Source organism: Drosophila ficusphila, unplaced genomic scaffold (genome assembly GCF_018152265.1).
Source record: "Drosophila ficusphila isolate 14025-0441.05 unplaced genomic scaffold, ASM1815226v1 contig_791, whole genome shotgun sequence".
Taxonomy (NCBI): Eukaryota; Metazoa; Arthropoda; class Insecta; order Diptera; family Drosophilidae; genus Drosophila; species Drosophila ficusphila.
The window spans coordinates 15,239,055-15,500,880 of record NW_025064737.1 but is presented as its reverse complement, the minus strand read 5'-3'; the positions used below and the strand labels follow the sequence as shown (position 1 = coordinate 15,500,880).

The window sequence follows — 261,826 nt, the reverse complement described above, 5'->3', positions numbered from 1 at the left end:
TCACCATTCCTAAATGATGCTGTACTGTACTAAATCGAAGCGAGGAGCGAGTTTTGGGCGCCAACTAGCCTGACCATAAATTGCAACACTTTTATCGCCGTCGCAGGCCCGCCTGCTGTTGTCCTTGTGTTGCCGCCTATTTTAGCCTTGCCCGCTGCCGCTGCCGCTTCCATTGCCGCTTCCAATGCCTCTTCATCTTGTTCCTTCTTCCTCTTCCTCTGCTGCTACTGCTTGTGCTTATGCTTGTGCTTTTGCCGCTGCACAGTTGCACAGCTTCCGATTTCCGTTTCCGCTTTTGCGGTGGCCGCCTTGGAAACTGGTTTCGGTTTTTATTTGCCGCACACTCGCACACACTTGCACACTCGCACTCGCTCGGCTCGATGCCTGCATAAGTGGGCAGAAATCAGCTCCTCCAGTTGGCCACAAAGTTTGCCGTTCGCAGGGCTGTTTGGTTTTTTGGCAAACGCATTTTTTCATTACTTTTCAACTGGCCGGGGGCCAAGTTGCGAGGACCGTGGCCATTCGGTATTGGGAATTCGTTCTGGGTTTGGGCTTCAGTATAGGTTTCGGTTTGGGTTTTGGGATGCTAGGGTGCTGGGTTGCTGGTTGCAAATGCCTGATGGTAGATGGCAAATGCATTTGCTTGCATGTTAACGGCGGCTGCGATGGCACATCCGTTCCCCGCCTCATTGGCCACGCCCCCAGGAACCCAGCCCCCATTTGCAAAAACGAAATATATACGCAAGCACACACACACTCAGAAAGAGTTGGCCAAAAGAAGGCAGTGCATGAAATACTTTTATGCAATTGAAACGAATTGCGGAAAAATGATTTATGCCACAGCATTAAAGCCCAAATTGGTACAGTCGAGGGGAAGCGACTGTGATGAATGGTTATGCGATACGCTTCATAGGGCAATCGGCATGATAGCATTATCCAAATATATGGAGAAAAGAATTAAGGACTTAACTGTCGTTGATCAGAACGGACTTCTGATTCTAAGAATCAAAATATGCATCATATAAGCATAATATATATGGGGTCAACCTTAACAGCTTATTTTTTTTTAAGCAATAAGTATTTATTGATATAAAAAACACTTCTTAAATGTTGCAGGTTTTTTTTCTCTTTCTATAAAATTTATTATAACAAATTTTTTATGTTATTAATTTTATAAAAAGTTTATTCAATCAACGTCTACCTGCAAAATAATTCACTTTTTAATCAAGTTTTAATCTTATTAACATCCAAATTGAAGTTTCCCAAAATATTTTGAGCAGAAGCCTACTTTTCCAAGAATTTCCCAGAGCGGGCATAAGGAAAGGTTTTTATTACTCCAGTGCCTCATTTCTCTGCCCACTCAATGTCAGTCTAGGGCAGCTCATTACAGGTCAATTAATTAATTGAAGCCTGCCAAATAGCCAGACCGAGCTGCTAGCCAATATAGCCATAAATGTGAATGGCCAGCAGAAAACCGAGAACCGAGGACGGAGAACGGAGGCCAGGCAGAAAGTCCAGTCCCAGGAAGAAGCATGGCCGGTTGACCAAATGAATTGCCATAATCACTGGACCAACAGCAGGAGCCACTCAGCATTCGAGATATAGAAGGACGAAAAAGGAGAAGAATATCGGAGGAAATAGAGGATATATAGAGAGGGTGGCACACGAGCAGGAAAGTAGCACATGGAATGACATATTGCCCAACGAATTTGATTCGCCTGGCAGAGTTCATGGCATTTGACAAAGGCCATTTGAATTTGACTTTTAATGCCCAACGAATCAGTCAAAGCAGTTGCCCCCATCCTTTTTATCTGAATTTTCTCTCAGTGTGTCAGTCACAGGGTTTAAACCGCAGCGATTCCATTTCGATTGGGCATTTAAAATGCAAGGCTTAAACCTTCAAATTGTTGTACGACAGAGCTTAGGGATTATGTACATGAAAATGGAGTTTTAATACGCGAATCCGTTCTTATGGCCACCACTCTCAACTTTGGCAACTCAGCTAGGCCATACATTAGCATAAATTTGGCCAGCCATTGTCATGGTCTGATTCCAGGGCATGTGTCAGGACCCGATTGATGCCATGAATATTTTATTAATATCGGCACGCTCCAAGTTTCGACCTCAAATCGAATTTATATATATATGGAGTAGCAGGCAAAATAATAGCTACATTTTTTTGCTTTTTTCTATTTCCGTAAAAAAAGCTGAACTTTATATTTGTGCAAAAATGTAAGCATGATTTTACAAACTGATAAAATAGCTAATACGAACCATTTGTCTTCAATTATAACTACTATAATTTGTAGGAATAAAATGTTGCAAATGTTTTATGTACCAACCATCTTGATTTATCACAAAAAATGTAATAACTTCCTTTATTAATGTAACTTCCTATGCTATTATCTTGCCCTTTGCTGTTGATAGAAACATATGAGGCGAATGAGGGGTTTTTATGTAATTGCGCCAACTGAATTCGAGAAAATGAAATTTTCGCACGAATTTGCATTGCATATTGTTCGGCGCTTCTACGTGCAGTTCGCTGACAAATCGTCATTAATAAAGCCTAGATGAGTGAGTGACTGACAGTGGATTTTTTTTTTGGTTTTGGTTTTGGGAGGAGCACATTTGTGGGCGTGGCAACAATGGAGGTTCGTTAGTGCAGCAACAAACCTGGCAAACGGCAATCAAAATTCAATTTATTTACGCACACAATTTGATTTTGATATTTTTCACGCAATTTTTCTGGATTCCTTTCAGTTTTTTTTTTTTTTGTTTGTGTGACTACCTCAGCCCGTGGAAATGAAATTTAATTGCAATTTGCTGGGACAACACAAAGGCGAAATTAATTATGGGTAAACTAAAATGATAGCTAATAACCATTGGCGGCAAAAACTAAGAATTTAATTAATATTCTGGTCTGAACAAGAAATTACACGACATAAATTCCAATGCCAAAAATTGCCAGCCAGCTAATTAGGCAACATAATTTATTTTAATTGTTATCCTCTAAAAAAGGAAACATGCGACATAAAAAAAAAAAAAAACGAACGAAAAATGTTCGCAATGAATATTATCAGAAACTACTAATGTAACACATACTTAAATACACAACGGTTTCGTAGTTGTTTTGCAAAAATTAAACGTAATTTAATAAACCGAAATTGCGCATTTATGTAGCTTGTTTGCGTTGGCGGCAGACAAATATCAGCGTATATATTTGCTCTAGTAATTTGCATTTAATTTCATTGTATGCAAATTTTAAATAATATCCCACACTCGGCCAGAGAATGTATGTACGAGTGCGGGTCTTTAATTAAATGGGCATAAATGCATAGATAAAAACGCTGTCCAGATCGCTCCCAGATGCCACAGAAGCCGCAGCCCTTAAGCGCCGTTTAAACTCGCTGGGCTTCTGGCCCATCAGCAGCCTGTCAAACGGAAAAGCACTTGTGGGCCAATTCGCCGATTGCAATGAAAAGGAGGTGAAGATTGAGGTTGAGGTAGAGAGTAATCAACGGGTCAACCAGAGGAGAAGACAGGCCTCCGATTCAATTGCCAGGCGTTGCAATATTCCAAAGTTAGAATGAGATAAAAATTAAGTTAAAACTTTTGGGTTAAACAAAACTAAACTAAGTACATTTTTCAATTAAACTTTACAACGATAAAAAGACGATCCCCATTTTAAACAACTTGCTTAACTACAAATTCAGATTACTTTATATTTATGTTTTATAGTTCCTGCCAATAATTCCACCAAAAATCCGTTAACTGATATAGAGTAGCATATCCATTGCTACTCTTCAGATGGACAAAAGTTGAATTTCATCCGGCACTTTGTCATAATTGTTGAAAAGCAATCGTCGGTCGACAAGTGTTGACAGTTAATGCACGCCGAGCTGTCAGCCAAACGCAACCAAAGGTCCGCGAGCCAAGCGAGTTGCAATTGCAGTTGCAACAACTGATGATCCGCAGCCCTTTAAAGCATTCAATTTGCACACCTGCTGCAGGAAGAAGCTGATGCACTGCGGAAAAATATATTAAGTATTTATATACATTATAATTATTTTTAAGTATTCAAGAACAATTTAACTCATGCCCATCACTCCTATCCACTAAACTATCCATTTTCAAAAACACAAACCCAATAAACCTCCTTAACGACCTCAACCCAAATAATGTAGAAAAAATCTTAACTTTCTTAAAAACCTCAAACCTTTACCACAAAATATAAAACACAAACAAAAATGTACAGAAATTACTAATATTACCAACTAAGTAGCAAAACTACAATAAACAACATGTAAATAAACTAATAGACTTAAATAACATTAACCTTAAGAGCCGAAGGCCTTGCTGCCAGCGCTTTACCACCTAAGTTAGTCTAGTTTTGTAAACTTCTCTATCTTTAATAATAAATAAATAAATAATGAAAACAAAAACAGTTTCATATCTATTAAAAACAATTATATCCTTTGGAGGATAGTATTTATATCTAATATAGGAATCTTTAAATTTAATTATTTTTCACCTGTGCTCTGTTACAGCATCGCAGCATCACGTAGTCTCGACAGTTGTCTGCTCTGGACGCAAATTCCACAGTCAGAATGCCTAATTGTGGCACGGGCACATGCCCACGCACAGCGGCGGCAACTGGGGCAGCAACTAGGGGAAGGGGCATCAGCTGCAGGATGGGGCAGCAACTAAGGGAAGGGGCAGAACACCTGCACAGCATGCAGGTACGTAAGCTCATTACGCATACGCCGTGTGACAGCCGAGCAAACAATGCCAGCACGCTGCCGCCGTAGAAGACAGCAGCGGAATCCAGAGTGGCAGCAACATCAGCAGTAGCAGTAGCAGCAACAGCAACAGCAACAGCAGCAACATCCAGATGCAGAGGCAACATCATCAGTGGCTGCGGCAGCGACATAACCACATCATAAACGTTGCAGCCACAGTCGCACGCATGAATTAAGCATTCCGCAAAAGTAACTGCAGTGCAGCGAGTGTAATGTGTGGCAATTGCCGGGGACTTTGGCTCGCAGCTTTGGCCCAAAACACGTACATGGCTCGCTGCGATGTCCCTGCTTCTGGCTTGTTTACTCGCTGCGTTGCGTTGGCGGCGACGGCGGCTAACCTTTAGCTGAAGTTCAACGCGGCGGCAGCTGCACTTGGATGCTGGATGCTGGATGCTGCATGCTGGATGCCAGCTATTTATCATGGACAATGTCATGCCCTACACTCACAAAATTGCTTTTCCCAAGGCAATCAACAGCTTCATAACACATTAAGAAAAATATCCCTAAACACAAGAAGGTAGCATGTACAATATAAACATGAAGCCTCAATGTGAAACAATCCCTTTTATATCTCAGAAATATATAGTGTGTTCTTAAATTATACTACTTTTTTCATTTCCCCTACTTGAAATTAAGAAAACTTTTTGATACGGCAGCTTTAATATTTTAGTACGCTTAAGAACGAGAAAATGTGGTATTATTCTCGTTCAACTTTTATTTTCCAAAAGTTCCCACAAGGCTGGCATTCAGAATTGCAATGCAAAGCGCGGTCTTGTCTCAGATGCAATTCACGACTAAAATTTATAAGCGAAAAACTCTCTTGGCATGCCTAAATCAATTGCAACTGCTATTGCAGAGTATTCCTTTGAAAATTCAATTGCCAATTGTCAATGTTATTTTATTTGCGCGCCTTTCCGTTGACTATAAATTTTATCCTGGTCAGCAATAGCAGCTGCAACCGACGTCTCTCGATATTTTGATACCCAATTTTAAGAAAAGAACCAGACTAAAGTGTCCTTGGCTTAAGAGAAGCAAGGAAACTTTCCTTGTATACTAATGGGCAGCTAGAAAGAAAGTAAAATAATAAAAAATGAAAGAAAGAAAAACATTCGCCGCAAAACTCTACGGCCGCAGTAAATTTAGGAGAGCAACAACAATGGTTATAACTTCATTTCCGTGACTGTCCAGCATGGTAGTCTTTGTATTTCGTATTGTCCTTGTAGTCCTTAGCCATCCGTAATTGTTTTTTATTTCCTCGTTTTGCCGTGTGTTGCCTTAAAAAAATGTGGAATACTTTTCACAGGGGTTATTTAGTTTTTCACCGAAAATATTAGTGTGTTTTGCACACTCTCCATTCCGGATTCTTTTTTCTTTTTTATTGCGGCTTGCTTCCGTTTTCCACGAAGCTTTTGGACAAATTTCATTTACGCATTTTATTCGATTAAAGTCGGTTTTGTTTCCTTGAAAATTGCGTAATAGAGCACTGCCAAATTTAATTTGACAGGATGTGAAAAGGTAGAAGTTAAGAGCTTCTGTTGTGGTTGCAAAGAAATCATACTTGAATCAACTTATTCTTGGTTTCTTGATTTTTATTCTGTATTTACACACTCTTAAAGAAAACAAGAATATTTTCAAGTAGTGCTCCCCCATTTTATTTTCTTGTTTCAATCAGAAGCGGAAAACTTATTTAACGATTTCGAAAGGGAATGGGAAAATTATGCTAGCAAACTTTACGGGAGGCCTTACAAATTATTTCTACATTCAATTAAGCGAATCTTTAGAAATTCATGGCAAATGCTTGAGATTATGTAAATAAGAAATTCTACAAGCATCACACACACACATGCAGCACTTGAGAAAATTAACAAAATTTCAATCACACTTCATTAGCAGAGAGAAATTTCCATGTGTTGCATTTTCTGAAGCAGGGGAAAACTGGAAGTTTGTGTGTGTGAGTGTGTGGTGCGAACTACACAATGGTGGATGGGGGTTTTCGGATGGTTTCGGATGGTTTTCGGATGATGGTGCTCATGTGACAACACACCGCACATTTAGCAAATGAAATGTTTCAAGAGCAGCAAGCGCTGATGATGATGGCACAGAAACATTGGTATTAGCATTCAACTTGATAAATATTCAAGCAATCTCGCCAGTAGAGTCACACAAAAAAGGGAGAATGAATAAGTACTTAACCAACAGATACAATTTAGGGTCAATTTATAAACGCGATACAGAGCTGTGCTAATGAATAACCAAAATCTTATTTAGAATTCTTCAATAAGGTAAAATAACATTTTTCAACTAGAAAGTTAGCAGAAGAAGTCAATCCGTAATCTTTGCTTAAATTTGTGGTCTTCATATGGTTTTTGGGATCAGGTTTAATTACTTCAGCACTGCCCACACGCAGACAGATAAATATTTCTGCAGAACTTGAGCAATGTTTGGCCAGCCAGGGAACTGTATAAATATTGAAGGGAATGGAAAAAACCCAAGCCCCCGAGCCGCATAAATTGAGATTTTTTTTTGAACGAGAGGTGCATAAAATACTAAATGCTCTTAAAAATATTATGCGGTTGCCTTGCCAGGAAGTGATGTGTGGGTGATGGGTGGCTTTTGGGTGGTTTTTGGGTAGCTTTTGGGTTTGAGTTGTGGGGATTTTTCAGGGGAGAGGGAGGGGGATGGCGGATGTGTGCGCCACGACTTCACATATTGCCCCTGGCGCCACTAAAATATTATTTCATGAAATTTGCTTAAGGATGCAGCAGCATCAGCATCAGCGGCTGTGGCAGCCAAAAAGTTTGCTTATCCTTGAAAGTTTATTTTGTGCCGGAAATAAACAAAATTGCTCTCGTTTGCCGCCCCACATGGGTTATAGTTACCCAGTTTCGGTTTGTTGTTGCCGCCGCAGCCACTGCCACTGCCGATGGTGGTGCAAAACGCAAATGCATCATTATAATAAGTGGTGCGAGCTGCGCAGATGGGGAGCCAATGCAAACAGGTGCGGCTGCGAACCTGTCGCCCGCTTTATTGGCTCCTTAAAGTGCTCAAGACCGGGTTGCGATGGAAATAATCCTCCCTATTTAAGATTTTTTTAAATGAAACTTTGCTTGTTATTGTCATATTGGGAAACTCTTTTTATAAGAAAATATATGCAAACATTAACTGCTTAAAAATTAATAAAGAAACGTTTAAAGTAGCTGTTAATAAAAATTGGGAAAGTTTTCTTTCAAGACAAAATTCTTGGAGATAGCTTCATATGCGTACCAAAGGAGGAAATTTATTATTTGAGGCTTATGTTACAAGCAAGCCAAGTTACCACATACTTCCTTTATGTTTTTTAAGTCTTTAAAACCTGGGGTGCTCTTTAAAGAATGAACTCAGGCTGATTTCAACTTTCGTTTCTGCTGACAGGAGAGGGGCAACATTTTATTTGATTTATTGCAATATGGGATTTAATGGAGAGTAGGTCTTCACGAACATCATGTGAAGGAAATTAATAATTTAAGTTTTCTGTTTGGTAATTTTAATCGTAAGTGTTATCAATTATTTACCCATTTTAGTGATTTTTTTTTTTACATTTTTAGGTATTGAGGTTTGGAATACATCCAAGCTGTTGTGATTCGAAACCATTTTTTTTTTTTGTCAGTGTGCTCTAACGCTTTTGACAACCTGCGTTAGCCTTGGCAGAAGCTCTTCAGGAACTCGGGGCTCTTCACTCGATGGCCGACGGCGTCTGCTCGCCAGGCTAACTAAAATAAATACACAACGTTGTAATTTAGAAGAATATTTGCACAGCAATTATTTTCATAGCAGTGGCCGCAGTCGAGCGGTAACAAGGCCAAAAACAAAAGTGAATTGTTTGCCCGAACCACGGGACACAAGATCTCCGAGACCGAGTCCGAGTCCAGTTTCCCGGGCAGAGGCCACTGCGAAAACATTTAATTGTTATTTTTACCAAATGAATGGCAAACGGCCCGCAGCACACGACACAAATTGCGGTGTGCTCATTACGACAATGTGCTCTTGGGGGAGTGGGAGTGCGATGGAGAGGGGGAGGAAGAGGGGGTTGGAGAGAGGAGAGGGTATGGGAAATGGGTTGACTCCGACCAAAGGTTGGAGGTTTGGGGCTTTCGAGGATGCCATCACCATCACCATCACCGTCACCATAGCCATCGCCATCAGCCGACAGAAACGGATGGACCACAAACGCTAACGCATCTACCATCTTTCATGCCTGGCCTGACACGCACTAAGGAAAACATGGGGCTACTTAATTAATGATTTTAATAATAATTAAAAACTATTTTACACAATTTTAAACTTTCTTTAATAAGCCTGATACGCTAAGAAGTTAATTGGTCTTGAATGAAAAGTTAGTTATCCATTTGCAATGTTCTGAAATGTTTTTAAGCAATATAACAGATGTGTTTCCAAATATTCAATGAAATTTCACGCCAATATAAGAAATAGTTATCGGATAAAAAAAATTTAATTTAGATTATTAGATTATAAATTAGACAATGCTTAGATAAAAGCATATTTTATTTATTCACTCAATAAAATTATTTTTGATCTTTTTGTGATTAATATGTATCTTAATTATTTAAACACCAACTCTATTCCCTTTTTTTATCAGTGGTCTTTTCCTGAGTTGCGGCTGAACAAAGTGTCATTGTTGCGCCGACCTGAGGCTGTGTGGAACGCATTCAAGCGAGTTGGCCAAGTGGAGCACTCCATTGCGTGCCCTGTGCTATATTTTTTCCACTAATTAAAATAAACAAAATGCCAGAAAGCCGCAACTGGGCATCTCATCGTCATCCGTATCTGCATCTGCATCTGGTATGCATCGGGACAGGAAAGTCAGTTTGTCGGTGGCTGTGGCATCCTAGTTGTTAGATGTTCGCGGGCAAGAGGAAAGTGGCACAAGGTTGTGCTGCCTTTAACCACATTGGCCATTGGACAGAGGAGAGCAAACAGCGCGGTGGATAGTGTCGACCTGTCCTGGCATTGACATCCTTTTGACCGTATCAATGGCGAGTCCTGGCAGTACAGTGAACCCCCTGGCAGAAGTTTTGCCCACCAACAATTACGAGCAATTAGCCAGAGTTCTCTCAAATCTTCCCCATGGGCAATACTCCCTCGCATCACGTATACGTAACTTGAATAAAGTTCATATTTCCAGTAGTGACTCAGGGATACCTATCACCATATAATCTATATTCATATAACTAAGTATTTGTTCAAGACTTAAATGCTTCAAAATTACATACAATCTAATAATCAGTAAGCAATATGTATTTGATTGTCCCAATTGATATTTTTGTTTTTTTTTTTTAGAAAAACAAAGCATCCTTAAACTTTAAGTAATAAGGTTCTGTGATATTTAATTACATTTAAAAAGTGTTAGAATAAGAGATTTCTACCATTTACATCTGTATTACATACCCTTGAACTCCAAGGGCGAAGGGAATGGGAATGAAAACTGATTGAAAAGTGCAGACAACAACAGCAAATTTAACACTGCCCTGCAGGGCAAAAGTTTTCCGTGCACTGTACTCTGTACTCTGCTCTCATTACGATTTCACATAATAATTTTAATAACAACTTTTTAATTGCTTATTCATGTACCGCTAAAGAAAAGTGCTGACAGACCAGGGTCCGAGTTCTTAGGGAAAGGATCCTAGCTCAGTCCTGCTGGCCCTGGCATAAACTTTTGCTTTTTAAATGTTTCTTTATTAGTTGCTGTAATTGTTTTTTGTTTTTCCGAGCGATGCTGGAAAGTGGGGAACACTCTTGGGTGCTTTGATGGTTGGGGGGTCGGGTGTTTGTGTGTTCCTGGAACACTGAACACGGATTCAACTCTGATGCTGCGGTGGCTGTGGTTTCGCCTTGTTTTTGCTTCATCAAAGAAATCGAGACTTGAGTTCTGAAAACTTTACGCGAAATGCAGCTGCAACAAAGTTGGCCAAGAAATATGTAGCAGAGAACATTTCATTGTTCTCGTCTTCGTTTTTGGGAATGCTATTTTGCTATTTTGCCTTATTTTATTTATATATACATATATATATATATATATTCTGTTTTTTGCCTTACACACTTTGCTATTGTTGTTTTCGTCGTGGTTGTTGTTTTGTCTTTTGTAAGCACACCGGAAATGCTCCAATTTTGCGTTGGACCATTGCGGAAGTGCTTGGCAGCAACACCACGGGCGCAAAAAAATTGAATCTCGTTATGTGTATATATACATTTATGTACTCATTTATGGTGTTAAATTTATACCTATTACGTAAGCATTGTTAGTACAGGAAAATGTCTTTAAAACTTACTAAAATCGTATGGCTTTAAAATCAATTTTTGGGGACAATTTTAATAATAATATGAACATTTTTTTGTAAGAGAAAAACAGTACAGCCTTAACAAATATAATATGTATGATTAAAAGTTTTTTTGTAATTTAAAATGTAAAGTGTTGTCATAGAATTAAATGTTATGACTATTGTACTTGCTTAGCATACCAATTAAATTTGAAAATATAACAGAAAAAACGTCATAGGTCCATTTTATACTATTGGACTGCTGAACTAAACAAAATTCGTATTTCAAATTCAAACGAGTTATCTTTGGTGTTAAATTGTAACATTCATACAGTTAGTTTGAATTCAGACCGTAAAACATAAACGCATTTTAAGAGGAATTATACCAATCGAGAAATGCGGAAAACGCCGTGTGCAAACTCAAATGGAAAGCGACAGCCATGTTTTTGGTAAATGCCTGTTTGAGCCATTTACGCTCGACTGTATATTTATATTTGTTGCAGCAAAACACCAAAATGTTCAACTGTAATTTGCGCCTTTGTTTTGCTGCCCGAGAAGAAGTTTCTTCTGCCCGAAAACTTTTGGCAACAACCAAAATAGTCAAATCCAGAAGCCAACCGACACCTAAAACCAAAAACCCAAACGCATAAGAATGGGAAAAAGCCACCAACTGCCAAAGAACACATAAATAAATATACGTATAAATAGAAACAGAAACAGAAACAAGAGGGAATCTGAATCACAACTGAATTAAAGAAATACTTTCGGCGGCAAAATATTTTGTTGAGGCATTATGACAAACTTTTGCAGGAAGGGCGGTAAAAGCTGAATTTAGAAACTGCATGTGTGCGATGAGTTTGCGCAATCAACATTAGAATGTTTGCCGAAGCAGGAAATGCAATTTACTTTCACCAAAGTAACTTTAAACTAAACATAAGTTCTATAAGAATTTGTATACATTAAATAGTCTAACTATGTGCTATACAAAAAATAAATATATTTGAGTTATATAGTGTATTTATTTATTACTTCTAGAAATTAACCTATTTCCTGATCAAGAAGAGCAAGAAGCTTTGAAAAGGTAATGCTATAAGCTCGATGCCAGCATCGTGTTTGCAATCCGCAGTCCGCAATTCAATGACAAGCTGATAACAGTTTAGCACAAGTTAATTGCCACGAGCAAACAAACGAGCAACAGTGCTGCGAAAGACAAGGATATATGGGGGACTTCAGGGAGGATTTGGGATAAGGGGATAAGGGAATCTAGGTGAGGGGTCAAGGGGTCGGAGGGGCAGCCACAATCGCATATCCATGTATTAACACATCGGGGGATCAGGTGATGGACGGCGGCCATGATGTTGACATGTGTAAGTAAACTGAAGCGCACAAATCGATGCGATGGCCAAATGCAGAGGCACAGGCACAAGCGCAAGCAACTCGACACATGCCGCCAGTGGCAACAACAATCGGCAATCGCCATCAGCAACTAGCAACATCGAGGAGCGCCGAGGAGCAGCAGCAGCTCATTAGATTAATGACGCTGGTAATGGATTAGCGAGCATCGAAGCCGACACCGGGCTACAGGACAATGCAGGATGGTCCAAAGGACGATGGACGATGGACGACAGGCGACTTTGTCGTTGGCGTCACTTTGTCTAAGCTTGCAACCAAACAGCAGCACGTAATTAGTGCCGTAGGTCGGGCTCAAATTCGAGTTGGGGAAAGGAGATCTAGAGCGGTGCCAATTGGCCAGCAGATGGACAAAATAAATACTAGAACTTCCTATAACTTATGATTTGAAACCAGTTTCAACATAAGAAATGGTTTAGTACCTATTACATTTATTTTACTTAACAAAGTAATTGTTTTACAGTGCATGGGTAGGTTCCTTACTTTAATGTTACTTTAATGTTCGATGAAACCCACTGACGTTAAATGCACATTTAATCAAGTATTTTAAATACAATTCCGCCGTCGCCTCGATTTCTTTAATATTAATGAGCATTCAACTCCATCAGGCGAGACTGCGATGAAACAAGCGACTTATTCACTGGCCAATTCGCCATGACAATGTTCTTTATAATATCAATAATAACTTAAGCATCTTCTGCGTTCTGTTCCCTTTGAGCCGACGTCCGCTGCATTTCAATTAGGCCGCATCCGAACATCGGGCGAACAGGGAAACCTTAACAGTTAAATATATAAAATACAATTGTATATAACGGCGTGTCTGTGTGAACTTAATGCTCTGCTTTTGCTTGTTTTAAAGGCTAATTTGAATAAATGCCAAAAAGAGGGGAACCGTTGGAAAGTTTGCGAGTTCTGAATACCCTTATTGGGGATTGTTTCAAATCATCATTCCCACTTTTAGAAAAAGATACATTAGTTTTAAATCTTTGATAGTTAAACTAGGTTTGTTGGCAATCATTATTATTAACTTAAAATTGGTTAATGACTCTATCAGTCAAATTGATTTTCTTTTAATGTAGTATTTTGTTGTTTATTTTATTTATATTTCCTTAGCAAAGCTCGTAAACTCCCAAAAAGAGCATGCGAAATGACTAAAAAGAAACATTTGTAACTTAGTTTTTGCCCCACTTCTTTGGCAACGAGATTTGCATGCTGAACAGGCCGTAAGAACAACAACACGAATAAGCCCTGCCATCCACTCATATTTCGGCCAGAATTTATGCCCAACAGGCAATGAGAACTTAAGTGATTTCGGTTGTAAGCTAATTGAGAGCCTTGGCAACTGGAAGCGGCTAAATGTCAGATTGTCCGAGTCATCACACCACCGAACCACTGACAGCTCACAGCGGACTGCACCACTGAATTGACAGGTTCATTTGGCTAACACCGTCAGCGAATTGATCAGGATTTCTAGGCCAAAGTCGTCAGACCAATTTGGAAATCTGTTTGATACACGTGCAGTTGCACAAAGTTTAGGTTTAACCGAGGATTAAAAGTTGTTTATTTTGTTAAAGTGATACAATGTAGTTTTTGATTTTATTCAAATAAAGATTACTGAAATTTATTTAAATAATTTGCAAGTTTCTAAAAAATCTTGTCTCTTGCATGACATTTTTTTAAACAAATAAAACTGATGTTTTTTCCTTCCCATTTTCCAGTGCACTTTGTGCCAAACACTTTAGCCACTTCAATTGAGCCCGGCAGATGGTGATGGAACGCGTGCCAGCGGCTCAAACACGCTTCTAAGGCTTGCAAAAAAAAAGGGAACAGAACTGGGCTCTTTGGCCCGGCACATTGCAAATCTTGATATGCCAATTGGCATGCAGCTCACGTAGCGGTTGTATTTTAATCGACGCTAGTTTTTTGTTGCTCCCGCTGTCATATTTTACCCCTGCAAAATGCGATCTGATCCTGTCCGTTGGCCCACTTGTCCGTTGTCCGTTCTCCGTTGTCTGTTGTCCGTTTGTCCGGGAACTCCTGTCCGCCGACTAGTGGCGTTTCGCATTCAAAATGTCATGTTGTCAATCGCCTGGACAAGTGTCCGCAGCTTATGTGCCGCTTATGTGCGGTCTGTAGATGAGCATAAATTACGATTGTCAAGGAGTGCGAATCGGCGGGGCGCCTTCATTAAATGTGCAACAGTTTTTTTTTCCCATTCATTTATACCAATGCACTTCGGCGGGAGTTGAACGAGCCGCGGCGACGACACCGAGTTATTTGTAGCAGGATGTAGGTCGGGATCGACCTTGGGAATCGCAATTGATACTGAAGCCAAAAGCGATGTCAACGACGTGTCTGGGTGTGTCTGTTTCGATTAGGAGCTAACTATCAAGTAAACAAGAACTCAGAAATTAATTGATGAATGATGGTGGAATATCCTGGCATTTATATAGTTTACTAGGTCTCTATGTCGTATAAACAATATACTTTACTTAATAAAACATTATAGAATGCTAATAATACACTAATCGAATTATATCACACTTCCCTTCGAACTGCGCAAATATTATTGAACAAATAGAAAGCTAGCGAATTATGCCAAATAGTCAACAATCACTGTTTGTCTTAACAATTGTATAATAAATATAGTTCACAGATTTGACGACTTGTGTTATGCAAATTTGAAAGCATTTCCGATTCAATAAACACTGTTTACATTCCGCAGCGAGTGGAACAAATAAACGCACCCATTCATAAGTTCATTGACCGTAGAACAAGCTAATAAGGTTTGGGAAGAAATCTTCTTTTTAAATTTCGCTAAGCGTCTGCAAAAGTTTGGTTACCAATAATTGAAAAGGAAAACAGATTTGTTAAATATCGATAAATCTATTATAAGTAATTTCTATATCAGATAAGGAAGTAAACATAATTTTAGCTTGAAATGACCTCTTTTCAAAAAAACTTAGAGTATTTCTCTATTCGAAACATATACTAGGTACTATAATTTATTTACATAACCGTATATTTATAGCTTTCTTCGCAGCTTGATCTTAAGAATTAGGCGTGAGAAAGAAAAACAGACAGGTCGTAAAATATTCGCCGGACTTGCAGCACCTAACTGTAAACTATGGATATCTAGTTACATTCATCTAGCCCCAATCCCTAAAACAGCGAACTTTCCCGCGAAAAAAGAACTTTAAATGTTAACTTGTTAAATGTAACGCACGTTTGACAAAATAAACCGAAAAAACCGTCCATAAATTGGCCATAAAAGTTGTGTTATTGCCCATGTACAAACGTCTCCCCCGAAAAATTCTCACATATAAATTGCTCCAAATTAAGCAAACCCAGAAAAGGGGTGAACTCAACTGGCGAAATAAAATAAAATCAAAAACGAAAACAAGGCGGAATAAAAACCAAATGCGAAAGTAAATGAATGCACGTCTCATATGTGTGCGGTGCCCCGTTCTGGACTTTCTCTTTTCAAAAGCGTGTAAATAACATTTTTATTATATTTATAACATTTATGTAAAGCACCCACCCCACTATCACGCCCCCAAAGCAGGTGTGACACTTTTTTATTATTTCAGTTTCGGTTTTTTCGCATTTTTTTTATAGTATTTCTTGTGTTTTGGTTTTTTTCACCGGCGCGCGTTTTACTGACCCACTTATCACGCGGTGCGGCATCAGAATGAAGTGGCAGTGGTGCTGCCAAGGTTTCCTCCTGGCGTGAAAGAGAGGGTGATATCACTGGAGAAAGAGACAGCCTCATATTACATACACCTCATATACAGAGCAACAGCAACTGTGCAAATATTTTCATGCGAGCCAACGGAGTAAAACAATGCCCTGGGACAGTGGGATCATTAACAAGCTATAGAAGAGAAAGGAGTATCCAGAGGGAAGCGGAAAGGTATATATTCAGACAAATGAAAAAAAACTTCCCTTGAAAAATGTAATTTTCAATTAAAGCACTTAAAAGTCTGAATTGAAAATTTAAATAGAGCAAATAATAATTCCATAAGTCATTCAAATTTGAGGTCTTCACATCCATGAAACGTTATGATAATATCTTTTATACAAAACATTTCTTTTAAGTGTATGTAGAGAGTGAAAGAACAAAAGAATCAGGCCCACATTTCGTAGGCCATGAAATTGTCAGCGAATGTGAAATTTTAAATAAAATGATGAATTTATGGGAGTCGCGGCTGCCGACAAACGTGCGAGAATTTCAAAAAGCAAATCAACTGGTTTCGAGCGTAACTTTCGGTTGCCAGGCGTGTATCTCTTAGATACTTTTTGCCCCTTTCTTTTGAACTGGGATGTATGCATTTATCAGTAAAGAACAAACAGCACACACAATCCATTCCGTTCATATAGGACTGAAGGCAAATAAAAAGATTTATTAAAAGCAATATTGGAATATTTCTTTATAACATTGACTTAACCCAAATTGACTGAACCCGTTAAGAGTTATTTATTTTAAAGGAATAATGTTAAGACATACATACTTCAAATAAATCTGAAAAAAAAAAACTTTAAATATTTTTTAACTTAAGAAGCTTTTGCCCTATTTAAGAAAACAATAACATTTAATCCAAATATCCGAAAATGAATCCCCTTTTACCTAAACTCTGAGTCCAACATCCTTTTGGGCATAGATCTGATTCCTTGGCAGCCGACGCCGCGGATTACACAACTCGCTGTCGAAATGACTTAAGCTGTTTCCTTTGCAGATTTCCTCTCCTTCCTCCCCTTTCCTTTCCCAGCCGATGACCGCTGAGATTGCTTTTGCCTTTGGTAACGAGCTGCTTGAATAGCCGCTGTGGCAACAATAATAAACCTTCGTTACCCCTTTTCCCGCAGCCACGATGAAATGATAACTTCAGCAACGCTGACACTGGCATTCAAATTGATTCCGCGGATTCTGCGGCGGCACAATTAGATTTCTTGCTGGGCGAAATTAATTATGCGTGCACATTTCAATTAAAGCGGGCTACTCAGCAATTAGAAGGTCACTGGGCCCCAAACACAATTAACTTGATTTTTTGCTCTGCAGCGTAAATCAACTTAAATTGTTATGGCTTTTAATATCAAGTGTACGATGGGTGTGAAGAGCCAAATGAAAATGCAAGCGCTGGGAACAGTACTCTTTGCGAAACACTCAAAACACAAATGTAAGGAGCATTTTACAACATTTACAATTTATTAAGTATGAATGATCAAACAATATTAAAAAAAATACTACTTTTATAACCTTTCCAATAAAAAATCAGGTAAAGTTTTATAGCTTTAAATTGTTTTTTCGAGTGCATAGATTTCAGATACCCGGCATTTGCATGACGACAGCAGCACCGATGACGACGGCGACGCCTCGGACACTCTGCAAGATTTATTAGCGCATTTGACTTGATTTAGCTTGTTTATGTTTTTGCTGGGCAAAACTTATGGCCGAGCATTATGGCCACAAAATGGACATCGAAGTTGTAGCCAGAGAGAGACCAACTAGCAACCTAGCGCCTGCCACACGTTGCGTGTGCGAGGTGTTTGCCACTAGCTGTTTTCCTCTCGCTGCAACACGAAGCTCCGCTTGGCTGATGTGCATCATAAATTATTTTGATGTGCGTTTAGTTGCCACCGCTGCTGCGGATCCTGATTGGTGCTGTCAAAAAGTAGCCAAATCAAGCATTAAAGGACTTTGAAATAGCTATAAAAATAATATTTTATTTTAGGAGAAGGTAATTTTTAAATAAATACAACAGCACTCATTGTAAGAAAGCTAAAAAACATTCACGTTCCATATTAAATAATTGGTAACTAAAAGTTTTAGTTAAAAACTCTTTATATACAAAGCTTCAATTTATAAATCTCCAATCATAAAATCGTTCTAAGAACAAAATTTCTCTTATTTTGCTCAATACTTTTTTATAAAACTTAAAGAAAAGGTTTTATCACCCAATCTGGTTATAATTTGCCGCTTGCTTACTTTAAAAATAGCTAAAATAGCATCGCAGATGCTCCTGAAAAATCTGATTGGTGACGAGATGAGATAACTCCAGTGGGCGAACATTTGGGGTAAGCGGGGGAGGTGGGGGAAATGGGGCAGGTGTTAAATGTCTTGTGCAAAGTGCTGCATATAAATCGACGACAGATGTGTGTGTCCGTGATGCGACTTTAAAATGACAATGACTCATTTAAATGATCGGCATTTGTTGTTGCCCCAAATGTCCTTTGAATAATGTCCAGCGCCTGCTTTGATTTGATTTGTCCTGCCTATTCTGACCGAAAGAAGAAAAAACCAGGAGCACAAATTAATGAGCATTCAGTGTCAGTGGCGATAACAATGGCTCCCAAAAGTGTCCGCTGTCCGTGGCAGACACAACAAAATAATCCTTTCGTCTTGCATAAAACCATTAAGGTCACCTCATGTCGGGTGCTAATGTTCGTGTCTTGTAGGTTGTCAGTGGCGAAAACAAAAACCCGGCCGAATGCAGCGTCATTCATCACAACAAAACAAAACTCGAGTGCTCGAGATGGGAAGTTGGAACTCTGGGCACTGTGCAAAAATGATAGAATCCTTTAAATTTCTAGTGGAAATCCGGAAACCAAAAATGATTCCCAAGGCAAATAATCATTTCCCCTAAGCTAACTATTATTTTATAAAAATCTGTTTAAGTTCAAATAGTTCCTTAATAATTGGAACCTCGAGTTGAATGATATGGATCACCGTTTAAAAGGTATATATTTTATCCAGTTCAGGGGAAAAAAATGTTAAATGTCTGATCTTACCTTTGGATAATGTTTTTTTCCCAAAGTGTTTTGGATAAACCAGGACAACGCTCGTTCCTGCACTTAAAAGCCGAGCAACGAACCCAGAGACAAAAACAGCTCATTCGACTCCTGGCAGTCCTTTTGTTTTTGCCACATCCACATCCGCATCCCCTGACAGCCACGCCCCCTTCCGCACCACTGCCCCACCGCCCCCCTTTTTACAGCAGCAGGAGCAGCAGCAGCAGCAGCAGCGCAGCTCACTTAAGCTGTCTCATGCATTTCGTTTGGCCGCACAAACAAACACACAAAAACATTTTGTTTCAGCGCCCCGGCAAAACTGTTAAAAAATTAAAATGCTGCTTAACAACTTTGCCGCATGATAAATGAGCGCAAATACACCAAAAGGTGCTTTTCCTCCCCCACCTTCCCCTCCCCTTTTTCCCTTCCCCTTGTTACCTGTTCTTATTGTTTATGATCCTTTGTGCGGGCGTCGTCCAGTTAAAGAATACTTGGCAAAAAGTGGTATAAACGGGGGCAAAAACTGGCAGCAGGGGAGCGGAACATTGTGGCATATTTAAGACCGAAGTGTCATCGTAATTACCAAAAAATGAGCAACAAGCCAAAAATTCGTACGATATGCAAATTGATTTTAATAATAAACTGTATGCATAATTCGAGATGATATTTTTCCTTAAAATTGACGTTACCTCCAGTCTTACAAGTGTTGACTGTGGCCGAATGAGAAGACTCTTAACAAAGATTTACAGTTGAAGATTAATCTTCGAATTCTCAATGAATAAGCAAAAAAATGGGAAATTAAGACATTTTTCATTTTCCGTACATTTAAATGCATCAATGAATAAAGTCGTTTTAAAAATGGTGTTGGGTATGTTTGTTCATGTTTTATTTTATTCTTTATATTGCAACTTTGTAACTTTAAATTAATTTAAATGAAACAAACCACCTTGCTGAAATCGCATTTAAATGGGCATGGAAAACCCTCTCTACAATAGGCTATAAATTCAGGACTCGAAGAGTTTTTTCGCTGTCACAGCTCAACTGGCTATATCTCAAACACTGCACGTTAAAATAACAAACAAACAACTTTTAATTAATTTAAAATTAACCGCCCCGCAAAACGAAACAACAAACAAACAATTTTGCTGACTCTCCGCTGTCCGGAGTCCAAAAGTCCGTAGCCCGGAGTCCTGAACCCCAATGCTGATGTGATTGCGGCTCATTAACATTAACTCGGAAAAAGTGTGGGGCTCGGCCATCATTTACACGCGCATATATAACTAATGATAATGGCTCACTTAATATGGCAGGCGGTGATGGTCTGCAGTATTTGCGTTAAAAAATATTCAAAAGGGACCTGCTGGTCCCTGAAAATTGTTACAAAATATTAAAGGCACACACAACCACACACTTTTCGGGGGAAAAGGCGCACAAATAACACTTCAGCCATTATTGCGAACGGGATAATGAATACTGACAATAAAGGCAGAAAAAATAGTGTAATAGTGTAATAGTGAAAATATAAATGACAACATTATTAAAGAATCAGCGATAGCAAAGGGACAAGCCGAGCTCATGGCCGTCGTTTTTCATTGAAGTGATGTCATTAAGTGATGGTAAAATATGAAAGAGCCAAAGGACTTCAGGTGTGGAGTTATAAAATACTTAGTACTTAAAATTATAATGTAAAAAATAACTAAATCTTTTGAATGGGAAATAAGGTATACAATTGCTTAACTAAAAATCTCTGAACAACCTAGAACGTTGTGATGACCAATACACCCATTTTAATCAAGGACTACGCGGTATAAATAATATATAAAAACGAAGCTCACGGCTCAGAGAGCATGGTAAATGAGTTGAGTGCAGCTAATGAAAAGAAAACCGTAGAAAATTGCGAGCTTTATTGAAATATAATATAAGGGTGTATTATACTTTGTTTCCATAGCAGCACATTTGCCATTCGCAGAAAATTACAGAAAGTTATAAAGAATAAAAACAAACGTCAAAAATTAGTCACCTGGTAGGTAGGGATAATATTAACCAACATCTGTCAAAAAAGTAACTATTCTGTTTGCATTCGAATAGTTATATATTCGTTAGGCCAATAAGCATAATGTATGTAAATGAGGTCAAACGAGGACGGAAAATAAACAGACAAGCCAAAGGAATTTTTCGCATTAGGTAACCCAAATTACTGCCGTAAGGACCACAATCTGAAGCCACACACGAATTTCGCCTAATTAATAAGCCAGTCATTAGACGTTGGGCTTCCGTGTCCGCACGAAATGTGTCATAATTTCTATTTATGGTCGGGCCGAGTCGCGTTTTAATATGATTTAAGGGGTTATATACCTTTTTCAGAATCAAAAAATCGAAAAAAATTTTATGATTTTTTTTTGATGTACATACTTTCAACAATTTTTCTGCAAAATTTTTTTAGAGATCGGGGCACTAGAACCTAAGATACAGCCGTTCATAGCGCACGGTGTGCATGACTACCTAATGTCCACCTAAAACTTTAACCGCGATTATCTCGGAATCGCATTTTTGAGAAAAGGTCGTTGCGGTGAGCACGATATCTCGGTAACCACTACATCGATCGATTTGAAATTTTGGGGGATTGTTTGTAGATACAATAGCTAGTTCGTGAACGAAGGAATTTTATTTTCGATAAATTTTTCTATTTTTTTGGGGCGAAAAACTAAATTATTAGACCTCGAAAAATCGGTTTTTTTGAAAAAATAATCACTGTAACTGTAAAAAAATTTTTTCGTAAAATCCTTCGTTCACGAACTAGGTAACACTATATACTAACGTAGTTTTTTTGTTTTTTTTTTTTCGTTGAGCCGTTTTCTTGTTTTCTTGCTCACCGCAAGCCTCTAATGAAAAAAGGACTTCTGCGGCAAGGACTATAACTTCCACAATTCTCAAAATTTTCACTCAAAATTTCAGACGAATTAAGTTAAGGACACGTACTTTGATAAAATATATATTGAATTTAAATAAAACAATGGCAACATGCTAAAAAAAAAAATAAATAAAAACCCTGTATTTCTCTGGTCAAAAAGGTATATAACCCCTTAATTTAATAAATTGCAAACAACTCCTCGGTGAGCATTTGAAAAATTGTTGCGACAAGTCGCAAAACACGCGAAGCACGCAGCAAAAAAAAAAATGAAACCAAACCAAATTATGAGATGAGGACACATTTTAAAGTGAAAGCTAATTAAGTAATAATTCGCACGCAATGGGGATGTGGGGAAAAAACATATACATTTAATTATTAGGGTTAGGTCACCGACATTGGGGTTATGGTAATGCCCAGAGGCAATTAACCTTTGACAATTTTGCAGGCTTACATGTAAGTAATTAGTATTCCCTAGAAAGCGAATATCATTGCAAAACCGACTTCCTAATGGCGCAGAAACCATAACAATGTTTATTATTGCAAATAACAAACGTTAAGACATAAAAATGTCTCGTAAATACAACACTCAAGATATTATTTTTAAACGCAGCTCCATCGGGAACGCAGTGACCAAAACAAAAAATGCTCAAATGCTCGAATAAGAATTCCCATTTTATGATAAGGCCACAATTTTATTGCACACCCGACCAACGGGGGGAAAACGAAATCCGAGGAGAGTTGGCAAAAGAATCTCGGTCTTGGCCAACTGACAACAGACGAAAGCCGCTTTGACAGCCATTTACAGGCATTTCAGATGCACTCAAGTCACTTGTAAGATACTCTGATATGCTAACCATAGATAAGGCTCGTAAAATGGGGCTTTAAGGCGCCGTAAAATACAAAATAATGAAATCACAAAATGCCAGCAAATGAAAACTTAATGATTTCATCTAATTATAGCTGGCGATGCAACTGCAAGCAGGCAGGCAGGCAAAAGGAGCTGGCTAATTTAGTTAGCCGTCCGCACTGCGGAAATGCCACAAACACTCGTCGACACTTCGCGACCAAGTCGCCACCAGTTGGTAGTTGGTTGGTTGGCAGTGGGCAGTCGGCCGAAGTCCTCCGGGCCTCATCACCATCAGACTCGGATCCAGAATCAGCATCAGCTAACTATGACAATCTATGACATCTGCTGACGGACCCTATGCCTCTGGCTTTAGCTTTTGGTTTTGGTTTTGCTTTTCCTGCCACTCTTGGGGAGGCGGCCAACCAACTGGGGGAGTGGCAGTAGCCGGCGCAGTGGGACTGGCTAAATTTAGATACAAATGCTGGCCCAGACTGCGCCTTTTATGGGCTTTGATCTCAAGCCAAACGCTTGCTGGGACTTCGGATGAACAGAAGAAAAAAAAGATGTTATGTAACTTATCAAAAATTGTATAAATTTATATGTGCAAAAAACATTTTTATTATCAAGTTTAGATGTTATATTTATTTATATTTAAATGCTCATAAGAATATATCTATTTAGTCTTATATTTTCATGTTAGAAAAATTTTGTTAATTTTTATACAGTACAATTTATTTTAATTAAAACCCAATTCCGAACTATTTCTTTAACTTTTCCCAGTGCACTCGAATCCGATTTTAAGTTGTAGTTCTTCAGTCTGGCCAACACTAATTGTCCTTTGGCATTCCTCCTTTACATCATCATCGCCTTCCAGGCGTTCTGCGCATTTTCACTAGCTGCATCCACAACAACCGCGCTCATAATTGGTGTTTTAGAGTCCTTTGTGTCTATATTTAGACTTCAACCTGAGCAAACGCCTTGATTATGTTGCTTAAATTACAGTAATTTGTCCTAAGTAGACACTGTGTTTGATTTCGCTGATAATGTACGAGCAACGAACGGTCCTTAAAGTTTAAAACTCATATTAACCCTCACCTATGAACCCAATTAATTATGGCAAAAGTAAAAGTAAACATATCGCTCACAACACTCGGCGATTTAAATGCAAATTTCATTCTGCATACATTAATCGGGCAAAGAAAGAGGTGGGTCAGAATAAAAGGTTACGATGCCAAATGAAGCAATCACCTGACGAGACAAAAGAAATTAGCATTAATGCGTCATAATATTTGATGTTTATTAATTATGCCATAAAGAGGGATGTGGCAAAAAAAAAAAGAAAAGACTCCCCCATATCACTTCCCATACTCATTGGTTAGATGAAAAGCAATACGTGTAAATGTAAATTATTAAAGGAGCCCCGCTCTGCAATCCCCTATCATCGCCTGCCCATCAAGTTGGCTTCTTGGAACCTGTCAGCTGGTGAATTTATTAACATCCAATGGGGAACGACCACTGACCAGCTCTCTCTTAGTCCGATTTTAAAGCGCCGGAATTAGCAAAACATTTAGGGAACGATTTGAATATTGCCTAGTTAGGCAGGCAATTTGATAGCCATCTGAGACCAAATATAAAGTGGACTATGGGATTTTCTAATCTTTTACGAAAACATCAATAAACAGAACATTTTATAAAAGGAACACAAAATAGAATAATATAACAATTTCTTACACTCTTTCCCTTTTAAAAACTTGATCTAGGAATATTTTATTTTCAAAAGGTAACAAACAAAAAAATTAAATTTTGAAAATATAATTTATTTAATTTAATCAATAAATGCTAATGATGTTAGTATACATTTTTTAATTTTAAGAATATTAACAAATCGGCGTTTGATTTAAAAGAAACAGCTTAAGCTTAAACTTTTAGTGTCGCAAAAAAAAAAATCGCGAAATTGCCGTTTAAAAATTGAACTACAAAGCTTTGTCTGTGATCTGTGCTTTATTCCCTAAAAATTCCCAAAAAAGAATAACATCAAAATAAAACCATTGGGTGGGTTTTAATTACAAGAGCAACCGGTTTGTACCGTTTCCCAAACAAAAAACAAAAACCAAAAAAAAAACACTCAAGTTCAGGCACCGAGAGTGCGAAATATTTCTGGCTAAATCAATCAGCAAACTGGTAGCGCGCGCTCAATTGTATCTGCTAGATTCGCTCCCCATAATCGCCGCAGGCGTCGGCACGGCTGAACAGCCGGCAAAACCAATTTTTCTCGGTCACTGGCACAGAATTTTTTGACAGGGTGTGGGTACTACAAAACAACATACCACAAAAAATATAATACGGCTAAATAACAGAGGGCAAAAAAAAAGGCGAAAAATAAACAAGAATATAATAAACAATTACAGCACCAATGAGCCGGCGAAACTGAGCGGCACGTCAGCGACAAGTTTATAAAAAATTCAGATGTTGTCTGCGTTTGGGCGAGCTTCTTGCACTGGATTTACTTTTAATGGCCTGCCTTGACCGTATCCCCCTTTAATTCCTTTTTCTTTATTTCCCCCAGAGACAATGCCGTATATAGATTTTGTTTTCTTGTTTTTGTTTTTGCCAATTAATTGGGGAAAGAACTTTCTATTAGCCGGCGACAACGTCATCATCTCTTTGGTTCTCATCAGCATGCATTTAAGGCGTCAAGCGGAGAAAGTCCCCATTTGGAGACAGGTCGGATTTTTGGCCTTTTTCCCTGCGTGTGGGCCCTTCTGAAATTCGCATGTTCAAGTGCTTAGTTCCCGATAAGAATGTTTTTTTTTTTCGTTTTCTGGTTGTTTTGGGTCTGCGAGTCTCATCAAGTGGTTTCAGGGAAGTAAAACATTAAAATTTACTTAACTGTATCTAGAAGGTTGGCAGCCTTTGTGGAGCTTTTGATTTAATTTTATTTGTATTTTTGAGATGACTGGCGGAGGAGAGTTGCCGAAAGAAAGCCGCTTTTGATGCGTCATCCATCGCCAGCTGTACGGCCTTTTGCGGACTAAGAAGTGTTCTCTTCTTAGAAATCGCTCGCTTATTTGTACTTTTTATTATATTTCATTCCCTGTTCTGTGCAGACATTTCAAGAGATATGTTTATAGGCTGGCCCAAATTGGGTTACAGCATTTTTCACGTTTTATTACGAGACTTCTGATGACGCAAACTGGGTTGACAGACCTAAGATATCTGAGATAATCGAAAAGAAAGCCCATACGAAAGCCTATTTTTAAAAGAGCAAATTATTTATAAACACATTAAAACTAGCTGCTTTTAAGCCAACGAGAATGACATAACAGAAAATTTCATGAATGAAATTATAATCATTACTTTAAGGTTATGTTCCTACCACATTTACCCAGTGCACAAAAAAAAAGGTTTCACCGCATATTTTACCGCAAAAATTAGCCTGGAATCCTGCTAACTAATATTCATAAAAAATAACGCCCCAGCTCATCTGTTTGGCAGCCCTCGTCTGTGGATTTTCAATTTTCAACAGGCCAAATTGGAAAATCAGTGGCGGCAAACAAGGCGAAACCGAGCTGAGCTCTCATCGCTGCCGAGGCGTGGAAATATTGAAAATGTTCGCATTATGATAATTTAATGCATGTGATTATTGAAAATCATAATAATATTTTTATGGCTTTGCGGGGGGGGCTTAACAAGATGCGATGTGCGATATGCGATATGCTTTTGGCCAGTTCGGTTTGGGGGGAAAGATGTTGCCGATGTCGTTGTCGCATTATTATTGTTATTACCGAGACACATTCTTTTTATCAGCGCAAGGAAAGTGCCAATAATTCGAGGCAATTTATTATTTTAGCATTTGTATATCAAACAAACGCACACTCGATGTCTCGGCTATTTACGAATGCAAATCACGTGCGAGCATAAAGTGCCAGAAAAGCAGAAAGAAAAAAAAAACAACAAGTTCAAGCTGTCCGCCTGCTGGCGCCAACACCTGTGCTAGGCATCTTTCCGAGCTACAGATACAGATACCCAGATACAAAGATACTCCAGCGAATCCGCCCGACTTTGCTTCACAGAACCTGACACCGATATTGAAATTTTTGTGTTTTGTATTTTGCGGGGGAGCCGCAGAGAACACGCAAAATCTTGGCCGAATTTAAATTTTATGCGGAAGTGGTTCAATGGAAAGAAACCAAAGCCAATACGAGATATATATTCTGGCAGAGAGCTTTCACCGTAGAGCGCCCGGAATTAATTTCACTCAGATAAATATAAGCATTTTTTTTTAATCTTTATGTTTACGACAAAAATCGACGAGGGGATTTCAATTTCTGTCAGAAGAGGACGAAATCCCAGCACGTTCATCGCTGATACGGCAAATGATTTTGGAGGCGGGCGGGATTTCCTTGGAGTTCCCTGGGAAAAAAGGGCAATTGAAACGTCTTATTGGGCCGCGTCGGAAGTGAGAAATTCCAAAAGATCGCAGTTAATGAGTGTCGCTCAGCCGATGGATATAAGCCGCCTGCACTCTGACTTAATTAAAGGCCCATGAATCACTTGTTGCTCTGCCAGATTCGCCGCTGACAAACAGTAAACAAATATTTTCCGGCATAAATCAACCAAAATGAGCGAACAAAACAAAAAACGCGCAAAGTGAGTAACGAAACAAAAACCGAATAAAATCAAAAAGTAAAAAACAGCTGAGGGCTCTCCCCGCCAGTTGGCCAATCGCAGAAGACAGGGCCAAAAAAGCCCGCTTGGCCAACAACAAGAAGCCGCGTTCTTTGGGCCGCGTTTTTTGGTAGGGAATTCTGGTTTGCCTGTCCGATCGAAAGGGAGGGAGATAGAGCTCGGCTGGCAAAGGCAAAAATTCGCAAAGACAAAAAGCGGCAGCGAAGTCGACGTCTTGAGAATCTCCCTCTTAACCCGTTTATGACCATTGCTAATTAAGAAGATTACAACTTAAACAATTACAATACAAAGTGTTAAAACCAGCTTAAAAATGATACGCTTTTAGTCACACATTAAATAAATAAAAAAAAATGCAAATCATCTTATAACTAAACATTTTTCAATCACTAAATTGTATTTAAGTTTTTGTTTTAAAGTTTTTATTTATATTTCCTTTATACGATTATCAACTTGCTTTTCAATCAAAGTTTGTATATATGGTATATATAAACAACAATTTAAAACACCCTCTTTAATGTATATCTGATTTCTGTTCTCATATTCTGAGCCATTTTCAATGGGTTAAAATGAAGCGAACCGCTTACAATTTATGCCGCAAACGCGAGCAGCGACGTCGACAGCGAAGCTTGGCTTTCATTACAGCAAAAAGATCGCGAATTCAGCCGGGCCCAGAATCTGGCAGCGAAGTCGCCAGCGGCAGTGGAACCTCATCATGAAGTTCATTAGCGACGGCGGCAGAAGAAATTCAGAACGAGGGTATAAAAGAACCCGGCCCCACTGACCATTGCAGCAAAAACTCTCCCGATTCGGTTACGCGTGCGCCGACTTAAGCAGCGCCCCCAAAAAAACAAACTCTTATCCTGGCGGCAGGATTAAGAAAAAAAGTGAACAAGTGCCTCACGAAAATTCAAGTGCCCATAAAAACACAGTGCTAAACGACTAAGTTAAACCCACAAAAAAGGGTCCGAAAAATTCCGTACGAACAAGTGGTGAGTGAACCGAACTCTGACAATCCATAAAATACCTGAAAAATATATATAACAAGCATTTTTTGTTTACTTCTAATAAACTTGATTTAAACCAGTATAACAAATCAACCATTGACAAAGTTATGATCAATAAAGTACAAAAATATGCATAATCAATTAAATAAATAAAATATCAAATAATAAATTACAATTATTTTCTCGTTATTTTGTGGGTTCAAGAACCGGCAATTTTATTCCATTTGCTTGCCCACTCGAAAATGAAATAAACCAGACAAATGGGAGTTCTGTGAACTCCGAGTGGGAACCTCTTTTTCGGCCGGCATTAATCTATTTTTATGTGGTCCTAAAACCTTCATCAAACCAAATGACCAACCACCTCGAAAAAGGGACGGATGCGAAACCTCAGAAAATAGCAAATACTCATCGCCGCAGGCTTTTTCCAGCGAAATTTTAGCACACGCATTCAAAAATGAAGGTCGTTCAGCCATTTCCCCTGCAGCCGCCTTAAATGTAACAATGTAAAGTTTAATTGACACCATTGTTCGGGCAACACTTTTTGCTCCATTTAACAGCCCATAGATTGCCGCCGAACGCGCTGACAGCGAAAACTGAAAAAAAAAAAAACAGTCGAATGGCAAGCCGGGAAAAAAATGTGGAAAAGATAACGAGCTTATGGGAGTCGGGGGCTAGGTTCTCCGCCAGTCTGAGCCATGTCAGTGAGCAAGTCCATCAGTCACTCAGGCCCTGTGCGACACTTCTCCCTACACCGCGAAAAAGGACCTCCAAATTGGCCTTGAAATCGGGGAACATGATAACATAAATATATCATGAAAACGAAGTCCATCTGATTAGAATATATTTCAATTTGAATTATTTTACTCGCCAAAGTGACAAGAATTAATTCCCGACTAAGTATAAGCATGATAGAAAACCATAAAATCAGCTGACCGTTTGCTTCAGTTGGATTTTAATGATTTTTTTTTTACTGCATAAATGGAATAAAAACAATAGCAGACCATCGCTGACCAGTCATCAATTCCAGGCACGTTGTTCAAATTATTATTATGCGCAAAATCGCAAAAGGATCTCTCACCCCAGTCCCACTCGGAGTAGTTACTGCCTTTGGCCTGCCACTCGAGCAGACAATCAAGAAATTTAAATTTGATTCGTTGCGCAAACTGCCCAACATCGACAACAACAACAACAGAAACAGAACTGAAAATACCAGGCAAAGCGCACTCAAGTGTCAAATGTAAGAAAAGATAAGGAAACAGACAAAAAAAAAAAAAAAAAAAGAAAAAGAAAAGAGGAAAGCTCACACACTTGCATTACACTTCAATCGAAGGACGTTTTCCTTCTGCATTTCAACTTGACTTCGTGTCCGTGCTTTTTGCCCTTTTCATTTCCATTCAGCCTTTAATGCTCACTTTGTCAATTTGCTTGGCATTCCGCTTTAGTTTAGCTGCGAATCTCATAAATTAAATTGTTTGTCGCAGGACAACAGTGACAACGGCGAATGTTGAAAACTATTTGGCCTGCGATTTATGTGTGGGCGTGGCCAACGCCCGACAACTCAATGCATCAAAGTCAGCGCAAAATAGATAAAACGATGCCAACAATGATCAATGAAATTATTACTGGGCCGCTAGAAACTTGTCAAGAGGATTGAAATTCAATGAAAATATAAAGAAAACATTTTAAATATTGAAATTATTAATAGTAAATTTTATCCCGAAAAATTTTTATATTTTTATATTTAATAAATAAATTATTTTAAGTCTCCAAGCTTTTCAAATGCTTAAACAATGTTACTTTTTGCAAAGTAATATATTAAACAATTTTTGTATTTTATATTTGATTTCTTTGTTCTGTGTGCTCAACATTGTTCAACAATAAAAAAGATATAGGATCTTGTCAATAATTAGCGAAATATTAAAAACAAACAAAAATAATTTCGTGCTGTATTTCATCCCATTTAAAAATGTAAAAAATCCGCAAGATAAGCCCGACCCATGGTGACCTTCCAACTAGACAATAATCACACTTTCGAAAGCCTTAGGTTGGATCCAACCATCTGCATAGATAAAAATCGCAGTGACAAGACCCAAAAATGCTGTGAAAATTTGTTAATTTAAATTCCATACATTAGCCCGGCGACAAATATACATATTAATAATATTTGCACGAAAGGGGAGCGCAAGAAAAGTGAAATGATATCGTTCGTCGGCCATTATGCATTCCGATGGCTATCTGCCCAGTTCACTTGCCCAGAAATTATGCTAATTTTATGTGTCAATTATCTGCCAATAAGCACGATGGGGGCTGCGATACTTTTTGGGTTACTCGGCCAAATGGGGACGAACCCTGAAGTGGCCGCTGCTCATGTGTAAACATGATTTGTGCCAGTCAAGTGGTCAGGTTCTTTTATTTTTCTGGGTCTCCGGTCCAAGGAATTTGCATATTTTGTTTGCTTTATGCAAATGAATTGGATTCTCCTCGTCGAGCTTTTAGAGCAGGAACTTACAATAGAAGCCAGGCAATTAAGTAAGACCATTAAATGCATTGTGTGATTTTTTAAGACATTGACCCAATATCGAAAAGTGTGATATCATAGCTAAACCTATAATTAGCTTAGACTTGCGAAGCCAATCAGGAATGGAATATTTGCTTTAAGTGTCGAATTTCACACATTTTCTATTGTCGACAACAAAAGACTTTCTCTGCCCCAAGGCAAAAACATAATTTGACTCGCTCATGATGCAATTTCAATTAGAAACAAACGAAGCCAACGAAAAGGCAAACAAATAAAGCAAACATTAAAACAGCAGAAAAGTAAGCAAACAGTAAGACAAACAAGCAAAACGCTCGAATTAAGCAACAATTTAACTTCAACTTGAACTCCAAAAGCGAGGCACGCGATTCCCTCAATGATATAATCGATTAGATGAAGCCATTATCATCACACACGCTAGCAGGTCTACACTGAGAAAAAACTATGAATATAACTAACTAATATAAAATAAGCACTTGAATATTGTTACCAGATTTCAATACTTTTTAAACTTTTAAAATTGTTAAAAAGTTAAGATCAATTTTTGTGTTGTTAAATGCACATTTATAATATTTTAAAAAACATCTTTTAAGGTGCATTGCATTGAATTTAAAATATTTTAGCATTGAGAATATGAAAATAGAGCTTAATTTGCTAAATGCTTTAGCGCATTAAAATCACTCAATTTTTTCCTAATGACTAATCAATTTGTTCTTCAGTGAACAAATGTATCTTTAAAACCGGTAGTATCTGCGTAAGCACTTTGTTAATGGGCGAAAGTCGGTAGATCGTTTGCCAAAGATTGAAAGAAACTTCTGGTCATGTAATTCGCAGACCATTCTTCACCCATGAATCAGCATTTCCAGTGAACCAGGAGAAATCAAAATAAGAGCCAATCCGTATAAATAGTGTTACACTTAAATCTGCTTTGTGGCCTCAAGTGTCTCGAGTGCTGAGCAGACAAGCCACTCTTCTGGCCATTTCAGAGCAACAGCTTCGGGCCCCAAGAACTTATGCAACCGACGCCGAGCAAATCTGCCGGGCAAATTACCATAAAATTTACATAAAAGCTTCCGTGTAAAATTTATTTAAAACAAATAAAAAGTTACAACGGCAAAAAGGTAGGCAAAATGCACAAAATCCTGTGGACACTACATCTTCCACCAGTCGGAAGTCCACAGAGGTTGTCTTGTCGTCCAAGGGCTATAAACATAAACATAAACATAAACTGCCCTGCTGTCCAGCAGTAGACAACAATTGGCAACAGGTGTAGGCCAGGCCAAGACAAACCTTGCCCTTAGTCGCAGTTTTGACCATGTTCTTGAGTCCTAATACAGTTGAATTCATGTGAAGTATGATAATACTTTGATATAATTAGTTGGATAAATATATAGTTTAAATAAAACTCCAAGGTATAAAAAAATTTTTGAAATAATGTATGTGAATTTTTTGTGAATTGAAGAACACATATATCGCTTTAGGGAAGCTTTACTGTAGTAGAACCAATGTGACAGCACAAAGGATCCATTGCAGGGAGGGACAAGTGTGAAGCCAAGACCGGGACACGTGGCCCTCTATGCGAAACAGGTCTTAAGTTGGCTTTGACAATTTGGGTTGCCCCCGGAGAAGTCGGAAACGGTTCTGGGTCCCCGTTGCCCGGTTGTGTTCTTCCCCTCACCTCCTCCTCTTTCTAACCCCTCCATCCCATATCATCCCGAAAAGCCATCCTATTCGGACCGGTGTCCTTGTGTCCGAGAGTTGTTGCTCAAGCCGTTGGCTTTTGTCTGTCAATTTTTGTGTTATTGTGGAACGCTTGTGAGTTGAGGTTACTACGTGCAGGGTCCCCCGTTTTCGGAAAAGCCTCTCAAGGCCTGTCATTGTGCAAATTTACAGTTTTCCGCCAGCGGAGCGGAGTGGCTCCGTTTGGGGAAATCTGCGAGATTGTGTGGCATCAAATGCGACACTAAAAAGACAAACACGTTTTGTATTGAGCCGAGAAATTCCCCGGGGAGCCGGACTCAAAATTAGCCGAATGCAAAGGTTGAAAGGTGGTCGGCATGGACTCCCTATCTGGAATTGGCCAAGAGCCACTATGCTGGCCATGTGTGGCCCACAATAAAGCGAGGAGGAAATTAAGTAATTATGCACTTGACTGGCCGTTTTTACAACTGCCCAGGAGCCAATGCGGCGGCATGCCAGGCACTCCATTTTGGCCAGTTCCCTGCACCGCCAAAAAAAGGTGTTGAAGGAGTTCTTTGGACTTTTAATTACCATTGCAAGTGATGCAATAATAAAGGGGGTTGAGTTCCTGAAAGTGAAATAAGTGTTTTTATTGCCCGTTACGGTTTATTAATTCTCTTTTTTGAAGGAAAGAAATAAACTTGGTCAGCTGAAAAGTAAATGTTACAATAACTATTATAACGCCTTAGTAATAAGCTTGGACCTCTTTGTTACCATTTTAATATATCTTATAAATTGACTAAAAATCATTAATGTTTCTCTTGGTAAATAATTATCTTGGTTATTGCGCAATCTGCTCAATTTTTGGGCCAGTGTGAAAAGCCTGCTCACACATATTTTCGGCAGTCCCAGTTGCAGTTGTAGCCGGCGTCTAAGTCCCATTCCCAGTCCCTGGCCTTATGCAGATACCAATACCAATTTCAGTGGTCCCCCCCAAAATGGACTGGCCGAAACACACACGAACTGCAGGCTGCCATTGACGGAGCGAATATTGGCCCATTGGCATCATGTTCGATTTTACAGACACAGCGACGTTTTGTCTTTAACTAAATTATAGCCACTGCCCATGGACATGGGTCGGAAGTTCGGGGACGGAAGGGGAACGGGAACGGGAAAGAGGAAACGGAAGTCGAGGACAAAAAGGCCAAAACGGCTTTGGCTTTAGTTGCAGCTTCAGCAGGAGCAGCAGCAGCAGCAGCAGATTCAACTGGCTGAAATGTGCCAAAAACTGTCGATGAACGAGAACGGTGGCTGCCGGTAGCAGCCTGCAACTGACGTGATATCGCCCAACCTCAAGTTTTTGAGCCGGACCCGGGACTTTGGCCCCCGCCCGGCAGTCAATAGTCAACTAAACTGCATCAAACTGCCTGCCAAGTCAGTTATCCTCCTGCTCCCCCTCCAGCAAGTCCCTCCTTTTGGCCATCCGTAGCTATCTCTGTCTCTGGAGCGATATCGATATAAGGCATTACCTGCTAAACTGTTTGGCAGCATCGCACAGGTTGGGAATCGGGCTGAAACCGGACTGAAACGGTCTGAAACCGACTGAATCAGGTGGAATCCGGTGAGATGGGAGCGATGGAGGCGGCATGTCAAACAGTTTTGCAATTGTTTCGAAATTGTCTCTCGTGCAAATGCAATTTTCTTCAATTTCATTTGGGCGGAGGCGGAGGCGAGTAAAAGTCGGTGCCAATGCCAACTGGCAGTTGGCCTGGGTCAGGTCTTGGCCATATCCGCACGGATACACCGGGGATAAAAAGACCAAGTCGGGGAAAGAAAAAGTTTACACCAGGTTGTTTTGGTCCTTGAAATTTCCCGTGAATTGTATGAGGTGCAATGACTTCGCTTGACTTTCTTATTGATTGATACCTTCTTAAACTAATCCTTTTAAAGTAATACAAACGGAAAGTCCTTTAAATAAATGTTTCCCTTAATTGAATTAATTTTAATTTATAAATACAAGCTTTAACATTTTTTCGATGTTCAATCAATCATCATAATCTTATTTGTCTTATATCTATTCATTTAATGCTCCTGTATTAGACTGCTAATAGTTTTTGTTCCGTGTAAAAAAAAAAAAACTGGAGAAGAGTTTAATCTATTACATAAAACAAATTGCAGATTTGCCCATGTTCTCCGATGGCATGACATTTAAGTTACTTGAATCTGCCATTTGTTTGTTTGTTGCTCTTCGAAAAAGGCTAAAAAGGGGGCGTGCTGCAGGTGGTAATGGAGATTTTGTCAGTCGGACGATAAGCTTGATTTCTGTTCTGTCACAGCTTCGATTCGATTTATGTCCACCGACATGAGAGACCACAAAAACGGATCGCCAGAGACCCCCGAATACAAACAGATTAAAAAGATTTCGACTTCTAATTTCCGGCATGATGAATACGGGTATAAGCAAAGCTTAAACAAAGGAAATTGGTACATTTTGTATTAAAATTGATAAAGCCATCACACCCCAAAAAAGTCCTTCTCGGGTATTTATCCCTTTTCTCAATTTCAATATCGGCCTCATCAAAATGCACTTCATCACCGAAGGACAATTACGGGCTCAAAATGCAACAATTTTATTACACAAAGCTTATGGTCAGACTAACAAATATATCAAAGCTAAAAGCCTGGAACATTCGCAAAAATACCAGAAAAACACAGAGGGAAGCGACTGCGAGGCTCATCCCCATTCCGAAAAATCCCCCCATGATGATCCCAGTGAGCTCCCAATGAACAATGGCCCAATGTTGACATAATAAAACGCACATAACTACTGGGAAACGGGGGGTGAAAGGACACAAGGCCGCAGATGCCACAAATTCCGATTTTCCACAAACACACATACACACACACACACACGCACCCACACTGTGAAACAACCATATATGGTCAGTAAAAAATGTTATTAAAAAATATATCCCATAAAGAGCGAGGCAAAAAAGGGGAGACGGCAAAGTTGGAAATCATATAAAAGAGAAATCAATGCAAAACTATGGGATTTAAAAGCGCTTTAAATCGCCCAAGAATATGCAGAGCCATGGGTCATAAAATTGCGGTTTCATTACACAAAAAATCTCAACCATGACACGAAAGGATGGACCAGAGAGACGACGGTATAAAATATGCTATTAAATCTACGTAGGAACCAAAAACCACAAGAAAAAATAGACAACACCGAAAACAACCGAAGAAGCTGGGCTCTTTTTGGACCACTCAATATAGGTACATATATCCAATGGCAGAGTAATTCAGAGTTAACGATGTGTAAATACTTAAGGGCTTAAAATGCAAAGACCACTGCCTCAACCGCAATTATGACAACCCCTGTGTAGAGGATTTTTGGGGGGCCAGCCTTGGCACTACCAATTACTTCTGGCCGATGGCCATGATTTGTCTCCGCTCCCTGGGAAATGGTAACAAAATTGCAACCTCGTTTGCTGCACAAATGGGCCACATTGTAGACAAACGAGATGGTGGAAGGGGGAAGGGGGAAGTGGGAAGAGGGGTAAAGCGAACCGGCCGAGACAACTAGTAGACCACATGGACACAATTACCGACAACGACAATTACCCAGCGGCAATTTGCCGGCATTAACACCCATCGCACACACAGACTATGGCTTTTATAACTTCTTCAGAGCCGGCAAACTGAAAAAAAAACTGAAAAACTGAAGAGCTGAAGAACTGAAGATCCAGAGGAGAGATGCTGTACCTGCATAAATTTATTATGACCGCGATGAGATTGCAACGACAGGATGGCAAATACGACCTTGAGGAGCACCTGGATGGTCTACGTGATGCCCTCGGGATGGAGCGTCGTTGCATTGTTATTTCCCCCTCTTTAGGGCCAACTCAAACTCCATCATCATCATTAAAGCCCGGCCAATAAATTAGCAGGGACCAAAGCGATTTGCTAAGGTTTTTATTGTCTGGTCGGCATCAGGTGTGGATGGCTCAAATTGAATTAAATGCCAATGCTCTCGGGAACTTACACCGACCTTCAGGCAGAGAAAAACCATAAAGACGTTTATTAAAGTCTTGAAAGAAAAATACTTTTAGTTAAAGGGATTGATTAAAAAAGGAACAAAGTTAGTTTGTATCAGGGACCGCATATAATTATTATGAGTTAAAAAAAATTGAAGCCCAAAACAGTCTCCAAAAAATTGGAAAAAATTGTCATAAGTTAAATTTTCATGGCGAATTCAAAAACAAGATAAATGTTTTTTTTTCAATTTTTACGAAAAAATTGATTTTTAATACTTAAAATTAATTTTAATAATAAAAAATTAGTAATAATTATTAAGTATCAATTTGTATATAAAAATTACGCAATAACTTTTATTTTCAATTTTTATTATATAAATTGAAAAATAAAAATTATTCGATAACTTTTATGTTAAAAATTGGAAATAAAGATTGAATCTATATATATATACATACTTATTATATACCATCTGAAAGGTATTGATGTGTAGATCATATATATACATACACATTGGATCTGGGTTCTACGGATCAAAAGATATATTAGATATATATATAGATTCAATCTTTATTTTCAATTTTTAAAATAAAAGTTATCGAATAATTTTTATTTTTCAATTTATATAATAAAAATTGAAAATAAAAGTTATTGCGTAATTTTTATATAAAAATTGATACTTAATAATTATTACTAATTTTTTATTATTAAAATTAATTTTAAGTATTAAAAATCAATTTTTTCGTAAAAATTAAGAAATAACTTTTATATTGTAATTTTTTGCTTTTTTAATTATAACCGTTACAGTCCCTGGTTTGTATAACCTTGTTACATATTTTATAGTTTACTGCTCTTTTAATACATTAATAAGAAATGTTTCAAATATATAAAGACCTTAAACCTTTTATTGTTTTCTGTGCATCTTTTATTAAGCTTGATGCATCAGTTGAAACCCCAACCAAGTCAGACATCAAAGGCACTGTCCTGAAACGATAATAAAACAGAAAAAAGATATACATCCTAGGGGGCGTTTTTGAGCCTAGGCCCATGGGCCACGCCCCCTCCATCGCTGGCCGCGTGATTTAATGAGTTCCACAGACACTGATTTATGCCTAATGACTGGGCCTAAATCGTTCCGCCCTTACACAATCTGCTTCGCCCCCTTACTCCTCCAAAAAGGCCCCCAAAAACCATGTATGCAAATTAAGCAAGTCAAACAAATGCAAAACTAAATGGCTTGAAATAAAACTTTTTGGCAGATTTAAGCCGCACATCAAAGGGGGTCGAGATGGTTAGCTGGTCTAGATGGTCGAGGACTTTTGGCTGCTTGCTGGCTGCAAAAGAATGAGAATCACATCAGAAGTGAGCAAAACAGATTTGTCACAAAACCACAACAGCCAGTAAATCAGCATAAAAGGCGAATGCAAGTCAAAACATTTCAGAAATTATGACCCCGACCAAGGGCCGATTTGCCAAGGGGAAAGTGAAGGGAGGCAAAAGGGGCGGGGTTCGTCTGCCGCAAGACCAAGCCGCAAACTGAATGGGCCAACGAGGAATGGACCAGGCCAATGGGTTTTCGGCCCTTCGGAGCGGATTGGGACTTTCTGCGGGGAGTTGGCCAATGATAATTGCCACTGCTGTGGGTGGAGGAGGGTATTCCCCAAACGAATTGCAATGCCAAAATTTAACAACACCCTGGAAATTGAGTGAAAGAAGTTCATGCCATATATACACTCTTTAAAGATTGGGACTTTCTGCGGGGAGTTGGCCAATGATAATTGCCACTGCTGTGGGTGGAGGAGGGTATTCCCCAAACGAATTGCAATGCCAAAATTTAACAACACCCTGGAAATTGAGTGAAAGAAGTTCATGCCATATATACACTCTTTAAAGATTGTATACATTATTACAGATTATTAAAGATTTATTTTCTTTTAGTCTAAGGGACAGAACCTAAATATGTTAAATTTTGTTTTCCCTTTCGTATAAAAGTTCAGACAATATTAATTTCCCCTCAACCCAAAGCAACCCTAACGGAGTTCCAATATTGAATTACCAAAATCATGAAATATGTAGTACCCATTGAAAGCGTATAAATACAGGAAAAAAGAGGGCTCGGAATCCAAAAGGCACACACCAAAGCCGGCGAGTATCTGTGAAGTAGCTGCTGTAGCAACAGCAGCTGAATTTCATAAATGCAATAATTGCCGCTCCTGCTGTTGGTGTGAGTGGGTATCTATGTGTGCTGCATCAGTGTGCGTGTGTGTCTGGATGCATGCACAAAAGATGCAAATCAGTCGGACATCTGGACGCAGGCAGACGAACGAGCTCACTCTCGTAAGCATAAATAAGTCGTCTGCCTCGCCTCCCAAACCACGCCAAAAATCTAACGAGACCGTATTCATTACATCCGAAAGAGTGGCCATGCACTGAGAAAAATGTATACCTATTTTGGATATAGGTTTTCAATTATGTAAATTGTAATTAACAACAAGAAAATGTTTGTTAACAATTTGTTATAAGTAAACTTCCAAATAACTCCCCAAACCTCGAGTTTAAAAAGTTGTTTTGAGAATATCTTCGAGTGCAGTTCTTCTGCCCATCTTGGCCAACTGGAGATGGCCAAAAGGGAAGGAGGGAGTGGAGCTACGGGCGGCACAAGGGCATAACAAACAGCTTGTTGTTGGCTGGCTCAGTTGAGCAGACATCGGAGTAGCCCACTGACACTTCCGTTTAGGCTTTGTTTTTTCGTTTTCTCCGCTCAGTTATAACTCATGCTTGCAAAAACAAAGCAATTAAAAGCTTTAACTTAAAGCACAACATCACATTTGTTGTACTCCGCCCATGAATTTGTGCAACTACAGTAGCATTTGCTAAAGAATATATGTATTGTAGAGACTTGATTCTAATAATTTAATTAAAATGTCAAACATCTCAAAAATGTTCTTCGGTCAATTGACTGCTTAATAGTGATAAATATAATTAGAAAAATATTTAACGACTTTATTCTTTTCAGTTTATTAATGAAACCGACCAATCATATTTCTTAACCAGTATTTAGCTTTAAAGTCTGCTGCATTCGAAAACAGCTTAAGAATTATCTATTCAGATTTTTGCATTTAATATATTCACTGTATTTAAGCACACACTTTTCAGGCCTTTATTTATTTATGGTTGGCCAGTCTGATGCTTATTAAATAGTTTTGCATTTCAAATTTATTTCGGTCAAAAATCTCCTTTCCTGGGGGCAATAATTTTTGGCTTTTGCCACACACACAAATTCATACACGCACTCACTTTACAGGCATTTGACTTTTAAAAGTTGAGTGCGTTTCTATTTCATTTTATGGATATAAATATTACAAGCATTTTCTCTGGCATTTCAGACTTTTAATTGAGGCAAATATCACTTAAGAGCATAAAGCAGAAATATAAGTTTGCTGCGAAATTTATATGATAAATTTAAATTGACTTTGGATTTAAATGTATTCGAGTAATTTAATGGAATATGTATTAAGAGCTGCGGCAATTCAAGTAAGGTATCCTTCAAGAACAGCTTGATCTAGCGATTTTCGTTGGAGACCTGCAGAGAAATCTGAGGGGAGGCGTGGAAAATTCTGTGGAAATGACAGGGCGTGTCAAGTCCTGCCAAACAAAACGCACACATGCGTGGGGGCCCCACCCATTTTCCCTCTTCATGCTACTTAAACTTCAGCAAAATGTTCTGTCATTTTGACAACATTTTCCCGAACGAAAGACAAAAACCCAGAGCGAGAGAGGAAAACTATCGTCATGAAGCCAAGTATTAAGCGACGTGAGCGAAAAAAAAGACTGAAAAAATGTGAAAAGCGAGGAAAACTAACATAACTGCGGAGCAGAATGTGCTTGAACAATAATAGATTCCCACACAACGAGAAATGGGTTTGTGTTTGGGTTTGGGTTTGTGTTTGTTTTTCAGGCAAAGTGCAGATCAAATGCAGTTAACTAGCTTGTTGACATTTTCACACACAATTTGCTGACAAACACAAACAAGCTGATTCCATCTCCTTCTGCGTTTTTTGCTTATCCTGTGGCCTTTGTTTCACTGGCGTTTTCTTGAGTCAGGAGTTTGGTGGAAAGTTTGCATCCAGAGCGCTTTTACTGCATTGTTGCAACACCCGCAAAATGCACGACACCTGGCAAAATGATTGGGAGAAAAACGTCTGAACATTGAAAGAAATATTTTGGTTTAAAGACAGAGAAACGGTCATGGATTATTCAAAGATTCCAAAAGAAATCTTATGAAATAAAAACACTTAAAAGTTTAGTTTATCTTTAATTAAAATTTGTTTCCATCTGAAAATTCACATGCTTAAATTACAAATCAAATAGTTTTCCCATATTTTTTTTTCGTGTACCCATACAATTTGATACGGCCACATATTTATGTTTATATAAATAAATGTGTGAGCGTGCGGCACACGAATGTATTTTTCATAAGTTAAGTAAAATGAAGAAAAACAATGTTGTTGGCCAAAAGGATTGCCGTTGCCGGTGCGATTGCTACGTGCGTTCGCAACAAATTGCGGCATAAACACTCGAACCCCGGCTACCGACCGCCGCCCACTGACCCCCTAAAAGGGGCGTGTCCCTCAAATGGAGCCACTCATGCAAGAGTAAACGCTTTTTAAATGCAATCCTGCAAATGGCTCGACCAACACTCTCCCCAGCGTCTGGCATTGTCGCAAGCAAGTTGTCAAAATATATTATATGGCCAGGTTAAAATTTTATGCCCAGCCAAAGATGAAATTTTTAAAAGCATTTTGATTTGGCCAGAACGCACCTGGGGGCCAGGTTATAAAATGTCCCATGGAATATTCATGTCGCCCCCATAAAAAAAGGAAAACGGAATCGGAGAATATTTGTATCTAGTAAGCGTTTGTGAGTCTGCATTCCCGACTGCCCCTCGCATTTCAGTTGAGGTATTCAATCTCATCCCGAGTGCGTGGCAAAATGGATTGCTCAGGATTACGACGAATCCCAGCTGCTCCGGAAGTTGTCGATGTCCAGGTCTTGACCCCCGCGCCAAAGTCCTGGTAACTGTTGCTGCATGCCATATGGCAGACAGACGCACAGACATTCGCATTCGCATTCGCATAGTTTGCGGCCTGCATGCCAAAAAGGTGCACTCCCCAGGACCTTCGGCAGGAAAAAGCCAGCTGCTCACATACACTAGCTACAGTTGCTACCGAAAAACTGGGAGAAAAACTACCAACTGTTTGATATTAATTTTATGATATTTAACAACCAAATACCTAATTTAAAACAACAAGTTCAATTATAAACCTGCAGATACTTACTGCTGACATTATTAACAATTTATTTTCAAACTATAACTTTTATGCGTGTAACTACCTCTAGTTTTAGGTATATTACAATGTATAGTTACAGTTATTTAAGTGTAGTAATAGTAGTTCTTGTGACTTGCTCCCATTTTACCTCCACTGGAAACGCGTGTGGGTCATTGCGGTTCAAGCGGCCAAATAAAATTTCTTTACAACTCACTTTGGGCTCTTGTTTAGTATTCAAAGCTCTGCACTTGGGCAAACACTCGTTCGATTCTGCTGGGCAGCCATTGCAGTGCATTTCCCCAGTCACCCAAGAGCATTTTCTTTTGATTTCCTCCGCTTTTCACACACTCGTTCTGGGAATCTCGGCCTTCGATTATGGAACGTTGCATACTTTGGCGCACTGGCATGCACAAAATGTCAAAAATATGCTTGGCCCAGTTCGTGTGCGTATTTCAAGACCTTCGTGGGCATGAATTCCGTATTCTGTATTCTGAGACTGTGTCTGAGTCTGGGAAATTGCCTACTGGAACTCATTTTTTGTGCTTCCCACACAGACGAGAGTCCGTCAATGGTGCAAACAACAGAAGGAAAACGGGGAAAACAACAGGAAAAAGTCGTTGCCAAAAGCCAAAGCAATGCAATAAACGTAATTACAATTGAAACGTCCCTGGATGAGAGTTGGTTACAACGATACCAATAACAACAACATGTTTGTCAACTCGCATACATTGGAATTTATCAATAATTCCCACACAGACAGCAACGGAGAAGTCCGTTCCCTTGGCAATTACTACTGGGTCCAGACTCCTTTGAATATGATTTTTTTTTCAGGATATCCAATACAATATCCATTGCACGTGCTCATATCCCTTCCGAATTTCCCACTGTCTCGCCGTATTTCATTGTTTGGCCAGAAGTCATCTCGAGTGATTTTGTGTTCATTACGATACTCAACTATGCATATTTCACAGCATAAAAACGTTTTAGCTACTATCTTTAAATCTTAATCGTTTGATTAAAAAAACTTTTTAAAAAGTAACAGTTTAATAGTAAACAGGATTAATAATTTAAAGCACATTTGTAGCTGTGAGTAATATTTATGGCAATTTTGTTTAACTATTTAATTGGATTTAAGCCATGGGGGTTCTTTCTATGCAAACCTTATTTTTATTGTACATTTTTCCTTTTCTTTGTATTCACCTGCGTAAATGCTTTAAAGTTCGTCTGGATTTTTGTTGGCCGTCGACCTAAGTCACTCGTTTGCTGCATTGATTCAAGAAATTCAATTAAAATTGTTGGGCAGGCTGCCAATTGTTTGGCGGGATTAAAGAGATTAAGACCAAAACATTCCAACCAAACGTACTTGGCTTTTCCTCCTTTTGGCTTCACATCCCCTAGCTTTTCAACTCAATAATTTTATTTGAAAAGCGCATTTACCCTCAGGCACAATTACCTTTTATATCTCAGAGAAGAGAATTTTTAAAGTAAAATGTTGCACTCAGAAAATATATTAATTTATATAAAAATCTTTCTCTGAGCTTAACTTTTATTTCGAAATCCAATAAAGACCATAATTTAAAAATCCTTTAATGGGAAAATTTGGGAAATTCCTCCTGCCCTTAAAGCTTACTCTTGGCAGTTGATGTTGTTGTAGAGATTGCTGCAATTGTCAGCTTTTCGGCTTGCGGCAAGTGACAAGCAAAGGTGGCCAGCAATGCAGCCGGCCACCGCAAACACCCGCGGGCAACTTGGCCAAGTTTACGGGCCAAAAGGAAGAACGAACCGGCCTACTACGACGGATGGGGAAAAACAAGCGTGAACAGATCCCGCCCACAACAAAAAACAGGATGCAGTGCTGCCGTGCATCCTGCGCCTTTGGCGGTTGCCTTGCTGCAACTGCAAACTGCGACTGGAACTGCGACTGCGACTGCCACTCGAATTTTGAATTACGGCCAGGATGGGCTGGCCGCGTGTTTAGATCCACTTTCCGGCTGCCTTTAAAAGTTTTATGTACTCACCCACTGGCCCCATCCGCCAGTTCCCCAAAAACTTTGCAACTGTACATAAATTTAATTTCGTTTTATGAGGCGGCGCAGCTAGATCTTTCAGAACTTGCCGCACACGCACACAAGGACACTTAAATTCACTATAAAATCTACAGGAAAAAATGATTAAAGATAGGAGGATTTTAAATAATTATACAAGTCCACGATAATTTTAAAATAGTAAATGTAAATATGTACTCATACTTACGCCTAATATAACGATAAAAGTTTTAACTTTAAACCAACATTTCTTGAAAAACTCTATATTTCTTAAATTGATTTTGCTCCGTGTATGTACCACTAATGCAATTTTATTTCCCGCTCTGCCATTTTTCATTCCAGCTAGCCCTTGGCCATTTTCCGCAGTTTTCTTTTTGGGCGCCACTTTTCGGGGGAAACTGTTTCGGTGAGTTAAGTATGAATTATGTTGTTTTAGCGCGGCGCTTCTGAGTTTGAAAACTTATTGAAATATGCGACGGCTTGTGTGTGTCCTTTCAAGCTTAATTGAAAGTTTTGGGCCCACTCGAGCAATATGGTGGCGGTGGAAAAGTTTTACCTGGCTGTAAATTAGCGACAGCTGCTGGCCAAAAACCTAACTGAATTTTTGTGGAAAGCAGTTCAATTGAATTTACACATAAACATTTTGCAACAGCCAAAACATTTTTGTCAATCAGATGAGCGGGAAAAGTGCGACTGACATTTCGAAAGCCGAAAATCACGCTCCCCATCAGTCACATGGAAAAGTTCTATCTTCATCTCGAGAACTTTTCACGCACAACAAATTTTGGTAGTGGAAAACAAGTCGAAAAAGGGGAAGTGCAATGGAGAAATCTAACGAACGCCAGAAATCTTTTGCAGCTGCTCATAAAAATGTCAGAGAACGTCCCCAAAAAACCTCCCAAGTTGCAGTTGCTTTTGTGAGCAATTTGTTATTCGATTTTTATACGGCCATGCAAAACTTGAACAGTAGAAACTTTAGAAAACTCCGCTAGAAGGAAAGGAATTGGAAGATGTGGATGTGACTTGGCTGGCACCACGGAAATGGCTTGAAATTGTCAGCTGCGCAATGATGCACATTAAGTGTCAAGTGCCAAAAGTTGTTGACAACAACAATAGATGGAGAGCCAGAGCTATCCTCCGCTGACATATCGTGTCATTCCCCCCGGACTCACTCATAATATTTATTTATTTTCAACGCCACTTTCCTCATTCGATTTTTGGCGATTTCCAAACGTGCTGCTTTGTGTAAACAAAATTCCAGAACGCCAAAAACTCCACCCTCTCTTGTGGCTTAAGCTTCAACACAACAATGAAGCAATGAGGGCACGCTGTCGCCAATCTCGATATTTATTTACGTTTTCAATCCCCCTCTCAAAATCTGGAGGAATTCCACAGGGTCTTACGTGCTGCACTTTCAAGTGGCGAAAAATATATATATTACGTTCAGATGCGCGTGTTTGTCAAAAATGCAATATGTTTTTATTACTTCCTCGCAATTGAAGCTGCATTTGGATTATATATTTGCAGCGCAAATACGGCAAACAGTTTGCATTTTGAGCTCATGCATTTTCATCAATAATTGAAAAAAGATGTGACAGCGAGTGAAAATCAGTTTTCTCCCGGGCACAAACATGAGTTTTCCACTCCTTCCAAGTTCATTCAATTGGAAAAGTTGTAAAATCAACAAGTCATTGGCAAAGAGCGAACCAGACGACAGCGCAAAAAACATTGCTGTTAAAATATTTTGCTTATTTGCATACAAAAATACACACTGTGGAGTGCAAGGGGGAAATGTTGAGTATACACAAATAAAAAAAATTAATTTTTACAAAATATTTTATACAAAAAAGTTAATTTTATTTTAATATTTAATTCAACAAAATCGGAATTTAATTGAAGGATGTCCACAAAATTAATTAATGATGTTTTAATATGTCTTTATAATTATAATAATTTTATAACTCAACCCTGAACTTTCAAAAATCCCTGCACATTCTTGAATATTTAATTATCACCACAGATTTTTCTCCAAGTGTTTCCTTTTGGTTAAAATATTTGTAATTTAAACCAGAACTCGCTTTCCTCTGACAAGAGAAAATGCATTTTATGACTAAAATTTCGTAATTTTAATCAGTAAATACCAAGGCAAACAATAATATACCATTTCTTTCCGTGCTGACAAGTTCCGTGGGTAAGCAAACAGTTGCTGCTGGGACTGGGAAAAGGCTCCGGTTGGACTGAGCGCCGGAATGCCAGGCGGACTGGTGGACTGACAGACTGATGGACGGAGGGACTGGCAGTCAGTCAGGTGGCTGATGCTGCTCAAGTGCCTGAAAGAGTTGCAATGGCTGCCAGCAGTGCAGAAATAACTATATTTAGAACAGGAAACGGAACCGAGCGCATCCATATGCTCTCGTGTGTCTGCGTGCGGAGCAGCTGCAGCTTTTCTGGCAATTGAAACTGCCGGGATTGTGTTTGCCATTGAAAAACGTAGGAGGGCCTGGCTGAAAAGAGGATCGGGAGAAGCTCCATGACGCTTCCGGAAAGGATATTCCCGGCAAATGCCAACATCAAATGAGACGAGCAAATTCGAGAATATTTCTTTCATATTTGTTTGGTCACATTGAATCCGAGCACTTGGTTAATTTAATTTCTTTGGAAAAGCTTAGCAATTTAGAGCCATCTAAGCATCGAATTAAATTCAAGATATACTATCGAATATATTCTTAAAGGTTTATTCTTAAAATTATATTTAACGAATACATTTTTAAATACATTTTTAAATACATTTTTAAAAGAGTTCAATTGTAGAATATCAGTTATAATCTTTGTAGAAGTACAGCCATTGAATAAATATTTTATAGTTTGTTGTTAGTATAAATAATTCTACCTGCTAATATTGTTGGCATTTAAAAAAGTTAGGCAATAGAAACCACAATTTTATTGTTCAAGTGATTTGGTTTAACTGTTTAAAGCTCAAACGTAAAAGCGGCCAAAACGGCAGCTAACTTTTTGTTGGCAACGACATGCGGCCGGACGACGAACATTTTTGCAATTCTTGTGCAAATGATGCCCTCCGGAAGAGCCGGACACATGGCTCACGGCGTCCACATAACAGATCTGCCGCGGATTCGGGGAAAACAGGAAAATCGGGAAATAGGAAAAATGGGAAATGGGCAATGGGCGGGCAGTTCCGAGAGCGGGACTCTGCATCGCGTATCCGCAGAATCAATGTAAAGCTTGTAACGTGCAAAAGTTAATGCCCAGTCTGGCCAAAAGTGCAGCAAAAACTGACCACACGGGGCCGTCCAAAAGCGCAACTAAAAAGCCAAAGCGGAAAATGGCCCCAAAACAACAACATATAGCGAAACAAAATCACAAAACAAAAAAAAACCATGCAAAACAAAACCAACCGCGAAAATAATCAACGAGACGTAAAAATGCTGCCATATTTAATAGGAAATTGTGTGTGTGCAAGAGAAACAATGAAACTAAAAATTATAAATGCAAAACGATGGTCAGAGCACTATGAAAACCGAATGAAAATCGGAAAACCAAACTCCGCATGAATAGATATTGCTTCTATATATACACATATATATATATGTATATTTATAAATGACAGACTACAGCATACAAGGGCCTCAAAAAGAGCTGCTATCGTATACGATTTTTGGCTACACCACTTGACTGGCATTGTTTTTGGCCGCTATTGTTGCATTTCTGTTGTCATTTTTAAGCCAATTTCCGTTCATTTTGACGCTTCCGCTGCGCTTTCCCCCACTCAGAAATATATATTCTTTAAACGCTGGTTTTGGTCATGACTCTCGGTTTGTTTTGGTGGCCTTACATTCCACAGGGGAACCAAAAATACAGCAAATAGAATAACTTTAAACCAGAATCTGGTCAGCTATTTCAGTTGCCAAAACGTGAGCTAAAATACGTGTTCAAATGCAATGAAAATACCAAGCAAATCCAATCAAATTGTCCGTTAATTACGATGACTTTTAAAATTTCCTTTTTTAATTAATGTAGTTAAAAAACACTAGCAATAAAACACTCGATTTGATTACTGAGGTTTGATGCCAATAATAACACTTAAACTGCAAATTAAAACAGCTTTCTTTGTTAACTTGCATCCTTGTCACATCTGACACCTGCTTGCCGTTCATAAAAACTAATTACCACAACAACAAAAACAATCTCAGAACCAAAAATCAATTTCACCAACAGCTGCAGTTAAAATCTAACAAAATGCAAAAAGCAAAAAGCAGGCTCGATGGCGGTGAGTTATTATTTATGGAAAGCCGCCTGCATGAGTAAGCAGAAACCACACAGAACCAGATTTAATTGTTTGTTTCCAATTCGTAAAGGAGTTAGCTAAATTCACTTAAAGCGAACACAAAAACCATACTGCTGTATGAAATAAAATAGTGGAATTAAGCGTCTTGAATATTTTGAAATAACATCTAAATCAATTAAATGTATCATCATTTCGTTCATTCATTTACTATTATTTTTGTTGAAATATTTCAATTTCGTTGCTTTAAGTATACGTTTTGTTTACAGAAGCTTTAGGATAACCATTGTTTTAGTCTACTTAGTTTCAATCAATAAACATAATTTTTGCAAAGAAATCACACCCATGCTTTTCCTTATTAGAAAAAACTTGGTTACTATTTGATAAAATTATGAAACATAAATATACATTAAGTGAAATGCATTTTTAGGGCAATCCGTTATTAGGACCGCAAAAAAAGAGCGTATTGTAGCTCATGGTCATATATCCACATCATATCCACCCACAATAGTCGCAATTGCCGCAAGCGAGGTATGTGCAATGTGCAACGTTGCAGGCCCAAATAGAGGGAGTATTTGTTAATATTTTCGCCCGATAGTCGATGACAGTTGCCGGACAACGTCAACAAGGCCGGCGAATTGCATAGGTCGCTGAAAATGGCAATATGTGTGGCCCGTTGGACCGCAGGGCTTTCAGGGGTTCCGCGGGTTATGAGGGGTTCCAAAGGGGCGGGGGGCATTCGGTGGGGGGCGTTATGGCACTCAGTTGTCACGCTGTTTGCCGGATAACCGTTATTATATCCTACTCCGACCGTGTGTTTGCACACCCCGTTTGGACTTCGATCCATTTGACATTATGACAACGCATCAGCGACCAGAGTTGGCAAACTATCGCCCTCGCATCAGTCAGCAATTTAATTCCCGACTTCCGCGCTGCGTTTCTCATCACCTTTGGCCGGTCGTTGCAACTTTTTAATAAGCTCGATTTGGTGCGTTTTAATTAAAAATGGTGCCCCAAAGTGTAGCGTATTTACACGTAGAGAAAATAGTGTTGTTATATATATTTTTTAGTATTATATTTACAAGGGGCAAAATATTTATTTTTAATTTACTTTAAGCTAAAAAGCTTAGATTCTAGACTTAATACTTTTTTATTCCTTTTTTTCTAACAAATAAAACATCTTTAATAACGATTTTTTTTTTTAAGTCTTTCACTAGATCATTCATGTGTACTCAATATTTTTAAAGTGATTTTTCTCCAAGCGCCGATTGTTGGCCAACATGGACCCCCTGGCAAAATGTATGCCAGCAGAGCATTTAAGAAATTTCATTATTACGCCAGATGTATGCAGATCCAAAACCCATAGTTGTGTCCAATGTTTGCACATCTCCCACACGGGCCTGCATATGAGAGCTTTATTATTCCAGTTTTGGCCGAAAGTTTCGCTGCCTCATTAAAACCGAAAGGGAAACACCTGCAAGCCACATTGTTAAAGGGCAAAGAATTTTAATAATACATAATGAGATGCAGTTTTATTGCAAAAAAAAATAGCTGCATAAAAACGGGACGCAAAATAAAAGCTGTTTGGCCAGCGAAGGAGGTGCAAAAAGTTTATTAATTTCCACAGCCATCGGATATTGTTGCCTACTTATGCGCACACGAACAAGACAAATAGGGGGTGGCAGCCAAGCAACCCCTAGAAGGAGAACATGTTGTGCAAATATTATTGCCTTGTATTTCATTTTTATGTTGACTTTTGTCTCAGCTCCACCACATTCGCCCCAGACCACCGAAAAAAAATGTTTATTTGGCGTGTTGCAGCAACACAAATAATTGTCGAACAGCATGTTGCACGCGTGAGTGTGTGTCGCTGTGGTTATTTACTAGTGTCGTAAGAAACTTAGATAAATATTAAGTATACGCAACATTGTCACGTCAGAAACTAATGAAAAATTGCTCAAGGCTTCGGGATGGAACGTTTCAGAATTTATGCTGATGGAAAACTTTAAACGATAAACCATCGATAAAAACCGAGCGCTGTTAGTTTTCCGGAAAATTCAAACGGCAACAGCTGGGCGAACAAGGCAGACTCAATGCATATATTGGGCTACCCATATATGTACACAGAAAGAAATTCGATTTTTTGACACTATTATGTACAACCTATGATTAATATACAAAGATGTTTCAAACTTAAGTTATGGAATTGTAGCCACCATAGGTGGGTTTTTATATTAACAAATTTCCGCAAGATGTTACTGCATTTTATTAGATATTAGATAATTTTTTGTATGGTAATTTTTTATGTGCAGAGATATACACGCCTATCTATGTCTCTATGCCATCCGCCAAAAGTTAGCTGCAGAATAAAAAAAAGGGAACCGCTTTTCAGGAAAACTCGCTGATGCTCCTGCTGCTTCTGCCTGCCAGTGTCCATGTGCGCGTAAAGTCCATTAACATGAAAGGCAAACAAACAGGCACCCAGGCCAGCGCACACTTTTGGACACTTCATAAACAACCGGGACCCTCCGCAAAAAAAAATGGCTCAAAACAAAACAAACCCTCTTGAAAAAAGCAAAATTCCAGCTGCAGTTTGCAAGCGAAAAAGTTTCCAAGGAAAATGCACACATTTTGAGCTAGAACATTTTTGATCGGGAATTCGATATTTTGCCGCAACAACCCAGCTAGCCTAGAATTATATTAATTGAAGCATGCCGCACAGGAAAATGTTGTATTAGAAAATACCTCGCCTTGCCTTCGTTTGATTAGATTTGATTATTAATTGCGATTGCAATAAGGAATGCGAGCAGAACAAACAATGTCTAATGCAAACCACTTGATTAAACGGAACATATAATTTTACGTTTTGGGCTCATCAGTGAATTTCCTCTGTCTTTCAGGTGTCGGAAATCGAAGAACTCCCAAGGTTGTAGGCCCAAAAGGTAAGAGAATGCTGGCTAATTGAAAGGGGCGGAAGGGGAAAGTAGCAACTAGCAAATAGCTGGAATCCGGACAATTATTGTTAGCAGCATTGGTTAGGTCACGCCTTTAAGCCAATCAACTAAATCAACAATACGCATACGCCATGTGTGCCAAACATACACACTCGCCCACACACACACGCACACACACAAATGCTGACCCGACACGAAAATTCAAGGCTTAAAATCTAACCAAATAAAGGGATTGCTTTTGTGGATGGAGGCGGCAGACTGACAATTATTATGGGAAATGTTTTTCGGGTCTGGGAGCATTTCATTGAATACAATGGCATTAACAACAATAACAAAGATGCGCACACAATCGAGCAAATATTTAGTGAAGGGAAATAATTTCTAATAGGTTTTCCTTCAAATTGAAATCGGATATTATGTCTGGATAAGGGTTCGTTTGTATGTGTGTGTAAGTGGCTGATTGTGTTTACGCAATGTTTGGCTGAATTACACACAACTCCATGCAAATATTTGCCCTCTCTTTGGTTTTGGCCCAGAACTTTTTAATTAAATATATATGCCGCACTACAGCTCCTAAGCGACGGCTACATAATAAAGAGTTTATTGTTTTTCCATTCAATTTAGCCCTTTAAGTTTTGCCAAGACCAAGTAATTAGTTATGCAAAGCACACAACAACCAGAGCACCATGGGTCAAAGCCCAAACTAATTTCCAATGGGGCAAAGTAAACGGAGACCAAGAATTAAACCAACAACTGATGTTAAAGTTTTTCCGGACCGCTGCGAAATTAAGCTGTTGCCCCCCAAAAAGAAGAAAAAGTAATGTTTGTGAGCAAATATTCCGGGCTGCACGAAGTTTCTTCAGCTTGAAGGAACTGTGCTATATGCACACACATGTGTGTTTATTTCACACCTGAAGTGTGATGAAAATATGACAACAGAACAGTAGCACATCCCACCTGCAGACAGGTGCCGAGTGAAAATGCTCCAGCTCTCTTTCTCGGCATCTTGAACGTGTGACTGTGGGGCATTCGTGCTTGAAGAGTTTTCCCCAGCTCTCTGCAAACAAACATAACTTGAAGCTCTTCTTTCGCAAACTGCCTTCCAGTTTTTCCGATTGCACTTTGAAAAACATCAACACGGAAAGGTGTCTAAGAATGTTCCGTTTCTTCTCCAACTGAAATCCTGCAAAAAACTGTTTTTCTTTCTGGTAAAATTTGACCAAAATGTAGAAGAAAAACAGTAAGTCATCTTAAAGTTTTTCTACATTTTCTGGTTGGCTATATTGGAATAAAAGTTCGAGATCTAAAAAGTACATTCAAATATAATAACTCTTTTTTTCTAATTTTTTAAATTCAAATTTATTAAATTGTCTTCTCCGATACTTTCTTAACTGGAATTTTTTCAAATGTTCAAACCTTGGCATCCTCCCAACATCATAGGCAACAAAACCATCATTGTCGTTTGTTGAAATCGATATTGTTTTCACTCGTCACCGACATTTTGATTGAAAATGCAAATCGCAAATAGTTGGCAAATATGAACAATCAGTTCGGCGTTCCATACGTCACTCTTTATCCTTTGTCAATAGTTATCAAACCACTAATCCATTCCTGTTTCCTGACACTCGAATAAACTTTGCCCCTTCATCATGATAATCAACTTAATCGACAGCATTCCATTGCAGACGTACAAAAATTTGACAAGTCATCAAAACTTTACCTAACCTCCGACCCTCACACTATATTATTTCCACCCTGTTTATAAGCATTTGCCTTATCATCGAATGCGAACTATACACACGTGCAATAAAGCAAAAATGTTCATTTAATGTTGTATGAGAGCAAATATTTTTATGGCCTTGACAAATCAGTTTTCCTGGTATTTTTTATAATAAGCAGCATGACAAAACGCCAAACTCACCCACACAAAAGTCAATTGATTGGGGAGCTGCCGAAATTCCTTGGGGGCAGAGGACGTAGCTCGATGGCAAAAAATAGAAGCCGTGCAAAATTCATTCATACATGGCCTGGATTGATTTTGGAAACGACAAAAATGAGCGAAGCAAGTCAGCACTATATATATAAACAGCTGTGGTAAAAATAATGTAATTCAAAAAAGGTCATAATTTTCACTAGTTTCAATGATATAAACATTTTGTTTTTTGATTAGTGTGTGGTCAATTCTAAAATTACGCAATCAAAAATTTATTCTAGTAACCTATATATTGCATAATTTTTTGTATTACTAACATTTTTCCCATGACTGTACACATGTCCCTCGATATATTTCAAACACACTCACGGACCGGCAAAGAAAAGAGCAAATTTTGGTTGCCTTTTGTGAGTTGGTTTTCCTGTTGCGACAACGACACGGCATTTATAAAAATCATACGCCCTGTTGTACCAGCAGCACACGGCAAAAGTGGCGGCAGGACAAAGGCAAGTGGCAAGAGGAAAGAGGCAAGAGGCGAAAGGCAAGAGTCAAAAGGCAATATATTCGTATCGCTTGTCAGCCAACATGTTCGCGAACGATTTCCGCATACGTAATGTCGATTTTGACAAAAACTGTCACCTTCTTCGAAGGCGGCTGGTGGCTCATAAAAACATTGGCTGCGTGGCTTCGAAGGCGTTCGAACTTCGGAGCCCCAAATTAGAATGAATCCCCATCATTAACAGGCCTAATCCACTTGCCGCCGGTGCGTTGAAGTGTGAAGGATCCGCCCAGTTAAGCAAATCACTTGGCCATTGTCTGGCTGGCTTCCTCCTTGCCAACTTTTGCCAGTAATTTGGCCATAATTGAGGGTTGCAGGTGGGGATTGATTCCAAACAAGGAAACTCAATTTATAGGAAAAGGTTATGAAAATAAAGCTTTGTTCAATTTTACAAAACAATCTGTAATGAGAAATACTTTTTTACATACAACAGTTTCATACAACAAATTTAGCGGTTGAGTTGAAGAACACAAAGTTGTAACTATTTTCACGAACACGAAATATTTGTCATAAATTACATGAATTTCTTTTAAATCATTAAAATGGACTTACAGAAATAAAAGAAGAAAACATTTCAATGATTTTTCTTTCATTTTAAAACCATTTTAGAATTGATCTAAAATCTATATAAGATTATGTCTGAGTTAAACAAGTTATTGAGTTGTTAGCCGACAGAAAAAATATAGATAAAAGATAGCAGCCCGGAAGGCGTGAAAAACTACCATTCAATTTGGCGGAAGCTCCCCATCCGAAAAATACCTGCTCAAAGTTGTAAGAAGTTGTCTTTCGGCAATACTTACACCTACGAACACATCACACGCATGTCAAATGCGACAGGAAAACTTCAGGACGACAATTGAATGGGCGTGTGTGAGTTTCTGGGGCGTGTTCTTGGACAAGTCCCTCAATTGCTGTCGGAAAAAACTTTGCCCAATTTGAAAAGGTAAAAAAGAAACTCACGCTGCTAGAAAAAGAATGCACAGTAAAATAAAAAAGCCATTAACACAAGTATAATGTGCACATCAAGTGCTTAAAAACAATTTACTGAAAACAATTTAAAATGGTTTAAGATTATTTATTTTACAATTTAAAGAATTTTTAAAACTTACAATATTGTTTCATTAACCAATTCAATAATTTTGTTTTTACGTTTCTTCACCCAAAACAATTTCACTTCCAATGATTTTCTGATTTAAAGCACCTATATTATATTGTCGGTGGAAAACGAATTTATTCAAAGTGTGTTAACCCAAAGAGATCAGATATTAGTCGCACCCTGACGGATTCAAGCTAAGTCGGTGTGTCTTTTTCGGCAATCGCTCCCTCGTCACTTGGCAACGATTTCAAGACTGAGACTGTCAATCAGCAGCGTCGCTTGGTTGGCATTCTTTTTGGATTTTTAAGTCCTCCCAAAAAAATGAAGGCAAAACAAACCAACTAATTGGTAGAAATACAGAGCAGCAAGGCAAATTATTTGGGGCTGCCAAAAAGTTTCACGCTTATTACACCCAAAAACAAAACAAAGCCAAGTGATGCAAAAAGAAAAAACGAAGCAGAAATGGTGTTGAGAAATTCATGATTCATTAGGAAAGTCAGACCGGCGCAAGTGGGTAACTTTTTAGCCACGTCTATTGCACCGCCTGGCAGCTGCCTTGGCTAATTTAAATTCTTTTGGCACCGCCAAAGACGCAGCCACCGCACCACCGACGGCGGCGTTGGTGTCCTATTGGGAGTAGTCGGGCATGACAGCTCCTTAAGCGCCTGAGTGATTGACATCAAAAAGGTCTAGAGCAGCATGAGCAGATAATATAATGAATGTCTATGCACAGTCAAAAAAAAAACCCTTTAAAATCCTTATGAGAAACAGATAAATCCATTAAAAACAATAAGTTGAATTTTGTGCTAAAGGTGAATTCTATTTTTGAATAATAATATGCAAATATATAGGTAATAATATGGATTTTAATTATATATATTTAATAATTATTTTCCCACAGTGTACATATGTACCGCTGAACTTGGGGTATATAATTAAAACTGCGCATCATTAGGAATTCGTAAATTTGCCTAAACTTGTTGCCGAAGTTTAAACAGCCAATGCTGGAAGATTGAATGAGGGAGCAGTTTTTCCGAGCGGTTTTTCAAGTTGTCCGCACTTGAAAATCCCTCAAAAGGAAGTTTCCTGAGCCCACTAATGATACACAAAAGCAAAGCCGCCTAGAGAGTAGGGAAAATTCCCATACTTTACCATGCGTTGGTAAGGACAACGCTTTTGACACTTGTTCAAAGGTAATTTAAAAAACTGTAAAGGCGGCATCAAAATGCAAACAATTTTTCAGGTTTCCCAGAACGAGAACAAAAGGTTCTGCAGCTATCCACAGTTTTTGGCAATCAAATATTGTGTGAAACGAAAGACCGAAGCGACCCGAACCAAACCCCATCTGACAAGCGTCTTAAGCAACTGGCTAACAAATCTCACTAAATGCCAAGACAAAAGTAAATGAAATTGCACTAAATCTAAGGGGAATTTGTCTTGAGCGAAATTTCAACCTTTTGGCCCAAACTCGCTGGGGTTTCTGGGGGATTTTGCGCGGATTGGGGAGCCGGCATCATCAAAAAGGTACGAACAGGCCTAGGCCAAAGTGATAAACCGTTTCCACTGACATTGCATATAAATCTGCGACAAAGTTGCGTCTGCCACGGATAGCTCCAAAATCGTGCCGGATTTGTCACGCCAAATCGCTGGAAATGCTTTGGCCTTGTTTATGCCCAACTTTCCTCCCGCTTTTCCCTATTTTAGCTACCGAAATTCGCACAACAACAGCAACAACAACAAAAACGAGAGAAAAGAGAGAGAGTCGTAAATCTTTGAGTAGCTTATCTCCAACAAAACTGTGCGCTTTTTTAATTCGCTGGGAAAATGTATGCAAAACAGGGCCAGGGAAATCAAGAAGAAATGTAACCGAAAAATGCACAGAGAAAATGCTAAATGTTTATTTAAAATGAGGCACATGTTCTGAGCGGGGGAGCAAAATTATTTATAGAAGAACGTCGGGATAACAGCTCTGGAAATTAGGTTAGCAAAGACAATGTTTCACTTTCTGCTTCTGTTTTTCGTTTAGCCGAAACTTAGATCAACAACTTGTAAGCCGCTTTTCACTCGACACCCGCACCAAAAAACAAAAACAAAAAAAAAACATACAAAAGCCAAAAATCCGCTTTCACATTTCCCAGCCATTTATCATAAAATGCCAACACAATGCCACCGATATGCAGAAAAACCAAATTCAAAGATTATGTCTTCAACTTGATAAACGAGATGTCACCGAAAGTATTTTGTGTTGTAGCCTTAACACCTCGACGATTCGAATAACAAATTGGTTTATTGAAAGGGCAGAAACCGGCAGACAACATCAATGTTTCCCCATCTAATTTGCAATTGTTTTAGTTGGTAATTAGGCTAGAACGGAGGGTAAAATCAAAACACGAAAAACAAAGACAAATCTCCACCAAGATAATTTGATGAATTCCATGAGACTTTGATGTGCCAAAAATAATTGGATGCAAATTTATTTTAATGCATATTTACCCTCGTAATTGCTGCAAATTTACGTTTCATTTAATCGGCATTGTCAGAGGGTCTAAAGCAGACAAAAAAGAACAACACGATGACATTGGGGGAAGAAAAAAAAGGTCGGTTATTAGATTACCCTCTAAGGGTTCTTAGGTTTAGCTGCCTCAAGGCATAGATCAATTTATGAATAAAAATAATAAATAATACAAATTTAAATAATTAATTATGAAGATTTCATATTACTCAAAAAATTTAAAAATATTTTTTAACCAAAATTTACTTTAGATATAAGGTCACAGTAAAACGTATGCCTTGCTTTCAAAGCTTAAGCAAGTTGGAAACTAAAAATATATTTTAATGTACTTATATTATTTACCACAAGCATTATTGGTCGTCTCACTTTATTATTATCATCCAAGCACATAATTCCACCATCAGATTTACACACTTTATGGTCATCGCAAACGCCTTCCTCTACTTAATATACCCTTTTTTCGCTGGGCAGTCAAATGGCGACCATGAAAAAGCGGCAAACAGATTATAACTCCCAACTGACATTTGGGGACTTTATTATTTGGCCATTGAAAAATGCGAGACTATCCGAAGGGTGGTTGCTGTTTTTTTTTTTTTCGCTGTTGGTTTTTCGGGGGGAGAAGCGGAGGTTTGGCGCGAGGGACCCAAGTGGATTTTAATTTTTCAAAGTTAAACAGCGTCGACGACCCTTTTTTTACGCCCAGACCGGTTGACTGGACACTGAGGACTGAGAATTGTGGACCGGGCTATGTTTGCATGGATGTCGCGGCCAAAAGCTTTATTGTTTACCTTCGCGACTTTGCACTGATTGATCCCTTGGGTGGCTCAGCACGCCTCGATTTCCCGGGCTGCTGGGTGTAATTAATTTCGGTTTTTGATTTGCGATTTGTGCCTGGGCAAAAGCATCAAATTGTCACGTAATTATATTTGCGTTAATGATGTTTTTGGCCCGTCGCGACGGCCGGCGGAAAAGTCAATTAATATTTTTGGTGAATGAACAGAACAATTTAGACGGTTGGCGTTGGCCGACTTTAATTAAAATGCTTTTCGCCGCAGTTTCAATGCATGCTGGGATTTTTAATTTTCATTGAAATCGTGACAACCGATTTATTCTCCCGTTCTCTTTTTCGACTTCTCTCATTCCTTTTTAATACATGTATATATATTTTGTTTTTTGCGGACACGCGACTTTAAAAACCCGCTACCAGACTTCGCCGTAATGGCCAGAAAAATGTTTGGCCATTAAATTATATAAGCCTTAAGTGGTTGTTAATCTCACTTTAATTTTATCAGACGAAACTTGTTTCTTCTTTCTGATTTGCATTCGCGTGAGAACAAAGGTGTTATTAAATGCAAATTTAAATTGCTTGAAGTTATTATGTCACATCTGTTAAATGGATACATAACGCCTGATAATTGTGTGTATTAAGATAAATGTTTTCGATCAATATGATGAGAAATATTTATGGAGTTCGAAAGCCTTTGCTTCCAATCATTTAACAATGAATTTATCCCATCACACATAACACACACACATAATTTAAAAATGTCATTTGGCGATTTGACAGGTATGTAGGTTTTATTGCTTAACAAGCTAATATCACAACAACTATTTAGCTTTTAAAATGAAAATTCCAAAGGCGAAAATGTGAACAAGCTAAAATAACATAACACAACTTGTTAATGCACAATACATTTTCAATTTGAGAGTTGTCCGACACTTGGTTGTCATGTTCGATGGCTCATGTTGTTCCATAGCACATTTTATCATACATAATATATACATTTTTATGTACATATATATACGTAGATACATGGGTACTATTACGGACGTGCCGCACTCATTCGTCTGCTCACGTGCTGCATATTCATGTCAGGAGCTTGACTTAACTTGGCTGGAGTCAAGTTGAGGTACGGGTTCTTTACACAGGGGGAAAATTAAAACCAATGGGACATCAAATTGCTTATTTAAGAGAGGCATTCAAATAAAATTTCAAAAAACTCTTATCAAGTATAGAATGATTTCATCAATAAAAAAGTTGCAGCAGTTGTTGATTTTTTTGTTCCTTTCATTACTTTTTTATAAGTATTGAATTATTTATTAATTAACGTTCGTGATGGTAATTTTTTACACCTCAAAGCATAGTAATAATAATAACCTGAACTAAAATAGCAAAATAAATCAAACATTTATTACCTTTTTCCTCTGCACAAAGATAGTGTGTGCCATCAGTATGAGTTACTATTAATGGCGAGCAGTATAAATTGAATTTCATTACATGACGACGTCAATTAAAAGCATGTAAAACTCAATCGGCAGTGACGTTTTTTAAATGCAGCCGAGCCATCATCAAGAAGAATCAGATCCAGGGCCCCAGGGGAGAATTGGGAGGTGGTCTGCTGAACATTGACGTTGGCTTAATGAGTCGGCAAATGGCTGATAAAAATGCACAGTGAATATGAAAATCGCTGGCGCTGACACTCGTGACGTCGTGACGCGGCGCAAAGTTCTCGAAACTGACAGGAAACATTGATAAAAGTGCCAACTGACATTGCGTAATGATGGTGCGCCTTAATAGCCGGCTCATTAAACCAGGCGTGCATTAAAGAGACAACAAAAAAAAAAAAAACACAAACAATCGAAAAAACGAGAATAAAAACGATGAAAATGAAAAATCACAATGCAATAGCGCAAAAAATATGATTTAACATACATCATAGGCGAAAGTTTTTTAATCAAACTTACTCCGCTCGCCATATTTCACATTCGGTAATATCAAAAAATCTAATTAAAACTTAAACAGAGTTGCGTATTATGTACTGGCACTACAGAGGCATTTTCGCAGTAAAAATTCGTTTAAGCTAAAAGCCCATTAACAATTATGACTTTCCTTTGCCGCCCAAGTAGTTGAAACTTGAAAAGAGGAAAACGCTCTGCCAGTGACGCAGACTCTGCCTTTTCTTTATCCCCCGACGCCCCCTTGGCTTTGTCATAAGTCCTCGACAGTTTTTGTACTGCTGCCCGACTTCCCCGATTCAGAAACTACTTTAGTACTACTATATATAGTATAAGTATATATATAAGCAGCAGGAGCAGCAGTTCCATCGGTAGGAATAGAGCTTCGGCTTCGGCTTTTCTTCATTTTCAGTTTTACTTTTTCAACTTTTAATTCTTTGAATCTTAATGACTTCTCGTAATAAGTTTTCATTTCTCATAATTTCTTGGGTTAATAGAATCTCAGCAGTTTTATGTGTATGACTGCTGCCGCACTCCATGTAGAGCAACTTTAAGTTCCTATAACCGTGGGATTTGTGGGGATTAAACCATTTTCACGCTGATTGGAGCAACCAATTATGAATTTGAAAAAAATACATACTCCGTTTTGCCATGTTGTTTAAATTCTGCATAAAATTCGTATATAAAATAAAAGGTTTGAGTCACTAATTACACATTAGGCTTAATTTATTTAATTATCCAATCTACCAAAAAATTATATTTCTTTTGGATTTGTTTGATATTTAATACTCTTTTAAAATCAATCGCATCAACAATAGTTGGTAGAAAAACACTTTGACAATTTAAAACCACTGTGCCCAGCTCATTGAAAGTTTTTTGTTGCAAAAACTGTAAGAAAATAGCAGAAAACTATAATTATGGAGTTGACACAAAGTCAGGCAGCAGTAACAGCGGCCGCTGCCAGTGAAAAGCAGACGACAATAATGACTCGGACGAGTCAAGATGTGATGGGAAAAGGGAGGGGGAAGGGGAAGGGAGGAGGAGGGGAAAGGGGGACGCGATGGGTGCTTTGGGAGGGGAAACAGGACTATGTGTAGTCCTTGGCAACCATGAATTCTATCAGAGGGGAAGCACTAGAAATGCATAAAAGTCGGACTGCATAAAGCGCAGCAGGACCGCAGCAGTTGACATTTATGTGAAACTGTCACTGCTGGCTTAAAGTAAACTTGGCCAACTCAAAATGGCTGGGCCATTGTGGGTGGCAAAATGGGTGGGAAAGTGAGCGGGAGTGGATGTGGGCCGCGTCTTGGGAGTGCAAGTCGTTGAGCAGCGTTAAATACTTGGCTTCTGATTGCACTGCTCGGCGGTTGTGGCTAATCATAAATTCAAAAGCGGCAAAAGTGCAACTGTAGTAACAATTAACTTATTAAATGGCCAAGACAAAAGGCGAGGGGATGTGGGCATTGAAATTGTGGAAATGAAACCGAGCGAGGCGTAAAGATTGTTTCTAAGGGGGAGAAAAGTAAGGGGGAAATAAAACTGGGGGACATTTATCCTGCAAAACACCTTCCAACGCACTTTCCTGCGACGTAAACTATTTTACACTGAGTGCGTAGAGAAAAGGAAATAATTATTAAAAGAAATACAGAAATAAGAAATATAAAAGAAAAAACTTTAATCTATGATGAATACTTTATATACATCAACTGGTTTTTATTTCAGAGACTTTTCTGTATTTTGATTTTATTAAACTGACTTCTTTTGATTTTATAAAAAACTAGTTTTAAAGTGTATTTTACCTCCTACAAAATACGCTCTCCGATTACTGAGACTCTTGCTAATTAGCGAAATTGATTCGAGTTTTATGGCGCGCAAAATTGCCCTGCTCCGAAAGTGGAGGATTGAAAACGAAGGGAGGGTCCAACTCTAATTGAAAGTAAATGTTTTGCATTAAATTTACTTACTGCTGTTAGGAAATCAAACTGTTTTGCAGTGGGACAGCGAATTGCGAGCAAATATCTCAACACTTCTATCCGTTTTTTTCCGCCACTCTCTTTGCAGCTGTTGTGACATTTTTTTGGCAAAGCAAAACGCAATGGCGCCAAAGACGCCGCCATTCTCGCTGCTCGACAAAATGGCGACTAGGACATCCACATCCAGTTGGCTCTGCCGCCTGCTGCTGTTCGGCTTTTGCATTGGCGCCGCCGCCGCTCGAGGTAAATATCCATAAACATTTATATAAAATTCATTCGCAGCTCTGGCGCATAAAATTCGCCAACACGGATAGCTTTTGTGGCTAAAAAAAATACACACATTTATATATATAGAGAGAGATATTGTCTGGTGCATCGGACAAATGAAAACAGCAACGGCACCTGCGGCCTTATGGTGCGCAAAAACTAATTATGTATCTGTCAAATTCGAGCGAGCAAACAATGCCTTCCGCTTCTTTCAGCGTGTGCATCGAATACCGCACATAAATATTATTAATTAATCTGATAGTTTCGCTTTAAAGACTATATGAAATTCAATTAAATTTATTTTCTGGATGAGATGTTCAAAAAAAGAAATGCATTAATTCCAAGCCTTTGTGCCTTGAATAGGTAGAAAAAGTTAAATTTTGTTATTCGTTACCAGAATGTTTTAAATTTGTTTTATATTCTTTTTAATAAAAAACAGCAAAGCAGCTTAATCGAGAAAAAAACATTCTAGAGCAAAATGCTTATGTTTTTAACAGTCAAGTGTAAGCCAACGAACGATTTAAATATCTGTTACTAAACAACATGAAGGATAGAGAATCGCCATTTCCCTTAAATAAGCTTCCACCTGCATTTAATCCGAAAAACTATCTGAACAACAAAATCCCAAATTTAACTGACACAGACAAAGTATGAGAGTCAAAAAAAAAAAAAAGAATGAAATATTTATAAAAAAAATAGCTGCAGTTGGTGTTTGAAAAAACGCAATTGCATTTGCACGTGATACCCCATAGACGGTTTAAAAATCAGAATATCACCCGAATCGAAGAACAGAACGGCCGCCAATCATGCGAATTTTATTGCAATATTGCGACAATTTTTATTAAAATTTTTAGAATTTTCAATTTATTTAGCACTCGACCCAGCAGTCGGTCTCCTCAGTCGCCGGCGTTTTGCTCTTTGATTTGTTGCAGCTGCGTGAAATTTGGTCAGCAGATATTGGCCAGTAACGGAACGGACAACTGTACGTGATTTGATTTCGCTTTACATTCCGGACTCTTTCCGTTTAGTCAGCACAATATTGCCGCTGGCAAGTCAAAGTATTCGGTAGTTTCGGGAATTTGAAGGATTTCGTGCATTTTGTTGGTCATTTAAAGCAGATCGAAAGCGATTGCGAATCAAATGTAAGACTAATAGAGTTGCAATCGAATTGGCTATTTTGCTAATATGTTGTAAAGGCAACTGAAAGTTTTACCGGCTAGACAGGAAATACTTTTGTATTTCAGGACGGAAAATTAAGAACAGCACTGGCAACTAAAAAAGAATGATTCTTATATTCTATGCTTAATAAAATTTAGGATATATTAGTTTAATGCCTTAAATTAAATTAAATTGCCTTTTAAAATAAGTATGGAGTTTTAAAAAATATTTTTGTTTTTTTTTTCATTGGTTTTTTCTTGTCTGGTCAGTGGTTTTGTGAACACCCTTAAAGTTTTGCCATTGCTGCCACCCTTCGTTGTACTGCATCCTGTTTCTCTGAACTGTCTCCTGTTGACCCAGGCAAATGCTAATTTTATTATGACAAATGCGCAGGACCAGGTAGAGGCTTTCCTCTTTTCAACTTGCTGTTTCGCAATCAGAAGTCTAGACAACACCCGGCAACTCCTTCCATCAGGGAGAAGCCTCATTTATTACGAACGCTAATCTAACAACAATCTGCAAAGTGCTGCAAATCATTGGTTCGTTAGCATTGAGTTTATAAACGATGCTCCCGCACTTATCCCATAATCGGAGTCAAGCTACCGTCTTACCCACAACAGCTTCTAAATCACGCCCCGCGATGGGGTCTCTAATTGAAAATGATCACCGGTTTGCAGCGGATTCTCCCCACAATTACCAAGTAGCTGGGCTTAACCTAAGTAGACAGTTTGTTGGTTTTGTTGAACAACATGAACACGCCTCTGACAAAGCAAAAGCAAAAAGACTTCCTCTGCGGCAAATTGTTGCAGAATGAAGATCTTGCAACCAGTTGCGGATACATCTGTATCTGTATCTATGCAGTCGCGCCTGCGTGTTGAAGCTCCTTTTTTCTGGCTGCCTTTGCAATCTTGCCCCACCACCTCGGTTGTCAGCTCCAATCTAAATAAGCGATTTGTCTGTGCATAACTTTGGCCAAGAAACCAGCCAAGACCAAGAAGCCAAGAAGTGCACAGGGAAAAACAAGTTTAAAAGTTTACAACCTAAGAGTATTGTGGTTTGAATAAGTTTAGGTCTTCCAAAGCACTAATGAAATTAAAGTTCAAGAAATTGTAGAACCAAGAATATAGTTCATAACTATACAATTTTTTCCCCACTGTATATGCAATGCAACTCCAATCGCAGTCGTTTGTGCAGCTTGGAGTTAAATAATAATTTGTATAATTTACACGAGGAACTCTTTTTCTGCGCAAAAGGTGGAATTTACAAGGCGATAGCTTCTTATGGCCAACTGATTTATCGGTCCAGGAGTGGAATTTTTTCCGGGAGAGGAGTTGGGCATAAATAATTAACACATGCATAGTTTGAATTGCAATTTGTGACTGCGCTGTTAGCATTTTTTAAGCGAGCCCTCGACTCTTTGATTGTCCAGTTTGGAAGCCAAGATGCTGCAACTCTATTCTTTTCCTGGAAGCAGCGAATAAAGGCACTTCCGGAAAGTTGTCAAGTGTGAGTCTTTTGTTTCTCCCGAGAGGTTTTCCCTCTGCCTTGGGCAGTCGAAACGTTTAATTGTTTATTCATGGCATTGTTTTGCTGTCTAAATGAATGTTAATGACCTTTTCGAGAGTTATAAATATTTGATGCTAAAAAGTGTTGAGAGACAGCTCTTCGAGCTCAATTTGAACTTATTTCAAAGAGGGATGACAAATAACTGTTAGTTATTATCCCTACAGGTTGTTAAACAAAAGTATTCTTTAAAACATAAGGTTTTTATTCGCTATTTCATCAGAAAACAATACATCTTAGATCTTGCCAAATAGCCTTAGTTAAACCATCTGATTGTCACATAAAGTTCTTAGTATTATCCTCGAATTTGAGGGCCCACCGAGGGGATTTTATTATTATTGACACAAAACTAATGCAATAGAAAAGTTCGGCATGACATAACCATAACCGGGACAAGAACAACTCCAATTCCAACAGCAGCGGGCAAGGATTTAGGGTCTCATCAAGTGGCGCACGCTGTGGCAGCTGCTTTGATTGCCGCTAGCAAAGTTTTCCAGCTTGCCACAGCTGACTGTGCCAACAAATTCAACTAATTGTCAGCAATTCATTTACCGAACTGTGTGTAACTTTGCCTCCTTGTCGTGTATTTCTGAAATTGCTACAGCAGAAACGTCTCCACATCCTCGAACCCACATCCACATCCACATCACCTATTCCCCACATTAAATTGTGTCTTGCCACTCGTCTGATGTTGAACAAGGTTGGCTGAAATAGGGATTTTGTAATTTTGTTGTGCATGTAACTCAAATTTTTTTTTTATAATTAGATTAAATATAATGTTTTTGTGTACAAATAGAAATGAGTGCTTGGAAATTTTATAGGTAAGTACCATTCAATGGGGTTACTTATTCAACCTCTCTTGTTTAATAAATTACTTACCTTTGCCTTTAATTTAAAAACTTAAGCTACATCTCCTTTTAAATTGTGCTAAACTATAAAGGAGCTTTTTAATTTCGTTCATTGTTTCCATCGACAATCGACAGAGTGCACAAGCAGAACCTATTTCAAGAAAGGATGACTGAGTCCTTTGCAAGGGCGTTCCTTTAAACCGCGCCGCTCTACTTCGAGTCGCACATGCTGTAATTGTTATTATTCTGCTGGTATTGCAGCAGCTTAATTGAAAATATCGTGTGTGTCTGGCTGTGTGTGCTCCTTTGTTTGGATGTGTTTAGCTACAGCAAGGGCCCCCTTGTGCGCCACTCCCTAAATGAAATTAATTGAGGACCCCGGGGCCAAGCGAACACACATATCCTTACACCCACTCCCACAATTGGCAACTAAAGTTGCGCCATACATATGTAACTTTTTATACGCCCAATATCCGGCGGCTATTGTTGCAGTACGGCGGAGCCTTGGCCAAACTAGCGATATGCTCGTAAAAGGGGTAAGAGATGGGTTACCAATAATGAAAGGGTGTCGGCCTACTCCGATACTCGAGCACAATAGCCGGAAAGTTGATCAATTGTTCGTGGCTGGGTTTTCTTTGGCATATGTTCAGTTTCTTTAAGGCTTCTTCATGTTTACTTTTGTTTGAGTTAACTGACCGAGAAATTTGCCGCAATTGATTAACAATTAAAAGGGTTCTGCTTTACAGTATTAAAATATGTTATGCAAAGGTAAGAATTTCTAGTGAGTTCTGGTCAAAAAGAACTTTCCCTTTAAGTCACGATATTTCCGGCATCGACAGAGAATCTGATGGGAAATTTATTCGTTATGCCGAAGGCGAGAAACGCAAAGTATGAGGGTGCGTAAACAGGGCACGAAGCTCTCCTAATGACATTAGCTTTCACGCAATGTGATTAACTGTCTGGGTAAATTGAGCAGCAAACAAAACATCAAGCTGCCTGGCACACAATTCATTACATGACCACCTCACCTCCGGATCACTTCGCCACCGCTATACGTGCATCTTTTTTTTGGGGCAGGTGGTTGAGGACGAGGTGAAGGGGGGTGAAGTAGGTTGAGGGCACAAACTACCTGCTAACACGCCATAATCCCACGGCAAGGACATAATATAAGTCGGTCAGGAAAACTCCAATGATAATAATGCAGCCCCAAGGAGGTCAGCAGTGCCAAATGAAGTAACTTGGCCGAGTGACTGGACTGGCCGAAAGGACTGGATAACCGGACGCCGAGTTAAGCCCGGTCTAAGACGAGCACGTTCCACTTTCGAGGGAGCCATGGACTGACCTTCACCTTTACAGCTTTTGGCCACCCACCGGCGACCATTTGCCGTGAAAGGCTTTTGCCGCTTTCGCTGCTTTCATCATAATTTCAGTTAGCAGCAGCAAAATGGCCAACATTGTCTCTGCGCGTGTCCTTTTATGAGCTCCGATGACGCTGTAGTTGTGTGCGTGTGTCTTTATGCAATTAAATTAAATATTAAACTTAATTACACTGGGAAACTAACACGACAAGGCGGCAGTGCTGGCAAGGCACCGAAGCACCTCGAAGGAGCTCCGTCGTCCTGTCAAATATGCCCAGCACCAGGCCTCAATAATGCAGCCAGGAATGTAAGAAATAATGAAAGTCAATTGTCAGTCAGGCCATCACTAGATATTTACCCACTCTCCCCTTCCTTTGGTGTCCTGTGTCTTGAGTCCTTTGCTCCTGGCTAGAAGACCTACCTCTTATCGCTTATGCACTTACAATAATGTTATGAGTTACTTTAATATTTGGTAACTGTCACTAGATATCTCTTCTACTAAAATTATATTGTACAATTGTACAATATCTGAACAAATTTTCTCAATTTATATTTTTATACTGATTTTAATTTTAATAATTAAATAAGAACTAATAATAATAAATCTTTCTATCTTAAACACCATAAAATAAAATGTTTTCATTGATTCATATTTATATTTAATTGTTAAGTTTTCGTAAGACCGATTTTTCTAAGTGTACCTTGAACGCCTTCGCTTGAAACCGTAATGACAATGTTGCTTTCATTTCGTGTTCCTGTTGCCTGCTAATTGAATTTAATGTAGTTTAATTGAGACGAACGTGATTGTAACTAAAAGCGCTTTATGCTTAATTTACCGGCAGGATGGCAGGTCCTGGAACTCCTCCCACCGCTTCTCAACCATTTGCCATGCCTCCTTCTTGCGATAAGTGCGGATGCCTCTAAATAGTTCAAATTCAAATTAATTGCTCCTAGTTAAAGGCAATTCCCAGTGAGCTGGTTTTCTGGGACAGGGTTTGGGTTTTCGGGTGGCAAAGGCATTTAAATATTTAACATTTTGCTGCCAGCTGTCGGCAGCTTTTCCGACAACTTTATCCAGCGTGGCCGCATCGCCATGAATAATGCATAGTGGCGATTGTGTCACACGCTGCGTATGAGTAATGACTGGAACTGCTGGCCAAAGCGAAAATCCAAGGGAACAATCAATGCCCTCAAGGACGCTCGCCAATATTAAAATCTGCTCGAGCGCAGCGCAGCGCGAAATTCAAATGCATCTGGCGCATCGCATTCGAAATCGGTGAAGGAATAGAAAAAAATATTAAAGGAGACTCCAAAATGAAGCCCGACAGATGCCAGAATTAGCGAGGAGTTCACTCATTTTTATTTTCTGTTTCTTTATTTTTATCTACTGGAGCTGTCAAAAAGCAGCAGAACAGGATCAAAAAAGGAGCAAGAATGCACAGAAAAAAAATTGAATATAGAAAAAGTGTCGAACCCAAGTATCATAAATGAAACAAATTCTGGTTTCTCCGGCAAAAATAAAAACTGCTGTAGAAGCAATTTAAATAAGTTAAAATTTAAATGGTGTCGTTTGTCATACACTTTTTTCTGAGTTATTATTAAAATGGAAAGCACATGGATTTTTGTAATCAATTTATTATTTTGATTTGAACTTGTTACTTGTTGTATTGGTTTTGAAGTTAATATTTTTTCAGTGTAAGAGATGGAGCGGTAGAAACAGCTGTCATCTTAGAGAGAGAATGGCTAAAAACTGTCAAGCTGCATAATAAATTGAATTTCCTGTAGCTGGTCATTTGCCACCATGAAATTTGAGTGGACCAGGCGGAACAGAATGAAATGGGCGTGGCATAAACATGCACTTGAAACGAAAATACGGATCCCCACTATCCGGATTCTAGGCTATCCGGCCAACACGTTCGTCCATTCGCTCGTTCCAACGTGAAGGCACAGGCGCAAAATGACACCAGAGGCAAATGAAATTACCGAGTTGCCAACCCGACGATGGGCGAAAGCTCAAAAATCCAAATATCATATTTACAACTTGCAACTACATGGCCCTCGGGGAATTTTCCAGATGGAGTAGGATAAAAATAGCTATAGAGGCAGATGGCGAAAAACAGACCCGGAATGAAGGATATTAAAGGATGCGACAGGCGACTAATGTCAAGCTGAAGCTGACATTTGTATTGGTCTTTTTTATGGCACTCTCTACTTCAAGTAATAGAATAAAGCAGCTAGAGTTTGAAAAGCAGATCATAAAGTTTAAAGTTTCAATAGGAAAACAGAAAACACACTTAAACATACAAATCGATTTATGACAAGAAATTCATTGAAAAAAAAAACTCAACTATTTTTAAATCGAGAAACTTAGCTCGCAAAATTTGTTTACATTCTTGCTTTAATATATTGTTTAGCTTTAAAAGACTTTAATTTCCATTAACTTTCCTTTTTACACCTTTAATTCACTATCTGGGCAAGTTTAATTACAAATTCCCTGCGGTGGCAGTATCAAAAAAAGGAAAACAAAATCAGGCACAAAATATAATGACGAAACTTTTAATGACTAATTAAGGTGCATTTGCTCAGACCTCCTGTCACAAAATAACCCACCGAATAGCACACACCGAAAACTGCCCAGAGCGACAATGTAACGCTTAAGTGTCCCAAGTTGCTGTTTTGCACAACCCCCAAAACAAACAACTATAAAATGTAGAAAAATAACGAAACTGAAGAGATTTCTATTTATCAAATGAAAATGTAAATAACAGACATCACTGCGCAACGAAGCAAACTAAATGACAGCCAACTGTGGGTTGGGCTGCGAAACATTAAACCGCACAAACCAGCCGCTCAATAAATATTTAATTATCAAGGAAAAATAGAGTGAAAAATAGAAATCACAATTTGTCACTTTTGCCAGCTGGCGGCACCACGAAAATTATGCCTACGTTTGGGGGGAAATAAAAATACAATATTAGGGGAAGGGGGAAATTGCACACAGTATTCGTGTACTTATGCATGCTTTTATAACTAAATTTTCGTAAACCGTAACGTACTTAAATGTTGAAAATTGAAATTTTAATGCAACGAGGTGGCGGTAGTGGGAATTTCGGTGGCTGTTTTTGGGCGTTTTAATGGGTGTTTCTGGGGGCAATGGCAACGGCATATCCGAAACTATTTGCGGCCATGCTCTGCGGTCAGATTGTGGCTAACCATGTTACGCCTGCTCCCGGTTGGCAGATGCCAGCGAACATACATATATATATGGTATCTACATATATATATATATATTTGCTGAGGGTTTGGTTTCGGTGGGGGAACGCATAAGTTTGCGGTCGCAGTGGCGCGCTCTCCTTTCGTTTCATTTTGCATAAGTTCTAAAGTACACATCATATATAATTAAAATCGTAAAACGGTCAATTTTCCCTCAACCCTGGAGGACACCGGCAAGGACTCCTTCTGTCTCGGCCACACACATTTCCATCCCCATCCCCATCCTTTGCCGCCATCTGTGTAATGGGTTTAGCATTTTTGGGCTTTCGTGTACAAATTGAAACTTTATGTTTGTTTGCCAACGAACAGCGAGCACCGAACAGCGAGCCAAGCCGTGTGCTGTGAGGCGTTCTATTAAATTAGTTTACTGGATTTTCGGTTGCGCCGTGCAGGAGGTTTCATTTAAAATTTAAGCGCTTTCCCATTGGTGCAAATGGGCGTGTAAATACTTGGGGTCATTAAGAATTCAAGTGATATTTTGCTTTTTATGATTAAAACGAAAATAATATTTCATTCACCGACTAACAGTTTCGTTTTCTTTTTGAAATACTTCTTAATTCTTGTAAAGTATTTGTCTATAACTTTTCTAAATGATGTCAGATTTTGAATTGGTATACCTCAAAATGCTTGTGACAAAGTTCCCTAAGAGCATCATTAATTTGGTTTCGATTTTTGGGTAGATTTTTTTCACATTTTTATGACTATTTGATTGATTTGATATGATGATTTTCATTCAATATAAAAACTTTCTTCTCTTAACTAAATTTTCTTTTAAAAATGTATTTATAATTTAAATATCTTAAAAACATTTTGGGACATTTATTCCTTTTCACCAACCATTGAAAGTTTCTATCAAACTGACACACTTTTGTCCAAATAAACATTCTCCTCTGTGCTGCGTAACCACATTTGGTATAATTAAATTTTATGGCCATTAAATTTGGCAATTTTCATAAGAAATATATGGCCTCCGGCCATTTCAACCATAAACCATTGGACAAGGCTCACAAACTCAAAAAAAAAAACCCTGAGGGGAGGGCAAAAACGAATCCAAATATATTAGGCAGTGACTGATTTGAATTTATGCCTAGACCAAGTCTAATTTTTAGCCGCGCATTTACCATGTTCACAGCCTGCTGGCCCCCTTTATTACCAATACTTAAAAAAAACTGTAAAGCTGGATAAAAACAGCACCAAAGAAAAACACACACTCACAATTCATTTTGAAAATGAATTTGTTCCGCTGTAACGGCCATAAATGCATTTAAATTTATTGGAAAGGCAAAGTCTACGTATGCCACAACCAAACAACAAGAAAAACAAATAAAAAAATTGAAAAACAGGACTCTCGCACATTGAATGACAATAAATTATCAATTTTATTTTGACAGCGCGAAAAATCCCGCAACGAAAAACGAAAGACGAGCGGGGAAAATGTCAAACGAAATTGAGCAAAATATATGTAGATAGATGTGTTCGACATACATGCACTATACTATATATATGTAATATATATGCAGGCGAGAGAATTTGTGACAGGAAGTTTCCGTTCAATGGTTTGTTCCAGCGGGCGATTTTAAATTGCCTGGCCATAAAAAAAATATGCTAATTCGTACATTGATACTCTCCAACTCGAAAACAAATTAGGAAAAAGGACACAAGTGCATGTTTACGCTTTTTATGTCCTTTATTGAAGGAATATTAAGACTAACTCATTCAATTTTCCCAAGAGGTGTAAAAACTATTTGTAAAACAAAAAAAGTTGAAATACCAAATCCATTTTGTATTTAACAATTAAACACAATAAATGTGGAAATTTCTAGGGTTTTTTCTTTTTATCACATTAAAACATGATGTAAACATAATACGTTTTTATTCTATGAAGATTTATTTTTAAACAATGATTACATTGAGTAACTTCGTTTACACACTGCTGACAATACACGTTACTTATGAAATGATTTAAAGGTGTATCATCGTTTCAGTTTTTCAAGTTTAAGTGTGCAGTCAAATAAAATAGTGAAGCAGTTTTAAACCCATTCCAATCGTATTAATTAGGTTGCTGCGAGTTTAAGGTCCGGAAAAACTAAAGGCGTCTTCATTTGTTTTTATTGCAGACATTCCATCGGCAATGGACCACGCCGAGGTGGCCTTTTACTGTCCGGGAGAGGGTCTGTTTGCGGACGACTACGATTGCCGGATTTATTACCGCTGCGAGCGGCGGTCGGGCCAATACATCCGACCCTATCTGCTGGCCTGTCCCGAGGACGCGGTCTTTTCGCGTTCGCTGCGAATGTGTCTGCCACCGGCGATGGCCGGACGGGACGAGTGCGTGGACCAGGCCAACGAGGTGGACGGAGGCAGCATGGAGCGGTGGGAACAGGACGACTACGGACAGGATGACCATAATGCGATGCTTAACCTGGCCGTCACACCTGCGGCCCATGAGCTGCGTAGCTACGCGTCCGCCCATCGGCTGCCCACGAATTATGGCCTGGCAGGTCTCAGCGGTGTCTCCGTCATATCCTTTTCCAGCTCATCATCCCTGCGAGCTGTTGTTTCAGAGGAGGCAGACGGAGTAGTGTGCCGGGATGATGGCTTCATGAACGATCCCAGCGACTGCACCGTGTTCTATCGCTGCATCTCGAATGGCCGGGGCTATAACAAAATCGGCTTCCGGTGCTCCGATGGCACGGCGTGGGACGAATCCCTGCAGTCCTGCAACCACATGTTTGACGTACGTGCCAATGGCGGTTGCCGCAATCAGGCGGTGCCACAGAACGATGGCTATTACGCGGGCCAAACGTCAACACAGTCCTCGCAGTCCAGCTACCAGAACTCGACCTCAAGCAGCCAGCAGAGCTCGTCCACTAGTTCATCGAATTCCACCGAGAGTTCCAGCTCGTCATCTAGCTCTAGTTCGACTCAGGAGTCCTCTACATCGAGCAGCAATCAGCAGTCCAGCTCTACGTCTAGCAACAACCAGGAGTCGAATTCGTCTTCTAGCAACAATCAGGAATCCAGCTCATCTTCTAGCAACAACCAGGAATCCAGCTCAGAAACTAGCAACAACCAGGAGTCCAGCACGAGCTCCAGCAGCAATCAAGGTTCAAGCTCCCAAAACTCCGGCAGCAATCAATCCGCCAGCAGTAACCAGAACCAAAGCTCAGGAAGCAACCAATCTTCGAACAACAATCAGAACTCCAGCAGCAACCAGAACCAAAGCTCTCAAAATTCCGGCAGCAACCAAAGCTCGAGCAGCAATCAAAGTTCAGGAAGCAACCAAAGTTCTGGCAGCCACCAGTCCTCGAACAACAATCAAAGTTCTGGCAGCAACCAGAGCTCTAGCAGTAATCAGTCTTCGAATAGTAATCAAAGTTCCAACAGCAATCAGAGCTCTTCAGGCAATCAAACCGCCAGTGGATCCAACAAACCCATACCCACCGAATGCGAAGATGAAAACACTTATATCCCCGACAAAGAAGACTGCGCTAAATTCTACAGATGTCGCCAAGATAAAGATGGAAAACTAGAGCAGGTGCCATTCACCTGCGGACCCGGCACTGTCTGGAACCAAGAAGATAAAGTCTGCGATCTGCCCACAGAAGATCAGAAGAAGAAATGCAACATACAAACAGGATCGTCCAGTGGAAGCAACAACTCTGGCCAGCAAACAAGTGGAAGCTCTTCCAGCAACAGCAATCAATCTTCCGGCAATCAAGGCTCTAGCAATCAATCTTCTAGCAACCAGAGCTCATCTAGCAATCAATCTTCTAGTAACCAGGGATCGTCCAGCAATCAAGGTTCCTCAAGCAATCAAGGCTCCTCCAGTAATCAAGGCTCGTCCAGCAACCAAGGCTCGTCCAGCAATCAAGGGTCTTCTAGCAATCAAGGCTCCTCCAGCAATCAGGGCTCCTCTAGCAATCAAGGCTCCTCTAGCAATCAAGGCTCGTCCAGTAGTCAAGGTTCGTCCAGCAATCAAGGATCTTCTAGCAACCAGAGCTCATCAAACAATCAAGGTTCATCCAGCAACCAAGGCTCATCAAACAATCAGACTTCCAATCAAAGCTCATCTTCATCGTCCACATCCAACAATCAAAGCTCATCGAGTTCCAACAACAATTCATCTAGCAATAATTCGACGACTTCCAAGCCCTCTAATCCTGATGGTAAATGCCAGAATACGGAAACATACTTGGCAGACAGAACAGACTGTGCCCGATTCTATCGTTGCGTAGAGAATGGCAATGGTGGCTTCGATACGGTTCCGTTTGATTGCTCACCAGGAACGGTTTGGGATCCCGATACTAAAGGCTGCAACCATCCCACGGATGTGCAAAAGGAGCAGTGCAGGGCAATGGCCAGTGGTAGTGGTAGCTCATCCAATCAGGGATCCTCTTCGAATCAGGGGACATCCTCGAACCAAGGATCTTCCACCAACCAGGGATCCTCTTCCAACCAAGGATCTTCCTCCAACCAAGGATCATCATCAAACCAGGGATCATCCTCCAACCAGGGTTCATCCTCAAGCCAGGGTTCGTCATCCAACCAGGGATCTTCCTCCAACCAAGGATCTTCTTCCAACCAGGGATCATCCTCCAATCAGGGTTCGTCATCCAACCAGGGATCTTCCTCCAGCCAGGGATCTTCATCGAACCAAGGATCTTCATCCAACCAGGGTTCCTCTTCCAACCAGGGCTCGTCATCCAACCAAGGTTCTTCTTCCAATCAGGGTTCTTCGTCCAACCAAGGATCTTCTTCCAATCAGGGTTCTTCGTCCAACCAAGGATCTTCTTCCAATCAGGGTTCTTCGTCCAACCAAGGATCTTCTTCCAACCAAGGGTCTTCCTCCAACCAAGGATCTTCATCCAATCAGGGATCATCTTCCAACCAATCCTCTTCCAGTCAAACATCGTCTTCCCAGCAGTCGTCCTCTTCTAACCAGACTGCATCGTCAAATACTGAAGGATCTTCGTCATCTACCACCCAGAAACCATTTAAGCCTGCCGAAAAATGTGAGAGTGAGGAAACCTTCCTGGATGACAAAGAAAACTGTTCAAAGTTCTATCGCTGCGTAGATAATGGTAAGGGTGGATTTAATAAGGTATCGTTTACCTGTCCCCCAAACACGCTCTGGGATCCAGAGTCCAACAGCTGCAACCATCCCGATCAGATTCAGACAAACCCGCTTAAGTGCAAAAAAGTGGTCAACCAAGGCGGAACTACATCTAGCAGCAGCAGCTCATCTTCGAGTAGTTCATCAAATAACAGTGGCGCTTCCTCGAACAGCGGTTCCTCATCCTCGAATACGGGCTCCTCTTCAAACAGTGGTTCCTCATCATCCAACAGTGGCTCATCTAATCAAGGCTCCTCCTCAAACAGTGGCTCCTCCTCAAACAATGGATCATCATCTTCCAACAGTGGCTCATCTAATCAAGGCTCCTCTTCAAACAGTGGTTCCTCATCCTCTAATACCGGGTCATCTTCCAACAGTGGCTCTTCTAATCAAGGATCAACGTCTTCATCATCATCTTCATCCTCTTCAAGCAACAACAACAACCAAGGCTCATCATCCTCTAGTTCATCCTCCTCCAGCAGTAGCTCAACTACTTCCAAACCAAATCCTTCCGAAACCTGCAAAGTCAATGGACAATTTATTGGAGATCGCAACGAGTGCGCCAAATTCTATCGCTGTGTGGATAACGATAGAGGTGGCTTTAATATGATTGCCTTCACCTGCGGACCAGGCACAGTTTGGGATGCCCAACTTCAGGCTTGTAACCATGCTTGGGCTGTAAAGGAATGCGGTGGAGTTGCCCCACCTCCGACTTCTGCTCCTCCGACTACTTCCTCGACAATATCTACACCCACAACTTCTGGCACCTCTCGACCTTCAGGTTCATCTACAACCTCCAGACCATCAGGTTCATCTAAAACCTCCAGGCCATCAGGTTCATCTACAACGAACTCTCCTAATCCTCCTCAACCAACTACTTCCTCTCCTTCGTCATCCACTTCCTCCCCAACCTCATCCGCTGTTACTCCGTCATCCAATACCAATGGCACATGCAGCTCAGAGGGCTTCATGGCCGACCCAAGCAACTGCTCCAAGTTCTATCGCTGTGTAAGGAATAACAAGAATGGCTTCACTGCTATTCCATTCCAATGCGGTGCTGGTACTGTTTGGGATCAGGACCTACAGACCTGCAATCACAATTTCAACAATTGCAACACTGGCACTGAAGCTCCAACAACAAAACCTCCCTGTGAGACCACGACTAATGGAACAACAACTACGTCAACCACCGAAGGACCTCTAACCACCACAACACGTCCGACCACTACAGACTTACCAACTACTACAACTGGTCAACCACTCACCACGACAACAGGCTTACCACCCACTACAACAACAGGTTCACCACCCTCCACAACAACCGGTTTACCACCCACCACCACAGGACTTCCACCCACTACAACTACTGGAAATCCACCTACAACTACAACGGGTGCTCCACCCACGACCACCGAAATTCCAGCCAGTACTACTACTTCGTTGCCACCCAGTACAACAACAAGCAACTCGGAATCTGACACCACAACAATCACATCGAGTTCGGATACCACCACCATCCAGCCACCGTCTTCCACAACCACAATGAAACCTCTGCCAGCTGGAACAGAATGCACAGGAGAGGGTTATATGGCCGATCCAGAAGATTGTAGAAAATACTACCGATGCATCAGCGCTGGATCCTCGTACAGAAAGTACAATTTCACGTGTCCCAAGGGCACGGGATGGAACGAAGAAGTCCAGACTTGTGACTATATGGAGAACATTCCAAGGTGCTCGAATCTGCCCACCGAATCGCCGACCACAAAGGATCCCGAGACCACCACTCCAGCTGAAGAGTCGAAGGATCCGGGAAGTACAACAACGGAAGAACCCACAACAGTCACAAAGCCCATGACCAAACCAACACCTGAACCTTCAACGGATAAACCGCAGAAGCCCACCACAACCGAATATCCCGAAAAACCCACAACTACAGAACAACCGCAAAAACCGACGACCACAGAATATCCCGTTAAACCAACAACCACTGAACAACCGCAGAAACCGACTACACAGGAACCTACTACTACCAATATTCCCGGCTATAATCCAACCACAACACCTGTCTCGATAGAAACTACAACCAGTACTCCAGGCTATAAGCCCACTACCACTGTTGAACCAGATACAACCACTACAGGACCTATTACAACCACCACAGGACCTATTACAACCACCACAGGACCTATAACAACCACTGAACCCGTTACAACAACCACAGTAACTACCACAACAACTACAAGACCTACCGAACCTATTACCACCACTACTGCTGTTCAACAACCTACAACTACGGACAACCCTGAAAGCACCACAACGGAAGGACCAAGCACCACTATTCAACCTCAACCACAACCGAACTATTACTGCTCCGCCGAGGGTTTCTTCCCCGATCCAGAGGACTGCAGTCGCTATTACCGCTGTGTAGATGCGGCCAAGAATGGCAAATACCAGGTGTACGCCTTTAAGTGCGGTAACGGAACTGTTTGGGACACATCCACCGAAACCTGCAATTATGCCGATCAGGTCTCCGGAAATTGTTCTTCTGGACAGACGACTTCTTCGCCAGGAACTACAACAGAATCTGGTTCAACGGAAAGCTCAACTAGCTCTGGAAGCCCTGAAACAAGCACATCGAGGGTTCCTGAAACTACTACCACTGGAGCACCAGAAACCACTACCACTGGAGGAACTCCTGAAACCACTACCACTGTAACCACCGAGACAACAACTTTAGGAAGCACAGAAACCACTACTTCAGGAAGCACTAGCCCTGCAACAACCACCACGGAATCCCCAACAACAACTACTGAAACCCCTGTAACCACTGCAAGACCGGAATCCACAACCGCAAGTGGAGAAGAAACCTCGACCAACCAGCCAACGACCAGTACTACCACAGAGAATCCTACTCCTGGCAGCAACTCCACCGCTCCTTGCCCATCCACCACACCCGGACAGAATGTGTACGTCTGTCCGACCGGATTCCGTCAGCATCCGGAGAAGTGCGGCATGTTCTACCAGTGCAGCGAGAGTGCGGATAGCAACGATCTCAACATAGTGGTGTTCCAATGTCCCAACGGAACTGTCTACCAGGACAAGACCTGCAGTTGCGGTAAGCCCCAGGAGGGTGACAAATGCGCCAAGGACATGAAGAGGACCACCAACTTCTTCGAACAGGAGACTAAGCTTCAGAATGTGGTACGTAACATCCATTGTTAACACATCCGTAATGTGGCCCCGGCATTCGAAAAATGCTTATCAAGAATAAATATATATATACTATACATATATATATATTTTTTAAACCAATAAAACGATATTAACTCTCTGAATAGGTACAAATCAGCACGACGGCACCTCTCTGTCCGGATGAGGGTCACTTCGCGCTGAACCATGACCAGTGCGGCCAGTTGTTCGTCAAGTGTGGATTCTCGGAGCTGACAGGACGCATCGAGGGTCAGATCCACCGCTGTCCGCAGGGATTCGCCTATTGGAACGTGAGCCGGCGATGCGAACCCGCTAGGAAGCTGCTCAACTGCATCCCAACCACCTACAATGTGGGCGGAAATGTGCCGCTGGAGTGGCTTAACATTGGCCATAGACGCCGCAACCTGCGCATTTAATTAGATTTAGTATAGATTCGCTTAGTCGCCCGCCATTGTTTGTTTGCTGCGCCAGCACTTGATGCTAAGTATAATAAGCTGATTTCGATCAAGGAAGTTGGCTGGCACAGCAAACGAACGAACAGAAAAGTTAGCTTAGGACGTAGGGAAATTACTGTAGGTTAAGCCCGGGTTTAACCCTCCAACTTTTGTAGACTTAAATTAAAATTTAAAAAGAAATCCTTAAAAAATAAAGTTACTTTAAGGGTATAACAGATACTCTTTTTGAGAACTATTTATTTGTTCTCAAACTTTATAAAGCATAATGATAGAGTAAAGCAACTTTAACTGGTAAAAGATTTCCTTGGATTATACATTTTTTCTTTCTAAGTTTCAAATGTTGGAGCGTTAAACAGATTATTGGTGTCGGATTGTATGACTGCACTTAACGCATTTGGAAAGGAAACAAGTTTTTTTGAGTAGTCTTCCTATAGTGGAAACAGGCACAGCCTTCACTACACACACGTAAATGTTGTAGCTATTATGCAGTAATTGTATTTATGTTTAGAGTTTAAACATACGTTCTGAACGCCATATACATATATATATCTTAGACTATGCTTAAAGTTTATAATAAATTGAAACATATACAGAAATCGTCGACGAATGATGCAGTGGAACTTTTTTACTTTCGGGTTTTTACTCTAAGTTCCCGGGACGCAGATGGTTGGAATATTCTTTTTTTTATGGGCGTAGTTTCGATTTTCTTAACAACGGTGTTCGTTTTTCTCTACTTTATGCAACTGTACCAGGAATTAACCTTTTATCTTATTGTAATATACAATCCAAACTTATTCGTAGTAAGCCTTTTCTAGAAATTTCCATGTTCAAGTTTTAACTATACTGTATGTTTTGGTCTTGCGTTTAGTCCGAATACGTTTGCCTAGTAAACCCAAAAGGTGTTTGTTTTTTAGGCTGATATACTTTACTATGTCCTTGTCCTGTGGTTCTGAGGATTCGTTGGTAAGCCTAATGTCCCGGAAAAACTTCGGTTCTCTGACTATCGCACTCTATCTTCTTGACCTGCGGATTCTTGATGATTAGATGTTTCCCAGTTTATTCCTGCTCCCGAAAGTAGATGAGTCCTCCGGCAGATTCTACTTCTTCCTCTTGGCCAGTGGTGGTGCCGACGGATTGTCGCCCTTGTAGAACTCCTTAAGCAAGGCCATCGCTTCGTCCGCCCGCACGCCTCCGGTGATGTCGATCCTTTGGCCCACGACAGCGGCCACGTCCACAACCGTTTTTCCACCGAAACGGTCGTTTTCGCAGCCGTAGATGATCTCCTTGACCCCGAGCGTGTGAAGGGCAGCGGAGCACATGATGCAGGGCTCCACGGTGACCACCACAGTGATCTCGCTGAAGAGCTGGCGGGCCGGCAGCCGCCTCTCGCGGCAGTTGGCCAGGATTGCATCGATGCATATGAACTCCGCATGGCGGGTGGCGTTCCGGTGGACGTTCACCTCGTTCCCGCCACGTGCGACTACCTTGTCCCCATGAACGAACACGCAGCCCACGGGCACCTCGCCGGCGTCACGTGCCCTCCGAGCCTCCACTAACGCTTCCTCCATAAAGGCGGCCATTTGGCATGGAAATAAACTTTGGCAAACTGGGTGAAAAGCCGCACAGATGACCAGGTCAACAAAAACAAAAGGCTTCGGAACAGCTCTCACTCGGTTGGTGTTTTGCAGCACTGAATAACAGCTGGCCGTCACGGTGAACGGTCACGTTTCGGTTAATCACGGTGACACGGCGAAAGAACGCTCAACAGTGCTAAATATTAAGGGTATTCCACAGTGCTAGAAAAAAGGAAATCCGCAAATAATTCTGAACTCTTTATTCATGTATGGTTACAAAAGTCTGCCGAGAATTTAAAGTTCAAATTTTTCTGTATTTTTATTATACACATTATAATTGTAAATTGTAGTCTATGTTCTTTTGGTCGGTAAATTTGTACTGAGTATTCGGAGGATTGCCAATTCTTAATTATATTTTTATATATATGACCATTATTGCATACCGGATGCACAAATGCTTTATCCCTCATTCCGCAAATAGCGGACAAGGTTATTCTCCCCTAGAAACAGTTCCGCCTTTTCCGGCCAATTGGTGTTATTAACGGATCGTGGACTCGGATGCGGAAGTCGAAGTACAGAAACGGCATCCGATTTGCAGTATCCTGAATGTTTTAATGCGGTGTGAACATAATCCCCAACAGCCACAACTACTTCTGGTTTAAGCAACATCAATTGATCCTCGAAAGCCTTTAAACACAATTCCTGGATTTGCTTTTTGTAAAGTCCTTTCAGTTCACTGGGTGTCAAATTCTTGCCTTTTTCATCAAAAAAAGCCAAAGGACAAAAGTTGTGCACAAAGCATTGTTGAGAAAATGTCTGTATGCCTCCAGCTAACCGCAAAAACAATTCCCACAGACGAACACCACTCGGCTCTTCAGTCCGGCAATCCAAGCCCATGACTGGCCGTTTGGGATGTTCGACTGGAGGTTTGCCCACCGATCCTGATAGTTGCATTAAAACTTTTACGGTGCGCACATTGCCAAAGGGTATCTAAAATAAAAGTTAAAAAAAAAAAAATCAACAAGATGTTATAAACTTATCAAATTCTTTTACATCAGACTTACACCTGTTTGAGCCATTCCATTGGGTCCTGGGTTCATCCCAATAAAAACCAGCTTCTTGGGTCCATCCAAATAACAACGCAAATAATCGCAATGCAATTGCGACGCATATACTATTGGGTTGTAAATGCACGTAATGTTGGGTGGGGGGGTTAACTTATCTAGTTCCTCGTTTAATTTAACTTCCATCATATAAAATTTCGACCAAAGAGGCTGAAGAAAGAATTCGGATATATTTCCCTCGTTTGTGGATGACTTTTTGGGTTGCTCATCCTCCAGATTATCTTTCTGCTGATTTAGCTTGCGCTTCAACATAGTGTTTTCTTCAACGGACCGCAAATTTTCAAATGAGCAATAAACAAAAGAGAAGGAAGCTTTTGATGTTTATTTTGAGTCTGTATTGTTGTTTTCAATCAGCTGTTTTTAAAGAAAAGCTTAGTATGACCGTGGGAACAATATTAAATTGGACGATTTGGTGTTTTTAATGAAGTTACCTTCACTGTCCATTTCACAGATGTTTTAGTTTGAATATTTAAAAACTATATATATACTATACAACACAGATAATGAGGCATATTAAATTTGATGTTGGCACTAACACCCCGTTTTATTGACAAATTTCTGTACATGAAATGATAAATATAGATACGGTTTAATTAAAAAGAATTAGAATCTACTTTAGGTTATGAGTAAACTCATCTAGGCGATTCTCGTTTTCTTGAACGAAACTCCGTTTAAAGGCTTTACAGGTTTTCTCGATACTGCCTTTAACGACGGTCCCAAGTAATTCGAGGAATTGTGAGACCTAGTACAGGGATATTAGGGTTTATAAAAAACATTTGAGAACAGAGGCAGCTAAAACTCACAGTTAGATCCTTTTCGGGACACGATAGCTTCACGAACTCGCATTGAGGAGCGTGTTTGAGGTGCTCTTTCCATGGATCATCTTCGGATTCCCAACCATCGAGAGTTTTTCCGCACACAAAGCAAGTGGCGGTGTCATTTTCTCGCTTTGTGCCTGTCCAATAAAATCCCGCCTCGGCCATCTGTCACACAATAGGTGATAAAGATTAAAATAAATGTTTAGAAATTTTAGACATATATTCAAGCGTTGGTTACCTTAGAAATGCTACATGAAGCCGTCTCTGGAAAAGGCCAATCTTTGAAGGATTCAATGCGGTGCTGTTCTAGGAGATTTAGCTTTCTGAAGACTTCCAGCCTATCGCCACCCAAGCCGGCTGCTATATCCTTGACCACTGGAGATTCCATTTGCTGTACTTAACACTTTTTACAATACACAATGACACAAACAATAATAGTGATCCCTTTTTGCAAACAGCGCGTCGTCTCTCTTTGAAAACAGGGTTGACATCAGTGACAAAAATATCGAAAAGGTAGTTATCGACTACCACCTGATCGCGGCGAAAGTTATATATTGTAAAATTAATGCCATAAAAAATGGTATAACAAGTCGTTTGTAAAAGTATTTACAAAATGATTGACTTAAAAAAATAAAACAAATTAGCTAAAAGAAATACAAACTGGGTATTATTTTGTGCGATAGCTATCGTTAAATACTAGACAGTAGTCACAATTTAAGACCGAGATGTGGCAACCCCCTCAGTCTGTTATGGACAACAGTTCGTGTTGGAGCAGCTGTTTCAGTTATTGTCACCCCCCAAGTTGTGTACACACTGTTTTGACGTTAAGAGTTCTCCTGACTTTTTATTTATAAACAGAAAAACACGGAAAAACATGGTGTAAACCGTGAACCAGACACCCACACCACTACACGGCCACCCACACACACACCGGCCTCGTTGTTGTTGCTTGATTTTTGCAATTGCGAATTGTGAAAGTCCCTGAAAAAGGAACCCCATTAGATTATGCACCCAAGTTGCACGCTAAACAGACACAGAAATTGATTCGGAGAGAAGGAAAAGCAGCCAAGCAGACATACAGAGAGAGAAAAAGAAAGTACTCGGACGGCCTTGGGCGACACAAAAACGGGAGCAGCGAGAGACAACCCAATTAAGTCGCCCAGGCTTGTGGGTTCAGTAGGTCACTGCCACATCGCTTTTGCAAGGGGCAGTGGCCCAAGGACATCCGGGAGGAGGCCTACACCCACAGTCTACACAGCACAGCCCAAACCCACTGCACAGGATAAAGATATATAGCCACCCTATTGGCAATGAGACGGTTCGCTGGCAATGCGCTCACTTGAAGGCAGCCGTCGTCAGGTCGAGCAGCTGGAGCTGGAAGCCAAGGATCAGGTTCGAAGTCCTCGCCAGGAGCAGGAGCAGCCAGTCGCACGGCCATCGATGGCCAACGAACGCAAGCAAAGCAGTCCCAAGGTGGAGCTCACCAAGCTCAGTCACGAGCTGATCGAGGAGTGCAAGCGCAGCCAAGAGGACTCGCTGCTGTCGCGCCACCTTCGCCACGAGCTGGAAAAGTACGTCCTTTGAATAGGTTTATTAATAGTATATAGACGGCGTTAATGGAGGGAGTCCATTGAATGAGGCCTAGGAATAATCAATTGTTTTCTACACTTCAAAACATTCATTCTTAAAAACGAAATGATACAAAACTTTTGTCCGACAATTTTGTTTGTGCTTCTCAAGAATTTTTAATTTTTTTTTAAATAGCGTAGAAGTAAGCAATAATTACTATTATTCGGTTTAAGGAATGTGAGAGAATATATTCTACACATCCAACTTTCCCTAATACTATTAATCAATACATAAATAATTTTGTCCGGTGTTATTTGAACAAGGCATTCAAGCAGACAAACAAATAGAACTTGTCTTAATCGAATCGCCTGCCTATGCTGATAAATAATGTATATATTTTATAGAGACGCCACCTGCGCCACGAAAAACGCTTACCTTAATAAGCGAATTTAAGAGTTTTTCCATAGCTTAAAGCCTGTAATTTAAATTCAGAATTTCAGTATAATCGAACCAACAACTATTTTTATTAGGCTCATTCATCAGAGACTGTTAAATTATGATACAGCTTATTGCCTTTATAGCGCAATTTATGGCAATAAAAGTTATTTCTTATGTAAATATTCCGTTCATTCCGTTGTATATTGTTTTTCTTGTTGTTTTTACAAAAAATATAAGATATTTTTTTTATGGAACTGATAAAAAGTCATATCTTACCAATATTTGAATCCATACATTTTTGACGAAACCTAATCAGCAATCGCAATTCTCTAGTCATTAGTGTGAATGTTCTGCTGAAAGTGCTCACTAATTTGACGTCGCTGAACGCTTCATCTTATCAACAATTCCCACAAAATCATTGCCCCTGCACGTGCTGATCAATAGCTATTTCCGATTCTCTACCCTTAGCCTTGCAGAGAAAAAAATTTTCGATTTAAACAAATATAAATGATGCGAAATATAATCTTACTTATAGGCTGCCCCGCGATTCCCGTCGCGAGTTGGTGCGAAAGCAGCGCAATGGTTGCGCACCCCTTTTTATTGCCGCTAAACGGGGCGCCGTGGTTATTGCCGAGTATCTCATCACCATTTGCGAAGCCGACATCGAGCAAAGAGGACACTTTGAAGTGCCGGAGGACAACAGCTTCCACTATGTATCGCCACTTTGGGCAGCCGTCGTCTCCGGCAAATTGTCTATGGTCAAATATCTGGTCCGGATTGGATGCGACATTAATGCCACCTCCGATTCGGGATCGACGCCCGTAAGGAGTGCCTGCTACATGACTCACGTCGACATCGGTAAGGAGTTATTTATGGTTTACGTATGTAGTTGCAAATAGGTAAAAACGATGCATTAAGTTTCCAAGAAGTATGCACTTTATTCAATAATACGCTATTCCGTTTGAATCAATCTATTGATTGTACTCAAACCTTAAACTTTTAAGAATCTTTACGAACAATTTCCATCTGCCAATAAGGGCTATTAGTAAACAGGTGGCTTAGTGGCATATTTAATGTTATCTTCTTAAATCACAATTCGCATAATAGAAACGATTTCTCGACTTTTGTCTACCGAATTAAATTAGGTCAGTGAAAGTTGCTATTTTATTCTGCTAAGATGATTTTATAAATGTAGGCATATCTTTTGTCTTTCCAATTGAACATGAGTTATAATTTTGTAGATCACCAAGTCAAGATTAATAAACATATAAAAACTATATAAATATTAATAAAATCTTCCATTATACTTTACAGTCAAGTTCCTGGTGGAAAACGGAGCCGACATCAAGCGCCCAAACATTAATGGAGGCACCTGTCTAATCAACTCTGTGCAGTCTGTGCAGTTATGTTTATACTTGGTGCGAAAAGGAGCAGACATTAATGCCAGGGACATCCAGGACAAGACAGCGCTCCATTATGCGATCCAGGAACACCGACTGGACACCACTAAGATGTTGATTGAGCAAGGCGCCGACCCGTATGCCAAGAGTCGTTACGGAGACGATGCCCTGCGGACTGCCTGCCTGAAGGGAGCTCATCAGATCTTTGACTTCCTTAAGAAGGAACTAAATTATTTGCCAGCAAGGCTGGCGGAGGCCCACGAGCTGATGGGATCGACGTTCCTGGACGAGCACAACGAGTCGCGTGTGTGCATTCTGCACTGGCGCATGGCGCATCACATCCGCGCAGCATATACGCCGTATATCGAAAAGAAGCCACAGGTTCCTCTTCGCACTGCCTACGAGAATGCCGTGGAGTTTAGTACTCTGGAGGAACTGGACAACATTGCCACCGATATGGATGCGATGCGAACGCAGAGCCTGCTTATTTGCGAGCGGGTTCTGGGACTGACCCACAAGGATATGCTGTTCCGGTTAACTTTCAGGTAAATACGTATTTGTGTTCCTAAAATTTAATCTTAACTGAACAAATTTTCTTTCAGGGGCGCCTCGTATGCAGATTCGTTGCAGCTTCAGCGATGCATTGATCTGTGGCGCTTCCTCCTCGAGGTGCGCGTTTCCAACTGGTCCATCCTGCACTTTGAGACTTGTTTCGCCGCTCAGGCGCTGGTGCGTCTGATGCTGGACTTGCATGTCCAGAACTCGAGTCACATACGAAGCGATGCGAGAGCCAGGTTCGTGCATCAGGATAATGTGCTGCCCAGGTTCGAGGATGTGCTCGGGGTCTTCAGAACTCTGGCGGAGAGCGCCACTGTGGTGAAGCACCTGCTGCTCTTGCGACCGGTTTTTAGGAGACAGCAGGAGAACTACGATCGCGTGATGAGGTGTCTGGCTCATCTCATTTATCTGTTGATCAATACCGTCCATACGGAGGCGCAGAACAAGCTCATCTGCCAGGCGGTCCACGAGGCGGTGGTGGTGGGCAACCTGCGCAGCGCCAGCACCGCCGACACAATGCTCCACCTCTGCGCCTCGCGGCTAAACGTCATTAAGAGCGGCTACATCACTGACGACAATTTTGCCGATGTGGGTTACATCTATTTCACTACGATTCCCTTTATTAACTGACCTTTGAAACCCACAGAAGACTGTGTTCCCAAATGCGGATGTCATCAAACTGCTCATCCAGTGCGGTGTTGATGTGAACATCAAGAACGAAGCCAAATCCACGCCCCTGCACGTGGCTTGTCAGCCCTACAACTATGACAATGAGGTTAGTGATTTGAATAAGACCAACTACATTTTCTTAAACCATTCTTATTCCCGAAATGTTTCTGACTAGATTGTTCACCTGTTGCTCAAGTGCGGAGCGGACATCGATCAACCGAATCGAGCCGACAAGCGGCCCTACGACTTAATAGCATCCAATCCCACCAGCACCATTCCGCTGCTCAACTTTGTGTCACTTCAGTGTTTGGCGGCGACGGCGATTAGCAAACACCGGATACCCTACCACAATCAACTGCACAGGCAGTTGGAGAAGTTCGTCCGGAACCACGAACCGTAAGGATCAGAGTATAGGAAGCTTAATCGAAGCCTAAAGCGTGTTTGTGTCTATGTCTTATGTCAAAATTGAAGGTGTTCCCATAACGCCAAATGATTTTACCAGTTGGGAATTTTCAAAATTTCACCAGTGTCGGTTACTATGTCTCGCTCTATATATTAAATACATATTTACAGATATCTATATCTATTGTTAAATCGGCTTAACGTAGTTTAAAACTCCAATCGAGATCAGAAGCAGAATCAGAACAAAAATTGTAACAGAACAAGCAAAAAGTGTAAACGATGAACGTGATATTAAAAACTATATATATATAGAGAGTGTATCGGAAACATTAATATTTTAGAGAACTTACAAAGCGAAAGGCGGATCTTTGTACTTGACAATTTCTGCTCTGCTGTTTTGATTATTAGCTCCTAAAGAGGGGAACTCATTGTAACGCCAATAAAGTTTACACATTATCTACATACATACAATTACGCCTGAAACATATACTAAATATATACTATATATATATATATACATACAACTAGAATAACTAATTGAACACTTGTTGAAACACTAAAATCGAACTCGATAACTGAATGTGAACTGCAATTTGTGAGAGGGCCAAAGTCACTCAATCTGTTCGACAGCATTTGTCCCTTAACTTCTTATGATTACCACGCTTTTTAGACCTATGTATTAAATGTATGTGTGTGGGCCAAAAGCATTGTCTTGGCCCACACCAAGTATTTTAACAACCATTTCTGTGAGACCGATGGATTGAGTTCGTTTAGCACACGTGTTGCATAAGCCGGATCGAATAAATATCTACTGAATTTTGAGTAAAACGCAAATCTAATCAATAAATTGAATAGTTTACAGTTTACTGTCAATAAAATAACACGTAATGTTTCCTTTGGGTGGCAAACCAACATATGGTTTGAAATTTAGTCACCAATGGCTTAAAACAACTACAAGTTTATTGATTGTATTTCAAATTGTCGTTTTTATTTAAAGATGAACAGAAAATCTTCCAAATTTACTCTGCTTGTCTCGGAAATATTTAATAAGTATTATGATTTCAGATTATATAGGAAAACAACCACTTAAGTTGTTTCGGATATCGATCCTCAATCATTTGTCAATATTTGTGCCGAAGCCCATGTAAAACTCTCAGCTTAAACGCAGCAGAGACAATAGTTGATTCGTTCCACATGCTTATTATTAAATTCATGGTTTTGTCTGGGATTTCGTTGTCATCCCAAAAGAGTTGTGAACTCAGGGTGTCCCATAATTAATTTTGACTCATTTTTAGGGCAATAATTAAAAATGCATTTATAATGAACGGATGGTAGGCCTCGCAGCAGCATTTATCGCCCAATCAATTGGATGTGACGGATTGGGGGATGCGGATTTTTAGACGGATGGTGTTTGGGGTCGGATTCGGTTGCTAATAATATGCATGGAAATGGACAAAGGCCGCCAATGTCAAAATCTCTCCCATGGTGTGAATTAATAAATTAAAATAAAATAAAATAGTTTCTTACGCAAATCATAATTTGTGACCCGTCGACATTCACTTTTATGCTTTGGCTAATCTGCGCACAGAGTGTTTTGCATTCAATAGATTTTAGCAACTTATTTGCTCTGCATAAAATATGCAAAATGCGGCAATAGTCCCCATTAATCACCGGTTGGATTCCATTTCCATTGTAACTTTTTGTTTTAGTTGCCTGCTACTTTCGTACTAATGCATTTGGGTCTATTAATTAATGACAAAGTAGTTTTGGTTTCCCATTACGAACGGAAATTTATCGTATATTTCTTTGACAGATCTTTGCATTTTTAATGCCCCCACATCAACAAATTATTCGAGCCAAAAAAAGTTTCGGTTTCATTTTACTGTTTTTCATGGCTCACGAAATTGGCGTGAGAAAGTATGAAACCAGTTTTGTTTTCTTCGACCAGATAACAGCCGTAAGAAATGTGGGTTTGCTTATCATCTGGTGGTTAGGTTGCCCTTGGCTGGCTTCCAATGATTTGTGGGCAGAAATCCCCCGGCTAATGAGATGCACTCTGATAAATGCACAATACTAAGTAATACATTTCAAGTGGGTGAGTGAATAAGTCAAAATTGGAAAGGAAACAGTTATCCATCCATTCCATCTCTCTTTTTTGATATTACATCAAGCGTTCACCCGATTAAAATAGGCCTGCCAATTAGCCTTTTTTGGCCCTATATCTAAACTCATTCAGTATGCATCTGTTTTGTGTTTGTTATGACAACTAATTTCCGCTGGAAGCTGGACAAATCCAATTGAGATGCTTTACTTTCGATTTTATCGGGTGATTTACCTTCACTTCTTTAGTTCGAAAACCGATACCTACTTCAAGTCCAAATATACGAGCATTTTGTCTCAATTTGGCACATTTAGAGCTGTCACTATATCGCCCAATATTTACGCCCCATCGAATGAGATAAAGAGACCTAGACCTTGGGCCCGACCAAGATAGATGCGAAATACACCAGTCCCCGAATAAACAATTTTCAATTTCCATTTGATAAAGTTTTGGACAATAAAACAAACTAGAGACAATAGCACCAGAGACAAAAGTGCATTTTAAATCGGGTTTGTAACCTCGTCGCCTATATTCGTCATCAATATTTACATATTGTGGTGTGTGCCATTGAACTGATCTGCAAAAATTGCCAAGAAAACCAATGCTTTTGTATTAATTCAATCAAAGCATTGATTTGATTGTTTTCTTGGCACCTAGGCAAAGCACCTTTAACATCTTAATTATGTTAATTTTTGCAACACCTGGGTAGCAAAGAAGTTTAACTATAAAAAATGTATAGTTCTTAGAAATAGATTTTGGATTACATCTAAAATATATATGTAAAATAATAGCTTATCTCTTTAAAACTTAATCAAATAGATCTTATTTATGAGGCGAATGGTCACAACTTCACCAACTTGTTTACAACGCTTGCGGATTTACACCCGTATGTGTATCACCCATTGTTAAGGTCGCCTCTCGCTCGACTTCTTTGTGGTGAACCCTTGTAAAGTTAATACAAAAGCCCACTTGCCACCCAACCTGGTGAATCCAAACAAACTCTTCGCCACGCATAACAAATGTTTTATGACCCCTCCGACTGTTGCAACTGCTTTTGGCTGCTGTTTCACGATTTGTTTCCGATTATAAACTAGTTGTGGCCGGGGATTGGTATAAAAGCCACTGGCCACGGTTGACCCATCATCACAGCAGTAAGAAACTCGGCCAGCGAGGGAGCATCCGGCTAAAGACAGCTAACCAGCAGAGAGACACCAAACCAAGCGACAGCATGAAGATATTTCTGGTGCGTTGGATCTCCCCCGAAAAATGGATATATTCAACAGAGGATTATAATGAGTACTTCCCTTGTTTTACAGACGGTTCTGATGGGGGCTTTGAGCCTGAGTGTGAGCCAGGCTGACATTAGTTTGACCCAGCCGGGTTATAACTATCGCATCCAGCAGCAGCCGCAGCCTCCAGTGGTCGCCCACCTGTTGAACCAACAACTCCAGCAGCAGCAGCAGCTGCAGCCTCAGCAATCCTCGCATCCGGTGCTGCCTCCTCTCCCACTGCCCTACCTGCCACCCAGTGGTCATTTCCACTCCCAGTCAGTCGCTCGTCCCACCGCCACAACTGGAGCGTTTCCCATGCCCACTGGATTCCCCATCAACTTCCAAACCGCTCCCGTCCAGCAGCAGCGACGTGCTCGTCCAAGGGTGAGGATTCCCAAGCGGCCCATCGTCACCAAGAACTTCTTCATCCACTCGGCGCCCGAGGAATCCGAGGATGAGGTGCAGGACGAGCTGAACCAGTTGGCCCAGCAGCCGCGTAACCACTACAACGTGCTGTTCGTGAAGACTCCGGCCCAAACGAATCGCGCTGCGGCTCTCAACTTGGCCAAGACCCTCAAGCAGGAGAAGACTGTGGTCTATGTGCTGGCCAAGAAGACAACCGCCTCCGATCTGCAGGATGCCATCGCCGAGGCACCACAGCACATCAACAAGCCGGAAGTGTTCTTCATCAAGTACAGGACGCCGGAGGAGGCTCTGAATGCCCAGCGACAGATTCAGTCGCAGTACGACACCCTGGGAGGAAGCTCCACCATCACCGACGAGGGTGTGGCCCCCATCACCTCGGTGGTTGGCTCCCTGGACCCCCCAGAGGAGGAGGAAGAGGAGCAGCAGCAGGTTCAGCAGCAGCAGCAATCCGATGGACACTTCGTGGAGAACGGAGCTGGAAACGGAGGCGCAAGTCCCATCGGCAATCATTACCTTCCCGCGAACCAGTTTTAAGTATTCTTCATTGCCCGCCACATCCAGATCTAGTTAGCTGTCATTAATACCCTTAGCTTTAAGTGCCAGTTGTTACCAAACTCCGTATTACAAATTTCATTGTTGAAAAAGTTGGCCTTTGTTTTACTGAAGGGTTCTTTATTTTAAAGTTTTGGGAGGTGAAATATACAGTTAGTATATTTTTTCCACATTTTCATCATCTAAAAAAATGTAATCAATTTTGTTTTTAATGTATTTATATAGCCAAAACACCATTTGCTTATGTCTCTTTTAAACGTGCTCCAAACAAACGGTTGGAGTATTCGATAGCACCCCAGACTCAAACCTTTTTAAGCACGCGCCAAAATATCGTATACTTAATATCTGGCGATTTTTTCAGTCCCGTAACATTAGTATTAGTATTTCAACTTAATAGGTCTAAAATGACTAAAATAACAATAACTTTTTCTTCATCACTTTAATTTTTGGTAAAATGTACTACTCTTAAAAATGTTCACAATTTGCATTTGGGCTCGTGTGGTTTCCCTGACGAAAGAGGACACTTTTCCAACACATCCTTCATTTGCAAAAATGACTTTTCCAGCATCTTAACAAACTTGAGGGCATCCGTAATTGGACAGTGTTTCCAAGCAGCAACGGCCAAAATGATGTCGCACTCCCGTGGATTGTAGCAGCAGGAATAGCCATCCTCCTCGGTCGGTCCGTATCCCATGAAGGCATCATACTTGGTGGCCACCTGCGAGGTGGTTATGGTGAAGTCAGACGACTTCACATAACCTGGCGATGAAAAGAACTCCGGGATGGGCAAACAGTTCTCCACGGCCATCTGCTGCAGTCCAAAGAAGTGACGATCGACTCCTCGACCTTCAAGAGCCAACTTGGCGTACATCTGATGGCACATCACCGCCTCACGCAGAGCTTCAGCCCGCTCCTCAATGGAGCCCACCTCACTTTCCATGGCCTTGCAGAAGGCCAAGGATTCAATGGAACAGGACCTAATGGTCTCCGTTCGACCGCCATCGAATATGCGCAAATGTGCGGATTCATATTGAGCAGCTGGGATGGTGTGTAGCTTATAGAAGGCCAGCTGAATGGCCATCTGGATATAGCTATCCGGTCCGAGTTTCTGCTTCTTTATAAAGTCCTTTCCGTAGCCATCGAACTTGAGCACCTTCATGTGAAGACGCCTCACAAGTTGATCAATGTTTCTCTGCGCTATTATCAACCACTGCTGAACGCACTCAGTGAGCGGACAAAATTCTATTTTCTTCGCGGGCGTAATATTCTGGGATCCGCAATCCCCAAAACTGCAATCCTCCTTCAACATCTTTACCACAAAGTCCATCATCATGGCGATGGGTTGGCCCTCGGCAGGCGAATGCTCGTAGGTGAATCCCACAAATCCATTCGGATTGACCACCAACTGAATGGTTTTATCCATCCAGCGATTGGCGCTGTTCACTTTGCTTCCCTTTCCGTGGATCAGGGATAGAATTAGTTCCTCGGCTTCCTCACCTTCCTTCGGAGCGAAACACTCGTCGAGGGAAACGGTGAACAAAGCAGTCTGAATGGTTTTGAGGGCTTCCCGGTTTCGGGGGTATTGGCCAGGTGTCCATAGGACTCGGCCCAGTTGTCCCTAGTATCGGTGGTCAAAATGCCATAGGGAATGCCTAACTTCGTTTCCTTCAACATAATATCTTCCAATTGGGCCGCTAAGCAGGGTGCTGCAATGAGTTTTCCCTCCTCATCATAAATTTGGAGTTGATAAAAATGGTTCTTGTAGATCACCACGATATAATCGGAGCACGGATTGTACACTATCTCGTCTTGGATCCTTTTTGGTATCCGGCAGGTGCCGAATACCTTGCCAAACTGACTGTTGTCCAGCTCGTTCTTGCCCATCTTCACAATGGGAATTTTATTGGCATGCACCAGCTCGTTAAACTTACCCAAACCAAAGATAACTCTTGATGTATAATCGATGTAATCGTGTAGATCTTTAAATTCCTGAACTGGGAAAGTCATTCCGGGACTCACATACGCAGTGACTGGCAATCGATATTTCAGGTATGCAACATTTAACCAGCGAGGGGCCAACCAATTCTTCTCATTGCTGCCAACTTCTTCCAAGAGGTCCTGCAATTTCTGTCCATCCCTTCGCATGAAGTTATCCGAGATCTCTTTCTGCGCCTCCAACTCCTCCGGGGTTAAAAGTGGTTCAATGGTGGTCTTAAAGCGTTTCATCGTTTCTTCGAGTGGCAAAACATGGTACTTCAAAAGGTTTGGCTGCTTTGAGTTGGAATTTTGATCGCCGGTGCTGTAATTGTGGCTTAGCAATTTGTAAACAAGTGAATTTTGAATCTGATGTGAAAGCGAGCATTTCGTTAAATTATATAAAATCTTTCCATTGATTGGGAACTTCATTGCGGATTTGCTGCATTTAAGAATTTTGTTTACGAAAATTAAACGTAATGGAACCTCATTAACCAGAGGCTTGAACTTTTTCCCCCTTTTATTTATAAGTATGACATTGTTACTGCAAATTTCCAGTTTGCTTTGATAGATAAAATCCCTTGCAAAGGTCTAAGTTTTAGTTTTTTAAAGATTAACTTTATTTTAAATATTTTTTTCTTTGCAGAAATTACTTTTCAATACAGTTCGCTCAAATACAAGACATAAACACTAATTGTGGACAATAGTAGTTTCTTCTTGAATATCATCGGTGCTGTCCGTTTTCGAAAGACTAAGTTGAGTGCGAATAAAGTCATGATAGTAAGCAATGGAAGCATGGGCATCTACAAAATATATATTTAATTGTTTACTCAAAAAAAACCTTCTTTATGTTGTAATTACCTGGATAACCTTTAGCACAAGGCAGTCCCCAGTTGACCAATGCCACCAGCTTGCCATTGTGCACCAAGGGACCTCCAGAATCACCGTGACAGGCTCCACGTCCTTTGTCGTTGAAAGTACAAACGTGGCCAATATCCACACGAGTGCTATTATCATGGGCAGCCCGACACTGTTCGAAGGGCACATACTTGACCTCCAGACTTTGCAGACGGGTGGGAACATCTCCGCCCAGAGAAAGGGTTCCCCAACCAGTTAAAAGGAGGCGGGATTCTGGAACCAAGGCCTCATGATCCAGTTCCACCGGTTGGGTGACGTTATTAAACACAATCGATTCGTTCAGATGCAAGAGAGCTATATCATTGCGATATTTGCGAGGTGCGTAGTTGCTGTGCTCCACAATCCTGTCGGGATAATAGTACTTCGAACCATTCTGCCGCAGATCCTGAGTGCCCGTAAGGACTCGAAAAGCCGCCGCCTGTCTGCCTCTCGTACAGTGAGCTGCCGTTATAATCCACCGTTCATCGATGATGGCACCACCGCAGGAGTGAGCTCCATTTGTCGCTCCCTGCAGAGAAATCTGGTAAGGTGCCACGCCCTCCGCTGCATCCTCGCCGCCCACAATGCGATTCGTTGTAAATTGCGGAGGATATAGAATTTGACTAGAAGCAATAGAACTAAGTAGGATTAGTGGTAAACAAATCAGCAACATAATGAAAGCTTGACTTTTCTAAACTGAACATTGCAACTTTCTGGAAATGTTTTTTATAGGTACTTAAGGCCTTAAGATTAACAAACCAGTCACGTTCCGTAGCCAATATCTTGTGTAAAAGTCAAGCTGCGTTGGTGAAGAACCCTCAAAACTAAACACACTTAGTAAACAAAAGGCTAGCCGCTGATAAATGCAGTTTGCATAATCAAATAAACTTTAATTTACATAACAGGGAATTCAAATAAGTTGATTGGAGTGGTTCTTTAAGAAGTTGAGCTCTACAAAGTTCATGAAATAAAAAGTTTTTTTGCTTAATACCGTTTAAATTGTCTAAGTTGCTCGATTTAACAATCATCGAACGTCTCTTTATCTCTGCATTGAGTAATCCCAAATTGATAACAAACACTTCCTGATATTCCACTTCTTCCGAATTGGCGCTTGTTTATTTGTTGACTCATTTCGGAGAAGTAAATATCATGATTGATCGTGAAAATGACTGGCAGGTGAAGTAATCTGGGCAGCATGAAGTGCGGGATTTCTTATAAAGTGCTCTAGTGATTACAACCGTCTCGAAAGAGTAAAAATAGTTCTCCTCTTGAGGTGAAAAACAAGACATAAAAACAAAGTTACTTAAAATTGAAGCGCAATTGCTCATTTATTTGTTCATAAATTATTTAGGGGCTATGATATCTGAGTGATAAAATTTACGGGCTAATTTGATCATTTGCAGGTGCCACTTTATATGGCAGGTGCTAATTTTGTTCGGTTTTTGGCTTTTGTACCCCCTCGGGTGACTTTTAGACCCTAGCAGGCGGTTCCCGAGTCGGTCATCATCGTCTCGATCCAATCGTGGTAATAGGCCACCGATCCGAAGACATCGGGATAACCAATGGCACAGGCTTCTCCCCAGTTGACCACACCGACGAGGGTTTGGTTGGCATCCACCAGTGGGCCACCGGAATCTCCGTGACAGGATCCCTCGCCTTCCTGGGTGAAGGTGCACACGTGTCCGTCGCCCAACCAACTGGCGTTCCTCACTTGGGACTTGCAATTGTCGTGGTTGATAAAGGACAGATCGATCTTCTGCAGCTGGGTGGAGTACCTTCCCCAGGTTTTGGTGCTGCCCCAACCAGTGAGGGTCAGCTTGTCACCCACTTTGGGGAGACTTCCCTTGCTCGCCAGCTGGATGGGTTGAGTAAGCGCATCATAAACGATCGGCTTGGCCGTGTGGATCAGGGCTATATCGTTGTGATAGGCTGGCTTGTCGTGACTGCAGTGGATCTTGGATCCATCCACCAGATACTCCGCTCCAGGCTTCGTGTAGTCCAGCGTTCCAGTGACGATCTTGAGGTACTGAATCGGCCACTCCATGCAATGGGCGGCGGTGAGGATCCACTGGGGAGCAATGATACTGCCGCCGCACACGTGTTCGCCAAAGGTGTTCATTATGGACACCTGATAGGGAGCAAATCCAGTGGGGGAATCGATGCCTCCTATCACACGGGTCTCGGGCTTAACCACACCCAAATGGTGATTTAACTGGTGACGACGGTGGATCTTAACGCTTTTCGCCGAACACTGCGACAGGATCACCAAAACACTAATCAGTACCAGCCACTTCATTTTGGTTTTTCTTTTTTTGTGAACTAATTGGAAAGGTATATCTCTCTAAGTGCTGCGTTGTCTTCAACTTCCGTAGGCGGTTTGTTCACTTTTTGGCACTGCAATCGCTTTTATAGCCGCGTGTTCCCTGCAAATTCTCCTTATCACGCCGAGAGTTTCTTTTAAATATGTTTGGCGATAAGCGGCTCAGTTCGAGGGAAGCTTCGATAGTGACAATTACCATAGCCAATATATGGTGCCTGATAGAGGGGAATTCTGCTGCCATTTGGACTGTGAGTGATAGACAACCAGCACACGACTTTAAAAATATTACTCATACGCAATGGTGACGGACTTTGTTCGTAGATCGTGTTGTATTGGGGAAATCTTCAGACGCCGCCGCTTGATAGTAGCCGTAATCGAATGGAAGTTTACCCCAATTTCTACTGGAATAATTGGAAAATGATTGAAGGGCCCCTTGAAGATATAGAAGTTGGCATACACTGATTGTAAACAAATTCTATAGAATACTTAGCATTGAAGATAAGAAACTAATCACAAACAGACTTAATCGGCTTATTAAAAAATAGTTTAGATAAAAGTTCGGACAATTTATCCCAAAGCTTATTTGGTAAGCTTATCAAATGTTGATAAACAAGACATTTTTTTGTTTGGGTGTTTAAGCTGAAAAATATATTACTCTTGTCTTAGGGTATTTCTTTGATTCTGAAAAACCAGCAGCTTTTATGGCTTCAATGAAATTTTGGCACTTCACTTATCACTTCAATTACAACAACATGTAGACGTCTGGTCTAGGGTCTATCAAGATTTAAAGTTAATCAATGAATGTTTAAATTGCTCTTTGGACTTTGGCACAATTTCAGTGGGGTCTCTTTTTAAAAACCTAAGATAAATTTGGATAATATTCAAAAAATGCTTAACCGTTCTTAAAGCTTTACACTACTTTGCAGATTGAAAAAAGGTCAGATTTATGTTATGTGAAAAAACTATTTCATCATCTCTGATTCATAAAGTCGGACCACAAAGTTTAAAGAACTTTATTGATTAAGAAAAGGAACAGCCGTTAATCGTTGATATGATCCAGCTGTAGTAGAAACTAATTCGGGCAAAGATGTCGGGAAATCCGTATCCGCAAGGGACTCCCCAATTGCCAATGCCCACCAGGCGACCCTTACTATCGACGAGAGGTCCTCCGGCATCCCCGTGACAGGCTCCAGCTCCCACTCTTCCCACGGCACAGAGATGGCCAATATCCAGATCTCCGGTGCCACCGTAGGTGGAGTTGCACTTCTCCGTTGGCACGTAGGTCAAGTCCAGTTGACGCAGCTCCCAGGAGAAGTCGCCGCCGGTTTCCGTTGCGCCATATCCATACATGGTCAGCGTTTCACCCTCCACCAAATCTTCCAGCGGAGCAATGGTGATATTCTGCGTGACGTCATCGTAATCGAACAGAGTATGAGTCTTGATCAAGGCGATGTCATTGTGGTAAAGTGGCTGGTCAAAGTTGCAGTGCATAATGATCTCCTCCACGGAATAAATCCAGCCAGCCGATCCCCAGTTGTTGTACGTGGTGGTGACCACATTCACATTGCTCTTTCGGAGTCCAGCCAAACAACTGGCCGCGGTGACCACCCACTGATCGGCAATGATGACGCCGCCACAAAAGTGGTTACTGAAAGTTAGTAATAAAATAGGAGAATTCAGCAAAAATAAATGCAAAATAAAATATCTACGAAACAAATTTTACAGTTTACAATTTTGCAATACCGGTAAAAATAATCATTATTAATTACTAATTTAAACTGTTAGTTAAACCAAAGCTATAGGAAATAAAATAATTAAAAATAATATATAAATTTAATAATAAAAAAAATAAATTGTATTAAATCTTCCAATCAAAAAAATAAAAGATAATAAAACTAATAACCTAATTATCAAAAATCTCCTACAAACTTTATCACAAAATTATACAAAAATCCCAGGTATTCCATTGCTATCTTTAAGATTAGAAAAAAATGTATTTAAATACCCATAGCCATTTTGGATCGAAACTAGGTAGGGTGCCGCCAGGACATCAGACTCTGCTCCTCCAACAATCCGGGAGCTGAATTTACCGGCGGAGGTTTGTATATCAGAAGTTAGTTCGCGATGACGAAGACTCGCAGACGAAAAGGATATAACCGCAAGGATAAAAAAGACCAGAGCAACCGCTCTGATTTGGCAAGACATCTTGGACGAACACCTGAAGTTGGACTAAATGCAAAGGAGTGCAGCTGAAAAGCAACTAACCTCCGAAAAACGATATTCAACATACGATATTAGATAGCTGACGTGATATTAATGAGCTGCCATATAAGTTGTGCAATCTAAATCATGGTCAGTCTGAGCAAAAACCAAAAACTCTCCCATCGTAAAAATCCCATAACGTTTATTAAATCAGCTCCACATTTCATGTGCACCTTTGTCTACACTGCACAAAAAATTCACTATAGGTAAAAATTAATTTTGTTAAACGCATTTTCAACACTTAAACTTAAGGGTCAAATTTTTAAACCAGTTCATGCATTCCTAAATTATAACAAAATTGATTTCAAAAGAATTTAAGGGCTATTTGACCAATTGTTCATAAAACATAATTTTAATTATCTGCATAGTAAAATCAAGTCGATATACTGGGACTCCTCCTTTCAATCGATTTGTAATAGTGATATGCACTTTACGTTTCAATTTAAAAACCCTTGTCCCTGAGATTTTATTACACTCCAACATTTAACTTTAAAGAAGACCTCGATTCTTAGTTATTTGTTTAAAAGGAAGAGTCTTCATAGTTTTGTAAAATCGTGTTTTGTAAAAAAAAAAAATAAGAAATGCAGTTGAATAAATCATATTTAATTGCTTTTTTCTGTGTACATAATAAGAAATCGAGTAGATCATATTTCCCTCAGTGCAAAGATAAGAAGTGGCCGATGTCTAGGAAATCGAACACCCGTTGATGGTGGTGCGGATCCAGTCGTGGTAGAAGGCAGCCCTCGCGTACACATCCTAAAGATATAAGGGGTTATAAATACATATATCGGATGGAGTTCGATATGGGGTTCTCACCGGATAGCCACGACCACAGGGAACGCCCCAATTGCCGATGCCCACCAACCGCTGCTGCTCATCGATGAGTGGACCGCCGGTGTCTCCGTGACAGGCGCCCTTGCCCGCATCCATTTGGACGCACACATGTCCCAGATCCACGTCATCGTAGTTCTGCAGCTTCTCGCGGCACTCGTCCACTGGCAGATAAGTGCCCGATGCCTCCTGCAGATACCTTCCATAGGTTCCCATGGCCTCCGAGCTGCCCCAACCCGCAAAGGTCAACTTTTCGCCCTCCTGCAACTCATCGATGTCGGCCAGAGTTATGTTGGTGGTCACATCGTTGAACTCGATATCGGCCGCCACACGCAGAATGGCTATATCGTTGTGATACAGCGGCTTGTCGAAGTTGCAGTGCACATGGATCTGCTCCACACTGTAGTAAATGGCATACAGATCCCACCAATCCGAGGTTCCGACGACCACCAATATATTTTTGGCCCTCAATCCCGCCACGCAACTTGCGGCCGTTAGAATATATCGATTGTTTATGATTATCCCGCCGCAGAGATGATAGGAATATATATTCTGGATGGTCACGATCCACGGCCAACTGCCCTCGGTTGCGGTGGTTCCACCTGCAATACGACCTTGTGGTGCATCTGCAAGCTCAGCAGGGCGGGTCCTATTTACGTTGGCCAAACCCGGAAGTGGTTCACCCCGCAGCCTCATCGCCTCCGAGGGAAGCTCCTGCAGAGCGAGTAGAAGCAGTCCGAGAAGCCCCGTGAAATTCCACCTGGTTCTCATGGTATATGGTATATGCACGGTACAATCCAAACTAAAACCCCTTAGTCGGACCACCTTAAAATTACACTTCACAGCGCAGATCTTATCGTCGGGCTTTTGGATAATAGACAGTTTATGGAACTGGACAAGGGCGATAAGTGGCATTCATAGTGGACATTCATGGGCATTGTGAGCTGACCAGCAAGTTGCTCCAGTGCATTTATAGAGCGCCGAGATTTGCCATGTCACACCAGTCCATTGGTTTATGGGGCACCAGGTCCAATTAACGTTGCCGATTGGGTTTTATCCTGAAAACCGTAAAGATACCAGGCTATTTGGAGGCCATAAAGATTTGACCAGTGGTCACTCGAGTGAAAAACCCGAGTGGGCAAAAGCCCCAGAATGCGATAAAATGTGTTTATATGGAATCCATATAAAAACGCCCAGTTGGGTCATACAATTTTCCATTGCTGGTTATTAATTTGCGCTGTCCGGCTTTGTCCCGCGTCTCCGGAGTTTTATTCTTTTTTTTATCGTGATGGTTTTTTCTGTACGTTTGTCTCTGATTTGGCTGCTTCTGCTGGGCACTTCCATTGACGTCATTCTGGCCAAGCGTTTGGATCGTAAACTGTCCGACAATCGAATTGTGGGTGGCCAGGAGGCGGAGGACGGGGTGGCACCTTATCAGGTATCCATCCAGACCACCTGGAGAACCCACATCTGTAGCGGAGTCATCTTGAACGAAGAATGGATATTAACGGCGGGTCATTGTGCACTGGATTTCAGCATCGAAGATCTGCGGATTATTGTGGGTACCAACGATCGCCTCGATCCTGGACAGACTTTGTTTCCGGATGAGGCTTTGGTCCACTGTTTGTACGATGTTCCCTACGTCTACAACAACGATATAGCCTTGATTCATGTGAACGAGTCGATTGTGTTCAATGATCGCACTCAGATCGTGGAGTTGAGTAGACAGCAACCTCCGTCAGGTTCTATTGTCACCTTGACGGGTTGGGGAGCTCCGGAAAGTAGTTATCCCACGGTTCAGTATCTGCAGACCATCAATCTGACCATCATCGATCACGAAGAGTGCCGGGAGAGATGGGACTACCACGATGGCATCGACATCGGTCACATCTGCACTTTTACGCGGGAGGGTGAAGGAGCCTGTTCCGGGGATTCGGGAGGTCCTTTGATGTGGGAAGGCAAACTGGTGGGATTGGTCAATTGGGGCAGAGCCTGCGGCGTGGGTATGCCAGACATGTAAGTTCAAAGTATAGTTTTACTTAATTCGATTCCAATTAATCCATTTTACTTAACTCCAGGTACGCCAACACAGTTTACTACCAGGATTGGATCCGAAGAACTCGTACGGGATGCAAAAATCGTGTTACATAAAAAAGGGATCAAAATATATGGATCCTAATCAGTATTGTTATGATGTGTATTAGGATGAAAATGTGAAATATATATTTATTGATCAACACAAGGCTGATAAGAATACAATTACTCATGTGGTCATTAACTGCTTTTAGGTGGGAATTCAATAATTTTATGGATCTGTTTGCTAACACATTATGACATCAGATAAAGGTCTGCTTGCTAGGGCTGACCAATTTTAAATGGAAAAGCCAATAACATAAGAAGAAGTATGTTCAGATTAGTAAAAAGAGAATATTTAAACTAAAATTAAAATAGAAATAATAATTTATTACGTATCGAAATTACTTGATGGAAAATCGTTGCAAATGTATTTTACTAATCTCTTTCTAGCAAAAGTACACTTTTTATGTGACAAATTTCAGATTAAAATGTTCTTAGATTTTTTTCCGTCATGATCTGATCTTTTAAAAGAACTGCATCCCTGGCTCTTAATAATAGCTAATGCCAATGTCCAGGGAATGACCATTAAAAGGTCTTATTCATATCCCTCGACGACGCTGACATTGATTGCCCGGTCACAAAATCATAATCAGTGTATGCCTATATCTTTTTATGACACCAGACTTTATGGCTAAGATACAACTCGCTGAAACATCGATTCCGATTTACGATAAAACCGAAAGACTTACGATATAACAGCGATTTGTTCCAGTATAAAAGGAAAATCACGACACACATGCAGGTTTAATTGGCACTTTGAAACTCGGGCACTCACGAAAATGGTTCGAATGCGACTTTCTGGCGGTGCGATCCTTGTGATCCTCCTGGTCTGGAGTGGCAACAATCCCAGCAGTGCAATTCGCATAGCTGAACTCAGCGAAAAGCAGTTGGAATGGATATCGAAGTCGAGAGGAGTTAACTTCCAGAATCGCGTGATCAACGGCGAGGATGCGGAATTGGGCGAGGCCAAGTACCAGATTTCGCTGCAAGGAATGTATGGTGATCACATGTGTGGCGGTTGCATCATCGACGAACGTCATGTTCTCACTGCGGCCCATTGTGTTTATGGCTATAATCCCACTTACCTGCGAGTGGCAACGGGAACGATTCGTTGGGCCCAACCGGATGCCCTGTACTTTGTGGAGGAGCATTGGATAAACTGCAACTACGATAGTCCCTCTTACCACAATGATATTGCTTTGATCCGATTGAACGATACGATCAAGTTCAATGAGTACACCCAGCCGGCTCAACTGCCCTCTGCTCCGTTGGCCAATGGAACCCAGTTGCTGCTCACGGGTTGGGGATCCACGGTGCTCTGGGGCGATACCCCCGATGTCCTGCAGAAGGCGTATCTCACTCACGTGGATTATCCCACTTGCCAGGAGATGATGAACAACGATCCTTCGAACGGACCCTGTCACGTCTGCACTTTGACGGACGGCGGACAAGGAACCTGTCACGGAGACTCCGGAGGTCCTTTGACCCAGAATGGAATCCTCTACGGTTTGGTTAACTGGGGTTATCCCTGCGCCATTGGCGTTCCCGACAGCCATGCCAATGTGTACTACTACCGGGAATGGATCAGGGGCATGATCTCCGGACCCTGCAGCTCCTGCCACTGTTACGCCAGCAATTATCCCAGTCTGTGATAGTTCGCTATCTGATTTCCTTACTACGAGTAAGTTATCAAGTGGTTTACAACAGAGTGTGCATAGATAAGGGGATAATTTGAATAATGTCTCAGGAAAAGGAAGAGTTGGTAATATTCATGTTACTGATTGAATGGCAAAATGATTTAAACTGTACTGGTTATTGTTTGAATAAAATTGAATAATAAGAATTATATGTTTTTTCTTTCAGAGAAGGTTGTTTAGCTAATGTGAATTGTTAGAGCATAATGAGTAAATTAAAAAATCTGTGTCATTGAATTTTTACAATGTAATCAATTATACCTTACTAACAGAATTTTAGTCCCAATATCTTGATAGATTCCTATCATTTTTCTCCTTTTAAAAACAACATTTATATTGCGCTTAAGATTTTTTTTATTTTTGTTCTATGTTTTTTAACCATTTCAATTAGTTAAAATTTTTTGCTTAGTATTTTTAGTAGTAGCACTTGTCGTTGCCGCTGATCTTGCTGCGAATCCAGTCCAGGTAGTACCACACATTGGCCTGCACATCCGGAAACCCGACCCCGCAAGGTCGTCCCCAGTTGACCACGCCCACCAGACGGCCATCGCTCACCAGGGGACCCCCGGAATCGCCGTGACAGGATCCCTCGCCTTCCTGCGAAAAGGTACAGATGTGACCCACGCCCATGCTGCTGGTCTGGTTGAAAATATCGTAGCACTCGCTAAAGGGAACGAATCCCAGGGTCAACTTGTACAGGTCCTCCACAGAACCACCGTAAGCCTCGTGGGCTCCCCAACCCGTGAGGACGATCTCATCTCCGACTCTCAGTGGACGAATGGGCAGATCAATGGGTTGGGTCAACTCGTTGAAGGTGATGTTCTGGGTGAGCTTGATCAAGGCGATGTCATTGTGCATATAGGGCTGATCGTACATGCAGTGCATGTGGATCTCTTCCGTGTAGTAAATAGCTCCTGGTTCCAAGTATTTGTTGGTACCCGTAATCACGTTCACCAGAGCGGGAATATAGTTCTCCACGCAGTGTCCAGCGGTTATGACCCATCGCTCGTTGAGTATGGCTCCTCCACAGTTGTTGACACCCACAATGGGTTGCAGGGACACCTGGTAAGGAGCAAATTCCACTTCCGCCAATTCACCGCCCTTGATCCTGCCACTTGGAATCGTGGAATAGGGACCCACAATTCTTTTCGACTGGCAGAAGTTCTGGGGCTGCAAGAGCAGGACGATCAAAAGGCTTAAACTGAGCAGCTGCATCTCGGAGGTTTGACTAAGTACTGAACACCAAAAGTCACTTTCAATCGCTATCAAAAACTTTATTATTTGGCCAGGTCTTATCGAGGGCTATTTTATCGTTGCCATATAAACTGGGCTATTTTATGGACAACGATAGCCACACAGAACACGGAACTCTTAGGAATAATTAGAGCCATAGCCTGTGCATTTCGTATTTCCACTCATGACATTGCGTATCCAATCCCTATAGAAATATACACTGGCATGGACGTCCTGAAAAGTTTTTAATCGATTAGATTTTCAATAGCATTTTGTTGTTTCTGCTCTAACTCAAAAGATCAAAATATATAACTTCATTTTTTGACTACTAGCAGAAATTACTTAACTCTATCAACAATCATTTTTTGTTGCTTTATTATCTAATCTTTATTTCCATTATTGAAAACAATTAAGGTTCCATAATAATTCAATTTTAAACTTCCCTTCAGTAAGCACCTACGAAGCAAGGTTTATGAACAAGGGCCAAAAAAGTTATAAAACTTTTTTAAAAAAGTTTATTAAATAAGCTTACTTTGACGGGAGTTGTTTAAAACTGAAACTTGGCAGTTGGGTATAATTTACTCAATCACTTACCGGAACTCCAGTGGCGCAGGGCCATCCCCAGTTGACCAAACCGACGAGGTAGCCATTGCTGATCAGCGGTCCACCGGAGTCTCCGTGGCAGGCACCTTCTCCCAGTCGCGAAAAGGTGCAGATGTGGCCCACATCACAGTCGTCATCGTTGCTCAGAAGAGCCTTGCACTCCCGATGGGGAACGTACTGAAGATAGAGAACCTGCAGATCGATGGGAGTGGTTCCCCAGAGGACCGTGGATCCCCAGCCAGTGAGGATCACCTCATCACCTGCTTGCATTGGTACCAATGGCAATGGAATCGGTTGCGTGAGTTCATCCCACACAATTGGCTCAATCAGCTGCAGCAGAGCGATGTCATTGTGGAGCTCGGGATTATCGTAGTTGCAGTGAATGTGGATGGCTTCTAGAAAGTACCTGCCTCCAGGTCGATTGTACTTATTTGTACCGGTGACCACCACCAGCCATTGGATGTTGGCATTTTCCACGCAATGAGCAGCTGTCAGGACGAATTTCTCGGAGATTATAGCACCGCCACAGGAATGAGCGCCGGAAATGCCTTGCAAGGATATCTGATAGGGAGCGAAGCCATCCTCAGCCACCTGACCTCCGATGATCCTTTGATCCTTGTAAAAACCCTTCTCCGTCGAGTTCCCTTTGATTCGTATGGCTGAGGTGGTGGAGAATGCTCCAAGTCCCAGTAAAACCAGCAAAAACACAGCCGACATCTTGGTTCTAGACCTGGTCAGCTAATGAATTTACCGACTTATGGTAGGGAACCGCCTTCTTGACCATTTATCGGAATCAGATAAAAAAAAATCAGTTTATGGCGCGATTGGTGGAAACTTTGGACAGGCCGTTTGGACATTCCGATCGCTCAATCAAAATCGCAAAAGGGTGAAAGCAAACTAGTTCAGTCTGCGATTGCATTTCAGCCATGGCGTTTGCACGGTTTCTTCTTCATATTTTCTTGGCTTCATTATTGATTGGTGAACTCTTGGCTTCGGAGCACTTCATTGTGGGTGGTCAAAATGCCGCCGAAGGAGATGCCCCCTACCAGGTTTCCCTGCAAACCCTTTCGGGTAGCCACTTGTGCGGAGGTGCCATCATCTCGGATCGCTGGATTCTGACTGCAGGGCAATGTGTCAAAGGTTATCCAACCAGCAGACTTCAAGTGGCGACAGGAACAATTCGTTATGCACAACCAGGAGCTCTCTACTATCCGGAATCTATTTACCTGCACTGCAACTACGATACTCCCAAGTACCACAATGATATTGGATTGTTGTACTTGAACGAGAGCATTAGTTTTGATGCCTTAACTCAGACGGTGAACCTACCAACTACCACGTTTCCCCAAGGAACCTCTGAACTGCTCTTTACGGGATGGGGATATCAATCGTCGGGAGGAAGTTTGCCATCCCAGTTGCAGAAAGTTCAGCAACAGCATCTCAGTAGTCCGGCTTGTGAATCCTTGCTCACCGCCTACGAGGACTTGGAACTGGGTCCTGGCCACATTTGTGCCTATCGGCAGGCCAATATTGGAGCCTGTCACGGAGATTCCGGAGGTCCTTTGGTCTACCAGGGCACTCTGATCGGTATTCTCAACTTTTTCGTACCCTGTGCTCAAGGCGTGCCGGATATATTTATGAACATAATGTACTACCGCGACTGGATGCGGCAAACGATGAGTGGCAATGGCAAATGTCAGCAAGTCAATCAGCAGATAATTATTGGTTAAACAAATAATTTTAACCATAAATGTTTGTGACAATATGTGAAATGCCTAAGCAATAATTCTGAAAAACCAATAAATAATCTCTAAGTGTTTGCATTTACGGTAAAAGTTGTGTAAGTGTAGGAATATTTTATATATTAGGCATCCCCTGCCACAATTCTATAAAAAATATATACATATATTTAATTACGTTCATTAAATTCAAATTCAATGGTTTCAAAACCATTCAGAAACCACATTTTTTCTTTTTCAAATATTTTTATAACACGATCCGTTGTTTGAGTAAATATTAACTGTGGATATTTGAATACTCCTGGAGGCAAATTAAATTCTTGGCAGTAAGCCAGAGGGCTTCATAGGCAGACAGTCGGTATGTTCGACTGATTCATCCTCCCGCGTTTTCTGATTTGTGATTTTGAGAACTTTTTGATTTATGTCGGAGACAGGGAAGTGTCGCACTGGCCACACGTGTCTCGCTGATCTAATTAGAAGCAGGTAGAGCTAGACAGCAGGGATCTTAGTCATGTTTTCAGTTGTGAGAATAATGCAGACAGAAATCGCTCACGGCGCATGGAAATTCTGAAAATATTTCTTTCGCCGCTCGCCATTCAGCTACTGAAAAACCAAGAAAAAAAAAACACAAAAAAAAAACAAGCAGGAAAACATCTCAGTTGTGGGTTGTATCTTGGCATTTTCAAAAAGATTTTCAGTTGCTGCATTGACTTGGACGTGTGCGGAGCGGATCTCGAAATTTCTTTTGGAATACGCGGCGTATACGCAATTCGTGGACTATATGTAGGCGCGTCTGTCGCTCATAATTCTATATATACCAGAATATATAGCAAGTGAAATTTCGCCACTTGTGCATAATCGCGGGGAAATTGTTGTAAAACCAGTGAAAATGCCAAAGTATGTGAAATAATGTCTCCAATAAAGGCAAATACGCGGTGAAAAATCTACGACATATCTACAAAGAGTGATGAATAATACGGCCGAAAAATATACGGCCAACTAAACATATTAAATAAATATATGCAAGAATATAATAGATTCTGAGTATTTCATGTTATGTGAATTTCGGTTTGAAATATTGCGTACAAGGCGTTGCCATTTTGTGATATATTCTGCCGTGAAAGGCCTCTTTTGCTGGATCCCAGCGAAAGAGCCATTAAATGTTCAGATGTGAGAACGTAAAGTGCATTTATCTGTCGGGCGCCAGATGTTAACCCCCCGCCCCTGATCTTATTTTAGCCACGTTTCTACGCTCCGGCGCACCTTGAGAATTTTTTGGGGGGTATACCTGAAGGGAAAATTAAGCAACTAGTTTTCCAAATTATTTATTGCCGTTGTAGGGTGACAGATTTTAGGCGATTTCAATAGAAGAAATACAGTTTTTGTGCACCCTTTATGAGCTTTCCACAGGGTCCTTGGATCTTGTCATCACAGGGAGGTTTTGCAGGTGCAGCAGTCGTAGTATCCCACCAGTTTTGAGTAGTAGAGTCTGGGTTCCAATTTATGGTACTACTTTCTTCCTGGGAAAAGGCACAAACTGCCAAGGTACACAGGATCGCAATGATAGTCAGGAACCTCATCTCTTAAGATTTCAAAAGAAACTGATAAATCGCCAATGCGTTTTTGTCAATTTTATACTTGCCATCTTGTTTGCTTTCGATTGTATAACAAACTGTATCAATAAAACAGGTTGGCATTTAATAACTTTAAAAATTAATTAGCATAGTACTCTAATAAATATTTATTTTGAATATTATATTGCCCAAATAATGCACAGCTGTTGCTTAAAAGTTTGAAAATATTGAACAAACTTAGCACCAATTCCATTTTCTGGTTGCTGTGAATTTCTCTTCGGTTCCCGCTGAGCTATTGTTAATTGTATTTCATTTATTTTCGGAAAACATATCTAAGTAGAGGGAGAAGAACTGGGAAAGCAAAATAAAGCGCTGGCACGTGAAATTACTTGTTGGCAACGGGGCGTATGAGCAACATAAAATATTAACAGCCGAAGCAGCTGTTGGATAAATTCACATGCTATGAATAATGATAACCAATACAAATAAAATTTGTTTAAGAGTACACGCGCTTCGCGTCACGACCAACAATGAATTGCTTAATTAAAATGGAGGAATTTTTAGTAGAGAGTTTAGGTGAATCAGCTGACCATGGATTTAGTACTGTAATACACGTACATATATCTTTAAATATAGGAGTTTCTGTTCCATGTGAACCTACTAATAAATTTATTAAAAAAAAAAATATTAAATATCTTGTGTGTAGTATAATATTTTTAATTTTCATTAAAAACATGTAAATATTGAGGTTTTCAGATTGTTTATAGTTTTATTAAACTTTGTACATATTTTCATGTTCGTTTGAAAAACCAATCGTACACTTTATTATCATGGTTTTTATTTTTTGTTTTTATTACTCATAGGAATGGGTAATTTAAAAAAATATATGATAATTTTTGTGTTAAAATACTTTTGTAAATGTAATCATATATTTTCTTCGGTTTGTTTATTCTTGGGGTTTTCATGCAAATATAATATCATGTTTAACCTGATTAAAAGCTATTGCTCTGCAATCCTTTTACAAATCTTAATTTAATATTCATTTAAGAGCTGTGAAATCACGAAGTCAAACTATAATTTATGATACATTTAGCGTGCTCTTGCTGCGTTTTATCTACAAACGTACATAAACATCGGGAGCCTTTCGACCCGAGATAAATAAAATCTAGGAATTTATGACAGCTGATTTGGCCGGCGTAAGTTAGTCATCAGCTAAGACTAAACAAGCCGCACAAACATACGCTTTTGATTTAAGAGATCTATGGGCTCTAAGATTCAAAGATTTTTTCTTATTTTATTGGCGACTCGTGAGTCAACTGGCGGGGGAATTCGGAATGCGGAATGTACTTGGGGCGACCGCCAGTGATGGCCAAAAGCGAATCATTTTTTGCAGGAGGCACTTTCAATTGTGGCCAGCAACAGAAACGACCGACTAAAAAGAAACACACAGAAGAGACCACAACCAGTTCTATGAATAGAATAACAACAAAATCAGCTGCGCGTCGAAAATCACATTTGCGATGAGTTACAGGGGGTGTGCGGCGGAAATCGGTGGGTGGCAATCGGGGGGCCATATAGTGGCGTCGCCAAAAACCTGCCAAACAGAGTCAAGAGTGCAGTCGACGTCTGCGTCGCCGTCGACTTTAAGTCAACGTCACTCGAAATACCAAAAACACAACACAAAACATGAAGCGAAATAAATATTGAACAAATTATGTATTGAAGACGTTGCACACTCGGGGGTGGTAATTTATAAACAAGATAAGAGTTTATTTTTTAATTCAATAAAAAATGTATATACCGATATAAATAAAAAACATAAGAATTTAAAAACATGATAGACAATTTCGAAGAATATTTAAGAGCATCTAACAAAACTTCTTTATGGTTTAATTTTATTTCAAGTTTGTTGTTAGTTAACTTAAGCTACGATTTCTTCGGTGTTCTGCATTTTTAAGGAGTTATGTTAAGTCTATATAGCCATCCCCTGCTGTATGATTTATCTGAGAAAATAATAATAAAGAAATTGAGAAATAAGCTGCGCGCATCTGGCTGCATAAAAACTTAGAGCAAGGAGGCGCACACAACTCAGTCGAGTTGAGAAATTGTCGCGGCCAGTACGAGTACGAGTACCAAAGAATCTGAAAGCAACGCGCGCAGCTCGTGCAAATAATTTCAAAACGAAAGAAAAAAATTCTAAAATTTGTTTACGAAAAAAGGGAGAGCTCCCCACATTGTTTGTGTTGTGTTTTTGAAAAAAAAAAAGCGAACGTGCTCGCCCCGCCAGGCATTGTGTAATTAGCAGGCAATCAAGTGATCAGTATTAAGCACCCACTGAAGTATTACGACTTGAGATCATTCAACAGCAATTCCCATCAACAGAAACCATCGATATGGCGTCCCGGAAAGTGAGTGTATTTGGTATAGGGAATGGCCCTTATCTGATCGACGATCGTTGATTCGATTCACCCACACGAATTTCCATTGCTGGTTTATGTTTACGATACATTTACGACGAAAATGGAGGACATGTGGTTTTCATTACCTTTTCATAAAAACAAAATATTTGTCAATTTATTTTTAGTCAAATAGGCGAGCCAATTTTGCTCACTTGCGCCTTTGGTGTGTAAATGTTGGGTGTAATTTTAGTTTCAAATAAATTCAAATTAATTAAAATGGAAGTGAAAATTTATTTAGCATTTCATTGGCGGCGCACTGCGACGCTGATTCATGCGGTTCCCCAGCGATGCAAGTGGCGCCTCACGTATTCGCCTTCGCTTCGACGCCGTTTTTGGCTCGATTCGAGAAGTTTATTTCCATATAGGGAAATTCTGAGCTAAACGAACTTACTCTATATGGGCACAAGTCCAAAACTACACTCCCTTGGGGAATGCGACGAAGAAATGCGTTTCTAAAACTACAGAAATTGAGTTGCTATGCTGGGAAATGATCTTAGAATAATTATAATTGCAATTAGGTAATATCAAGTTGGTATCAAAAAATTTATTTCTTAAATAATAAAAGATATATAATTTCTTGGCTCTATTTTTGTCACAATGTCCAGAAATTTCTTCTCCACTTAGTGCTTCCGTTGTGGCAGATAATTCAGTTGTTGTAGAAGCACTTGAGTCAGTTATGGTTGGAGTTTCGACACATAAGCATGAGAACGATAAAGAACTTCATCTTCTTAACTTACTTTCGAAACTAATCGTAGGGTTTACGCATTTTACACATTTATTCTTCCAAGATATCTAAACTTTTATTGGCACAAAAGCTGGATTGTTTATTTCGCACGCGAATGTTCAAAAATTGCGGAAACAGTTGACCAAATATTTTAAGTACGCTTACCAAAAGTAAACTGTAAAATTAGCAGACACCAAAAGTTAGGCATTATTTTTCTTCGCAAGTTTTGGTTTTTAAGACATGCTTTGAGTAAGCAAAATTAAAAACCCACTTTTTTTGGGCTTAGTTCTTTTCAATATTTATTTTTTCAGTATTTAATTTTTCCGGAAAATATTTGAAGATTGTTTAGTATCATAAGTACAGTATTTTGTCCTCCGAGTCCGCCCACACAAGGTGGCAATGGGGGAGGTGCTTGGCCACAGGGTCCTTGGGGTCCGTTTCCACATGGAGGACGAGTTGAAGGGGTAGGCTCTGTAGTGGTTGTAGTGCTAGTCTCAGGTTCAGGTGTGGTGGATGAAGTACTAGTCTCAGGTTCAGGTGTGGTGGTTGAAGTACTAGTCTCAGGTTCTGGTGTGGTGGTTGTAGTGCTGGTCTCAGGTTCAGGTGTGGTGGTTGTGGTGCTAGTCTCAGGTTCAGGTGTGGTGGTTGTAGTGCTGGTCTCAGGTTCAGGTGTGGTGGATGAAGTACTAGTCTCAGGTTCAGGTGTGGTGGTTGAAGTACTAGTCTCAGGTTCAGGTGTGGTGGATGAAGTACTAGTCTCAGGTTCAGGTGTGGTGGATGAAGTACTAGTCTCAGGCTCGGGTGTGGTGGTTGAAGTACTAGTCACAGGTTCTGGTGTGGTGGTTGAAGTACTAGTCTCAGGTTCTGGTGTGGTGGTTGTAGTGCTGGTCTCAGGTTCTGGTGTGGTGGTTGTAGTGCCGGTCTCAGGTTCTGGTGTGGTGGTTGTAGTGCTGGTCTCAGGTTCAGGTGTGGTGGTTGTAGTGCTGGTCTCAGGTTCTGGTGTGGTGGTTGTAGTGCTGGTCTCAGGTTCAGGTGTAGTGGTTGAAGTACTAGTCTCAGGTTCGGGTGTTGTGGTTGTAGTGCTAGTCTCAGGTTCTGGTGTGGTGGTTGTAGTGCTGGTCTCAGGTTCAGGTGTGGTGGTTGTAGTGCTGGTCTCAGGTTCTGGTGTGGTGGTTGTAGTGCTGGTCTCAGGTTCAGGTGTAGTGGTTGAAGTACTAGTCTCAGGTTCTGGTGTGGTGGTTGTAGTGCTGGTCTCAGGTTCTGGTGTGGTGGTTGAAGTACTAGTCTCAGGTTCTGGTGTGGTAGTTGTAGTGCTGGTCTCAGGTTCAGGTGTAGTGGTTGAAGTACTAGTCTCAGGTTCAGGTGTGGTGGTTGTAGTGCTGGTCTCAGGTTCTGGTGTGGTGGTTGTAGTGCCGGTCTCAGGTTCTGGTGTGGTGGTTGTAGTGCCGGTCTCAGGTTCTGGTGTGGTGGTTGTAGTGCTGGTCTCAGGTTCTGGTGTGGTGGTTGTAGTGCTGGTCTCAGGTTCAGGTGTAGTGGTTGAAGTACTAGTCTCAGGTTCGGGTGTTGTGGTTGTAGTGCTAGTCTCAGGTTCTGGTGTGGTGGTTGTAGTGCTGGTCTCAGGTTCTGGTGTGGTGGTTGTAGTGCTGGTCTCAGGTTCAGGTGTAGTGGTTGAAGTACTAGTCTCAGGTTCAGGTGTGGTGGTTGAAGTACTAGTCTCAGGTTCAGGTGTGGTGGTTGAAGTACTAGTCTCAGGTTCTGGTGTGGTGGTTGTAGTGCCGGTCTCAGGTTCTGGTGTGGTGGTTGTAGTGCTGGTCTCAGGTTCAGGTGTAGTGGTTGAAGTACTAGTCTCAGGTTCTGGTGTGGTGGTTGTAGTGCTGGTCTCAGGTTCAGGTGTGGTGGTTGAAGTACTAGTCTCAGGTTCTGGTGTGGTAGTTGTAGTGCTGGTCTCAGGTTCAGGTGTAGTGGTTGAAGTACTAGTCTCAGGTTCAGGTGTAGTGGTTGAAGTACTAGTCTCAGGTTCTGGTGTGGTGGTTGAAGTACTAGTCTCAGGTTCGGGTGTTGTGGTTGTAGTGCTAGTCTCAGGTTCTGGTGTGGTGGTTGTAGTGCTGGTCTCAGGTTCAGGTGTGGTGGTTGTGGTGCTAGTCTCAGGTTCAGGTGTGGTGGTTGTAGTGCTGGTCTCAGGTTCAGGTGTGGTGGATGAAGTACTAGTCTCAGGTTCAGGTGTGGTGGTTGAAGTACTAGTCTCAGGTTCTGGTGTGGTGGTTGTAGTGCTGGTCTCAGGTTCAGGTGTGGTGGTTGTAGTGCTGGTCTCAGGTTCAGGTGTAGTGGTTGAAGTACTAGTCTCAGGTTCAGGTGTGGTGGTTGAAGTACTAGTCTCAGGTTCAGGTGTGGTGGTTGTGGTGCTAGTCTCAGGTTCAGGTGTGGTGGTTGTAGTGCTGGTCTCAGGTTCAGGTGTAGTGGTTGAAGTACTAGTCTCAGGCTCAGGTGTGGTGGATGAAGTACTAGTCTCAGGTTCAGGTGTGGTGGATGAAGTACTAGTCTCAGGTTCAGGTGTGGTGGTTGAAGTACTAGTCTCAGGTTCTGGTGTGGTGGTTGTAGTGCTGGTCTCAGGTTCAGGTGTGGTGGTTGTAGTGCTGGTCTCAGGTTCAGGTGTAGTGGTTGAAGTACTAGTCTCAGGTTCAGGTGTGGTGGTTGAAGTACTAGTCTCAGGTTCAGGTGTGGTGGTTGTGGTGCTAGTCTCAGGTTCAGGTGTGGTGGTTGTAGTGCTGGTCTCAGGTTCAGGTGTAGTGGTTGAAGTACTAGTCTCAGGCTCAGGTGTGGTAGATGAAGTACTAGTCTCAGGCTCGGGTGTGGTGGTTGAAGTACTAGTCTCAGGTTCAGGTGTGGTGGTTGAAGTACTAGTCTCAGGTTCTGGTGTGGTGGATGAAGTACTAGTCTCAGGTTCGGGTGTTGTGGTTGTAGTGCTAGTCTCAGGTTCTGGTGTGGTGGTTGTAGTGCTGGTCTCAGGTTCAGGTGTGGTGGATGAAGTACTAGTCTCAGGCTCGGGTGTGGTGGTTGTTGTACTAGTCTCAGGTTCTGGTGTGGTGGTTGTAGTGCTGGTCTCAGGTTCTGGTGTGGTGGTTGAAGTACTAGTCTCTGGTTCAGGTGTGGTGGATGAAGTACTAGTCTCAGGCTCGGGTGTGGTGGTTGTAGTACTAGTCTCAGATTCGGTTAAGGTTGTACTGCCAAAATCATATGGCGATTGGCCCACAGCAAATCCAACAATTGCGGAGAAAAGGAAAAGTGGAACTAAGAACTTCATTTTGCAATCTAGGCATCGACAATGATATCTCGGTAACAAAATTTCGCTTTTTTATACTTTCCATTTTAACTAGACAATTGTTTAACCAAATGTTTTGTGTGATATTTTTTGCAAAAAATCTCAAGAAAACAAAACAATTAAGCAAACACTTTCTTTGTTGTTGTATTATTCCACTGCTTCTTAAAATATTTACTAGTTTACTTAAACCCAAACATTGCCAAAATCGAGTTTTGCAAGTTACGGCCATATTGGGATTCTCGATAGCTCCCTTGGGGAATTTGGCGAAGGATTCGATGCAAAAAAAAAAACGACATTACGTAGTCTCCGGGCATCGATCTCCCATCGATCATACATAGCTACTCGCTTTGACTTTGACTCATTTGGCTAAAATTAACAATTCCTAACCATATCGAGAAGGTCGCTGGTTGTCAGCCCCATTTGCTTGGCTCATTCACTTGTCTGGCCGTCGTTGTGCATTTGTGTCTGCCTTTCGTTTTTGCATTTGATCAGGCGGAAAAAGGGGGAGTGGAATTAAAAAGGCATTGCCAAAAGCAATCCACAAATATGCCAAATATTTACCAGAATTATTTGCTCTTCCTTGGTTATGGGTGTGCTAAGGGATCGTGAATCATTTTGTTTGCCTGCATATTCCAACTTGGGTTCCCGCATTTTGAAAGGGGTCACGATTTGGAGATTCGAGGGCTTGGTCTCTTCACATTTAATGCCATAATATTCATTATATATTTGGCAAAATAATAACATGTATTTTTATGTAGCATTTTATTAAAATAGAAGTGATGATTAAAAATTTAAATCGTGCGTTTCGATGACAAGCTTATTAGTCATGAATTTAATACTGTCGGAATTACGTTCTTGACAACAAATAACGCCGATGAATAACACTTTGATTCCATTGTTGTTATTTTTTTGAGCTTGTATGTACATATTGCATAAATGTTGCATAATGTGTAATTGTTTTGGTAGGTTTTCAATATGAAAAGAAAGTGTTGTTCTTTTGTGTTTTTGAATTGTTTGTTGTATTAAAAGATTCGATTAAATTATATTTATTAGTCATTAACTTAAATTACGTGTTTTAGCAAAATATAAAATTGACGAATAGCGCGTTTTAATGGTACGGTTATTTTATTTTCACGCAAAAACGCAGCAATTTTAAACAGGTTTAGTAAGGTTAGAGGGCTAAAAAATGAACACTTGTTAATTTTAACAAAATAATTTAATAAGGTGCTTTTAAGTATTATACAGAAAGGATTTTTCAAATCTTTCCCAAAAATGCAAACGGAACGTATCTGATAGGGATAGAAGATTGTTTACTCTTACCAATAAAAGTAACGTTAAAAGTTCGCAAGCATCTACCCAAGCCTAGTGCATACTTTGGGGCTCAACAGGAAAACACTTTAAAATTTTTTTAATAATTGGAAAAATAACCACCTTTACGTTCTCACACTGAACATGTGTTATTTGTTGTTTTTGTAAATAAAACTTGTTTTTTGTGCGCATAAACTTTTCGCTCAGAGAGCGGTAAACAAACAGCTGAAAAACGACAACAACGTGAGAGAGTGAGAGAGAGAGCGATAAGCAAAGAGCGATCATCAGCGAGGGCAACAACAAACAACAAAGATGTACAGCGATCGAGAGCGAGAGAGGGAAATGGCGGGCGAGACAGAGAGGGCGAATGCGAATGCCGGCGTTGAGCGACAAACTTCGGCGTTGAAAAATAAAAATTTATTTAACGGTGGTACGCGCAAGACTAACAACGCTGACGGTCCCGGATCAAACTCAACGCACAGCGGCGAATTGGTGCAAAACGCGAATTATACAAACGGTCAAACGACGCAGGCCACAATATTCCTCAGCCACAACAACAATACCAACCACTACAACAATAACTACGGTCACGGCAGAAATAACCCGCCAAATTCGCAACAAAATCAGCAAAACGCGTGTGTTTATACAACCAACAATAGCAACAACCATTCGGAGTTGAATTTTAGCAACTTAAATTTCTACGCCCAACAGCCAAACGCACACTACGACGTTTGCCATCAACAGGTGTGTGTGAGTGTGAAAGGGATGGAGTGTGTGTATGTGCGTGGCCCACAGGCAAATTTCTTTAAGAGGAACTCTGAAATACTTGGAATTGGCTTTTTTATCGAAGAAGTTAAGATATTGTAATTCTTCTTAAAAAGCCACAATGAAAGATTGTTTTTCTAGCTTAACCCCTTTTTAAAATTAAAAACTTGTTTTTGGAAATAATCTTGGAAAATATTAAGTTTCTTGAAATTCTCCAAAGTGACAATTTTTAGTTACACACAAAAATGTAGTTCTTGAGAATAAATAATTTTCCAATTCGATAGTTTATTTTGTCGCATTAAACACTTTACACTTAGTTAATTAATTAGTCACTTAATAATTATTAACTATAAATGCACAACAATTGTGTTACCTGAATTGAGAATTACATGTGTCTGTTTCGCTGTAGTTTAGTTAGTCCCCTTTTAATTGCTGCAGTTCACATTGCGTTTTGTCGCGGCATTTCGCAATTAACGAAAATGTTAATGAACTTCACACGCTGCGCACTCGAGCACTCCAATTTCTTTTCCTAGCCATATTCTCTTTTTGGCCAGGCCCAGACAGATAAGAGAGGCGGCTGCGGGGGCTCTAATACTCTATTTCTGATGCTTTTTTGGGGACCACTACGTTTCTGTTTGTGTGTGGCACGCGAACTCCGTTTTGCTGCCTTGTCCGTCGACGTCTTCTGATCCCTCCTCTCCTCCGCCTCCGTTTTGTGTTCGTTCTTCGCGGGCATTTCAGTCGGTATACCCTTTTCGGGAACTTTTCGGGCAACTTGGTAAACAATGAATTAAGCGTAGTTACCTGGGAACTTGTTTCGCTGGTCAAAATATAAGGGCAACTCGCGAGTAAAATACGGAGTTCTTCAGCTCCAACCACTTAAATATTAATTTACATTTTTTGTTCATAATGCACAAATTATTCTTCGTCATTAAATAGATTTAAATTTATAAATACTTTTGCATCATTTTCCCACACGGGTAAATACCCCTAGAAAAAAAGATTAAAAAGCATTCACCGATGATTTTTTGTTTCCTTGTGGTTTAAACGATTTAAATTTTTGCTGTCGTGAGTTTTTCCAAACCAACCATTGAGATTCAACTTCAACTTTTGAAAATGAGAAAAAGAACTTCCTATAAGAAGCGTATCCAAATGTCTCTAGAACTTGAAATAAATTTGTTCTTTGATTGCCACTTGGTTGCGGGACATGTGTGGAAAGTGGACAGTCCACTCCACCGACACTGAAGTTCTGTTTGGCGAGCCCAATCGAAACTGGAACAAGTCTTGGCCTACGCCACACCTTGTGTGCTCCGATCGGATCTGCAGCCATTCGAATCAATTTGCTCTTTGGGCTCCAGGAGTGGAGTTGACGGTTTTTAATGGAGATCGCTTTGCCATACATTGTTGCTAAGTGATTTTCGAGGTAGCGACATCCCACACGCAGTCAGTCACCCATTTACCGGCAAAACCACACCCATCGTCCCTAGTAAACCCGGCTAACTTGATCTCTGCCCAATCGCTAACCCACAGACGAACGACTACTACCAACAGCAGCAACGGCAGGAGGGCCAACAGGCGGAACAGTACGAGGAGAACTTTGACGAGGACATGGAGGCCGAACGGGATCTCGCCGAGGATGCGCAGTGGAAGAAGATCCAACAGAATACCTTCACGCGATGGGCCAACGAACACCTGAAGACGATCGATCGGTCGATCAACAATTTGGAGACGGACCTCTCCGACGGCCTCCGACTGATCGCCTTGATCGAGGTTCTGTCCCAGAAGCGAATGCCCAAATACAACAAACGACCAACATTCCGCAGCCAGAAACTGGAAAACGTCTCGGTGGCCCTGAAATTCCTTCAGGATGAGGGTATCAAAATCGTTAACATTGGTAAGTAACACATATGAAATTCCCAGAATTCTCCGATTAACGTAGAGCTTAAAGAATGGGGTTGGTTCTCACATATCTCTAATAGTTTAGCAACCGCACAATTGCGGTCGTGAGTCAACTTTATGAATTAATTAGAAGCCATCGAAAATGTTTTCAATGAAAATTGCATAATTTACTCTTTCAATGTGGAGAGATAAGCCGCCTAAAGATGCGCCGCAAGAGTCTCGGGTTAACACCACATCCCCTGCATTCCAAACGATCCCATGTGGGTCTTTTGTGTGTATTATTTATTTAAACTTTCTGCCTTTAACGAATCGCTTCCAGACTACAAAACAAAATGATGTCATTGCCGCGCTTATTCAAAGCGCCAGCTTCAATGCGAGTTTTACTTTCATTTGTATTTACGAGTATATGCATAATTCAAGATTGTGTTCAGCAATTTGCAGTACCTGCACAGTTCGCAATCAAGCGAATTAACTGCCCCTGAAATTGGGTATATTCGTCTAGTAAAAGCCTTAAAACATTTCGGTTCAATAAATAAACCAAAATATTCAGTTAAAGCAAATATAACCCGAAATTCGTTCTTATTCGCCTATTTATCGCCGCAAAATTTCTATATTTCACACTCAGGGCTATGAATTCAATTCAACACACACGAGTCTACCTTTAGACAAGTGAGCACCAGCGAAGCGTGGACAATTCGGAAGGTTAATTTCATTAGAGCACTATCGCTTTCAGAGACCATTTCCATTGCCGAATCACGAGCGTAACAGAACCCGATATCAATGGCTAACTAACTGCATCTTGCTAATTTGTTTGATTGAAAACTATATAGATGAAGCATGTGATATGGGGGCTAAATGAGTCACAATCAGGGCTCTAGCTCAAGCATCAGTTGCTCATTGAGGCATTCAGTCGGTGGATGATTACATTTCAATCACTACAATGTAATCAGTTACCCTGTTCGCTTTTTAAAATGACCCCGTGACGTTATTGATAAGACCGTGTTTATTTGTCAATTTTTCTTCAAGTAATTTAATCATTCAGTGGGGACTTACTAGGCCATATAAAACAGATAAAAACTTCAGTATCTTAAAGTTCCAGAGAAAAAGCAGTTTGTCAATAATTGACAGCTAGGTAAATAATGTTTACAGATACGTTTACAAACACCTTTTTATCAACCCAAAAGGGGAGCTGCCTTAAATATGTAGACACATAAAAAGGAAAGGAAAACAAAAACGTTCGTTCACTGAAAGCTAAATAAATGCAATTTTGAGACACTTTAGAGGGAATTGCTTTGTACGTGTTGTTATTGCCGGTACAATTGCCAGTTTCGAAGGTATTTTTAAAGCTATCAGCACTTTCGTTTTGGTGCGATAAAAATATCATCCATTTCGGACTTTCGGTTTAGCGATAAGACGACTTCATATCTACCCCGAAATTTTACGCTAGCAACTCAATTGTTTGCGATTTAAATTCGGGTTTGCCAAAAATTATTTGCAAGGAGAGATGATTCATCTACTTATTCGGGTCGACACTCTTTTCAGCAGCTTAGTCATTAACTAAATTTTGCTTAAATGGTATTATTCACAGGAATGCAATCGTTAATTACTCGTTTGTTTTGGCAAACATTCCAAAAGCAGATAACGCATCCAATTTTGGCCATTAAAAAAATAGGATAATTATAAGCAAACATCTTTAATTAATTTAACGAGCCGCACCTCTTCCTGTTGTCCAATTTTTGTGGTTTCAATCGATTTAAATTGGTACAGTGAAAGCTTCCGAGTGAAATTTGGTTCTCAGTGTTTTGGAAACATTGTCAGGCCTGCACTTTGGGTTCCCACTGTATCTGTATCGGACAGATCATTTCTGTTCGGTTATTTCCTTCCAAGTTGTTTTTTCCTCTTTTGTGCTGTCAATTGAATTAGCGCGAAATTTCGTGGAGTTATGTGTGTGTCGGCTTGTGTGCCAAAAACCACGCAGCTGCTGGCTCAAGAGCTTGTCTTTGAGTCCAGACCCCCGGCTCCAAGTGGGATTGTAGATTTCCATGGAGCACCGCTGCTCATATCTACAAATGTTTGCGCTAAAAAAATCCACAAAAACAATAATAATAAAGCCTCTCGGGCGGTCGCAATAAAATGCAAACAGAAAATAACAAAAACAGCGAAATAAGCAAATAAAAATAACAAAATTAAAAGTACAAAACAGAGGGAAGAACAAACCTAATACGTCGGATAGAGTAGAGATAAAGTCGCTCAGTTGACTCTCAATGACATCATCTGGTTTGGGATATCAGGCTTACTTCGCTTTTTGCCTGAAGTTTTGGGGGCCAAAAAACAAAAATACTTCACAGCCAGCAGCAGCAAACCTTATGATTCCTATGAAGTCAGGCTCAATTTGTCACAGGCAATTGATTCTTATTGATGACGCCATCATCGCCCAAACATCATTAATATTTTCTATGGAGGGCGTCAAAGATTTTCCCGGCGATGAATTAAGCACAATAATGCATATTTCAATTAATGGAAGCCTCTTGATGATTCAATTGACCTAATTCCATTTTCTTGTGTGCTTGTTAATAATTTGTTCAAATTTTTTTGATTTTACCCAAGAAGTTCGGTGTACCATGAATGCAAGTACTTAATTGAAAAGCATGGCAATTCTTTCTATAAAAGAACGATTTTTTAACATAATTGTTAAATAAGTCATCAAATTTGTTTGTACTGTTAATCTCCTTTTGGATTAATGTATTCTTTTAGAACATTCCACAAAGAAGATTATATAACATTCTGGATATGTTAGTCATGAAAGAGTTTTTTGGTTCATGTTAACAAGCTTCCGTTCCCCAATTTGTTGACTGAAAACCTAGCTCAAGTTGGTGAATCATTTTAAAGTAAGGAAATATGCAGAGCCCACACTATCAGTTAAATTTCCGTTGAAATTCAGCTGAATCGCTCAAAAAATGACACGACCGAACATCAATACTTGCATTGATCACCGGGCACGTATTCACCGGTGTTTTTATAAATCATTTGCAATGCTTCAACATGACGCCATCGAATCGAACACGTCATTGTTGAGCTCCACGGTTAACCCTCTGATCCAGTGGCTGGAAATAGAAATGATGGCCCATTCCGCGTCACACTTGAAAAGCAATTGTGATAAGATTAAGTTGTTATGAGCATCGTTACCTACTCGATGGAATGTCGAGATTCCTCGGTCAAGGCAGTCAGTCATTTAGTTAAATTAGCAAAAGCTGGCCGTTAGGAGAGATCGAGAGACCCGGCTCAATTAACCCCAAACAAGTGAGAAATCACAGAAACTTTCAACGCTTGTGACACCACCCGAAATGTGGGACGACCCACATCAAAAATGCACCCAAAACGGAGCGCTGAGCTGAGCGGCTTAAAAAGTCAGAGCAAGAAAGCCTCCGCCGACTTTCCACAGCAATGTCAACGATTTTCTGCAGCTTAGCCCTGCCCTGGCTCTAATTTAATTAGCCGCGCAACAGTTAGACGTCTGGATGATTGGCCCCACGGCCAAGCCGACCGGCTGAGCGGAAACTGGTTTTTCCGTTCGGAAAAATCTTTCCAGACGTTCCATTGTATCGCGCCTGCTTTTCCGACTCCAACTCGATGTGATTCTGGTATGCGCGTGCCGCTCAAAAGAACGTGTCTGGTGACCCAAGCCGGTTACCCGTGGCTGACTGCCTGACTGGCTGACTGGCTGACTGCAACTCCGACCGGGATTGTGACCATGGAATCTGAGCTGCAGCCTCAGCATTCTTGTTATCTGAATGTTAAATACTTTTCTGCCGTTGCACTTAACATCGTAATAACTCTGGCGAGTCTTCGAGGCGAGAATCGTTGCACATAAATCATGTCAAGTCATCATTTGACATGGCCAAACGATCGGAGGCTTCTGTGAACTGGTGTGATTCGAGATTCTGTCTCTGCTTTTTGGGTGGATAGTGACAGCGAAATTATGATATATTGAAACCGGGAAATCTCCTAAATGTTGATAATTGAACGCTTTTTGCCGCATCTTAAAAATCAACTGGTTGACTGGTTAAAGATAAGAACGTTTTATGCCAACACTACGAACTTTTTAACAGATAAACTTATCTTACCCAAATTAAGAGTTTATCTTTAATGCATATCAAATTAGCTAGATTCTTTGACTCTATGGGGAACTTGTGTTTCTGGGAAAAACAGGTGTATATTAAGATAAAGTTTTGAAGAGTGACTCATAATTTTTAACATAATACGAAAGTTTGCAATTTTACCTTGAATTTGGGAAACAAAGAACAATATAATTCTCGGTAAGAAATTCTAAAGATAAGATTATAATTGGGAAAAATGTGTCAGTGAGCTTATTTTATTAGACACAATCATAACAACTTTGACAGACCGTTCAAAAACAACTGACTAATAGATGTAAAAGTTAATAAATCTTAAGACCATCTAATGCCAATATTTTCGTGCAAACCAATAAGGTTTTATATCTGACAATTTAAAAACCTTTATGATGTTTTAATTGATATCTACAAGTGTATTTCAATTGTATAGAATTTTTTATTGATCACCACATAACCTGCTCCTTAAGTAACCCTTAATGGCAAAACTATTAAACTGTTATTGTAAACTTATATTGCCCCTTAACTAACTCTTATTATAGTTTTATAGCGGGAAATAAGTTGTCTGCATTCCAGGAATGCTTGTATTATGTTAACCTCAATCGCATTAGTTTGATCATGCACCCATCGGGAATGCCAAGAGTTCTTGTGTACTTCGAAGATGGATTAGATTTCCCATTTCAGAGCACGCTCTTCGGAGAAGACTCTTTCTTGTTCTCCACGATCTTCACACTTATGCATATGTATGGAGTTGGAGTTCAGTGGAGTGGCTGTCTGGTTAATATGCATTGCATATTCCTATCACAGTTATGGCATCTCGTGCTCCTCACCAGACATTAGCATATTTCTATATAATTTACAGCACATTTTCTTGTTCGCGCTGCCGTGCCAAAAACAAACTTTTGAGGTCTTGAAGTTGACAAGCAACCCGTTTTCAGCTCCACAAAGACACATCCAGTTGGAGTGGAGTTTTGGCCAAGACAGTTACCATGAGGCTCGCCGATCGGCATGCCAACTGCTGCCTAATTAGCCAAATCATTTCTGGCTTTTTAGTTTTTCTATGCCGTTTTAATTGCTGCTTTCTTTCGACTTGCGAATGGAGTTGTTGTTTGTTGCGCAGCGTCTTCGATGTATTTTTCATAAATATGTCAACGGGCTGGGCGGGCATACAGATTGGCAGCTAATTCATTTGTCAAGGCATCCACTCGACCGTAAAAGTATTTTAAACGGCCAAACGCAGAGATGGCCGGCAATTTGATGGCTTTTAGGAGAGGTTGACCGCTCCAACAAAGCCAAGCCATTTGGTTAACCCATCCAGCCGGTTTCTTTGTCCAGTGGCCGGCTACTCAAGTAAACAAAGCCAAATTGCAAATTTCTTATTTATTTCTGTTTTTTTTTTTTTCTGTAGCAAAAAGTTGTTGTTGCTGTTGCGGGTGTTGGCCAGCAATAAGTGGCAAAGAGAGCTGGCTCTATCAGCAATCGTTTAACGGCTCGTTGAGCAGGCCAGAAAGCACTAAACGATACCACCAGGTTCAACTGGAAAGCCCTCGCGGGCAATGGCAAAGCAATGTAGAACATCTAGTACGTCAGTTGACGAAGCGGTCTGCTGTCGTCACTTGGCTGGCATATTCGGTTACCATTCGTTTGGCCAGCGAGTTTTCCCTGTGGCAACTTTCGCCCGTGATGGAGGCGGAATTCCATTCGCGTCACGGTTCAGTGCGTGAAAAATGCATTTGCCGAGGGCCCAGGTGTTGACTAATCGGCGATAGGCAATCAGAACCAATCCACACGCCTTTCACCTGGCGGTGTTACGCTGTTAAAACGATCTCAAAAACATCCCATTATCGTAGGTTCAATAAACCCCCGGCTATCTTTGAATGGAGTTAGCATGACAAAAGGCAATCCGTTTGATGCTCAGGCTTTTGCTGGCCAAGTTTAAGGTCATGCCAAGCGGCGACGGTCGGCGAAACCGGCAAGACCTGTTGATTGCGTGTATAATCAGCCCTGAACTTGACCAGGAGGCAAAGTGGTTGTAACAGTTAGCGGACATCTCTGTCCATAATTGGCAGCTTGTCGAATGGCAACTGGTTTGCAGCACAACCCCAATCAAAGTGTTGCCAGTGACAGATGGGGCATGCAGGCCGCGTTGCAACAGTGGCTGCCACAAGTTGTCGGGACAATTAATAGATACATTAAGTACATACGATTTGTAACGGTCTACGTTCTGGTTTTCTGTTCTTTCTTTATTTTTTACTCTGAACAACAAAGTATGTAATCCAATCCGTCTTCTCATTTCGCCCGCAGACTCCTCGGACATTGTGGACTGTAAGCTGAAACTGATACTCGGTCTGATATGGACACTGATTCTGCACTACTCGATATCGATGCCCATGTGGGATGGCGAGGACGAGAAGCAGCTGAACGGATCGGGACACACGCCCAAGCAGCGGTAAGTAGTGACGCCCACCGATTTGTGTTCGCTGTCCGTGGTTCGCCAGTACTAAATCACTCATTCGATGGCAGCCTGCTGAACTGGATACACGCCAAGATACCCGACTTGCCCATCAACAACTTCACCAACGACTGGACCACGGGCAAGGCGGTGGGTGCCCTCGTGGACGCCTGTGCTCCGGGTCTTTGCCCCGACTGGGAGCTCTGGGATCCAAAGGATGCCGTGCAGAACGCCTCCGAGGCCATGGGACTGGCCGATGATTGGCTCAATGTCCGCCAGCTGATCAAGCCCGAGGAGCTGGTCAACCCCAACGTGGACGAGCAGTCCATGATGACCTACCTGTCGCAGTACCCCAACTCCAAGCTCAAGACTGGAGCTCCCCTGCGGCCCAAGACGAATCCCAACAGGTGAGTTTAGGGTGATATGTACTTCAGTCGGGCTTCCACAACTCGAACTAACGAAATCTTACAAAGTTTTATTTGAAAGTTGTTCTGCAACCTGAAGTCCTAACATCTGGAGTAAATAATATATCAGGTTTCAGTTTGAGTTATAGAAGTTCGACTTGGTTTGTAAGATCTCTAAATCCAGCGGTGTACTTTCCACTCAACTGTATTCCAAATTCAAGTTGTACTTTTAAAGTTTTTTTTGACTGTTCTTCTGGCTAATGCACTTCTCTGGTTCTAATCTAGACTCTACCTGTCTTTCTTCTCTCTTTCTCTTCTTATCTTTTTTCTCTGTGTATATTTGAACAACGTTTTTAATGTATTGGATATTGTTCTTGTTTTTTTTCCCTATCCGCTCCGATACATAATATGTATATATACTACCAACCACCCATATATATTATTATTAAACGCCCCAAAATGCAAAACTCAGCATTCCTCCGCCGCGGTAAGTTTCTTCGGCATGCCTCCAATCGTTCTTTTCCGTTCTGCCGTTCTGTTCTGTTCTGTTCTGATCTGATCTGTTTTGGCCGCTACTTCTTTTGGCCATCGTTCGGTTCGGTTCGCTTGATTTTCGGTTTTTAATTTATCGACTTCTTATGGCATTTTGTGATTTAAATGTTCCACCAGTTTTCGGTTACTTCTGTTGCTCTCCGCTTTTTTCGCGCTAGCCCAGAGCGATCCGTATCTAATGGATACTTCAACGCCGCTGCTTTCCTGTTTGAATTGTTCTTTTGCTCGCTGGCTGGCTGGCGGCTTTTATTGCTCTCTACAATTAGCGCTCACTAAACGCATTCATCTTGGCCGACGCTGATTTAATTTGCTGCTTTGTTAAGCTACCAAGACTTTTGATTACATGCTGAGCAAGGCTTCGGATTGCTGGGAGTTTATCACTATGGATCAGAATTAAAATTCTCGAATTCTTAAAATTTCATAATGTATTTTTCTGCTCTATGAACCGTTGTATATATGGATTCAAATGGATTCCCTTATTTACAAATAAATTTTTATTAAAAAAATTCGTAGAAAAATGTATAAATTTAAAAAAACTTTAACAAATTTAAATCATCATTCATTAAATATTGCTTTTGTCCAAAAAGTATGCTCTGAAAAATATTTTTGAAATTAGTACTGTAAAATACAGTTTTTAGTTTAAGGTGGCGCCACCAAAGAGATGCAATTTTCGAAATATTTTAAAACTTCGTTGACTTGTAGTTTAGTGTTTTATTATTATTTTCTATCTTTGCATTCATTGAGTTAATCTGCAAAGCCTTGTTAATAACTGCTGAGCATAATGCGACTTGAGTGTTCGTCCAATGTAGCAAATTGGCTTTGTAGAATTCCACGCTTTTCCTAAAAACATTTGATAACTAATATTTATTTCTACCTTCACAGGGTTCGTGCTTATGGTCCTGGAATCGAGCCCATTGGTCCTGTGGTCGGAGCACCAGCCAATTTCACCGTTGAAACCTTCTCTGCGGGCAAAGGTGAGTTTCTGGAATTTACATTTGATTAAAAACCAATCTAATATGATGCTATATCCAGGTGCTGTGGATGTGGAGATCCAGGGACCCAATGGCGAGATCGAGAAGGCCGATGTGCGCTTCAACAATGATAAGAACCTCACGTACACGGTTTCCTATATTCCCAAAGCCGAGGGTTTGCACAAGGTGGCCGTTAAGTTCTCCGGTCGCGACATCCCCAAGTCGCCGTTCCCCGTGAAGGTGGAAGGACACGCTGGCGATGCCTCCAAGGTGAAGGTAACTGGCCCCGGAATCCAGCCCAACGGCGTGACCATCAAGAAGCCCACCTTCTTCGACATTCTCGCCAAGGATGCGGGTCGTGGAGTACCAGAGGTGATCATCATCGATCCGGCCAACCACAAGACCTCTGTGGCGGCCAAGGTGCGTCAGTTGGAGAACGATACGTGGCGCTGCGAGTATGTGACCGCCCTGCAGGGTCTGCACTCGGTGAACGTCTTCTATGCCGGCACTCCCATCCCGAACAGTCCGTTCCCCGTGAAGGTGGCTCCGCTGTCGGATGCGCGCAAGGTTCGCGCCTCCGGCCGTGGACTCCAGGCCACGGGAGTTCGTGTCGGCGATGATGCCGACTTCAAGATCCACACCGAGGGAGCCGGCGAGGGTGAGCCAGAGGTGCGCGTCATTGGTCCGGGTGGCATGAACCAGAACGTCATGCAGTCAAAGGTGGATGGCAACACGTACGAGTGCCATTACTATCCCACCAAGGAGGGTCGCTACGTCATCATGGTGACCTTCGCTGGCCAGGAGGTGCCAAAATCTCCCTTTGAGGTGAAGGTTGGACCCAAGAAGGAGTCCTCGATTGTGGCTTATGGACCTGGTTTGAGCAGCGGCGTCATCGGCTACCCGGCCGCCTTTGTGGTGGAGACCAATGGCGAGACTGGTGCCCTCGGGTTCACCGTGGCCGGTCCCTCGCAGGCCGAGATCGAGTGCCACGACAATGGCGATGGCTCCGCCCTGGTCAAGTACCATCCAACCGCTGTGGGCGAGTACGCCGTGCACATTCTGTGCGACAACGAGGACATCCCCAAGTCTCCCTTCATCGCTCAGATCCTGCCTCGCACCGATTTCCATCCGGAGCTGGTCAAGGCCAGTGGACCTGGACTGGAAAAGAACGGCGTGACCATCAATCAGCCGACCAGCTTCACCGTGGATCCCAGCAAGGCGGGAAATGCCCCACTGGATGTTGTCGTTCAGGATGTTTATGGCACCAAGTTGCCCGTGGAGCTGAAGAACAACCCAGATGGCACTAAGAAGGCTACCTATACGCCTACTTCCGGAGTTCCACACACCGTTGAAGGTATGTGTTTCCTTAAATTATTCTTGCATTTATTCCTTGTATTAATACATCAGCTTTTCAGTTAACTATGGCGGTGTTTCCACGCCCAACTCACCGCATCGCGTTTACGTCGGAGTTCCCGTGGATGCAGCTAAGGTGCAGGCCTTTGGACCCTGGTTGCAGCCCGGTGTGCGTCCCAATGTGGCCACCCACTTCAATGTGGACGCCCGTGAGGCCGGCGATGCTGAGCTGAAGGTGAAGGTCGTGCACGAGGAGACCAAGATCGAAGTGCCGTGCCGCATCATCGACAACGAGGACAACACCTATTCGGTGGAAGTGATTCCGCCATCCAAGGGCGCCTACACAACCACAATGACTTACGGAGGCCAGCGGGTTCCCTTGGGACAGAAGGTCGTCGTGGAGCAAACGGTGGATGTGTCCAAGATCAAGGTGGACGGACTCGAACCCAGTAAGTATCCGTAGAATAGCAAACAGAATTTTATAATATACAAGTGCCCGTCTTGAGTGCGTCTAAGTCCAAGTCATTATTTCGTTCATCCAATACAAAAGCCGCGCCCCTAAACAGCTTACAGCAGTTCCGGATCATCACTCATGGTCTGCCCAAGGCGGATTTGGCGGTGACCATCACCAGTCCGTCGGGGAATAGGGTAAAGGCACACATCATACCCACGGCGGAAGGTTTCCTGGTGAACTTTACGCCCACCCAGCTGGGCGAATATCTGTTGAGCATCTGCTTCGGTGGTACACCAATCACACCACGTCCCTTCCGACTGCAGTGCCTCACGGGTAGTGATTCGAATAAGGTACAAGCATTTGGACCCGGCTTGGAGCGAGGAATTGTTGGCCAGCCGGCGGAGTTTATGATAGACACACGAGGCGCTGGACAAGGTGGTTTGGGTGTGACAGTGGAGGGTCCTTGCGAGGCGGCCATCAATTGTCGAGACAATGGAGACGGAACCTGCAACGTGGCCTATTTGCCCACCGAGGCGGGCGATTACACTGTGAACATAACGTTCAATGAGCGCCACATCAACGGTTCGCCTTTCCAACCTCTGATTGTTCCAGTGCCGAATCTTAAGAACACCCGCGTCAGTGGCATCGGCATCCAGCCGCATGGTAGGCTATTAGAAGTTCCAGTTACCAGTTGCCAGTTGCCAATTGCCAGTTCCGAGTGTTCCTGCTGCCGAACAGCTCTAATCCTCTGCGCTCTACTTACCACCTGACCAAGGTTGCCTGCTGCAATCGCCTTGCCAAACCTCTTTGTTGTTGTGATGTCCCTTTTGTTTATTTGACTCTAAACTTAGTCTTAAGCCACTAATCGCCAGTGATAGGAGGAATATAGGAGCATGTTTAGGTATATAATCCTTATGATTTAAAAATTAAGTTTTAATTGTAAAGCTTTTAATTCATTTTAACGAAAATATACTTTCACACTTCTAGGAAACATAATTTACAAGACAATGATTGTTCCCTTTTAATTATCAATTAAAAGAATATCTTTTGTTATACCTCGTACCTAGGTTGTTAATTGTGCCCCTCCCATCACTTCTAAATGCATTGTGTAATTGTTTTTATGTTCAGTCTTGATGTTTGATTTTCACTCTTTTATCGACTCTTACTAATTAATGGTTTTTCTACAGGTGTGATCATGAATGCTGCCACGGACTTTATGGTGGACATGAGCAAGGTAGGCAGCAACATTGACTCCGGCAAGCTCTCCTGCGCCATCTTTGATCCCATGGGCCACGTGCTGCCCAGCAAGATTGTGCAGGGACCCACGGACGACATCTTCCGCATCATGTACACGCCCTTCGAGGCTGGTCGCCACACCATCGAGCTGATGTACGACAACATCCCGGTGCCGGGATCTCCCTTCGTGGTGAACGTGAAGAGCGGCTGCGATCCGGCACGCTGCAAGGCCTACGGACCGGGATTGGAGAAGGGTCTGACCAACCAGAAGAACAAGTTCACCGTGGAGACCAAGGGCGCCGGCAACGGAGGACTTTCCCTTGCCATTGAAGGACCCTCGGAGGCGAAGATGACCTGCACGGACAATCGCGATGGCAGCTGCGACGTGGACTACTTGGCCACCGATCCGGGAGAGTATGACATTACCATTCGGTTTGCCGACAAGCACATACCCGGATCTCCGTTCCGTGTGCTCGTTGAGGAGACGGTGGATCCCAGCAAGGTGAAGGTCTACGGACCGGGCATCGAACACGGCCAGGTGCGCGAGAGTGTGCCCACCTACTTCAACGTGGATGTGGGCGAGGCTGGTCCTGGCCGCATCGCCGTCAAGCTGACCAACTCCGAGGGCATACCGGTTGACAATCTGCGCGTGGAGGACAAGGGCAATTGCATTTACGCGGTGCACTATGTGCCGCCCAAGGCGGGCTCCGTGCTCACCTGCCAGGTGAAGTTCTCCGAGGTGGAGGTGCCATGCAGGTAAGTCTTTAAATACTTTAAAATTTCAATAACTTATAAGTAATGTTAATTATGAAGAATCTCACCTATCTTAACTTAATATTGAATTATTAATCCTCTTCTTCTCCAGTCCATTTGTGATGACCGTTTTCCCCAAGTCGGAGGCCACCAAGGTGAAGGTGAAGGGTGTGAATGAGAAGAAGAAAACGCCCGCCTCTCTGCCTGCCGAGTTTGAAATCGATACGAAACAGGCCGGCCAGGCTGACATCAATGTGGCGATCAAGAACCCCAAGGGCAAGCCGATGCAGCCGCGTTTGGAGGAGGTGTCCACCGGGACGTACGTGGTGTCCTTCGTGCCCGACGAGTGTGGGACGTACCAGTGCAGCATCAAGTACGGCGACAAGGAGATCGAGGGCTCGCCCTTCAAACTCGAAGCATTCCCCACCGGCGAGGCCAAGAAGTGCAAGCTGGTGGAGCAGGCGCCCAAGATTCAGACATCGGGCAGTCAGTCGCACCTGAAGGTGGATGCCCGCGAGGCAGGCGATGGAGCAGTCACCTGCAAGATCACCAACAAGGCGGGAAGGTAAGGATTACATTATTTTTTGGGTGTTGGTTGTACCTGCCTACCTACAACAAATCGATTGACTCCTCTAGCGAAATTGTGGACATTGATGTGATTGAAAAGGATGGCTTCTTCGACATTCTGTATGCGCTCAACGATCCCGGGGATTATGACATCAACGTGAAGTTCGGCGGCAAGGACATACCGAACGGCAGCTTCTCCATCAAGGTAGCCTGAACTACATTTTCTCTCGAAACTCTCGATATATAATCAAACCAAAAACAGACACAGCCAAATCTAGTCTAGTCACAAATGGGAATTGTTGAAAATTAGCAATTATCTTAATGTTTATCTATACTTAAACGTTTCTCTAGTCATTTAAGTCAGGTTGCAGCCGTTTAAAGCTCAGCCGCATATACATTATATTTTAGTCAAGTCCATTGTCATTGTTTTGTGTTTGTGTTCTGTGCGTCCCCTCAAATTGTTTTCAAATTTTTGTGTATACTTTTCATTGGGCTTCCCCAAAAAGAAAAACACGCAAACAATTTTTACATACGAATTAAGAGTGCTCAGCTAAAAGAACAAATGAATACGATTTAAGTGCAAAATTGTAAAACATGACAACAAAAATAAAAAAAAAAAAAACAAAAGAATCAACTTTTGGTTTGCCCAACAATCAACTCAAAAAATCTCTTATGAAAATTTTAAACTTAATTGCATGAAATTGTTTCGTTCCCAAAATTATTTCTGCTATGCTACACTGCCATTTGCGCTTTGTTTTACATTATGCATTTAATGAACAATTATTCTTAATGCTTACTATATATGTTTGTTAGCCAGCTAGCCGTAGTCTATGTAAGTTGTTTGTGTGTGTTCTCTGTATTTGATTGAAAGCTGATCCGAACGCACTTAATAACCAGCAACAAAAACCAAAACGACAATGTCTCGAAAACCAAGTACTACAAAACTGGTCGCACTCACTTGACGCTTGAGCACAAACTTGCTGACAAAAAAAAAAAACGTTAATTAATCACAATATAATTGCTAATTTAACAACAAGATTCCTAACGCACTTAGTAGAGCCTTTACTTTGCACTTGCCTTTAATTCTTTTTTTTCAGCGGAAAGGGGGTTTGTGCTGTAAGTAGAATGACGAAACCATTCACGTGCCGTCGTGTTGACAACCTAAAAAAATTAAGTGTCATAAATACTGGCACAGAATCATGGGACCTGACAGCCACAAGAACAATGCGCCTCAATGGGATTGAAAGAGTCGGGGCTTTTCGGGCATGGTGCCCAATATGAAATACTTGTTCTCGAGTGGTTGAGTGCACGATTCGTGAACCCAAGATTAATTGAGTTGTCTGTTGTCTTCGCACAAAATTTATGTTTAACAGATTTGCACAATTAGCTGGTGGCAAAATGAATTTTATCCGCATTTTTCAATTTGTTAGGGAAAAACTTTGTTTTGCGTCGATTTCCGACAAGAGGAACTTCATTATTTTGGGCTTGTCTACGTGATCTGCCACACACAGCTAAAGAACATAAAAGTTTATTTCAGTCAACCGCATTTGCTATCAAAAATATTGTATTGTTTTAAATAAACACATTTGTGGTTGTCCTAGAATTTAGCTAAAAAATGCGTTTGGTTAGTCAGAAAGAATTAAATTTGTACATGAAACTAATTCATTGGCATCATACAAAATAAACATTTTATAATGTTTATATTCATTTTTGCGCTTGGTACATTTTTATTATCAAAACCTGTCCTTTGTATTATTTGTGAGTCTACGTATAAAAGATAGATTAATACTCATAAATTTTATACAAAAGAAAACACCTTTATTTTTAAAAATAATATTCAAAACAATGCGCATTTGATGCTTTTCATAGAAAACAAACAATTTCGAAATATCTCAGGTTCGTTGGGACATATTTGATGGTACAGGGTGTTCAGTAGAACTTAAATTTAGAATTTGTTGCAAAGAAATCCCTCCAAGACTCACCCACCTACGCCACTGCAGTCTATAGAGGCATCCAAATGATTTCGGGGAGGGGCTGTGATGACATCCCACGCTGATTCAGCATGTTCTGTTCGCTGTGTTTTGTGATAGTTGCTGTGGTCTGTCGTTGATGCTTTCGGCAGGTTGCAACAAAATCAAGTATACGCCGCCTGGCACGAAAAGTGCATATGAAAATGAATTTGTATGGCCGGCCAACAGCGGCGGGGCCAACTCACAAAATACGAAATTCGCAAGTAATTAAAATAGGAAAAACGAAATTATGTATAATGAAAATGGCGCAAAGTGTGTTGTGCTGATTTCTGCTGCCAACGCCAGTGGAAGCGCCATTAAGATTGGCTAGAAGAAGACCGGAGGCCCGACACTAGTGGCAGCAGCTATCTAGCCAGTCTAGTCTAGTCTTAGTCATAGATTGTCCTGTTCTGGTCGTTGTCGTGATCGTTTCGCAGCGGTAACTGAAAGTTTTAAACTCGGTGCATATTCCATATTCCCCCCACTGATTTCTTTTTTTTTTTTTTTTGTACTGATGACTGAGATGGATTTCCCGTCAATGGGGGCAAAAATATCTAGTATTCGGATTCGAATTTAGATTCCCAGGAGAAGCCACAACTGTCGCCCGCTGGCAATTCGATTTTCCTTGCTGGTCCATTGATTGGCCGTGCATTGGCGTACTTCTTATTAATAGCTCAAATATTTTATAGCGATTTGTATCTTTGACTTTTTCGATTTGGCCACGGATACGAAATGATTTCGATATATGTACAACGCATATATAAATATAATTATTCGCTTATGTAACAGCTGCAATTGTGGAAATTCTTTTGCACAATCGTGCCCGCGTCAATCAATTTCACTTCCTCCCCAATATTTTTTGGTCGTGCATTGTTGGCTTCCATAGTTTCACACTTTCAAGCTCCCCCATGTCACTCAGTGCGTCCAGTTTTAATAATAAGCAGATTCCCCCCAATCCATACATCTAGTTCTTCAATATTTACAAGTGCAAAGTAAATGGACCCGAAGTTAACCCATTTCGGGCATTGTTCTCATTCTCCAGACTGCCGTGCTTATGATCTATTGGCCGCTGGACTTGAGTGTGTGTTTGTTTTATTTCCTCCGAATATTCCAGCGAACCGAGTTTCGGCATTCTTAATTTTCAATTTTATTTTCATTGACCTCAGGCTGTCGAAAGCATCGAACAATATACGCATAGTGAATATATCGAGGAGCACACGACTAAAGTGGTGCAGCAAACAACACAGGTAAGTGCTTAAAAAATTTTTCAAGTCCTCGAAAAGGATATGACCGTTAAAAATCCGACCTCAATTAAAAAAATATATATATATAGGGCAAAACTTTAAACTTACGTAATTCGCTTTGAAAGGATTCGTTTTAAAATAACTATGCATTTAAAGTAGTTTTACCCACAAGATTCTTGATTCTTGAAAATTAATATACATTTTTTATTAAATAATATAATGTAAAGCATAAAACCAAACATTTCCAGAGCGAGCTTGTCAACGGAAAATCTGAGATTACTTACCGCAGTGTAGCATTTGAGAAATTACCACTACCCACGACAGGCGGAAACGTTACAGGTACGTACAACCCAAAAGACTATTTGAAAGATATAAAACTATATTAAAAATAATATAAGCGTGGGTCAGAAGTAAATCATTTGCAAAAAGAAACACCTAGCCGTGCAAGTGCCACACATTTAATTAAACTGCAATGTTGAACAGTTTATTTACTCTAGAAAGTATCTATGCGCAATTTAGTCGGCCAAGATGTATCTCATATTTGCAAAGAATGTAGCGCAACTGAGGGAAATATAAATATCAGAGGTGGTCTATTGTCAGCCGAAAATACTCGTGTGCCGTAAATCTCTGAAATGTATACAGAAGTATAAATACAACACAACTATATATTTTGCGATGCGGCGCATTTGAATGGGACACCATGGACAAGTGGCAACGCACCCAAGTTTTTTTTTTCGGTTGGGTTTAACAGACGGCCGAGTGACTGCTTATCAGGCTAAATGCTGACAGGCGACAACTTAATTAGACAATGTGCCTGAGTTCTCAGTTTCTGGGAGGTCTATAGTATTTTGCCTGCAATTCGGGGCTATTTTTCATCTCCCTTGTCTCGTTGGCAGGATTTTCTTTTGTTTTCCATTCCGACACGTTCATTGACTTGCCCACTTGTGTGACTCGTGGGAAAGTAATTGGGTATTCAATTTGGTTGAAGACCGGTAATTACCTAAATTTATTTGGCCATTTTCGTACTGACGAGCGATTTACGAGTTTCAAATCGCTGCACCGCAATTTAATTTACATTTTCAACATGATTAATGAGGTTTCCACCCTCTGCATGCAAATCAATGAACAGCACTTTGCACTTTTCTCTCCGTGCAAATATTTGTTCGATTTTTCACGCTTCCATGCAATTTTCAAGCATTTTCGCCGGGCTGCCTGTTTCTAGAAGGCGAAAACAGGATGGATGGGGAGGTCGAACTGGGGGACAGTGGGTCCTCCTGGTCATCATTAAGATCACAAGCCGCGCCACGTTTCATTTAGTGGTTTTTCCCCCAATGGGGATCTGGACTACGACTCGTTGTGGGTTTTGGTTTTCTTTGTCACGCTCCATTTGCTTTGAAGATGGTTTATTGTAAATGATTCGTTTTGGCCAAATGACATAGATTTGTTGCGCATTTGTTGCATTGATTTTTCATTGCCCGTCAAATGAAAGGGGCAACAAGTCTAATGATCAGGTCGACTCCCACCAACATACAAAGTTGCTATAGGCTATAGGCTGGAAAAAGTTGACATTTTCGCCGAAAAAGCCATAATAGATCGCACATTTATTTTCGCAAGAATATGTAAATTTTGATTAGTCAATAATCGTTGCCAAGTACTCAGCCGAAAGATGAACAGAAATTTGATTGATTTTGGCCAATTGCTTCAGTTGTGTCCCATCTTGCTGGCCATTTTTAATTTCAAATTGATTTTCGCATTGCCAAAATCCATTACATAAGTATTGGATAAAAGCGTGCGGCACATCGAATGGAATGTTTTCCACTTTAACGATTAATACGACATAATACGGATATAGAAACGAAATGATTAACACATTTTCGGCATACCAACAAGACTATATTTGTATTCTATGGGTTTTATGGCCGAATCGCTGCTTTCACGCCAATAAAATAAAATACTGAATTGTCTATATGTTTGTTCGATTTATTTTTAAACGCTTCCCGCCAGTTTAATGGTAAAATATTAATAAATTCTATGTCGTCTGAGCTGCAACAAGTAATAAATTTGATTTTGCCAGCGAATCTTCCATGCGCATTATTCACATTCAAAGACCTATAGATGCTGGCTATAATACCTATGCTTTTGACCCGAAGTCCCCCCATTTTATTTGCACCTTTCGAGCTCGAAAGATTCGAAATGGCAACTGTTAAACCAATACCACGATCGCAGCAGAAATTTATGCTAATACTTGTATATAAAATATATAAGACACACATAGATTCGGACGCATAGCAAATATTTCCAATTTTCTATCTTTTTATCTTTCATATGTCGTTCATTGGTCCGATCTCTCCTGCCTTATAGCAGTCGGCCATATTTTCGAAAATCCCCCCGAACTTTATTGGTGTGTTGGTGCTTCAGAATGCTGCGCTGCTGCTGCGCTGCTTTTGGGCCACGGCAGCAGACGCATCTTGGTGGTAGGAACCGATGTGCTTTCATATTTTGGCCTTAATTTCGATTTGGAACTGTCGATGTTCACTTGAAATCGGGACGTGGAAACGCGTGGACCTACAAAACGTCGCTGGCAATTAAGAAACGAACTCGTTCACAGCCGAATCCCAAATAAATTAATCACAATAAATCAAGTGCCAAAAAGCAATCGATTGTCAGGACTCTCTCTGTTAGCCAGTGCAGGATATTCGCTCAAAGAGCCCCCGTGATCGTTCTCGATTTCCTTGTAAATACCATTATATAACCTTTCTAGTCGATTGCCCAAGTGTGAGTGTCCAAATCAATAATTTTCAATTTCGATTCGAATATCTAATTATCTTTGGTTTTGGCCAGCAAGGATATGTAGCGCACTTAATGCCAAAAAATATTGTTAATTAAATTCTAACCGCATATCCTTGCTGCTTGCTTTGCCAAGAATCGAACAAGAAGTCTTACTTTCGTTGTTAAATTAAATTGTTATAAATTTTAAGTGTCTTTATTTGCAAAACCAATCGCGTTCCTCCGACGAATTTGATTGGATCACCCTTGTCTAAACTAAACAAAAAAAAAAATTAAATTACGGGAAAATGCACTTCAGTTGGTTATCGGAAAAAGCACCAACGCCGTTAGCCACCTGGGCCGATCACTCGTACTTCTTCCGGCCACAATACTATAAGGTGACCGTGTCCGAGCGCGATCATCCGGAAAGGACACACGTGTACTTCAATGAGACGATCATACCGGAGAACCAAGGACTAAATGGTTCAGATTTTATGCCATTGAATTTCAAATCATCGTTTTCAATTGTTACACATCAAGGTAAATTCTGGAGGGCCCACAAAAATTAAGAAAAGTAAAAGAAAAGTGCCCCTTTGATTCTTGACGCTTTGCCAAATGAAATGACGTCCATAAATGTCACATGCAACCATCGAAGAATAATCCTGACTAAAACTAAAAGAATTTCTCATTTGTGTTAATGACAAAACTGACACCAAAATTCAAATTGAGATTCGCATTCATATTTTCAATTCGATTCAAAGCGCGGTCAAGCGCCAGTCGGGCCCACACAGAAAGCTCTTGCAAAACTGGGCAAAGAATTTTGAATTATTACCCAAAAGTCCCCCGGTGGGACGTCGTCCTCCTCTCGGGCCCCCAAGGCCCCCGTAGGCATTTGTCTGCAAATTATTTTCTATGATTTATTATCAGAATATGCAACAAAGCGTAAAATTCGTTTGGCTTCTTCCACATGCAATTTCTCAATGGTCTCGTACTGTTCGCGCACCGTGATGATAGTTTACACTGATCAACGCGGGTCTTTCTATGCCAAATTATGCTTACCTTAGTTCTGGTTATTTAAATTTATGCTTCCATTCAGTTACCAAATTATCCGGTCTATCAGAACTAGAAGTTTATAAAGCAACTATAAAAAATAATGAAATAATAAAATTCTTTAACAAAACATGCTCCCTTCAATTCAAATGATTTGAATTGAACTCACTTCATTTATAAAATAACAATAAATAATAATAAATATTTTTCCAAACCAATTTTATTCTATTAAATGTAGATTTGAAATCAAACGGTTCTTAGTTTAAAATATATTTTTTTACACAGAAGACCCCACATAATCATTCTTAAATGACAATAAATAATAGCAACGCATGAGTAGAAATATCTAAAATTTAAGTTGAGAGAATAAAACTTTATTTGTATTAAGAAGTAGGGAATCAATTTGCCTGAAGACCTGTGTATATCTTTTATTCGCTATGCGCAAATGGCAAACACTCGCAGATGTATCGAAACTACATACTTTTTCGCGGTTCCCCGAGCAATCGTTGGGCAGCCAGAGAGTCATTAAATCTTTCATTTGTATTGCCAGCGTCCATTAGATGCCAAAGATGTCCGAGTTGTCGTGGCCACCGCCTCGTCCTCGTCCTCATCCTCATCTTCAAACCCATTCCCATTCCCATCCGCAGTCGTGGTCATATCTCATGCTTCAATGGGCGGCGTTGGCAGGTGATTGAGGGCCGAGGGGGCAAAGGGGTCCGTCGGACGACGGACAGCAGCAAATGTTCGAGCATAAATAATCATATTTTCATATTTTTTTAGAGGGGTCTCTGGGAAAGATATTCGTGCATAGTGGATAAAGTTGTCTTGCCAGCCGTTTTTTAATACATTCAATTTCTGAAGAATTTTTTATAAAGAAAATCTTTTTCTATTAAATACCGGCACTTGACACAATATTTTATTGTTAATTTGCAAAATTCTTTTCGAACATATTTTGAGATCTACTTTGTATTTTACAACACATTAAATAAAAGAATGTGAGAAGAAACACTTGGAAATATGAAATATGAAATTGTTAAGCTTTTTATCTGAATTAGATATTCAGAGTCTTCTTTGTAGGTCTTTCTAATTTCATTTAATTGTTATAAATTCTAAAGATATTCCTTGTCTTTTGCCAGCCCATAAGTTGGCTATAAATTTGTATCATTTCTTACTTGGCAGCTTTCACATTTTTTCCTGGCAGGCATTGTCTTTGATTTTTTGAGGTGTTTAGTTTTTTCACATACATTGTCTTGTTCTAAATTTTTTGTGAGGCACGCGACACGCTCCTCTGATTTATCTGTGTTTACCGACTTTGTTTTTTGTTTAGCCTGCTGACCGCGAAAAAAAATACTCATTAATTCTGATGGATCAAAACTAAGCGGAATTCTATTTTGATAAAAGTGAAAAGCTTAGCGGCTATTTTGAACTTATTTATGATCGGTTCGACATCATATACTCATGAAAAATTAAACGTTTTTTTAACTTAATTAAAATTTACGACAAAACTTATGTGGGGCGTCAGCAAATGGATAAAGTAAACTAAAAATAAATAAAATTATAAATATTGATAGTAAATATAACTAAAAAAAAATCGTGTCTAGATGATTCACTCGGCTTTATATCAATCCTGTTTTTCACTTTAATAAGTAAATTTTTTGTCAACAACAACAGAGTTTTCTTTTCTTACTAATGATCCGCCTCACAATATATACGAAATAATGTTTTGACAGCAGAGAACTGATGGAATTTGTTGTATATAAACCTCTTCCCGAATTTAAAAATATCAAGAATTAAATATAAATTCAGACACGTGCATGATAAAGTCTCTCTAAATTAATCGTTCCAGAACATATTCAGATATTGGGGTATAAATAGCTTTTAATGCATTTGTGACATATACTTTTTGGATCGGTGAGGGAGGGAATCAGAACATAGGGACGTGACTATATAATGTTCTATGTGAAACACACACAGATGTGACTGGGGAACTTAAAAAGTGTGTCCTATATTTGACCTCAAAGATATTCAGGAACGATGTTGTTTTTATTTTTCTTTTTTTGATGGCGTGGGAAAGTATAAAAGCAATTGTAGGCGTTGGTGGAAATTTCTTTGGAAAGCCAGAAGATTACTAGCTACTCAGTCGATGCACAACATTCGTTCAGTTGAGAAGTGAATTGGACTCCGGGTCCCAAGTGCCAAGGATTATTTAACAAGGATACTCATCCAGCCCAACCAAGAATTCCCAATACTTACTATATATATTCGTGGGTGTGTCTCTCTAGCAGAGGAAAAGTACGTGGAATTCTGTGAAATATTGTGAAATTAAAATAAATTTATCAGCTTATTAGTGAGGTAGTTTCATAGTTATTTGATATCCTTTTCGAAAACTTTTGAAAAACTTTTGGAATTCTTTTGAGGCAAATAACATTCGGTCCAATTAATTCACTTTTTGGTGCGGCAAAAAAACGATCTTCGATCTTTAGATCTGTGCAGAGAACAGAAATAGATTTTGTGGAATAAAAAATGGAACGCAGATTTGAACATAAAAATGAAATTATGATTTTTTCAAACTTGTGGCGCCGCCCACGCAAATTATTTGAAAAATGCTTTGGTGACATAATTTAGCGTATACAAAACACATCCATTAAATGTTCCTCAAATAGAGTTTTTAATCGTATGTGTTTTTGGGGTGACGAACTACAAAGGAAAAACAAATAGTACAGTTTTTGAAAAACATATATTTTGAGAGCACTTTTTTAAAAATGTATTATATTTATTTAGATTTACAATAAACGATACAGAAAATAAAAAGAAAAAATATATATATTTAAAGCTCATATTTAGATTTACAAGTATTTATAAATCAATTTAAATTAGAGCTGATGTTCTCTGTAAAAGTAATGCATAAAGACAATGTTTTCTAACGAGTGATTTTGTTCTCTTTTAGCTGAAGTCAGAATGCCAAGCGGTAAAGTAGACAAACCCGTGATCCAGGACAACCGTGATGGTACCGTCTCCGTGAAGTACGATCCCCGCGAGGAGGGATCCCACGAGCTGGTGGTCAAATACAACGGAGAACCCGTGCAAGGTGAGTTCTTAGCTGCCTAACTTGCTTCCCAAATGCTAATAATCATTTTCCAACAGGATCTCCCTTCAAATTCCACGTCGATTCGATCACCTCCGGTTATGTGACTGCCTATGGACCCGGTCTGACCCACGGAGTCACCGGCGAGCCGGCCAACTTCACCATCTCCACCAAGGGTGCCAGCGCCGGTGGACTGACCATGGCCGTCGAAGGACCCAGCAAGGCTGACGTAAGTGGAATCCTCATGCCAAAGAAATGAGATTCAATTAATTGGGTTGGCAATTTACAGATCAACTATCATGACAACAAAGACGGCACTGTTTCCGTGCAATACCTGCCCACTGCCCCCGGCGAATACCAGGTGTCGGTACGCTTCGGCGACAAGCACATCAAGGGATCGCCCTACTTCGCCAAGATCACCGGAGAGGGTCGCAAGCGTAACCAGATCTCGGTGGGATCCTGCTCGGAGGTAACCATGCCCGGCGACATCACCGACGATGATCTCCGCGCCCTGAACGCCTCCATCCAGGCGCCCAGTGGCCTGGAGGAGCCGTGCTTCCTCAAGCGCATGCCCACCGGCAACATTGGCATCTCGTTCACGCCCCGCGAAATCGGCGAGCATCTGGTGTCCGTGAAGCGGCTGGGCAAGCACATCAACAACTCACCCTTCAAGGTGACCGTGTGCGAGCGCGAGGTCGGCGACGCCAAGAAGGTCAAGGTGAGCGGAGCTGGCCTCAAGGAGGGTCAAACGCACGCCGACAACATCTTCTCCGTGGACACACGCAACGCTGGCTTCGGCGGTCTCTCGGTCTCCATCGAGGGCCCCAGCAAGGCGGAGATCCAGTGCACGGACAAGGACGACGGCACGCTCAACATCTCGTACAAGCCCACCGAGCCGGGCTACTATATTGTCAACCTGAAGTTCGCCGATCACCACGTGGAGGGATCGCCCTTCACTGTGAAGGTTGCCGGCGAGGGCAGCAACCGCAAGCGCGAGAAGATCCAGCGGGAGCGCGATGCTGTCCCAATCACGGAGATCGGCAGCCAGTGCAAGCTGACCTTCAAGATGCCCGGCATCACCTCGTTCGATCTGGCCGCCTGCGTCACCTCGCCGAGCAACGTGACCGAGGATGCCGAGATCCAGGAGGTCGAGGATGGCCTCTACGCCGTGCACTTTGTGCCCAAGGAGCTGGGCGTGCACACCGTCTCGGTGCGCTACTCCGAGATGCACATACCCGGCTCGCCGTTCCAGTTCACTGTGGGACCCCTGCGCGATTCCGGCAGCCATCTGGTCAAGGCCGGAGGCTCTGGATTGGAGCGCGGCGTTGTCGGCGAGGCGGCCGAGTTCAATGTGTGGACCCGCGAGGCGGGCGGCGGATCGCTGGCCATCTCTGTGGAGGGTCCCAGCAAGGCGGACATTGAGTTCAAGGACCGCAAGGACGGCAGCTGCGATGTGTCGTACAAGGTGACCGAGCCGGGCGAGTACCGCGTGGGTCTGAAGTTCAACGACCGCCACATACCCGACTCGCCGTTCAAGGTGTACATCTCGCCGGATGCCGGCGATGCCCACAAGCTGGAGGTGCAGCAGTTCCCCCAGGGCAACATCCAGGCCGATGCCCCCTACCAGTTCATGGTGCGCAAGAACGGCGCCAAGGGCGAGCTGGACGCCAAGATTGTGGCTCCCTCGGGCACCGACGACGATTGCTTCATCCAGGTGATCGACGGCGAGATGTACTCGGTGCGCTTCTATCCGCGCGAGAACGGAATCCATGCCATCCACGTCAAGTTCAACGGTGTCCACATACCCGACTCCCCATTCAGAATCAAGGTTGGCAAGGATGTGGCCGATCCGGCTGCCGTCCACGCCAGCGGCAATGGTCTGGATGAGGTGAAGACCGGACACAAGGCCGACTTCATCATTAATACCTGCAACGCCGGCGTTGGCACACTGGCCGTGTCCATCGATGGTCCCTCCAAGGTGGCCATGGACTGCACGGAGGTCGAGGAGGGCTACAAGGTCCGCTACACCCCGCTGCTGGCCGGCGAGCACTACATCACGGTCAAGTACAACAACATGCACATCGTGGGCTCGCCATTCAAGGTGCACGCCACCGGCGACAAGCTCGCCGACGAGGGCGCCCAGGAGACGTCGTCGGTGGTCGTCGAGACCGTTCAGAAGGTAGCCAAGGGCGGCAAGAACACCGGCGTCCATCTGCCCAACTTCAAGTCCGATGCCACCAAAGTGGTGTCCAAGGGCATGGGCCTGAAGAAGGCCTACATCGGCAAGCAGAACCAGTTCAGCATCTGTGCCACCGATGCGGGTAAGTTGGGATCTTGTGGGATTTATATATAATACATAGCTGCATTCAAACATATCCATTTGGTAATTCATTTGTTTTTTATCTAAGGAGTAAAGTGATGTATTTGTAAACCCTATTTTAATCGCACATTTTATTCTTTCCAGGCAACAACATCCTGTATGTGGGCATGTACGGACCGAAGGGACCCTGCGAGGAGTTCCACGTGAAGCACGCTGGCCACAACAACTACAATGTGCAGTACCTGGTGCGCGATCGCGGCCAGTACGTGCTCCTAATCAAGTGGGGCGAGGAGCATATACCCGGCTCCCCATTCCAGATCGATGTGTAGAGGGCTCCTATATAGCCGCCGGCCAGGCATATGTGTACGTGTAGATATATATGCTTCGCATGTGTATGTGTGTGAGGGCGCGCATGTTCCAGGGTCAAAAGTCGTGTGTTTCTTGTTTTCATCATAACGCTCTTTGTTTAATTTTAATTTCTTGATTTATCACCATATTTTTAGGTAAGTTTTTGTTATTTGTGTACATACATGGAAGGAAGAAGCTTCTGTTTTTCGACGCGCCATTCTCACTCTTTAAATTGATCTTACGTTTTATTTGTTTTTCTTGTGAATACATAAAATTAACAATAGCCGGTATGTGAATTTTGATAAACTTTATGGAAACGAACTTAAAACACAACTTCGACACACAAGAAATACTATTGCAATGCGAATAAATCTCTTAAACAATTATTTAATACTTAAGCGAAAATTTATGACGATTATAATGATTATGACGTATTATGTTTTCTATTATCACTATCGATCATGTAATTTACGTGAAATAAATCAAAACTCAAAAAATTAACTCTACAGTCGTAATTCTGAATTCCTTTTGCAAGGAGTGTGTTTAACACCAACGTGTACAATGGAAATAATTGTGTAAATTAAACTTAAACCAAAACATTACTCTTTGCTGGACTTTTCGAGCACGCTGTACACCGTCCCGTAGCGATTGAACTGCTCGAAGATGTCGTCGTCGCTGGCACTGGAGGTCGAGATGTTGGCCAGGGTCTGCTCATTATGCGGAACACTCAGGGCGGCGGCCAGTTGGGGCGTGGGCTGGTAGTAAACCGAGTGTCGGCTGTCAAAGCTTCGACTGCCGATGTGGTATTTGAGGTACTTGCGGGCCCAACGATCCCCGATGAACTTCCCGAGTCCCTGCTCGGTCAGTGTGAAGTTTTCAGATCCCGGGGCCGAGGAGCTGTGCAACAGAATTCCTCGTTTCGTTATCTTGAGAGGCGGTGGAACGGGTTCACTATTCGGCGGTGAAACTGATTCGCAGCCAGTGGTGGATGTCACCACCGTGCAGTCGGGATCGCCACCCAACGTCCCAGCCTTGTTTTCCTTCGTCGGTTTGTCCGAGGTACTCTTCGCTAGCTGCTCCTCCGTGCTGCTTACTGCGGCTGCCCTTTTGATCCCTTGTTTTCTGGGAAGCACACGCTTGCAGGCAGTGTCGTTGGCCAAAGCAGTGGAGTTGCAGGCCACGCTCTGGTTGTTAAAGACCGCCAATGATTGTTCCGCAGGCGACTGTGGCTGCTCTATAGACGTTTGCTTTTTGGTCTTCTGGCGCTGCAATTGCTCCTTCTTGTAGGTGGTCTTCGACAGAGCCAATGCCCGCTGCAGATCCTCTTCCGAATCGGATGAACCATCAGAACTTTCGGTGTTCTTTGGTTTTGGAACTTTAACCGATGGATTTGGTTCAGGTTTGGTCTGTGAATCGGGTGATGCATTCGGTGCCTCCTCCGCGATTTTCGGCAAGTTTGGAATAGTAGCCGATTTAGTTTTCTTTTTTATCGAGGAACTTGTGGTCTTTTTTGCTCCCGGTGTAGAAGTATTTCTCTCAGCGGATGGTGTTCTTTTACTTTGCTTCGGCCTTCCTCTTTTATTTTGAGATGGAGATGTTAAGTCAATGACCAGTGGATTTGCAGGATTAATAATGGACTTGTTTTTTTCAAGGCTCTCAGATTTTCCCGTTTCCTCGTTAATTTGAGGTAAACTGCCGCTATTATCTGAAATATCTTTCTGCTTTGAAACCCTTTTTTCTGCGGAACATTTCGATTTGATTCCAGTGTCCTTTTCAGATAAAGATTTAGTTGCTAGAGTTTTGTTTTCGTCAGAAGCCGCAACAATCTCATTTTTCTGATTCTTAGCTTCATTTACCATTTCTCTTTTCTTGATTTTCTTTGTTATCTCAAAAGAATTTTTCGTAACGTTTTTGTCGTTGATTTGTGGCAAAACCAAAGGAGGCTTTGTAATGAGATCTTTTGAAGCGCTGCTTGCTGCAAATCCAATCGCTTTGGAGTGTGCTTTCGAGAAACTTACTAAGCGTTTCCTTCCCCTGATCGAGATCTCGCTTTCATCAGAAGATATGCTTTTATCGTGGTCTTCATTAATTTTGGGAATGGAGGAACCCTTACTTCGCTTATCTATCATTGGAGTGGCCTCTTCTTCCTTGATTTCAGGCAAAGCCTTGGGAGCTAAGGTAATTACCTTCTTGGAAGCTTTCTTCGCCGTTGAAGCAACCAGAGAAGTGGGGTTACCCGCGGAAACTGGGCTTTTTTGCTCCGAATAGCTAACTCCACGCCTTCGACGCGGCACCCTTTCATCATCGGAAATATCACTATCAAACATCTTCATGTAGTTGGCTTTAGATCTAACTAATTTAGACGCAGACACAGCCTTTCGTTTCGGTGATTTCGGGTCGCGGCACTTAGATAGAGATGACTGCGGTGTTGATTTTTTAACAGAAACGAGCTTATGCTTTCGACTTGTACTCGGCGTCTCCAGCACCAACGGACTGCTGCGGTTCTCCACCACCCACTCCTCGGTGGAGCTGTTGGCGATGTGCACCACATTGGAACAAAGGCGATCGCTGTTGCAGCAGCTGCACTCGTTCTCTGGCATCCTTGGCCGCAGATCCACCTCCGTGTCAAAAGTGTGATGACGACGTAAGGTGTGCATAGTCCTTGAAGCCGCCTGACGGTGGTGATACTCGTGTTGTGGCCTTCCATATGGACAGTACTGATAGGCACTCCTGGACAAAGCGTGATGTCTGCGACAACCGTGGCAGTCGCAAGCCCCAAAGGATGGATCATCATCACTGCTGGATAGCGAGTCAAACATATATGAGTTGGCGCGCCGTTTGCGAAGATGCTTGCGCCTTCCATGGTGGCTGCCAGAATGGATGCAGTGCATCGGCGTGGCAGCCAGATAGGCCAGCTTGTGCTCCTTCTCCCGCCGGCGGTGCAACACTGCTTGCATGTGATGACGGTGCTCCTGCTCGTCATCGTAGCCATACTTGGCCCTCAGCTCATCGCGTTTGTGGGAATGCTTGCGATACATCTTAATGGTGGTCAAGTTGGAGTTCTTGTTGGTCATGTGCGCGTTGCGCCGCCGACTCTGCTGGATATAGCGAGCAGTGTCGATAGAGTGCAGCGACTCGTCGCTCTCGTCAGAAATGGAGTGGTCCGGTTGGTAGTGGTGTTTCGGAGGAGGGGCCTCCAAATAGACGCTGTTATGACGTCGCATCCAACCGCCCACATGATGCTCAATCTGCTTCTCATCGAAGGTTGCCAGGATGCGATCAAGTCCCGCCTCGCGCCATTTGCGATTGTGCTCCTCAACAACGGGCATGGTTTGGTTCAGGATCTGCTCGATCTCGGCTTTGGCGCCTTTGTCCTTTCCCGCGCACAGGATCATTGTCAGTTCTGCAAGGCTGGTGGTGTTGGCATTAATATTACAGAGTTCCAACTTTTCCTCCTCCACGTTGTCCTCAACGGCTTCCTCCTCGTCGACTTTGAGATCGTTTTCGTCTTCGGCTTGGAAGAGTTCCTCCAATTGCGACACATCTATCTCTAGTCCGTCGTCCATGGTTGAAAAATTCTACAAAAGAAAAAAACACAGCCATCAGCAAAAGACGCCACCCGCAAAAACTGTGAACAAACCTTCATCGCACTTGACCAAGCTTTCGAGCGCTCGTAAACCATCGCCTCTAGCGTTTCCTCGTTCACCAGTGCCTGCGACATGTCTGCTTAATCATGAGCTCTTTAAAAGTTTGGTAAAATAAGAGGGAAACTAAAAAACGTCTAACAAATTCGAAAAAAGAACGCAAAATGGCTGTGATGTTGACAGTAGAGGTGGGATACTACATTCGATACTATCGGCGTCTTCAAGCAAATATAAAACATTGCAGCGTTACCGGATCTAATCACCTTCATAAAGTGCGTTAATGCGCGGGAAAATTCAAATACATATTATATTTTTGTGGGGTTTTTATTCTGAAGTTATATATGTTTTACATTAGATTAATATTGCAGATAAACAAACGAATACATATTGTATGCTTAAATAACTGTTCAATTGAAATACATGTACATCGCTTCCGCTCCTTCGTTGGCCACTTATGTCGGAATATGTTTTGCTCCAGCGTTTCAGTTTGTTTTGTCTCGGTCTCGTTAATAATGTTGTGTGTATATAGTAAAGTAGGTTGCTTGGAATCGGAATTGGCTACGGCTTCGCCAGCTACTTGCGGTTGCGTATGGCGCGGTCCATGATCGTGTTGATGCGCGTCTCCGAATAACCAGGAACGAGCATGTGGATCAGCTCCTTCATAAAGAGGTCGCTAACTCCGGGGCTTGAGCGCTCAGCAAGCTCGAAAACGGACTTCAGGTCGCCAATGTCGCTGCCCACGCCGAGGTTACGTCCACCGCCACTAGGTCCTCCGCCTCCAGATCCTCCGCCGGAGTACTTTCGCTGAATTTCGCTCAGCACGGGGAATATGAAGTTGTTCAGACAGGCGCTGTTCGTCTGGACTAGGCGTTGTCCCGCCCCAGTGTGCTTGGCATGGCTGGCATGGTTGGTCACCACGTGCTCCTCGTGGCTGTGGTTGTTGCTGCCGCTGGCGGCCAAGGCGGCGTTTGTTGCATGGAATGATTCACGTTGGCTGCTGCGACGCTGCTGCTGCTCGGCTGGCGATGGACTCGGAACCGAAGCCTGCAGTGGCAGGCCCAGAGAGGCACGACGATCCTCCACTTGATCCAGTGGAGCGGCGGAACGCGATTGGCGCAACTCCGGCTTGGAGCTCGACCGCTTCTGCTGCAGCTCGTTCGCCGACGAGGAGCTAGTCACGCTGCTCGGCAGAGGAGTTGCATTCAGCATTGTGGTGGTGGCGTGCTTGTTGCTCAAGTTGCTGATATTGTTGTTGTTGTTAATGTTGTTGTGGTTGTGGACGTGGCTGTTCTGTGGGGGCAGGGCGGATGCAGAGGAGACAGCCTCATTGGCTGTGATGACGGACACGGAGGAAGCTGAGGCCGCCACGGCGGACACAGAGGACGCTGATGCTGAGGCGTTAGGAGTGGCCTGACCACCGCCGCCGGATGGCGAGTGTGTGGTCTGCATCAGTTTCTGCATGGTCAGCTCGTGCTCCTGCAGCTGGAAACTGTTGACGCCCGCGCGTGGAGCACTGTTGATGTGCAGCCCCTTGACGGTCATGATCCACGGTTCGTCCTGGCTGCTGCCGCCCTGCTTGGCATCCGAATCCGAGTCCGAGTTCTCCGACTCCGTCTCACTTTCGTCGCCCTTGGAGAGCTTCCACTTCTTGAAGCGATCGATAAGGTCGATTAGGTAAGCGTTCTTCTTGGCCTTCTTGATGAACGGGTACTTGAGCAGCTCCTTGGCCGTCGGCCTGTTCTCCGGGTCCTTGTTTAGACAAGCCTCCACAAAGTCTTTGAACGACTTGGTATAGTTGCCGGTCAGTTGGGGCGGATTGTTCTTCGGGATGAGGAACAGCACGCGCATCGGATGCAGCTCGGAGTTGGGCGGCTCGCCCTTGGCCAACTCAATGGCCGTGATGCCCAGCGACCAGATGTCCGCCTTGGCGTCGTACTGAGACTGTTTGATCACCTCGGGCGCCATCCAGAAGGGCGTGCCCACGAAGGTGTTGCGCTTGGAGGTTGTGTTGGTCAGCTGGCCGGCGACTCCAAAGTCCGCCAGCTTGACGTCGCCCAGTTCGCTCAGCAGCACATTGGCCGCCTTGATGTCGCGATGCAGCTTTCGCTCCGAGTGCAGATAGTCCAGGCCCTTCAGCACTTCGCGCAGTATGATGCCGATGTGCATTTCCTCGAAGGAGCCGGCCTTCATGAGATCCAGCGCAGATCCACCGCCCAGATACTCCATGATAATCCACAGCTTGGTGCCTTTGAGGAAGCTGCCATAGTACTTGGTGACGTAAGGCGAGTCGCACTGCGACAGCACCATAATCTCCTGCTGGATGTCGTCAATTTCATCCTCGGCCTCCTCCAGGTCGATGATCTTGATGGCCACCACTTGCTGGGTGCGATTGTCGATGCCCTTGAACACCTCGCCGAAGGACCCCTTGCCGATACGCTCCTGCTTGGTGAAGATCAGCTCGGGGTCCACTTTCTCCGTCCAGGACATGTTGGCTAACTACCTGGCCTGGTTGCTCTCCTGCTCTTCCCACTTCGTGGCTCTTCGCTCTTGGCTCTCCTCCACCTCCTCCTCCTGCTGTTCGTCTTTCCCAGGTTCCCTGGCTGCTTAGCTGGCTCGCGACTGGCGTGGAGTGCACCCGACTGGACTGGACTCCTCTGTGGGCTGGTTTCGCTGGCTCTGCTTCGCTATGGGGGCACTTGACTAATAATTTTTTCGTTCGTATCTCATCTAATCCGTAAAATCTCTCTCTTTTTTTTTTGCTGCGAACAACTTTGCCGGTGTGACCAACTGCGGGAGCGCAGCGAATACGGAACGAAAAGTGGCGCCAGTTTCGGGCCGTTTTCCAACATTGCTGACATGGATTTCCCTTTTTGGCCTCGCCGCCGTATTTAAATATTATAGTGTTTGAGAGATTTCTTTGTGTTGCAGTTTTGTTAAGTTCCGATTTGTCTTGTCAAAAATTGGCCACCCAAACCAACATATACAACCAAATCTCACTTTGAAGTACCAGGCGAACAGAATGCCAAATAACGCCAACTAATGCATTCTGTTGACCTGTTAATTTAAATATATGCGTAATATGTACATAAGTAGGTGGCTACTAGTTTTTTTGTGAATTTTCCAATTGCTCACAAAAAATGCTCCAAATGTCAGTGAAAATATGTAAGACATGAGCAATAGCACATTTTGTATGATCCCCCAAAAGTATGATAACATTTTTATAGTTTTAGTTTATTTTACATAATTTAGTATAACTATTCCCTAGGCTGATTTTGCATTTCAAAAATTTTACCAATAGAAAAATGTACGTTATTCAGTAAAGTCTATTTATTTAATTCAAAAAGCTTATTCAGAATACAAATCAAATGACCCCAATTAATATTTCTAAGAATAAAAGAAATTTAAAATGAAGAATCGTTTGTTTTCCAGACCTTTCACGTTATTATTGAAGATTGAGAGTGTATAAAAACCAAAACATTAAACGCCAATATCTGATTTCTTTTAAAAATGTACTTTATTTATGAAATATATACGGGTTACATTTTTACAAATCAAAAAGCCTTTTTCTTTTGAATATTCGAAAACAATTTTTTTTTTTCAGCGAAAATTCTTTCAAAGCCTATGTTTGAATATAAAACTTTTCAAGAGTCCCCTTATACAGGAAGAGCTAGAAAATTGTTTTTTGTTTGGTATCGGTACCCATTTTACCTGGGTACCGATTATTCGATTCGTCAATGGTTGGTTGCATCTCAGAAATTCATAAGGAGCAGCCAACCAGCAAGGAATCAATTATTGTTTCGGTTAAAACTCAGTCCTGGTCAAGGTTTTCTATGATGGCAAAATAACTTTTCAGGCCTGGCTACCAATTTTGTGGCGAAAGTTCTTTCTCTTAACATGTAATTATACGTCTGAACACAAATTACAAAAAAAGAGGGAAAAACGGATATGCTAAGATATACTTTATAACCTAAGGGAAGGGTCTTTTTTCTTGTCTTATTACATAATCGAGCAGCGGGATCGAGTATCGGCATCCACAGCATTGTCCGCCTCCACAACCGGGGGAATATTTTCACCGTCGGCGGGTGTGTCATCGACATCCTGGCCATCAGCATCCTGACCCTCCACTCCCTTCTCCGCGGGAATTTCCTTAGCAGGGGAGCCGGCCTTTTTCGGCGTCTCTAGACCGGCCTCCTGGCCCACGGTCACATCCTTGCTGGGCTGCTCCTCCTCGACGACAATCTCTTCTGGCCCACTGTCCGAAGATGAATGCACTTGTTGCTCCTCCACGCCGGACACGTTTGGTTCCAGTTGAAGACGTGTGGGAGAACTTATTGTCGCCTTGGAGAATCTAGAGCGCAGAAGGCTGAAGGGCGAGGCCAGGTTCAAGCTGAACAGGTCGAAACGAGCACGCTTTGGCGGCGACATTTCCACATCTTGGCCCAAATCATTGGTCGACTGGGATGCCGAAAGTGGCGGGGGAGTGCGCTCGCGCTTCCGGCCACGGCCAAAGAACGAGAACGAAAATGAAGAGCTGTTGGGGATCTCCGATCCTACGGTGGCGTTCATGCTGGCGTTTGTGCAGTTCGAGGTGTCCAAATCGCTGTTGCCGCACCGGTAAGTGCCCACTTTCGAGGGCGTCAGCGACTCGATAGGTCGTATGCTACGCCTGCCGCTAATCTGGGCAAAAGTGCGAGCCGGAGTACCAGCCGGCGAACTGGAGGTCTGGGCAGCCAGCTCCACCTCGGTGCTCTGCTTGCTGCTGCTGCGGAAACCGAAGAGATTGCGGCCGGGCGTGGAAGTGGCCGCCGGCTGGGCATTAAGATTGCCAATAACGCTGCGGATGGGTGATGCATCCACCTGTAGTGGTTCCATATCCACATCTTCTTGTGGAGCTTCTGTTTGTTTCTTCTGTGCTGGCGAAGCAGAGCTTTGCTTGCTGGTGGGCGACTTCTGCTGGCTGCCCAAACTGCGTGTCGATTTGCGTTCCTTGGAAGGAGTTATTTGCTCTGGGATGACCTCGACGACATTTTCGGAGACCACAGCAGCCGGAGCTGGTTTGGCAGAAGGTATAGCAACATCGTCGACAGCTTCCCTTTTGGTTTGTTCCTGGGTTTCCTTACTGTCGGAGGCCGATACCTTGGTGGCTACCTCCTCCTTATCCTTCTTTTCAGTCACTACCTCGTTATCTTTGTTATCGACCTCCTTTTCTTTCTTTTCTGCTTCCACCTCCTTATCTTTCTTGTCGGCTGCAACCTCCTTATCCTTCTTCTCTAGATCCAACTCCTTTTCCTTCTTTTCAGGAACCTTGTCTTTAGATTTATGTTCCTTTTGATCCTTGGAGCTACCGTTTTGGGGTTTCTCCTTGCCATTGGTGGACTTGTTGACGCCATTCTGACTGGAATTGGTCGACGAGGAGGAGCTGGTCGAAGAAGATCGCTGTTGGCCTGGCTTTTTTGCCACTCCAAAGGAGTCTGTGATCTTCTTGTTGCTGCCATTCTGGGGACTATTCGAGCGGCCATTGCTGCCGGTTGACTGCAGACGGGAAACGGTGGTGCCACCGCTCAGCGAGAGCGGCAGACGACGTCCCGGGCCGCTGCCTGCAGACCCACCTCCTCCACCACTTGCGTTGCTGGCCATTTTGCTTAACATTGGTCGGGGTTCCTTCGACGTGTTGCACGATCTCTGCAAGGGACACAAACAAAGCGAATGATTTATTAATTGATTACATACGGCTTGCACTTCAAGTGCAGTGAAAATGAAAATGAAAACGAAAACTAAACACAGATTGACTTGCGGTTTGTTTACACCACATTCCTCTCGAGAACCGGCTCTGAATTCAATACCCCAAACCCACTTACCACAGTTTTGCTGTTCAACATGAGAATTTTTTAATCACAGTTTCTCCCTGAGTTTATTCACTTTTCTGGTGTGATAATTTTTAGCGACGCTTGGCGTTTTATCTTTCGGATTTTATAGCACGTCTTGACGGTTTCGAGTCCGAAGCTTAACTTGAGCTGATTTTGAGTCTGCACCGTCTTAAGTAGTTAACCAAAGGATCAGGATCAGTTCAGGTACTTAAAAAATAAATTGCAGAAGAAAATCTACCTGCTAAGGCAGCTGCCATTTATGATAGCCAGATGTGCACAGATTAGGATGTGTTAATTACCGGGAATGAACAATCACACGGCGACATATGCTAATTTATACCTCAAAATGTCTAAATTCAGGAAAATTGTCTGTTAAGTCTTTACGCTCTTTAGGGGTGGGTACTTTTGTTTTCCCTCTCACTTACTACATATTTTGGCTCCGCCTGAGTGATTTTGGTCCCCCTATATTTTTAACTGGCTTCCGTTCTATTAAATGCATTCAAAACAAAGTGAGACACAACTTAACAAATACAGCCCAACACGCAACACCGAAGCAAACAAACAATGTTTTTTCTTGTTTTTTGCTTGCCTTGCAAGTGAAATAATTCTAAAGGGTAAGAATGGCAGAACTAAAGAAATAGTACAAAAACAAAAACGATAAAAGAGGAAAATTTTCTTGTCATAGGCCGACATACACTGCACAGACAGCTCGATGCCAGATAAATGCGAAATCAAAAAGGAATACAAAACGACGTTCGAGATGCTCTAACTAGTGGTTAGTGCTCTTAATGACTATTTTCTTATTATAATTCCTTTTTTATATTATAGCATATTTTTTTTTTATTTTTATATTTAAAACAAAAAAGTGATAAATAGAATAATACCTTCAAAGTAGGAATAAGATTATTTTATAAAGTTCGCGATTCTTTGATTTCTAGTAAGCTTTCAAGACCTCTTTGGATACACCCTGTTAGAGGGTATCAAAACTAGTTGCACCCAGGTGCACTTTTCTAGCAGAAAAGAGGGAAAAGTAAGGGGACCACGTTTAGAAAGAAATTGCATTGAACAGCGCCCGTGGTATTGGGGTTTCTTTTTAGAAAGTGGAAATGCGAATGCTGAAAATCGCGGACAACGAACGATGCTGCGAAAAATGAAAAATAATGCCCACAATTGCAGCGACAGACTGCAAAAATGAGTGATTGTATGGGTTGGCATGTGCATACATATGTATATTTGTATGTATTTTTAGCCAAGCCCTCTTTGATGGGGGAATCATTTTTTTACTGCCCTTTTCGCCGTTTGTTTTGACATTCATTTCCCGAAGTTTATTAAACTGGGCAACATGAGAGTATAAATGCCTGTTTATATGCTCGAGTGGTTAATGGGGGTTCTGCTCGAAGACTAGTTAATCAATTTGAACGAGTTGCGATCGGATCAGCAGAAAGAAACATAAACATGCGAAGGAATAAAAAATCAAATCACACACATGTGCATTGACAGCATGTCTGTGTGGGTAGAAAAGGCGGCTTACAGTGCGCGCCAAAATATTGGACACGATAGGGAACAATGTAATCCTGCGAATATGTGTATAATTTATTAAGAAAATGAAATGAGCTACGTTAAAAATATGTTTATGCATTTTCGAAGGTTGACAATCACATTGTCCTATATGCTTTGCCACCACTGTACCAGGCAATTGTCGGAGGCTCAGTTACCGCGTTCGTTTTTTAAAATGGCGGCGCGACAGCCGCAATCGGCGATAATGCATTTGGGAAAGAAAAACTACTGCACTTGTAGACCAGCGGGCCATAGAAAACATTCGATGGGCTATACAATTACACTTTTTACACCCTTTCGACTTATATTCTAAGCATATTTCATAATTCAAAGATTATTTTCCTTTGTACGCGCAAAAATTTATGTACACCTAGCTGCACAATCCTACCGCAACAAAAAGGATATTCTCGTTGTCCTCTATGCATGTGGATTATGAGTTCCGCTTTCTTTAACAAATTGCATTTGTAATCGCACCAACCTTTTATCTAGTTTTGTAAACACAATTGAATTACTTTAACACAAGTACGACAAATTACAATAATTCAAGTCAACCGACGCCGATACAAACAAATTAAAACCAACGCTTCAGTGTGACCTTGGCCAGGACTTACAAACATACCACAAGTTATCGTTTGTATCGATAGTCGCCTGTGTTGCGGTCACCATCGATATAAGAAATATTTAAAATATGGGTATCATTTAAGTAAGAAAATAAACTTGTATTATTAAAATTATTGATTTGTAATAAATTAATATATGTTAGATGCTTAGATCAAAAAATATGCCTTTTGGTAACCGTTTTCTGTAAACACGATATGCCGCGTGGAGAACCGTGGGGGGTACATTCATATTCTATTGTTTTCCGGGCAAAACAGCGCTTCTCGGGTTCGTTGAGTAGTTGAATATTTATTTATTTGCCACCCTATTTAAATCTGATACTGCCTCAATGGGATTTAAACGCCAACCCAGCCTCCAGACTTTAATTTTATTGAACATTTGCGAAATGTTGGACTTGGCGAATCGAAAGAGTGCATTTTCCAACGAAAATGGTCTTTAAAAAAGTTTTCAAATTAAGAATTAATAAAGTTATTTTACATTAAAGAGCTTGCCCGATAAAGCCTGTTCGTCAGAATTGCCATTTTTTTAGTTTTTGTATTAAAAATTGTTTTATTTTAAAGTTAAACATTTTTGTTTTAGTTTTTCCAAAAAAAATACGAGTTTTATGAAATAACTGCATTTAATTTTTTTGATATCTTTGGTAGTTTAGTAGCGGTGTCGAATTTAAACTTAATTTTAATCTCGAAATTACAGTAGCTACAGTTTTTCGGAATTCGGAATTGAGTCCCAGTGGAGTTCGGCTATAATCACATAAAAGCTTAAGTTTTTAATGTAACGCTAATACTTTTGGTTGTGCTTTATATTTATGTGTTTATCAAACATTTATCAAAAATCTTTAAACAAAATTCTTTTACATTTTTGTTATAATTTTATTTATAAAATCGTATTTTTAAATAATTGCTTGGTATTTTAGATGAAAAGGCACTAAGACGTGAAATTACATACTAAAAGCAAAGCATACGGTCACACGGAACACGACGTCTAAATAAACTTTAAAGCAGCAAAATCAATGAAATAAGAGAAAAACTAACGTAAGTACCATCTGAATAATCGATTTTTGGCCACTTCGACCGAGATGTGACCCAGATTCCCCGTATCGAGCCTTACTTATGTGAATTTTCCACAAAACATGACGCATCTGCGGCGGCTCCATGACTACGCCTTTCCATTTGTGCCGGAACCTCACACACACTCGCACACAAACTTTGACGCCAACACAACCACACGCAGAGTGCGAATAAACGGAAAAACTTAAGGAAAACGAGAGGAGCAGCAAGTGGACAAGACGACATGGCCAATCTTCTGGAGAACCAACTGTTCACGGCGGCCAAGACCATCGAACAGCAGCTGGATCAGCAGCTCGACCGTCTGGACAATCTCGACTCCGATGACCTGAAGGCCCTCAGGGAACAGCGGCTCCGCGAGATGAAGGACCTGAACAACAAGAAGCAGGAGTGGCTTAGAAACGTAGGTTGACCTTTAAGAGATTTTCCAATAAGAAAAGTATAACTTATATCTGGGTCCATTAATTGTTCCATCTTCAATGATAAAGTTTTGTTTTTAAATTAATCTGCTTTTTAACTTAATCTTTATATGGTAAATAAACCAGACATTAATCTCATTTATTTTTTAGGGCCATGGCAGCTACACTGAGCTGGCCGACGAGAAGGAGTTCTTTGAGATGTCGAAGAAGTCGCCAAACATTGTGTGTCACTTTTATCGAGACAGCACCGAGCGCTGCAAGATCGTAGACATGCACCTTAAGATTCTGGCCGCCAAGCACGTGGAGGCAAAGTTCTGCAAAGTCAACGCCGAGAAGACCCCTTTCCTTACCCAGCGGCTGCGCATCAAGGTGATACCCACCATTGCACTGGTAAAGGACAGCAAGACCAAGGACTTTATCGTAGGATTCACCGATCTGGGCAACTGCGATGACTTCGCCACAGAGATGCTGGAATGGCGTATTGCCCACTCGGGGGCTATTGACTACAAGGGCGATTTAATGCAGCCACCAGATGTGAAACGCAAGCCATTCATAAACCGCCCACAGAAGACAATTCGCGGTGGTTACGACTCAGATGACTCTGATATCGATCTGGATGACTAACTACGAGCAGTCCGTCCCACACTCTCAATTCCCCCAGTTCCAGCTGCAAATCCACACTCCCACACTAAAACTCAAACGCGATGGAGAAACGAAAACAAACACACACAAATCAAAACCTAGCACATGGATCTAAACCAATTAGGCGTACTTTAGCGTTATTTATTTAATTATAATATTCCGATCACACTGCTACGGTCCCCATCGCCACATAGAATAAGTGGCTTATTCGATTGCCTTTCCCCCGATTATGTGCTTTAATATCTATCAGTTCAATCAGCCGCCTTTAAGGCTGAGCCACTCTAGCGAGCTTAAGCGTACTCAAAATTTGATCTTTATGGTATCTGCAATTCAAAATCAATGTGCACCTCTCAAGTATATATGTTTAGTTGAAAATTGTTTTACGAATTACGCTCGCTCCACAAAATGGTGTATGTAAAACAAGACAGAAAAAACAGCATAAAAGACAAGCAACAAAACATCTGGCATATATATTTTTAACAGTTCGATAAAAGGTGTACTGCATTTCCTACTGTAGAGGTAACTAACACATACATATGTACAAGTTTTTTATATTTATTTTTGTAATTCTACAAAGCATCAAAGGAAATCAACTATTAAATTGCATGTTTAAAACAAAGCAAACGTACTTAATTACAAGTGTCTCGGTGATTGGTTGTTAAAATTTATGGCTTTCGCAGAGGTTTGTATTAAAGATCGCTATCTGAACAAGTTTTTAGGGAGAAACAAATAATTTGGAGAGTAACAATTAACAAAAATAAATAATTATTTAATTGAAGGTTAATTTTTACAACTACATTTGATTTCTATTAATTCGATATAATTTAAAAAAGGTTTCCATGGAAACCGTTAAAAAACGAACGTCTTATTTGGTCAAAAATGACCGACTTTTCGTGTCTAAACAGCTTGCCGATATTTTTCAAGTCCGTTTTTACCAACCTTTTAATATATGTATTTTCCGAAATAACCGTCACAAACAAAAATCCTTTTAAAGAATTTTATATTATTGTCGTATAAAACAATTTCGATATTTAAATCTTCTTTTTATCCAAGTTTGAAAGAAATTTATATGTATTAGTAGGCTCAATAAAAATATTTATCAATTCTAAATCTATTGCCGGAGCTGCGACACTAAAATCTTTGAATGATTGAATTTGTTACTTTGTTTGAGTGTTGGCATTTTTAAAACAGCTGATCCTGAGATTTAAAATTTCCTCCCCTAAAACAGCTGTCTTTTAAGGGTTGGCATCTCTGATAAATGCGAATAACGGAATGGCCGCCAAAAAGATACAAAAAGGACGCCAACTGAAACAATTTACCTGAAATGACGCCGTAATCCCAGCAATTGCAGCTTGCTCGCCATAAAAATAAGGTTCAGTTTAACGCCAAAAATCGGGACATAAACTTTTACCTGCCAGGTGGATAAAACCCTCGCAGGGAATTGAAACCACAGCATTTGCATCGTGAAACTCGAAGAGCAAAGTGGTGATCAAAAATGGTTCTGGCTGCCGAAGTTAGAAATATTGTGAAGGCTTTGAAGGGGTCGAATAGCTGCGAGGAGATTGCCCAGATCCTGGAGTGCGACGTGGAGAGCGTGGTAAGCTGCATTCGGGAGTGTGAGCTGCTCGAGGGCAAGACAGCCAGATTGATACTGCCTCAGAGATCAAAGACAGCAACAGCAACAACAACAATAGAGGCCATCCTTCAGGATGAGAAGAAGAAGCGTGAAGTGGGCAGACCAAAGCTGCTGGAGAATCGGCATTTGGTTGAGCAAATGCTCACCAATAATCCTCACTTCACTTCCATTGATGTCCAGCGGGAACTCGCCCGCCAAGGCATCGAAGTCAGTCGCAGGACCTTGCAGCGCAGGATCAGCGAGATTCGCTCTAAGATCAGCCAGCAACCGAGTGCTTCTCAGTCGCCCAAGAAATCGCTAACCTTTGGTCTCAGCGAGGTAGTCAAACGGAGGCGGTTGGCCTGGGCCACCGCACATCAGGACTGGACAGTGCGCGACTGGCGCAACATCTTCAACATGGACGATCTGAAGTTCGTAGACGAATCATCACCGCCAAAGGAGATTTTCCTCGATTCTCTAATGGGTCCTGAGGGCACCGAGTGCAGTGACCTTAATCTACTGGAGTTACTGATGGATATCATCCAGCCAAGGATCCAAAATCAGGCACCTAAAAACGTCGCCGAGTTCCGTGCGGTCTTGTACGACGTTTGGCACAGCGATCAGGACATGGTGGACAAGATCGAGTTGCTCTACGAGTCCATGACGTGGCGAGTGTCGGCGGTCCTCCGAAGCGGAGGAGACAAGACCGAGTACTGTTAGCCTTCTTATGGATTTAAATCGAATTATGAGCTTTTATTGTTGTATTGAAAATGCCAACATTACCACTTTCGATTAGCTTTTAAGTATTTGGAGGGCCATTTTAAAGTACATGGTACGCTCTAATTGGTTTTTATGCCTAGAATTTATTTTCATTATATTTTTTCGAGCAATTGTAAAACCGTTTGGTTACAAACCTTTTTTCTTCTGACAGACTTTAAAATAAAGTTTACTAAATTGTAAAAACATCTGGCTTTTAATTACACCTAAAAAATTTCAATTTTAAAAATACTTTGTAAATTGTACATTTATTTTAATGAAAAACTGAACACATTTTAAAACATAAAAAAATCTTAAAAGTTGATTACAAATTCTGAGAAATTAGTTTTCCTCTTGAATTGTTTTCGATTTGCTAAAGCATGACCACAAATACTGTACAAGAGCAGCTAAAAAGTAAACGACTCCGATAACTATAAAATAAAACCCATACACAGTAAACTGTTGGAAAACATCCAGGTTCAGATTGGCCTTCTCAGAGACAACCGCAAATGTGAGGATGCATTGCAGAATGAGACCCACAAACGTGTTGAAACCAAAAACCAGGGCGAAACTGTCCTCCAGTAAACTACTGGCCAATTCAGAACTGAAAAGGATCAAATGTTTATTTCTATGTTTCCCATTGAAAAGTTAATTGATTTACTTACCTGATCACCGTTATGGTAAATCCAAATAATCCGCCATAAAGCACATATCCAAGGTAGGATAGGTATATATTTTCGGTCCAGCTGGAGAGGAGGACACAGCCCCCTTCAAGGATCGAAAGAAGAGCCATCGAAAGCAAGCTAGTCTTGGTGCTCAAACGTCCGGCATGAAAGTATCCAGCGAGGAGGGCAAAAACAGCGCTCAGAAGGGTCAAAGCAGCGTCCACAGCACCGTTCCAAACAATCTGTAAAAAACCCGAGGATTATATTATTTATCTGCAAGTATCATGCATACTACAAAGTGTACTTACCGTGGGCTCGTTTTCGAAGGATTTCCACACCACTTGCATGTAGGTAGTAATTTGCAGAAAACCTGCAAGGCTAATTGCATACCATAAGCTCCATTGACAGACCAAGGGATTGGTATAGGCACTACGGAAATGTGACCAAAGAAGCTGCCTTGCAGGAGTCCTCTCACTTGAATTATTTGTCGTCTTCGTATCCGTTTCATCTGGTTTGTTCAGATCTGTACCCTTTTCAATGCCTCTATCATCTGATTTGCAGTCACCTTCTATATGTTCTGTTCGGTTGTGAAAGTACAAACTTTTTTCCACCTTAGGAAGACCGAAGGCCCAAAGCAATGCTACGACTTGAGCTGTGGGAAAATGTAGTTAGTTATCTATAAGACAATATGTTCTATTAGATTACTGGGAACGCACAGCTCGCGGAAATGTAGAAGAGTTGCTTGTAGTTCATCCACTTCATTCCAATCAAAAGTTGCGCTAGAAGACCTGCCACCAGTTTTCCCACAAACATGGCTGCACGAGTATGTGAGGTCACCCTGGGATAGTACTGCTTGTCCACTTTCGCATAGATGTACGAGTAATAGGCGACCTCGGCTGCCTGGTAGAATCCATAGAAGACCTCCACCGCCTGCAGGCCACCCAAGGTGCTGGTCCAGATCAGAGTGCCCCATATACAGATTCCCGTAATAGCGTTTGCGATGATCACGGGTTTGTATCTACAATGCAGTTGCAAAGAGAGCGTTATGGTGGCCAATAAAGATTGCCCAAGAAAGCACATTACCTGAGCAGGTCCGTAATGAGGAAGACAAAGATCAAGAGAGCCATGTAGGAGTAGGTGCCCACCGGGTACACCAGTCGGTTGACCTCATCCTGGGTGACGTGATACCACTCACCCATCAGGATCTCCGCGTGATATGGCTCGGATGGCCGCAATTCGCGAATGAATCCGAATATGCAGAGCACCCACGATATCTTTTGCCAAGACTCCATCCCTTCACGACTGTCGGCTTGAATCTAATCGCGATGTGCTAACCACAGGGCTATAGGTCTGGCAGCTTGGAGCTTCGACCAGCTATTATAATAATTGCACATTCTTTCGAGGGGTTAGCAGGCTAGTCCCGAGTATAGAGATTTACCTTCGACGCTCGTAATCAGCGCTCGCGATTTACGATCCCCGAGTTCTCCCACATTTTTCCAGCCAGACGAACGGAGAGGCAGCGGAAAGTCCGGGAAGTTTCCGCTTACACAGAGCATGTTCACGATTTTTATTGAGTTGCTATTAACTGTTGCAGTTCCCACTTCAAGTTGGCCAAGCAAATTATCAACTAATTAGCCCATTAACGCGGCACTTAAGTGAATCTTGCAGGTAACATCTCGCTCGGTCTAAAACGCCCGGTTTGTTTATAAATAATTCTGTAATCTATTAATGTAAAAAACCAACACTGATAAGTTAATAATCAGCAAGAAACTGACTTTTCATAATTGGAAACTTTTCCGGGTATAACGTGAAATTATAAAGGACTAATTGAAATTAGTAACAGGTTATCACGGTGTTACAAAATTAAGGTTATCTTGCTTATAATATGATTAAAGGGCTTTTGCACACGTGTAAGATCTTGTTTTGATTAAATGTCGGTTATCGGGGATGTCTCCTGCTCCCACATAAATTAAAGGTAATTAAATTCGCTAATCGACAAGGTCTATTAGTGAAACACAATGTGATTCTACAAAAGCACCGTATCTTTATTCCGCCACACTTGAGACTGATTGTGCGCTCTATAAATGGAAATCTGCACTAAATACTTAGAACTCAGCAACAGTTTGCAGATTTGAAGATGACTTAACTATTCTGAGAATACAATCAACAATCACTGAAATACCACCAAGCAGTATTCGCCCCGTAGGAACAGTTTTTTTCTTAAGTAACAAATTTGAGCCTGTCAACTGGTGACAATAAGTACTTTATAAATGCACCTGTCATCAATCCAGAGAATTCTCCAGTTTCTCACTATCTTTGTCGCGGAACCAGAGGCATTCAACCAGCACGGATATCAGATACAGCAAGCCCACGGCAATGAAATAAAAAGCGTAAGCCGTGTATTGGCCCACTGAATCAAGTTCAAAGCCAGTTCCAGTGACAAAGATTATGGTTAAGAGCGATTGGAATACGAGGGCTAGCAAGGTGTTAATGCCAAACACCAAGCCAAAGCTGTCTTCCTGAAGATTTCGAGCCACTTCAGCACTAAGGATACAGGTAGTTAGAAATTTGTTGTATTGTTTCAAAACAAGCTGCTCACCTGGCCACCGTGATGGCGAATCCAAATAAAGCGCCGAACAGTACGAATCCTGCGTACGACCAGTAGATGTCGTTCGTCCAGCAGCAGATAAGCACACAACCACCCTCGGCAGCGGACAAAAATGCCAGGATCAGAAGAGATGCTCGCGGTCTGAGTCGTCCCGTGTGCAGATAGCCAGCAGCCAAGGCACACAGGGCAGCCAGAGCTGTCAGAACAGCGTCCACTGCTCCGTTCCAGGCCATTTTCGGCTCTGGTTCGATCTCTTTCCACAGAACCTGCATGTAGTAAGTGACCTGCAGGTAACCAGCCAAGCCTATGGAATACCACAGACTCCACTGTATGACCCGCGGATTGGTGTAGGCGTTGCGGAAATGCAGCCACAGAAGATCCAGCGCTCGAGGCTTCTTGGGGGTACTATCCTGTTCTCCCGGCGAAACGACAACCTGTAGGTCGTTTATATGAGACTGCTGATCCGTAATGGGCAACTGCACTTGATGGAAGTAAAGGCTTTTGTCGACTTTGGGAAGACCGAAAGCCCAAAGCATAGCAATTATTTGAGCTGTGAATAAAGAACACAATTATAATATAACGTTGATATTATGTATGAGTATTTATGCACATACTTGCCAGCGTAATATAGTTGAGTTCTTTGTAGTCCATCAGCTCGAAATAGATCATCAGCTGCGATGTGATCCCGGAAACCAGTTTGCCAGCAAACATGGCTGCTCGGGTGTGGGAGGTGACCTTGGGATAGTACTTCTTGTCCACTTTGGCATAAATATACGTATAGTAGGCAACCTCGGCGGCCATATACGTTCCATAAAAGAATTCCAATATCTGCAGCGACAGCAGACTAGTGGTCCAGATCAGCATGCTCCATATTATCACACCAGCTGCCCCAATAGTTATGATTAGGGGCTTATATCTACAAAAACAAATATTATAAATTTAGTTTTGCTTCAACTTTTACTTAACATAAATTACACGAACTGAAACCTCGAAAAATTATTGCTGACCTTAGCAACATGTTTGGCGAGCAAGGTCTAAAGTTGGACTTTGAACAAAATTGGAACATTTTGTCAACAATTACTATTAGTATTATTTGAAAAATGTTTTTTAGCATAGAATTTTTTTTAGATTTTTCTAATGAAAAAAGAAATTTATTTTCCGATGTTGTTTGAAATCTACTTACTCAGCGTTTAAAAATGAAATATATCATTACCTTAGAAAATCAGTTATGAGGAAAACAAAGACCAACTGCACCAGGTGAGAATATGTGCCAACTGGATATACATCTTGCGTTAGCTGGAACAAAAACAAACTATGATCGTTTTGAATAGTCAAATGGTAGTACTTTTTTCTCACCTGTTCATTTGTTATATTTCGCCATGGACCCAGCAGAAATTCCGTGACGTAGGGCTCTGATGGACGAATCTCTCGGATAAAACCGAAAACGCAAAGAAGGCAGGAAATCTTCAACCACTCCTTCATCTTTAAAATTGTGTAACGGCCTGACGTAACGCGTAACGTAACGCAACACAACGTTACGAAGCTCTTCGAAGAGCGCTAAAATATATGCCTTTAGTGGGATTTCTGCATCTGAACTGGCGGAGCGCAATATATTGTCTAGATTCACGGGTTATCTGGTGTATCAGGCCATGGTTTTGTTGCTTTCGTCTGCTCAATCTTATCTCTTCACAAAGCCAATCTAAATTTATCACTTCTAAGTGCCGGCGTTATATTTACACAGAAATCGTTGTTAGATAATTGCGAATTTATAATGCTTTCTGTTGCTCTGTCCTTTACCTTTTAAACGTCATATACCAACAATCAGAAACACACAGGTGGATTCAGTTGTCCAGTTCTCCAGACACCCTACACACGTGTTGAACGCTCAAAACCGATTGATCGCTGTTTTCAGCGAGGCTCTTATCGATTTGTTGCCAGCACAACTCTTTTGGGCATAATCAATATTTATTTTCCACCTTAAACGGCAGCGACAATTAAAATCAATTGACTTCCGAGCCATAAGTAAATTCTATATCATGTTATTGCGTCGCCGGTTGTTACGTCACGCCGACAACAACAAATGCGCCGCAGCATCTGCTGGCACAAAAACATTGAATTAGTTGGCAACGCGGCTCAGCTGTTCTGTTCTCACCTGGCCATCACATACCGCTGTGCTCAAAATAATAGTAACATATGTAAAAGAAAATATTTAAAAGTGCAACCACTTTGTTTACTGTAAAAAAACACACGTTTATTTAGCGCGCTCAGTTTAAAATTAGTAATGTGTTGAATGTGTTACAGAGTATTCGTTTTTTGTATGCATAACAAACAAACTTCGAGGCAAAACATTAGCTATTTACACAAACAGAGGGACACACGTAGAATTTAGTGGTACGGGATTGACTGACTACGAGCTAAAATTGGCCACACTTGCGGAAAGTTAGAAAGTACACGTAGAAAAATTCTTAACAGCAATGGGACACTGAGGTTGGGCATTTCCTTTTCCGCTCTCCTTGGATGATTGACCTTGGGACTGGGGGTTTCCTCACTGCTGGGCAATGGGCGCTGAGGTGGGCGTGGCCACGGGCGGATTGGAAGTGGCGGGATCCGCAGTCACGAAATCAATGGAGGCGGAGTTGATGCAGTAGCGCTTGCGGGTCGGTTTTGGACCATCCTCGAAGACGTGACCCATGTGGGCGTTGCAGCGAGCGCAGCGGACCTCGGTGCGTATACGTTCTGGATGTGCGATTAGTAGTAAAATATTGCCCCCTATTTAGTTTGTATTTTGCCATTTTGTGGGATTAATTGGATACGTTTTGGTTGTTTTTTTTTTGGTAGCGCATTTGTTTCACATTTTTTTTTTTGTTTCGTTTTTACAATATTTTTTTTTCGGATCGTTTTGCAAGGTTAATTCAAAGTTTTCGTTGTAAACAAATCAACAGAAATAGAAAATTTATTGCAAAATGGGTGACAAATAAAAAGCGAAGAAAGAAAATCAGAGAAAGAGCGAAGAAATAACGGCAAATAAATGGGAGTGCAAGGGAGATCGAAGAACGAGGCGAAGGAGGAAGTGCAGCAGAGAGCGATAAAAAAGAATAGACGGAATGAAATCACATAAAACAGGTGAAAATGCATGACGAATCAGAAATAAATATGATTTTCCGAGTGATTTGGTGTACACATTATTTTGGTTAATTAAGCATTTGATGTGTCGTGTTTTTGGTGTTACAATTTCAGCAATGAGTGGTGTTTTTTGTTAGCAAAACAAACCCCCAAAGAACGTTTACAGGCGTACATTTAGTTTATATTTGTTTTTGTTTTGTTTTTGAAGCGAGTTAAAAAAAGAGAAATAGAAAATATACGAAAAATACACATTATTCGGTTTGCTTGAGACACTCTATATAGTTTATGGATAAAATGTTGGTTACAGTATTGGAGTTATGTTATTGAAAGGAACGTTTAGCATGAATAAAAAGCATTGAAAATAAAAGTAAAAACAAAATCATAAATACAACCAAACTAGAACACCAGCAAATAAAATACTTATGCGGAAATATTTAAAAATAAAAGCACTACACATAAACACACATACACATAATGGCCCTGGCCCAAAAATAAAACCAACCGACCTTGAATAATGATCGAAATGGGAATATGAAATAAGCTCTTATGATTTCCATTTCACTTGAGTGGATTTAAATCAGAACGAAAGGTGTAAATGAAATTGTACCGAAAAACATAAGCCCACCAAATAAATAATTCGGGACAGATCCTTGTAAACTTGCGCACATATAATACCTTGTTAAACAGGTTAACTCCTACGAAGTATGTTAATATTTAAAGTACAATAAATCCTAGTATTACGATGGGAGTGTAAAAAATCAGGTATTTCGAGAAGTAGATCCAACAAAACTTCAGAACCAAAGCACTTGATAGAAGATTCCTTTTACAAAACTTAAATAAATATTCTAATTATTACATATTCCGATAGTATAGAGATTTGAAACCGAAACTGAGTATAATTAGAGGAAAATAAAAGAACAGGTAGATAAATGGGATCTTGGACTGATCTACGACACTAATCTCTCACTCCTCGTTCCATAATACATTTCCAAGCATCGTTCTTGTACAAGCTTAAGGATTTCCGAAAAACATTTTTGCATAATAAACTCCTATAAAATAGCTAAATATCTTTTTGTTTAGGCGTGAAGCTCTTTAGAGACTCGTTGAGAAGTATTTCAGGCCTATTTTGGGCTCCTCATGGTGTAATAATCCTCGTGTTTCGCAGGCAGATCGGTTATTATTTCTTAGAAGAGGCCGTTGGGGGATCCGCACTTTTCACAAAGTCGATGGACGCGGAGTTGATGCAGAAGCGGCGATGTTTGGGCGGCGGTCCGTCGTCGAAGACGTGGCCCATGTGGGCGGAGCATCGGGAGCATCGCACCTCGGTGCGCACCATGCCTAGCGTTTTCGAAATGACTACTGTTGGTTTAATCGGTTTAAGAGTGATACTCGGGGTTTTGGGTACAGAGTCGAAATGAAATCGTTTTTTGGTGTGTGATTTTTATATTTTTTTGAGAAAGAAATTTTGAGAAAGTCAGGCGGGATAGAAGAGGGGGATAAGAGAACACATTACTCGGTTAGGAATTAATTTTAGTCGCTTCTCCTCGCTCAGTTGCACATTCAGGTGCTGCAAACGGCAGCGGGAACACTCACAAGTCACAATCAATGCCACAAGACTAGACAGTAATAACAACAACGGCAAGGCCAACGACACAACTACAGTGAACTCTGGCCAATGGAACAGGTCAAGGTCAAGTTCATGTTTAAGATCAAGACAAACAAAGCCGAAACATAACAACAAACAAGGCAACACAAACAGCACACATCTGGGATGAGTTATTTTACAATTTCTTTAGATCTACTACGTTTATAAGCTTTGATTTAAGTTTTAATTATTTAAATTTTAAGAAGCAAATTTGTTGGACTAGGACCTAATGTGGATTAAAAGCATTGTTTTAAAGTAAAAATATTTAAAATATATTTTTATATATATATTTATGCCCATACTAATCAATCTTTTTGTTATAAGTACAAGCTTTTTTATGAACGTAGTAAACGTTTAACTTGGCAGAGACTACTTGTTAAATTTAATGACCACTCTTATTTACACATGATAACTATGCATATTGTCCTCTAGTCTAGACAGGGCTTTATTGTCTCCTAGGCTCAACGCAAATTTCATTCTAAAGTTTTGGCTTTCGGGTGCGGCAACGAAACAGCAACTCAAATAAAAACGGAACTCAAAACGGTTTGCAAATAACAGCTAATAGTGCCGAACAATGTCTAGGCCAACCAGTGGCTGGCTGGCCGGGAAGTGGGCCACGTGGGCACCTGGCTACGCACCTGGTATGCTGGCGTCGCGATGCAGGGTGACCTTGCCCTTGTCGAGAACGTCGTTGAAGGCCGGCCATCCGCATCCCGAGTCGTACTTGGTGTCCGAGCTGAACAGATCCTGGTGACACACGATGCACTGGTACACGCCCTTCTCGTAGTGCTTGTTGTAGCAACCTGCGGGAGTAGCAGAATTAATTATTCGTTATTAATTACAATTATAACACCTAATTAAAGAGGTCTCTCCCATTCATTTTAAATGGTTCGCGGAAAGCATAACAATTACATTGCTCCATAATTTGAGTTGTGATTAGGTGTTTATAGCTTTTTTAATAGTTATGTTAATTGTGTATGCATGTTTTTACAGATGTTATTGCAGAGCTTTTGCTTCCAACGAAACTTAAGTTTTAATTTTTTTAAGAGCACATGTTTGCTTGAAATTTATAAGCTTTACAAGATAATGGATAGACTAGCATTTAAATAACAATAGTTAAATGTTTTATGGGGCTAATTAAGCGATCCATAAGCGTTTGATACCCTAACTAGGTATAGACTTTAAAGTGGTTATAAGCTACCAAGCAAAAGGATTTTCCTGCAGTTAAGTTTCGAAGAAAGGCCCACCTGTGAAGGGGCGTTCGGTTCCCGCCTCCTGGGTAACCTGATACTGCATCGGGGTCAGGCGCTTGCGCAGCTCCTCCTTGTTCACCGTAACCTTCTCGCTCTTGTTATCCATTGCTGTTTTGCCGGAATATCTCTTCGCCGGGTTGTCGCTGTCTTGACGTGAATCTGAAATATAATACTTTGGTTTTTAGTTTGCGGTTGAGTTGTGTTTGCCTTTCTGTAATACCGCCCATCTTACCACCAGTTAGGTAATGGAATTTGAGTAATTGCTGTTGTCGCCGAGCTTCTGTAAGATTTCCCTTGGTAATCTGCAGCTTATCAGTGGGACTTTAAACTAAACCTAAGGCAATCATAATTTGCTGATTTAAATGCACACTACCGATAAGAAACTGCTGATTTGGAGAGTCAGCAATGAGTGGCAAGAAATTCTTCCTTAAAACATCTTGTCATGAAAACTGAGCGATTTGGGCCATAAAAGAGATGAAAATAACTTGGCTTTATCAATGTGATAAAGAGAAGCTTCTAGCTTTGCCAGAAGAGATTAAATTCAAGTTTTTGACTGAAAATTGTTTTACATTTGTTATTTAATTTTACATCTAACACAAAGACAGTTATAGCTGAAAACACAAATTAAAGAAATCTGGAAATAATATACATTTCCCCACAGAAAACTTAAAAATCCTAAAGAAATTTATGATCTTCCTTCTTCTATTCAAAGCCCCCTAAAACATTGTGCATCCCAAATTGGAGTTATGCAGCCCACGAATTTGTATACAAATATTGGGGCTAATTGGTGAAGGTGTAAACAGATTTGTTAAGTGCAGCCATCAAATGAAGTGAACAAGTGAAGAGAAACGCATAGGGTAAAAAATACTTTTACACTGGCCGCCGGCAATAAAAACGAAGTGGCGCCCAAAGTAAACACACGAAATGAAAACCGCGGAGGGGTAGTCACCTTTTATTTTGGGTTTTCCGAGTGCAACAATAGAAAACGCAGCCAAGTGTGTCGCGGGCAATTGAAGACAATGAATTAATTTCGAGCAGCGGCTGAAAATAGCGGGGAAAACTGCGTTCATAAAGAATGCAAACGAGGCGGCAATTTGAACTAGAAATTGTGTCTAAAATTAGTGGATGGCCAATCGATTCGAAGTGATGAAAGCGGAGGATTGTTTTCGGCCGAAAGCGGGACACACCCACAGGTATTCCAAACATTTTTTTTTAGTTTTTTTTTTACCTTGTCACTCACCTGAAAAGTAGCGGTTAATGGCGAATATTCGAGTGCGCCGCAGTGCGTGGCGAGAAAGTGAAAACATTTTAAGCTAATTTCAGGCGACAACTGCACTTGGCACTGCCTGGTTATTTAATCAGAAAATAGGAACAGAAGAAAAGCTACGGGAAAACGGCGGAAAGTCAATGTTTTGTCTAGTGCGCCCACGCGAACTAATATTTATGCAATGCGCGTTGCCACTTCCGTCTTTATTCGTATTTTTCCGTTCTATTTTCGTTTGACTCGTGTTTGTGTATGATTTGCGGGGAGAAAGCGCATTAGAGAGAAAGCAGCAATTGCACGCTCGTTAGGAAAATCTCGCTCACAATTCTTCACCAATGTCATTCGAGAAAAACACTGTCACAATATAAAGCGTCGTGTCCTTGGGCTTTCGCCCCTGGAAAACTTCTCACCTGCTGAATAGCGCCCGAAATGGTGCTGCTTAGCTTCTATTTTTGGCCTTTTGTTTATGAATCCACTAAGCTCACAACAAGCGCGCGTCGCAATGTTACGGCAGCGGTGGAAAATTAAAAACTAACACAAAAAAGCTACTTGATAAACAGCTGCCCATGAAAAATCAAACAGCTGGCTGTCGCGTTGCCAACTAACACTTTTCTGACTTCGCCATCCCTGTCATACGGCCACACTTGTAAAATCAGATGTTTGCCCGAACTGCCACCCATTTCAAAGCTGCTTTGTAACCACTACAGTCAGTCTGGCAACGCTAGGCACTTTTGTTATTTTTTGTGGCTCCATAAAATTGCTTATCAGCATAAAAAAAACCAAAACGCTATCGAAATATTTGAAGCAGCTTCAAGGAAGCACCAGATATTGGTAGCCGCCAAAAGCTGTCGTCTGAATCATGTGCTAAGGCCCGCAGAGAAGGACACAAGAACGACCACACGCAAAGAGGGCGTCAACAAAAAATCGTGGGGGAGGAAACCAGAACAAAAAAAAAAAAGGAAAAAAGTATTACTCAGTCAAAAACTCCACTGCCATGAGCAACCACAGATATCACCACCAGGGGGGCAACTATATGCATCCTCGCATGTCCTACCCCCATCACTTCACCTATGTTTCCTCCTGCGTGAAGTACATGATCTTCCTGCTGAACTTCCTCTTCTGGCTCTTTGGTGGCCTACTCCTGGCCGTCGGTATTTATGCATTCATGGACAAGCTGAAGGACTCAAACTACTGGATACGAGTGGACACCGTCTACGATGTGATTTTCAATATCTCCCTGGTGATGATCATCGCCGGGGTCGTCGTCTTCTTGGTCAGCTTGGCCGGCTGCTTGGGCGCCCTGCGCGAGAACACCTGGCTACTCAAGTTCTACTCTATGTGTCTGCTCATGTTCTTCATCCTCGAAATGTCGCTGGCCATCATCTGCTTTGTCTTCCCGCAGTACATGAACTCGTTCCTCGAGTACCAGTTCACAGACAAGATCATCCACTCGTACCGCGACGACTCAGATTTGCAGAACCTTATCGACTTTGCCCAGCAGGAGTTCAAGTGCTGCGGACTCAGCAACGCCGGCTACCAGGACTGGAGTAAGTTAAAATTCATACGATTTCGTTCATAAGAATACGATTTCACCTTTTAACAAGATATTACCATCACGGCAACGACTTTAGCTAATAATTCTTAGTTACTTATTATTTAATATTTACTAACTATAAATAATGTAACAGTGAGTGCAAAATTATATTTATTCTATCTTTTCCCAAACACAGGCAAGAACGAGTACTTTAATTGCTCCTCTCCTTCCGTGGAGAAGTGCGGAGTGCCCTACAGCTGCTGCATCAATGCCACCGACATCAGCTCCGGTCTGGTGAACATCATGTGTGGATACGGCGTGCAGGAGCACTCGGTGGCCGCCGCCAGCAAGCGCATCTGGACCAGCGGCTGCATTGAGATCGTGCGCGTCTGGGTGGAGAGGAACTTGTATGTGATTGCCGGCGTTGCCCTGGGCATCGCCCTGCTGCAGTTGTTCGTTATATATTTGGCCAAGACCTTGGAGGGACAGATCGACCTGCAGAAGTCGCGCTGGTCGTGAGTGCAATGCCACCATCCGTACATGTACGGATATCCGCCCTGCGAAGATGACCCGTACTACAATTCGCGGATGTGAGGCGGACTTTTCTGGTCCTGCCCCTGCTCAAATAGTTTCAAACCGAATCCCACTCCTAGAATAATCCATAGCTCCCTATATACCATCTCTTGTGTTTTCGAACGATTCAAGTTCTAATTCCCCAAAACAGTCTTGCAGTCGTATTTATACTCTTCTAGGCTTAAGATACGTATTTATACTCACATTTATTCGTAATAGAAGCTCTGTATGTTTTTAAACGAAGCGTAATTCTTAGTCACAAGCAAAGTCGAACAAATCTACGTTTTACTCGTATATGTATGCAATATTGTACAAATCTACGTTTTACTCGTGTATGTCTGAAATATTGTACCATTTAAAAGACACTTGTATATAAGCTAGCAAGTTCCATAAGAAATATGCATTTAAAATGAGATTTATATTTAACGACGAAACCAAAACTGCATGCACGTTTGTTAAACACAACAACATACTAGACTTATTAGCATTTTTAAGTATCTGCGCGCAAGTTGGTCTGCAAACCTTGTTGTAGTGCGTATTTAAATACAGACATTCTATACGTGTAACCCTGACTTTTATTTGGGGGCATATCTAGTTTATCTCGCAAACTCTAAATGCGTTGCGAACACGCCTAACTTATCGCTCTAATCGTTTGCCAAAACATGTTTTGTTTTTAACTAACGCATCACGAGTGCTAAATATTGACGTGCTATTTGCAAATATGTGCTGTGGAGGATGTCCGGATCTGTGTTTACTCTGGGTCATTCTACGGCTTGATAATTATTGACTAAAGTTACGAAATTCTATATAAAACGAAACCAAAATCTCAAACAATTCAAAGTGCGTGAACTTTGAGTCCGATAACCATAGTGGGCCATTGCAGATAAGCAAGGCAAACATGTTATGAAATCATAAAAATATGAGCGAGGGAAGTCAGACCCCCAAAGGAGATAGTATTACATATACACTGGTTGTTTATTATTCTACGCAATCGCATGCAATTGCTGGTATAAAAAGTGAAAAGTATAAAATTATCTCGAGCTTTAAATTTCAAGGCTATCGCATCTTTAGTACTTAATAATACTGCGAATGCTCTCGCCCTTGTGCATCAGATCGAATGCTTCGTTGATCTTTGACAGCGGCAGTTCGTGGGTGATGAACTCATCCACAAGCAGATCCTTCTTTAGGTAGTCCTCCACCAGTTTGGGCACATCCGACACGGAACGCCAGCCGCCAAAGGCGGAGCCCTTCCACACGCGACCCACGACCAGTTGGAAGGGTCGTGTGGAGATCTCCTGGCCAGCGCCGGCCACTCCGATCACCACCGAGGTGCCCCAGCCCTTGTGCGTGGCCTCCAAAGCGGAGCGCATGGTGTTCACATTGCCAATGCACTCGAAGGTGTAATCGAAACCACCATCGGTCAGGTCAATCAGGTAGTTCTGAATGGCTCCCTTGTCGGCCACCTCCTTGGGGTTGACAAAGTCGGTGAAACCAAACTTCTTTGCCAGCTCAAACTTGTCGGGGTTGATGTCAATGCCGTAGATCTTGCCAGCGCCAGCCTTTTTGCAGCCCAAACCCACCGCCAGTCCAACGGCTCCCAATCCCCAAACAGCACAGGTGCTTCCAGGTTCAACCTAGTTAAAGGTGTTAATTAACTTATGACAAAGAAGATCAATAAGCAGACCTACCTTGGCTGTGTTCAGGGCGGCTCCGTAGCCCGTGGAGATGCCGCAACCCAGCAGGCAGACCTTCTCCAGCGGCGCCTTCTCGTTGATCTTGGTCAGCGAAATGTCGGCCACCACAGTGTATTCGGAGAAGGTGGAGGTGCCCATGAAGTGGAATAGCTGCTGGCCCTTGCAGCTAAGACGGGACGTACCCTCGGGCATGACTCCAGCGCCCTGGGTGAGTCGGATCTTCTGGCAGAGATTCGTCTTGCCGCTCTTGCAGAACTTGCACTCGTTGCACTGCGGGATGTACAGAGCGATAACGTGGTCGCCGGCCTTGAAGTTGGTAACTCCCTCGCCAACGCTCTCCACGATACCCGCTCCCTCGTGACCCAGGACCACTGGGAACAGACCCTCCGGATCTGCACCGCTCAGGGTGAAGGCATCTGTGTGGCACACTCCCGTGGCAGTTATCTTGATGCGAACCTTTTTGGGGATAAAGTTTATTTCATGCGATAAGAAATTATCTGGAGTGGACTTCTAACCTCATGCGCTTTGGGTGGCGCGACCTCGATGTCCTCGATGACAAGTGGTTTCTTAGCCTCCCATGCAACAGCTGCCTTGCATTTGATTACCTGTGTGCGAAATTGATAGCCTGGGAGTGTTTCTGCTAATTAATATTCGCGTTGTTGCACTCACCTTGCCCTCGGTAGCAGACATCTCGTAGTTTAATGGAAAATTTTGCGACAAGATCCAATTGGCGAACGAAGAACGAATGACGATAAGGAGGAGGCGGGAAAAGCCGGGCGGTAAAAGAGTGACCAGGTAGCGATCGAGGAAACAACCCAAAAAGCTCGTCTGACTTAAGGATGAGTGATTTAAGTTTACACGTTAGCAAAATAACTGATACATTCGTGTATCACTACTTTCTTCAAATTATTGGTTTAATTAACAATATTTTTAACAACAATTATTAAAACATCTTGATATTTTTAAAAATAATTAGAACACAAAAAAAACAACCAACCCAAGTTGTATTAAAAGATTATGTAAAGATAAATTAATTTTCAATTAATTGAGTTATGTATATAGATAAAGCCTAGTTCAGTGGGCTACCTATGGAATCAAATTAAGCTTTTCTGGTCACTCCTGATTTATAAGTGCAGCCAACTTCGCTCTGTTCAAGTCAGCTGTTTCAGGTGAAAATAAACTGTTACTCTTGAATCCTTTAAAAGTCGTAAAATCACAAAAGATTTATACAACAATCAAACTAATCAAACTATGTAATTTATTAGCAAAAAGTTTATTTTTAAAATCGACAGCGATTGTGCTTTTTGCGACAGTTGTAGCTGGGGCTTAGACACAGAAATGCACTTATAAATATAACTTTCCCGCGCAAGCGCCAAGTTTTTTGTAAACATTACCGCCCAACCCAAAATGCAACAACAGCAGCCCCCAAAAAACGCCAATGAACGCAAAATCAGCACAAGGACGTGCCAGCCAGCCAGGAAAAATCAATAACAACACAGCCGCGTAGCGACAAAGGCCGGAAGTGCATTTTTTGCATTACTGGGCGTTAAGTAACGGCGTAAAGAGGAAAAAATCTCAACTCGAGGACAGTGATGTAGATATTTTGCCAAGACATTGTTGAAAAAACCCGGAAAATGGTGGGCAAGGGTTCGAGCGGCTTAGGTGGAGACACAAGTACAGGAAGCAAGGAACGCCCTGTTTTTATTCCGCCGCGGAAACGTCAACAAACCAAGTCGGAGGCAAAAAAGCAAAACTATGTGGACCATATTGTCAGTGTGCAGGTGAGAAATTAATATTATTAGACCTTAAATTAATCAACATTATAATGCAATCAAAATGTTCAATAATATAAATCAATTCGAATATGTGGGTTTCAACATACAGAAAAATCATAAACTCTTCTTTTCTCCTGTTTAATCGATTTAAAAATTGTTGATTCATGAAGGAACTTTATGGTTGAAAGATAAAATATGTATTTTGTTAAACCCTTTCTTATCGTTTCTTTTACTCCAGCAAAATCGACCCAAGCTGTCGCCCTCGAATCCGGGTCTCGAGGAGGAGCTCCGCAAGACCAAGTTGATCATCAAGAACAAGCAGCCACTGCCACAGCTTCCCGGCGAACTGGGAGTTCCCAGTGCCCATGACACTCTGGCAAGTACCCACTCGGCCAGTTCCACGCAACACAGTCAGAAGTCGGCCAGATCGAACAGTAATCTCAACGAGCTCCAAAACTTCGAGTCCATATCACAGGGCACCAAATCCACATCGCAGCGGCACGAGAGCAGCACGGTGACGCCCAGCAGCTGCTGCTATTCGGAGAGCAGCCTGGATGCCAAGTTGAGCAAGTCGCAGGATTGCCTAAGCAACCGTTCGTCCTCGAAGAAGCGGGTTAACATTCGAACAGCCGATTTGCCCAGTCAGGGTCGCAATCAGCGTCCCTCGCCGGAAATAGCAAACTATGAGGATCTGGAGTCGGGGGAGACGAGTGTCCTGAACAACTACGACCAAAGTCTGGAGCGCGGCTACCAGGCGCGCAAGGAGGGCGGCAACTACCTGACCATGACGGGCACCATCAAACGCGGACGCAAGAAGGGCCAGTCGGTGGACCTCCAGATCAACATTAGTCGCGAGGAACTGGAGCAGCTGAATGCCCATGCCATGGCCACTGATGCCAAGAAGGGCCGCAATCTGTGCTGCACCTGCAGCTGTGGCACCGGACTCCACATCCTGCTTATCTCGTTGTTTTGCCTGCCGTTCGTGACTGTCATCTCGGCGGTATACTCCTTCTACATCGGCACCCTGACCTGGTACAATATGTTCAACTATTATTGCGAGGAGAGGACGTACCTGCACAAGATCCTGGTGACTCCGCTGCTGTTTGTCGCTTATCCTTTGGCCATTGTGCTGTGCACCTTTGGGCTAGGTATCTACTCGGGATTGCGGCAACTGAGTCTGCAGTACAGCAGCTGGGTGAACGACATCACGGACATTGAGAAGGGGTTCTACGGCTGGTTGTGCGGCTTCCTGCGGATGCCCGACTGCAGTCCCTACGAGGTGGTCATCCTCACCGATATTTGTGTGGCGCCGCAGGATCCACAGCGGCTGCACATCAACAAACCGCGCCAGGAACTGTCCATGTAGGATGTCTGGCCTCCGTTTCGTTTCGACCATAAGTGTGATATAAAAAAAACGTAATTACATTCGCAGAGAAGTCAGGAATAAGATCGACACATTAAGTTTCCTTTGGCCAAATTTGTTCCTTTCACATTGACATAATCGTATGTCTGCAATCGCAGCTTTAGAGAACCGAATTACACTATATATTAAAGCGGTTAGATATCGCAGCCACAACATAATCCAAACCATAGAAAGCATAGTGTCTAAGTTACTAGAAATCTAACACTCGCACAGCGTCTAAATACACAAGGAAAACTTTATGGGAGTTCGGAAACCGGAAACCGAAATAACCTTGCAAATGTCAGCAAAAATAATTGATCAACAAGTAATTGTCACAAATACTTGCTCGAGTTTTACAGATTTAAGATTATTTTTTTCCTAACTTTCATGATGAATTGAACCATTTAAATTGGTTAATAACAAAATTATAGTTTTTGTCTAACAATTAAAATGGGTAACCATTTTTAACCCAATTAAAAGCACAGTATTTGCAAGGTTATAAAATAAACAGTTAACTGTTGTAATTGGGCACTAGCCTGCAACTTGAAACTTTGCTTTCCTTTCTAACTCAAAGCCAAATTTATATCAATATATGAAAAATAATAATGAACTGGAATAGCATTTACAGATTTATGCATTTATCTTTAAAGTGAACTAAAACCAAATAATGCAGCCAACTTAAATGCGCAGTTGACGTGATGGAAAGTTTTTCTTAGTTTTAAGCAAACATTTTTTATTTCTACGTCAATAAAAATCGCAGCAAAGCCACACAAATATATACATACGTATATAAGCAAACGTTTTTAAAATAGAAATTCTATATGTTAAGAACCCGAATATCAAACACTTATTGAAATGAATATATTAGCCAGAGAAATAAAGCCAATAAAACTATATAGCAAACACAAAAAAAAAACTGATAAGCTTTATTGCGTTGTTGAATGCTTCCTTTTATTTTATTATTTGCATAAATGTTTGCACATTTTTCTATTTTAATTAACTTTAAGCTACGGCAAACTTATAAACCAAACGACTTAATAGATTTGAGCAGGCGTGTGGGTACACTCGTAAAAATGTGATCAGAAATTCTAACGAAAAACAAAGCAATAAACTCAACGAAAATTTTATTTATTTTAACTTTTTAATTTAATTTATTTAAATTTATCGTAGCCTCTTAGTTTTACTTTTCTATTCTTTGTTTTGCGTAGAAAAAAATAAAGACTTCAATAAAAATTCTGAGTGTATGTACATATGTAATCCGATCAACTCAGAGAGGGAGAGACATTATGGAGAGGAAGCTTTTCGTTCACTTTTGTTTTCGCCGGCGATATGCCTACAAGGAATATGTAAACAAGCAGACAGTGGTAAATACAAAACAGCTGTTTTTTGTTGAGTAAGTAAGTGAACAACAACAAATTACAGGCGAATAGCATATAAAACGAACGAAAAGGGGCTCGTCTTGCTTGGTAATTGGTATTATTAACTACTCCCTAATAAATAATAATTAAATCATTCTGGGAAATAAGAAAAGTGAGATATACAACGAACCTATAACATTACTTAACTTTCACAGATCATAGACTACATAACCGATTTTAACTGTATTCCGACCGCGAAAGCAAACACACCCATAAATGCGCAAACAAGCTAATTTAAATATATACCTTACATACATACTTATAAGCATAGTGGAACACTAGAGGAGACAATTTGCCAGCGCTACATATCAAACGAATCCGATACTGAATTCAGTTCCAAATCGGCTTTTAAAGCGAGTAGACGTGCGTGGAAAATATAAAAAAATAGCGTCAATAATGACAACAGATAACTTGACAGCCGTTCTCCACGGAATCGAGGACCTGCGGTTGGTAAGTTTAAACCGGAAGAAAATTAGGAAACAGTTTTCTAATTACTAATTGACTTCCTGCAGGAACAACGGCCAATCCCAGAAATCGCAGACGATGGTAAGCAATATACAGCGATTTATACACTGAACAAAAAAAACGTAAATGACAAAAAAAATATCATTTTTTACCTACATGGAAAATTTAAACTCAAATTTTTAAATAAACGGTTAGAGGTGCGCTATTTTTGAATCGGACTAAAATTTGTAATTTTATGGGCACTGGAAGTTCTGGTTTTGGTCTCACATGGCGAATTGTCGAAAAATGTAATAAATTTGAAATGAACATGGGCCATGATTTATGAAAGATGTTTTTTATTAACCTGATAAACTAATGATATTCAAACAAAGGTCAAAACAAACCTAACTGATTTATGAAAGAGCTATTTTATTTAACTGATAAACTAATGATAATCGAACATTTATAGGCCCTAAGTGGGATTGTTGATGAGTGAAACTGTTTATTTTTTCGTGTTTAATTAATTTCACTAACAGTGCACATGAACAAGATATCACAAATATTGTTAGGTTGAGTAAAAGTAAAATATGTTTGTTGATTTCGAATTTATTCAAAAAGTACTAGTTTTTGAAACTTTATCATTTCATTTTAATAATTCTAAAATCATGAACTTAATAACTTTTTTAAAAATTAATAAACAGACTGTTCTAATGCCAATACAATTTTTTAGAGGTCCTGCTGGCGATGGACAGTGTGGGCATTTGCGGCTCGGACGTCCATTATCTGGCTCACGGACGCATCGGTGACTTTGTGCTGACCAAGCCGATGATCATTGGCCACGAAGCCGCTGGAGTGGTGGCCAAACTGGGCAAGAAGGTGACCAACTTGAAGGTGGGCGACCGGGTGGCCATTGAGCCGGGTGTTCCCTGCCGTTACTGCGACCACTGCAAACAGGGCACGTACAACCTCTGTGCCGGCATGGTCTTCTGTGCCACGCCCCCTTATGATGGAAACCTGACGAGGTACTACAAACACGCCGCCGACTTCTGCTTCAAGCTGCCCGATCACGTCAGCATGGAGGAGGGAGCCCTCCTGGAACCCCCTGTCCGTGGGAGTCCACGCCTGCAGACGAGCTGGAGTCGGTCTGGGCTCCAAGGTGCTCATCCTGGGCGCTGGTCCCATTGGTTTGGTCACCCTGCTGGTAAGATTAATAAATATTATGTTTTTAATACATGAAATCTAATTGAATCCACATTACTTTTCATCTAGGCTGCCCAAGCCATGGGTGCTTCGGAGATCCTCATCACCGATTTGGTGCAGCAACGTCTGGATGTGGCTAAGGAACTGGGTGCCACCCACACGCTGCTCCTGCAGCGGGATCAGTCCGCCGAGGAGACCGTCAAGGTGGTCCACCAAACCATGAGCGATGCTCCGGACAAGGCCATCGATTGCTGTGGAGCCGAGAGCAGTGCCCGCCTGGCCATCTTTGTAAGTGGTTCATTTTCCCAGAAACTCACATAAGATGGAACCAACTTTATTCTTTTCAGGCCACCCGATCCGGTGGTGTCGTGGTGGTGGTGGGCATGGGAGCTCCGGAGGTCAAACTGCCTTTGATTAACGCCCTCGCCCGCGAAATCGACATCCGTGGCGTCTTCCGATATTGCAATGAGTAAGTTATCAGCCGGATTAAGAGGTCAACATGTTGCTGATTACTTCCAATCTTCAGCTACTCGGCCGCTTTGGCTTTGGTGGCTTCGGGCAAGGTGAATGTGAAGCGACTTGTGACGCACCACTTCGACATTTCGGAAACGGCCCAGGCGTTCGAGACCTCCCGCCGCGGACTCGGAGGCGCTATCAAGGTCATGATCCACGTTCAGCCGAGGGACGCCAACAACCCAATCAAATTCTAAATATACAGCCTTATCTTAAAATTGAACATGCGTTTAAATTGTGGCATTTGAGTGACTTTTTGGAAATATTTCCTTATATTCTTAAAAACTAGCAAAAATATTTTCTTTTTTAAAACAAATACTGGACGAATTCCAAGGCTTCCTCTGGTGCCCTGAGCTCCCCCTCGGCATCAAAGTCTTTCAATTCCGGCTGTCTGTTTTGGGCAATATATCGCAGATAGCCACGTGTGCTGTCCAGTCGAGTTTGCATCTTGATATCCCAGCCATCCCTACGTGGCGTAGAGAACATGATGGATCCGTGGCAGTTGACAATCTGCAGCCAGAGAGTGAATCGCACTCCGAGGTAGTTATTCGCCTTATCAATAATCACAATTGGAAGATCTTCGCTGGATAAAAGATGGACTAGTTTGCGCAGCATTCGCTGCTGGATGGGCCAGTAATAGCAGGCAGGATCGTAGAGCATCACCAGCATGTCTCCACTGGTTTGTTCCCAGAGTTCATAGTAGTTTTGCGGCTTGGAGTCCTGTGCAGGAGTGGGTCCAAGAACCACAGCCCTGAAGAGTTGTTCCTGCAGGAGCTGATCACAAAATTCCCTGAGATATTTGGCGCTAACCAACTTGTGCATTTCGTAGACTCGACCCTCGCGGTCCTTGCCATAGATCCTCGGAGGTAATCCCTTCCTGTAGCTGCCAAAGTCATACGGATCTAGATTCGCATTAAACTCCGATATAGTGGAAATATCCCGCAGTCCAAACAGAATACGACCGGAGTACTCCAGTGCTAACTGGTCGAGCAGTTTTATCCACTTGGACAGATTGTCAGCGTATCTGTTAGCCAAGAAATGAAACGCCACCACTTTTGGGCCATCGAAAGAGAACCTTTCTGGCGGAGATTCTCCCAACATTTCCGTTTGCGGAGGTCGCCACAAAAGCCACGGAATGGAGTTGTTGTCAAAGGAAATGGTTTTCACCAGAGACATTTCTTGATGAGTTGATAACGTCTTTCACTAACTTGTTGTTCCGAAAGATACAACTCTTTTTATACACTCATAGCCGGTAAATTTCACAATGCAAAAAGCTTGGAGAAGAGAGCTTTTCTTAACATTGTTTACGTTTATAAATTTAACATATTTACGCCTAACAGATATAAGTAAGTAATAATAGTAGCGCGGTAGGTTCAAAATAGTTATAATTCATTAATTGTAACTAACGTTTAAACGTTAGGAAAAATGAAATTTCAAATGTTGTTTGTAATTTTATCTTATACGATTAATTTATTTTTTTCAAAAAACTTATAAAACTATGTGATGTAGTCAAGTTTTATTTAAGTCCCTGAATATTTAGTTGTGTAAAAACATTTAAACATAAACGGGGCTTCCAGCCTCGCCGTTTTCGCTTTCAAATTTAACAAAAGATAATTTAAGGTTTGAGTGTGTGGCTAAAAAGCGAGGTGCTTTTGCTCGAATAATGGACTACTAACTAATATATTATATATATATGTAACTTAACTGGTGCGCTAATTGTATTTGTGTTCTAAAGCGCCGCCAAGTCGATTGGTCTAAATGATAAACAGAACCCCGTATGCGAAACCGAAAACTAATCAACAGTTAGCCTATGCCTTAAAATTATTTACGCACTGCGGTAAATATATATAAAAATAGAAAATACGCTGTAGATTCTGTAGGGGCAGCCGTAGCTCAATGGATTTGAGCCGCAATTAACCCCGACTCCAAGCCCGACCTAGAAGCGCACCTGCTTGAGCTTATCGTAAATGCTAAAGTACAGGGCCGTGGTCATGCTTGACTTGAGGAGTGTGGGGGCCACCCCCTTGTACAAGCCCCTAACGCCCTCCTGACGCACGGTCAATCGCATGCAATCCCAGACTCCGTGGCACTGGAGCGTCTGTCCGAAGGTCTGGCGGTTCGACTCGAAGCCCTGGATTTGCAGTCGCTTCTTGATCAGATCGAAGGGGTACACGATCGTCTTGGAGAGCATGCCCGAGGAGGCGCCCAAACCCAGCAGCGTCCACGTGGGCAGTTGGCTGCGATCGCTCACCTCTAGGAAAGCACATGCCCAATCGCTGAACAGGCGATAAGCCATGAAGTTGGTGCCCATCAGCGGCGTGATTTGCAGCAGAGCGGAGGACAAACCGCGGTACATGCCTCGTGGACCCTCCTGTCGAACGATCGCCGACACAGCCCTCGTGGCGTTCCTGTATCCCTTGCTCGTGTCCTGGGCAATCAGTCGAGTACGGATGACGTCCAGCGGCGTGGATATGATCACTGCTGCTCCGCCCGCCGCGGCGCCACACAAAAAGTTCGATAGATGCTGGTGATCCGCGAGGTAATGGGTTTGCTTGGCCATCAGGCTTAGCTGTTCGTAGGTCCAGAACTGGCAGATGCCGTACATGATGCTCAGCACCTGGGCGGGATTGTGGCCCTTCCAGAAGGCCAGCAGTCCCTCCTCCCGATAGATTGTCTTAACCGCCTGTCCAATGGATGTGTACTTGGAGGTAAGGGCACCCGCGCCCTCCTTGATCCGACTCTTGCCCAACGGCTCCACCTGCAGTTGGAAGCGGATCTTGAGCACGTCCAGCGGTTGGCAGGTGGATCGAGTGATGGCCGCCGACAGGCCGCCGGCCAACATTTGGTGGAGTTGCTCCCGTGTACTGTGCTTGCGTCGCGGAACGGGAGCTGGGGTTGCGGTTGCCTCGCTGCTCGAGCCTGTGGTTACCGCCATGTCTGCGTCGGAACTGCTTTGGTTTCGCTTTTCGTGTGCGTATGTTTGCTCGTGCGGATTTCACTTTTATTGCTGTGACTGCCAACTTTTCAATGGCATTTCTGAAAAGTAAAGAGAGACAGACAGGCGGAGACAACGTTATTACAGTCGAAATTCAATAGCTGCAACCGCTAACTTGGACTTTCAATCTTTTGGGAATGTTTTTTAAGATGTACCTATTGATATAGTCGGACAAATCAATTAATTATTTATGAGATGCATGCTATTTGTTAAACAGTTAAAACAAAGGTGGGAAAAATCGAAGTTTCAATCCAAAACTTTTTAAAGGCAATTATTTTCAAATCAGTTATTTAGGACATGGTTAAAAATTTTCAATACAACCAACTTTTTATGTAAAACTTAACAGTTATTATTAAATGTTTCTTAAGGCAAATTTTGAGTTGAAGTTTTAAAGAAACCCTTTTAGGGAAGCCAGTCTGTAGCTTTCATTCAAAGCGTTTTAGAGGTGCGGCCGGGCGCAAACTCCGAATTGTTTACACATTCATCAACTTGATGGCCAAATTGATGTGTAAAAATGCGTAGACAGACAGGAATTAGGAAATAGTAGGAGTGCATTTGAAGATGGGTACTTACAAGTGTCATGCTCAACGGAGCGTGGGGATGTCTTTGCGATTTCTTCTCAATTATCTCTGTTATGCCCAAGTGCCCGCAAAAAGAGACTCCCAATATAGATTCCAGGTTCAGACGGCCATTCATTGATTGACAAAGTCTTGGGGGTATTCGGGTTTATCAGCGATTTCACTTTTTTCCCGCTTTTGTTGTTCGATACTTCGTTGTTCGGTGACCGTTGTGTTGTCCAGTTCCGAAAATTCCGATGCTGTTGTCCAGATAAAGAGACAATGGAATGGGGAGAACACGCTTGAGCTCGGGGTGAAGATTGCCTGGGCATATGTATGTTGTAGGTACTCACCTGGAGAAAATGCGTCCGTTCGCGGGAAGAGTGCAGCAGTTACTGCGGCGTCGTTGCTTCTTCATTACAGGCGGCAGCGGCCTGTGGATTGCGTCAAAACTTTCTTTTCGCCAGGTCTGTAATAACCGCTGCCGAGATGCCGTTGCAGTTGTGTGGCGTTCCGCTGCCCAAGTTGGTCACTTCCACAAACTGGTTTTTCCAAGCTGGCGCCGCTCTGCTCCAATCGACAACAACAAACAAGTTACGTCGCGAAGTGCACGTTGTCAGCTGTTCGTGCCGCTGGAGGTGAGCTTTTCAATCAGTGATGCCAACTTTCGGCTATCTGAAGATAACGATAATAGCTATAGAAGCTAGACTTTATTTTTATAAGTCACTGATTTTTCAGTGTGAGAGATGCAGAAATGCAGATAGCCAAATCAAACTATAAAAAGGTTTTTAAATACAAGTATTTTAATAATTATAAATTTACCCTTGTTACCAAATTAATTATGCTTAGTCACAACAGGTTGTAAGATTTTAAATAGATTTACTTATTTAAAATTTAATTGGCTTTAAAAAGCTACGTTTTAAAGCAGCTAAATATCGATATACCAGCTGGTGTCACGAGCACAGCTTTACTATGTGGGCGCGCTTTTCCCTTTATTTAAAAATGGCTTATAATGTAGAATACAAAATGGCTAACCAGTTGTTCCTATTTCCAGCCAATGCCACCACTGGGAGCATCAACTGGAGCACTGGGGGTGGGCTTATAGTCAGGTGGTATGCTGAATCCAAGCACCTCAAAATTACCGCCTGCAGCTGGTACAGCAGGCGTATTAGTGGGATATGGTGGAGATTTTTGTGCAGCTGAAGAGACAGGATTCGGTGTGTACTTAACGGGAGCAGCAGGAGCATGAGCATCTTCTGCCTTGGGATAAAGACTGGGAGTATTAGCTGCTCCATTGGCCCCATTTGTTCCTGGCTTTCCATCAAAGGGATACACTGGATACCGTGGCTTAAAGCTATTGGACTCGAATTGCTCGTCACTAACGTCCTCCTGGAAATTGGGAACACCTAAACAGGTATCGGAAACTGGTTAGTATTCCCTCTAGATAATTCTTATTTCTTGTGAAAACATACCTGGATGAGAGTTTGCAATGGGTTTGGAGTTCTCCTCCTGCCCAGGTCCCTTATCATCAGCACATCCTATCAGCGGCACTGTGCCAATGGTCAGTGGAAAGTCCATTACCAGATCTCCACCTCCGTGAAGCTTGAAGGTTTTGGCAATGAAGCGAAGTGTGTAACTGACTCGAATGGGATCCGTTTCGCTTTGGGTGGACGGGGTGGTGGGCGGCACCACAAGAAACTCGTCGAACTTCGCCTTGTTGTGCTTCAGCACCTCACCGCAATGTTTATCAGCCACCCGGGTTTCGGTGACCTTGAGCTGCTCCTTCGCGCCCGAGGAATTGGCCCGATACGAAACATTCTTGAGCAGACGCACCTTGACATCCATACACTGCACATCCGACTGGTTGTCCAACACAAGATGGAAGTTTATCTTCTGGCCTGGCACGTAGGCTGAATATGAGGTGCTCACATCCATAATCATAGGTTTGTGGGCTCCAAAAATGGAGCCCCACCAGAAGCTCTTCGACTCCAGGCGCTTGAGGGGTTCCTATGAAAAGAAAAACGCTTTAGCTTAGGAATTCAGAGGATCCATTGTTACCCACCTTGTACTCCGGTCGCTTATTCAGATCATGAGGCAAAATTACCGAGAAGCACTGCTTGAAGGTATTATTATATCGCACTGCCCGATCTATGGTTAGGGTGACCTCGTGTTTTATCTGACCATGAGCCCCATTAAAAGAGGTGGGTGCATTTGGGGGAATGGTTGTCCGGAAGGGGAAGACATATTTTCCCGTGGGCAGCTCCAGCTGGGATCCACCAGCTTGTCCGTAAACCGGCTGATCAGTACTGTAGTAGACCTCGGTGGTAGTGTGGGTCACCATCGACTTGGTCGTCTTCCCATCCTCGCCCACTCGCTCCTCGGCCTCCTGCCATCTCGTCTCGCCGTATCCATTGATGGTTATAAAGATCGCTGCAATTGGGTTAATTTATCTGTACTTCTGAGTATGTAATTCAATTATGCATTTACTTTAATTGTATTTGACCTTAGGCCTTTGTCTACTCGGATGTACTATTGTATTGGAAAATGAACGACAAGCCACACAAAAACATTTCGTTAATTGACTAACAATACTTCCGAGAACAATTTAATCATAAGCATAACAAAAAAATGGAATAGCTACCTAATAATGTTCACCGCTAACATTAAATATAAAATATATAGTCCGACTAATATACACCCTGTACAATATTAAAGAATTGGTTTATAATTTCCACACAAATAACTGTTTTCAAATCATATTATTATTTCTTCAATTTTGCTAGAAAATATATAGCAAATAGGAAAAATGATTAAATAAATTTGGTAATGGGAATAATAATTCTTTTAGACTCCTAGAGTTTGATTTCTAAAATATTTCTAATCCAACACAGAATTATTTGTTTATGCCAATATGCTCATGTAAACTTTGGTTCCTAATGGGAGTTTAAATCTTTCTCGACTACAATTACCCCTAATTCACAGAAATAGTAACTCAATAAGTTTGAATTGAAAGGTATCTCTGCACGAATGTGCTGACCAGTAAACTGAATCAAATGTCTAATATAAACGGCCGACGCAATTTCAAAACAAAACAAGTTTTTCTACCGCTATCAGATATCCGAAGCCAGCCAAGCGGCCACATGTGCGATGTATATAAAATTTCTATATACAAACAGATCTACCGGCAACAATAAAAAAAGCATCAGACAACAATACACCAACAATATTAATGACGACGCGACTACGCAACAAAAGTGGATGGGAAACTGAATTTGAATGGGGAGGTAGAGCCATGACGTCATGGTCGAGGGTCTATTAGAATACTGCGTCTTCCTCCACTTACATCTAATGGTTTTTGGACGCTCCGTAACCAGTTCCGCGGTGCCGGAGATTAGCTGACCGGCTTGATAGACGCCCAAGGGATTGCTGTCGAAGGAAAAGGTCACCTTGCTGCTCATCTTATTCAGAATTTGCTCCTTGGCGACGGTGTCAGGCGGTATCGGGATATCAAGTTCCTTTGTTTGTTTATTTTATTGATAGAGTGGCTCTTTGGGGAGTGGTTGTGTTCGGGGTCACCGGCAACTAAGCTCACAAGCACTGAACGCGAGCAGCCCTGGCTTAATACTGAATTCCCAAAGGCCTTCGGCAGAACTTTAACGCTATTTTCCACGTGTGAGTGTTTCTAAAATGTAAGAAGCAGTGGCAAAATGGGGAAGCACACGAAAAAATACAAGAAGTTTGATGCTCACTCCTTTTTTTCCTACTTTAAGTAATTGCTTATTTAAAAGTCTGTTAAACGTGTTAGTTTAAAAGAATTATAACAAAAGGTAAAAATTCAAGGTGGTATTAATGTTTTTATTGAAAAATAATGAAGTTATTTGAAAATAATTTTGTAGATAAACAATTTATTGATTTAGGCTTAATACAGTTCTGATTAATCAGTTAAATTCGGTTTTCTCCAAAAACAAATTTAAAACTTTTCACATAACCGCTTTAGCTCCTCACCTGCGAAGTGGCAACGCCGCGCGACAGCTGATTTTGCTATCGGACCATCACTCTCTGAGTTATCGAAAGAGAGCTGCAACTACAACAAAAGCGTAACTCTCGGGATCTCGTAAATTTATAAGAAATTTAATTATTCAACCCGCCAGCGGTCGGCAGCAATCGAATTAAATTAGACCAGGGTGTGTGACAAACACTTGTGGGCCATTGCAGTTAATAGATTTCGAGGTTGCCAAAGAACTGGCCAAAGGCAGCGCGAAAAAGCTCCGGTGTGTGTAGTAAATCGTAAATCTGTGGTTGTGGTAGAGTGCGTGTGGTGGGGCAACTATTCTGCATATATTTTAGGGTGGTACGGTGGTTCGATGGTGCAGTGCATCTAAGTTTCCTATGTGGCGGCATTTTGATGACGAAATTATTTTTGGATAAGTGTTTGATGAGAGCGGCTAAGTCGGAGCAATCATCATCAGCGGAATGGAGAGCGAGCGGTTACGAATTACGCTGGATAGTGCGGATCGGGTTTACTTTGCGGGCGACATAATTCGCGGAGAAATCTGGATGAACCTTAACAAGCGCGCCAAAATACGTGGTAAGTGTAGTTCGAGCAAATCCGATGAATTCCAGGAAGTCTCATCTCAAAGCCCGGCTTGCATCATTCGTGACTCAAGCAGCCGCACACTGCAAGAAATCATTTATATTATTTCATGATTTGGTTTATTTACCTATTGGGTTTCTTTTACAACTAAAAGAGGTTTTATATTCATTCGTTGAAGGAACTTGGAACCCGTGCTTTTTTTGTTTTACATCGTTTCATCTAATGTAAACAAATGTAAACAATTTATTACAATCTATCATTATTACACATTTGTATGCTGCATTGTCAGCAGTTATTTACCCATTGTGTGTTTGATGGCCAGCTGGACTTTTGATGCGGCCCGATTCACTTAAACAAAGAACTTCATCAGTTAACAAAGCACAGCGGCCATTTTATGGGGCTACTCCCCGCCTGCCCCTCCTACACAATGCGGCGATTCTTGCTCGCAAATTCCTCCAATTGCCTTTTGCACTCGCCTTTCATTCATCGATAAGCATTCAATTGCCTCCCCGTGCAGTTGCAATTGAATTTGCTCTCCTTCTTCTTAAGCACTGGCATTTGTTTCAGGAAATGCCAAAACGCAAAGGCAACGCACGGGTGCGAGAGAGGGGGTGGGTGGGGGCCAGTGAGAGGAGCTCTCTGTTGGCGTGCCGAAAATGCCGTAATATGGGGCCAAGCGCAAAGTCAGGTCTACGCAGAGTGGTGAGAGAGCGTTCTCACTACAGTATGCTAAGCAAAACATTAACTAACACAAACATGTTTTCTTTTTTTTTGTTTTAAGCAAGATCATTTTAATAAACATCTTTATAATCCAAGAAGACATTCTGTTGTATAAAAAAATTAACTTAAGGTTTGCTGACCAACTTATTAGACAGTCCACTGTAGTCTGACCGTCTCTCTGTTGTGATTTGGCTCCTGTGCAGGTGTGCGTGAGAACTGGCCAGCAGCTGGTCCGCTGCATGTGTGCGTGAGAGAGTTTGGGAGCAGAAGTAAATGGGAGCGCCAAACTATCCCGCATCTTTCGGGTTTTGTTGCGCTACGCGTAAAATAAAGGGCATTCGGCTAGCATCAGGTGAAGCCATACATAAATGTAGACCTTACACTTCAGACAAAGTGTTAGTGGACTTGAGTCTTAAAATAAATGGACAGCTGTCCGTTAACTGCCCCAAAGTCAAAGTCGGCCGTTACGTTATCAGCGTAAATATAACAAACGCGATTTATTATCAGAGCACAGACTACTAGTACAAAAATATGTTTATACAAAAAAGAGGGGTGCTTGGTTTTCATGAAGGGGAATGCTTAGTGGGGAAATAAGGAATACATGACAGCTGCCACATCATAAGGCTTCGCAATTACATTAATTAAACGCCTTCTCATTCGATCCGGCCCAAAAACATACATATTACATATGTACTCAAATCTATATATATCTATTATGTTGTGTATTTAATTGAACACAGCAGTTTATCATTAGTTTGTGCACAATGGATGAAATTCTGGCTCGTCCCTTTACGCTTTAATGTGGTCCCTAAGAAATTGTTCCACACGCGGCCAGATATCGTTGGTCCTTCGTCCCATGAAGGTGGTGACCAGTCCTTGCTCTTTGTACCAAGCTATGACAGGACTCATAAGTTCATCGTAGAGCTTCAGCCGCTTGGCCACCACATCTGGTTTGTCGTCCTCACGTTGGGTCAGTGCTTCGCCCGTTACATCGTCCTTGCCAGGCACCTTGGGATCGTGAAATCCAATGTTATACACCCTGCCTGAGGGTGCGTGAATCCAGCGGTTCTTGACTCGATCGATGATTACATCGTGTGGAATGTCTAGCGTAAGCACGGCATCGATCTGCTCGCGGGCACACAGCGCCTCTGCCTGGGCGATATTGCGCGGAAATCCATCAAGGATGTACGACTTATTGCCCACCTCGGTTATCCGCCCCAGCATCGACTTGGTTACGATCTCATCCGGCACCAGTTGACCTTTCGCTATGTACTCCTTTGCTTTCTTCCCCAGTTCGGTGTTTTTCATGATGTTCTGGCGCAGAATATCGCCCGTTGAGATGTGCATAAGTCCATAAGTCTTAACAATTAGCTCCGAAATGGTTCCTTTACCCGAGCCGGGAGCTCCGATTATCACAGCGCGAAAGATTTTCGTATACATGACTAGGCTCTACTTCCTTCGAGCTGCAAAATACAAAGTATAGAATTACTACATACACAGAGAAAAAACTAAGTAGATTAAGTATATAATTTGAGTAGATTTTTTCTGTGTAAGGTTAATAACTGATAACTATGCTCGGAACACTTAAAATAGCTCCAAACTAAATTCACTTGTTGACCACATATTTTTAATCTTTATGGGTGAGATAAGATTATTAAGCACGCAACGATTGTTTGATACAAAGGTGAAGAAGGTTACAGTTTTCGCTACACTTTGTTTTTTATGACTAATCTTGGAATCGAACCAAAGATTCCATTCACACATTATAACAAAAGTAACGACCATGGGACACTTGTCAGCTGTTGTGCCAATTATCCGCATAAATCAATATGCCGCATGGCAACAAGTGTAGCGCACTCACTCCCGAGAGCGGCAACAACAAACACAGAAGAGGCAAGCGTGGCTTTTCAGCCTTATGTTCTTTGTTTCGTGTAAAACAGTGTTATTGTTGTTGTTGCGCGCTTATCGTCCAAAGTCCAAAGGAAAATTAAAGAATAAGTTTCAATGCCGCGCGTGCTGTGGATTTTTTCTGCACTTCTGCATTTCTGCACTTCACTTGGCCCTGCACTTTTACTAGCTTTCGTTATGTAAATTAGCAGCTCGTAAAATCACCTCTTTTCGCACTTACACGGCACTTTGATTTTTCGTATTTTTTTGGGGGAAAATTTCCGGTGTCCCCGTATCTCGGTATCAATTCTCGCTCGCGTACTAATTGTGCGATAACTTGTCGCCGTTAGTATTCTAATTTGGTGTCCGCAGCTGCGGCGTCTGTTTTATTTGTTTTCCTTTTTTTTTTTTGGGTTCCGCTGCTGCCGGCTGGCGAATATCAAATGAAACAAGACATTATCTTGGCGTAAGTGTTTGGCTCTTGTTGTTTAGTTTCCAGGCTTGCCTCTCTCGTTCTCTTTCGCCCACGAGTCCCCAACTGGCAGCCGGTTTTTTTCCTCTATGTTCTGCTCTCGCTCAAATGCAATATAAGGGGGGATAGGGGGATGGGCGGCTGTTTCCCTCGCTCACAGTGCAGTTGAGCTCTCCGGCTTTTGGGGGACTCTCTCTTACTCTCTTACTGGGCGTCCGTTGTGAGCAACTGCAATTTGGACTTTGATTAAAATATCTTAAATATGCAAAATTTTTGTTATAAAACTAAAAACATTTTTGTATTTTATTGTGAAAGGTGAGCAAAATGTCAAAGTCTTGTGACTCAGTTTAAATAAGAAATACTAACATGTTTAATGTTTTTACGAAATTATTAAAAAAAAATAATAAATAAAATAATAAATGGTTCTAGGATTGACTTTCAAAATGAATCCTTTTTGTATTTTAAGCTCAATCTAGCCTTACCAGTCTGGAGGTTTTTCATGACTTTTAGTATTCCTTAACATTCGTTGTTTTCCAAAACAACTTTATGTCTTGTACGGATTCTCTGTTTCTTTAATTGGGTATGAAGTAACCCACTAAAAGCGAAAGTAAAATTGCCAGAGGCATCTGGTAAGCTTTTATAAGTATAGTTTCTTTAATAACTTACCGATATTAGGTTCTAAATTTGTAAGCTGAAAAAAATCATTTACACAAAATCAAATCGAAAAAAAAAAATCGTAAAAAATCCACGTTTTTCATTGTTAGCGGCCGTTTAAAGATGATAAAAAGTTCGATTTATGCATTTAAGTCATGCGAATTTCGTTTCGAAAGCTTCTTTATTTATTATTTGAAGAACGAGTTCCAAAGGAGCGTTTTACAAATTTGAATATCAAAATCAAAAGATATCATCTAGAAGGAAACTTAACACTCGTAGTGCGTGTGGGCGTCGAGTTGGCTACTCCTTCACCTCCTTGGTGGCCCCAATGAGGTCTTGTTTCCGATCCCTCTGCATCTCCATTATCATTTCGTTCATCTGCTCAACGGAGGGCTCCGCATTGACCACTGCCTTTCCTTTATCCTCTGAACTTCTCTTCGCTGAGTTCCTATTGTCCTTGCCGTTTGGTGGATCCACGCCACGGGAGGCACTGCGTCTATCGTGATTGTACCAGGAGTACTTGCTGCGATTGACGGCGCCACGACCACGACCTCTACCCCTCGGCGGGTAGCGTGACTGGAAGCGACGCGGGCTGTGGCTGCGGGAACGGGAGCGACTGCGGCTGCGACTTCGGGAGCGGGAACGGCGATTGCGGGTCGCCGGCGATTGTGTGCGACGTGGTACAAACGGGGATTGCGTCCGGCGGGCCACAAATGGTGAAGGAGAGCGCCGTGGCACAAAGGGTGATGGAGTCCTTCGGCGACGATAGGACCTCGAGCGGCGATCACGTCGACTATCATATCGCCTGACCACAAAGCGATTTCCATAGCGCCGCGGCGAGAAACTACGTGAACGCGTGAAGCTGCGACGCCTGCGCGAACGAGACCTGCTTCTAGACCTTGATCTGGAGTCAGACCGCGAGTCACGACGACGGCTCTTATTCCTGGAGCGGGAATGCGACCTCCTCCTGCGCCGACGATAACTGGAGCGACTACGCGAGCGGCTACGACTTCTACTCCTGGTCCGACTGCGTGATCGGCTGCTGCTCCTAACAGGTTCCACTGGCGCTGCCAGACGCAGCATTCCCAGCTTGTCCATCTGCAGCGGTCGCTTGATCTGAAAAGAGAGTTTGGGGGCCGGTTCCGGGGGCTTCTTTTGTTCCTGAAACTTTGGCGCCGGTGGTGGATGATGGCCTCCAGAGCCAGAAACAGCGGCAGCATGCCGCGATGTGCTCGGTCCCATGCTGTCAAAGCTCGATTTTTTTGGTGGAGCTGTTACTTTTTTCATCGGCGGTGGGGGAGGCGGCGATTCTTGTCCTCCACCTCCTCCGCCACTTCCACCTCCTTCATCTTTTTTTTGTAGATAGTTTTTGATATTGGCCTTCAATTCCGCCTCATTGCTTGCACTGCTCATTAACCTAAAAGCAACAAAAATTTTGGGAGGTAAATCCGTTTTTTTTTTGTAGGGTCAACTGTGTTTACAACGTAAATGAATTATGCATTCCAAGTTAAAACTTAATTTGAGTTGTAAACACAGATTGGTATTATATATAATTCCCGGTACGTACTTGTCTTGCCTATCACAGTGGGTTAAGCAGGGAGATCTCAAGAGATTGTATATTTATTGTGCAAGGAGCATCTTTTGCTGAAACACTCACCTGAAGGCTTCTTGGAAGTCGATCTTCTTTAGCAACTCCATGGGATCCTCCGTTTCAGACTTGGTCTTTGACCTCCTCCTTTCCTTCTTGTCCTTTTTCTTCTTGCCCTTCTTCTTGGCCTTCTTGTGCTTGCTAGCATCGCGGAGAAGCTTCCGCACACTGGACACGGTCTCATCATCGTCCAGTCGGAACTCATTGGCCTTCTGGGCATCGATGACGGCCAACTTTTCCTCCCCCGACTTTTGGGCATAGAAGGGCTGACTGATGTTGGTCTTGCGCTTGCCAGCTACAATTGGAAATAGGTAATGGATCAAACGTTAAAATAAGATACACCTTGGATCAGTGCTAGTCCTTCTTCCACTGATCCCGACATGTACTTACCCTGCTCCTCGTTTTCACTTTCACTGGCACTCGAAGAGCTGGACTCGTCCGAAGAGTTGCCACCGGTCAGGTTGATCAGCTCGGTGCTGAGTTTATGCTTACCATCGGCACTTCGCTGCAGTGCGTCCAAGGATTGCCGTGCCTCCTCGTGCTGAGGCAGTAGGTTTAGGCAGTCGCTGTAGGCTTTGACCGCATCTGGGATACGATTCTCCTCCTCGTAACTGCGACCCAAAGCCACCAGGGTTTCACCCATGTACTTGCGCGCATTCACATGGTACTTGTTCAGGTGCAGGGCCTTCTCAAAGTCCTGCAACCCCTTGAGGAAGCTGCCGCGATTCGCGTAGAGGGCACCGCGTGCCACCAGACCCTCAACATTGCGCGGATCAATGTTCAAAGCCTTGTTCAGACACTGAAAGGCCTCGACCTGTTGGCCGTTCTTAAAGTGCTCGATGCCATCAGCCACGGAGCTGATCAGCGGCCAATCGATGAATGTGTCGAGTGCGATAGGGTGTACGATTGAATGGAATGACATACGCTCTCAAGTCTGAAGTCTGAGTATAAACTTACCGGAAGGCCCACTGGGATGCCTGCTTCTGTCGCAGCTCCGCGGCATTCTCCGCTTCGGGGAATCCGTTCTTCAGATGGCTCATCAGCGACAGATTCTCGTTGGGCTGCAAGCCATTGATCTGGAACAGCAAATCGTAGTTCGGATTCTCGAACTCCAAGGCAGCGTTAAGCTCATCTTCGAAGTGTGTGGCAGAAGGGTGCTCGGCGTTGTGGATTTTACTGCGGGAAAACCGTTGATTAAGAACGGATTAATACAAGAATTCATTGGGTAACTCCCTTTCATTACCGATAATACTTGGGCAACTCATTTATGTCGCAAAGCCCAAATTTAAGTTCTGGGGATTTGTTGAACATGCCAATCATGTTGAGTGCGAGTCGTTCGGTATCGGCAGAAATATTGTTAATCTCACAGCGCAGGATATCGTTTGCGGCAAAGGTGCGCGTATTACCCAGCTTGTCGAGGGGCAAAGGACCCCAGTAGTCCTGCAGAATCACGGCCTATAACAAAGTAATAATTAAAATGTGTTTTTATAAGAATAATTACCTATTTTCTTTTATGATGAATACGTATTAAAAAAATAACACTTCTGTTAACTACAAAACCAGTTAAGATAACAATTCAGCTTTTTGCTGTTCTGGATAAATGGTGAATGGGAAGTTCCCATCTTTATTAAATTCAACAAAACCTGCTTCTCACCTTAATGGGCATGTCGGCCAAGTAGGCGTGTTTGGGCTCGGCAGTGCAGAGTGGTTTCACCATCAGCCGGTTGCCGGTGGCCAATCTCGTCACCTGAGTGTAGATAATATCGCCCTGTTTCAAGGCACCCAATCGGTGGGCCCACGCCTTGCGTTTGTCCTTCACATTGAGAAAGAACTCGAAGGGGGCCATCTGGGCCATATAGTTCTTGCCTAAAAACGAAAGGAATTTACTCATGAAGATTTTACTATTGATTTTATTTGGGACCTCACCTTGTTCTATTACCGAATCCTCCATAACGTTCGCCACCAAAGTGCGGTCGTACAGATCCGTGGCCTTCCGCGCCAGAAACTGGTGCATCTTGAGCCTTTTCGCTCGCTCCTGAAAGGTGAAGTACTTCTGGCGCTCCTGGTAAACCGCATAGTTCACCTGGGTGAGACCCATCGCCCGCAAATCGTCCACGCCCCGCTCATCGTCCCAGATCTTTTGAAGCGGCTGTCCATGGTAGCCAAGGGCATGACCAATGTACTCAAAGTTCATCTTGCCAACTCCGTATTATCAAATTTACACCATTTAAAGATATTTTGTAGGTTCTTCAAAAGGCAAAGCGAACAAGAGATGAAAATCCCACACTAGATTCAATCAGCCGAAAAAATGTCGGCACCGGTGTGTGGTAAATTTAGCTATGCAAACACGCTTTTTGAGGCACTTTGGCCTGGATGCACAGAAGACCCGTCTATTTCTCCTTAATTGGTACTGAATTACTTTTATTTTTGCAAGAGCTAACCGCATAAAAAATAAATTTTCGGATCGGGCTGCTGGGTTTTGCTGTGCAGTGTTGCCAGATCGCGAAACGGCTTTGCCATTTGTGAAATGTCCTAAAAAAGGCAACTCCCCTTAATTGGGATCTCTTCCAAAAAGTTTCATTTTGGTTTGAATGTTGACTAATACGTTTGACTGTGCCTATCAAATTCTTTTTAAACTTTAAACTTTAAAATTCATTCTAAGCCAATAAATTAATTTTACAATTAAAAGGCTTTTTGCTTTCATCGATAATTTTTCAATTTATAAAGGTGAAAACGGCAAAATAATGTTATTGTCGACATTGGCATTGAAATAAATAACATGTAAAATATATGTAGAGCAATGGATGTCCCAAAAATATTCGCATCGTATGTAAAATACATGTAAAATGCTAATGTAGACAAAAGAACATTTTTAAAAAATGAGAATTGAGTTTTTATTAGCTGCCCTAAAACCCGTAATTGAGTTGAATCTGCAAGTTAATTTCACTAAACTTCTCTTTGCAGCGATCAAGGTGCAGGTCACCGGCAAGGGGAAATGCAAGTGGATGGAAATCCTGCGCAAGAACTCGAACAACAACGAGTACTCCCGCAGTCTTTTCTACACCAGCAAGGAGGTTTACGAGCACAGCGAGACTCCTCTTCCTGATTTCGAACCAAGAGGCTTGGAACTCTCGCCCGGGGAGCACACGTTCATCTTCGAAGTGGCGCTGGGTCGCCAGCTGCCCTCCAGTTTCAAGGGCAGCTATGGCAGCATCAAGTACAAGATGCGGGTGCTCATCCAGCGACCCTGGACCTTCGAGGAGCGGCACACCATTCCGTTCACCGTGGTGAAGAACATGCCGCTGCTGCCGTCGCAACGCAGTATTCCCAGTTCGCTGGAGAAGCAGGTGACCAAGACGATCAGCTTGTTTGGCACACGACCCATCACTTTGCTGGCCCTTTTGCCGGAGAACTTTGCGGTGCGTGGAGAACCGCTGAGGATTTGCGCCACTGTGATCAACAACAGCACCACCGCCGTGGAGAAGCTGCGCTTCAGTGTCCTGCAGTACGTCACCTACTACAGCCATGTACCGCTGCGGGTGCAGAAGGTGGAATGCATTGCGGTGGCCACCAAGGAAACGGGTTCCGTGCAGAAGAAGACCGAGCGCAGTTTTGCCCACGAGCTGCTCTTGCCGGAAGGAGCTCAGCCCACGGATGAGCAGTTGAGCGGCGTTATAACGATCGTATACGAGCTACGCGTGGAGGCGGTGCTGCGGGGATTCTTCAAGAACCTGGTACTTAACCTTCCGTTCAAGGTTTACTCCCAGGACACTTCCAATAGGCTGAATTCGATGCGCCCGCCGCCGCCTCCGCGCCCAAACGATGGTCCACCCGGTCCGGATGTGAGCACCGGCGGGAATCCCTTCGAGCCCGCCCTGCCCGTCTACCCGTCGCTGGACTCCTCCATTGGATCGCCATCGCACTCCTCGCAGTTCAGCGAGTGCAGCTCCATCAACTCGATAACCTCGGACTCCTCGGCGGCCACCTTGAGTCCCGCCGTGGGCGGCGGAGCCGGTGGCATGGAGTTGTCCTACACCTCGGGATCGCAGTCCTCGCAGTACGGCAGTCCATCGGCCAGGACCAGCTTGCGCAGCTCCAACGTGCCCTACATGCCGTACTCTTCCAGTCCGCTGATGGTGCAGTCCTACCCACCGCCCCACCTGCCCGCCTATCCGCTGCCGGAGTCGCCGCAGTACTCGCTCCTTGCCTTGACCCCACCGCCGACTGGAGTGGCCGCCGCCGCACCGCCAGCGGCGAATGGAGCAGCCAGCGGAGGAGCAGCAGCAGCAGGAGCAGGAGCTCCGGGCTACAGCCAACTGCCTTCCACCTCGGCATCGTCGTCGTTTCTGCAGGCTCGCCAACCGCCAGGAGCCCATGAGTTGCGTAAGTCTACATCATATATACTTAATTCATGAACTATATTTTGGAGTTAAATAATTTAATTGATAAAAAGCTGGAAATATTTCAGGAAATATTTCAGAAATGAATAAGAATACTTCTGATCATTTCATCGTTTTAAATTTAATTTATTTCTGTTTAAATCTAAATGCTTTTTACAACCGATTCAAAGAGTTCCTCTTTTCCTATTTTTCAGCACCTTCCTACGAAGAACTTTTCGGCATGGCCACCGCACCTCCTGGATCTCCTAAGTAGGGAGCAAATCGAAGTCCTGAGCAGCCACCCAGTTACGTCCAAGCTTTGCCTAGACATAGCGCTTCAGGTTTACTTTATAGTGTTATAGAGTATCAAGATATCGAATATATCATAGACCGCCTACGCTTTCGACACAAATGTTTTGCTATTTGTGCACAAATAAGACGCACAATTTTCTCTTACGGACAATATAACCGCATATATTTGTTTGATTTGGTTATAGCCTTCCATATAAAAGATGTATTTTAAAGCAAACTTGAAGTTCTGTTTGGCTAAGGCAAATAGTTTTAGTAGCTTGGTCAGATTTCCCAATTTCATTTCATTTAAATTCATTTATTGTTGAATTTGTATAGCAAACTAAACTGTGAAAATTCTCTTTTTTGTTTTGCATATTTATTTTTGAAACCAACTAACAATTTAGAGTGCACCAGTAAATACATATATCAGCCATTCATACTGGATTCCTATTCACATCTTGCCAGAATTTAATTTTAACACATTTCAATAAAATGCTCATCTATTTGCCTTTTCCAAAAAACTAGAAATTGAGCTTAGAAACCCCAAATTGCATCTTTAGTAAGAAAATCTGGAGGTCTATGAGATAATAAGCTTGTTTGAAAAAAGTAGATAGAAACTACAGAAGAAAACTATTTGCCCAACCAATTAGGCAAAATTCAACTGCATCTATTTAATATATAATAAAATAAATTATATTATAAATTAGCTGAACAAAATATTTAACACAACCAATTAATTAGGCGAAACTAATTTTTTCCTAGTAACTTATTATATACAATCAAAAGAAGATTAAGTCTAACTTGGGAAAGTCTGCGTTTCGTTCTTCTTGTTTATCGAATGTAACTTTTATGCCGCCCTTACCCAGAGAGCCAAACTCTGCGCATTTCTACGATCTAAATCTTGTGAGTTACTCAAAGACTCATGAGTATATATCTCACATCTCACCATAACTCGAAAGATATTTTCCAACCCGCCTATTTATCTCACATCTCTTATTTGTTTACGTCCACATCTCCAAAGATGCTTATGAATACGATTTATAGATCTAGTGTCTCTATGAAATTCTATACCAAAACAGGTCTAACATTTATGTTTATTTATTTCTCTCTCTTCATCAAATGTTTAGCATTTAAGTACTTAAGCACGAATCGAATATGTTGGAGGATAGTTTGATTCCTTCAAGCCAGAAGAATCATTGAATCAATAAGCTTTAGTGCCTCTGTATGATGAACAAATCGAATGGTTATCGTTAATGAACACAAATCTATCGATGAACAATTTTTATACACATATTACTGATAAATCATCGTTCGGAAGCAATGTCAACTTTTAGTTTTAAGCGCACAAATATTATGTACGATCAAACGATTTCATTAAGGTGCTTCACAAATCACTATTTTTGGATACCAATTTTTTGTTTTCCTTCAATTTAGTGCATGTCGACTAAATTTGAATATGATTTACATAAACGAAATAAAATGTTATTATAATTACAAAGTGTGAGATTTTCTTTAAAATGGATTTTCAATGAAATGAAAATTACTCCATAAACTAGCGACAAAATTAAGAACTTTATACATTATATTTTGAGAGTTTTTATTTTATTTGGAGTTGGAAAACCAATTTATACCTTTACAAATTGTTGTACCTTTTGAGACTTTAGAAGCACACAAATAGGTTACAAACTATTCCCCAGTTAAAGCACGTCATGTTACAACCTCATGTAGCAAGCCCTCAAAAAAAGCGTAGTTCTTGTACGTGTTAAATTACAATTTCAAGTGCTTGAAGGAAAGTGCGTTGCTGTCGCCCACGCAGCTATGTACCTATGTCTACTTCTACCTCTTGGCTGGTGAAAAAGTGGGTGGAAAGGTGGGGTGATGGTTGTTCAGGTGAGCTGGTGAACGTGTGCGGCTTTCGTAACAAGTAACGGAAGTGTTAAGTCAGCTGTAATTGTTTTCTTTCATATTTTTCCAGTTGCCGCTGTCGAGGGCGACAATTTAGTTTGGCCAGCAGCGACCCTCGGGGGCGAGAATCAGAGTAACCATAAATTATACTCCACATTGCGATGGGGCTGCCCGCATGAAAGGCATACATAAACAAAATTGTTAAATAATAGCGACATTTAGCGGAAGTGTACTGCCAGCCGCATTCAGCAAACTTCAGCACGCGCGACAAACGATCGCGGTCCTCATTGTTTGCCCGATTCACTCCCCCCGTTTCCATTTCGTCAAATTATAGAGGTGCTAGAACCGAACTTAGCCAAACTCACCCCACATTCTGTGTACTTAAATGTCTTAATCGCTGTGGGGCTCAACTTCCATTTGACTTTCCAGCGGGGGTGGAAGGTTAATGATTTGTTGACCATTCCGAGGTCGCAAGTGCTGCAATTTGAGGCTTTGCTTTTCGGCATCGAACGTGCCACTAAGTGATATTAAGTATGCGCCGTGTGTGCTGCTGCCGATAGAGATTGATAAACACGTACGCATATGTCAGTTAATAAAGATTCTAATATTATTTTTATGTGCTAATAAATCAAAAGTTTATTGCCAAAATGTTTTTTTTTTAAATCATGTAAAACAATTATTTATTTTTTCTAATTATTTGTGCTTTCTAAATTTGATAGACAAACAATCTTTCAACTCTACCTTTTATTATTGAACACTTGAGAAAACCCTTGGCTTTTCATTTGCTATTTCGAAATAGACCTACCGAAAACTTTTGACCCACATGCCAAATTGCACAATGATCGAGTTTTTATTAAAACTTGAGCACACATGCCGGAAAAACCCCTTATCCTTTTCTGCAGGCAAAAATCCGGAGCCATCTGCGTCATCGAATGACTGGGAATTAGTTTATTCCACTGTCCAAAGAGACAGAAAAACGGGAGGAAGGGGGAAGGGGAAATCGAAGGAAGCCAAAAGAGCACGTTAAAAAAGACTGGGCACATGGCCTAATGCCAAATAACCAAATCAAAACTAATCAAGCAGAAGTTACTGCAACTGCCGCACAGCAGGTGGCATCATCATTCGACTTTCCAAAGGTTTCGATGGACGTGGACGTGGACGTGGACGGGTGTGTTCTGGCCACAGTGAAAATGGTTTTAAATTGCTGCCTGATTGTCTTTCAAGTTGGCCCACACTTGTGGCTCCTTGGCTCCTTTCCTTTTTCTCGCAGTAACCTTCCCTCGACTGTGACTGAAATTTAATCAAGCGTTGAAATTTTTGCACGTACGTATTTCTATTTCTATTTCTATCATATTCAATGGCCGCTCCAATTTCTGGCTTTTGGTCACATGTGCGACTCTCTGTCCGTTGTGGTCACAGTGGGTTACGTTTTCCTGTCCAACTCCTGCTCCTGCTCCTCATCCTCATCCTTATTCACATCCTCGCTGATTTTGCCCGACTTGTGTGTGAATGGTCCCGAAACGAACTCACAGTTCGTTCGGGGGCAACAGTTGCCAAAGACTGTGACCCTCTTGGCCCCATCCCGAATTATGTTTTTTTTTGTCGGTGGTAGTTGGCCTGGCCGCTTCATTAAGCTTTTTTGTTGCCTGGCAGCAAGCTGTGACGGATTCGAGGAGTTCGACTTTGTTTGTGTTCTTTTTTAGGGATTTCCTTGAAAGGAGGTTAGCCATGCGATAATTGGCGGGAGACTTTCACTCACGAAAATATAACTTGCTTACGTATTAAGCTGCATGAATATGGGATCAAATTTTATTAAAGTTGGTGTGCTTCAAATTTAAATTAGAAATAAAGACAGGATGTTTATAAAAAGAAATCTGATACCAAAACAGTTTTCTTTAAATTCATTTATTGCTATTAAATCTGTATTTGCATTTAAATATTTATTTTAATATTTTTTAAGTGGCTAATTCCTTCTTTTAATAAATATAACCAATCAGTGTTTTTTCTATCGAGCTCCAATTTAGTTGCAATCGAAGCAGCAACATCTTGTCTTCGTTTTAATATCAATTTGACACAGTTGTTGGCCTCCACGTGCCGTTCATTTTTCTGTGCAATTTGATTGCAGGACCCTCTTGCAGAACCCCCCTTTTTCCCGCCGCCCTTGGCACGCATACAGTACAGAACCGCACAATATGTTGCAATTTCTGTTAATTTCGTTATTGAGACACGTTCGCTCCAACTGCGGGCGGGCACAACTTGCCATCGAATTCCCTCTGCGGCGGTGAAGATGAACTGCAGCTGTCCGCCGGACGTAGAGGAATTTTTCCAGTGGTGATAGAGTCGAGTTCCCCAACTAAGCTCCGATGGATTGATGCGAGAAGGAGCGGAGTGGAGTTTATCCACTGGCCGATTGGCAAAAGAAGCCACAGCAAAAGCTTGCGGTGTGTGCATATAATTTGATATGCCGGCGAGCTAAAAGTGGCCAAGGATAAAAAAATTCTTAAGAGCCAAGCAGTCAAGCCAGCCAACCCAGCCAATTTTCGATGGCCAGAGGCCACAACAAAGAACTTGGCTGCTGAGCAATTCTTGAGCGTTTAAGCAGCAGTCCTGTTGTGCAAGCAAATCAACTTGCTCTTTGGCAATTAACATTTGCAAACCCATTCGAGTGTGAAATATTCGAAAGCCATTGGATGGCCATATTTTCGGCAAGTGAAATTCCGAAATAGATCTTTATTTACTAAATAGCGTTTGATTACCTTCTAGCCACATCGTTTTGCAAGGTTCGCCAAACTGTTTTCAATCAATTTCCCCACTGACTCTTAATTGACAATTAAAACACTTTTGGCTGTGACTAGCATAACATTTTCTTTGATGATGTAACACGGCAAATAAACAAAAGCTGCACTTTTTGTGCATTTCCCCAGCTGTGTGAGCGCTCAGTCAATAAATATGCAATTAATGTGCAAAAATCAACATAATCAAATTACGAGCGTTTGATTGGTTAAATTGAATTTATAATGATGGCCGAACCGTTTTCGCTGTTGGATAATCAGTTTAGCATTGTAATGCCAGAAAGTATCTGTGGCTCAATTCAAATTGTTCGCTAAACCAGAAACACGCATAAAAACACAGCGAGCAAAAATGTATGCAAATAAGTAAAACATTTATATGCATTAACACTTTAATCTGTGACAGGGCTGATTTTATACGCTCAATTGAATTAAAGATATTTGCTGAAAACAATTTCCAGCAAAAAAGCAATTGCAATATTTGCGTAATGAATGTCTACTCATTCCCCTACCCGCAACTCCATTCGAATTTATTGCACTTAACCTGTGCAAAATGTTAACATTTAATCAAATCAAAACAAGCTAACCACCCAATCGCATACCAAGATCATGCCAAAGCAGCAAAAAATGCAATAAATATTTGATTGGTTTTTATGACAGGGAAAAAACACGAAAAATGCAAATAAAAGTAAAGAAAAACATATGCATATAATTAGTAGCGAGCTAAAATTTGATTTGACCAGCAAAATTTAACGAGGAAATGGAAACCAAATGGAATTAAAATCAATTTCGCACTGGAAAGGAAAAATGGCAGTGAAGAAAATAAAGTAAAATTCATAAAAAACTTAAAAGGTTATATACGGAAATAGCAATTTATCCTTTGAATGTATTCTTTACATTACTTTAAAATTTTTATTTTTGTTAGGTATGAGATCAAGTTTAGAAGAGTTACAACTTATAATTTGAATAATGATTTAGTTCAGTGCAGTTGTGCAAAAATAATATTTAAATACTTTTAAATGGCAGTTCATTTAATTTTGGCGCTTGACACACACAATAAAAATTCCAATATACCTATAGAAGAAATAATTTATCTAATTTTATAAATTCGATCCCTAGAATTTGCTAAAAATAAATTGGTTAACTAGGAATGCCGACGCAGCCGCAGGACGACAAACGAACCTGAGTTCCGAGAGATGGCCAAACAAGTAAATCAAATTAGATCGGAATGTTACGGTATGCCAGTATTCCTGCCTGGGACGAAATACTTGTCCGACATTCAAACCGGTGGGTCCAAGGACCTGCCGGCCACATTCCTGTGGCTGTTGTGCCAGTCGAAAGTGTCCTTGCTGGGAAAATATCCAAATTAATAAAATACAAATATTCACAGTGCCGGGCGTAAGTTAACCGACGGAAGCAGTTGATTAGTCTGCCATGACAATGCCAAGGATTTTTCACATTCCATGTGCAAATTGATTCAATTATTGGCATTTAATTAAATGCAAATAGACGTTTGCCCACCTGTCCCCATTCGGTTTGCTCCCACCCTCCTCCTTCTTCTCCTGCCGCCAGTTTTGAGAACTTCATTAAAATGCCAACCCACGAGGACGCAGAGCTCGAAACCAAAACCAAATATTTCGTTCATTTCATTTTGCCAAATTTAAATGCCCCTTGACAAAAGCTTCGACCGCTTACCCCCACACAAAACGAATCCTGAATAGATTTACAGTGAACAAAAATTAAATGGTTATAAAAATAATAATAGTAATAATAATAATAATAATAATAATAAAATAAAAATAATATATTAATATTATATAATTAAATATAAAAGAACTCTGAAAACTTATTTTGCCTTTGAATGTATTTTATTCCTTTTGCAGTTTAAATAAATATTGTATCACTTGGAGTTGTAAGAACTCATTGATTTATTGCTATAGTATTTTTATTACCTCCTTATTTTACATAACCTCCTAGAATACTTTCCTCAGTGTAGTGTTTCCCCCCTCGATCGTCCCTGGGCATTGAAGCCATGTAATTGTTGTCCGTCTGAAGCAGCCCTGCAGTTATTTGCATTCAAATCGCAATTTTTGTCTCATTAGAAAGTATGCGAGGGGTGCGGGGGTAGGGGGTCAAGGGGTAGGGAACAGGAGAAAGTTAGAGAAGCAAAGAGAAAGAGCTTGGCCATCACATTCTTGGCCCTCGAACATTCAGACATTGTCAGCTTGGCCAACGACGCTTAAGTGTCCCAAAGTTGTGCCGGCCACAGAGCTAAATGAATGCCAACAAGTCGAGTCGAGTCCTTCTGCGAAAAGGGGGGTTTAGGGGGTTGGGGGGTCTGCCAATGGGGGTAGACGCCAGTGGGTAGAGAGAGGGCCTTCGAGCAGAGGGTGACAAGCCAGTCGTTATCGCCCCAGGGCTTTAGTTTAATTTCACTTCAATTTTCATTGTACAATTTTCGCATTTTTCGATATGTTTTCAAGGCGGCGGAGTGATTGGGGGGTTCGTTTGGTTGGTTGGCTGGCTGGACTAAGGGTTGCCGCTTTGCAAACTGATATTGCCTTTTAAGTAAATCAATATCAAATGCCCGGGATTTAAGTTTGCCAAGTCACAGGGAACAGAAGCAGACCATTTCAGCCAAAAGAATCAAATTTATACTCTTTCTAATGATGTAATTACAACATTAAAAAGATAATGTTTCCGTAAACATATTTTAAAATTCTTGAAATTTAACTTACATTTTCTATTTCTATTTAAGGGGGGCTTCTCATGTAAAATTTAAAAAAATCGAAATTTTTTTTTTTTCATAAATCGATAGAATAACGTCTTGAGAGTATATTCCCGAAGTTTTATAACTCAACTCTCAATATTATGGAAAATATCAGTGATTGAACGAGCGCGCTCAAGTTCAAGACCCACACTAACTCAAAACTTTAAATCGTTTTTTCTCAAAACTATGTTTTAAAAAACGCGGTACACGATTACGGAAAAACTACTGAACCGATTTTTGATTTCTAAAAAGTGTTTTGCAGATTATACATTGAACGAGTGCGTGAATATCTGAAATTGTGAAAAAAAGTTATTTTATAAAATTTTCAGCCCAATTCAGCAAAAAAAAAGACGAAAAAATGGCACTTTTTTTTCAAGACGTGATTTCAATCTTTTAAAATCGAATTTTTTGAAGTGGCTGACATTCACGCACTCGTTTGAACCTTGCTGCATACAAAAAAATTTTTTTGTTTTTTTCAGATGAAAACTTTTTGCTCCACACTGTACCGCAATAAGTCCCTCAGCCGCGTCGAGCCACACGCGACCTTGAATAAGTCCGCCATTTTGTTTTTTAGAATTTTCAAAAAATGTTTTTCTCATACTTTAAACATGTCTTCAAATATGTGCAAAAAATTATTCGTGTAAGTTTTCATTTTCCAAATGAAAAAAATTCCCAAAAAACCACTACTTTTTGGCATGTTACATGAGAAGCCCCCCTTAAAATAAACAGATTTTAAATTAGATATTTTTCGGAATTCTATTTAGATGATTACTGAAAATGGTTGGTTTTCTGGTTTTTGAGATTTTATTTAGTAATTAACCTGAGTCAAAAATAGGGTATATTTTCATTGTTTATTATACAAAATGTACAACTGAGTGTCTTTAACAATAACTCCCTTTCAGGTTGATCATGCCCCTAGGAAGAATACCAGAATGGAGCACCTAAAACGACTCTTGCCGCTGGCTTCATCAAGCAAATTTTCTGATGATGAATGAAAAAATATTCCCTCAATTTCTTTGGCGTTTTTTTTTGTTTTCACTTCACTTTATTTTCGTGGGAGTAGATTTTATGTGAGGGTTTTTAATTTTGCAAAGTGAAAAGCAAATTTGTCACATTTTCCCTCTTTTCACATTCTGTTATTGGATTGAGCCGCATTTGATAAAGCTGCGGTTGCCAAGGGGCGAGCGCCAAAGAGTGGGATCAAGTCGCGGCGGGGTTAATGTTAATGCTAATAAATTATACGACAGCCTTCAAATTGAAATCCAGCGACGACAACTCAAACGAATTTAATTGAAAAACTGTTTTTCGCCGCTCGTCGCGTTTTGCATATAAATCAGTGAACCGAGGGGCGGCACCCGCTGCATCATCCAAAAGGAGGTGGCTGGGTGGTAAATTGGGGGAGGTGGTGGCAAATTGCCGAGGCTGTTAGCCCCGCACACCCATTCCTAATCCCATTCCATTCACTACGATCCAATCCAATCCAAATCCCGATGTCCAGGACAGAGTCGCGGCGAGTTAGGCCCTCGCAGCTCACAAGCTCACATGTTCTGCATTTGGGCAAACAAACGCGACTCGCACAGGTCACTGCGTATTCAGAGCACACTATGCACTGTACAGAAAAAATAACTAATACCCTTTAATCAAAAAACAAAAAAAAAAAAAAAATCATTGCATTAATCATTAAACATATTCAATTTTAATTTATACAATATCCATACATATTTGCTCTACAAGTTTTTCTTGAGTTTAGAAAACCAATCAAGTAATGTATCTCATAAGTTTTTGTAATTAAAATAAAATTGTTATTATTGTGATTTTGGTTTGAGATTGAAATTTTGTTAAATTATATTACATTTTGAAATTGTTTTGTGTGTTTTGGATTGGTGCTTTAGTGTGTGTGTGTGTGAAGCGACTGCCACGCCTCGTTCGTGTAAAGTTGCTGGGCTCTTTCAATTAGCAATTTGTCAGCTGAATCCAGCGCTCAGACCATGCAAATTATTCTCTAAAAACAAATATATATATATACATATATATATATAGGGAGTATGCAAAAATCCGCACTCGCATGCTTCCATACAAATCTGTTGTAATTCAATTATAAACTAGAAAAACGGAAATAAAAATATATAGGCAAACATATAAACATTTCCATAAACCAAATGTCCTCGCGCCTGCAACTGGAATTATTTTAATTTTTTTTATTTGAGTTACAGCTGCAGATGCATGAACAAGTCAAATATGCAGGGATTTAATTAAAAATCTCCACAAAGCTGCGATTTTTTAATTAAGTTCAGGGTGGTCCTATCATATCGGATGACTTTAGTTTAGCCAGTTTTAGTTGATGAACTTTACGTATTTCTGGAGTCAGTTTTTCTAGTAAATCCAATCAGCTTTGATGGATGTTGATGCGTAGAATATGTCGAAATTTGTATGGTTTTCAACAAAACGAGAGTTTTAACTTGTTACATCTGGAATAAATGATTTGCATCGGATCAAAACGTATTATCAAAAAGCGAGGGCGAGGGGGAAACTTGATTTGCTTACATGAAAAGCTGAAATAAGTAAGATTTTCAAATTTTGTATTTCATTTGAGTTTTAGACTGAATTTAAAACATCTTTATAATTTAATGGTGATAGGATTGAATGTTGAAAACCTAAAAATGCCATCGATTTATAGACTAAATTAAGATAATTAGAAGATATCCCCATGTTACAATATCCACTAATAGTTCCCTTGACTGCAAACTCCACCTAGAGCTGTTCTTAGCATAATTGGACTATCCGTTCATTTCAAAGGACCCGAGGCGTACTCATTTCATTTACTTGGAATAAGTTTGATGTTGTTCTATGACTTCTCCCCGGTGCGTTCTACTTTATTTTTATGCCAATTTGTTGCACATTAGCTAACTGACTTATTTATAACTTTTAGTTGGCAGCGGCAATGGCTGAAATGCCGCTGGGCCGGCATTAATGCATATGCAACTTCATTGCCTCATAGGCTTTAGTGGGCGTGCCTGATGTGGATGAGGCAGTGGGAGTGGGTGTGGCACAACGCCCACCTGCCAGTAGTCAAACAATATAGAGACGGAAGTAGCAAATAAAATTCAAATTTGTGCCAAAGAGTTTCGCGGCGGGAGAATTCTCTATTTTCCACAGCTCCCATGAGTTGATTTCAAAACGCTAATGTGTTCCGTGTGTGCGAATGCATGTTCATCTGTATGTGTATTGGTGCCAGCTTGTGTGTGTGTGTGTGTGGGAAAAGGCTTTATGGGACTTCAACGTGCGTTGGCGGTAATAAATTTCTCCACATTTCTCTTTCTCACTGTATTATTTTCGCCTTTTCATTTTGCATTTATTTCTGCTTTTATTTCTATTGTGTGCTATCCGTGTAGGTGTGTGTGTGTGTGTGTGTGCATGCCGTGTTGCAATGCAATATTATTATGCTAATTATCTTTTTGATATTTCAATTGAAATTACAACGCAATTGCTAAGAATGCCTGAGTTGTAGGTTGAATTATAAAATATAGAGGTAGAACATACTTAATAAGAAAAATTATAAATTTTAACTTCTTTTATTCTTAAAAAACTATCTAATTTTGTTGAGAATTATATCTGCTGAGTTTATATTAAAAATATATATAGAACAACATTTTACCCAACCTTTTCTCTTTTTCCATGCAACTTAACCCTTTAAAACTTTATTGGATTTTGGCCAAACGACATAATCGATGGAAATGGGCCACGGATTGAAATCAGTTGGGACTTTTGCGGCCAAAAGCGGGGCAAACTTTAATGGCACAAACGCAGCTGCTTATTAACAATAATTTCCCCAAATGTGCGGTTACGTTTAAGCCAACAAACGCCAAAAACGCTGGGCAGTAATAAAGCTCACGCGCGTATCTTTGTGTGCGTATTTACAATTATTAACGTGTATGACACACACACACACACATGCACAAACGCATGCACACACGCATAGGAATGTTTGGATGTTGGGTAAGGAAGAACAAACATGAAGTGGCGGGCCAATACAACATGGCTTACACATATTCCCTCGGATGTGAATGCGGCAACAAACAACGCCGACAAATGTGTGGGTGTGTGGGTGGTAATAAGGCAATGTGTGCGGTCCACATGAATAATGATAAATGGGTAAGTGTGTATGAGTATATGGGTGTGTGGGTGTGTGTAAGCGGGTGTTTCGGAATCTCCTGCTGTTGCTTTGGGCCTTTTGTTGGGCAATTAAATTAAACTTAACACTGCCCGTGGTCCAAATTGTATCCAGAAGATACCAAAAGCACCAGCTGGTTGATGCAGAGGGGGCGGGGGAGGGGAAGGGGGCGTGGCACTGGCCATCAGCAGTTACCGCAGCTAATTATAAGTATAGACTGGCTTAACGACGCTCCCGAGACCGGATGGCTCAATTACATTTCAATAATAAATATCGGGGGCAAAACTTTTTGTTTTTTGTTTTTGAGCTTCAGCTCCATGTTAATTACTGTGCGGTTTGGCATGGATATGTAAAATGTATCTCGATTTTTAAACTGTTGAAGGCTGATCGAGAATAGATGGGATGCTAGAAAGTAAATAACTGGCTTTAAGACTAGGTTAAGGGTCCACCAAAAAATGTACATATTGAAAGCAACAAGCAACAAATTACATGATTTTGTAAAATGGGGTTTCGGATTTTCATATTTTGCATATAAAATATTTTATTGACTCATATTATATGCAACAATTTTTATATGCAACACATATCTTATAGCAGTTATTTAAATATAAAGCTGGAATAAGTTAAAAGAACAATGAATTCTTTATTAAAACATTTACAACCCATTAAAATTTTGAACCTAGTGCAATATACCAAATTATCCAGCCAACAATAAAATTAGATGTAAGATTACTTCCAATTAGATGTGAGTGTTGTTATACTAAAAACGTCTAAAAACATAATAAACTCAAGCGAGCTTGGCCTAACTACGAAGGGCATTAGTGTTAACTTATTTGGGGAATGGGTAGTGGGCCGCTTTATGCCTGGCAATAAAAGACCACTCGCCAGTAGCTGGTCTTGTTTTTTTACGATCAGAACGGAGCTATGCTAAGCAGCAGATCGTTAAGGAGCCGAGCCATCGGCGGTGGGTGCACTTTGTTGGAATACTTCATTGCACCACATGCACACGGGCCAAGGAGAACTTTACGGTTTTTGGCACGAAACACGGCCCTCGTAATAATCATAAGTAATCTAAATTCACAGTTATGTATTGTCTGCCACCCGCCTTTCTGGCAACAACAACAACAACTACAACAACAACAAAAACAACACCATAGCCGCACTTCCGCTCCGTCTGAGTGCAATTGTAAAGTGCATGGTTTTATAGCATACTTTTTTGGGGCCCCGTCTTCGTGCCTGGCTTGTTTTTTGGTTATTTGCCATTTTTACTTCTGGCCAAAGCACAAAAGCGTAATTTACATTTATGCTGATGATAATGATAATTGCCATTGTTGATTCTTTTGCAAAAGCTGGCTCGCTTTTTGTTTCTATCCAGCCAGCGTTCTTGTTTTTAATTAATTAATTTCAATTTTATTATGTAGCTATTTTTGGCCATTATTATTTCATTGTGATTCAGCCGCAATGTTTTTTTTTTTTTTTTTTTTTTTTTTTGTTTTTGTGCGTGTTTATTTTTTGTTCGGGTGGCATATGTGTTTATTTGTTGTTGGTCTTGTTTTATTTTTGTCAAATTGATATGCGTACAATTTGCTACATCAACTGCATCAAGATTGATTTAATTAAAGATTTCTGATCTGGTAAATGCTGAACGTGGTGTCCCAATAATTTTTTATTCGCCTTGTTTTTCCGGTGTGTTAATAAGACAGAAGAGTATCTATAACCGCATTGACTAAAAAAATTGTCGCAACACGAGAAAGTATGATACATTTTTTATGAACCCTGATTGCCAAAGAATTTCGCTTTACGCGTTATTTATAATTATAATACATGCAAGCAGAAACAACAAACCAGCTAGTGAAGTTTTTTGGCTTAAAAAAGTATGATATATTATGCAGTTTGTTTTGACAGCTTTAATATGATTTAAGCGAACAGGAATTCGCAAAGCTTACCTTTAAGTGACATTTATTATTCAGCAAAGTGCAGTTTGAGAACAAGTTGCCTTGCGAAATAAATTGAAGTGCATTAAATTAAGTCGTTCAAAAGAAGTCCCAAATAAATAGTTTGCAATTTATCAGGCAGGAAAATAAATTATGCATTTAGTTTAGACTAAAACAGAGGCTTTCGAGCTGTTCAAGAGCTGTTCGCAGAAGTTTTCCGCAATTCGAGTGCACAATGCAGCAGCCAAACCCGAAGTTAAACAAGCAAATTAACATTTTAAACACACTGCCAAAACGAATCCATGATGCACACAATTCCATGTTCATTTACTGCGGCCGCCGCCTTTGCTCTTCAGCTTTTGTGCTCTGTTTGAGTTTGTTTTGCCACAGTATCTCTATCTGTATCTGTATCTGTATCCGCAACTGTATTTGTATCTGCAACTGCCGCTGCCGCTGCTGTTGGTGTTGCCACTGCATTTGTATCTGCATCTAAGTCCTGGATGCTTCTGTGTCCTTGTCTATTTACCCTTGCCAGTCAAAGGGCTGCTTCCATCGGGTCTCGTTAAAGGCAGGCGGCTAAAATATTTGCTTAGTTTTAACGTTAATGGAAATTTAATGCAGTTCTATAAATCTTTGGCTGCCCGTTAGTGCAGCTCTATAAATTCGTAGGTGAACACAAATCAGGGCAATGGTTTCTGAAACTATGTACAGTTAAATTAAAAACTTTAAATTAAAATTAAAATTTTATATTCATTTTTTGAAAATCATTAAGGGTTCAAATAGTATTCAAACTTATTCTAAATTGAGCATACGCCCTGTTGACTATTTTATCGAGTGTTGGATTTAAATTGTTAAATACCTTTAACACTTATATTTTATTTCACTTTACCACTGAAATCAGTATTGAAAGTAAGCCATGTAAATATTGAACTTAAAGATTCCGCATACGCAATGTGGTGCCTTGAGACCTTTTACACGTTGCAACTTCTGTTGCTTTTTCTTGTGCCGCTGCTTGTTGCTACCAACATAATTAAAATTGCGGTTGAATTATATATTGCACCTGTGGCGGTAGACCGCAGCTATGTCCTCTGAGCTCGGCAAACGATGCGCACATTGCCCGTGTGAAGTCCTGCGGTTTTTCCACGGCACTTTAAAACCACCTCCCTCGCCCTTTCTTATAAAAAAAAAACAGAACAGGGTGGCAAAAACAACCATTTAAAGTTGTCTGCCAGCTCCTTTTTGGGCATATAAATTTTAAGTGCAACACATTAACGGGCGGCAACCGAGTTGCAACCCGCAGCGAAGGGGTAGAAAGGCAAATGCATCTAGCGCCCAGCTGCCACAGCTCTTAGTGCCACTTGCAACATATGGACGTCGTGTTATAATTGCCACAACCTCTGAGAAAAGGTGGCTGCAAAGGTGTTTGGGGTAGGGACGTGAAAAACTTCCCCAAAATGACTTTCCATAAAGCAACTGGGTCTGGACTGCAACACTTGGAATGTAATTTTGCCCTATTTTTTGGGTTAACTTTTCTGTTCCGAGCGATGTCGCATTTAAGTGGCGCCCTAATTTAGTTGGCTTTAAGCTGGGAAAGTTCAGGCCACGCCCACTGGTGACTTGCAGTGCCCTGAACAATTGTCGCGATTACAATACCCTGCAAAAAGCTTAGTCTTGGAATTCAACAAATCAATTGTTAAAAGTTGGTTAAAACTAAATTAAAAATGGCATAACAAATTTAAAATTTGTAATGTTTGTTAGCATTATTTTTTGAATATAAGACGACACCGAGCTTTTTCTCCAAGTAATTGAACGTTTTTATTATTATTTATATAATTAAATGATAAACCAATTCACTTTTCTGAATACTTATCGAGCACAAAAATTATTATATATTTTAAAGGGAATTTATACGTTTGTCTTTTCTTTAAGATGGCCTTCGTCTTTTATACTCCTGGCTTACTTTCTTCTTTTTTCCAGTTGTAATAATGGCAAGCCAGTCTGGACAACATAATCACGGGTTTAATGCATATAATTTTCTGCATGAACTGGCCCGAAACCACCCACCTAAATATCCATGACCAAAGCTGTTCATAGTCATTAGTTGCTCGCTCGGCTCGGTTCTGTGCTGTTTGCCATGAATAATGACTTGCCACTTGATATTGTTAGCAAATAGCGAAAATTATTAATGTGCTCGATGGGGGGCGCGAATGTTGGTGGGCGGGGGGCGGGGATTCAAGGCTTTCGCTAAAGGTCAGCTAAAGCCATTTTGTGGCCGATTTCAGTTGAATCCACTTGTGGGGACAAATTCAGTAGATAATGGGGAAAATCAAATAGGTGAATGATTGAACTGACTTTCTGGATTTAACGAATTTACAAAGAATAAAGAGAACCAGTACTACTTTTATCAGAAAAAGAGGGGATATACCCGTAGGACATAAATCAAATGCAGTGATACGGGGTAGCCATAAAGTTTTGAGTGATTTTTTGTCACTTTCAGGGAAATGCGAAAGAGCGTATATTACGACTCAATGGGGCCAACTGATTGTTTATAAATAAATACGATAAGCAAAGAGCTGTAAAAAAAGGCAGACCGAAATTGAAATGAATTTTAAAAAGCGATGAAAGAAAAAATCGAGAAAATCAGAGTCATCGGCGGGTATCTATATTAAAAATGCATTATGAAAAACACGTCTGTTTGTTTCTCCGGCTGATGGAATAAAATGCCGTAAAAAATGGAGGATTATATGACCCGCATGAGCGTACCCACTATGCACTTGAAAAAAAAACCTTTTTAAAAGGAAAGCTTGCGATGAAGAAATATTAACCGAAATATTAAATCGAAAATATGAATATATATAATTTCCTTTAATTATTTGTAGTTATTTAATTGGAAGTTTGATACCTCTCATCTCCGATTTCTTAGTTCTTTTTTTTCTTTTCAGGTAGGTTTTTTGCAATGTACAAGCACATATGTGTAAACATGTATATATGTATGGGTATACGCTGAATGCAGCATTCAATTGCAACTGGAAATAAACATGCATCGAGCTGACTGCACGCACCGCCGTAAACATGTCGCCTGAGCAACGATTACGGGTTCAGGGTTCCGGGCTCCATGCTCCGTATTCCGTGTTCCGTGCTCCGTGTTCCGGGTTCCGGGCAACGGGTTACGGCTACGGCTATGGCTATAGCTGTAGCTTTTCTCCGGTAGCCATGGCACGCAACCCGAAACCAGGACGACATGCCACTCATTTCAAGTGGCCAAAACCCACCGAGACACCCCGCACCACCCTCGTTGCACTCAACCACTCACGCGTCACTGCATTCAACAAGCAATTGAATAACAACATTTCCATTTAACGCGCTCCTCGTATGCCGATTAAATTAAAGCTACAACCTGTGCAGCTTTCAGGTGGTTTGGGGGGAAAGCTGAAAGGAAATCTGGCAACTGGAGGCCCGAAAGCAGTTATCGTAAATTGGTCTATTTCCGACTAAATGAATTAATCTGTCACCTGCCGGAAGTCTTTTGTTTAAGTATATTACTCGCAAGCTGTGAAATTTCAGATGTAAAGGCAGTGAAACATTTTCTCAGAATTTTGATGAAAGGGTTAAGACCATTTATATTTGTGTTAACCTTTTAAATTGCTGAATGATTTGCTATCTTATATTAATTCAATAACAAGACTATGTATAAATTATTCCATCGAAATACGCTTACAACTTTTATTAAACGTAGGTAGCTTGTTAATTTATGCGAGCTTAATAAAATTAATCAATTATAAACCACAGTTTAAATACTTGATTATGAAAAATAAAGCTGCTTAATTAATATTAGCTTATTAAGCCATGATGAATACTAAAAAAACAAGGAGTCGTCAGTCAAATACCAAGTTAAATCCTCTTTTTTGTTTCTAGGAATATATAATCAATAATGAGCCTTGACACTCGACCGTTTTTTGCCGATCCTCAAATATTTAATGCCTGCGCATGCAATCGCACACGAAGCCAGGAGGAAAAGGCCAAATAAATCGCTCTTTGTTTGCTGGCTGCAAATAAATACATAAATATGCAGCTTACGCGTGCAACGAGGATTGCGCATCGAGCATCGATATGCCATTTTTTCTCAATGGATATAGAAATGTAAATAAAATTTATACATAAATGTGTGTTGCAACCTTTTGATTTACAATACTGTGTATACAAAAAATCACGTTGCTATGGTTAGTTTTTGTTCGGGTCTTTAGTTTTCAATGTCATTTAAGGCGCGAAAAAATATTCGACATTTGCAGCTTACCAGTTTTATTTATTTTTTAGTGTTATCATTCAATTGAAAGGGATTCTTCTGGGAATTATGGCTTACGATATCAAACTCAACAGCGAGAGTAAATAGTTTAGTTTATTTTTGTAAGCCCAGCTGAAGTTGCAATTCATATTGAGCATTTAGCTTTGTGATTAGTTGATTTCATTGGAAAAACAAAAGTGGAAGTTAGCTTCGGCGAGCCGAAGTTTATATACCCTTGAACAAAAAGGATTAACAACATGACAGATATGACGATTTTTCTATTAATTTTCTATATTTTCGATTGTTTTCAAAACCAAACTCAGGATGCAGGTTCTTAGGGGACTATGTAACAAGCATTTTGAGGTATGCCAATCCAAAATCGGACATTATAAAGAAAAGTTATGGGCTTAAATTTTCCTAAAAAATTAATTTCTAAAATGTTTGAAATTGGGCTCTTCAATTTCAGCACACTTTTCAAGAGCTTGTAACCGCTTTAAGCCCACTTAAAACAAAATTATGCTTACACATGTAATTCAAAATCAAATCAAATTAATTATCTGCCACAATGCAAAGCACTGGCCAAACAGACAAATCAAATGCGTATAGGCCGTGCATTATGCATGCCCATATAAACCGTAATAAAATCGAATTAAAATTACGAAAACTTTGGGTTGAGTTGGGTCGGTGTCGGCTCGTATCATACCAACATCCACTTGAGCCGGACCAATTGTTCATTTATATAATTAAATTCAATGAGCCGCCCAACCGAATTTCCAATTGCATAACAACAGACTGGCCATGTCCGCCTGCTTATTCATATACAAATTTAGCAGGATTATTTACAGTTTACATTCGCCGGATTTTTAAGGACCGCAAATGATCGGCAAACAAATTTCGTATAGAAATTTTATCGCTTCCGTTGCACAGGTTCAAAGGAATGAGGAAAATATTCAAATATGAACATTATTTCACCAGCAATTTGTAATCATAACAGGAATCGCACAGCAAAATTCGCTCATTGGTGTGCATTATCTGCACCTGTTCGTGGTTCACAATTTAAATCGTGTGAGGGGTCAGAAATGTTGTTCTTTTCGATAAATTAGTTGGAAAGATTAGTTCAGCAAATATTTGAACCGCGAATTTTCTGCTTTGGAGTTTCCCTTTTTGTGGAGTTAATATAAATATTTATATATAAAAAAAATACAATTGTTTTGAAAATGTAAATGTAAATGTAACAGCTCAATAATATTTATTATAAATAACCTTCATTTAATGTGTCAATAAACCATACCTTTAAATAAACATTTCTAAATGAACGACTTTCAATTAGTCTTACGTTCATTTAAGCGCGTTAAAAGCTGCTTAAATCAAGGTAATTAGCCTAATCTTCAATTCCTTTTTTCCTTGATATCGGCAGGGGACCTAACATTTCTTTTTTTCGTGCCCTGTCTACTAGTTTTCAATAGCTATTTGCTATGGTTATGCATAATTCATGCGTAATTATTGGAAGCAAACAATGCGACGGGGTTCAGTTGAGTTCAGTTTGCTTGTTTTGACCCTCACTCCCAGTCAAATGGAAAAATGCATATGCAAATCGGTGTTTAGGCAATTGTGAGGCTGTGTGTGTTTCGGTGGCCGCAACAAATTGACTTGCCATTAAATATTATTATCAATTCGCCGCACATTTTTGCCAATTTTATTTAATTGCATATTAATTTTGTGTGCTGGCATTTGGCCCAGATGCTGTTGGCATGCTTTTAGCCTATCTCTACTATATCTATTTTACCCCCGCACAACTCCACGGCCATTTTCCACTTGCCACTCGAGAGGGTCCAGTAAAACACTTTTGCTTTCAGTAGCTGGCAGGCAGAAGTTTCCGCTGCCGGTGATTAATGTGCCGTAGTAATGTTCGAGGGCCAGCTTTAAACCATGGCTAAAAGATACAAAGCCGGCAGCAGCTAGCGAGCTCACACATGCCACATCCCCGCCACTCCTGCCACTTACACGGACCTTCGAGATCCCTTGCAGCACCTCGCCTTTCTTGGCTTTCTTCAAAAGGGGGGCTGGCAAATATTTTTGTCTGCTCGCAAAATATTTAACACAATGGCCGTTAATGGCTGTGGCTAGCTAGGGATTTTTCTCTATTTTTCCAGCTCTTCAATTTCGCTGCTCGCGTATACTTTTATATTTTTTTTTTAGTTTAAACATAACAAGCGATAAATTAACTGAGGCCCGACAGCCAGAAGCTCTTTGCGGGCCACACTAATTGCGAGTGCTGGCCATATAAATATAAAATCCCATGGCCACAGATTTTAAAGTGCTCGTCTTAAAGTAACTTACAGATTTTGCTACGATTCCATGCTCCGTTTTTTACCCCAGTGTATGCTCTCTTGCACCACATTAATTAATTATGTTATTATGCACGCAAAGTTTGCTCTGTGTGTGTGTGAGAGTGGGTGGTAAAAAGTTTGCAGCGTGCAACAAAATATTGAAAATTAAGACCCGGCCAAAGTCCAACCCCCCGTTTTCCCTTATAAAGGTGTCTATTAGCGGGCGGCAGGCACACACACTCCACCCAAGTTGCGAAGACAAGGATTTTTATATGCCAAAGTTTCGCCTCATGAAGCTTTTGTGTTCACACATTTTAAGCGTTTTTATAGACACTTTGGTGCTGGCTGCTGCAACGCGGCGTATGCGTAATGTGGCAAGTTTTAATGATTTATGCACCAGCGTATTATGCGTTCATAAAATAGGTGCAAAATGGATAATATAATGCGTTAAGTAGATGGTCTCCTTTCGAGGGTGGATAAAGACATAAAGTGGAACACTGCTTATGTTTCTATAAACATGAGAAACTGGTTTATCAGGTTTCAAAGACGTTTGCTTATAGATGGGAGATTACAATTTATAGAGTTTAAAATTACTTTTTTATGTCACAGTATTTACTAAACATGAACTTTAATGAATAGGTAATAGTTATACGAACCTGAATATGAATTTCTATGGCGAGATTTTATTTATATTTATATAACATATAAATCTTTATGCTTATTAAACATATTAACAATATAATAATATTATTATTGAAAGTAATCGGTTTAAAAATCCTCCAGCTTACTTTCTAATGTCAGTAAGAAAGTATTTATTAAAATAAATCTGGGAATAAGAGTAAATTCCCGATCTGTTTTTCTTGCTTTTAGTCTGATAAAATCTGCAGTGGTTCCCTTAAGTCCTGTTTGTCTTCCGTGGTGGTCTGAGGTTTGCTAATGGTGAGCGCTGACTTGCGTTTACTTACCTTCGGCGACAGGAATTGAGGACTAACAATTGTCGATAAATCATTACAATGGCAAATGCTTGTTCGTTTGTATGCGTAAATAGGTGGTGTTTGCACTGGCACTCCCTCACACCGACTTAAACACCAACACCAACACCAACACCAACACCCTTACCAACACCAATACCATTACTAATACCAAGGCACTAGCGACTGACACTTGAGTAAACATAAATGCATGGCGTTTATGTTAAAAGCACCCAACGGGGGCACTTATCAAGCACCGAACGTTGTCAGCCAAAGATTCAGTTCTAACTCCAGATGCCCCGCCTTTATCCTGCCACGCCCACTGCCACTTCCCACTGCCACTCCCACTTTCGGCCAGAGGCTGTCGGCATGAGTGATTGCTGTTGCACATGTGGGAGTGAGTGCGTGAGCGCCGGGCATCTCGCTCTTGCCACTTGCTGTCATACGATACTTTGACAGCTTCTTTTTCCATTTCCCTTGGTTTCACAGAAAAAAATATACTTCTCAATCGAACTCAGTTTATTCAGTTATTGAGATCTCTTATTAAAGCAAGGTTTATTACAAATCCAAAAACCATTAAATTACTTTCAAAATGTATTTATATTGACATTTTATAATTCTAACTTAGATAAAAATCATTGAAAGAAAAAATCTTCCTTTATGTAATCTTAACCCGAAAGCATTTTAAATTACAAAAAAATATTTGTTTTTGTAGTTATTTTTCAAAATACAAATTTAGTTTAAAGGATTTTTCTAATAAAATTGTATCGTAAGATCTTAATCTTTTATGCCAAATTTTTTCGTCCGTGCAGACTGGCACTGAAAGCGAATTTCTCGAGGACATCCAACATGACAATGGCAGTTTCAGGGACCGGGTCACACCGTCGCATCGCCCGGGGCACTATGTAAATTTTGGCAAAGTAAATGTGTCTGCCGTCGGAGTTGTGTATCTCGCTTACTTTCATACTCCCGTCCTTTGATTTGGCTTCAAACAGGTGGGCGCCGCAATTACCAAATGTTGCTGCAGCTTTTAAATCAAATGAATATTTATTAAAGCACTGCAGTTACGCGGTGAAAGGCAAAAGGCAAAAGGAAAAGGCGAATGGAAGAGCAGCAGAAAAAGCAAAGAGCAGCCCCAAAGCGATGAAACCGTAAAAGACGTGGGCACTGTGGCTCAACGCGTTTATGCCTCAATAAGCTCATGATTAATAGCCCGTCTCACTGGCTTTGTAATGAGCAAAAGGCGAACGAACCAGGCAACCGAGTTGCGAACGAATCAGCCAAAGGGAAAATGGAAAATGTTGGGGAACCAGGAGCCAACTCCCTTTTCTCTCTGCTCGGGAACTTTATAAAAAAAAGAGGAAGCTAAGAGTATAAGATGAAATGTGTGTGGGATATGAATTTTGCTGGGGGAAAAGAACGATGAACCGACCAGAGAATTGAAATCTGAGTACAAGGATTGGCCCTGAGTTAAATGCTCTTAATTGTAATGTGTTTGTAATCAGAATATAATATAAAAACAGTTTCTATTAGGTAACAAAAAAAAAAAGAATTTCTAATTTTTTGTAAAAGATTCTGTAGGTGGGTATTAAATCATTTTGCATTGAACTAATTGCAAATAAATAGGTTAGAAATCAGTTTTGAATCCCTAATAAATCGATTCTTAATAAGAAAAACCCTCATTTGCATAGCTCAACCAACTGATTTCTACTCTATATCACCCGATAATTCCCACTATCCAATACATACGACTTCTTTCCCCCAAATAAGGCACAAGGCATTAGGGGTACGGATATTTTGCCGCTGAAGTGCGCCGCTGCTTTGAGGGACTTATGCAAATATTGGAGGAGTCATCGTGAGCGCCAACGTCAACTTCAGCGTTATAACATAGCCATCTCATTGGCATCGTCACCGCAAAATCGTCGCCAAATCGTCTCGCGATTGGAGAGGGAAAATAGTGGCCGGGATCGGTTGTGTTGCGTACACCTTAATGCTTTTACCATTACCATATGGAATATACCATTCGACGGCCCGACTTCTGTTTGTTTTTGTTTGCTTGTTGATTTTGCGTTTTTGGTTTTCTGGCTCTTGTTTGCTTTGCTGTGGGTGCGGTTCCCTGAATCCCGGTTCTTAGTTCTCAGTTTCCAGTGTTCAGCTCACCAGCCGACTCGCTGACAGCAGTTAATGTTACGTGTAAATGCGCATTTCCGCTTCCTGTTGAGGGTTTGCACCCCCTATCAACCGCACTTGTTTCCCCCTTCTTCGCCTTCGCAGCCCCAAAAATCTCACTAAAGCACCCGCCAACACATATGGCATTCGGTGGTTTGTCAAAAAGCCAACTGTTTGGCAGGAAGTTGCGCAAAGAAATTTTACAGCCTGTTTGCAGTTCACTTGAGCAATAACAGCGCGAAAAGCACACTTGGCAGGTGCGCATAATTAAGCTTAAAGTAAGCTTTGAAATTTAAAAACACAAAAAAAGGTAATCCAGTTTTTTTTTGAATAAATGCTAATAAAGAATGAAAAATTCTTTGATTGCAAGTCATTTTTTATAATTCAATGTATATTCAAAGCACTATTTCAGTTTACAAAAGAATACCTAATTTTAGAATATGAAAATAATATTGTCAGGAATTTCTCACAATCGTTTTTTGCTGAATCACTATTTCTCTCCCCTTTTTCTTTGAGCTTTCCATGATTGCATTGCCGGCTCTTCAGTTGATTATCCTTTGTATCCTGCCGGCAGCAGTTCAATGACATTTTCAATTGGCATGATCTGGCTTTCTTCAGTTTTTCCCAACGCTTTCCTCCTGTTTTTCCTTTGGCAGGCCCGTTTATAATGAATTTAAATTTTCTGTAAAAATCCCTTAGAGCGATTGCGCTTTTCTGTTCCTCTGTGTTTGTTCCATACACTGCATTGCCCTTCCACAATTTTTTTTTTTTTTTGTGCACACTTTCTCGGACATCGTTACTTTCATTAGCAGCTACCACTTTTTAGTTCCCTTTCCTTTTGGCCTTTGTTGTTGTTTTTGCTTTTGAGCACTTCCTGTGCCTGAAATTGAATTACAATGTTGTCGCTGCAGTTGCCCCATTCCGCTTCCCTTTTCGTCCCTTTTACCCATGTTGTTGTCACTGCAAATTTTTTTGTGTGTAATCAAATTGCAGACCATTTTTTTGGCATTCTCTTTGGGTCCGTTTTTCGTGGGCTTGTCAAGTCATTTAATTTGCTTTTTATAAAAGTTCTTTTGGCTAAATGATGGGCGCCTTCTACGTTATTTTTTTCCACTTTTTTATTAGGGTGTGAGCAGTGATTTGGTCGTTTTTATTTTTGCCAATTGCATTGACGGTATGATGGTTTTTGTTACTGCTCCAGTTGCTAAAGTTTCATTGGGGCGCAAAATGAGTTATTAATTGAGTTATTATCTCGAAATAGCCATATATGAAGCGTTTTTTACTTTCTGTTTTTGGAAAATTGGATAACGATGTTTTTTATATTTATAAAAGGCGTTTGAATAGCAACAGATAAAAAAGTAAGCGATTCACAAAAACTTTAAATTTATATTTATTTGGCAACAGTTCTAGAAAGTATTTTAAGGTAATTCTTATCATTAAAAAACTCGGTAATTGTAAGAATAATATTCTATGTAAAAACGTAGTTATCAAAACTTTATAAAAGTAGAAGCAAATGGCTAATTAGCCATTTTTGATTGCCATTGTCCGATTATCCACATTCTCAGTCCTCGTTGTTCGCTCCATTGGATTTATGAATTTCAATCACCCGACGCTCGAAAAAGAAACTAAGTTGCTCTGGCCAAACATTTAGCCGCATGACAAATAAGAGAAAAATGAACAGGGAAACGCGAATAAATGGAAAACTCATCGGATCCGAGATCCACAAGCTGCGTTTCACTATCGATAAATCTTCGCACAGCAGCAGCGGGTGGATTGGGAAATGGGAAAATTTGTGGGGGGCCTGAGTGGCGAGAGGGAAAAGCGAACGGAGCACTTTTCATTTGTTATTGGCGCAATATGCGCGTAAATCGCGATTTCAATGGCTAAATATTGATTGAACGAATGAACTCAATATGCATGCCAGCCATGCCCAACTAAATATGCATCCCATCTATCTCTGGGCATCATCTATATCCGAACAGTTGGGCCATCTATCCATCTATCTGCGTGTTTCAGTTGGCCGTCTGTCGTGAACTCTGCCTGTTAGTTGCCAACTGCAGAAGGGCGGGCACTATATTTGTTCGCTACAGGCACACACCCCCCACACACGCACAACCCACCCACACACACATGCAAACACACCATCATCTCCTGCGAAAGGATCGCATCCACACGCACCGACAGAGTTGCATTTCGGAACAGGTTATTGCTATGAAAATCGCTTTAAGCTGCCAAACGCAAACTGCATTTTCGGACTATGAACACCGACCCAAGCGACAATGAGAGGGGAGTGGGGGAGGGAGTGAGGGGGGTGGGGGGTGGTGCGAGTCGTAGGTGGCGGGGGAACAGGCACCTTTAAACGGTCGCTCAAAATCATGTTACCTGCACGTTCCGGCCATCTATCCGAAAGCGCTAAAACCTATCCCAAAAACTCGTTCACTGAAGAAAATTATTAAAATTATATTGAAAAATATTATATATAATATGTATGTAATCCAAAATGTTGTTCTGAAAAGTTTTTTTCTTTAAGGGGGTCTTCCTATGTGATGGGTTGAAAAAATCGATTTTTTTTTTTTTTTCATAAATTGCTCCCTTAACATGTCTAGAATACGGTAGTAAAGCGATTTTAGAAAATTCGAAGTCGTTTTAAAGATACAGCAGGTAAAAGAAAGAGTGGTTCGGAGCGCTGAGTTGGCAGTTAGAAACTTTAAACGCGTTTTTCTCAAAACTGTGTTTTTCAAACTTTCCTCCATTGTATCTCAGAAACGGCTGGACCGAATTACTTGAAATTTACAGGGCACACTCAATATATGTAAACGCATGGAATGAACTACTATCAATCGAAAATTTTCAAAACTTCGATTTTTTTATAGCAAAAAACAAAAAAAAAAACGCCAAATTTGCAACTTTTTTTTCAAATGTCTATCAAAAATCCAATTTTTTTTATATTCATTTGATTGTAGTTCATTCCGTGCATTTAAGCCTGCAAATTAAAACGCCGTTTATTTTTTTTTCTGATAAGCCGATCAGTCGGAATCGTGGAGGAAGTGGGAGCTCTTTTTTACGAGGCGGGGGTGTTCAGAGCGCTGTAACTCTAGTTTGACTGAATATTTTTAGCTGAAATTTTTTATTTATACTGTCCAAATATGTGTTAATAAATGATAAAAAACTCGAAGCTCTAAATATTTACTGGTCGTAGAAAAAAAATCCTAAAATATCCCTAAAAAACAGGCCGTCACATAGGAAGACCCCCTTAAATTAAAATCCCATCCTGCTTGGTTCTTGATTTACTCATTTTTTAAGTTGTTCCCTGAGTAACATTTTAATTACGTTAATAATTAAATACACTTCTAAATTTATTTAATTTATACGTGATTTGATACTTGATCAACATTCGTAGTTATCTTTTTTATAAATACCCTCCCACCTTTTGTTGCAGTGCATGACCTATGCAGGTTGCCTACTTTTGGCCGCATGCTTTTGTGTTATTGTAGAAGCGAACGATTTATTGAAATGCGCACACAGACGCACAACACTGAAAGGGTGTGCGTGTGTGCTCGGGTGAGGCTTTTTGAACAACGTTTGGCAGGCGCTCGGCGCTCGGCGCTTGAGCTTCAATTGATGCTGTGGTCACGCTTTATTTTCATTGCAAGCCCCACGGGTTCTCCAAGTTACTCCAACCCACAACCCTACGATCCCGTCCAAAAACCCCACTTGCAACCGCTTTGCACAAGCTATGTGTGTGTGTGTTCGGCGGTCCTGCGGCCTGCTTTCTGTTTTCAGGTCCTATCGGATGTCTCGGATGTGCAGCCTTTATTAGCCCCGCCCCATAAACGCAGCTAAACAGCAATTACTTAAGCTTTGTGCGGCACCGAACCGTGGAGCACCGAATGGAACCGGATGATGCCACACTGGATAGCATCATTTGGGGCATCCCCAGAGCATCCAGAACAAATGGCGATTCCGTTGAGCCTCACAAATGACGCTGTCAACCGAACAAAACGCCATCCATCATGCATGGGCATATGCTAAAGTGCATTAAACTGACATCAGCAGTCGGTTTATGCAAAATGCTCAACCAGGAAGCGTATTCATTCATTGTCTAGCATTTTCCTGCATTTAATTGAATTTATTTTGCTAAATAAAGGGATTTTAGCATATAGAATCGAATAGAAGCTCGGATGACTGCATTTTAAATTTGAAAAGCGGAATATTTTTCACTTACACTAACTCCAAATTAAGTCGTTTTAAAGTGAAAGTTACCGCTGAGTTTGTAACAAGCTTACTTATTGCTCAATTTTGTGTTGAACATAATTCCATCGTTATTTAAATTGTGACCTATACAATATTTAATATATATCTTTAAGAATCGTTTCACCAGAAAGAAACAACGAAGGGGAAGCATAATAAAAATTCAGAATCCCAGATGAAAGTAAAGCAAGAAGAGTTACAACTACATATTTGGATAAAAGGAAAGCAGATAGGGTTTTAGTCAATAAACCAAACATATGGCTAAGCAAACACACTCACCTATGCGCCAAATCACGCATACACACGACGAGGCACACCCAACACACATACACACCCACACACACCGAAAAGACAAACAAAGGTTAGCAAAAGTGTTGTCCTTGTGACTTTTTGCTTTAAGTGTGTGTGTTTGCGAACAACTCGGCGTGTATGGATGTGTGTATATTTTATGCCTGTGTTTTCCACACACACACACACTTGACATTATTTTTCGTCCTTTTTTAAGTTTTCGCTTTCGCTGTCTGGGTGGCAGGGAAGTTGAGAAGAAAGAGAAACAAAATCGGAGGGCGAGTGGAATATGTAAAATAAATACAAATATCACGCATCGCTATGTTTTACAACCTGCCATCATACCTACACATGCATGCGGATTTGTATATGTTTTTATCGCTTGTTCTTGATACTTTTTTGTGGTTTTAGAATTTTATAGTAACCCACACACACACACCACCCTCCTTTTTCGCCACCTCACCCCTTTTAGTATTTGCGTTTGACTCTATCGGAGACATGCAGAACGTTCAAATTTCATATGCAACTTAAATATTTACATTCGACTTAAATATGCGTATTTTCGCATAAATTACAAAATATTTCGCATTCCATCCCATTCGTGCGCCACGCGATATATTTGTCATATCCACATATACGAATATATATATTTCCATCCCGGCTAGAGAACATTTTATGACATTGTTGTAATAAAATTTATTTGATTTTTCTTGTGGCTTCTGTCGGCAAACTCTATTTACCCTCTCGCTTTTGGTTATGCAGTTAGTAATTCGCTTTTTATGTGGGCCAGCTTTTTGGCCATAAACCCTAATGGTAAATGCTGAGGGCCAAGGACTTAGGGCTGGGGAATCTAGACATGCACACCCCATTCGACAGAACGTCGGATTAAGCTGAAAACTCTTTGACCATGTCTAAAGTTACCTTCGGTGAAGCCAAGCAAATGAAAATGATTTTGTTGTGCTCAAATCTGGATAAGAAATGAAATGGAAAACCCCCTAAGCTCAGAATGCAGTTCAAACGAGCTGGGGTTCGTAAGTCCTAGTGCATTTAATAACAAATATCAGGGTTTTATCGAGACTTCATTTTTAGGAATACAGCTAAGAGGACAGAGGTCAAGGTGCTCGGTTTTAGAGGTTTTCCCAGCTTTGAATGCTTTAAATTTTACCTGAAAGTCATTTTGTTTATACGGTTGAAGAGTGGTTCTATTTTACCTACTTAAAATACCTAAACTATTAATGAGTTAAGGAATTTATGATTAAATCATTAACAATTTAAAAGTGGCATACCGAAACCTAAACTAAGAATTCTAAATACCTCCTTTATTAATTATTGAGGAAAGGTTTCCCCCAATCAAATGTAGCTTCGACAATTATTTCCCTGTCCAGCTCAATTATCTTCGATTATTTTCGAATTGCATTCGAAACTAAATATTAAATTCTTGGATGCTTACGCACTTCTAAACCGATTGGCATTAATTTGGCGCTGACAAAACTTTTCTTCGTGCAACGACGGGATGAAGCTGAAAATCTCGTCGAGAAATGCCATTTTTAGCAATTTCGCACTAAAATAAACCCACTTCACACTCAAACAGAGACACATCGAAAGACACCGAGTGAGAGTGAGAGGGGAAATCAGAGGGTGCGACAGAGATAGCAAACTGGGTGCTAAGCCAAATAAAGCTTTCGCTAAAAATCAAACAAAACGAATCGCGGGACGCGAATGAAAATTGGAGGAGTGAGTGGAGCTGTGGAAAAAGGAAAAGCGAAATTGAATCGTTTTGTGCGATGCAAATGCAAGGCGCAGTGGGGATCGCGACCTGTATGCGGTCCCCATCCACCATCTTTGCACCTGGAGAAATTTTCAAGCCCAAAACTTAAGAAAAAGTTCAAATAATTGAAAGAGAACAGGATACCAATTGGTACTTTTAAATTCAATCTATTTATATTAAGTCTTAAATGAAGTATAATCTAATTAACTTTTATAATTAACATAATATTTTACAGTGCATTCCGGACCCTAAACAGCTCGCTTTGCACAATGGCGTGTGCCACAAACGGCTGTCTGAATGCCGGCAACGCATTGAATTTGACTTTTATGCAATCCATCGGCCTGCCAGCAATGCAGCAGCAATGCCAAAATGCAGCCACCTTTATCGCAATTAACTTTTCATTGCCTACTAGGGCAAACACAATTACCAGCCTTCCACCGAAAACTAAAAAACTAAAAAAAACCCGAGTAGTAAAAAGACAAAAGGCAGGGGAAACTTTGACAATTATTTTACGGCGACTATGGGACGAATGCAAAAAGGCCAAAGTTAATATTTGGCCAACTGGACAATGGTCCAGTCGAGTTTTTCAGGAGAAACGAAGAGCCCACACCACTTGTGGAAAAACCCCTTTTTCTCGAGCGCCCGCACCCTCTGACTTTTCAGTTTCTGGGGGACACATGGCTTTGGAGCGAACTAGAGTAATGTCGTGGGAGCAAAAGATAAATAACACTTAAGGCTGCGATGGGCGGGGCCAAGGGATATGGGGGCGTGGCAGGCGGTTTTGGGCTGGGAGTAGAAACAATTTGCCGTTTGTGCTTTGAAAAATGCATGAGCCAAAGTAAATGGAAAAAGTTCAACGAGCAAGCCAAACACAATAGCAACAAAAAAAAAAAAAAAAAAAAACAACCAACAGAACCGGACCAAAAGCTTGGTCCTATAAGTGCGACAGAAATGGAGAAACTTGGTAAGACAGAGAGGGAGAGAAAGAAAGACGGGGAGAGCCGCAGATCGCTAGGCAATAGTTTTTCTTTTCCTCTGCAACCGCCTTTCCTGCCCACGAAATATTGCGGTCTGCTTTTAGGCGCAATTTGACATTTTTTACCCAGCGAAGGACTGTTTCTATACTCTTGCTAAGGGTACATTACTAAAAATGTATACACATAAATCGTTTTAAAAATGTGATACTATGTGAAATGAAGTGGAAAGTGTAGCGTGATAAAACCTTTTCTTTGAAATGGAATAAATGATATACTTTGTAGGTGGATTTAATTAAATTGTGCTTATTGATTTTTGTTATTTAACTTTGTCATTTAATTATAAGACTTAAACCAATTGAAGAAAAAGTTGTAACCTACCAATTTCATTAGCTTTATTAAAATGTAAAGTGGAGATACTTTTCTTTAGAAATCAGAGTAGTATACTTGCATCTTCTATATTAACCTAGAACATGGCAACTCGCCTTTTGGCTTATTTTTCATTGGTCCCGGTTTTTAGCAGCTTTATTTATTTGTCGCTTTATTTGCTGACAAGAAATATAGACAATATTATTCCCACACTACCACACACAAACACTCGAAGGACCTGCAGAGGGTCAGAGGCCCAGTGCAGACATGACAGGACATGTCGGCGCTGACACTTAACATGCCCGTAGACAGTTATTAGGGTCATTGCAGGAGCAAAACCAACACAGGCACACCATATTCCACAAGATAAGTTTTTTGTTGTTTGCCGGGGACTCGTGCATGTGTTTGCGTCTGTGTGTGTGCGTGCGTTTTACAGTTTCGGGCCTGCTGGAAAGTATGCTACAATTTATAGAGCCTCCTTGCCCAGAGCCTAAATGTATATATCGACTTTATAGTGGCGACTCTTTGGGGGATTGCTGTTGCTGCTCCTTTTTTTTCCTTCTTTTTCCTTTTCTGGATTGAAGGGGGTGCAGTCAAGTGTCTTTCTCAATGGCGTCAGGGGAGAATTTACATATGACACTCTCTGGCATCTGTGTGCGTGGCAGGAGGCAAGGATATAGGGGCTGGAATGTGTATATTTAGTGCTCTTTTGCGCAAACATACACAAACACACACACACAAACACAAGCCAAAGCCTTTTGTGTTATTTTTAGTAAATTGTATTATAGTTTTAGTGCTCCCAGCTTGACATTGTTATTTTTTTTTTTCGTAGCCAGGCTCTTCTCTGGTCGTAGCTATTTTGATGTTGCAATTTCACGCTTTGGCAACTTTGTCGACTCCAGTGGCAAGTGGGCAAAACTCTTCTACAGATCCACCCCCAAAGGATGCTACTTCCGCTCTGGTCAGTGGCTTGGGGTTAAGCAAAAAAATTAGTTAATTTTGTTGGATTTTGTATCTGCTTTTGGCAAGAGAAGTGAACGTCATTTGGGAAAAACACGCGCCGCAAATAGGCTGGCAAATTGTAACTCAAAATAAATGGAAAGCATTTTTCTGAGGACTATTATAGGCAATTTGTAAGTTTTCAAAACTGCAAATTAATAAGGATTCCAAAATTAAGACAATCAGCATTTTGTTCTCATTTTAATTAATAATAATATTGCTAACATACATTTTTCTCTTATAAAGTGAACCCAAAACTTTCGAAAAAACTGCTTGTTCATAACTCATAAAATTTTACTCGCATGCCGCACACATTCTGAATGTTTTATTAGATTTGGGTGGAGCGATGGAGCGAAAGTTTACCAGACAACTTCACCTCCAAAATGGATATATGCACAAATGTGTATCCCTATCGGGGCCAGCCCAAGTTCTGTGGCCAACTTTGGCTTATTCTGCAACTTTTGTTACTTTGGCCAGAGATATTGGCTACCAAATGGTAACGAACACCTTTTAAGGGGGCTAAAACCCCGTTTAGCCCACTCCTTCAAAGTGCAGGAATTCATTTGCAAACAAAAATAAAACTTTTACGTTTAACTGAGTAAATTTTCCAACATTTACGTTGCTTTTTCGCTTACGGTTTTTTTTCTCTGTGCGGAGCGAATTTATTTATTTGGCATCGTTTTTGTTGCAAGTTTCAACTGTCAAACACAACATCAATTTGTTCAAAAAATAAGCAACGCCAACTTTCTCGCCACCACCCTCCAATAAACTGTTTTTCCCTTTTCCCATTTGCATAAGTGTTCGTGTGCTCTGATGTTTGTTTGCTTCTGTGTTTTTGTATAGATGTGAGGGAGTTGCGAGCAACAATACAACATTAAAAAGTCACATTGCTGCTGATTTATTTTGTAATTCAAAGCAAACTTTCCACCTCGGGCAAAACGTGCGAGACAATCGGTAGCATTTATGAGCCGTGGCCAAAGCTGGGCATTCATGGGTTAAACATAAGTGGATGTCGAGTAAATTTAAAGGTTTAGCATTTAATTATGAGTTTTATTGAATCATACACAGGTATTTCAAAAAGTTAGTAGCTTATTAAATTTGCAGCAATTTTAGTATCAATAATGGAACCAATATAAAAGCATGAAAGAAGTTAGTAAAACTGCTTATGTTGCATAAGCGAATTTATGTTTTGTTAAATAAATGTAAGTTAATCCCTTAAAACTTCATAAATGAATATCTTGTTAATCCCTAGACTTCCCCGTTCCATCGAAGCAATATATTATTATCAATTAATACCGTTTCAAGTGAAATTTAATTAAAAGTCCTGCGAGTTCTGACCCTCGTTCCAAAACTTAGCGTACACACTTCGGGAAACTATTGCGCAAATTAAGAAAAATACCCAATGCGGTTATCATTTTTTCTCCTCCTCCTCCTCGCTCTCTTTTTCGCTTAGTTTTTGGCTTTTCCCCTGCGGCTTGGGCTGAGCAAAGTTCTTTTTTTTTTTTTGTGCTTCCCTTTTGGCCACAAGTTGCGCGCTTGTTTGGCCAAGTTGAGACCTCGGGAGGTTGCCAGCGGATGCCTCGGCGAAGTTGTGCACAATTTTCTAATTAAATTCATTTGAGACCCTCACGCACTCGGCGTTGCCAGCGAGCAGCTGCCGCGTGCCTTGCATTCGCGATGGTCGAACCCTTTTTGGATTGACTGTACGCGCAGCGCTTTAGTGAATGACCGATGTGCAGTGGAGCTTCCTCAGACCGCAGTGCCATTTTCCCTCTTTTCCGATCCCCCCTCATCTGCCTGCACAATTTGCAATCGGAAAAGAAATGGGGAAATGTCTCCCTTTCTTGCACCTGCACTGGGAAAAATTGTTCAAAATCTTAGAACTTTAATGCTTTGTAGATTGAGATTTAACTTAGATTCTACAAAATGTAAACTAAAACTAATCATATTTAAAATAAATATTCATCGAAGGGCTAAATAAAAATATTTCGTATACTATTTAATTTGTTTTTGAAATGTTAAAAAAATAATCCTAATGTGGAACATTATGCTTTTTCAATGTTTTACCTTTACAGTTTACTTTACATAAACATATTATATTTTTGAAAATTACAATAGGGGAAGTATTTTTGCTAGGTGTTGTGTTTTATAACCTACCCCCAACCCCCCTAAAAATCCCCCTCCCCCCCGCTTAGTCTGCGGCTGCTGGTGCTGTCTGCTTATGCGGCATCGATGACATTGTGTGTAGCATAAAGTAATTTCCGTCTTGCACAAGCGGCGCTTCCGGTGCGGCAAACGTGCGCCGATTCGACTCCTGACACTTGCTGCATGTGTGAGTGTCAATGTGTGTGCGAGCCTGCTGATGTAAGTGCGCCAGTGTGTGTATGTGTGTGTGTGAGTGTGAGTGAGCCATCTCATTCTGGGCTTTCTTCTGCTCTGGCTGCTGCTGCTTGCTTGCCATCATCATTTTTTCCCCTGCTTGCACACACGCTAACATGGAAATAATCAAAATGTCGCATTGAGATTGAAAATCACTGCATTTGCCAACACTTCCGCTCAAGTGATGAGCCAGTTGTTGCCCTTCTGTTCGAGTGTGTCTGTGTGTGTGAGTGTGTGCGTTGCCTCAGTAGACTATATGAGTGTGTATGTGTGAGTGTGTGTTATCAGCCAAATTGACAATAAGTTGCTGTTAAAGACAGCCGTAAGAGAAATGTGCCATGTAAGCAATTTTGATGACTGCTTTTTGCTCGTTGACATTGGATTTTGGCTTAGCTTCGATTTTCCTTTAGCTGAGCTTAAAGGCGTGGTCGCTCGGTGGGCGGGGCTGCTTCATTCGTTCGGCTCAAGGAAAAGTGATGAGCGAGCTGTGAGCGATGACACGTGGCGATTAGTGTGGCAGTTAACCAACGAAGAACCTGAATTTCGCCACTGAACTGTTAACCAATTAGTGGCATCTTTAACTTGGCTATGTTTCTGTTATCTGCAAAGGTTTTTCGGGTATTTAAAATCTTTAAACCACTTAAAAAACATTTATTATAGCTTTAAATTTGATTGTTTAAAATTATTTCTCAATAATTTTAATGAAAAGTCCAAGATCAAGCCGTAATGCCTAAAGGGCTAACAATGACAGCTTTTTAAGTCCCTTTTTTTTAAAGAAATGCCCAACCAAAAATTCAAAAGCAAACAATGCCGAAGGATACACTAAAAAAAAATGGCATAATAGTGGGCTAACGATAAAATAACAAGGCGAAAAGGCCAAAATCATCTTGCTGCTCCGATGGCTAATGCAAAGTTCTCAGTTGCTTGTTCAACTGCTTAACATATTACGCATACGCCTTGTTGGCCACCGGGCATTAAGTATACGACCCAACAGCAGCGGCAGCGGTTAGCCGGAGCCAAAGCAGAAATAATATGGCCAACTAAAAGCCCTACAAGCGTCAGCAGAATCAGCAACAACTGGTGGGCAGCTACTTACTTAAAAAGCATTGAGCCTAAGTAAACTTTTACGCCAATCTCCCACGCCCACGCAGACTGCACTTAAAGCGGCTGAAACCGCCGCAAGACGGTGATGATGATGCGGGTGGTGCTGGAGGGGTTTGGATGGAGGGTTTGGTGGTGACAAGGACACGGTTCGGACCAAGGACGCGGCACTTGGAGAGCTTAATGCAAGCCAAATGATGTACAAACAGGCAATGACGATGGCGTTGGCGTTGGTGGTGTCGCTTTTGCTGTTGCTTGTGGGGCATTAAAGTAATGCCAACTGCAAGTGAGAGTTACGCAGGCCAACCTTCGCCGGGACTGGATGAAAAAATATTGACAAGCTCCTCCTTGGCCGGGAGCAAAGCTGAGCAAGTGGGAGATGGCGGGAAAACCTTGGCCCGTCGGTGGCAAGCGGCTTATGAATTAATGCAAAACAGATTGCCAAGCGCTGAGGGCAACACTTTGCACCTTTTTCGCAGGCTTCGTCTTCCGTGTTTCTTCGTTCGTTCGTTCGTCTTCTCTTTTTTTTTTTGTATATCTTTTTTATTTCTCCTGCGGCCCTTAAATATTTACCCAGCTAGGTAAAAACTAACCGGCGTTTAAATTGCAAGCCCCCAGGTGAGCTCCCAACACCTGAGTGGGCTGGCCGTGACAACTAGCCCGCCCCTGATGAGGGTTTTCGCAGTTATCTCGAAGGCTTGATCTGCTGGCCGCTCTCTCGATTCCAGTATTTTCATTTTCAATTTGAATTTTTATGGACGCCGCCTTGTAAAAAGCAAATATCCTGCCCCCCGTCGCCATCGTCCTGCAAATGTTTGTCGCTTTATTAGTTTATCACAACTTAAGTATCTCCAGGGAGCTGGCGAACTGGGGGAAACCTGCGCAGGACGAAGGCGGAAGGACAGCAGATGTTCCAGCGCCCATTGTCCTTCGTCAGTGTTGGAGCTTCCGCTTTCCCCGCGACTCCGCTTTTCCCCCATCCACCAGCAACATCTCCTTTTTTGCCATCGCCATCTCAATCTCAATCCGGTTTGGAGCCCGCTTTTTCTCGCACTTTCCCTCACTTATTGTTTCGCTTTATATTCGCTCACATATTTTTTGCTCTCGCGCGACATTCTATAAATTAATCAGACGGAGTGCTTGAGTCGGGACTCCGGCAGGAGCACATCCTGGCCAGCCTCCCGCTGGCAACTCAATCGCGATAAAGCCCCAGGTGAATTATAGTTATTTGATTTTGTTTCGGTGATTTGTTTGCTCGCTGTGAGTTTCAGTTCTTTAAAGCCCCCGACATCTAATTGAATTGCCCTCGAGTTTAGTGTAAGTTTTGGTTTTCCATTCGAGGAGTCCTTTCCCTCTTTTCTTGTCCAGGATAACGAGGGGTGGCAAATGGGCGGAGGGTTGAAAGAAATAATAGTGCCCAAATTATGTGGCATGCATAAATTTTGCCGGCCAGGAAGCCGCCGACTCGTGCTGCTTATCGTCACGAAAACGAAAACTTTGCATGGGTTAGATCTTGTGAACTTGTGTGCCTTTGCGTGTGTGTGTGTGTCGGAGGAAACTCCATTAGGTTTTGAAACAAGAAGGACTCGTTATTGTGGTAGGGGTTGAATTCTGGTTACTCTTGCTTTTTACGGGTGTATAAAATCAAACATAAATATTAAAAAAAAAGATTGGTTATGTAAATAAACCATATTATTTTACAAATATAATTTATAAGATTTTTTTTTGGCAATAATTTCAAATAATTTTTTGAAGGATACAACAATTTAAATTTTTTTTTAACTTTATGAAAACACAATTTTCATTGATTATAAAAATTGTATCACAAGAAATTTACGTTTACAAAGCGCAAAGAATATTTATAATTTATTTATTTTAATTGTTTGACTTCCTGCTTAAATTGTAGTAGTTCCTTATGATGCATAATATTCCACTAACAAATTTAAATAACTACACAGCTTTCATAACTCTTGCCGTATTCCCCACAATCACAATTGTGCCCCGTAAAAGTGTATAAAGTAAGAGAATCTTGTGCAGGGGCAAAAAACCGAGGCCAAGAAGGCGGAAGCGGGCTGGCAGGATGGGAATAGGCCGAGAGCGAGCGAGATAGCATGTGCAAACGTTAGCATTCTCCTTGGCAGAATGGCAGTCAAATCTGTGCATACAAGTTGGCGGGATTGAAAGTGCATAAAGTTGAGTTTATTGTCGGCTAAAGTATATGCTTTATGCTTCATGCTTTATAGTGGTAATGCTGGCCTTCCCTCTCCCTCACTCATTCACTTGCCACACACACACACATATAGACTCACACACATGCACAAATCTTTATCAGGCGGTCCAAGAAATTATGACGGAAATCTAAAAAGTTGTGCATTAAAACTTGTTTGTGGTCGACTTTGTTCCCGACCGGAGCCATAAATATGAAAAGCAAGAAAGGCAAAGAAAAAATGCTGTTGCTTAAATGGATAGCAATTATATGGGGATTTTCTGCTTGCTCCCCCCCAACAAACCGCTCACCTTTGAATGTCGAGTGGAAAAACTTTTAAGAGCAGGAAAATTTCTGTTGCAGGTGCAGGTATTAAATGTCTGCCACACTTTGCCGGTTGCTTTTCCGAATAAGTTAGCTTTTAACTATTTGGGGAGGATAACAAATATTTGAAATAAAGAATCTCCCCCAAATGGTTTGATAAAGTTTTAATTTCCATAGATGCATTTTTAACTCGTGCAATTTGCGAGCCATTGAAAGGATCTGCCAACTGTCACTTCTACCCGCAAAAAAAAAAAGCAGAGGAGAGTAGAGGAAAACCTTTGCCATTGAGACCAACTCAGTTGAAGCCATTTGAAAATCCAATGACCATACAATAGAAATAGAAATTCTCGGCGACAGCTTCGACTTCGCCTGCAGGATCCAGCTTTAGTCCAGACATTCCCGACATTGGCTTAGCTTTTTGGATTCAACTTCGGCTTCAGCCCGCAAACCGCAGCACAAAAATATTTTCAATTATGATGCCGTAGTGAGAGGAGCTCCAGAATTTTTCAATTAAGCTGCTTACTGCGGGACGGCGCTGGGGAACTTGGCCAACTCAAAATGGAATTTCTTGGCAGCAACAAAAAATAAGTACGAAAAGAGATTGTCTGCAATAGTTTTCGTCGATGTTGTTGTACGCTGGGTAATAAAAGTGCCGGACATAAAGGTAAAAGCATTAAAGTTATATGCGATTTAAACTAACAATTTCTGCCGCTGTCGCCTCAGTTGTTTTTGTTGTTTTTACTTGCTGGTGTTGTTGTGGTTGTTATTGTTGTTGTTGTTTCTATAAAGAAAGAGGGCAGCACTTTTATGTGCCAAGGCAAAAGTTGTCGCAGCTTTAGTGGTGGCATCCACCTACCATTTTGCCCCGCCCACAACGTGTCCGCGCGCCATAAAAATTTGCAACAGCTGCACCACTGCACTTCCACCGCACCACCTCAGTGGTGGCGGTGGTGGCAAGTGGTTTTGGGAATGGGGAATTGGACCAAGAATGGGTCTGAGAGTTACCTTGACAGTAGTGAGCCAAAAAGGATTTTAGTTTAGTTTTGCTGCCGGCTTTTCATACCCTAACCCAAAAAGTTTGAGTGCCAAAAGGGGTACATTCTGTTCTTTGAGAAATGTGGAAGTTAAAGATAATTTTTGAAATATCAGAGAAAATTAATACACATCTGTTAAGTAAAGTCAGGTGGTAGTTATTTCTATATATTTATTTGAGAAGCTTACATTTCAATATTAACAACCTTTTATACTTTAAATTTATTTCAATCAAAGAGTTTTATGTTGAATTTTTGTCTTTTGATTTTCTGTTAAAAAAAAACGTATTTAAATCGTAAAGCTTCATGGGAATTATTCGTACCAATTTAGGGCATACCTTTTCGTCACAAAGCCCTCAGATTTTAGCCGCTACTTGCAGATTTTAGCTGGCTTTTGTTTTTGCGGTTGCTTTTGTCCAATAATTCGGTCTATCTAATGGCAGCACCGAATGCAGTTTGCAACGTATCTTCAGTTGGCAAATAGCCTTAGACGCCCGGCCCCCCAAAGTCTGTGCATAAAATAACAATATAATGCCATGGCCGTAGTGCCAACTGGAAGCCAAAAGACGGGCGGAGAAGCAAGTGGCATTGGCAACTGAGTGCTGGCCAAGAAAGCCGGAGAACTGTACTTTGGGCGACTTACTTTTGCCCGGAGGATGTCAAGTTTTTAGTCTCGCATTTCTGTGTGGTGTGTGTGGGTGGTGTTGTTGTTCTTTCGTTTGCTGGAGATTTGCCACACTGCTTAAGTCGGTTTTGCCTGCGGTCAGCTTTGATGTTAATTTTTGGACAGCTGATTCGGCTTGGCCCACTGCCCGATCTATATCTATATCTATATCTAAATATGCGTTACTGCGTCATCAAAGTCATAAATTATCGAGCAGAGCTGGCCACTTACCTAATTAGTTTCTGTTGGTCGGGTGGGCTTTAAAGCACATCACTTATAACTTATACAGATATATATATATCTATAGATATATATTAGAGTGGGGCCAAGTCTGTTCTCGAGTTTTTTGGCAGAGAAAGCCTTGTGCCTGCTTTGGACGGGCCAATTACGATAATTGTCGCGTTCATTTTTCATTTGACAACGTGCGACAGTAACAGTTTCGGTTACATTCAGTGTGCCAGTAACCAGTTACTTCCTTGACAACTCGCTCGTTGCCAGAAAAATAAAACAAAAAAAGTAAAAAAAGAAAAGCGGGGGCAGTGGGAGTGGCTTTTGTAATAATTCAATGAGCGCTGCTTCATTTGTCACATTGCTCATACGCCATGTGCAACGGAAACGGAAACCTCGGCGACCAAGTGAAAGTATTCATTATACTTACATTACTCGCCCTGCTTCCCTCATCCCTCTTACCACTTTTCTTCAGCCATTTCTCGGTCGTCATTTCGGTCTCGGTCTTGGCGCTTTTCAGGCGAGCTTTTGCCATTATAATAAATATTTGATTATATATTTTTGCAAGAGCCTTAAATCGGCACAGCGGTGCGGTGCGGTGCAGTAAAGCGGGTTGAGCAGCATGTAAGCGAGAAATTGGCACACCTGCTCAGGGTTGCCTCGATTGCCGGGATTGCGACGCGTCGATGGAGTACAGTTGACCCAGTTGCCCTCCAACTCAGCTTAGTTCAGTTCAGTTCAGCTTGGCTCAGCCCAGCTCCACTTCACTCTACTCCCCTCCACGTTGTCCGGTGACGAGATGAGATGAGATGGAGCTGGCTGGGTGCAAGGAACGGGCAAATTGAATGGACCCTGCCCTCGACAACACTCGAAGGGTTCAATGCACCTTGCCTCTGCCTCAGCTATTGAGGGTGGGTCCTAAAGTATTAAGCTATTCATAGGTTTTATTTGTATAATATTTATTACAAATATATTTTTTTAAGTATGAAAATTAAACTAGTAATTATAATTAAATTTGTTGAGCTATTGACTTTAATTAGAGAAACGTATTATAAATTTTCATCTTTTAAAGTATTTATATACTTAAATAATAATTGAATGGAAAGGCTGCAAATGTTAGCTAATCTTTAAAATAGGTAAGAACTGCACTTAAACTTAACAGTTTTAAAATGCTAGTTAATCGTTTATGTTGGTGTTTATAACTTTTAAAATATTATTTTTACTCAATATATGATGTACGAATCTAAAACTTTTCCTTATTTTATTATCCACCCCTTTAATAAATGATTCTGTATCTGCCTGCTCACATGTTCAGAGCCCAGTCAATGTATTTTTAAAGACAACAAGGGGCGGACATTGGCTGAGGTTCTCGAACTCTCCGATCGGGAAAAGGCAGCTGCACGAATTTGCAAAAGTGCAACGTTATCTGCATGAGGAATTTGATAGTTGCCATCCTCCTGCAGTTGCTGTTGCTGCCGTGTTGCAATACATGTTGCTGTGTTGCTGCTGCTGCTCCGCCTAATCTCAATGCAATCACTCACAGCAACAAACAGGAGGAAGGACATCGTTCAGGGGAGCTGGGAAGAGATGGTGAGTTGCTCCTGCCGCTCGTAGGCTGTTCGGTTTCACACTTGACTGTGGACCGAGAGCAACAAAGTGGTCGCTTGAGTTTGGTTTAAGTGCGGCCTGCTCTTAGGCCCCCATTCCCCCAGATCCATGAGCAAGTCCTTTTTGCAGCTACCCTTAAAATGTACCCTTCTTGGACCAACCCACTTCCTGTTGCTGTTGGTGTCAATCACTTGGCAATTTACAAAATGCACTTTTTACCCCCCGAAAAAATGTTCGGCTCGAAAGCGAACGAAACTTGGCTCGGAATGTCCTGCGGCTGACGGGGCCTTCGCATGATGAATGCCTGCTTGTTTGGGGTTTTGTGAAAGTTTATTGTCTGCCATCCTCTAAGCCTTCCCCCAGACGGACCAGCACTCCATTTCACTATCACTTGCCCGCTGACAGGGAACGAGTGTCGAGGTGTCGTGTCGCACTCGAGGATTTTAGCACGGATTGTCATTGCCGGAGTGCACAGAGAAAAAACATTAATCCTTCTTTGTACGTTTAATTTTTAAATTATTAAGATGGCTTGCATATTTATATACATTTCCAAAAATTACAGATTAATTTCAAATATAAAAAAAAGATTCCTTATCAAGTTTTTTACTGAAAACACAGCCTTTTCTACACAAAATAAATGAATTTATTTATTAAAATATTTGAAAGTAATTTTTACATAAATTAAATAATTTACAAAGCAACCTGCAGTTATTTTTAAACACGAAAAGTTTTCCGAGTTCCGTAGAGAAATAATTTCGCTTGATTATTAGTTTAAGTAAATTTAAATACTCTCTATATTATTACTTAACTTCCAAACAGTTTTTGTAATTATACCATTCTTTAAAAATTCCATTAAATTATTAATCACACTTTCGCTGACTCGTTTTCAAGTAGTGGTTGGAAAAAAACTGGCAAAGTCTAGACGATCGCCGCTTAGACAAAGTCGCTCCAAACACCTTTGTATTGGCCAAAGCGGAAGTGCTGTCAAAGTGGGCTCAGATCCCAGATTAGTTGGCCCGCCCGCTGCTCCTCATATGCATTTAACCCTCTATTGGCCGGGCTGGCAAAAATTAATGTGCGAACAGCTCCCCCGGCGTCATGAGCACACACACTCGCACAACAATTCGCTGCGGGGCGTTGGCATGTAGTTTAAAGTTTGGCGCGTCTCCTGACACTTAGACAGCAACAACTCATCAACGTCACAGGCAGCAAAAACAGCCAGAAAACGATGGAAAAAAACAAGGCGGAAACAAAAAACAACTACCCGAGTGAGCACTTGGCAAGAACTGTGGAACAATATTAGTGATAGTCTGGATGGGTTACATTTCATTCCACATGTGTGAATTAAGCGTCAATCACAGTAAATGCCACAGAGGCGGAATGAGCACAAAAACAAAAAAAATCGGAATAAGCCGGTGAAATATTTTCTCTCTGACTTTTGGGCTCGTTGACAATTGCAGTGGGAATTTGGATTTGTGCTTAGGTGTCCAAATAACAAGGATTATGGATATGCTGGAAAATAAAAAGGTAAAGGATAAATTTCGAAAAGGAAAAATAAGTGCATTGAAATTCCAAAAAATTGATTTAAAGGCATTGCTGTAAAAAAATGAAAGTTGATTAGCCAGTATATGTTGAGTTAATATTTAAGTATGAAATATACATATTGTTGCTTATTTTATTGCGAAATATCATTTATGCTTTATGATTTCCTATGTGTATTTTTTTAAGATCAACCGATGCATTTCTGTATTAATTTGTTTATTAACAGTCAGCTAATGGAAATGAATTATTTTATGTACAGCACAAAAGAAACATTAGCCTCGAAGGGAGCCTAATGAGCAAGAGTTAAATGTGTCCAATACCCGCCGGGGTTGTCCTTAGTAAATGAAATTAATCATGTAATCAAAGCTCCCACCGAGCTGATAGTGATTCCCTCTCCCGAGTTGGCCAGGTTCGCCTGCGGGGCTGCCTTTGACGCGATTGGGGGTCTGTCTGTTGACAGTCGGGTCTCGGCCGGGTTGTCAACTTGTTTGAGTCCTGTTCCTAGCAAAGGCGATACTGGGTAACTTGTCTCCCCTGGCTGTGGCCTCCACTGGCTGCCTTGGGGGCCTTGGAGCTGAGCTGCCGGCTCTCGGGGAGTTGCTGTCTTAGTTTTTGGGGCCATTGTCTTTTCTTTGCTCACTCGCCGGCGCGCTGTCATTAAGTTTTATTTAATTCCGAGTCCTTGTTGACTCGGCTGCTCCTGGTAGTTTTTATTGTTGCGACAGTTTTCGCTAACAAATTGCTTGGCGTCAAGTGTCGTGTAATTACGATGGTCGGAACAACGGACGGACCAACACACATGTGCCAAAATGTTGTTATTAGATTGTTGCCGGCAAGTCACTGGGGAAAGTTGCATTTAATTTTTCTTCTCTGCCGCCGTTGGCCCACAAATTGATGCCATAATAATAGCTGGCCGCCCGTTTGTGGCTGCTAATGATGCCGAACTGGCTAGCTGGCTCCAATGGCTCCACTGGCTAACTGGCCAACTGGCCAACAGGCGAACTCACCATTTGGCCAACTGTGGCCTCAATGCCAGCTGCTAATTATGCGTGGGCTGCCCTTTGACCGGACCCACGGGGCGGAATGGTCGATGATGGACGGCCAGCGATCTGAGGGAAATCGGGGCCAGAGCAGTAAAAGAAGGTTTCGATTCCCTCGCAATTAAATCAGCTAACAGTTCCACAGGGGACCGACTGAAACGGGGGAATTCAAAGAGAAAAAGTCCAAAAAAAAAAGCTCAGGTTCAGTAATCACTTTGCATTGGCGATGTGTTAGAAAGTCAATCTACGAGTATTTAAAATTGATTGGATTGGCTTGCTTTCTTTTTCGACTATTTAAATGATTGCAGTATTTAAGGAACTTTAAGTGATAGTTTAATAGAGAAAAAATGATACGAATATCAGTGTAACAGTAGTATTTAATGGTGTTTATCATTTTGCAACTTTAAAAGGATAAAAGTATATTGTCTGAATATCCCTGCATCACACAAATGTCTCATATAATTATTCACCTGATTACCCTTTCAAATGTCTTCCCCGCAGTGGCTTCTTTAGGGACTTCCACCCCCTCGTTTTGGCCAGGCCAGTACCACGGCTGCTGCCAACATCATATCCAATTAACATCATTGGCCAGCCGCAATGGACAACTGTGGCGGTGAGAGCATTTGCCTGGCCATAATTAAAACCAACTGCAATGAAAAAAGCGAGCTGGCCTCATCCAAAACCAGAGTGCAGCTACAAATGCTGCAGTGGTAGTGGTCCTGAGTCCCCCGATGTCCTGCCATCCCAGCCACATCGCTACGCCGTCCAGTTGGCCTGGCTAAATTGTTTGCCCGTCGGTGGCCGCATAATTACGAAGTTTCGGACAGAGGCCGCGTGTCAGGCGCCATGGCGACATTTTAAAATTGGCGCATAAAATGTCAATTTGATGTCATTGGATCAACTTAAATGCGCTGCTAGTCCGGCTAGTCCTGCCCCGCAACGGAGCCTGCTGGCCGTCGGTCCTGGCGGGTTAATTTTGGCATCGCGTAACACCCGCACACACTGCACTAAAAATGGGTATCACATTACAAAATATATTTGGAGATATTTCAGGTTTAAAATGTGTTATTTTTGGAATAATGTTGTATAGCTTAACATTTTTGTTATTTTATCATCACAATACAACAATATTTAACTTTTAATTAATATTTTGGGTATGCTTAATAATGGCAGAAAGAAAAATATCAATGATTCTTCAAAACCCGAAAAGCCAAATTAAATTTTAACAATTATGTTTTTATAATACAAACAATTAAAATGAACGGTAAATTAATTATTTTTTTAGGCATAACAGTATCTTGTTAAATATATATTTTTCCAGCAATTTGTTTTCCGTGCACTTATTCACATCACTCGACAAACTTGCGCCTCCCCCTCTGAAACATAAACGATGTGTGTCATGTTGCTGCACAACGTTTTGCCATGAATTTCGGGAGGGCATTGGGCCGCTGTCCTGTTGACATTGATGTTGTCATGTTGTGTTGGGCGTGGCCTTTCGGCCAGCTTGGCAAATACCTGTTTATGTTATGCCTGGCACATCGGGGCAGCCCCACTGACCAGAGCCCAGTGTCCGGAGCCCAGTTCATTGCTCAGAGCCCACTTTCCAGCGCAAAGCCCGAGCAGATTAGTTTACTTAAATTGATGGCAACTTAGCGCTAATAACAATGCCCCGCAATGTGCTTGTGGCTTCTCACTGGCAAAAACTATTTGATAAGATGGTGAAAATTGTTGAGAAATCAAGAAGAAATAAAATAAAAATAATACAATTAATTCCCGTAAATATCATTTATTATTGCAAAGACATAATTAAATGACATAATGGTCCCGTGCTTTAATAATTATTTAAGAGTTTTGAGTTGGTAATAATATAGGGGCTATCTTCTTTTATATCAAGAAAATCATATATTTTAATAAGATTTCTCGCAGTGCACCTTGTTGCATGCCTTGAGTCAAAGCTAAGTGGGTCACCGAGTGGGCGGCGGTCAGCGGAGTTCGGTGCATTAATGATGAAGTGGGGCCGCTGAGTGGTCAATGGTGTGGGGCTTAATTAAATGATCTGGCAGGTGCATTAATCAATTTTTTCAACTCTCTGCACGGATCTGGCATAATGTTTGCTTATTTCCCAGGCGATTCTGCGTGGCTCACCTGCTCTTCCACGAACATTATTTACCATTCTTATGGCGCCTTTTTTGGCATAACTTTGGCTTACTTTAAATAAATCAACGCCGGCCACGCCAGACTCGGCGACTCCCACTTTTCCAACAATTTTTTATACGGGCGCGTGTGTGCTCGTTTTGAAATATGAGCAACCTACTGGGGATGTGGCTGCGTTGTAAAGTATGCAACAGTTTATGGGGAGTTTCCAGGGCAGCGAACGGAGCTATTGACTTCGAATAATATATGACCGAAGAACAGGGATGACTTACTCACGGATGCAGCCAGTTGAGAAATGGATGCCCTCAAAATCAGGTCAAGAAGGAGGGTTCACTTTCTTAAATATTTCGATCATATTACAGCTACTCAATTTATATATATTTTAAATATTTTCTGTAGGAGTAGGTTAATCTGTGATATTATCTTACCAAATTCCAATAAATATTGCAATAGTTCAAGCCTGACATTCCTTTCAATCATCCATCGTCAATTACGACAAATATTTTAATTAGTTTTCAATAAAAATATTTCCAGAAAACATCTCGCCTAGTTCAAGCCGTAGGAAATGAGAAAATCTGGTGACAGCTAATTTACTTAGACCCAAGTCGTTCACAGAACCGAGTACTCGTTTAATTATTTTCAGAAAATTCACGGTGAAATTATGCAAGGCCGGGCGAGAATATTCATTAAGTGCTGGCTGCTCATCAGAAATTTAGAGGCAACCGGGGCCGAGTCGAAGCTTGTAAAATTCTCGCCAAAAATAAATGAAGTAGGGAGTCGGGCCGAAACTATAGCTATTTTCAGAATGTAATTTTCCGGCGACGCTGAAAACTTTTCTCCTGACCCGAAAACGTTGGCCGGCAGGAGCAGCCCTGAACCCGTTGGAGGGTTTGTGTGTCGGCGTGTTTATTATAAGTTTTGCCCCTTGCACCTTGGCCAGCTTTTTACAGCCATCACACTGGAAAAATATGTAAACGTTCATAAAGAATAATAAAAAAGGAACATTGAAAAATGATCAAAAATTGATGTAAAAAAAAAGATAAAAGGAAAGAAAAATGTGGACAATGATTTTATTAGTGATATTTTCCTAACTTACTTTTACTTTACTTTTTGCATTTTATTGTAAGATGCTTAGAAATCTTATGAAATTATTTAAAAAACTTATTTTTAATGTTTATAAGGCTTAAATTTATTTTTGCTTAAGTAAGTTTTTTTCGAGTGTCTTTAGTTTCCCTCTCGCTCGCTTTTATTTTATCTCGCTCCATCGCTTTAGTTCTGGCTTCTGGGACGGGGCACAACTTTTCATTTTTGTCTCGGGCGCACAGTTTGACACCCGGTGTCAAATGATGTGTCAAAATGTGCACAATTTACCGTATGCCGGACCTGCTAAAAGCTGCCTGATGAGCAGGTGTTGGGCGGGTTTTATCTGGGCCTGGCTTTCGGCTGGCTGGCCGGCACTGTGGGGTTAAGTGTGTGCGGGATTAATAGCCGGCACACGCTGTCGAGTGCCTCTGGATTTGACTCTTGTGCCTGTCACCCGGTTCCTTGCCCCCTCCACCCACTCACTAACCCACTTTGGATGACATTCGGGCCCCTGGTAACGTGTTTCTTTCGGGGGCCATAAATGTTTTGGCAACTTTAATGGGGCATCCGTTTATCCAGCACGTGTAATTGCCGTACAATTTTTCTTATGTGTGCGATATCTTTTGGCACTCAAAGGGATCTTTTGGCAACAACCGCCTCCCTCCCACCACTCAGTATATTATAAATTATGCTCAGCTATTTGGGAAAATTAAAACGCACACGGCACATTTTTAAATGCATGCACGTGCATGTTGTCGTTACTTCGGCACCCTGTTCTTCCGATCCCCCATTCTCAAATTCCTCGCACCTTTGTGTTTTGCGCCAACGTCAATTTTTCACATAAAGTTTGCCAAACGCTTGACTTGCATATAAATGACTTGGCCGGAACCGGAAAGCGGAGCCACTGAGGAAGCCGGCGAAGGTGGCAGCCCTGGCGATGGGTTCCCAAAAGCATTCGAGTTGTCAACTCTTTCAACGTGTATTACATTTTGAGCTTGAGAACTGAACTGGCGTTGGGTGAGTGGAACATGCAGGTGAAAAAATAATTTCCTTTGCGTAATGTATGCTGTATGAGCTCCACTCTCCTTTCAATTTCTTTTTGCTTCCGTGTTTTGTTTTTTTTTTTTTTAAGGCAAAAGTGCACCGATGAGAGGTGTGAAAAATGTTTGCTGGTAAAGGTTGCATTTCGGTTAGGTGGAAATTTCGATGCGGTTTTTGGGGTATGTACATATATAGAAAAGTCGGTAAAAGATTGTGAAGATGGAGAAATAAGTAAGGGAAAGTCATAAAACTTACGAGTGTTCAAAAATTTTACGGCTTAGGTGGAAAGTAGAGATTTAAAATTTAGAAAATTAGTCTTTTTAGCCATACTTTTCATAATGATTTCAATTCTTACCGATTTAAATACCGAAAAGGTTCTCTACAGTAGGACATCGCTTTAGCTCGCTAAAAGCTGCGCCCAAAGTGAATAATACTCCCACGACGTGCTGTCATTTTCAACTAAAATAAAAATAAAAATAAAAACAAAAATACGCTTCAGCACACGGGCCCATGTACATTATTCATAAATAGTACGCATATTACAGACAGTCAGTAAGGATGGCTCTAGGAAATGAGAAGGAGATGGAGCACGAGCTCCACTTCCTGCATTTGTAAGCGATCAAATTTGACGTGCACTTATAAAACAAATTGGCATTCCCCCTCTGCGAACACACAGGTAAAACTCGCTACGTGCAGCTATTTTTGCATAAATAGGTTATACAGCCATTAAATTAAATTTTCGCACATTACGCATACGCCATGTGGATAGAAAAACTGCCTGGCAGAAGCGGCAATTTCTCCAAGTGCATTGAATCAAGACTTTGAAAAGGGAGCAAAGCACAGATGGTTTTGCGGGGGATGCATTAACAGCCTGATCAAAAGCCTGATCCAACGCATTTGTCATCAATCAAAGTTAAATCTCACTGTTTATGATTTGTGTCACTGCCAAAAGAAAAAAGAACGACAGACGCAACGAAATATAAAACTTCAGCGGATAAATAAATAAGCTTCCGAAAAATATCGCGTAAATGTGCGTAAAATTGTTTGTGGTTTCCTCCATTTGTGATTTTTATTTCGATGTGTGTGTGTGACGGTGGTGCAAATTATCAATAAATAAATAAAATTACGCACGCTTAGGCTTAATGTTTGGATTTCAAGTTGATGTCTGGCATTTGATTGGTTTTGCTTTCGGTTCTGCTCCTGCTTCCATTTTTTATGACATTCAATGCGATGAACACAGGATGATAAGTGCCGTAGGGGCTGGAGGATTCGACGACCTATTTGATGCCTGATTTTTGGATTTGGATTGAAATGTAATTGGGTAATTATCACGGATAGGGAGGCGGTAATTCAGGCAGAAAATGATTGGGGGGTCTGTTTGATGAAACCTAGGAAATCAATAAGCATTGTGGGCTATTAAAGCATTTTCTAGTGGGCTTTCGCATTACTGGTTTTGAAATTTCTCCAAAGTTAAAATTTTTTATGAAATGAAAGAAGTTTATGGTAAACCTGATTAAGGGAAATCAATCTAAAATGAGTAAAGGTTATTTTATTTAATTGGCTTCATTTGAAAATTAGAAATAAAGAACATTTCCAAAGAAATTTGATCTGACCTTCTGCCTGAAAGGTGAAGTCGTTTAGATTGTTAGTTCATTACCTGTACTTGATTAGGCAGCTGGATGCTCCAGAGCGAGCATATTAATTGCTCATAAAGAGCTCCACAATCGACTCCTGGGTAAGGACTAACTCCCACGTAGTCTTGTTTATTATTCAATGTCATTTGCCACTAAGCAATTACGCGTTTCTGTGTCGCCATAAACACCAAAAGGCTTAGACGACAAAGGCTCACATAGAAGAACTCTCGGGTTGCCAGACTACACCTGTCAGCAAGTTCAAACCGAAAAGTTTGTTTGCTTTTTATGCCTTTCCTCTGACGGGTGAGTGTGAGTGTGCGTGAGTGTGTGTGTGTGTGTGTGGGTGGAGAAACCCAGCGGGAAAGTGAGAAGTAGGTTTTTTATTTGAGTGGAAAACCTCCTTCTTTTAGCAGGCGTAGGGGTAGGGATAGTTGAAAATCTACTTCTTTTGGCAGGCGTTGGGAAGGGGTAAATAATTTCGGACCGCTAAATGGGGTGGGTTTCTGAATATGACCATAAGTTACAACGAAGTTGTGACTAATTATTGTCTTTCTTCGGAATGTTGTTATGATACACGGTCACATCAGTATAAAATTTCGTGCAAAAAGTGTAAAAAGTGAAAAAAGTTGTGTTAATCTTAAAAAACAAGATAAAGGTAAGTTATAACATAAATATTTTTGTTTGTATTTCCTTATTTCAGCGTAACGGATATGGTGAGCATAGGCATTTTTACTAAAACTATATATAAGCCACCAGAGGCGGTTGTCAAGTAAGTAAGTTTTTTATTTAAATTTATTTTTCAATTTTACAAGATCAAACAATGTTTTTTTTAGAATTTGTAATAGATTCGACTTCAAAGATTCTGGCCCTTGTGTTAATATTAACGGCAAAACTGAACGTGCGCAAGCGGACATTCCGATTTCGTCATTTGAAGAACTCGGCCATTTGGACTCCGATGCCGAAGCCAATCCAGAAGCATTTGTAAGTACTCGCTAAATTTTTAATAAGTTTCAACAGCCCTGTGTTCCCATGCTTTTTACTATGTTTATTACTTACTTTTCTAAATTTCTATAATTTTCCCATTACTTTTTATATATTTATTATTTGTGTTAATATGTAATATATTAATGTATTATGGTTTTTATTTTCAGAGTCACTCAGAAACGACAATTACAGTCTTCCCCAATATCAAGATGATCTGTGTTCACCGTTCACTAAGGCAAATAATAACATACAACAATACTTATGATAAAGGCCCTTGGACTGTAAATAGATTAATAAATGCATATACCAAATTAAAAAGTATTATTTTTTATTGTGGAAATTCTGTAAAGCGGGAAGGCCAAAAACCAGTGGATTTTGCCCTGCATTCAGCAGTTAGAGATCCACTGGATTTTGTCCTGCATTTAGCAGCTGTAGGTCCAGTGGATTTTGCCCTGCATTCAGCAGCTGTAGGTCCAGTGGATTTTGCCCTGCATTCAGCAGCTGTAGGTCCAGTGGATTTTGCCCTGCATTCAGCAGCTTTAGGTCCACTGGATTTTTCCCTTTACCCCTTACTTTTGTGTGTCACCCCCGTGTATTTTGAAAGGAGAGACGGCAGATTTGTAAGGGGTAAAGGGGATTTTCCACATTCCGCTTGTATGAAGAAACCACTGGAAAATAGCATATTTTCCACAGGTTTTTCCCGCTGGGAAGGGAGGAGTGTGTGTCTGTGTTAGTCAACTGAGATTTCATGACTTCAACGCAGGCTTTTCAATTTCTTCGAGCGAGGGAAAAAACGTTATCAAAATTTATTGAGCGCTGTCATGAAGCTGTCAAAGTCGATATCAAAAACATTTGATTTTTGACTTTATTTTGGCAGCCCAAAAGCAACAAGCAGAAGTCCCAATCCCCCAGTCGCAGTGCAAAGAACCCGAGGCCGAGGCCCAGCCCAATTCCAGAGTCCCAGTCCGACCCGAAAAATCCCACCCAACGCACATTATAGCCGCGACCGTATGTGATTCCCCCTTTGTTGTTGTCTCGGCGAAAAGAAAGAAATAATCATAATAAAAAAGCCCATAAAAGAAGCCGTGAGCCATGCAGCCATCACAAAAATTTTCATGCTCTCCCAAGGCGCTGGCACATTGATAAATTAATGATTGCCAGCCTGGCAAGGACGTCGATGTCGGTGGAAAGGCGAATATATATCTACATGGCGAATGAGGTGCAGTCGATGGGGTTGAAAAAGGTGAGCTCCAGAATGGTTGGGTTTTATGGGAAATCAATCTAAATGTATGCATAAGTTGTTCGGAATTCCGCTTTTAATAACGTTGATGTATGATGCGGAAGTCAGAGAGTGTTCAATTTGGAAGGGGTTTTTTTAAACAGCTTTTTGAATGCTGAAAAATAGAAAGGATAAAAGCAGCTAGTTATTTATAATTTATTAAGCTCTAAAATTAGATTTAAAATAGAGTTTCAGTAACATGGAAGAAGAGTTTTTGCTACCAAATAATGCTTTAAAAAATGATTTTTTCCTTAAAAGAGTAATTAAGAGTAATTATTCGATCTTTTTGGACAATAAAAATAAATAAAAATTATTTCAAGGAGGTTAATAAATTCCAAATTATTCAAACAATTAAATTTAACCTATAAATAATTATAATATGGAGTTTTCTTTTCCATACGTATTTTTATTTCTTTATCGTTTTGTCCCTTTAATACTTCCTTGAATTCCATTGGAACTTCCTGGGCCCTCAACCTAATGAATATTAATCGTCGCCTGACTGACTGACTGAGTGAATGCCCAGTGTTCGCCACTCGCACCTGTGTCTATATATCAAGCAACAAAGCCACTTGTCTTATCAGTTCAGGACGACTTTGAGTTCCGATGAGTTGAGTGGGACTATTAACAAAACAAATATAGTTTCTGCATGAGAGGTCCACTGGCAGTTGTCGGCTTGCGGGAAATTTCCATGCTTTTTTTGCGGCTTTGCCACTTGAAACGCTGAACATGGCGGATTAATGTCATTTATCACGCGCTCCCTTTTTGGGGGTGGGGGCGGGAATCTGGAGGGGCTATGGTTGGCATTAGCATTAGTAGGCATTTGAAATGTACAAAATAAATAAGGGACTCGCAGAATCACAAGCCTACACACTCGAATACAGTTTAAGCCGTCGATGTTGCTGGCTTTGTTCGCTCGGTTTTGCTTTGTTGCCGCAAAAAGGATAATGACAAATAATCAAGGATAAACGTTTTTGATTGATCTTTAATGGCTGCTCCCTGCCGCCCACTCCCCCAGTTGGCTTTGACATCCGCAGGCGAATGTAAATCATATTAACTTAAATGTACCATAAAACAAACCAACGAGCCCATGTGGATTGGGTTGGTTTGCTCCGCCAAAATGCGGATGTGGATGGAGTGCGTGCCCAGGACACTTATCCTTCGGGCCACACACACACACGAAGGCACACACACGCACACACGGGCTTATGAGCTTGCCACATTCTTTTGCAATTGTACTGTGTAGCGGAAAATGCTTTTCGATATATCAAAGGGAACGGGCATATAAATAACAAGCTGCGACGAATCAGCTAATGAAGGGGTCGAATGGGGAATGCCCTTAGCTTCAAGGATGTTTTTGACAATATTACTATGTATAATGCAGCAAAAAACAAGATTCCTGGAATGCCAAAGAGCATATTGGACCTACAAATAAATTTATTGTATAAAGAAAATACTTGATGAAGTAATATTCTTATATGTTTTTACATTTTATCACACTATGTTAAATACTCAATATACCCCATTTAATGCATTTCAGTGAGCAGGCTCGACAGACCCCAAAAATTACCAAGAATCTGTTGGCAAAAATAGTAGCTAGCTAAATTTTTGGGGAAAAGCCAATTGGAGAAATCGTTCGCGGGAAATGGAGTGGAGGGGGACGGAAAGTGGAAAAAGGGAAAAGGGAAAGCAGAGAAGTGAAGAAGAGCCAGTCAAAGACGGCGAAATAAAGCAATTAAGCGGCTTACAAATGCCAGCCATTGCAGAATGCGGCTGAGTATGGGTATCTGAATATCCTAGGACCAAACACCCACTCACATACACACACATAGACATACACACTCGCGAAAGCACAGACAGTTGGTGCAAACAACTCTGACAAGACTGAAACGAGAATGAAGAAAACATCAGAAAATTAATTTACATGTGCGATTCATCAATCAGCCCCAGCCAGAGTAGTCCAGTTGAAGATGCGCAGTTTTTCCCTCTTTTGGCCAAAAGTCATAAGCGGACATATGTGTGAGTGGCACGAGTGCGTGAGTGTGCGTGATGGTGTGCCAGCGTTTGTGTGTGAGTGTGCAGCAGGCCGTGCGTTGATTGATGATAAATACTCCAGTCGGCGGACGGAAGGATCGCATTGGCCCGCTTGAGATAAAGCGCTCAAATGCGCCGCATATTAAATGATGCAACATGAAAAGTAAAAGGGGATTTTTACGAAAAGAAACGGGGGGAAAAAAAGATACACTATTGAATAAAAATGTATTATATCTAGGTTAAACGAAACATTTCTGGTAACATAAATTAATATCTTGATTTTATTTTTAGTTATATTTTAGTTAAATTATTATTATTTGAAAATACAAATAGAATCTTCTTAGATGAACCTAAAATATATGTACCTAAAACTTCCTAATTAATGAAGCGTTATTATCATGTTTTTCATTTTTTTAAGTGCAACCATTGCCACTCTCTGTTTATTTTATTATTATGTAATGCTTTATCCCCTCTTCCCACAATAAAGCCTTTGGCAATCGTTATAAATGACCATTTGCGAGGGTCCCTTAGCTAGTTCCCATTTTTATTCCCATTCAAACCCCCACTCAACCTTTTTTTCCCCCTTTTTGTGGCCCCTCGTCCTTGTCAGGCTTTTGTATTGTTTGCCTGCGATAACATTTATGCCATTACATAAATATATAAATAAATCAGTATTAGTTGAACTCCCGTTTGTCGCTATTCAAGGCTTAGTGTATGTTATTGTGTGAGTATCTTTGTGAATGTGTGTGTGTGTGAAAATATTTAATACATATTTCATTTTGCTTTGGGGTGAAAGTAAAAAAATATTATGTGGCTGGATTTTTTGCCATCGGCGTTTGGTTTATGTATGTACATAAATTAATTGTGGGTCAATCGGTTGGAGAGTTTTTATCTAAGCGGAAAAAAAATATTCTAAAACAACAATCAATAAGATTTTGAAATAGATAAGAGTTATTGAATTAAACAAATTTTCAAATTTCATTCCGCAAAAGAATTTATTTCTCTTTAATAGGTTCATATGTGGATGACCTTAAGTACAATAAAATGTGAACAACATAAATATACTTAACTCATTTTCTCATTTGTATAATGCGTCTGCCGACTTAAGCAATTTGCTACCGAAATACCCAAAGGACTCGTCTGCGAAGGTGTTGCGCCTTTGATGCTCCTCCCGCAGGATATCCCACCCCTTTGAACCCCACCAAAGGTCGCAGACATTTCAAGCGTTTTGTTGTCGCGACAATTTGCAGTTGTTGGGCTCGCTGTTCGTATTGTTGTTTTTAAGAGGCGGCGCACCCAATTCAGCAATTCACATGCATGCAGCGACCTCAGCGGAAACCCCTGTCTGAACCCCTTTTCCCACAGGTTTCCCACCTCCCATTTCCACTCTTTTTAGACGGTGTTTTTTGACGTGGTTTTCTGCGATGTATTATTTCCTTTTGGTTGTCAGCAGCGGCTGTTGGCAAATTTCATTTACATTGGCATGCGGAGGGAAATTTCTAATAGGGGGTCGTTTATATAAAATGTATTTAAAAGAGCCTCTCTACCCTTAAAATACTTTTGGTCAGTAATTAATTTCTACGGAAAATTTATAATATACAAAATTAAAAATTAATGAAGTGCTTAGAATGGCATTATATTTTTTTATATTTTATAATTAAAATTCTATTTTTTACAATAATAAACTAGTTAATAAACCAAAAATAATTATAAAATAAGTTGTACATTCTAAATCTTAAGCTCAACTACCTTTGCTTGTTAGAATTTGTTTTCTTTGTTTTTGTAGTTAGGTATCCAAGTTTTCTTTCAGTGTACACATGCATCGTTTCGAGAGTTCGCATGGCTGTCCTTCAATACTCCCCCAAAACGGTGTGCCATTCAGAAATTCAGTGTTCCTGCCACCGCTTGGGGACTTCTAATATTAGTCACCCATACCGCAGAGCCACCTGTACCGTCTGCCACCCCTAAATGCGCCACCCCCCCACTGTGCTGCATGCGAGGCGGGCACAACAAGTTAATTACGGAGGCATGCAACTCGCAGTTGCCGCCATAAATTGTGCGGGCTTCGGGGACCAACTTGATGTGCAGCGTTTAATGAGTGTGCAAATGTTGGCCAGGAAAACGGGCTAAATTAAAAGGGGGCAAAGCATCCCAGAGGTGTGCCTTTAAAGTTTCCTCTAGTAAAACTATTCGATTGACAAAGTTGTGCGAATTCTTGCTGAACTTAAATTGTTAAACTCTTCACGGCAGGAACTCTTTCAGAGTGAAGCACTTTCCGTAGAAGTTTGGAGCCCCAGCGATAGAGATTCTTGTTGAAAGTATTTGCGCAGAGGAAATATTTGTATATTTTAGGGGCATCGATTTGGGAGCTCATTAATCGGAGATGCATAAAAAATGAGTGAAAGTTGGAATATTTTGAAAATTTAAAACTTAATTCAGGTTTCTTAGGAATTCTATTGCAAACGTTTTAAAACGAACAAAAATTAGTAAACTAATGAAAATATATATTTTGCAAATATAGGAGCAAATACTATATGTTTCCCTACTTAAGTAGTTGTATGTACTTAAAATCCTTTTCACCACTTCCTGATTCGCAATCCATTCCTTGCTCTTATTCTATTAATTACTTATACGCACAGTTAGCCCATCGCCCTAGAGCTTTTAATCCTGCCACGTGGCAGCCTTCGGTTCTTTGGTCCTGCGGACTCGTGAGGTGTCCAAATCCAGACATCAGGCGGGGGCATAGGAATTGAATAATTTAAACGGATAGATTACGGAAGGCATTTAGTGCAGGGGAGATGCCATAGCTTAGGTCATAACTGTAAGCTATTGCTTGCCCCCGGCTGATGAATATTCATTAGGTTTTCGGCAAATTACTTGCAAGCATGCAACACAATAAAAAAAAGTGCAACAAGGCGAGGGAAATTAGCGTAAAATCCGACCGAAACTGAACCATAAACAAAAACCCAACGCGCAGTTCCCGGACCCGCATATCAACTCTATATATACAAATATATATATAGTGAGCAAAAAGTTGCGAGTGTTTGTCATGTGCCAACACTTCCAACTGCTTTGGTTTTCGTGTCTGTTTGTGTGTGTGTGTCTGTGTGTCTATGTGTGTGTGTGGGGCAAAAAGAGGGTAGAGCAGACTAATTTGCGCATAATTAAATATAAATTGTATGCGTCATTGTTTGTTTTGCTACAAGCATTGGGCGTAAATATATTAAAGAAATTGCTGTTCTTCCAGCACGTTACGTATGCGCCATGTATGCCGCGCAGTTCCAACTGCAGTTGTGTTTTATTTTCCTTCGTTTCTCGTTAATGTTTTGTTTTTTTGGTCAATTTGTCCTTTTTGCCACCGGCAAGTGACAGGTTGCAGCCAAAGGCGGCAGATGAGGGCCAAGTGGGCGGCTGAGGATTCGAGTTTAAGGGGCAGCTGCAGGAGAATTGCAACGTTTTGGCAACAGCACAAAGAAAATGTAATTATTTACGCTCTTGAGCAGGCGACGGCGTCAACAACTTCCTCCCCCTTCCCCTTCCTCTTCTTTGCCATCATCGCCTTTTAGCCCCTCGAAGCCGTTGTTGTCGCGTCAACAGCAATTTATTTGAGTGTGAAAAAGATGAATTAATTTTACAGCATTGTGCAGCACAATTAAAAATTATTTGCTCTCGGCCCCCGCATCACTTTGCTTTGCTTTTGGGCCCAATGTCACAACTGGCCCGGAGCTTAATTGCTGCAAAGTTGTTGTGGCTTAGCCGGTGGGGCGTGGCAGTGGGCGTGGGCATCTTGCTGGTAATTTCAGGGTGGCAATGCCATTGTCTACACAGCACAAAAAACTACTTTTGAAAGAGTAAAATAAGTTGACCGATTTTGGTTAATTATTTTAATGGAAAGTCTTACAAATTTTCTGATAAATAAATTAAACTGCTACCTTCTGTAACAGATATAAAAATCAAAAATATAAATATAATAATACAATAAAAACGTTTTTTTTATTATTTCTTTTATTTATTTTTTGGAATTTTTCATCTTCTCTAATATTTTCCTTTAGTGTAAGCTACGTTTGCTCACACTTTCTTTCTGGCGTCCTGCAGCAATTTATGTTTTGGGCCTGGTCCACCGATTCGGGTTTCAGCTTTTTTTGGGCCCCTTTTAGCCCCCTCTCGCTCTGGCTTCTGTTGTCGTCCCGCTTGCTCCTCCATTGTTTTGGCCTTTGTTTGTGGTTGATGATGAGAAAACTTTTTGCCTGGCAGGCAGGCAGGCAGGCAGCTGAAGTGTTGGCGACGTTGACGGCGAATGTTGGGCATGTTTTATGCATTTTCTTATGACTTTACTTTTGGCGTAGATTTGTGCGTGGCCCCCCACCAAACGTCCCACCTCCCTATCGCCCACAAAAACCATCCCGCAGCCCGGAGAGTGTGAATTATTATGTACATTTCAAATGTGCAACAACAATAACGAGAAACAACTAAAAGCAATGCCGTAAATTTGTTTTCCTGGCAAGTGGACAAAGACCTCGGGGACAGCGTGAGTCCTGGCCAAAGAGGAGAGGCGGAGGGAGGCGGTCCTGTCACTCAGGAGATGTCCTGGCACACATAAAAACTATGACCCGCTTCCGCGCTGCTGTAAAGTTTTTTCGGTAGGCGTTCTCCCTGGCACATTTGTCATTTTGGCCCGGCCAAAATGAACTCTTGCGGGGCGGGGCAAATAACTTAATTAAAGTAAATGTGTTGCGGGACATAAGAAGTTGTAATTAGTTGGGCGTGGCTTTGAACAATATTTACCATCGAGTTGGACCATAACTCTTCAAGGAGATGGAGAAGTTTGGGGAATGGAAATGTATTATGCAGATTGTTGAAACTTATAGAAATATGGAAATATGAATAAGGAAAAACTTTTCCAGTGATAATTGCTTTTTTTAAATATATTGGAAAAGCACGATTAATTTATTTGTTTTATAAAATGATATTAGAGTATTTAGAGAAATATTGAGAGCATTTATATGAAAATCATTAATGTTTTTTCTCGGCTAAGAGAATTGTGAAAAATTAAAGAAAAATTTCTTGTTCCGTTTTGCGGCTAAAAAGATGATGAGTAAGTAACTTATTTCTGTCGCCAACTGTCTGATATTTCTTGGTTTTCCTTTGTTTTTTTTACTTCTTCGTTTTGTTACGTTTTGCTCGTTGTCTGCTCGAGTTGACTTCCTTTGCACTTTGGAAAGAAGTTTTGAAAAACAGGATTTAACAACGGAAAATTACATTTAGCACAGGACGCGACATGCTGCCTCTTCCTGTTTCCTTCGAGGGAAAAGAAAATACGGGGAAGCGCAACAAATGGAAAGAGTGGGCCTGGTCAAGGAGGCATGAATAAATGAAATGCGCTAACTTTCCTGGCCTCAAACAAAGGCGAACTAAACGCGGATGTAAACGTGCACTTCCCCGTCTTCTCTCCACTTCCCAAAAAGTTTACCCCTGGGGAAGTGTAGGGATAAAAACTTGAAATTCACTTCCGTTTCCGGCCAAGGCTGATTGAGTTCTTTAATAATGCATTCGTGCGCCGCCTCCTTTCGCCGAAATGTTAATTGACAACGAAAACTCGGGGACCACGAGTCGAAAATCTCAATGTCTCTATGGAAAGATTGTTGCTGTTAATAGTTTTGAAAAGTTATCAAAATTAATGAATCAACCATGACGCGCACACCCAAACACAAACACACACACACACACATTAACCCCTAAATGACGTCATAAAAACATGGAGCAGGATGCCGCTTTGGGGACCCATATCCAGGCATTACAACATTGTAAAACATGAAAATGTTATCATTATAAAGTAGAAAAACGTCGCGAAAGGGAGCGGAAAATTCTAGCTTTTGTTGTGGGTGTCAATGGGGTGTTTTTGGGTATTTTGGTGGGTGTGTTTGTGAAGCAGATTCTGTCATGAATTAGCACAAAATTCCCTTCAATTTTCTTAAGACCGACATCTTTCTTTAGATTCTCCATG

At 41.2% G+C, this 261,826-nt stretch overlaps 35 protein-coding genes across 59 annotated transcripts; 13 read left to right on the top strand and 22 right to left on the bottom strand.

Moving 5' to 3' along the window:
* The first annotated feature begins 62,574 nt into the window (after positions 1-62,574).
* On the top strand, positions 62,575-79,661 carry LOC108091908 (probable GPI-anchored adhesin-like protein PGA55). Of its 2 annotated transcripts, none has more exons than XM_043209058.1 (4): positions 62,575-62,695; positions 73,037-76,249; positions 76,286-79,233; positions 79,374-79,661. In XM_043209058.1, exons 1-4 carry the CDS (start codon positions 62,575-62,577, stop codon positions 79,659-79,661), a joined length of 6,570 nt encoding a protein of 2,189 aa, XP_043064993.1. The 2 variants fall into 2 exon arrangements, with proteins under 2 accessions (XP_043064993.1, XP_017046781.1); XM_017191292.1 differs by having other exon boundaries at positions 76,286-79,236.
* Positions 79,662-80,170: 509 nt separating this feature from the next.
* On the bottom strand, positions 80,171-81,511 carry LOC108092166 (tRNA-specific adenosine deaminase 2). The gene has a single exon (XM_017191689.2). It carries the CDS (start codon positions 81,278-81,280, stop codon positions 80,798-80,800), a length of 483 nt encoding a protein of 160 aa, XP_017047178.1. The 5' UTR covers positions 81,281-81,511; the 3' UTR covers positions 80,171-80,797.
* Positions 81,512-81,567: 56 nt separating this feature from the next.
* LOC108092165 (single-strand selective monofunctional uracil-DNA glycosylase) lies at positions 81,568-82,754 on the bottom strand. Its single transcript, XM_017191688.2, has 2 exons — positions 82,339-82,754; positions 81,568-82,264 (listed from the first exon to the last, which is right to left on the bottom strand). Exons 1-2 carry the CDS (start codon positions 82,648-82,650, stop codon positions 81,734-81,736), a joined length of 843 nt encoding a protein of 280 aa, XP_017047177.1. The 5' UTR covers positions 82,651-82,754; the 3' UTR covers positions 81,568-81,733.
* Positions 82,755-82,916: 162 nt separating this feature from the next.
* On the bottom strand, positions 82,917-83,709 carry LOC108092114 (baculoviral IAP repeat-containing protein 5). Its single transcript, XM_017191613.2, has 3 exons — positions 83,455-83,709; positions 83,202-83,381; positions 82,917-83,140 (listed from the first exon to the last, which is right to left on the bottom strand). Exons 1-3 carry the CDS (start codon positions 83,602-83,604, stop codon positions 83,009-83,011), a joined length of 462 nt encoding a protein of 153 aa, XP_017047102.1. The 5' UTR covers positions 83,605-83,709; the 3' UTR covers positions 82,917-83,008.
* A 278-nt stretch (positions 83,710-83,987) lies between these two features.
* On the top strand, positions 83,988-88,567 carry LOC108092113 (protein fem-1 homolog C). Its single transcript, XM_017191612.2, has 6 exons — positions 83,988-84,787; positions 85,759-86,081; positions 86,538-87,168; positions 87,226-87,769; positions 87,828-87,956; positions 88,026-88,567. The coding sequence occupies exons 1-6, from the start codon at positions 84,546-84,548 to the stop codon at positions 88,248-88,250; spliced, it is 2,094 nt and encodes a 697-aa protein (XP_017047101.1). The 5' UTR covers positions 83,988-84,545; the 3' UTR covers positions 88,251-88,567.
* Positions 88,568-91,486: 2,919 nt separating this feature from the next.
* Positions 91,487-92,694, top strand: LOC108091909. The gene is made up of 2 exons (XM_017191293.2): positions 91,487-91,596; positions 91,670-92,694. Exons 1-2 carry the CDS (start codon positions 91,582-91,584, stop codon positions 92,582-92,584), a joined length of 930 nt encoding a protein of 309 aa, XP_017046782.1. The 5' UTR covers positions 91,487-91,581; the 3' UTR covers positions 92,585-92,694.
* Positions 92,695-93,022: 328 nt separating this feature from the next.
* On the bottom strand, positions 93,023-95,114 carry LOC108092197 (carnitine O-acetyltransferase). Its single transcript, XM_017191724.2, is given in 2 exon segments — positions 93,023-94,183; positions 94,186-95,114. Coding segments are annotated over 2 exon segments (1,929 nt in total). The 5' UTR covers positions 95,009-95,114; the 3' UTR covers positions 93,023-93,077.
* Positions 95,115-95,229: 115 nt separating this feature from the next.
* On the bottom strand, positions 95,230-96,152 carry LOC108092198 (chymotrypsin-2). Its single transcript, XM_017191725.1, has 2 exons — positions 95,438-96,152; positions 95,230-95,379 (listed from the first exon to the last, which is right to left on the bottom strand). Exons 1-2 carry the CDS (start codon positions 96,144-96,146, stop codon positions 95,267-95,269), a joined length of 822 nt encoding a protein of 273 aa, XP_017047214.1. The 5' UTR covers positions 96,147-96,152; the 3' UTR covers positions 95,230-95,266.
* Positions 96,153-96,776: 624 nt separating this feature from the next.
* On the bottom strand, positions 96,777-97,886 carry LOC108091864 (chymotrypsin-2). The gene has a single exon (XM_017191243.2). The coding sequence runs from the start codon at positions 97,767-97,769 to the stop codon at positions 96,951-96,953; it is 819 nt and encodes a 272-aa protein (XP_017046732.1). The 5' UTR covers positions 97,770-97,886; the 3' UTR covers positions 96,777-96,950.
* Positions 97,887-98,791: 905 nt separating this feature from the next.
* Positions 98,792-100,003, bottom strand: LOC108091865 (chymotrypsin-2). The gene is made up of 2 exons (XM_017191245.1): positions 99,799-100,003; positions 98,792-99,441 (listed from the first exon to the last, which is right to left on the bottom strand). The coding sequence occupies exons 1-2, from the start codon at positions 99,996-99,998 to the stop codon at positions 98,814-98,816; spliced, it is 828 nt and encodes a 275-aa protein (XP_017046734.1). The 5' UTR covers positions 99,999-100,003; the 3' UTR covers positions 98,792-98,813.
* A 634-nt stretch (positions 100,004-100,637) lies between these two features.
* On the bottom strand, positions 100,638-101,690 carry LOC108091866 (chymotrypsin-2). The gene is made up of 2 exons (XM_017191246.2): positions 100,872-101,690; positions 100,638-100,811 (listed from the first exon to the last, which is right to left on the bottom strand). The coding sequence occupies exons 1-2, from the start codon at positions 101,655-101,657 to the stop codon at positions 100,740-100,742; spliced, it is 858 nt and encodes a 285-aa protein (XP_017046735.1). The 5' UTR covers positions 101,658-101,690; the 3' UTR covers positions 100,638-100,739.
* Positions 101,691-102,117: 427 nt separating this feature from the next.
* LOC108091886 (chymotrypsin-1) lies at positions 102,118-103,128 on the top strand. Its single transcript, XM_017191270.1, has 2 exons — positions 102,118-102,902; positions 102,965-103,128. The coding sequence occupies exons 1-2, from the start codon at positions 102,175-102,177 to the stop codon at positions 103,035-103,037; spliced, it is 801 nt and encodes a 266-aa protein (XP_017046759.1). The 5' UTR covers positions 102,118-102,174; the 3' UTR covers positions 103,038-103,128.
* A 656-nt stretch (positions 103,129-103,784) lies between these two features.
* On the top strand, positions 103,785-104,865 carry LOC108091860 (chymotrypsin-1). Its single transcript, XM_017191240.1, has one exon. The coding sequence runs from the start codon at positions 103,802-103,804 to the stop codon at positions 104,672-104,674; it is 873 nt and encodes a 290-aa protein (XP_017046729.1). The 5' UTR covers positions 103,785-103,801; the 3' UTR covers positions 104,675-104,865.
* Positions 104,866-105,052: 187 nt separating this feature from the next.
* On the bottom strand, positions 105,053-105,957 carry LOC108091993 (chymotrypsin-2). The gene has a single exon (XM_017191417.2). It carries the CDS (start codon positions 105,929-105,931, stop codon positions 105,131-105,133), a length of 801 nt encoding a protein of 266 aa, XP_017046906.1. The 5' UTR covers positions 105,932-105,957; the 3' UTR covers positions 105,053-105,130.
* Positions 105,958-105,975: 18 nt separating this feature from the next.
* LOC108091991 (chymotrypsin-2) lies at positions 105,976-107,274 on the bottom strand. Its single transcript, XM_017191415.1, has 2 exons — positions 106,544-107,274; positions 105,976-106,183 (listed from the first exon to the last, which is right to left on the bottom strand). Exons 1-2 carry the CDS (start codon positions 107,267-107,269, stop codon positions 106,088-106,090), a joined length of 822 nt encoding a protein of 273 aa, XP_017046904.1. The 5' UTR covers positions 107,270-107,274; the 3' UTR covers positions 105,976-106,087.
* A 201-nt stretch (positions 107,275-107,475) lies between these two features.
* LOC108091992 (chymotrypsin-2) lies at positions 107,476-108,377 on the top strand. Its single transcript, XM_017191416.1, has one exon. It carries the CDS (start codon positions 107,479-107,481, stop codon positions 108,280-108,282), a length of 804 nt encoding a protein of 267 aa, XP_017046905.1. The 5' UTR covers positions 107,476-107,478; the 3' UTR covers positions 108,283-108,377.
* Positions 108,378-112,243: 3,866 nt separating this feature from the next.
* Positions 112,244-146,534, top strand: LOC108091988 (filamin-A). Of its 14 annotated transcripts, none has more exons than XM_017191404.1 (18): positions 112,244-112,273; positions 119,971-120,334; positions 126,774-126,918; positions 126,993-127,328; positions 127,798-127,812; positions 128,760-128,851; positions 128,910-130,202; positions 130,264-130,650; positions 130,752-131,318; positions 131,843-132,647; positions 132,757-133,209; positions 133,281-133,416; positions 136,387-136,467; positions 136,692-136,803; positions 143,228-143,368; positions 143,425-143,594; positions 143,655-145,686; positions 145,830-146,534. In XM_017191404.1, exons 1-18 carry the CDS (start codon positions 112,259-112,261, stop codon positions 146,012-146,014), a joined length of 7,329 nt encoding a protein of 2,442 aa, XP_017046893.1. In that variant the 5' UTR covers positions 112,244-112,258; the 3' UTR covers positions 146,015-146,534. The 14 variants fall into 14 exon arrangements, with proteins under 14 accessions (XP_017046893.1, XP_017046894.1, XP_017046898.1 ...); XM_017191402.2 differs by lacking the exon at positions 112,244-112,273 and adding an exon at positions 117,883-118,419 and having other exon boundaries at positions 136,713-136,803; XM_017191400.2 differs by lacking the exon at positions 112,244-112,273 and adding an exon at positions 117,889-118,419.
* Positions 146,254-149,857, bottom strand: LOC108091989. The gene is made up of 2 exons (XM_017191414.2): positions 149,674-149,857; positions 146,254-149,611 (listed from the first exon to the last, which is right to left on the bottom strand). The coding sequence occupies exons 1-2, from the start codon at positions 149,752-149,754 to the stop codon at positions 146,633-146,635; spliced, it is 3,060 nt and encodes a 1,019-aa protein (XP_017046903.1). The 5' UTR covers positions 149,755-149,857; the 3' UTR covers positions 146,254-146,632.
* Positions 149,858-149,985: 128 nt separating this feature from the next.
* LOC108092149 (serine/threonine-protein kinase svkA) lies at positions 149,986-152,480 on the bottom strand. The gene has a single exon (XM_017191667.2). It carries the CDS (start codon positions 152,162-152,164, stop codon positions 150,251-150,253), a length of 1,914 nt encoding a protein of 637 aa, XP_017047156.1. The 5' UTR covers positions 152,165-152,480; the 3' UTR covers positions 149,986-150,250.
* Positions 152,481-153,172: 692 nt separating this feature from the next.
* Positions 153,173-157,708, bottom strand: LOC108092143 (myb-like protein X). Its single transcript, XM_017191654.2, has 2 exons — positions 157,580-157,708; positions 153,173-155,359 (listed from the first exon to the last, which is right to left on the bottom strand). The coding sequence occupies exon 2, from the start codon at positions 155,324-155,326 to the stop codon at positions 153,674-153,676; it is 1,653 nt and encodes a 550-aa protein (XP_017047143.1). The 5' UTR covers positions 155,327-155,359; positions 157,580-157,708; the 3' UTR covers positions 153,173-153,673.
* Positions 157,709-158,645: 937 nt separating this feature from the next.
* LOC108092044 (thioredoxin domain-containing protein 9) lies at positions 158,646-160,472 on the top strand. Its single transcript, XM_017191486.2, has 3 exons — positions 158,646-158,750; positions 158,950-159,186; positions 159,353-160,472. The coding sequence occupies exons 2-3, from the start codon at positions 159,010-159,012 to the stop codon at positions 159,824-159,826; spliced, it is 651 nt and encodes a 216-aa protein (XP_017046975.1). The 5' UTR covers positions 158,646-158,750; positions 158,950-159,009; the 3' UTR covers positions 159,827-160,472.
* Positions 160,473-161,103: 631 nt separating this feature from the next.
* LOC108092043 lies at positions 161,104-162,422 on the top strand. The gene has a single exon (XM_017191485.1). The coding sequence runs from the start codon at positions 161,340-161,342 to the stop codon at positions 162,177-162,179; it is 840 nt and encodes a 279-aa protein (XP_017046974.1). The 5' UTR covers positions 161,104-161,339; the 3' UTR covers positions 162,180-162,422.
* A 43-nt stretch (positions 162,423-162,465) lies between these two features.
* Positions 162,466-164,802, bottom strand: LOC108092039 (folate-like transporter 3). 4 transcript variants are annotated; one of them, XM_017191478.2, is made up of 5 exons: positions 163,964-164,802; positions 163,597-163,898; positions 163,189-163,532; positions 162,881-163,122; positions 162,466-162,819 (listed from the first exon to the last, which is right to left on the bottom strand). In XM_017191478.2, exons 1-5 carry the CDS (start codon positions 164,170-164,172, stop codon positions 162,558-162,560), a joined length of 1,359 nt encoding a protein of 452 aa, XP_017046967.1. In that variant the 5' UTR covers positions 164,173-164,802; the 3' UTR covers positions 162,466-162,557. The 4 variants fall into 4 exon arrangements, with proteins under 4 accessions (XP_017046967.1, XP_017046968.1, XP_017046969.1 ...); XM_017191479.1 differs by having other exon boundaries at positions 163,586-163,898; positions 163,964-164,076; XM_017191480.1 differs by lacking the exon at positions 163,964-164,802 and having other exon boundaries at positions 163,586-163,952.
* A 102-nt stretch (positions 164,803-164,904) lies between these two features.
* Positions 164,905-167,746, bottom strand: LOC108092041 (thiamine transporter 1). Its single transcript, XM_017191482.1, has 7 exons — positions 167,641-167,746; positions 167,286-167,582; positions 166,845-167,202; positions 166,702-166,784; positions 166,103-166,404; positions 165,480-166,038; positions 164,905-165,424 (listed from the first exon to the last, which is right to left on the bottom strand). Exons 3-7 carry the CDS (start codon positions 166,968-166,970, stop codon positions 165,163-165,165), a joined length of 1,332 nt encoding a protein of 443 aa, XP_017046971.1. The 5' UTR covers positions 166,971-167,202; positions 167,286-167,582; positions 167,641-167,746; the 3' UTR covers positions 164,905-165,162.
* Positions 167,714-173,361, bottom strand: LOC108092045 (methionine-R-sulfoxide reductase B1). Of its 5 annotated transcripts, none has more exons than XM_017191491.2 (4): positions 173,184-173,361; positions 171,504-171,681; positions 170,895-171,059; positions 167,714-168,257 (listed from the first exon to the last, which is right to left on the bottom strand). In XM_017191491.2, the coding sequence occupies exons 2-4, from the start codon at positions 171,613-171,615 to the stop codon at positions 168,034-168,036; spliced, it is 501 nt and encodes a 166-aa protein (XP_017046980.1). In that variant the 5' UTR covers positions 171,616-171,681; positions 173,184-173,361; the 3' UTR covers positions 167,714-168,033. The 5 variants fall into 5 exon arrangements, with proteins under 5 accessions (XP_017046980.1, XP_017046979.1, XP_017046976.1 ...); XM_017191490.2 differs by having other exon boundaries at positions 171,504-171,668; positions 173,184-173,360; XM_017191487.2 differs by lacking the exon at positions 173,184-173,361 and adding an exon at positions 172,750-173,076 and having other exon boundaries at positions 171,504-171,668.
* A 91-nt stretch (positions 173,362-173,452) lies between these two features.
* Positions 173,453-175,446, top strand: LOC108092042 (tetraspanin-33). Its single transcript, XM_017191483.2, has 2 exons — positions 173,453-174,320; positions 174,504-175,446. The coding sequence occupies exons 1-2, from the start codon at positions 173,768-173,770 to the stop codon at positions 174,824-174,826; spliced, it is 876 nt and encodes a 291-aa protein (XP_017046972.1). The 5' UTR covers positions 173,453-173,767; the 3' UTR covers positions 174,827-175,446.
* Positions 175,447-175,836: 390 nt separating this feature from the next.
* LOC108092146 (alcohol dehydrogenase class-3) lies at positions 175,837-177,359 on the bottom strand. The gene is made up of 4 exons (XM_017191661.1): positions 177,244-177,359; positions 177,090-177,179; positions 176,569-177,030; positions 175,837-176,514 (listed from the first exon to the last, which is right to left on the bottom strand). Exons 1-4 carry the CDS (start codon positions 177,262-177,264, stop codon positions 175,948-175,950), a joined length of 1,140 nt encoding a protein of 379 aa, XP_017047150.1. The 5' UTR covers positions 177,265-177,359; the 3' UTR covers positions 175,837-175,947.
* Positions 177,360-177,715: 356 nt separating this feature from the next.
* LOC108092145 lies at positions 177,716-180,673 on the top strand. Its single transcript, XM_017191660.2, has 2 exons — positions 177,716-178,355; positions 178,588-180,673. Exons 1-2 carry the CDS (start codon positions 178,209-178,211, stop codon positions 179,713-179,715), a joined length of 1,275 nt encoding a protein of 424 aa, XP_017047149.1. The 5' UTR covers positions 177,716-178,208; the 3' UTR covers positions 179,716-180,673.
* Positions 180,674-181,209: 536 nt separating this feature from the next.
* LOC108092117 (sorbitol dehydrogenase) lies at positions 181,210-183,544 on the top strand. Its single transcript, XM_017191617.2, is given in 7 exon segments — positions 181,210-181,619; positions 181,682-181,715; positions 182,344-182,711; positions 182,713-182,814; positions 182,883-183,101; positions 183,161-183,282; positions 183,340-183,544. Coding segments are annotated over 7 exon segments (1,083 nt in total). The 5' UTR covers positions 181,210-181,565; the 3' UTR covers positions 183,524-183,544.
* Positions 183,544-184,581, bottom strand: LOC108092119. Its single transcript, XM_017191620.1, has one exon. The coding sequence runs from the start codon at positions 184,500-184,502 to the stop codon at positions 183,633-183,635; it is 870 nt and encodes a 289-aa protein (XP_017047109.1). The 5' UTR covers positions 184,503-184,581; the 3' UTR covers positions 183,544-183,632.
* A 183-nt stretch (positions 184,582-184,764) lies between these two features.
* On the bottom strand, positions 184,765-187,508 carry LOC108092118 (mitochondrial thiamine pyrophosphate carrier). 2 transcript variants are annotated; one of them, XM_017191619.2, is made up of 3 exons: positions 187,232-187,508; positions 186,895-187,179; positions 184,765-186,362 (listed from the first exon to the last, which is right to left on the bottom strand). In XM_017191619.2, the coding sequence occupies exon 3, from the start codon at positions 186,259-186,261 to the stop codon at positions 185,263-185,265; it is 999 nt and encodes a 332-aa protein (XP_017047108.1). In that variant the 5' UTR covers positions 186,262-186,362; positions 186,895-187,179; positions 187,232-187,508; the 3' UTR covers positions 184,765-185,262. The 2 variants fall into 2 exon arrangements, with proteins under 2 accessions (XP_017047108.1, XP_017047107.1); XM_017191618.2 differs by having other exon boundaries at positions 186,895-187,138; positions 187,232-187,507.
* Positions 187,509-187,663: 155 nt separating this feature from the next.
* LOC108092219 (arrestin domain-containing protein 1) lies at positions 187,664-190,507 on the bottom strand. The gene is made up of 4 exons (XM_017191752.2): positions 190,222-190,507; positions 188,941-189,308; positions 188,351-188,885; positions 187,664-188,284 (listed from the first exon to the last, which is right to left on the bottom strand). Exons 1-4 carry the CDS (start codon positions 190,334-190,336, stop codon positions 187,923-187,925), a joined length of 1,380 nt encoding a protein of 459 aa, XP_017047241.1. The 5' UTR covers positions 190,337-190,507; the 3' UTR covers positions 187,664-187,922.
* Positions 190,508-190,850: 343 nt separating this feature from the next.
* On the top strand, positions 190,851-203,021 carry LOC108092063 (arrestin domain-containing protein 17). The gene is made up of 3 exons (XM_017191526.2): positions 190,851-191,466; positions 199,818-201,236; positions 201,448-203,021. Exons 1-3 carry the CDS (start codon positions 191,352-191,354, stop codon positions 201,504-201,506), a joined length of 1,593 nt encoding a protein of 530 aa, XP_017047015.1. The 5' UTR covers positions 190,851-191,351; the 3' UTR covers positions 201,507-203,021.
* LOC108092064 (GTP:AMP phosphotransferase AK3, mitochondrial) lies at positions 192,657-197,916 on the bottom strand. 2 transcript variants are annotated; one of them, XM_017191528.2, is made up of 2 exons: positions 197,811-197,916; positions 192,657-193,655 (listed from the first exon to the last, which is right to left on the bottom strand). In XM_017191528.2, exon 2 carries the CDS (start codon positions 193,630-193,632, stop codon positions 192,982-192,984), a length of 651 nt encoding a protein of 216 aa, XP_017047017.1. In that variant the 5' UTR covers positions 193,633-193,655; positions 197,811-197,916; the 3' UTR covers positions 192,657-192,981. The 2 variants fall into 2 exon arrangements, with proteins under 2 accessions (XP_017047017.1, XP_017047016.1); XM_017191527.2 differs by lacking the exon at positions 197,811-197,916 and adding an exon at positions 194,321-194,859.
* LOC108092062 (tetratricopeptide repeat protein 14 homolog) lies at positions 195,349-199,348 on the bottom strand. 2 transcript variants are annotated; one of them, XM_017191523.2, is made up of 8 exons: positions 198,780-199,348; positions 198,508-198,719; positions 198,097-198,308; positions 197,811-198,029; positions 197,244-197,710; positions 196,863-197,148; positions 196,773-196,781; positions 195,349-196,622 (listed from the first exon to the last, which is right to left on the bottom strand). In XM_017191523.2, the coding sequence occupies exons 1-8, from the start codon at positions 199,045-199,047 to the stop codon at positions 195,506-195,508; spliced, it is 2,790 nt and encodes a 929-aa protein (XP_017047012.1). In that variant the 5' UTR covers positions 199,048-199,348; the 3' UTR covers positions 195,349-195,505. The 2 variants fall into 2 exon arrangements, with proteins under 2 accessions (XP_017047012.1, XP_017047014.1); XM_017191525.2 differs by lacking the exon at positions 196,773-196,781 and having other exon boundaries at positions 198,780-199,347.
* Positions 203,022-261,826: the final 58,805 nt, after the last annotated feature.

Excerpts from the sequence above, each read along its gene's own strand:
- LOC108091908 (XM_017191292.1), top strand. The coding sequence starts at position 62,575 with ATGGCGCCAAAGACGCCGCCATTCTCGCTGCTCGACAAAATGGCGACT. Across the intron at positions 76,250-76,285 it reads GGGCTCCTCTTCAAACAGTG|GCTCCTCCTCAAACAGTGGC; the intron begins GTTCCTCATCAT and ends CATCTAATCAAG. Across the intron at positions 79,237-79,373 it reads AGACTAAGCTTCAGAATGTG|GTACAAATCAGCACGACGGC; the intron begins GTACGTAACATC and ends CTCTCTGAATAG.
- LOC108092166 (XM_017191689.2), bottom strand. The coding sequence starts at position 81,280 with ATGGCCGCCTTTATGGAGGAAGCGTTAGTGGAGGCTCGGAGGGCACGT.
- LOC108092165 (XM_017191688.2), bottom strand. The coding sequence starts at position 82,650 with ATGTTGAAGCGCAAGCTAAATCAGCAGAAAGATAATCTGGAGGATGAG. Across the intron at positions 82,265-82,338 it reads ATGGAATGGCTCAAACAGGT|ATACCCTTTGGCAATGTGCG; the intron begins GTAAGTCTGATG and ends CTTTTATTTTAG.
- LOC108092114 (XM_017191613.2), bottom strand. The coding sequence starts at position 83,604 with ATGGAATCTCCAGTGGTCAAGGATATAGCAGCCGGCTTGGGTGGCGAT. Across the intron at positions 83,382-83,454 it reads CTTCATGTAGCATTTCTAAG|ATGGCCGAGGCGGGATTTTA; the intron begins GTAACCAACGCT and ends ATTGTGTGACAG. Across the intron at positions 83,141-83,201 it reads GTCCCGAAAAGGATCTAACT|GTCTCACAATTCCTCGAATT; the intron begins GTGAGTTTTAGC and ends TCCCTGTACTAG.
- LOC108092113 (XM_017191612.2), top strand. The coding sequence starts at position 84,546 with ATGCGCTCACTTGAAGGCAGCCGTCGTCAGGTCGAGCAGCTGGAGCTG. Across the intron at positions 87,770-87,827 it reads CTGACGACAATTTTGCCGAT|AAGACTGTGTTCCCAAATGC; the intron begins GTGGGTTACATC and ends TGAAACCCACAG. Across the intron at positions 87,957-88,025 it reads CCTACAACTATGACAATGAG|ATTGTTCACCTGTTGCTCAA; the intron begins GTTAGTGATTTG and ends GTTTCTGACTAG.
- LOC108092198 (XM_017191725.1), bottom strand. The coding sequence starts at position 96,146 with ATGTTGCTGATTTGTTTACCACTAATCCTACTTAGTTCTATTGCTTCT. Across the intron at positions 95,380-95,437 it reads TTGTGCTAAAGGTTATCCAG|ATGCCCATGCTTCCATTGCT; the intron begins GTAATTACAACA and ends TATATTTTGTAG.
- LOC108091864 (XM_017191243.2), bottom strand. The coding sequence starts at position 97,769 with ATGAAGTGGCTGGTACTGATTAGTGTTTTGGTGATCCTGTCGCAGTGT.
- LOC108091865 (XM_017191245.1), bottom strand. The coding sequence starts at position 99,998 with ATGTCTTGCCAAATCAGAGCGGTTGCTCTGGTCTTTTTTATCCTTGCG. Across the intron at positions 99,442-99,798 it reads TCGATCCAAAATGGCTATGG|TAACCACTTTTGTGGCGGCG; the intron begins GTATTTAAATAC and ends ACTAACTTTCAG.
- LOC108091866 (XM_017191246.2), bottom strand. The coding sequence starts at position 101,657 with ATGAGAACCAGGTGGAATTTCACGGGGCTTCTCGGACTGCTTCTACTC. Across the intron at positions 100,812-100,871 it reads CCTGTGGTCGTGGCTATCCG|GATGTGTACGCGAGGGCTGC; the intron begins GTGAGAACCCCA and ends TTATATCTTTAG.
- LOC108091886 (XM_017191270.1), top strand. The coding sequence starts at position 102,175 with ATGGTTTTTTCTGTACGTTTGTCTCTGATTTGGCTGCTTCTGCTGGGC. Across the intron at positions 102,903-102,964 it reads GGCGTGGGTATGCCAGACAT|GTACGCCAACACAGTTTACT; the intron begins GTAAGTTCAAAG and ends ACTTAACTCCAG.
- LOC108091860 (XM_017191240.1), top strand. The coding sequence starts at position 103,802 with ATGGTTCGAATGCGACTTTCTGGCGGTGCGATCCTTGTGATCCTCCTG.
- LOC108091993 (XM_017191417.2), bottom strand. The coding sequence starts at position 105,931 with ATGCAGCTGCTCAGTTTAAGCCTTTTGATCGTCCTGCTCTTGCAGCCC.
- LOC108091991 (XM_017191415.1), bottom strand. The coding sequence starts at position 107,269 with ATGTCGGCTGTGTTTTTGCTGGTTTTACTGGGACTTGGAGCATTCTCC. Across the intron at positions 106,184-106,543 it reads CCTGCGCCACTGGAGTTCCG|GACGTCCATGCCAGTGTATA; the intron begins GTAAGTGATTGA and ends AAAACTTTTCAG.
- LOC108091992 (XM_017191416.1), top strand. The coding sequence starts at position 107,479 with ATGGCGTTTGCACGGTTTCTTCTTCATATTTTCTTGGCTTCATTATTG.
- LOC108091988 (XM_017191400.2), top strand. The coding sequence starts at position 117,988 with ATGTACAGCGATCGAGAGCGAGAGAGGGAAATGGCGGGCGAGACAGAG. Across the intron at positions 133,210-133,280 it reads ATCACCAACAAGGCGGGAAG|CGAAATTGTGGACATTGATG; the intron begins GTAAGGATTACA and ends TGACTCCTCTAG. Across the intron at positions 133,417-136,386 it reads ACGGCAGCTTCTCCATCAAG|GCTGTCGAAAGCATCGAACA; the intron begins GTAGCCTGAACT and ends CATTGACCTCAG.
- LOC108091989 (XM_017191414.2), bottom strand. The coding sequence starts at position 149,754 with ATGTCGCAGGCACTGGTGAACGAGGAAACGCTAGAGGCGATGGTTTAC. Across the intron at positions 149,612-149,673 it reads CTTGGTCAAGTGCGATGAAG|AATTTTTCAACCATGGACGA; the intron begins GTTTGTTCACAG and ends TTTCTTTTGTAG.
- LOC108092149 (XM_017191667.2), bottom strand. The coding sequence starts at position 152,164 with ATGTCCTGGACGGAGAAAGTGGACCCCGAGCTGATCTTCACCAAGCAG.
- LOC108092143 (XM_017191654.2), bottom strand. The coding sequence starts at position 155,326 with ATGTTAAGCAAAATGGCCAGCAACGCAAGTGGTGGAGGAGGTGGGTCT.
- LOC108092044 (XM_017191486.2), top strand. The coding sequence starts at position 159,010 with ATGGCCAATCTTCTGGAGAACCAACTGTTCACGGCGGCCAAGACCATC. Across the intron at positions 159,187-159,352 it reads AGCAGGAGTGGCTTAGAAAC|GGCCATGGCAGCTACACTGA; the intron begins GTAGGTTGACCT and ends TTTATTTTTTAG.
- LOC108092043 (XM_017191485.1), top strand. The coding sequence starts at position 161,340 with ATGGTTCTGGCTGCCGAAGTTAGAAATATTGTGAAGGCTTTGAAGGGG.
- LOC108092039 (XM_017191478.2), bottom strand. The coding sequence starts at position 164,172 with ATGGAGTCTTGGCAAAAGATATCGTGGGTGCTCTGCATATTCGGATTC. Across the intron at positions 163,899-163,963 it reads CTCATTACGGACCTGCTCAG|ATACAAACCCGTGATCATCG; the intron begins GTAATGTGCTTT and ends ACTGCATTGTAG. Across the intron at positions 162,820-162,880 it reads TTTACCATAACGGTGATCAG|TTCTGAATTGGCCAGTAGTT; the intron begins GTAAGTAAATCA and ends GATCCTTTTCAG.
- LOC108092041 (XM_017191482.1), bottom strand. The coding sequence starts at position 166,970 with ATGAAGGAGTGGTTGAAGATTTCCTGCCTTCTTTGCGTTTTCGGTTTT. Across the intron at positions 166,785-166,844 it reads GAAATATAACAAATGAACAG|CTAACGCAAGATGTATATCC; the intron begins GTGAGAAAAAAG and ends TTTTTGTTCCAG. Across the intron at positions 165,425-165,479 it reads TTCGCCATCACGGTGGCCAG|TGCTGAAGTGGCTCGAAATC; the intron begins GTGAGCAGCTTG and ends CTGTATCCTTAG.
- LOC108092045 (XM_017191487.2), bottom strand. The coding sequence starts at position 172,816 with ATGTTTTCACTTTCTCGCCACGCACTGCGGCGCACTCGAATATTCGCC. Across the intron at positions 171,669-172,749 it reads CATTAACCGCTACTTTTCAG|ATTCACGTCAAGACAGCGAC; the intron begins GTGAGTGACAAG and ends ATTATATTTCAG. Across the intron at positions 171,060-171,503 it reads AACCGAACGCCCCTTCACAG|GTTGCTACAACAAGCACTAC; the intron begins GTGGGCCTTTCT and ends CTACTCCCGCAG.
- LOC108092042 (XM_017191483.2), top strand. The coding sequence starts at position 173,768 with ATGAGCAACCACAGATATCACCACCAGGGGGGCAACTATATGCATCCT. Across the intron at positions 174,321-174,503 it reads CGCCGGCTACCAGGACTGGA|GCAAGAACGAGTACTTTAAT; the intron begins GTAAGTTAAAAT and ends TCCCAAACACAG.
- LOC108092146 (XM_017191661.1), bottom strand. The coding sequence starts at position 177,264 with ATGTCTGCTACCGAGGGCAAG. Across the intron at positions 177,180-177,243 it reads TGTCTGCTACCGAGGGCAAG|GTAATCAAATGCAAGGCAGC; the intron begins GTGAGTGCAACA and ends TTTCGCACACAG. Across the intron at positions 176,515-176,568 it reads CCGCCCTGAACACAGCCAAG|GTTGAACCTGGAAGCACCTG; the intron begins GTAGGTCTGCTT and ends ACCTTTAACTAG.
- LOC108092145 (XM_017191660.2), top strand. The coding sequence starts at position 178,209 with ATGGTGGGCAAGGGTTCGAGCGGCTTAGGTGGAGACACAAGTACAGGA. Across the intron at positions 178,356-178,587 it reads ACCATATTGTCAGTGTGCAG|CAAAATCGACCCAAGCTGTC; the intron begins GTGAGAAATTAA and ends CTTTTACTCCAG.
- LOC108092119 (XM_017191620.1), bottom strand. The coding sequence starts at position 184,502 with ATGTCTCTGGTGAAAACCATTTCCTTTGACAACAACTCCATTCCGTGG.
- LOC108092118 (XM_017191619.2), bottom strand. The coding sequence starts at position 186,261 with ATGGCGGTAACCACAGGCTCGAGCAGCGAGGCAACCGCAACCCCAGCT.
- LOC108092219 (XM_017191752.2), bottom strand. The coding sequence starts at position 190,336 with ATGAGCAGCAAGGTGACCTTTTCCTTCGACAGCAATCCCTTGGGCGTC. Across the intron at positions 189,309-190,221 it reads GCGTCCAAAAACCATTAGAT|CGATCTTTATAACCATCAAT; the intron begins GTAAGTGGAGGA and ends ACCCAATTGCAG. Across the intron at positions 188,886-188,940 it reads ATAAGCGACCGGAGTACAAG|GAACCCCTCAAGCGCCTGGA; the intron begins GTGGGTAACAAT and ends TTCTTTTCATAG.
- LOC108092063 (XM_017191526.2), top strand. The coding sequence starts at position 191,352 with ATGGAGAGCGAGCGGTTACGAATTACGCTGGATAGTGCGGATCGGGTT. Across the intron at positions 191,467-199,817 it reads CAAGCGCGCCAAAATACGTG|CGATCAAGGTGCAGGTCACC; the intron begins GTAAGTGTAGTT and ends TTCTCTTTGCAG. Across the intron at positions 201,237-201,447 it reads GCCAGGAGCCCATGAGTTGC|CACCTTCCTACGAAGAACTT; the intron begins GTAAGTCTACAT and ends CCTATTTTTCAG.
- LOC108092064 (XM_017191528.2), bottom strand. The coding sequence starts at position 193,632 with ATGTATACGAAAATCTTTCGCGCTGTGATAATCGGAGCTCCCGGCTCG.
- LOC108092062 (XM_017191523.2), bottom strand. The coding sequence starts at position 199,047 with ATGAACTTTGAGTACATTGGTCATGCCCTTGGCTACCATGGACAGCCG. Across the intron at positions 198,720-198,779 it reads GGATTCGGTAATAGAACAAG|GCAAGAACTATATGGCCCAG; the intron begins GTGAGGTCCCAA and ends TTTCGTTTTTAG. Across the intron at positions 198,030-198,096 it reads GAGTTGCCCAAGTATTATCG|TAAAATCCACAACGCCGAGC; the intron begins GTAATGAAAGGG and ends GTTTTCCCGCAG.